General features: G+C 35.6%; 2 protein-coding genes across 9 annotated transcripts; one reads left to right on the top strand and one right to left on the bottom strand.

Annotated features, from left to right (window-relative positions):
- Window positions 1–67,250: 67,250 nt before the first annotated feature.
- On the bottom strand, window positions 67,251–68,141 carry LOC131044307 (uncharacterized). The gene has a single exon (XM_057977641.2). The coding sequence runs from the start codon at window positions 68,139–68,141 to the stop codon at window positions 67,251–67,253; it is 891 nt and encodes a 296-aa protein (XP_057833624.1).
- Window positions 68,142–113,798: 45,657 nt separating this feature from the next.
- On the top strand, window positions 113,799–232,717 carry LOC131040287 (uncharacterized). Of its 8 annotated transcripts, none has more exons than XM_057973279.2 (22): window positions 113,823–113,920; window positions 114,368–114,611; window positions 134,073–134,327; window positions 179,473–179,597; window positions 179,761–179,805; window positions 179,927–180,008; window positions 180,113–180,172; window positions 180,254–180,424; window positions 180,566–180,631; window positions 196,774–196,842; window positions 197,014–197,127; window positions 197,377–197,453; window positions 197,891–198,124; window positions 200,533–200,648; window positions 200,748–200,842; window positions 207,684–207,785; window positions 207,897–207,948; window positions 208,062–208,120; window positions 231,396–231,457; window positions 231,558–231,609; window positions 231,738–232,036; window positions 232,200–232,717. In XM_057973279.2, exons 1-21 carry the CDS (start codon window positions 113,859–113,861, stop codon window positions 231,801–231,803), a joined length of 2,208 nt encoding a protein of 735 aa, XP_057829262.1. In that variant the 5' UTR covers window positions 113,823–113,858; the 3' UTR covers window positions 231,804–232,036; window positions 232,200–232,717. The 8 variants fall into 8 exon arrangements, with proteins under 8 accessions (XP_057829582.1, XP_057829527.1, XP_057829262.1 ...); XM_057973334.2 differs by having other exon boundaries at window positions 113,824–113,920; window positions 180,104–180,172; window positions 231,872–232,036; XM_057973212.2 differs by having other exon boundaries at window positions 113,824–113,920; window positions 180,104–180,172.
- The last annotated feature ends 55,641 nt before the right edge of the window (window positions 232,718–288,358 follow it).

Here is a 288,358-nt window from a genome sequence, read left to right as displayed (position 1 = left end):
CTCGGTGTAGACACTTGCCTTTTTATACCATGATCATTGCAGAATAAGTTAAATTCATCAGAAGTGAATTCTCCTCTTCTATCAGATCTAAGACATTTCAGTTGTCTTCCTGTTTCATTTTCAACTCTTGCCTTGTACCATTTAAACATTTGAAAAGCTTCTGATTTTTCTTTTAAAAACATAACTGACATCATCCTTGAGTAATCATCCACAAATAATATGAAATATTTATCACCATAATAACTCTAAACCTTCATAGGACCACAAAGATCAGTGTGTACTAGATCTAAAATTCCTTTAGAAGTGTAGGACTTACTTGTAAAGCTTGATCTTGTCATCTTACCCATCTGGCATCCTTGGCACATAGCATTCTTAGGTTTTTCCAGGCTCGATAGACCTCTTACTCGGTGCTTCTTACTTATTTTGATCAGATTATCAAAATTTACATGACAAAACCTTTTATGCCATAACCAGGTATCTTCTATTTTTGCATATAGACATTTGTTCTGAGTTGAGTCAAGATGAAATGTATTACCTTTTGTTTGTGTCCCGGTAGCAGCTAGCTTTCCATGTTTGTCATGAACTTTGACACATCCCTTCTGGAATTCTATTCGGTATCCTGTATTATTTAGCTGTGCTACACTCAACAAATTGTATTTCAAACCTTCAACCTAGTATACATCATCACATTTAGCATTGTCAAGAAGTGTTATAGATCCTTTACCTTTCACCGGACATGGTGCATCATTACCAAATCTTACATAACCTCCATCATAATCTTCTAATTTAACAAACTTGTGTTTATCACCTATCATGTGATGTGAGCATCCACTATCTATGATCCAAGAATCATTATTATTTATGTGAGATATTAGGGATTTTTCTTCATACCTTTCTTCATCTGATCCATCTTTAATAGCCACATAAACAACTTCCTTTGTATCAGTTTCATCAGTTGTATCATCATTGGATTCCTCATCAGCTACTAGGCATGTCTTTTTGTCTCTCATTCTGAAGTCTCGGTGTCTTCTGCATTGGTTGTCTTTCTACCTGTTATCTCGATATTCTCTCTTTTCACTAGATTCTTTGTCAGAGCAGTTAGAAGCCATATGTCCTATTTTATCACAATTGAAACATTTTAAAGGTAGATTTCCTTTGTACTTACCTTTTCCTCTAGGTAACATCCTGGCCAACAATGCTTCAAACTCTTCTTGCTTTTTGATTTCTTCATACAATTTGTGCACTTCTTCCATGTTCTTACGAAATCTTTCACTTGCTCCACTGTGATTCCCTTCAAAATACTTACTCATTCTATCATTGTAATCATCAGATTCACCAATATGAAAAGAACTAAATGCAGATTCTACTTTATTTACCGAAGACCCACTGTTATCAAAATTACTTAACTCAAATGCATGTAGCTTACCAATAGTAGTATCCAAAGAAACTGGCATATTTGGTACAAACCTTAGTTCATTGATTGCAAAGACTTGGATTGCATAAGTAGGTAGAAGAGTTATAAGCAACTTACTTGTTACATCCTTTTCTTCAATAGTTCCTCCTACTCCTTTGATTTGATTGACAATCTCCTTTAACCTTGTATTGTATTAGGTTATGTTCTCACATTCACTCATTCTCATGGATTCAAGTTGACCTCTTAGACTATCTACTTTTGCTCTCTAAACATGTTCATCACCTCCATACACAGATATGAGCTTGGTCCACATTGCTTTTGCATCATTACAACCTTCTAGATCATTAAACTCTGAGTCGGTCAATGTTGATGTTATTCCAATCATAGCTTGAATATGTTCTTGCTTTGCCTTTATCTCCTCCAAGGTCATCGGATTGGTGCTTGGTGGTATGTAATCATTCTCCAAATAATATGTTGCATATTCTCCAATTCATGATAAATGCAGCTTCATCCTTTTCTGTCATGTGGAGAAACTTGACTTGTTCAGCTTCGGTGCATCCCTTTTATACATCTTCGGATCTTTGCCTCAAGTACCTTTAAACTTTTCTTCCGAAGTCCAAAGCTTTGATACTAATTGTAAAGTTTTGATGCCAATAGCTAACAAGATGAGAGGGGGGGGGGTGAATCATACAAACTTAATCTTCCATAAAATCAACAGATTCAACCTCAGTAACTTATACTTCAACAATATAACCAAAAACTGCTAAACATGCTAACTCATAAACACATAATCATCATAACACACATAACACCAGATTTAACGTGGAAACCCAAATAGGGAAAAACCACTGTGGGATTTTGGACCCACTAAGAAATATACTCTTCTAGAGTATGCTCGGTTAAAAGCAAATCATGTTAAAGATCACAAACACATTGCTAGATGTGACTCGGTTAAGGGATTTCCCCCAGATCTGTTAGGATCTTCACTTTGTTAGAAGTGACCTTGTCAAAGGATTTCAAACACTCATGTAGAATGTTACCTTGCTAGAGGATTTACAAATAAGACTGTTAAGTCCACTCAGTTAAGAGATTTTCTGTCACTTTACAAAATAACGGTAATAAAATATATCTGCAACTTCACATCTAAAATGCTAAAGTAGATTCTTATTTGCTCAAAACAATCTTGTCATAGGACTTATCTTGTCCCTCTACTGGGCTCCCTACTCTGTTAATCAAATAGGTCTTCAAGATTCTATGCTCGGTAATCACTATGTAGCATCCATGTGCTTACACTTGCCTGCATACATTGATTATCAACAATTCCTTATTTATAATCAATTTGCTAACCGCTTAATCTTCTTGATCACATTTCCCATGATCAATCTTGGCCATCAGATCATCAATCTTGACTAGGTTCAATGTATCCTTCGATTTGAAAATGTTTTACTTCGCCTTGGAACTTGCATTCCTTCCTAGGAACTTGTGCTAGGTTATTGCGATTCAATCTATGTTGTAGATCTTCCTCTTGATTTTCTATTGTCGTAGATCCTTAACAAACTTCATGCGCGGCATACCAATCATCTATTCATCTCCAGCTCATCAGCATCCTTCATTAAATAATGCTTTTATCCATCCAATGCGATCTGTCATAACTCGGTTGTTACTCGGTAAATACTAAACTTTACTCGGTAGACATTCTGCCTTCTTTAACCGATATCGATGACCTTAGGGTTTACCGACTAGGTTCATTGCTTGGTGACATAGTATAGTATTAACCTTACAATCAACAATATATGTAGGATATCAAAACAATCAAAACAACATGATCTCATAATTGTCTAACTCGGTAATAGTTGCCCAGTGAATAACTTAGTTCTCCCCTTATTCATCACATTCTTTCTATGTCACTTACCGACATCTTAATTCTCATCTATACATACTTCTCAAGATATGGCAATATCATACTGAATCAGAAAGTCAATTTCTTGACATCAATGACAAAATAATAATATAAAGACAGTAATCATCCTTCTTCAGTTATATCAATAATCTCCAACAACCTTCTCAATATTCTTATTGAAATGCCAACAATCTCCTTTCTATTGTAATATCAACACGATTAAGGTCAGACCGGTTAAGGTCATACAATGTTCTTTACCAGAACAGATCCTGTTAGGAATCTCAATCTCTGTTAGGAGATAAGTCTAATTAAAGACTACCTTGTGAGAGGATTTCAGATCCACAGATGTGAACCACCTTGTTAGAGGATTTACAAAGGCTTTTCTGGGCCTACCCGATTAAGGGTTTCTAACTTGTCAAAGATGTGAGTAATCAACAACTGAATGATTTAGGAAATGGCACAATCTGCTTGATTAGATCCATTGTAGCTCATAGCTAATGCATTTCAGTATTACTTCACTCTTCAGTAACTCCTTACTTTGTTACAACTCACAAACTTGATCTTCTTAGTCAAGATCGCACATTCAAGAGCTCATCTACCACCACAAACCCTATCAGCTACACACATATACTAAAACCCTAGACATGATGTCCTTAAAAGGAATCTGATTTCATGTCGGTCCAATAGGATTACATTGCAAGTTCCTAGGTTCATTATATCTAGACACATTTGGTAACACGACACAAAATCATCGTCAAAGTGCCGGTGGATGGTAACTCATCACAAAAATATACTGATTGGTAACTCATCACAGAGTATTACCGGTTTGTCCAACTTTCTGGTTACCAGTTGGTGACTCAGAGTAATACTGGTTTAACGGATTACCGGTTGACAAAAATTGAAGACTGGGAAAAAGATAACTGCCGCTTCTGGCTCCTTTGCTCCGCTCTGCTTGAGATCCTTAAACCACTTGATCTCTCTATGTTGCTTGGGTCTTTATACCGCTTGAGATCGGTAAAAACTTTCTGCATAACAACAATAGTCTAAAGACTACAACATGATACCTGTTTGGAACAATTATCGGTTGAGCATAATTCATACATTCTTAAAGTGATCTCATAGCAAGTGTGTGTCCATCAATGACAATCACAACATAATCATCAAAATGCCAACAATCTCCCCTTTTGGCATTGATGGAAACACTGAGGAAAAATTTTGACATCTAAGTGTTTTACAACAAAATTATGCCATAAGTAAAATTACTCCCCCTAAGCATATACACTATCCCTTTTGCAGAAAATACAATGTATACTACTTCCTTACTGAGATAAACAAGAAAGTATGCAAAGCATGCATCAAAATTTTAAATACACAATACTACTCCCCCTTTGCCAACAATGACAAAGTACAGTTGAAAAACCCCTGTTCCATTAGCATTAAAAACTGATTTAAAAAGTTTATGACAATAAAGAGTGAAACTTGTCAAAAACTGATTTAAAATCCTGCATAAATGTCTTCATGGATAAAGACCATGATTCAAGCAATGAGGTAGCAACCTCATTTGCCGTTTGCATATGATAAACCTCCTCCTCCATGGCATCCATGGTACTCATATCTTGAGTAACCGTTAGGGCATCTATATTGAGGTAACATTTCTGGAGAATTTGCAGTCTTGGTAGTAGGACCAGCTGAAGTTCCTACAAATTACGTGTTCGGTTGCATATCTCTGCCTCTATTCTTGCAGACTGAAGTTGAAACTGGTGAGCAGTTTGTCCATATGTGGAGAAGGAATCATATGGCATCTTGAAGGTGTTAATAAATGACTGCATATCAGATTGCATTTTTTCCTTCTAAGTGAGAACATCATCACAGAATAAATGAGGTTGACAAATCTTGCTAATTAGTAGACTGCCCTCATCCATTGCATTCCTGATGTCCTTTTGTGCCTTCTGAAGTTCTGACCGAAGCTCATTCAACTTCTTCACTAAGGCAATGTTCGGAGCCTTTTCATGCTCCTTTTTTCCATTTGTTTCTGCAACTTCTTCCAGGCTTTGGACCTGGTCTTCCACAACTGTACATAGAAGCTTTAATTGGGCAAGTGAGGAATCAGTACTGGGGAGGTTTGTACCGGGTATCAAATTGGTGAGTGTTTCCATCGCAATTTGGATAACATCTTCCTCCTTTTTCCTCCTTAGAGCATCCAATCGCTCTTGAGCAAGCTTAATGCTCTGCAGTAGCTCCGATTCGTTTGCAGACTAGAGGTCAATAGGACTAGTAATGTCAACCGGTTTGGCTTGACTACTGGTTTCCTTTGGAGTCTCCATTTGAGTGCTCTGTGTCGCTTCTTCTTTCTCTTTGGCTCTTTTCTTGTCTTCTTCTGCCTTCTTTTTCTCTTCTGCTTTTTGCTTCTCTTCCTCTTCATCCTTCTTCTTCTTCTCTTCTTCCCGCTTCTTCTTCTTTTGCTCCTTTCTCTTCTCCTCTTCCTGTTCTGCTTCCTTCTTCTTCTTTTCTTCCTCTTGTTTTTTCTTCTCCTCTTCCTTTTTCTTCTCCTTTTCTTGTTCCGCTTCCTTCTTTTTCTTTTCTTCCTCTTGTTTCTTCTTCTCCTCTTCCTTTCTTTTCTTTTCCTCTTCTAGTTTCCTCTTCTCTTCTTCCTTTTTCTTTTCCTCATCTTGTTTCTCTTTCTCTCTCTCTGCCTATTTTCTCTTGTCTTCCTCTTGTTTCTCATTCTCCTCTTCTTTTCTCTTTTCTTCCTCTTTCTTTTTCTTCTCATCCTCTTTCTTCTTTTCCTGTTCTACCTGTTTTGTCTTTTCTTTCTCCTATTTCTTCTTCTCTTCCTCTGCCTATTTTCTCTTGTCTTCCTTCTGTTTCTCCTGACCTTCTATTTCTACTGGTGCATCCAGAGTAACATTATCACTGTTTAAGGCATCAACATCAATCGGTTCCATTTGAGTGGTGATCGGTTCTCCTTCATTGTTGTATACTTCATCTGGTTGAGTGATTTCCAGTTCTTGCTTTGCTTTCTTGTTGGCTTTAGCCATTTCATGCAGTCTTAAAGCTGATTGAGCAAGGGAGTGGGTATCTTTGACCACTTCCGGAACTTTTCCTTCCAACAACAGGAGTCTTCTTCTTCTCATGAAGAAGAGGCCCTTATATCTCTCCACCACTTCATACAGTTTTGTTTTAGGCACATCAGGAAAGTATTGTGCAAATACTTCCTCTCTTATTTCTTGTTCCTTTTCTATGGCAATGTGCCACTTGTTGTCTAAAGAATTATACAAAGAATCAGGTGTCTCAGACTTAATTTCTAATGGCCACCGGTCATTAATACATAAATAATTGATAACTTCCTGTTCAACTTCTTTCTTTTCATCATCATTAAAATCATCAAAGCACTCTTTCAAATCACCAAGTACTTTTCTTCTAATATTCTTAATTGTTCTTTGACAATGTGTCAAAGGTTTGTAAAAGGAAATATCAATATTTACTGGTGCAGATGTTGCCGGTTCACTCTTTGTCTTTTTCCTCGTTTGCCTAGTCTTCTTAGGCTGTTCATCAGAGACAATGTCCTCTGAGTCTGGTGTATTGTTTTTTGTCTTTTGCTTCCTCTTGAAGACTTTGGTAGGTGTCACTTCTGGTTTCTTCTTTACTGGTGACCGCTTGGTCACTTTGGGACTTGCTGGAGTAATCGGTGTCGATGTTGAAGGCACTGCCTTTCCCTTCTTTACTGAGGGTTCTTGAACAGGTGTAACCCTTTCTAGATAGGTGTCGGTTCTCTTTGCCTTTGGATCAAGAGGCAAGGCAAGTAGGGTAGAGGCATATCCATCCAACATATCATACATTACCTCATATCCCTTTGGTTCCACTTCTTCTTGTCTAGGCTCAACTACCTCCATTATGCACTCGTCAACTTTGATGGTGAAGCAGATGTCCTCCTCATACTTTTTGACTATATCACCGGATATTCTTACCCTCTGGTTCATTTTGCATCTGAACTCATCAAATTATTTGTTCAGCACTTCCGGATAGCTTGTTCCAACTACTTCTAGGCTTTCCTTGATTTTCTTTGTCACCGGTTGGTCAGCAGACCACTGAATATCACCTACTCTGGGAAAGTAGCCTTGGAAGTAAAAGAACAACCCAACCAATAGTTGTCCAAACTTAAATTTCAGGGCATTATCCTATTTGATCAACTTGAGGTTCAACAAAAGTTCTCTTTGCATACCAGTGCACAGATCAAACAATGCATCTTCCTTCATCATTCTATGGGTGGCATTTACCGTTGCAGCAAAGACAGAGTTGATTCTGCTGTCATGGAACATCCGGTAACCTATCACCATACATGCATATTTGACAAGATCGTCCTTTATTGAATTGACAGTCATTCCCCATGAATCGCTCATAGAACCAATGAGCTTGGTCATTTCCGTCTTGTTGATCTTCCTTAGGGTTGGCACTTTATCGACGATGCAGAAACCGGTGATGGCATGAATTGCTTCTGGTGTGATATCATGCGTCCGCTCTAAGTACATCTTATCACCATGTACTCTGCTCAGAATAATTTGAATGTGATCATCTGAAAATTCTTCAAGAAAATAGGTTGCATTGTGAAGTTTCTTCTTTTCCAGAATGTTGAATTCCAATTTAATCTTCTTATCCTTTCCAAAGAACAGACTCAACTGGGAATGGATCATCAGAGATCCTAGGTCTTCAATCTTGCAGTCAATGAAATCTGAAATGTCTTCTTCCACTATGACACTAGCGGGTATTTGAGATAGGGCATTGTATTTTGCGTTCCGTTGAATGAAGTCTATAGAATCAACGAGTGCACTAGAGCTAGCATGTGATGTTGAAGCCATGATAAATAGGGAATTTTGAAAAATACCTTCATAGATCGAAATTTAGGGCTTCGCAATTTGGACTTCGCTACACACTCCTTCGGTTGCTGAAATACCGCTTTGCGTTCTAAACTTCTCCAACAGATGTTTGCTTCAGATTCTTCTTCAGGATTTTGATAAATTCTTTGAATTGCAATGTAAATTGCTTTTCTTCGCTCTACACTTGAAAACTTCTTTGCTCAAAAAATGATTTTGAAAATTCCTTTTAAATAGATTCTCCACCTATCATAATAAATGCTCCACTATTAGGGCGTAAACCCTAATTTGCCTTTTACCATTCCTGGTCTTCTGCCAACTGACAGGTATCACATACCAGTTAAGGTCTTTTACCAGTGTCAACCGGGGGTTCGAGATATTTCACTATTTTCTCTCCCTAAGCTTTTCTAATGCTTAGTTTGCCGGTTCAGCGACTTCCACACTGGGTGCAGAAACTGGTTCTTCTTGAATCACTTCTTCTAGCTTCTTCTTCCAGGTTTTCTTCATATCTGCTTGAATAATTTCAACATCAATTTTTCCTTTCGGAGTGACCGGTATATCATCCGATATACTCTTTCTACTTCTGCAGAATCTTGCTAAATGACCCGGTTTGTTGCAATGATAGCAAACCATTCCAGGTGCTCTCCAAGGTCCATTATTCATTTTTCCATTCTTCCTTCTGCATGTTGCAACATTGTGACCATGACCATGGAAAATCATACAGATTGTTGTCCATCCGGTTGCCGCTTGATAGCCACCGCTACCTGACTGATGACTATAGGTATTAAACCGGTTTGGGTTCCAGTTCCCAAAGGGTTTAGGAAAAACTCCTTGATTCCTTTGAGGATACCTTCTGGTATTCTGCATGACAGACCTGCATTCAAATGCTTTATGCCCAAACTTGTTGCATGCATAACAATTACCATTAAATCTATTGGATATAGGCTTATCATTTAGAAAATAAGGAAAATTATTGTAAGCCTTACTTCTACATACATTAGCAGTGTGTCCTTCCTTGAGACAGTTAAAGCAAACAAGTTTAAACTTTTGCTTACCTTTATCCTTTGATGTCGGTTGTTTATTTGATGCTCCATTTTTTGTTCCAGAGGTCTCACCTTCCTCATATTCAGAGAAACCAAGTCCATTGGTATTCTTTACCGGTTTAGCTGATTCAAGCTTCTGTTCAAGCTTGACAGAGCTCTTATTGAATTTGGCAAGTATTTCCTTTGACTCAGTGAGTTCTTTGGAAATGGTAGCATTGGATTCCTTCAAGGTTGCATTCTCAGAGATAGCCATGTTTAGTTCACCTTGCACTTCTTCTTTTTCCATTTTTCTTCCATGAAGATGAGCGGTAAGAGCACTGATCTCTTGCTTCATCTTGGAGATCTCATGATCTTTGTCTTTTACCAAATCTTCAGCTTTCCTCCGGTTCTCGAGCTCTTGACACATTTTGATAGTTAGGCCTTCAAGCTCCCTTCTTAGGTTGGCATTGGACTCATTCAGTTTTTGAACTTCTTGAATTAGGGCTTCCATGTCTGCTTCATCAGAAGAACTATTTTCAGTTAGCTCCATCATTTTTTCAGCATGCTCTCTTCTCTTTGCCTAAGAGGCCTTATATTTGACCATAAGTTCATCATATGCTTGCTTAGACTGAGTGAGCCGATGAGTAAGTTCCCTCACAGTGTATTCCCCCATATCTCTTTCCAAGTGGTTAGACATATAGAAAGGTTGGCTCTAATACCAATTGATGAATACTAAGAGGGGGGGTGAATTAGTATACCAAAAAATACTGTACTTAAACACTTTAATAGTCTAGCAGTAAACTGGTAAAACAGTTTAGCAAACAAACCAGTTAACACACATGCAAACCAAATAGCAAATAATGCATTCACCCACAAAAGCACAATCACCATAACACAAGAGATTTTGACATGGAAACCCAAATGGGAAAAGCCACAGTGAGATGAAACTCACAAGTAACTATCTACAGAATAGTAACCCGACTGGTTAAGGTCAAACCGGTTAAGGTCATACAATGTTCTTTACCAGAACAGATCCTGTTAGGAATCTCAATCTCTATTAGGAGATAAGTCCGATTAAAGACTACCTTGTGAGAGGATTTCAGATCCACAGATGTGAACCACCTTGTTAGAGGATTTACAAAGGCTTTTCTGGGCCTACCCGATTAAGGGTTTCTAACTTGTCAAAGATGTGAGTAATCAACAAGTGAATGATCTAGAAAATGGCACAGTCTGATTTATTAGATCCATTGTAACTCATAGCTAATTCATTTCAACATTACTTCAGTCTTTAGTAACTCCTTACTCTGTTACAACTCACAGACTTGATCTTCTCAGTCAAGATCGCACATTCAAGAGCTCATCTACCACCACAAACCCTATCAGCTACACACATATACTAAAACCCTGAACATGATATCCTTAAAAGGAATCTGATTTCATGGCGGTCCAATAGGATTACATTGCAAGTTCCTAGGTTCATTGTATCTAGACCCATTTGGTAACACGACACAAAATAACCGTCAAAGTGTCGGTGGATGGTAACTCATCACAAAAATATACCAGTTGGTAACTCATCACAAAGTATTACCGATTTCTCCAACTTTCTAGTTACTGGTTGGTGACTCGGAACAATACCGGTTTAACGGATTACCAGTTGACAAAAATTGAAGATTGGGAAAAAGATAACTACCGCTTCTGGCTCCTTTGCTCCACTCCGCTCGAGATCCTTAAACCGCTTGATCTCTCTATGCTGCTTGGGTCTTTATACCACTTGAGATTGGTAAACACTTTCTGCATAACAATAGTAGTCTAAAGACTACAACATGATACCGGTTTGGAACAATTACCGATTGAGCATAATTCATACATCCTCAAAGTGATCTCATAGCAAGTGTGTGTCCATCAATGACAATCACAACATAATCATCAAAATGCCAACATGTTGCCCCTCTACAACTATTAATCTATTATAAAAAAAAAGATTACTCTAACACACACATATATATATATATAGTTTTTATCTCAAGCATATAACAATCATTCCTTTACATGTATGCCTTTTCGCTCATGCATGCTCGTATATTCCTAGACTTTTCACTTATCTTATCTCACTTTATATCTATTATATATCTATCATACGACATATATTCTCTATATGCTTGTCCTATATATTCTTCATATTTAGCAATTGTTCTTTTCTATATAGCTTTATTAGCCATAGGAATGTTTCCCTAGCATGTGCCTCATATAGTTGTAACCTTTGGGGATGATATAAAGAATATTCTCTTGTTGTGTTATTGATATTCATGCTCTATGGTATCATTTATGTGTCCTTAATACTTATTTTCAACTGAAGGATGCTAGTAATAGACTTAGCTTATGGCGCTTGTGTAATTCTTCATCATAAACCTCCATTAGGATACCCTTCTAGGATTTCAATCTAACAAGGTATGAGATTAGGTCACCAAGAGGAATTTTACATTGATCCATAAAAATCTAAACTTTAGTTTTGAATCTACCAATATCTTTATTGTTAGGGTTTAGGCATATCCAGAGAAAATAAAAAATTAACAATTATATGCAAATACAAACACAAAAGATGAAGAAAAATACATAACACGGATAACACAGAGATTTAACGTGGTTCACCCAAGATGGGCTACATCCACAGAACACAGTCATCTAATCTTTTCTTATTATCCAATAAATCAATACAACACCATTATAGTGCGTTTTCATTCCAACCTCTTATAACAAGCAATTTTAGGGCAACAATCAAAGTCGATTATTTTTAGGGTTTTTTTCAATGTTGGTTTTTTCAACAAAAAAATGAGTGTACGTTACTTGCATGATCAGTCACCACATATCAACAATCTCCCACTTGGAAATTGATCCTGGATGACACTATTGAACTTGTAGCTCCCACTGGATAAAACTCCTAGACTCAGTTGCTCCTTAATTACACAATTTTCAGTCAAGAAGGCCGAGAGAAATTGAGGAGGAAATCAGCTTCTGTCATGGGAATACATTCATTAACATACTTGCAGGATTGTCACTTGTGTGAATTTTCTCAAGCCATAACTGGCCATCCTCCAAAACAAGCTGTATGAAGTGGTACCTTAGCTAAATGTGTTTTGTTCTTGAATGAAGAGCAAAATTCTTTGCAAGATGAATGGCACTCTGGCTATTAGTATACAATGGGATATCCTCCTGCATCTGGCCCAATTCCTCAAAAAACATTGTAACCAAATCACCTCCGTGTTAGCTTCAGTAGTAGCTACATACTCAGCTTCGATGGTTGAAAGCGCAACAACCTTTTGTAGTCTAGAAATCTAACTAACTGTAGTTCCCCCTACAATAAAAACATACCCTGTAGTACTCCTCATTGTATCAATATCACCTGCCAGATCAGAGTCAACATATCCTTGTAGAGAAACATTTGATCCTTTGAAACGTAATGCCTTGTTATTAGTAACTCTCAAATACCTGAGAATCCATTTGACAACATTCAAATGTTCCATTCCCAGATTGCTCATATACCTGCTCACAACTCCCACTGCATGTGCAATATCTGGTCGTGTGCATACCATCACATATATCAGACTGCCTATTGTTGATGAATATGAGATGTTAGACATTTTATTTACCTCTTCCTGTGTCTTTGGACACATCTCCTTAGTCAATTTGAAATGACTAGCCAAAGGTGTACCAACTGCTTTTGCATTTTGCATGTCAAATCTTTTCAACGCCTTCTTTATATACTCACTTTGGGACAAAGTTAATGTTCTATTTTTCATGTCCTGTTAAATCCTTATACCGAGGATTTTCTTAGCTGCACCCAAATCCTTCATGAAAATGACTTTGCTAAGTTTTATTTAAGTTCATTTATATGTTGCATGTTAGAACCAACAACAAGCATGTCATCAACATAAAGTAACAGGATAATATGTCTGTCATTATCCAATCTCTTAAAATAAACACAATGATCAGAATGACATCTGTGGTAACCTTATTCAGCCATGAAACTATCAAATTTTAAATACCATTGTCAGGGTGCTTGCTTTAGACCATACAAACTCTTCTTCAACCTGACCTCATATCCTTGTGGTTGTTGCATATAGATTTCCTCCTCCAAACCCCCATGTGTTAGATAGTTCAAATAACCGGAAGACAATTGAGAGGGGGGGTGAATCAGTTGTCATAGATTACCGGAACCATTAGCAATTTAAACTTTTAATACCAAAACCCAAAACATTAATACCGGAATAGCAGATAAACCAATTAAGCATAAACAATAATCACAAAATAAAACCCATCCACACAACACCAAGATTTGTACGTGGAAAACCCAGTAAAGGGAAAAACCACGGTGGGAAGCCTACCCAAAGTCATATAATACTTCTACAGTAAGTATGTGAATTAAAATTGAGGGGTCTGCACATGCAGGAAGGCCAATAGCCTAGAGCGCACTGCTCATCACAAAAGGAGCCTCACTGACTACATATAAATCCATACTACAATCCGGAGAAGTGTTGAACTGCAAAAGATAGCATCTCCTATGCCTGAGTACGGTTTTGGTTAAGCTCAATACTGGAGGACTAAATCTTCTTACACAAACCCAATTCGATCTCCAATGATCGACCAACTCCTCTGCCTGAATGATATTACATTATTCGTGCATTATATTCCTTGATCATGACCTCTAACATTAACCATGATGATCTACAATGAGATCTTACATCTATATATACAAACCCTCGACCATAAACAATCAGGTCAGCCACTAGACAATAAAACAATTACATATTTACAAACCATGTCGGTCTTAGACCAAACAAATAATATCAACACATAAGACATCCCAAAAATACATTAATAGGTCATATCCACATGTTACATTAAAGTCGGTCCATAACCTAGATCAACTGGGACCAAGTATAGGTCCATACGCTTCAACAATGATCTCCATTCGCCAAGTCTCGAACATGACCACTAACAACATCCTGAAACTCCATCAGAAGTTGCACCAACCCCACTTATGCAATTCATCAAAGATCTCCATCAAAAGCTCTGCTGGTGAAACCCTCGTCAGAACCTGAAACCAATCTGTTAAGCAAGCAGGATAGCATCCGATCATTAGACCAAAACCAACTGACCAAATATGAGTATAAGTATCATGAACAAGTCAACTCCATCACCAAACTATACCAGAGCCTACCAGATCATGCCAGATCCAAGTTAACCAAAAACCACTCAGCCTACCAAGACCAGAAGGGTGTCGGTAAAGCATCCAAACAGCTAGTGTTGGCATCAATGTCAAACCATCAATGCAACACAATCAATTCCACCAAATGGCCAACAATCTCCCCCTTTAGCATTGATGGCAACACTAGATGTGAAAAACATATAAGTACCAAGAAATGCCAAACAAGTCTCCCCAATGAAAGACAACCAACAAACTCCCACATATAGCTCTGAATATCAGTATCTCCCCCTGTGACTAATATCTCTGTAAAGCTCTGAATTTATCTTCCTTATCAAAATCTCTCCACCTTTTACTTTTTCTTTTTCACATCAATATCACTCCCCGTTTGACATTAATGCCAGAAATCTGACATAAATATCAAAGCAAAAACATAAACCTCTGAGTCACAAAGGTGACTACTCCCCTTGAGCAGTAGCATCCCACATCCCACATCAGTGCTGGAATGAATATTATCTCTAATAGTGCATGTCAGACAGATGTCAAACCGCATCAATCAAGTCTCTACCGGAGATGCAGAAACTCCCAATCTATCTCTCAGGTACTCAAATGATTCCTTGGACAAAGGTTTAGTGAAAATATCTGCAATCTTCTCTTTAGTGTTCACATAAACCAGTCTAACCTCGTTTTCTCCCACCTTCTCCTTAAAAAAGTTATACTTGATAGATATGTGCTTTGCTTTAGAATGAAATATCGGATTCTTTGATATATCAATAGCAGTAGAGTTATCACAGTGAATAACTACTGATGCATCACAATCCACCTTTATATCCTTCAACATTTGCTTCATCCATAAAAATTGTGTACAGTTAGTAGCAGCAGCAACATACTCAGCTTTAGTAGTAGATAAAGAAGTACATGATTGTTTCTTGTTGATCCATGAAACCAACTTCTTTCCAAGAAAGAAAGCTCCACTAGAAGTACTTTTTCGGTCATCAACATCTCCAGCCCAATCAACATCTGTATATGCACATAAAGTAAAGTTATCATCCTTAGGGTACCACAAGCCATATTTTGATGTACCTTGTATGTATCTAAAAAATCCTTTTCACCGCCATCTCATGATTTTCTCTAGGATCACTCTGAAATCTTGAAACAATACAAACAACATTCATAATGTTAGGCCTAGTCTGAGTCAAATAAAGTAGACCTCCAATCATAGATTTGTATCTTGTAGGATTTATCAATGCAGAAACATCTTTTCTTGTCAATTTATCACTTGTAACCATAGGAGTACTTACCGGTTTAGAATCTCTCATACCAAATTTATTCAAAAATTCCTTAGAATATTTAGTTTGACAGTTGAAAATACCTTTGTCAGTCTGAGTAATCTACAAACCTAAGAAAAATTTCATCTCATTAATCATAGACATCTCAAATTATTTCTTCATATTCTTAGAAAATTTTATGCATAACTTATCTTCACCTCCAAAAATAATGTCATCAACAAATACTTCAATAATCAATATATCATCATCAATGATTTTATAATATAAATTACTATCAGCATTGCCCTTAGTAAAACCAAGCTTCAAAAGATATTTATCCAACCTTGCATACCAAGCTCTAGGTGCTTGTTTCAATCCATATAAAGATTTCCTTAACCTGCAAACCATATCTGTATCATCTGATAGTGAAAAACTATCAGGTTGATCAATATAAACTTCCTCATCAAGATCCCCATTCAAAAATGCACATTTAACATCCATCTGATAAATCTTGTAGTTTTTATAAGCAGCATAGGCAAGAAATAATCTTACAGCTTCAATCCTAGCTGCAGGTACAAAAGTTTCTCCATAATCAATTCCTTCCTTCTGAGAATATCCTTTACAAACCAATCTATCCTTTTTCCTTATAACTTGACCATCCTCATACAATTTATTCCTAAAAACCCATTTAGTTCCAATAACATTTTTATTTTTAGGCCGAAGAACCAAGGTCCATGTGTTATTTTTCTCAATTTGATCTAATTATTCTTCCATAGCTTTTAACCAATGTTCATCTTTACATGCCTCAATTAATCATATCGGTTCAACTTGTGAAATTAAACATACTTCATTAGTTGCCAGTCTTCTTCTTTCCATCACTCCATTGCTCTTATCCCCAATGATTTGATCTTCTGAATGATTCAATATCACATACCTAGGAGTCTTCTGACTTTCTGTTCCTCTTCCCTGTTCTTCAGTTAATATAAAATTCTCTGATGTTGTCAAAGTAATTGGTTCAACTCTTTGTTCTGGTAAAGGTGTTGTCAGTTCAGATATAATCATTTCCATTGTCGGTTCCTTCTCATAAACTCTGATTTTACTTATGTTCGTTTCATTTACTTTGGCATTAGCAATCTCCACAATTCTCTGCAATCTCTTGTTATAACATCTGTATGCTTTGCTTTCATTAGAATAACCAAGAAATATGCCTTCATCACATCTGGGATCAAATTTCCCAATAATATCATCTCTCCTGATATAACATTTACTACCAAAATTTTTGAAATACTTAACTGTAGGTGTATTGCCAAACCATGATTCATAAGGTGTCTTACCGGTTTCTCTATTGATATCCCTTTGAACGATAGCTCCAGAAGAACTGGATGAACTTGAACTGTTAGTCACCATAGGATCTTCCTCAAGCGGTTAAGCTTTCTGCAGAGAGGACCAAAGCTCTGATACCAATTGTTAGACAATTCAAATAGCCAAAAGACAACTGAGAGGGGGGGTGAATCAGTTGTCACAGATTACCGAAACCATTAGCAATTTAAACTTTAATATCGGAACCCAAAACATTAATACAGTAATAGCAGATAAACCAATTAAGCATAAACAATAATCACAGAATAAAAGCCATCCACACAACACCAAGAATTGTATGTGGAAAACCCGGTAAAGGGAAAAACCACAATGGGAAGCCTACCCACAATCAGATAATATTTATGTAGTAAGTATGTGAATAACAATTGAGGGGACTGCACTTGCAAGAAGGCCAATAGCCTAGAGCGCATTGCTCATCACAAAAGGAGCCTCACTAACTACATATAAATCCATACTACAATCTGGAGAAGTGTTGAACTACAAAAGATAGCATCTCCTATGCTTGAGTATAGTTCCAGTTAAGCTCAATACCAGAGGACTAAATCCTCTTACATAAACCCAATTCGATCTCAAATGATCGACCAACTCCTCTGCCTGAATGATATTGCATTATTCACACATTATATTCTTTAACCATGACCTCCAACATTAACCATGATGATCTACAATGAGATCTTACATCTATATATACAAACCCTCGACCATAAACAATCAGGTCGGCCACCAGACAATAAACCAATTACATAATTGCAAACCATGTCAGCATTAGACCAAACAAATAATATGAACACATAAGACATCCTGGAAATACATCAATAGGTCCTAACGACACGTTACATTAAAGTCGGTCCATAACCTAGATCAACCGGGACCAAGTATAGGTCCATACGCTTCAATAATGATCTCCATCCACCAAGTCTTGAACATGATCACCAACAGCATCCTGAAACTCCATTAGAAGTTGCACCAACACCACTTATGCAATTCATCAAAGATATCCATCAAAAGATCTGTCGGTGAAAAGCAAGCAGGATAGCATCCAATCACCAGACCAAAAATAACTGACCAAATATGAGTATAAGTATCATGAACAAGTCAATTCCATCACCAAACTATACCGGAGCCTACCGGATCATGTCAGGTCCAAGTTAATCAAAAACCACTCAACCTACCGGGACCAAAAGGGTGTCAGTAAAGCATCCAAACAACTAGTGTTGGCATCAATGACAAACCACCAATGCAACACATAATCAATTCCACCAAATGTCCTCCAACCTCCTCCTTCAGGCTATAAACCCATTTATTTGGCAAGGCTCTTTTACCTGTAGGTAATGGGACTAAGTCTCAAGTCCGATTCTTCATCAAGGAATCCATTTCCTTTTTCATTCCTGGCTCCCACTGTTGTTGGGCATCCACTAGCATTGATTCTTCATATCCTTCTAGTTCACCAAAATTAGTTAATAAAATAGAATACAAAGAAGGAGAAAATATTTCAAGAGGTCTACTTAACCTCATATAACATCTAACACTTGCAGGAGTTTGTGTGATATTTTGTTGTTGTTGAGCATCTGGTAGCAATAGCATTTTATTTTTAGGAATCTCATCCAACACCACATATTCCTTTTTGACCTATTCATGCTTATTTTCCTACATTTGTTCTTTATACATGACCTTCTCATTGAATATAACATCTCTACTTCTAATTATTTTTTTATTTTCAAAATCTCATAGCCGATAACCAAAGTCATCCATTCAATATCCAATGAAGGTACATTTTTTAGATTTAGCATCAAGATTGGTTTTGTTTTCTTTATCAACATGGACAAAAGCTTCACAACGAAAGGTTCTCAAAAAAGAATAATTTACCTTTTTACCAGTCCATGCCTCCTTTGGAATGCCACCATCCAAAGGATTTGAAAGTCCTTTGTTTATCAAATAAACCATAGTATGTACAACATCTACCAAGAAATGTAGGGGAAATCCAACATGCAATCTCATGCTCCTTGCACTCTCCATGATGGTCCTAATCATTCTCTCAGACACACCATTTTCTTGTGGGGTTCTTGGGACCAATTTCTACTTCAGATTCCATTGAAAGAACAGTGATCTTCAGATTTTTTGATGCAATACTCGCCTCCATTATTAGATCTGAGACTGTTCAACTTTTTTCCTATCTCATTCTCAACCAAATCTTTCCATTTCTTAAAAGTTTCAAAAACATCTGATTTTTGTTTTAGGAAATATACTCATGTTTTATTGGTTGCATCATTTATAAAAACAAAATAATAACAAGAGCCACCAAGAGATGATACCTGAGCCAGTCCCCATACATCTGAATGCACAAGCTCTAATTTCTCATTCTTCTTCTCTTTCCCAACCTTCAGAAATTTGACTCTCTTTTGTTCACCATAAACATAATTTTCACAAAATTCTAAATCAATCTGCTTCAATCCTGGCAACAAATTTTTAGAGTGAAGGATTTTTATCCCTTTCTCACACATGTCCAAGTCTATGGTGCCACGGTTTTGAATGTCCATGCAACATCTATTGTATTTAAGTATTACTAGTACACAAATGCAATGTGCCTACCTTTGCACCTTTAGCTACTACTAATGAGCCTTTAGTGACCTTCCAGACATTGTCTGTAAAGGTAACTATGCATCCTACACTGCCTCGTTGTCCTACAAAAAATAAATTTCTTCTTAAATTAGGAACATGCCTTACCTCCTGCAACAACCATCCATTTCCATTTTGCAACTTGATTTTTATCTTGCCTTTTCCAACAATCTTACTGGGCTCATCATCACCCAAATATACATGTCCAAAATCACCTTGAATATAATCTAGAAAATATTTTCTATGGGTTCTCGCATGAAATGAAGCCCCTGAATCTATTACCCAAGAATCATTAATATTATCTAAACATAGAATCAAGGCATCTTGTAAAGTATTACTTGCAACATTAGCTTCCTTACTGTCATCTTCATTTTTGTCTCCTTGTTTGTTTTTCTGAGACCATCAATCTTTCTTTAAATGTCCTGGCTTTCTGTAGTATCAACAATCCTTTCTTCCTCTAGATTGAGAGCGTCCTTTCTTTGACTTCACTCGTGACTTCTCACTCTCAAGGCCTTTTCCTCTTTCCTTTGATCTTCCCCTATTCTCTACATTCAAAACAGAACCCAATGATGTTGAAGTCTAACTTGTGCTTTTCCATTGCATTTCCTCGCTTAGGATAACACCAACAACATCATCAAATTTTAAAGTGTTTGTACTAGAGACAAATTTACTTACAGCCATAACCAAGCTATTCCATCTTTCTAGCAAAGAACATAAAATTAAGAGAACCCTAACCTCTTCATCAAAGTTAACTTTTACAGAAGTCAATTGGCTGGTAACTGTATTAAATTCATTTAAATGATCTGCTACAGATCCTCCTTCACTCATTTTTATATTAAACAAATGCTTCATAAAAGTTACCTTATTCAAAGTTGAGGGTTTCTCATACAATTTAGCCAGTGCTGACATCAGTTCTGCAATCGTTGTTGTTTTTTATATATTGAATGCTACAAACGGTGCAAGGCACAACCGAATGGTTCCCAATGCCTTTTTATCCAAAATATCCCAATCTTCATCCGACATTGTGGTCGGTTTCTTTGTCTTTCCTTCCAATGGCCACCACAGATCCTTTTGATACAGGCAATCCTCCATCCACATTTTCCATAACTGATAATTATGTTCGTTGAACTCCTCGACCTTTAATTTGGTTTCTTCCATTGCTCCCACTCAAATCTAAAAGTCTCTACCAATTTACAAAAATACATGACTCTGATACCAATTGTTAGGGTTTTGGCAAATCCGGATCAAATATAAAATTAACAATAATATGTAGATACAAACACAAAAGATGAAGAAAAATACATAACACGGATAACACAGAGATTTAACGTGGTTCACCCAAGATGGGCTACATCCACAAAGCACAGTCATCCAATCTTTTCTTATTATCCAGTAAATCGGTACAACACCATTACAATTCCTTTTTCATTCCAACTGCTTATAACAAGCAAATTTAGGGCAACACTCAAAGTCAGTTATTTTTTAGGGTTTTTTTCAATGTTGGTTTTTTCAACAACAAAAAATGAGTGTATAGTACTTGCATGATTAGTCGTCGCATATCAACAATTATCAAACTCGAAGCCATGTCTCATTCTCAAGAAATTTAAGTTCTTATCTAGGGGAGAGGACCCAGTAGTTGTGCACCCTGACTTCGCGCTTCTCAAAATCCTACGTGGAAATTTCAAATCACTCAAAAATATTTACAGCAACTTACTTGGCAAGTCCCCTGCTTATAACTAAGGATTCGGGGCCACATCATCAAATATGATGCCACATCAACATGCTTTTTGCCAAGGTGTCCGAAACAACCCCCAAAAAAGTGAGACCAATAGGTGTGCAAAAGGGCACCAATACTTGTGCAGCTGACGTGGCATCACATGATTGGTTACTTTTCACAACAAATGGTATATTTCATTCAATTATTGGTACTTATCATACAACTATTGGTGCAATTTTGTACAAAAGTTGGACATTAAATCAACAAGTATGGGGGTATTAAATCAACAACTTCTATCACAAGAATTGGAACGCGCTCAACTACCGGGTCCTTTCCCCTATCAAAATTCCTTATATTTTTTTAATAAATAAAAAATATAAAAAAAATATAAAAAACTATCTACTAACATTTAAATCAATATTTTAATTTCTTCAAAAACCAACCATAAGCTATCCTCAAGACGAACATTATGAAAATCATATATATCTTCAAAATAAAATTAAAAATGGTGTTAAAAGTCAATTTATTTAATATATTCTACTTCCTCAAATTTAACTTTGTAAGTTTCACACTATGGACATATCTATTGGTATGGAAGTATCACAAAATATGCAGCCAATTTGAGGGAGCATGTTATATAATTGATCTATTCATTCATGTCTATGGTTACAATGGCTCCCTAGGGGTCCTACACCATAACTCATGTTTACAATGACTCATCAAGGGTCCTAGATTGAGCTTATATGACTCTAGTGGCTTGTTGGAAGTACTACAACATCCTTTGTCCTTTGGAGCATGATTATAATGGTCAATTTAAGCATATTATAACTCCTTATTTACTAGTCAGAGTAATTTATTTAGTGGACCTATATCATCATCTTTATCACTCTATCTATTTTGGGTTATAATAATCCATTTAAGGATCCTACACCTCTTTTTATTTTTACGCAATGATTGTTAGCATTGGTAAGTTGTTCATACACAATTTAGTATTTTTATTATATATGTTATTGATGGAATATTGTGGATGCACATTTGAAGATAGAGTTATTGTTACTTAAAGAATGGCCAAATCACAATCCATATTCATATACTCGGTACATGTGATTGCCATTATATTTCATGTTGGTTGTTTATTTACTTTGACATGCATGATTCAAGGTAATTCACACGCAATTCAAGGGGAAAAATTTAGAGGTGAAATATACTCTTATCACTTTTCTGCACTCATTTTGAAGTCACTTTGACCCTTTGTCCCTAGTGAAATAATCTATTATTTGAATGTCATATTTTTGTGCAAGAATTGGTGTTCATCTCGAGCTTAAGTTGAACCTAACTTCTCATTCCCCAAGGATATAGATCTAGGCCACGCTTTTGTTGTTCCCAGACTTAATTGATCCTGTTGGAGTAATTTTAGGACAATTATCTAATTATTTATTAATTATATCCTTTAATTGCTTTTTCACTTAAGCTAAACTTAGGTGCTTTATTTTATCTAGGTGTTTTTTCTTTTTGAGTTTGAGTTCCTTCCTTAGAGGCACTACTAGTTATAATTTTTAGCTTGTAGTTGAGCTTAATCTAGCTCCTACTTTGCATTTCTTTAGTGCTTCTAATTTAAGATTAGGGCATATCTTTCTTTCTATAAGCAATTCATTCATTCATTGTAATTACACCTTCAATATTGAATCTTCAATTCTTTTGTGCATTATACAAATTATTTTGGTTGTTATAGAGCATACAATATTTTCTTGATCTCTTTTGTGTGATAGGTATTTTTCTTGCAGATGATTAATGGCTCCTATGGTTGATTATCAACTTCTACAGATCCCATTATTGGAGATTTCAATAGTCGAAGGTCACATGTGAAGCTGTATCTCTCTTTTTCAAACTGAAAAATTAATCATTAACCGAAATCAACTTAATTTTATTAGCAAATATCTAACAAGTAGAGTGCAAAATATTTAAATTTAAATGTTATGACATGATATATAAATTGATAAGAACCTTGTGCATTTAGAGGAATAAACCATAGAGAATCTAAATCAAAAGATAATTATTTAATTGTAAATATCATTACATCAACATTTGCATTCACAAGGATGATAGATCCTACACCTCTTTTTTATTTTATGCAATGATTGTTAGGATAGTTAAGTTGTTCACACTTAATTTAGTATTATCATTATATATGTTACTAATGGAATTTGTGGATGCATGTTTGAAGATAGAGTTATTGTTACTCAAAGAATGACCAAATCACAATCCATATTCATGTACTTGATGCATGTGCTTGCCATTAATTTTCATGTTAGATGCTTATTTATTTTGAAATGCATGACTCAAGGCAATTCACATGCAATTCAAGGGGCAAAATTTAGAGGTGAAAAGTGTACTCGTAGCACTTTTCCCTATTCATTTTGAAGTCAGTTAGACCCTTTCTCCCTAGTGAAATAATCTATCATTTGAATGTCATATTTTTGTGCAAGAGTTGGTATTCATCTCAAGCTTGAATTGAACCTAACTCCTCATTCCCCAAGGATCTAGATCTAGACCATGATTTTGTTGTTCCTAATCTTAATTGAGCCCATTAGTGTAGATTTGAATATGGTCCAAGATCACATGTGTAACTTTGACTCTGTTTAAATTCTAATCTTATAATTAATCATTGACCCAAATCAACTTGATTTTACTAGCTATTATTCAACAAGTGGAGTGTAAGATATTTAAATTTAAATTTTGTGGTGTTATGCAAATTGATAAGAACCTTAGTGCATTTAGAGGAATAAACCTTAGAGAATCCTAATCAAAAGATAATTATCTAACCATAAAGAGCATTATATCAACATTTACATTCATAAGGATAAATGTATAAACATTCTTCATTTTGCTTGGTACATCTTCAATCTCATTACAAAATTTGTTGAATAAGTACATGTAGTTTGAATACAATCAAGACACATTGTGGATTCCCCCCACTTGATAGTAGGCTTTACAATTATGTTTTAGCACCACTCTATCTAAATATTTTGCAAGGAAGTGTAATTAAGATTAAATAGGACAATAAATTTAAGACCATTTTTTCAAGTTTAGGGTTGCATGTCAAATTCAAGGCATTGAATGTAGGTTTAATTTATCATGTACAACAAATAGTTTTACAATTTGTTAGAGCTCGATTAATATAGATATACTAGTTGTAAAGCGGAAAAATCGAACCCTAGTCGTTCTCCCCTCCCCAACTCCAAGGAGAGAGAAGGGAGAGTCACTAGGGTTGATGGTTTTCACTTAGGGGAGACTTTACATTCCAAAGAGGGGTTGAAACCCACAAGATCCAATCCCACGCAATGCAAGATTGGATTCTAAATGAGTTTCAAGGGTTAGGACATCAAGGATACCCTCTTTTGTAAAGAAATGTGGATAGAAAGATTAAGCTAGGAATGCATGAAAAGTGAGAAAGATTCACTTATAAACAGAGATAGGAATATAGGATGAAGCTGCGGACCTGGAATTAGCAGTAAAATGTCGAGACGGTGCTATTCTGCAAATTTGAGTGAAAGTTGATGGGATGATGGCGCCCGGCGTGCACACGATCCTCCGAAAAATCCGCGAAATGAAGGTGGATCTGTTCATCTCTGCACAAGGATTCCAGATCTTCAAATTACAGCCACGTACCTGCAACCTACACACAGAAAAGAGAGGATGATTGGGGGGTTAGGGATGAGGGGTTTGCCTTTAGGTCAAACCCCGGTTTTGGAATTAACCAAGAAATGAGAATGCTGTAAATGTAAATGTTTGTAATGTAAACAAGTACTAATACCTTGTTGTAAGAATGTTTGTATTCTTACATGCAAAGGTGTAATGTATGTAGTATGTAATGTGTTGTAAGTGATCTCCTCTTCAATGGTTGAATCCTTGTCTTGAATGCAACACTTAGCCTTGAATGGAGACTTAGAATGATCAATTGCTTGAAGGAATGCTTGAATGCTTGAATGCTTGAATGTTTGAATATTGCTTTCGCCCTCCTTTTTCCATCTACCAAAATGGGAGAGGAAATGTAGTTTATATACTTGTCAATTAGGGCTGATAGACTGATTTTCCCGACCTTAGGCCGACCTAGGAAGATTATTTTCCAATTTGCAAACTTAAAGACCTGAAGCCCCATAAGAGACCGGGCCCAAAATAGGGCCAGGGACCAGGGCGCTGGGCGCCATGGTCCCACCTCCAGGGGCAACAGGGTGCAAGGAGGATCAGGCCAGGGTGCTTGAAAAATGCAGTTTTTGGTGTCATGAACAAGTTTCGGGGTCTCCATTCAAGTTCCGTGTTGCATCGCCATCGTGAAGACCCAAATACAGTCGAAATTGCAAGTGTCACAATTTTAGGATGCTACATTTAGCCCCCACTTTAGCAGGAGTATAAGCGTACGCTCATACTTCCGGTAAAGTACAAGGAATCAACATTGAAAGACTTTCACCACGTCAAGGAGGCAAGATGCACCAAGCCCCCAGTGGACTAAGGATCTTACAACTTCGATTGACAAAGTAAAAGGGAAGATCACGAGGGAGAACCATGACTGTCAGTAGTAAGGTTCCCTCACTATGAGTCATGCAAGAAAGATATCAAAAATTTTCCAGGCAAAGCTAAATTTGTCAAGAAATTTTCAAGTATCTTGAAAAGATATGGACGGGATGTATGCCCCCCTACGTTAAAGCGATCGCACACGCCTCACCGGGGGTGATTGCTTTAAGGTAGTGATACATATAAGAAATGAGAAAGGAAAGGAGCACGTTATCACAAGGATTTAGCCCCCCAGTGTGAGATAAGCCCAAGGATAATAGACACAAAACACAAAGCACAAGGTGACTTCACTTTCCTTGGGGTCAGTATGTTGTATGATAATTCATGTATATCATATGTATGTATGCATAATTGTTCTTCATTCCCCAATCAAGGAAGGTCACCTAGAAGAAGGGAACACATGTGTCTTTTGAGTCAACATGAGAGAGACCAAGAGATCTCAATGCTTTGCATCGTCCTCAAGTAGACAACACTAAGGACAACAAATAGAAGAATGAGAATAACACATAGAAGAAGTAACAAAAGAGATCAAGAGAGGAGGAGGGAATCTACTGTGCTAATGAAATTAGTCTAGCACGTCATCTACCCCCCGATCTTGCTGATCAATATTTCTTGAAGGTAGGAAACACGCTAGAGGAGGAACATCCAACACAGCAGATGGAGCTATCACAAGATCCAAACAAGGGCTATGTTCATATCCCAACCCACGGTGTTCTTGTCTAGGAGCTAGGATAAGTGCTTTAGAAAATGCGTTAGATAAATGGTTATCAACATCAACATATTCATATTCACTATCAGAATGAACAGGAGTAACATTTTCATCATGAATAACATTTTCATCCATATCATCATCGAGATTTATAAAAATAGGATCTTTAACTCGCACAGGATCAAGACCATCATGCATCTTATGTTTAAGAGATTTTGGCTCAATTTTCGGCTGAGGAGAAAATGGAATAATACTAGCTGAAGGTGTTTTTGGGGATTGCAAAGTTTGAGAAGCAGCTGCCTGAGCTCTAAGACGACGCTTTCGTCGGCGTTCACGTGCAAAATGATTTCGTCTAGTCTTAGTAGGAAGTTGAGAAGATTGAGGAGGAGAAATGTTCTCATCCTTATCACTTGGGTGTTTAGGTTGTGGTCTCTTAGGTTGAACAATAGGAGAAGAGGAAGGTCTCTTCTCTCCATAAGAGGAAGGAGGAGGAACTGCTCCATATAAAGGAGGAATATTTGGTTTAGGAAGGATACCAAGCCCATCATGACGAGGAGGTATAGGTCTACCTTTAGAAAGTTTATTAGACATAGGCATAGTTACATCCATAGGGATGGGTTGGGAATCTTCTTGAGGAAAGACATTAGTTTTATCTCTCAAAGGAAGAACTTCCTTCTCAAGAACGATAGGAATGTCAAGTTTGGGTGTTCTAGGTTCACTTAGAGATAGGATCATATCTTTTTTCCACTTTTGATAAGATTTGAAAAGATGATCACTTCGTGGAGGAAGAGATTGGAATTGCTTAGGCCAAAAGTAATCAATAGGAACGCTAGAATTTCTTTCAGCTGGTTTAAAGAGACTATGATTGACAGTAACAACTTCACCATTATGGGGAAATTTCAAGCACTTGTGAATAGGAGAAGCAATAGCTTTCATGGAAGATAGCCAAGGATAGCCTAGCTTCACACGAAATTGTTCGGATGATGGAATAATAGCAAAGTCCACATCAAGGGATTTGTTATGGACCTCGATAGGTAATGTAATAGAACCAACTAGAGGAGAAGAAAATGCATCAAATAGTTTCACAACCACATTTGTTTCATCATAGATCACTTGATTCAATTGCAAAGTAAAAAGAAATTCTTCAGTAATGACATTAACCATACAAGAAGGATCAATAAGCACTCCACGGAAGGTGTATTCTTGACTTTTGCAACTATATATAAAGGACCATCAGGTGCCCTGATAGTTTCACTAGAATCAAAGGTGATGGAAGGTTCTTTAGGGATTTTCTGCTGCTCTACAAAGTTAATCACATTCGGAGTCATAGACACAAGATCATCAAGTGAGACAGAGGAATCATTGGTATCAATCGCATTAGAGGTATGAGAAGGCAATGGATCGGTAAAAATCTAAAGATTTTGGTTAGGAGGAGCTACAGATGTGTTGCCTTTATCATTCACACCAGAAACAAAGATAGTATTATTATCAATCAAATCTTGAATTTTACCCTTTAAAGCAAAACATTTTTCAGTATCATGCCCAGGTTGACGATGAAATTGACAAAAAGATTTGTTATCAAAATAGGGTGAATTAATCTTTGCAGGATCTATTTGCCTTATAGGAGGAAGAGTAAGCACATTTTGTTCCAATAAATTATTCATAATACTATGCAATGATTCATTCAAAGGAGTAAACTTTCTTTCTTTCTTGAAAAACTTAGAAATAGGAGGCACACCTGATGCCGCATTCACATTGTTGTTGATGATGTTTTCATTGAATTTAATGGACTCTCTGTTCGGTTTAAACTTCCCAAATGGTTGTTGACTACTATCACCCTTATCACTCAGAGCCATAGGATTTGCTTGTTCCATTTGACTCACAGTCAGTTGATAATTGTGAAGAGTTGCGCACAACTGTTGGAAAGAAGTAAACTCAGAAAACAGAAGTTTTTCTCTAATATCTTTTTGTAAATTAGAAATAAAGATTCTTTGAATATCATTGTCAGGCACTAGAAAAGAAATTTGAGCATACAAATGCTTATATCTACCAATGAAATCAGTCACTTTTTCTTTAACACCTTGTTTACAATGCATTAAATCAATCAAAGTAACTTTAGGACTTATATTGTTTTGAAATTGTTGAATAAAAGCATTTGCAAGTTGTTCGAAAGAAGTAATAGAATAAGAAGGCAACGAGCAATACCATTGTAGGGCTTTATCTCTTAATGTTCTAGTAAACAGTTTTGCAAGCAACCTTTGGTCATAAGCAAAATCAGTACATATTGTTTGAAAGGTCTTAACATGTGTTAAAGGATCACCCTTACCATTATAAAGCTCCAAATGCGGAATTTCAACATGTTTAGGGGGGATAGCTCGAACAATGTCAAGAGAAAGTGGGCTCGCAACATCAAATGTGGGCACACTAAACTTAGATTGATTCATAGAGGCAATTTGTTGCTGTAAAGAAGAGACAGTTTGTGCAAGATTGTTAATGGTCGCTTCAGTCAAAGAGTTCATATTAGACGTGTTAGATTGTGATGGAGGTGTTATGTTATTGAAAGAAGGTAGAGAGTAAGGTGGTGGGACACTATGATAGTTAGTCATAGGAGATGATTGGAAAGGAGGAACACTACAAGGAGGAATGGAATGGTTAAATGAATTGCCCCCTTGCGTCATGTTCATTTGTGGAGATATAATAGGAACACTCATTGAAGGAATGAATGAAGAAGTTGGATTGAATGAAGGAAGAGGGTTGATTGAAGAAGAAGGATTGCCCCCATGACTAGTGATCATAGGAGGAATGCCTTGTATTGAAGTAGTCATTATGTTTGATGTAAAAGTAGGTATACTAGCAATAGGAGTTTTCAAAGGAATAGAATGATTAACTTGAGTAGGAGGTTGTGTATAACCTAAGGTTTCGGCACAACTTTTCATAGGCATCACATTTGAATCCACAATGTGTGCAATACCATGCAAAATATCAATTCCATTCTTATCATTTTGAACCATATGTTTTAGACCCTCAATTAATGAAAGAGCTTCACTATCAGGGTATTCTTGAGACATCCATTGTCGAAAATCATCAAATTGGTTATCCAATTTTGAAAGTTGTTCCACAGAAACCTCATGGAGAGCTTCTTCATCATTAAGAGGATTAGAGGAATTACCCATGTCCTCGTTAAAAAAGCCATTCAAATTAGGTTCCATCTCCTCGGTAATTACACCTTGGAAAGACTTAATTCTAAGGCTTCGTCTAACGAGAATAGTGTAAGTAGGGCTTATTGTTGTAAAACTCATGCACTAAAGAGAGAGAGAAGATTTTGAATTTTAGAGGTAGAAAATTTCAATAAAATCAGCCAATCTCCTAGATTTAAGCTGTTAAATGCAATCAGGACAATCTCCCGAAATTTCGGAAAAAATGTCCGGGACCGTGGCGAACGGAGTGCACACGGTCCTCGCAATTTTTTTTGAAATTTTCAGGGATGAAAGTTATGATGATTTTAAAGCTAATCTGAAAAAATTGAGTGATTTTACGATCTGTAGATAGGCCAAATTAAAGTTGCAATCTCAAAATTGAACCCTACCAAGATTGTTGAAAAATGTAAAATTTGAATTTTGAAAAAGAGAGGGAAACTGAAATTTTGAATTTTATGATTTTAGAGGGAATGCTGAAAGCAATGCAGGCTTTGAAATTTAAAAGTTGACTCGATTTCGTGCAAAATTCGAATTTGAAAGTGGAAATCAAAGTTGTTGTAATTAAACACCTAACTTCAAAAGTCACAAATTGTAAAAATTTGAATAAAGAACTGAAATTTCGGATGAATGCCAACACACTTTTCAGATCTAGGACAGTAAGGAACACAATTTTGATATGAATTTTAATTTCAACAATTTTTGAATGATTAGAAGCCTCAATCCAAGCAATCGCTAGACCAACTTTGACTTTAATTTTGAAAGTGTTAGAATTGATAAAATCAGCCAAAATTCTGGATTTTAGCAGAAAAATACAGTAAGATCTAGCTCCCGAAATTTCGGAAAAAATGTCGGGAACGATGGCGCTCGGGGTGCACACGGTCCTCGCAACTTTTTTCCAAATTTTCAGAGATGAAAGATATTGTGATTTTGTTGCGGAATCCAAAGTTACAGCCGATTTGGAGGTGTTTTGATTAGTGAAATTATCAGTCAAAGGTTGAATCAAGAAGGTCTTAAAAATTAGGGTTTTGACATTTAACCACTTAATTTTCAGAATTAAAGCACAAATATGAATTGACAATTTGCAACAGAAGGGTAGATCTGAAACAAGCATTAACAATTAAACATTTCACAAGTTTAATTACTTAAAAAGAAAATTTTAGGGTTTTTATGCAATCAACCTCTAAAATTTGCAAAAGATCAAACATGGAAATATAATTAGGAAAGAAAAATTTTCAGATATAACCATGAATAATCAGAATGAGGATGTTCACGTCGGGTTCACCAAAATGTAAAGCGAAAAAATCGAACCCTAGTCATTCTCCCCTCCCCAACTCCAAGGAGAGAGAAGGGAGAGTCACTAGGGTTGATGGTTTTCACTTAGGGGAGACTTTACATTCAAAAGAGGGGTTGAAACCCACAAGATCCAATCCCACGCAATGCAAGATTGGATTCTAAATGAGTTTCAAGGGTTAGGACATCAAGGATACCCTCTTTTGTAAAGAAATGTGGATAGAAAGATTAAGCTAGGAATGCATGAAAAGTGAGAAAGATTCACTTATAAACAGAGATAGGAATATAGGATGAAGCTGCGGACCTGGAATTAGTAGTAAAATGTTGAGACGGTACTGTTCTGCAAATTTGAGCGAAAGTTGACGAGACGATGGCGCCCGGCGTGCACACAGTCCTCCGAAAAATCCGCGAAACGAAGGTGGATCTGTTCGTCTCTGCACAAGGATTCCAGATCTTCAATTACAGCCGCGTACCTGCAACCTACACACAGAAAAGAGAGGACGATTGGGGGGTTAGGGATGAGGGGTTTGCCTTTAGGTCAAACATGGTTTTGGAATTAACCAAGAAATGAGAATGTTGTAAATGTAAATGTTTGTAATGTAAACAAGTACTGATACCTTGTTGTAAGAATGTTTGTATTCTTACATGCGAAGGTGTAATGTATATAGTATGTAATGTGTTGTAAGTGATCTCCTCTTCAATGGTTGAATCCTTGTCTTGAATGCAACACTTAGCCTTGAATGGAGACTTAGAATGATCAATTGCTTGAAGGAATGCTTGAATGCTTGAATGTTTGAATATTTCTTTCGCCCTCCTTTTTCCATCTACCAAAATGGGAGAGGAAATGTAGTTTATATACTTGTCAATTAGGGCTAATAGACTGATTTTCCCGACCTTAGGCCGACCTAGGAAGATTATTTTCCAATTTGCAAACTTAAAGACCCGAAGCCCCATAAGAGACCGGGCCCAAAATAGGGCCAAGGACCAGGGCGCTGGGCGCCATGGTCCCACCTCCAGGGGCAGCAGGGTGCAAGGAGGATCAGGCCAGGGTGCTGAAAAATGCAATTTTTGGTGTCATGAACAAGTTTCGGGGTCTCCATTCAAGTTCCGTGTTGCATCGCCATCGTGAAGACCCAAATACAGTCGAAATTGCAAGTGTCACAATTTTAGGACGCTACACTAGTTTATTTTTTAAATGGACCACAAGACACATGCTACAATAGAATACCCCTATATTGAATTGACATTTATTTCACTACATATTTTAAAAATTTACTATAGTCAACTAGTATCTCTAAAATAATTATTACTTATTTAAATGCATTCATTAGCTAATATTTTATGTAAGGGCAGTTCATTCTTATAAAGAAATAGATCACTTCTTTGCATGCTTCCTAGGGTATATAATAATCAATGCAATATACTAGTAAATACTTTAAGATAAAGAGGAGGGAATTGTAATTATCTAAAATAAATGATATTGTAGTGATTCATTTTTGTGACTAGGGATTTAAACTTTGCATTTGAACTTGACTTGCATATTTTTTTCCCTATCATTTGAAATATTTTTATACTTGCAAATTAGAGAATTGTGTTGATATTTGGGCTTGCAATTATAAATTGGAAATGTTAACATGCACTTTTGAGGAGTTTGTTGGGCTAGGATGATTCTTGTTTGGTCAAAATTTGTAATAACCCACTTATCTTAATCCAAAAATCTCAACTGGTTTTATTTTTCTTTTTTTATTTCTATTTTTTTAATATAAATATTGATATCTTATTCTTACTTATTCTTAATTGTGTTTGATTCAATCGCATACTCGGGTACATCCATCCAAACGAGATAAGCATCTAACCATATGGGTTAGGCATCTATCCATACGGGACTAGGCATCTAACCATATGGGTTAGGCATCTAACCATACGGGATAGGCATCTATCCATACGGGACATGAGATTTCATCTATCCAATTCGGGATAGGCATCTACCCAAATGAGGTAGACATCTATTCATAAGAATAGGATATGCTCTAGCCAAAGACTTTAGACTCATCGAGACCATTTGGATCCTAAGCCACTCTCTAAAGACTACACTCCCATACTAGGAATGCACTGAGGTCGCCGTCTTTAGGATTATATAAAATAATTATATAAACAATCATGAGTTCTGCCTCAGAATTTGGCCTAAAGCCTCGGGAAGTCAAGTGAATCCATACAGGATTCCTTCTGAGTATGCATTGAATTAATTTTAACCTTCCAATTAGCATTATTTGTACCCTTTGATTACAAGACCAAGAAGCTTCGAGAACCAACTATTCACCCATAACCAAAACCTAATCCCCATCCCCGAATGCTTGAGTACAAGGGACAACTTCGTCCCTAGACTACCTACATACCCATTTTGACACAGGATCAAGGCGTAAAGTATGTAGTTCTGGTTTCTAATTATGATTTAATGTAAACTGTTTGGTGGGTACGCAATCCTTTCTAGGGTCATTGTCCCAGATAGTTTCTCTGCAGTTGCTACCCACGATGGTAGCATTATAGAAAAAAGGCTCAAGGTGGTCTTATGCTTGTGGCCTAAAGCAACTAAGACCTATTTCCAATTATATACGTCCATTATCATATGATGAAATCGTCAAGATAAAATAAATTCCAAGATTATAACACACAACCAAACCCTAATGGGATTTCGTAAGGTTTAACTAAGTGAATGTAAATTCATTTTAAAATTAATCTTTTTAGATTATTGATCCAAGGCGGATTATCCGCCCCTTGGATTTTAACTTCCAAATGACCCTTATTTCTCCCTAGCGGTTTATAGGGATGATGCCACAGACGTCGTTGTTGCAGCTTTATTAGGCATTAAGTACAGTAGTTCAACACGACGATATTACTCGTAAGCATGACCCAGAGGCACCATAGATACCGAACACTGCTATTTTTTTTGTTTCAACTCCTCTTGTTTAGTTGTCTAACTAGGAATTTAACTTTGAATTCATGAATCTTAAATGAAGCAATACGATAATACAAACTATAAAAAGAAACTATTATTCACATGGAATTATCGCTTGAGATTAAAACTAAGGTATAGATTTTACATAAATAAAGGAACATAAACAAATCAACTACTTTGGAGTGGTGTTATCTTGAAATAAAACTATGATAGTAATTAAAACTCTGAAACTTGAACTAAATACATGAAAGTACTATTTGTTTGGAAACTATGATACTTGTAAAATACAACTTATGAAAAAGATTCGATCTACTCATATGATATAATTGTTTTGAAACAACCATTATTCTTGAAATATGAATCTTATGCTTGGAAGGCACTAAATTGCTTAAAGAAGATTAAATAATTAAGTAGCAAGACTTTGGAAATGAATTTAGCACTTATTTGTTTGAAGGAAAAACTATTTTAAAGTAAGCTTGAAAATAACCAAATTATTGATAAACCAACTAATTATCCCACTTGGAGTAACATAAACTTTTATCTTTAATTATGATAACCTATAAGAATCCTAATACTTAAAAGGTATTAAATTATCAAATAATAAGATTTTGAAAAATAAAATTAATATTTACTTGTTTGAAGGGGAAAAACTATTTAACAAAAAGCTCAAATTATTTTTGAAAAAAAAAAGATTAGAAGAGAGTCTAAATACTTGATAGTTAACCAATAAAGTTCCTAAATAATTCTAATCAATCTACTTCTAGATGCTTTTGAACTAATGTCAAAACCTTTGCCAAATTATAAAGAGATAACTAACTATTCCTTATATTTCTTTCCATTGTAGTAATTAGGATAATGAGAAATTATATACTTATATCTAAGATGAGACATTAGGTTATTTCTCAAGTTTCACATGTAGGTATTATGTTGTACATGCATGTAAGTGGAAAACGCCATAAAATTTACAATGAATTATTTAAGTAAGATAGACAAAAAACAATTATAGTATTATTATTATCTGAGGTTTTAAATTTGTTGCACCCAAAATTAATATATTTACTTTTATACCATGCAAGTTCTAACAAGACATTTTCTTCTTGTTTGCTAAGATATTTATTAAAATATTAGACATAATTTAGCATAATTGTATACTAATATAACATAATTGTATTATAATAATTATTGAACTAATAGTTACAAGCCATGTCAACCTCCAATTTAATTTTGTCCAAAACCTTTTAAAAAAAAGTTAACTCTTTTCTTACAACTATAAATTTAATAATACATGAATTAAAAGATAATATATAATGTTAAAATGATCATGAATAGTAAAAACAATAATTTTATAATAGTTAAAGATCTCTATCTTATATAGATAAAGTATGTTTTAAGCAAAAAAAAAAAAAACTTTTGATATTAAAATTTAGAAAGCCTGGGACTTTTAATTACTATCATTTAGTAACCTTAACAGTATGACAAGTGACATTACTATCTCATGATATTTTTATTATAAAAGGACAATAAGTTTCTTTTTTTTTCCTTTTTTTATCCTTAAGATCATCTTCATCTTGCTTTTTTTTAATATTATAATATTTTTTATTTTTTTTCGCAAGGTGGCAATACCACTTGATATATTTTATTAATAGTATATAGTTTTTACAATATATTTAAAAACTGGTTCAAACTTAGCTCCCTGAGAAAAGAACCAACAAGAAAAACTCTGGTCATTGCTCATCAACATGACTATAGAAGAGAAGTAGTGAACAATCTTCTAGCCAGAGCTAGTTACAAAATAGAGATCAGCAAAGGAGCATGCAAGCTCATTTACAAATAGGAGCATGCAAGCTCATTTTACAGAATAGGAGCGTGCAAGCTTATTTACAAAATAAGGACGTGAAAAAGAAATAACATAGGTTGCCCAGTGAATGAAGAAGAGATCTCCAAAAGGTGAGAGGACTAAACCAGCATCGAAGGACATATCCATCTTCATGGGATATCTTGAAAGCCATGCAACAAAGAACTCCTGCAACCAAAATTGACATGCCCCTGCACCAAAAAACACCTGCAACCAAAATATATATATACTATAGAATACAGAGAATTTACAAGAAACACAAGGGTCCAAAACATAACTGACACCAATGACATGAGATCTGCGGTCCGCCATTATAGATAAATGCCAAAGGAGAAGAGGTGAATGTGGAAATGCTAGAGAGAAATGAAGCCCAAAATTTTTATGTTGTAAATGAAAAGAAAGAGGAGATATATCATAAAAAATCTTACAAACCAAAAGAAGTAATGTACAGAGATAATCATGAAAACAATGCCATGCCAAACTTTAAATGGCATATGAAGGACAAATTCCCAATGTGAAAATAAATATCTCCTTATTTCGCACTAGGAGAGAGTACCAAACACACAAACACCATCAATAACAACCAACTCATCATTAATGAATGCCAAGTGATGATCGAGTAAAGCAAAGTACCTCAAATCAAAACCAAATGGAATTATGAAAAGGAATACCTCACCAAGAGGAGAGAATATCAACTCGTATAAATGAGCAATCATATAATAAGAAAGATTAAATACTCAACTCTCTACAGGCTATACTTAATAGGTTTGGGAAGCTCATCAAATCACACCCCAATCAAGAAGAATCAATAACAGTTTTGTCACAACCCATATTAGCGAGGCAATCAGCTAATGCATTACCTTCACGATAAACATGTGAGATGATGAGGTGCTCAAATGTATCAAGAAGAGTCCATATTTGTTCAAGAATATACGAAAATGCCAATTATCAACTTTTCTTGCCTTGCAAGCATTAATGACAATAGCTGAATCACCTTCAATATGAAGGTATTTAAAATTCAAATCCTTAGCCATAACAAGACCTTCTAAAAGAGCACAAGCCTCGGCCATATTATTTGTGCCAGAAGAAATTGGCATAGCTTTTAATGCTAATAAAGAACCCATATGATGACGAAAAACTATCCCTATTCCTGAATCACTAGGATTTCCACGAGAGGATCCATCAAAATTCAATTTACAAAAAGGGGCATTAGGAGGATGCCATTTTATAGAATTTTTGACAAGTGTTTTCTGAATCCTTGGAAAGGCGGGTGATACAGGAATAATGATACTTTTCCAAGAAGAAATCATAAAATTGTCCCAGGAAGAGAACTTTGAATTCATATTAAAATATTTTTGAACATGAGCATTAACTTGCTCAATAATACCTCTTTCCAAAATCCCAACAACAACAAATAAATCCGATTAGTCACATCTAAAAATGTGCTTGTTTCTTTCCCACCAAATGGCCCATATGACTGAAGAGGGAATTATAAACCACAAACAAGCAAATAGAGAAGATGAATACAAAACTAGCCAAGACTGAAACATGTCCCATAAAGATAAAGGCAAAGGGAATGAAAGAGATAACTTTTGGAGGACAAAATGCCAACAACTACTCACAAACTCACAATGAAGAAAAAGATGATTGACATTTTCAAGAGCTTTACCACATGAGACACAAGGAAAGGAGGCTGCAATAGTAAATTTGACTAAACGATCACTAGTCAAAATTCTATTTTGCGGCGCGAGCCAGGAAAAAAAACCAGCTTTAGGTAATACTGAATTATTCCAACAGAACAAAAAGGCACGATGAGGAGCATTTTGATTGGCCATTTGTTGAACAACAAAATATCCTTCTTTAACAGAGTAGTTTCCCGATTTAGAAGGGCACCAAATAAGTTGATCTTTGATGTTAGAAAGGAAATCCACTCGGTCTTGCAAAATAGATTTAAAATTTTGAATTTCTTGCGAGGACAATGGAAGAATAGAGGGATCCTTCCATGAGACCTTGTGAGAAAACAGATCAACACTATCTACATAATAAACCAATCTAACTCCCCATGATTGAGAAAGAACAATTGAAACAGAAGCAAGAGAATCATGTTGCGAAAGAGGGGGAAATCCATTCCAGGAGTCTTTCCAAAAAATAATATCCTCCCCCGAATTGACCTGCCAGGAGAGAAAATTAGAGACCACTTCCCTACATGAGAGCATAAAGTTCCAAATAGCAGACCCCTGTGGAGGATTATAAATTGTGAAGATCCTAACAGGATTCTGGGAATCCAAATACTTAGCCTGCATAATTTGGCACCACAAAGATTGGGGCTTAGTATACATAGAACAAACTAGTTTTCCCCCAAAAGCCCTATTTCTTTTAGATAAGTCCTGAATCCCAGCACCACCAACTTGCTTGGAAAGAGACATCTTGGTCAAAGAAATCAGTGGAATCTTTTTATCTTCTGTCATGTTATTTTTCCAAAGAAAAGATCAAATAATCTTTTCAACTAATCTGGGAGCTTGAAGAACTGAGATATAGTAATTAGGAATGGCAGATAGGACCATTTTAATCAGAAGTATCCTACCTGAAAGAGACAACCACCTAGCCTTCCAAGCAGAAATACGAGATTTAAGTCTCTCAATAACCAAATTCCAAAAAGAAGACTTAGCAGATCCCATAAGGAAAGGAATCCCTAAATAGGTAGAAGGAAGAGAGTCTACTAGGAAACCTAAGACATTCACAAGTCTATCATCCACCAACTGAGGAGTATTAAAAATGAAGATCTTGGATTTATGGGGGCTAATCTATTAGGTAGAACCAACAGTATAAGTATCCAGAATAAATTTAATGAGTAGCCTCTTGAATAGAAGCAGACCCAAATAAAAGTGTATCATCAGCAAAAAGGTTATGAGTGACTGAAATATCAGAATTAGGGATTAACACCCCTTGCCAAAAGCCCAAATCCCTTTGCTTAATAACCAACCGACTAAAAGCTTCTGGCATAATGATAAATAAGAAAGGAGATACATGATCTCCTTGTCTAACACCCTGGGTTGAAGAAAAGTATCCAGAGGGAGCTCCATTAATGATGACAGAAAATGAAGCAGTAGAAATACAACTCTTGATCCATTTACACCAGCTTTCAGAGAAACCAAATTTTCTCAAAACTTTGAGCAAAAAATCCCAGCAAACTTTATCATAAGCCTTCATCATATCAAGTTTGACCACAAAAGCTGGGATATTGGATGAATTTATGGAATGTAAAGTTTCATGAGCAACAATTGCTCCCTCATGCGTTTCCCAACCCGGAACAAAACCTCCTTGTTGAGGAGAGATGATGTGAGGAAGGAGAATTTTAAGTCTTAAATATATAGCCTTGGTAAAGATTTTGTAAATAGAGTTGCACAAAGAAATGGGTCTAATATTATGTATATGGTATTTAATTAATTTTTATTTTTTTTTGAACTCTATAATATGGATATAATTTATTTGTCCATTACAACCCTGATGCTCAAATGGAAAATTATTGACAACGTCGAAAGGACAGAGAGGTATTATGGTTGTAATGCTGAAATTTATTGCACACCATAACTAATGAATGCCCTTGTTATCATAGATTCATCTGGTCCATTTAATTGCATGGAACTCTGCTGGAAACTAAACTCGATATATATACTTTATTATTTATTAATATATTTATTTATTTATAATTAAAGAAATGTTTTTCTTTACTTTATTAATTTAAAATTATTTTAAGTCTATATCCAAATATATATATATATATATATATATATATATATATATATATATATATATATATATATATATATATATATATATATATTTGTTTTTCTCTTAATTAAATCTCTATTTTTGTATTGAATACATTTATAACCCCAATTAGATAATGCAGAAGAAACTTTCCAAATAAGAATTTTAAAAAAATATATTTATATTGTGTTTATGTGTGTGTGTTTGTGTGTGTGTGTGTGTGTGTGTGTGTGTGTGTGTGTGTGTGTGTGTGTGTGTGTGTGTGTGTGTGTGTGTGTGTGTGTGTGTGTGTAAAATCTAATGTTTTAAAACTCATCTAGTTTAATAGAGGATAAATTATCCTGAGAGTCGAACAAGCATAGGGGGAGAAAATTATTTTGAGGAAAAAAAAATATACACAGAGGATTAATTTCTGAAAGATAAATAATTCACAGGAGGATAAATTGCTTTGAGGAATAAAATACACAGAGGAACAAATTTTTGAAAGATAAATAATCAAAGGAAGATAAATTGCTTTGATCAATAAAATACACAGAGATTCCAGAGGCAATTAAATAAACTGAATATAGATTTGAGAAATGATTTTCATAGAGCTAATTTTGCCACAGAGATATACACAAGAAAATATTCATATAGGGTAGTATTTGCTCAGAGAATGATAACCACAGTGGTGCATAAAATCACAATATGGATATCTTCTGAGATAAATGAATCGAAGATATGCACTCACAAATAATCGAATTTTGCACATTAAACACATGTCTTTTTTTAGATTCAATTTTAACAGAGGGACACATTTTCACAAATTCATTCTTAGAGACAAAATATCACAGAGAAGGATAAATAATTTCTAGATATTTATTCAAAAAAAGATGAAGACATTTTTGAGAAAAGATCTTTCACGAAGATAATCAAACAAATGGAAATGCATGTGTTTTTTTTTTTCTCTCTTCTTTTTGTTCCCTAAAAAAAATACTCTAAAGAAGTATTTATTTATGTTATTCTATTCTAAAAATAAATCTGATTTTTTTCTTGATTTACTTCGGCAAAAGAGAATAATTTGTTCCTAATATGTTTCACTCTTATTCCTTGAAATCTAAATTTTTGGAAAGAAATAAAAATCAATGTGAATGGAAAAAAAAAGAGCTTAAATGATATTTTCATTTGCATTTGAAAAGGAGTCTACTAATTAATGGCAATTATTCAAATTTTATTTTCTATTTGCATATAAAACTTCTCTATCAAAATATACACAAATTTACAATAGGAAAAGCATACAAGTGAATAGAATTCTATTTTTCTTCAACTACATAAAAATCTATTTCAAAACATGAGAGTAGACAAGAAGGAACCTGGATCAAACGAGTCACTTGTTATTGAAACGCCTTCAATCTCCGAGCTACCCTTATTCACTCCTTTCTTGTAGCCTGATAAGATCTCTTCAAAATCTTGAAAATCCTACCATACAATGTGACTACAAAATTCTACTACTACTAACAAGAATTTTCTAGAACTCAAGAAATTACTTTTTTTTAATCCAAACTAAAATGAACTCCCTTCTTTGAAAGTTCAACATACATTATATAGAATAGGTGCACCATTCCCACTATCAAAAGAATCGATTAAAAATAGAGATTCTTTTCCAAAATTGACTTCATGCAAAATTGATTGTTGACATAGTGGGGGGGTTACATGCAAGAAGATGGAATTTGAAATCCACTTCTAGAAACTTCTCATTTTCTCCTACGACATATGCTCAATTGGTATTTTGAGAAAATAAATAATTTGCCAATTAAAAATGTATGTCCTCATGCGAGTCACCACTTATTAATTATTTTCTTTTAAAATATTTCAACCTTATTAAATTTAAAATTTCTAACTAACATTACTCTTAAAATTAATAATAATAATGAAAATATTAAAAATAATAAGTAAAACAAGGTCTAAAAAGATGGTTATGACAAAATATATGACACTGATTTAACAACTTGGTACAATGATCAATTATAATAGACAATCATGTAATATATCTATAGTGTTGGTACAATGTTGATGTGACAAGATGATGTTTTGATGTTCTTTGATCAACCCTAGGTTTTAGATCCACTATAATGAATTAGGGTTCACCCTTTTATACAATGGACGTGTCTATTATGGCTCCAAAATGACAATACGGATTAACTAACATGTGTGTTAGTCGCGCGTTTTACACCGTCGATTTTGCAATAAACGGTTGAGATTGACTAACACATCGCTATCACACTGTACGAAAGGTTTGTTTTGGTGCCAGAATAGCTTCGTCCTTATACAATGTCCTATCATGCAAATCAAATATTTTCATACTCTAGTTGGCTAGTAATGACTATTTTTTATAGAGATTTGTTTGGACCCAAACAATAAATTTAAATATTAAAATATTTGAAATTTTTTTGTAAATCTTAGAACTTAACGAAATATATTTTACAATTAAAGCTATGAACCAAAGACATAGATAGATAAATTGAAAGTCAAATCTACACTCTTTAACAATTAATATGATTGAAATCCAATTATTTATCAACTTCTTTATAAAAACATCATTTTACACACTAATCATTACATCAAAAACAAATCAAGTTAATTGAAAGCAAAGAAAAAAATATAAAATATACAAATTTTCAGCATTATATATACATACATATTAATATGTATTATATTTTTTACAAATAAATATAAAATACACTAGTGAAAAAAAGTGATTACACAAAAATATTTTTAAAAACAAAAAGAGCCGGGTCTAGATAATACTAGAGCTCCAAAGAGGTTCTACTATTTATTATTACATATATTTAATTCCAAGAAAGTGATGCATTACACGAATGAAATAATATTATTTGATTTTTAAAATAGATAAATTATGTTATTATATTTTTCTCGAAATTCTCCCATGAAATCCACCAACGACCATTATTTTTGTCCTCGAGATTTGTGATAAAAAATCTCAACAACCCTATCATTTTCAACGTCCATACCTTAATATAGATAATGTCCACACCTTAATATAGATAATAATATCTACACATTAATATTATAACCATAAATAAAGAAAACAAGGTGCTCCATAACCCATAGTATTGAGAATATTCAATGTTTCATACATATACAAACTATTCTCAACTAACTCTTTCCAATCTGAGAAATCTAGGCATTTTTGGCACAAGGAACATGTCATGGATATCCAGTTTCATGGTATAGGAAACATGTCATGGATATTCAGTTTCATGGTATATTAGCTCATCAGGGGAAAAAAAAAATGTTGTTTATCCCTGACTTGGTATATTATAAGGTTCAAGTTTGTCTAGTTTCATGGTATATTAGGTCATGACAGAGAAAAAAAAGTCTACAAATGTTATTTATCTTTGTCTATATTGACCTCGATTTGTTATATTGGAAGGTTTGTTTCATTTGTCTTTGTATTATGTATATGTCTATGAATGTAGTGTAATGTTTTTTTTTAATTGTAGTGAAAAATAATTTGTTTTTAAGATTGTGTGGAATATCTTTGGTTATGTTGACTTTGATTTGTTATATTGGAAGATCTATTTCATTATGTCTTTGTATCATGTCATTTTGATATGTTTATTAGTGTGGTAAAATGTTATTTGTCATTTGTTTATAACAAGAAATAATTGAGTATTAAGATTGTGTAGAATTATTGTATTGATAGAGATAAAATATGTTATAGTACACAAAATATTTTTACAGAGATGATAACATATAAAATAAGTTGTTTTGTCATTGAGCCCTTGGTCTACTGGTGAAGTTGAAAGGTTCTTAATGAGCCCACCAGAGATCAAGTCTTACTGAGTGCAAAGCTCTAACATCATAAGGGATGAGGTTGGGATTGTTCCTCGGGCGAAATGAACCTCTTATCCAAAGAGGTTCAGCCTAAGGCTCGTGTTCTTGTATCGAGTAGCTAACACGACTTTGTGGATGAAAAATCCTCCATCAAGAAAAAGCATAGTTGTTTATAATTATTATATAGATTTTATTATGAAATGTTATTGTAATAGTGAAAATTATATATCTATATTCTTTTCTCTTTTGGTTTGAACATATTTTTGTTATAATGTTTTTAATGTGATGTCAAGTTTATGAATAGTATATGTTTTCATGAATTTGGTTCATGATCTCACTATATTTTGATCTTATCATCACGGGCATTTCCAAAGATTGATCTTGGTCCCTAGATCTCTCATTCATCACTTTGGATTAAATTTGTGAGCACGTATATTTGACTCAAGTCATTTTGGCAATTGTTTTGGATTAAGGCAAAAACAGGTTTTGAAGAGGCCCCGAAACCCTTTACATAGAAGATTCTAAAAGGTTTAGAATCAAAACATCAAAACAAAACAGGTTTCAAAAGATAGAACAATACATATGGCAGCCAAAGAACCAGCAAAAGCCTGGACGGGCAACAAAAAACCAGCAACGACCCACAGACCAGCAACAAGAAAGAGACAGAACCAAAGAAACAAAGAACAAAAACTACATAAGGCTCTTAAGGGTCTCAGCGACCTCAGCCTCCAGAAGACTCATATTATCAGCAACAGACCTCAACTCCTTGTAATCCACACTTTGGGTAGCAACTTTCTTTTTCAAATTCCCCCTAGTCTGCTTACAAGGGCAAGAATCCCCCTGAGTCTTGTCTTTATCATCATCTAGATTGATCAACATCTTGTCCTGTTGAACACTATCAAGATTATTCACCATGATATTCATAGCATCAGTCATCTACTTGACAATTCTATGACTATTGGACATAATGGTCATGAAAATGGCCTGAATTTTCTTGTAATTCTCCTCGACATGGGTGAATCTATCCTCAAAACCTTTCTTCATATGATCACTACCTTCAACAACTCTAGTGATACAATCCACAACAGATTTTTTCTCAGTCATTTTAACAATTGTTGATCTGAACCTTAAACTTTTAAATTTCAAATTCAAATTAAATCTTGATAAAATTCTTCTAATAGCCATTGTGAATTGACCCAACACATAATTGTGTTGATTTATGTACTTTATTGTTGTATTTAAATATTTTTTATAAATTTATTTTTGAGATCAAGAAGCTATAAAGAAAAAATATGATTATCAAAAGATGTCCTAAAGCATTTATAAGAGCACCAGAATAGAAATTATTACTTCAACATATATCATCCCAGATTCACTATACACTTTCTTGTTATCCCAGTGCTTGTTCCAAAGCAATTGCATTTGTTCAATAAAAATCTAATGTGAAGAACTTAATCCTTAGAATATAATAGATTTCCTAAAAGTATTCATGGACACCTTCAATCTTTATTAAAATATAAAAAACTAAAGCAAGTAAATTTCAAATATCAAAATTTTATCACTTTTTTTTTAATATGTATACTTCAATTCATAATTAATAAAATCTGGTACTTATTGATTAATTTTTTTATCAGTTTATTCTCACAAATATAAGTTCAATTAAATAATTCTATAAATATGAATATAATAAAATTATATAAATTTTAAATAATTAAATTGAAATTAATTTCATTTATTATATTAGAAATTATATAAAATTAATTTTGAAAATAACATAGATTCGTTTAATTTTTTATATTGTATATAGATAATAATATACAAAAGTAAAAAAAAATAGAAATGTTATTGTATATATTTTAATCATATGATATATTTTTTATCAATTAAGGAGCCCTATATAAACATATCTTAGTAAATTAATAATTTAATATCAATTATATTTATTTTTGAATTTAAGAGTTAGAATAAATAGATAAATATAGTTTTTGAAATGATATAATGAATTGGGGTTGTTTAGTTTAGATATTAATTATTATTTTGTGATTCAAAATGATGTTATAATTGTAGCGTTGCAAATTGTACACTCTTTATTAGTGTGTCCAATTTCACACTCTCCTAGCACCTATTTTTAGTATTTCCCTTTCTTTTATGCATTATAGAACCTTTATTGTAATAAATCAATATTTAATTCTATATTATGGGTCTTATTCCACTTTATTACATCATCACACTCTTATTTGGGCCCTTAATTCTAAGCGTGCCCTTTATCATTTTATCTTGATTTTCCTTATTCCTGCCCTAATTTCAACTGTTAAAGCATATTTTGCATATCTACACATCCTGGGTTGAGCCACCAAGTTAGATTTAGCTTTAGAATCACGATAGCTTGCATCCCTAGAAATTTGGAAAAAAGTGGTCGAGACCGAGGTGCCCAACACACCAGTCCAACGCTTTTTTCCTCGAATTTAAGGAGGATGATTGGGCAATCTTATTCTATTCAAATTCAACTCCATGCAAAAATATATTAATTCTAAGTCGGCATAAAGGTGATTTCAATTATGAAATCCCTATATAAGGCATTCTTCTCAACTAGTTTTCATCTAAGCATCTATCCATTCAAGTATTCGACCAAAAAGCATTGAGGCATTCATAATCAAGCATTTTCAAAGGTCTTCAAGGCTACATACTCTTTATTCATTCATTGTGGAACAAAATTACATCATTCATACGCAAGCGTGCATGTGTGATTAGGGTTTTGTCATGTTCATGCCATTTCACACAACATATGTGACTACATTCAAGAAGCAAAGCATCATTATCAACACTTGTAGATCTGAGGTATATCTTTCTATTGTTTATTTCAGTATTTGCAATATTTCATTCAAGGTTAATTTCTAAGTCAAGGTTTGACTTAGGCAAACCCCTACGCCCAACCTATTTCCCCTTCTTTCTGTGTGTAGGAAGCAGGTATAGAGTTGTGGCCTTCAAGATTAGCTTTATTTACAGAGACGAACAGGTTCCCCTTTAGACGATGAAAAGTGCAAAGGACTGGTGCGACAGGCATACCGATCCCGACATTTCAAGAACTCCTTCTAGGAATAGGTCCGAATAATCTTACATTCCTCAGATCCAATTTTGTGCCTTGATCCAATGATTGTAGCTCACTGTTTGTGCATAATTACCTCAATTTCAGCATATTTACCCTAATTTCAACATCTTTACAATTCAACTTAAAAGAGGGTAATCAATATAAATCCGATAAACCTAATAAGAATTCTCAGCCCCTTCATTTCTGATTTGTGGCTAGATCTATTGGGTTTACCCCTTTTTAATGTAGTGGTTCCTAAGCCCAAAATTAGTGGTTTTCATACATCTAATTGTGAAAACCCTAATTTTACGCCATTGCAATAATATTAAACTCAGTTTTATGATGTTTTGATAAAAAATAAATTCAACTTTTTAATTTTGATTTAGGGAAAATTTATAATATAAAATTGATTTCGGTTTATTTTTTACATCTCTTGACACCCTCTTTCATCCTAATGATGGATCATAGAGTGTGATTTGAAACGTTGATGCAAAAAAATATACACAATCAAATCCAGAAACAGCTTACTAATGTAGTTATGGATTGTGAAAATTTGATCAAATTAATAAATACATGTGTTTGGAATTAATTTGTATTACATGAAACCAATCTGAAAAATAGGTTTTATACTCCAAAAACTAGTTTGTCTCAACTAATATATGAATCTACAATAATTTTCTAGCAATATTTATAGACATCTTTGAGGAGATTACTAGGCTAGGTGATTCTCTCTTGGTCATGTCTCTAGATGGATTGATTAATAACTTTAGAACACAACAAGCAACCATGAAATATGTCTAATATGTCACTATTATAGATGATGTAATATGGATGTTGAGCTATTATAATAATGAAATGTGTAATAAATTGAATAGATCTAGATGATGTGTTAAAATTAATTAGTTCTTTCTACAACACTATGTAATATATTTTAAATTTCCTGATGCTTCAAGTCAATACAAAATAAATAATATGAAGGAACAATATGGACCCAATTTTAAAATTCAAATTTACTAAAGGTTGGGTTAATGTTGCACCATGAATCACAATTTCAAACCAATTAGGAAAATAGACCTATATTGAGGATCAAGCCTAATCCATAGATATGTGTAGAGGTGAAATTAGGTTAGGTTTAGGGAATATTCTAACTTTATGTATAAATAGCCTAAACATTTCACTTTAGGAAAATAGACCTATATTGAGGATCAAGCCTAATCCATAGATATGTGTAGAGGTGAAATTAGGTTAGGTTTAGGGAATATTCTAACTTTATGTATAAACATTTCACTTGTGTGTTAGTTATTGATGAAGAATAGCCTAATCAATATGAGTCCAAGAGGAAGTGTAGTGTCCCTCATGGACTTGTCTTTTGATTTAAGTATTGATAGACTTGATTGTTGGCATTATAACAGACAAAGCGAGATTGTTGGCATTCCAATTACAATAAGAGATTGTTGGCATTTCAATAAGGATATTGAGAAGGTTGTTGATGATTATGGATATAACTGATTAAGGATGTTTACTGTCTTAATATTATTATTTTGTCATTGATGTCAAGAAATTGATTTTCTAATTCAGTATGATGTTGCCATATCTTAAGAAGTATGATTTGGTGAGTATAAAGATGTCGGTAAAAGACACAGAAAGAATGTGATGAATAAGGGGAGGAATAAGTTACTCAATGGACAACTATTACCGAGTTAGACAATGATGAGATCATGATGTTTAGATTGTTTTGATATCCTACATATGTTGTTGATTGTAAGGTTAATACTATACTATGTTACCGAGCAAAGAACCTAGTCAATAAACCCTAAGGAACCTAGTCGGTAAACCCTAAGGTTATCGCTATCGGTTAATGAAGGTGAAATGTCTACCGAGTGAAGTCTAGTATTTACCGAGTTGCAACTGAGTAATAACAGAATGCATTGAATGAATAAAAGCATTATTTAATGAAGGAAGTTGATGAGCTGGTTATGATTAAATGATTGTTACAACGTGTATAAAGGTTGTTAAAGAATCTATGGCAAAGGAAAATCGGCAGGAAGATCTACAACTCAGATTGAACCGCAATACCCTAGCACAAGTTCCAAGAAATGTATGCAAGTTCCAAGGCGGGGTAAAACGTTTTCAGATCAAAGGATACATTGAACCTGGTCAAGTTTGAAGATCTGATGGCTATGATTGATCATGGGATATGTGATCAAGGAGATTAAGTGGTTGGCAAATTGTTTATAAATAAGGAACTGTTGATAAACAATGAATGCGGGCAAGTGTATGCATAGGGATGCTACATAGTGATTACCAAGCACTGAAGCTTGAAGACCTATTTTGAATAATAGATTATAGAGCCCAGTAGATGGACAAGATAAGTCCTATGACTAAATTATATTGAGCAAATAAGAATCTGCTTTAGCATTTTAGATGTGAAGTTGCAGATAGATTTTTATTACTGTTATTTTGTAAAGTGACAGAAAATCTCTTAACCGAGTGGACTTAACAGTCTTATTTGTAAAACCCTCTAGCAAGGTGACATTCTGATTGAGTGTTTGAAATCCTTTAACAAGGTCACTTCTAACAAGGTGAAGATCCTAACAGATATGAGGGAAATCCCTTAACTGGGTCACATCTAGCAATGTGTTTGTAATCTTTAACAGGATTTGCTTTTAACCGAGCATACTCTAGAAGAGTATATTTCTTAGTGGGTCCGAAATCCCACAGTGGTTTTTCCCTACTTGGGTTTCCACGTTAAATCTGGTGTTATGAATGTTCTGATGTTTATATGCTTATGAGTTTGCATGTTTAAGCAGTTTTGGTTATATTGTTGAAGTATATGTTACCAAGGTTGAATCTGTTGTTTTTATGGAAGATTAAGTTTGTATGATTCACCCCCCACTCTCATCCTGTTAGCTTGGCATTTGTACTTAACATTAAGTATCAGAACTATCATTGATTTGACTCTTATGTGATGTTTTGATTTATGTTTACGACTCTATCTATATGAGTAGATGTTATGGATGATGATATACCTTTTATATTGATATATGTTATATGATGGCTCCTATGGATGATTTGTATGTCTCAGATTATGGTGATGATGGATTTACTTGGTGATCTTATATGTGCTCATGGTTCATGATGGATTCGGTGATATTATGGTTATGCTAACCTTCTTCCATGATTATGATGATGGGATTGATGATATAATGATTTTGATTGTCTTCTAGTGTCTTCGTGATAGGGACGATGTCATACCACTCATTGCGAACATGATATGGCGTTGTGATTCTCTATCACTTGCCTGATTATTTATGATATATTATCGTATATGTTGTATCATGGTTATCGGTGGTTGCAAGATTGCAAGTACTAGACATTGACTCCACTTGGTCTCATAGATCTGAGAGTGTCTTATCCCAATGGCAAGTTGTTGAAGATGGCTTAAGTTTCCTTCTTTATATTCTAGGTCCTAGTTGACATCCTTGTCAATCTAGTGTCACAGTTGAGTTGTCTTGTGGCGCTTTGCAGTGTGTCGTTCGACCCTTGTGTCACGTTGCCTTGAGATGTTGTGGGTATTTGATTATTTAATTAATTGGTAATTGATTAATAAAGTTCAAAAATGATAAAATCAATTTATTATATAATTATTTTATATAGTTTATTATTTATCTAATTTATTATTGGGATTTAATATTTATTTGTATTATTTAATTATTTTATATGGTTTATTATTTATTTATTGCCCTTGGTTATTATATTTATTTATTAGGCCTTTGGATTATTATTTATTTGTTTATTTATATAGTTGTGATTTATTTTATATTGATTTTGATTTATTATTTCTCTTGTTACTCTTTGGTTAATCGATATAATATATTTATTACCTACCCCTCTATTTTATTGGTTGATTTTGTGAGGGTAAGTAAATGTAGCGTCCTAAAATTGCGACACTTGCAATTTCGACTGCATTTGGGTCTTCACGATGGCGATGCAACACGGAACCTGAATGGAGACCCCGAAACTTGTTCATGACACCAAAAACTGCATTTTTCAAGCACCCTGGCCTGATCCTCCTTGCACCCCGCTGTCCCTGGAGGTGGGACCATGGCGCCCAGCGCCCTGGTCCCTGGCCCTATTTTGGGCCCGGTCTCCTATGGGGCTTCGTGTCTTTATGTTTGCAATTTGGAAAATAACATTTCCTGGTCGGCCTAAGGTCGGGAAAATCAGTCTTTTAACCCTAATTGACAAGTATATAAACTACATTTCCTCTCCCATTTGAGGAAGGAAGGACATATGTGTACAAGACGTGGAAACGATATTCAAGCATTCAAGAATTCAAGCATTCAAGCATTCCTTCAAGCAATTGATCATTCTAAGTCTCCATTCAAGGCTAAGTGTTGCATTCAAGACAAGGATTCAACCATTGAAGAGGAGATCACATACTACAACATACAACATACAACATACAACATACAACAACATCTATACCTTCGCATATAAGGATACAAACATCCTTACAACAAGGTATTAGTACTTGTTTTACATTACATTTACAGCATTTCTCATTTCTTGGTTAATTCCAAAATTGGGGTTTGACCTAAAGGCAAACCCCTCATCCCTAACGCCCCAATCGTCCTCTCTTTTCTGTGTGTAGGTTGCAGGTATGCAGCTGTAATTGAAGATCTGGAATCCTTGTGCAGAGACGAACAGATCCACCTTCGTTTCACGGATTTTTCGGAGGACCGTGTGCATGCCGGGCGCCATCGTCCCGTCAACTTTCGCTCAAATTTGCAGAACAACACCGTCTCGACATTTTACTGCTAATTCCAGGTCCGCAGCTTCATATCATATTCCTATCTCTATTTATAAGTGAATCTTTCCTACTTTGCATGCATTCCTAGCTTAATCCTTCTATCTACATTTCTTTACAAAAGAGGGTATCCTTGATGTCTTAACCCTTGAAACTCATTTAGAATCCAATCTTGCATTGTGTGGGATTGGATCTTGTGGGTTTCAACCCCTCTTTTGAATGTAAAGTCTCTCCTAAGTGAAAACCATCAACCCTAGTGACTCTCCCTTCTCTCTTCTCGGAGTTGGGGAGGGGAGACCGACTAGGGTTCGATTTTTTCGCTTTACATTTTGGTGAACCCGACGTGAACATCCTCATTCTGATTATTCATGGTTAGATCTGAAAAATTTGCTTCCTTAATCACATTTCCATGTTTGATCTTTTGCAAATTTTAGAGGCTAATTGCATAAAAACCCTAAAATTTTCTTTTTAGTAATTAAACTTGTGGAATGTTTAATTGTTAATGCTTGTTTCAGATCTACCCTTCTATTGCAAATTGTTAATTCATATTTGTGCTTTAATTCTGAAAATTAAGTGGTTAAATGTCAAAACCCTAATTTTTAAAACCTTCTTGATTCAACCTTTGACTGATAATTTCACTGATCAAAACACCTCCAAATCCAGAATTTTGGCTGATTTTATCAATTTTAACACCTTCAAAATTAAAGTCAAAGTTGGTCTAGCGATTGCTTGGATTGAGGCTTCTAATCATTCAAAAATTGTTGAAATTGAAATTCATGTCAAAATTTTGTTTCTTACAGTCCTAAATCTGAAAAGTGTGTTAGCATTCATTCGAAATTTCAGTGCTTCATTCAAATTCTTGCAATTTGTGACTTTTGAAATTAAGTGCTTAATTATACCAACTTTGATTTCCGCTTTCAAAATTGAATTTTGCGTGAAATCGAGTCAACTTTTAAATTTCAAAACTTGCATTGCTTTCAGCATTCCCTCTAAATTCATAAAATTCAAAATTTCAGTTGCCCTCTCTTTTTCAAAATTCAAAATTTACATTTTTCAACAATCTTGGTAGGGTTCAATTTTGAGATTGCAACTTTAATTTGGCCTATCTACAGATCGTAAAATCACTCAATTTTTTCAGATTAGCTTTAAAATCATCATAACTTTCATCCCTGAAAATTTCAAAAAAAGTTGCGAGGACCGTGTGCACTCCGTTCGCCACGGTCCTGGACATTTTTTTCGAAATTTCGGGAGATTGTCCTGATTGCATTTTACAGCTTAAATCTAGGAGATTGGCTGATTTTATTGAAATTTGCTACCTCTAAAATTCAAAATCTTCTCTCTCTCTTTAGTGCATGAGTTTTACAACAATAAGCCCTACTTACACTATTCTCGTTAGACGAAGCCTTAGAATTAAGTCTTTCCAAGGTGTAATTACCGAGGAAATGGAACCTAATTTGAATGGCCTTTTTAACGAGGACATGGGTAATTCCTCTAATCCTCTTAATGATGAAGAAGCTCTCCATGAGGTTTCTGTAGAACAACTTTCAAAATTGGATAACCAATTTGATGATTTTCGACAATGGATGTCTCAAGAATACCCCGATAGCGAAGCTCTTTCATTAATTGAGGGTCTAAAACGTATGGTTCAAAGTGATAAGAATGGAATTGATATTTTGCGTGGTATTGCACACATTGTGGATTCGAATGTGATGCCTATGAAGAGTTGTGTCGAAACCTTAGGTTATACACAACCTCCTACTCAAGTCAATCATTCTATTCCTTTGACGACTCCTATTGCTAGTATACCTACTTTTACATCAAACATAATGACTACTTCAATACAAGACATTCCCCCTATGATCACCAGTCATGGGGGCAATCCCTCTTCTTCAATCAACCCTCTTCCTTCATTCAATCCAACTTCTTCATTCATTCCTTCAATGAGTGTTCCTATTTCATCTCCACAAATGAACATGACGCAAGGGGGCAATTCATTTAACCATTCCATTCCTCCTTGTAGTGTTCCTCCTGTCCAATCATCTCCTATGACTAACTATCATAGTGTCCCACCACCTTACTCTCTACCTTCTTTCAATAACATAACACCTCCATCACAATCTAACACGTCTAATATGAACTCTTCGACTGAAGCAACCATTAACAATCTTGCACAAATTGTCTCTTCCTTACAGCAACAAATTGCCTCTATGAATCAATCTAAGTTTAGTGTGCCCACATTTGATGTTGCGAGCCCACTTTCTCTTGACATTGTTCGAGCTATTCCCCCTAAACATGTTGAAATTCCACATTTGGAGCTTTATAATGGTAAGGGTGATCCTCTAACACATGTTAAGACCTTTCAAACAATATGTACCGATTTTGCTTATGACCAAAGGTTGCTTGCAAAACTGTTCACTAGAACATTAAGAGATAAAGCCCTACAATGGTATTGCTCGTTGCCTTCTTATTCTATTACTTCTTTCGAACAACTTGCAAATGCTTTCATTCAACAATTTCAAAACAATATAAGTCCTAAAGTTACTTTGATTGATTTAATGCATTGTAAACAAGGTGTTAAAGAAAAAGTGACTGATTTCATTGGTAGATATAAGCATTTGTATGCTCAAATTTCTTTTCCAGTGCCTGACAATGATATTCAAAGAATCTTTATTTCTAATTTACAAAAAGATATTCGAGATAAACTCTTGTTTTCTGAGTTTACTTCTTTCCAACAGTTGTGCACAACTCTTCACAATTATCAACTGACTGTGAGCCAAATGGAACAAGCAAATCCTATGGCTCCGAGTGATAAGGGTGATAGTAGTCAACAACCATTTGGGAAGTTTAAACCGAACAGAGAGTCAATTAAATTCAATGAAAACATCATCAACAACAATGTGAATGCGGCATCAGGTGTGCCTCCTATTTCTAAGTTTTTCAGGAAAGAAAGAAAGTTTACTCCTTTGAATGAATCATTGCATAGTATTATGAATAAGTTATTGGAACAAAATGTGCTTACTCTTCCCCCTATAAGGCAAATAGATCCTGCAAAGATTAACTCACCCTATTTTGATAACAAATCTTTTTGTCAATTTCATCGTCAGCCTGGGCATGATACTGAAAAAATGTTTTGCTTTAAAGGGTAAAATTCAAGATTTGATTGATAATAATACTATCTCTGTTTCTGGTGTGAATGATAAAGGCAACACATATGTAGCTCCTCCTAACCAAAATCTTCAAATTTTTACTGATCCATTGCCTTCTCATACCTCTAATGCGATTGATACTACTGATTCCTCTGTCTCACCTGATGATCTTGTGTCTATGACTCCTAATGTGATTAACTTTGTGGAGCAGCAGAAAATCCCTAAAGAACCTTCCATCACATTTGATTCCAGTGAAACTATCAGGGCACCTGATGGTCCTTTATATATAGTTGCAAAAGTCAAGAATACACCTTGCCGTGGAGTGCTTATTGATCCTTCTTGTATGGTTAATGTCATTACTGAAGAATTTCTTTTTACTTTGCAATTGAATCAAGTGATCTATGACGAAACAAATGTGGTTGTGAAACTATTTGATGCATTTTCTTCTCCTGCAATTGGTTCTATTACATTACCTATTGAGGTCCGTAACAAATCCCTTGATGTGGACTTTGCTATTATTCCATCATCCGAACAATTTCGTGTGAAGCTAGGCTATCCTTGGCTATCTTCCATGAAAGCTATTGCTTCTTCTATTCACAAGTGTTTGAAATTTCCCCATAATGGTGAAGTTGTTACTGTCAATCATAGTCTCTTTAAACCAGTTGAAAGAACTTCTAGCGTTCCTATTGATTACTTTTGGCCTAAACAATTCCAATCTCTTCCTCCGCGAAGTGATCATCTTTTCAAATCTTATCAAAAGTGGAAAAAAGATATGATCCTATCTCTAAGCGAACCTAGAACACCCAAACTTGACATTCCTATCATTCTTGAGAAGGAAGTTCTCCCTTTGAAAGATAAAACTAATGTCTTTCCTCAAGAAGATTCCCAACCCATCCCTATGGATGTGACTATGCCTATATCTAATAAACTTCCCAAAAGTAGACCTATACCTCCTCATCATGATGGACTTGGTCTCCTTCCTAAACCAAATATTCCTCCCTTATATGGAGCAGTTCCTCCTCCTTTCTCTTATGGAGAGAAGAGAGCTTCCTCTTCTCCTATTATTCAACCTAAGAGACCACAACCTAAACACCCAAGTGATAAGGATGAGAACATTCCTCCTCCTCAATCTTCTCAACTTCCTACTAAGACTAGACGAAATCGTTCTGCACGTGAACGCCGACGAAAGCGTCGTCTTAGAGCTCAGGCAGCTGCTTCTCAAACTTTGCAATCCCCAAAAACACCTTCAGCCAGTATTATTCCATTTTCTCCTCAGCCGATGATTGAGCCAAAATCTCCTAAACATAAGATGCATGATGGCCTTGATCCTGTGCGAGTTAAAGATCCTATTTTTATAAATCTTGATGATGATACAGATGAAAATGTTATTCATGATGAAAATGTTACTCCTGTTCATTCTGATAGTGAATATGAATATGTTGATGTTGATAACCATTTATCTAACGAATTTTCTAAAGCACTTATCCTAGCTCCTAGACAAGAACAACATGGCTCGGAACATGAACATAGCCCTTGTTTGGATCTTGTGATAGCTCCATCTGTTGTGTTGGATGTTCCTCCTCTAGCGTGTTTCCTGCCTTCCCGAAATATTGATCAGCAAGATCGAGGGGTAGATGACGTGCTAGACTAGTTTCATTAGCATAGCAGATTCTCTCCCCCTCTCTTTTGTTACTTCTTCTATGTGTTATTCTCATTCTTCTATTTGTTGTCCTTAGTGTTGTCTACTTGAGGACGATGCAAAGCATTGAGATCTCTCGATCTCTCTCATGTTGACTTAAAAGACACATGTGTTCCCTTCTTCTAGGTGACCTTCCTTGATTGGGGAATGAAGAACAATTATGCATACATGCATATGATATACATGAATTATCATACAGCATACTGACCCTGAGGAAAGCGAAGTCACCTTGTGCTTTGTGTTTCGTGTCTATTATCCTTGGGCTTATCTCACACTTGGGGGCTAAATCCTTGTGATAACGTGCTCCTTTCCTTTCTCATTTCTTATATGTATCACTACCTTAAAGCAATCACCCCCGGTGAGGCGTGTATGATCGCTTTAACGTAGGGGGGCATACATCCCATTCATATCTTTTCAAGATACTTGAAAATTTATTGACAAACTTAGCTTTGCCTTGAAAATTTTTGATATCTTTCTTGCATGACTCATAGTGAGGGAACCTTACTACTGACAGTCATGGTTCTCCCTCGTGATCTTCCCTTTTACTTTGTCAATCGAAGTCGTAAGATCCTTAGTCCACTGGGGGCTTGGTGTATCTTGCCTCCTTGACGTGGTGAAAGTCTTTCAATGTTGTTTCCTTGTACTTTACCGGAAGTATTGGCGTACGCTTATACTCCCGCTAAAGTGGGGGCTAAATGTAGCGTCCTAAAATTGTGACACTTGCAATTTCGACTGCATTTGGGTCTTCACGATGGCGATGCAACATGGAACCTGAATGGAGACCCCGAAACTTGTTCATGACACCAAAAACTGCATTTTTCAAGCACCCTGGCCTGATCCTACTTGCACCCCACTGTCCCTGGAGGTTGGACCATGGTGCCTAGCGCCCTGGTCCTTCAGGACTAGGGCGCCCAGCGCCCTGGTCCCCCAGGACCATGGCGCCCAGCGCCCTGGTCCCTAGCCCTATTTTGGGCCCGGTCTCCTATGGGGCTTTGGGTCTTTATGTTTGCAATTTGGAAAATAACATTTCCTAGTCGACCTAAGGTTGGGAAAATCAATCTTTTAACCCTAATTGACAAGTATATAAACTACATTTCCTCTCCCATTTGAGGAAGGAAGGACATATGTGTACAAGACGTGGAAACGATATTCAAGCATTCAAGCATTCAAGCATTCCTTCAAGCAATTGATCATTCTAAGTCTCCATTCAAGGCTAAGTGTTGCATTCAAGACAAGGATTCAACCATTGAAGAGGAGATCACATACTACAACATACAACATACAACATACAACAACATCCATACCTTCGCATATAAGGATACAGACATCCTTATAACAAGGTATTAGTACTTGTTTTACATTACATTTACAGCATTTCTCATTTCTTGGTTAATTCCAAAACCGGGGTTTGACCTAAAGGCAAACCCCTCATCCCTAACCCCCCAATCATCCTCTCTTTTCTGTGTGTAGGTTGCGCGGCTGTAATTGAAGATCTGGAATCCTTGTGCAGAGACGAATAGATCCACCTTCGTTTCACGGATTTTTCGGAGGACCGTGTGCACGTCGGGCGCCATCGTCCCGTCAACTTTCGCTCAAATTTGTAGAACAACACCATCTCGACATTTTACTGCTAATTCCAGGTCTGCAGCTTCATATCATATTCCTATCTCTGTTTATAAGTGAATCTTTCCTACTTTGCATGCATTCCTAGCTTAATCCTTCTATCTACATTTCTTTACAAAAGAGGGTATCCTTGATGTCTTAACCCTTGAAACTCATTTAGAATCCAATCTTGCATTGCATGGGATTGGATCTTGTGGGTTTCAACCCCTCTTTTGAATGTAAAGTCTCTCCTAAGTGAAAACCATCAACCCTAGTGACTCTCCCTTCTCTCTTCTCGGAGTTTGGGAGGGGAGAACGACTAGGGTTCGATTTTTCCGTTTTACAGTAAATAATACTATTTTATATTATTTACCTCTAAACTATGCATGGTAGGTATATTATATGGTTTATTGCAATGTTCTGATTGGTCAGTATATTTCTATAGTTCTGAATTAATTTTCTCTTTATTGGATTCGGTTGTGCATTGTCGAGGTTGGCATTCAGGAGTAATTTTGCCTTGCAATTTGGAATTTGATCTTGTTGAAGCTCGGATCTAGGGTTGTTGAGGACTTCTCATTGAATTGAAGATTGATTGATTGGATTCATTGGATTTGGATTTGCTCTACTTCGAATTTCTTTGCCATCACTCTATTTTTCTAGGTTGGAGCTTCGACTCCATTCTGGATTTTGATTTGAAAAGATTTGTCTACCTCATGATTTTTTGTGAGCGGGAAGAATTATGTTTATAGTTTTTCTAATGTTAAGATTGGGGAATTGATGATTATATATATATAAGTTACATTATTGGTAAAATCTGAGTTTGGGAGAGTTGTCAGACTAATTCAATCTTGTATTCTCTGTGTGATATATTTTTGCATTGCTCATCTTGTGGACTTGAAGGGTCCTTAAATCCATTTTTATCTGATGTATGAATCCCCCTCTCTACCTTATATTATCTTTTGGATATTATCTTTTGGAGTTTTCTCTTTGAATTCTGTGCATTTTTTAGTGTGACTGTGTGAAGGAGAGGTGGGGAATTGGTGTTGGATATCATTTGTATGACCTTTTTGTATCATTTATGTTTTATATCAGCTTTATTTTGTCCTCCCGCACCTTTTGGGAGTGTTATGTGTCAATTTTGTAAGCCTGTGTGTAAAACTGGATATTATCGTCACTTTATTTCTCCGTTTTTCATCATTTTACACTTTGTCTTGGATGTGTTATTCATCACCTCATATGCACTAAATTTTGTCTTGGATATGCTAGAGAAGGTGCTAGATGTGCTAATCTAGTCATTGCATATGCTAAACTGCCCTGCTTTGTTGGTTTTGCCAGATTTGCTTAATAAGGTCACTTTTCTGGATTTTGGGCTCGTACCAGAGGCTTCTGTGATTGTTTTGAGTTCTCAGAGATGTCTTGTGATGTGGTATTCATTATTTCACATTTGATTTTGGGCTCCGGTAATATGGTTTGTGCCTTATTGTTGAGGGATATGCTTATATATTGTATAGCTCTAGCAAGAGGAAAAAATGCCTTGTTGTTGAGGAATGGATTATGTGAGCTCCAGTGAGAGAATTGTGCCTCATTGTTGAGGATGTATTTGTATATTTTTTAGTAAGATGTTATTTTCCTTTCTCTTGCTTATTTTTATGCTTTTGATGGTGAAGGCTCTCGTTTTATATGTTGGCTTTGTGGTTCTTATTGTGCTCTAGTTTTGTATCGGTGATGTTGAGATTTTGGAATCATTCATGTTGAGCCTTCATGATTTTATTGCAATGTTGATTTGGTTTATGTCTCACCCTAAGGTCTTGGTCCATGGATAGTGTTAGCCTCCTCAAATGGTTCTATAACTAATACCTTAAAGCTATGACTCAGAGATTACACATCTTCACCAAGCAGCTATCAGACTCATTATGAAGGTTCATTTAACTTATCAACCCAGGGATGTGAACTTGAAATGGGTCAGCACAACATGTGCACTAAGAATCTATTATGGCCATCATAACTTAAGCAAAGAACAATGTTGGAATTGAAATACTGCAAATAATTAATAAAGGAAACTGAACTTAAGTTGATAACTAGTTTGAACATGTAAACCTTAAACTAACACAAAGTACAGGAATGAAATTCCAGACAAACAGGCAGGAAACTACTCTGCCCAATTTGGCTACAAGAACAAGCATAGAGCAGAGTTATGTGGCTGCAGGAATAGTCCACTATTGGAACAGTACTAATTACTGAATAAAAAAACTACTAAACTAACTGAATAGAGTTTTCACCAAGTGGGCTCCCTTGAGTGAGACTTCCAAGATTAACACAAGTGCTTGAAACTCAGAATATCATCTTATTCATCAAAACAAAAATACACAGAGTATGACAACATGTTCTTAAACTATATTCCAAAGCTGAAAAGTAAATTTACAACATCAAAGATCAATCCCTTTCAAGTAAAAATCCAAGCATTATTTATAGAAAGAAATACTACCAACTAATTGTAACCAACTGGTCGACCAGCTCCACAACATAAGGAGGGCGACATTTATTGAAAGCATGAAAAGAGGAAAGGAAAGATGATACATGCATTTAGCCAAGTCAGCTAGGACTTCCTCCGCAGAGATATAGTGCAACATGCCCCTAAATCGACTCATTGATTGTACATAATTAATATAGAATGTAGTTGCAACATTAAGTAGAGAAAACTCCACTACATTGATCACTTGACCTCTTCAACAATCAGCCAGGTAGTAAGAGTCATGCTCCTTGTTGCAAGATTTATCATAACACCACTTTCTTGGTATAAATCTACAAAACACGTTAGCACATACAAACAATTCACATTTCCCAAATCATATGAAAAACAACACGGTTTTCAACACATGCACATTTAATAGATAATTACATAGCATATGCATTAATATCATGAATTGTTTCAAGGTCAAACTTAAGCCCAAAAGATAATAGTTTCTAAGGGAATAACACAATAAATAGTGTCATCACAATATCAAAATCTAAAGTATCATCATGGACATGATAATAAATCCCTAGAAAATAGGACCATAAACTTGTCTCATCATTCCCCTCAACCTAAGGTCTTGTTGGTCCTCCAACACCATTGTTCCTTAGCCTAGTCAGGGTTCTCATATCACCAACTGTCAACTTTCCTACAACATGTTTTGCACCCTCTAAATCAGGATCCCAATAAAATCCATGCCTTTGTTCCAATCTATTCCACCTTGGCCTTTCTTCTTCTATATCATACCGATAGTACCTGTAGTTTGGTACTAGCCACAAGATAGGTGGCTGGTATAAAAATCAGAACCAGTAATGTTTATGTGTTCTTCCAAGCTGTATATATCTAGGACATCTCTTCTATGTTGCAACATAATTCTGCAGTGAATGTGGCTCAACTTGCCTTAGTTGATCAGTTAAGCTATTCCATCTTTGTGAAAGGTGTCATGCTATTGTTCTTCCTGTAGTGTCCTCCACTTGTTCATATTCTCTATAGGCTTCTTCTTGCAGAGGAAACACTCTATCCTTAAGCTCTGGAACATACATAACTCAGTGCCATTCATAAAACATTGCTTCAAGATTATCCAATTCAGCCCTTAGTGGCAAGGGTTCTTGTAATTCCTTTTCTCTGTAAGCTCTGAACTTCTCGCCTCAATTGTTTTTATTCTGAATCCAGGGCAGAAATGCCCTCAAATGGATATCTCCAATATACATCAATGGGTTCTATTGATGGTCATCTAGGACATCATAATTATGTAGGTAAAATTCACAAAGTAGGTTCTTATTCTCTGTTGGAGATTCTTGGTAGGCTTGAAATAATTCCTCAAGATTTTTGATGGAAGGATTTAATCCTTAAATTACCCTAGAAAGGTAAAATTTTAGATATCTCTCCTTTAAATGCAATGTATAAACCCTTGGAGGGGTTGTTCATTCCATTAATTGTGGCACTAATTCTACCACATCATCCACTTGTTTCTTAATTTAACAATCTCCTCATCTTTCTCCCTAATTTATTATCCTTTTTCTCTATTTGTTTATGCAATCTAAGGTTTTCTTTATCCCTCTTTTCTATTTCATCCAACAATTTCATCGCTACACTATGCCATGAAGATACAGGGGGTCTATGAATACCTACCAAAAAATTTCTGCCAACATGCTCCAATGGCGGTATTGGTGGTTGCTCGAATTCTTGTTGAAGGGGTTTATTCTTCTCTTGATATGGTATTTCTTATCCTCATGCCTGTTCTACAATGAGGGCAAGCTGATCTAACCTTTTCTGTACATCTCCCTCAAATGCATGCTCTCCAAATGTACTCTCCCCTTCATTATGTACTTCCTCTTCAGAGGCCACTACCACTTTTTCAGTTGTTGTCTCTAGCCTAAGGCTTTTTCTTAATGTCTCACCAGCATCTTGTGCAGTTGGCTTTGCCTTGCTTGCAGGGGTTTCCCTAGTTTTTGTTGTTGCAAGAGGAACAATGTCTCTGATGTTCTATTTGCCAAGGCTAGGGCTAGCTTTTGTTGTCTCAACCCTAACCTTTTCTTTCCCTTTTTTCTGCTTTTTGTTGTTGTTATTTCTCTTTCCTAGTTGTTGCCCTGGTTCAACGTGGAGTTTGAAATGAAATATCATCATGAATTGAAGAAGGGGTTCCTTCTTCCTTTGATTTAGAACAATCAACTTCTATGGTTGTTGCTACAAGAGAGCTTGCTTTGGGTCTCCCACCAGAGGTAAAAGCCTCAGAAGTGGCTGCAGAAGCTTTTTTTCTTTTGCTAGACTTGGGAGACTGACTCCTTTGTTCTACATTTTCAGGTCTAAATTGATCCACATTTTCAAATTCCTCCTATGTCATACCAGAGACTTCTTTTCAAGATTTCTCAACTAGCAATATAATCAAATAGTGGTGAGATACAGAGTTGGTCCTACCTTTATGAGTTTCAACCACCATGATTTCCAACAACCCGTAGAGAACATTGGGCACATTCATTCTCCTCCCATGCCTCAAATGGCTTAAGTGTTTGAAGTGAATGGAGTGTGGACAATACTAGCAACCCTCACAAGTAATGTATTTGCAAATATGCACAGCTGCATGCATCCACTTGTCTAGCAGCGACGTTCTCCTTGTCCCCTATTTATCCACAACAAGTGGTGGATCAATTGGTTCGGTAAATTATGCCCTTGCATCTCGATATGTAGGGTATAGTTCCCCATCAGTGGGAAACCCTGTGAGTTCTACAATTCTTTCCTTTGTTACCACCACTTGCAATCCTTTTACCATTGCTTTGTCGTTTGCAAAATTTTGTGCAAATTCTGTAGCAGTGTCTTCATTAAAACTCTGCAACTTCAAGAAATAGTCTAGCCAGACATAATTTTGAAATTTTGCTAGACAAACAACATCTTGGAGGATCACAACATGAACAATAGGTTCATTCCTAATTAGTTGATCACCCATTTTCCTACAGTCACTTTCTAAAACATTCCCTTGTTCTATCTTCACTTAAAGAGTCAAATTTTCCTATTCTCTACGCGAATTTAGTTTTTTAGATTCTTTGGACCCTACAACTTACCCTTTTTGGTTTGAAGTTTGTCGACTAAGATAGACTAAGATAGGAGAAAAATCATTAATAAAAGTATTAGAAAGGCTTTCAATAAAAATGACAACGCTTATGACATTTCAAGTGTCAAATTATTGGTTCAAATCAACTAAAAGACAAGTAATAGGCGTGTTTTCCTCCCCCCAACCTAAATTAAGGCATGTGTCCACACAGGCTGAAGTGGCATGGAAAGAAGATGCTATGTAAATATATAATTAATGAACATGATGAAATGTAATACCATTTACGATAATAATGGAAGAAGTAATTGTTCGCATGTACCTAATAAATTGCATTTGCATGTCTCGGATTATGGCATGCACAGTACCTGTCAATCAATCAGTTAAGTAATTAATGAAGTATGAGGTGGAGTGTGATGATGGAGAGATTTATGGAAAAGAAAGAATTATGAAGTGAAGGTGGATATACAGAATGAGCAGAGAATTTGATTTCCATTGAAGTGGAAATCTTTATTATGATTTGTTGCATATGTGTTTTAGGCAGAAGGATGGACACGTGGTCCACTTCCTTCGACTGCAAGAGAGGTGGTGAATTGTTGCATGAACTCCACTTTTGAAGTTTTTTTGTGATATAAATGCAAGTGATGACCATTGACTAGCAGTTTAAATCTAACAGGGTCAATTGTGGTAACTTTAACAGCTCCATTTGAAAATACTTGTGCCACCTCATATGGTCTTAGCCATCTAGTTTGTTACTTGCCAACACCTTCTTGATACCTAGAGTCATAAAGAAGAGCCCAGTCACTTGATTGGAACTTCTTTTATTTAATGTATTTATCATGTCATTTTATTCATTGAGCTTGCACAATTTTAGTGTGATGAAGGGTTGCCTTCCTCATTTCATCTAAGTTATGGAGTTGCATGATCCTTTCTATTTGTGATGTTTATAGGTTGATTTCCAGATCTAATGCAGTTCTTAAATTTTTATGTAAAAACTCAATTGGAATCATTGTTGTTTTACCATATAACAGTTCAGATGGTGTGAAACCAATGGTTGTTTTCCATGTGGTTCTATAGGCCCAGCTAGCTTCTGGCAATATATTGGCCCAATCTTTCCTATGAATTGCCACTATTTTTATCATAGTTGCTTCAATTTCCCAGTTTGTGATCTCAACTTTCCCATTTTCCTGAGGATGGTAAGGGGTATATTTCTGATGCCTAATGTTGTACTCATTAACTAGTGTTGTAATAAGGGTTGATGTGAATTGAGCTCCTTGATCTGTCACTATTTCCCTTGGAACTCCATATCTGGTGAAGTTCTCTTCATAAAGGAATTCTGCAACCTTATTATCCCTTGCATGTTTCATTGGCTTAGCTTCAACCCATTTAGTGACATAGTCAATACATACTAGGATATAGGACTTACCATTTGATGGTGGATCAATTGGACCTTCAAAATCCAGGCCCCATTTTTGTCAAATGGTGTAATTATAACTTGAAGGTAGAGGGGAATCTCATCTGATTTTGTTGGTTGTCCCATTCTCTAACATCTATCACACTTCCTAGTGTATTTGTTTGCATCTTTATGAAGTGTGGGCCAATAATAACCTGCATTGAGAATTTTCATTGTTGTCATTTTGGCAGCGAAATATCCTCCACGAGGTTCATCATGACATGTATGCAAAATGTCATAAGTTCCATCTTCTTAGCACATGAACTGGGCTAGTATAGAACAAACATCCTTCAATCCATGAAAAAGAAAAAATTTTATAAATGAGAATGTTTCTTTCTTTAGGAGAGAAGTGAGGAGGCACCTTCCCTACAACCAAATAGTTTGCTATATTTGCATACCAAGGTGTATGCACATTGATTGAAAATAAGTGCTCATCAGGAAAAGTGTCATCAATTACCTGAGTATCATCTGATGTAATCAATCTAGACAAGAAATATGCTACAACATTAGCTTTCCCAGGCTTGTCTATTATGGTGATATCAAATTCTTGCATCAATAGTAACCATCTTGCCAATCTTCCTGTGGTCAATGATTTATTCATCATATATTTGATTGTTGCATGATTAGTATGGACAAAGATCTGATATCCTGTTATATAATGCCTGAATTTGTTGAGGGCATAGATGACTACTAACATTTCTTTCTCTTTGACTGTATAATTAAATTAAGCCCCTTGCAGGTTTTTGCTGACAAAATAGATTGCATGCTCAACTGATGCCTCCTTTTGGCCCAAAACAACCCCTATTGCATAATCAGATGCATCAATATCAACGTGGAATGGAAATTCCCAATTAGGATCTTTGAGCATAGGTTCTTGTGTTAATGCTTCTTTTAGATTAGAAAATGTTTTTTTCACAATCTTTCGTCCAATGAAATTCTGCATCTTTAGTCAAAAGGCTATAAAGTGGTGCTGCAATTTTACTGAAGTCCTTTATGAATCTCCTGTAATACCCTGCATGTCCCAAAAAACTTCTGACATCCTTTTGCTTTGCAAGTGTAGGAAGACTAGAAATGACTGTAATCTTGGTTGGATCTACTTCTAGTCCTTTTTAAGAGATGTAGTGGCCAAGGACCACTCCTTGTTGCATTATCATGAAACACTTTTCACTATTCAAAGACAAATTATGATCTTGACATCTTTGCAACACTCTCTCTAGTCTTTGTAATGCTTCAACAAAGTTAGTGCCATAAGTTGTAAAATCATTCATATAAATTTCCATACATTCATGTGAAATGTCTGAAAAAAAACTTATCACTGCTCTTTGGAAAGTTGCAGGTGCATTGCAAAGACCAAATGGAAGTACTGAATAGGCATAAGTTTCCTATGGGCAAGTGAAAGTTATATTCTCTTAATATTCTGGTCTAATTTGTATTTAATTGTAGCCTTTAAAACCATCTAGGAAACATAAATATTTTTTCCCTAATAGTGAATCCAATACTTGATCTATAAAAGGAAGTGGAAAATGATCCTTCTTAGTAGCCGCATTAAGCTCTTTGTAATCTACACAAATCATCTGGACATTTTCCATTATTTTTGGGCACTATCACTAGAGGGGATGCCCATTGGTTGTCAGAGATTGGGTATATAAATCCTGCATCTATTAGTTTCTGAAGCTCTCCTTTTACTATTTCCCTCAATGCAAGATTGATTCTTCTTTGTGGTTGCCTTACTCGTGCACAATCATCTTTGATATAGATCCTATGAGTGCATAATTTAGGATCAAGACCCTTCATGTCATGGTAACTCCAATAAAATGTCTGCTTATGATTGTTTAATAGGTTTGTTAAAGACAATTGTTTCTCTTGGCTAAGTTGATTATTGATGTTCAAATATTTTCCTTCTACAACTAGTATTTGTGTAGTCAATTCTATCATGTCTGTCTCACTAACATTTGGCATTTTCAATTCACTAGGTAGCAAGGTGGGTAGAATATTTGTTGTTACAGTTACAACCTTCAAAAGAAGCATTGGCAAAGGGATTTCTGAACTAAATGCATGGTGGGATGGTTCTGCATGAGCCTCATAACGATTTTGGATGATCTGGGATAAAATTTCATATTCATCATACTGTTGCAAGAAATGACTTATGTCTATCATCATTAGCTTTTCCACTGAATCAATGTCTTCAACTTCTTCTCCAATATTGGGCTAGATAGGATTGTTTATGTCTTGGTTTGGTTGTGCATGAGGATAGATTAGCAACTTTTTAGTATTTCTACCATTAGAGATTGTAATATCTCTTGAACGACATCCTATTTAAGCATTTGTTGTGGCCAACCATGGCCTTCCCAAGATAATAGGATATCCTCCTAGTGTGGCTTTAGGAGAGAGTGTCATAAAATCCACTGGATAGTCCCATGAATCTAAAGAAACCAATATATCTTCCACAATACCATCAGGTTTGACAATGGAGCTATCAACAAGCTGCAAGATGGTAGTAGTAGGCCTTTGATTGATAATATTTAGTTGTTGCATGATCTCCTTTGTCATCACATTAATTTCTGCACCTAGGTCTATTAAAGAATTCTTTATTTGCATACCATTGATTCTGACTTCCAATATAGGACTACCTATACCAGCATACTTGGGGACAATTACTTTCCCAAGCATGATGTCTTCCAATTGGCCTACCACATGAATATTAGTGGGATCTTTTGCCTTTCGTCTTGGCTTTTTGAGACATGCCTCTTTTATCGCTTTCCCATAGATTGGGACATCATTCATGGCTTGGAACAAGGGTATGTTGACAAATATGTGTTTCAATTGATCCAAAATTTCAAAGATGGTTTCTTCCTTTTGCTTGACAATTTCCAACCTTTGAGGAAATGGCGGTTCTAGATTAGATAGGCGAGTTGGTTCAAGATCCTTAGCCAAATTTGGATGCTCCTCTTCCTCCTCAGGTAGCTCATTTATGAGAGGAGTGGAAGGAGTAGGCAAGGTAGTTCTTAAACATAGGTGAATATCACCTAAACTCACATCAAATGCAGGATATAGATTTGAATCAGCAGAATAGACTTTTTGTTGTTGTGGTTTATTATTTAGATTAGGTGTGGGTTGAGATGGAAACTGGGTAGGTCTAGGTGTACTAGCATTAGGATTAGGAGGGGGTGTGATATCTTGTTGTTGAGGTTGTGGAGGTGGATTCATGTAACCAGTTGTTTGGTTCAGCCATTGTTGTCCACCTCTCCACTGGGGTGTTTGTTGCCAATTCCCCTAAGAAGGTTGTCATTGAGGTGGAGGATTTTGGTAATTAGACCAAGTGTTTTGAGGGTTATTCCAATATTGTTATGGATACCCCCCCCCCCAAATTGGATGGATATTGGTATTGTCACTGGTTATTAGATGTGTTAGATTTCGCATAAGGTCCACTAAAAGACAATGGATCAGGTGGCATACCTTGTCTTGGGGCCCATGGTCTTCTTTGTGCACCATAGAAGACTTGTTCTTCATCTCCCTCAATCATCTTGAACTCTGGTGGAATTTGCTTGCTATCAATGTTGGCCACCATTTTACATTTGCAATCCTTCTTCTTCTGCCTGGAATGAGGGCAGTATTCTGCCAACATTGCTTATGCCTCCTTATGTTTCTTTCTTGCTTTTAGGGTATCCAACTGAGTGGCCATATCATTTATGATATCCTGCTTAAAGTTTGAAATTAGATTAGTAATCTCCATCCTTGAGACCCCATTAGCGGATAATTTTCCCATCTAGTAGCCTCTTCCTTTCTTGACAGCTACTCGGGAGTAGTTTTGGCATATCTTCTTAATGTCACCCCAAGGAACTTGAGTAATGTCTCCTCCTCCTATTAGATCCAAGGCGTTAGTACAACTATCATTGATTCCTCTAAGGAAGAGAAAATTTTAAGATTCTTCATTAAGAGTACAATCTGAATTTTTCTTTAGGCAAAATAAGAACCTTCAGATGTAATCCTCCAAATTTTCATCTTCCCTCTACTGCATTCTAAAGATGTCATTTCCCCTCATATTACCACTTCTACAGTATTCCTTGTACTTCTCAAGAAATTTTGTTTGCATGTCTTCCCAACTAGTAACAAAATCTCTCCCCAAACTCATAAACCATCTTAAGGTTCCTTCCTTCAAAGTACCAGGGAATAACTTAAGCCTATGATCATCAGTGGTGTAGTCATAGCTTCTACCAAGGATGTCAAATTCAAATAGAAAGGTATATGGGTCCTCTATTACAAGGCCATAAAACTTAGGGAGGATTGAAGCAGGGATATTCTTGAGATTATTATTATCATGTTGGTCAGTGATAGGGAATTTAAAAGTAGGTTGGTTAGGTTGATTTTGTGCAGTAGCAACAACCATTCTTGCTTGATGAATTGTCAAGGCAAATGGGTTATCAACAGGTTCTTGGTCAACTGGATCTTCTGGATTATTAAAGTTAGCAAATATACCAGCCAAAGGATTTATCTCTTGGTCTTCTATTTCAAGTTGATTATAGGATTCCCCAAAATGACTGTCAGGATAAGGGTCATTAGGAAGAAATCTCCCAAAAGCATTTCTTCTTCTATGCATATAGGATCAACTCAGTATCAGCCAATTACACACAAATTTTTTGAAAGAATTATGGGTATAACTTACCGAAGTGAGAAAATATTCTAAGTGTAACTTGCAAAGGTATTTTAACAGGAATAAACTAAAAAATGACCTTAAAGAACTTCTGAGTTTGACACCATCCCCGACAATAGCGCCAAAAATGTTAGCCTCCTCAAATGGTTCAATAACTAAGCCCTTAAAGCTATGACTAAGAGATTACACGTCTTCACCAAGCAGCTATCATACTCATTATGAAGGTTCATTTAACTTATCAACCCAAGGACGTGAACTTGAAATGGGTCAGCACAGTGTGTGTACTAAGACTCTATTATGGTCATCATAACTTAAGCAAAGAACAATGCTAGAATTGAAATACTACAAATAATTAATAAAGGAAACCGAACTTAAGTTGATAACTAGTCTGGACATGTAAATCTTAAACTAACACAAAGTACAGGAATAAAATGCCAGACAAATAGGTAGGAAACTACTCTGCCCGCTTTGGTTGTAGGAACAGGCACAGAGCATAGTTTTGTGGCTGCAGGAACAATCCATTGCTGGAACGGTACTAATTACTGAATGAAAAAGAACTACTAAATTAATTGAATAGAGTTCTCACCAAGTGGGCCCCCTTGAGTGAGACTTCCAAGATTACCACAGGTGATTGAAACTCAGAATATCATCTTATTCATCAAAACAGATATACATAGAGTATGACAACATGATCTTAAACTATATTCCAAAGCTGAAAAGTAAACTTACAACATTAGAGATCAATCCCTTTCAAGAGATCATCTAAGCATTATTTATAGAAAGAAAAACTACCAACTAATCCTAACTAACTAGTCGACTAGCTCCACAACATAAGGAGGGCACCATTTATTGAAAGCATAAAAAGAGGAAAGGAAAGATCATGTACGCACTTATCCAAGTAAAATAGGACTTCCTCAGCAAAGATATAGCGCAACATGCCCCTAAATCAACTCACTGATTGTACATAATTAATAAAGAAGGTTATTGTAGCATTAAGTAGAGAAAGCTCCACTACGTTGATCACTTCTTGACTGCTTCAACAACCGACCAATGATGAGACAAGTTTATGGTCCTATTTTCTAAGGATTTATTATGATGTCTATGATGATACTTTAGATTTTGATATTGTGATGACACTATTTACTATGTTATTCCCTTAGAAACTGTTATCTTTTGGGCTTAACCTTGACCTTGAAACAAGTCATGATATTAATGCATATGCTATGTAATTATCTATTAAATGTGCATGTGTTGAAAAGAATGTTGTTTTTCAGATGATTTACGAAATGTGGATTGTTTGTATGTGCTAACGTGTTTTGTAGATCTGTACCAAGAAAGTGGTGTTATGATAAAACTTGCAACAAGGAGCAAGACTCTTACCAGCTGGCCGATTGTTGAAGAGGTCAAGAAGTGATCAATGTAGTGGAGATTTCTCTACTTAATGTTGCAACAACCTTCTTTATTAATTATGTACAATCAGTGAGTCAATTTAGGGGCATGTTGCATTATATCTCTACTAAGGAAGTCCTATTTGACTTGGCTAAGCGCATGCATGATCTTTCCTTTCCTCTTTCCATGCTTTCAAGAAATGGCACCCTCCTTATGTTGTGGAGCTGGTCGACCAGTTAGTTAGGATTAGTTGGTAGTTTTTCTTTCTATAAATAATGCTCAGATGATCTCTTAAAAGGGATTGATCTCTAATGTTCTAAGTTTACTTTTTAGCTTTGGAATATAGTTTAAGAACATGTTGTCATACTCTGTGTATTTTTGTTTTGATGAATAAGATGATATTCTAAGTTTCAAGTACTTGCGTTAATCTTGGAAGTCTCACTCAAGGGGGTCCACTTGGTGAGAACTTTGTTCAGTTAGTTTAGTAGTTCTTTTTCATTCAGTAATTAGTACCTTTCTAGCAGTCGATTGTTCCTGTAGCCACAAAACTCTGCTTTGTGCTTGTTCCTACAGCCAAAGTAGGTAGAGTAGTTTATTGCCTGTTTGTCTGGAATTTCATTCATGTACTTTGTGTTAGTTTAATATTTACATGTACAGACTAGTTATCAACTTAAGTTCAGTTTCCTTTATTAATTATTTATAGTATTTCAATTTCAACATTGTTCTTTGCTTAAGTTATGATGGTCACAATAGAATCTTAGTGCACATACTATACTGACCCATTTCAAGTTCACGTCATTGGGTTGATAAGTTAAATGAACCTTCATAATGAGTTTGATAGCTGCTTGGTGAAGATGTGTAATCTCCGAGTCATAACTTTAAGGGCTTAGTTATTGAAGCATTTGAGGAGGCTAACATTTTTAGCACCCTCAAAAGGTTCAATAACTAAGCCCTTAAAGCTATGACTCATGCATGTCTATGAGTGGATGTACTAAGTTGAAAGGATGTTATTCCCTAATGATGGTTATCGTTGGATTATGAATATGAATGAGTAGTTGTAGGTTTAAATGGTTATCTTAAAATAAATGAATTAGATTTGCATTAGATATTATTTCATGAGGTAGAAAGATATCATCATGTTAGATATTTTTTTAAAGGGAATTAGGGACATTTGATTGGTAGTTTAAAAAGAACTTAAAAGTTAATGGGAATATGATAAGATATGCATTGATAGTTAATGATTTTCATGAAAAGAAAGACAATGTTTAATTGGGAAATTAATTTGTTTTAATGTAATGGATGGTTTCAGGTCTAAGGATGTGTTTATGTTGCATTAGAAGATGTTAAAAAAACTATCTCTATTTGTTAGTTAGATTAGTTATTTTCTCTGGGGTATTTTGGCGAGCATTACAAGAAGGAAAAAATGTATAAAGCGTGCACTTTTCACTAGTACAATTTATCCTTGCTTTGGCTTGCATGTGAGATAATATGAAGGTACAACTCAAATTAAAACAACCAACCAACAAGAAAGTAGAAAATTTTAGACACTAATGAAAAAGACATGGATTTTGATATCAATTTGGTAGATGACACTTGCACTAAGCATTCCCTCTAAAAATTATAAAAATAAAGGGAATGCAATAAAAATTTCAATTATACACGCTATTAAAATTTGTCAACAATGTCAACAATCTCAAAGTAAGTACAAAAAGTAAGTATAAATGATAACATAAAGGTAGAAGAAGGCATGAAATTGGTCACTGGAATTAATAAAGTAGGAAGTTTAAGTTCTCTTAATTAACACATAGCTATACTCTAAATTACAAAAGATGGTACAAGGTATTGAGCCACTATAACCATCATTATGAAATAACATTAATAATATAATAAGCCCCCTCCAATTTTTTGAATAAGAAGGATGCAAGGAATTCGTGAAGAGAAGTACAAATATCATTATATAAAGTGTAATAATCATAAATATCATATATATTACCATGACAAATATGTATTAAGATAATAAGATGTGAGCATGTAAATGCAAAATAGAAAGAATAATGCCCAAAATTAGGGCTAGAAGGAAGCCATGAATGCTAGATAAGAATCATGTGAGCATATGTTGTTGTCATATATCATTGTGATAACCATTGATAAAGCATGTATAGTTACATGATGCAAACATCATAAGCATAATTATTATAATGTAGTATAAGAACATTATCATCAAATAGAAAAACAGTAAGCATAAATGAACATGTTAGTATAACAACATAAGTCATGGAAGCATAGACATGTAAGTATGAAATCATAAGCATCATGACATAATATGGAAGCATAGTAACTATAAGCAAGCATCAAAAAAATTGTAGGCATGATAACGATATTTAATGTTATCATGATCATTATAAAGTAATCGTGATAAAATAGAATTAAAGAATTAAGAAGGCTTCTTAAATCTATTAAAGGTTGCTCATTGTTAATTGCATACTTAAGATAGTTACCTTTGTGTGACCAATGTGTGAGTGGACATAGAAGATGAAATTCCCCTCAAACTTTTTTAGTGATCATGACATTGTATGTATCCTATAATAAAAATAAAAATAAAAATAATGACTCCATAGGATAAGATCAAGGGAAAACCACGTAGACAAATATGGTATAAAAGTATGTGTACCATGTAACTAAAAGGATGAGAGAATAATTTTAACCAATGAAGTTCCCACCATCAGGTGGATCAATTATTAATAGTTCTAAAAATGTGGCTACAATCCATTCCCCCTAGGGAATGTTTATTTCATCATGTAGTATCCCTTTATGAACAAACTCACATTATAAAGATACCAAATGTGATGTATATCGTGAAAGAAAATACTTAGATTTTATATCATGTAGTTGTAGCTTCTCTACATGGATAACCTCAACATGTTGTGTGTTATAGTCCATATACTCATAATTAGAATAATCTTCACTATCCAATGCCATATTAAAGTTTATGTTTCAATATAATGTGTCTATTTGTATAAGTGCAATGATAAGCACCGAATACTTAGACCTATGAGGTGCAAGTGTAGACATGTTCATTGGATTAACAAGATGTTTTCATGATGATCTTTCTTGTGGGTGATAATAGTTACATCCTCATTGCCCCTATTTTTTTAAATATGATGTATTGGTGGAACATTGTGGGAGTGAAAAGAAGTGCTAAAAATACAATAACATAAAGAAGGATCTTCCAAGAAATCATGCTTATATTTGCACACATTAGCACATTAATCATAAAATAAATGAAAAGGATGCCAAAATACATATCCTCTAATACATGACAATAAACCATAAATAAATAGAACTTGTATCCTATCATCCTCTAATGCAAAACTTGTGCTAGTGACCAAACACTATTTAATCTTAATCATCTACTGTTCTACTTAATTGCATCATTTGATTTTAGTAACAATGACTCAAACTTGTATGAAAGTGTTTCATAAATTCACTAGCAAAATCCACAAAATAAGTGATAAAGGCATGTAACACTGAATAAATTCATGTGAAAGCATAAGAACTTGATCTTGTTGGAAAAAATATATTAAGAAACTTGTCCTCATGAAAATAACTAAAGCATGTAGTTTGTAAGGACCTCAAATGAAGCAATGGACAACCTCTACCATTGAATACTTTATACAAATCCATTTGGTGAGGGGTAAGATAAAATATTGAATACAAAACTATTGTGCAATATCTCACTAATACAATCCTTGAATCTTTTCTCATAATCATCCACGTGTCTATCTATATGGTCTAATATACCCATAATCGAGTACAAATAATATGAAAAATATGCTCAACATGTCACATACCCAATGTGTATGGATATCATGTGTAATAATGGAGGAAGAAATATCATTAATAGGTGGCCCATTATCCTCGCATTAGGTAAATATTTTTAAGAGTTCCTCTTGTTGTTGATTTTTACATACATGTCTAAATTATGTGCAATATGAGGTGTAGAATTATGTCATCCATAAGAAATAAAATACATATCAAGAGAAATCATAAAAAAATTTGGCATTTGCATGAAGATTGCATTAATGATATGTTATGTTGTCATTGATGTCAATTGAACCGGTAACGGTATTTATGATATTGCTGATATTGTTGTTATTATTGATATTGTCTTGTAACCAGTAGGAAGAGCTTTGAGGAAGATATTGTAAATTGGTATGTTAGTTTGTGAGTTGAACCGGTAAACCGGTGTATAAGGTTAAACCCTTTTCTATGCAATGTAATTGGTAAACCCTACTAGTTGTTTTTTTGTTAAACCCTAACCGATCAAGTTTGTTGGCTTAAGATCTAATGATGAGTGGTAATGATGGTGACACATGTGATCATTGAATGAGGATTAGTTCAGATTGTTTTGGCACGTTTGTTTGATTGTCTAGGGAATGAGAAAAGTGGATTGCATCTAATGCATAGTGCATGATGAGTTACAAAGTCCAATGAAGCGGTGATCATGGAGCGGTTGGAATTTTCTTGAAGAATGTGAAAAGATTGTTATGATTTCTAATGGTCAAGATTGAACCGACTTGTTTGTAATCTCTATGAGAGAATTAGGTTTGTGTTGTGTTACCGACCTAATTGATTTGTATTTAAGGTCGATGAAGATGTTTGTGAAGTTGTTGACAAAGTGTTGGCTGAAACTAGTTGAGTGTGTGGTTGCCTAACCGGATAATGGATCTGCAGTTTGTGTAGAAGCAGATTGAAACTTAAAAGGATCTGATCAAGCAAATGTAGTGCTATTCAGACAGATAAAAAAACTTGTTGTTTTCTAACAATTATAACAAAAGTGAAATCCCCTAACAGGGTAAGCTCTAACAAGCTTGGTTACTTCTTAAATCCTCTAACAAAGTGGTCCATTAGCTTGGATTCTCAAACCCTCTACCGAGGTTACTCCTAATAGGGTATTTGTTTTTTTATCAAGGCATTTTGTAAATCCCTTAACCGAGTGATTCTTAACAGAATCAATTCTTAACAAGACTTATTGTAAAAGCTTTAATCGCCTTAGCTCCTAACAGGGCAAACTTTAGAAGAGTTCAGATAGCTATCCTTGTGAGTCTCATCTCACTATGGTTTTTACCTATTTGGGTTTTCCATGTATAAACATTTGTGTCAAGTGGTGAATGTTTTTGTGGTTATGATCTTATTTGTTGATTTGATTGACTACTTAACTATTCTGATAAGGCATGATAACTGGAAGCATTGAGAGATTGAATATATTGAGATATGATTAAGCATTCTGATGTTTACAAGATTGAAGTTGTTTACTATTAAGTTGTTATAACAATTAACCGGTTGATGTTGAGTATTGATCTTGATAGTGAAAGTTTACTTTGTGAGTTTGAATTTGAGATTGGGAAGTTTGTATCAGTTTTTCAGTATACTAATTCACCCCCCACTCTCACTATTCTACTAGATACTTATTCTTTCATCATACCATCAAATTTAACCAAAGAAAATCCTCCACAAGGAAGGTCCACTAGAGGAGGGAAATAAGACTCGTGAGTAATGCGAACTCTATACCCACAAATAACATGATTTATAAATGTACATGATAAATCATGTAAAGACGTATAATAACCATGGACTAAATAAAACCATTATTTGACACTATAAATTAATGAATTATTGAATACATACATCATGGTATCATAATCTTGTACATAAGTGTAATATGAAGATAAAAGGATATAACATAAAATTATGTATCTTTATTTATGCTAAATAAACTTATCATAGATTTATTAAAAGAGTATAGATTTTAATCAAATCATTATGAATTAAAGAGTCTTCATTAAAATTATGAAATGGTAAAGACCTAACATTATGCTTCTTGCTAAATACATTATCAATAGACTAAGAGTCAAAGATAGAGAAAAAAGGCTAGTGACTTCATGTGAAGGAAAAAATGCATATAAAAAACATGTGGGAGAGAGGTATCATAGAATATAGAAATAAAAGACACACTAGGTATAACAACATCACATGAATCCACATCCTTGGTCTCCTCACATGATATATCAATGAAGAAACATGAATATAAAGGGTTATAAATAGCACTACCATGAAATGCATAAATAATATAATAGCAACACTCAAAAACATCATGAATGATATAAAATATCTAGTCTCGTCATCCCATAATGAAGGATGATGAAAAGTTGAATGAAAAATATTATGACCTGGTCATCATTAATACAAGTTATAGGAAATGTACACGATCCAAATCAATATTAGAAATAAGTGAAGTGAGTGTGTTAAGCGAGGAGGACAAGTACTAAGAATCCATTTGAAGGAGAGATAATCACATGCACAATGTAACAACACCTCTATGTAGAATATGTATCCTTATCCATGGGATATAAAGACATGAGAGAATCAAGGATAGATGGGTTGGATGTCATAGAGTGTAGGACCACATCAAAATATAAAATACATTCATAGATAGAGGATGAATGCAAAGAGCTATTAGAATCAATGATAAATAATAAAACTCAAACTATATAAGGGTGAGTAGCGAGGGATCAAAAATATATCTAATAATAAAACCCAAATTGTAATTAAAATATGGTAATGAATAACCAATAAAAGGGGAATCCAAAAGCTAATAAGATGTGAAATAGAAAATCATAAATCATAAAAAAATATATTTAAAACCTTAATATAGAAGGAATAAACCTTAGGTGTAAACCACATAGAGGTGTTAATTATTTAGGTTCACCAAATATGTGAAGAAATAAATAAAGGAACGTCGTTCAAATAGATCCTATTGTAAATGGCTAAGTCAACAATAATTAAAGCCAACCTAGAATCTGATAATCAAGACAATAAATTCTAAATAAACAATCATATTTTTTAAATGATAAAGATGGATTAGGTTTACTTAGTTGTAGGCATGGTTTAATGGAACATTAGAATATAAACTATCACTCTATGATCCAAAATGATGCTCTCATATGAAATCTAGTTCCAGGATTCCTTGATAGACAATAAACTAGACTCTGATTTAATTTGGCATGAAATCAAAATGTGAAATTAATTTGAGTCAATTATGTAGCATTAAATAGACCTTTGTGTATGAACTTAATCGATACTACATGAAATTGACCTAGTAGGTTTCATGATCCAAAATTTGGGCCACCTTGCCTTCTAATATATAAACTTTAATAAATGATTCATGATGCTCATAAATATAATTGAGTAACTTGTTGGATATGATGATTCTCCATTGATCAAATCCATACATAGACCAATTTAACAACTTTGGAACAAAGATCAAAGATAACAAACAAACTTGCAAGATGCCCAATTTGCTGATCCTTTAGGTGTTGATGATATGCTCTTGTAATGATGCAATATGTATTAAATCTCAAATGATCTATATGTCACGTGTTAAAAGAAATTATTGTTTATGTATTTAGACAACACCATATCATATAATTTGAAATGTTTTACACTTCAAGTTAACACATAGCAATTAGTAAAAGGGGATGAAATAGCCCCGAATTTGAAAATTGATTATAAAAAGGTTTTGGTTGATTTTGTACCACAATTTTGAACCAAGTAGGGAAATGAGTAAATTAGTACTAGGTCTACTCCCTAGGAATGTGTAGAGGTTGAGTCAAGTTAGGTTTGGTAAATATGCCAATTTTTATATAGAATCATGCAACCCGTACACTAGTTATTGCATAATGGATAACTCAACCAAAGCAAGTCCAAAATGAAGGGGAGAAGTGAGCAGGGATAACTTTAAGAAACCACCCCCTGGGCAACTATGTAAAATCTTGGCGAATTAGACATTATTTTCGGGGGGAAATTTTCATATTGATGGCAAAAAAAAAAATTTAAATGGGGAAAAAATTTCTTTGTATTGGCGATTTTTTTCTAGTGTACGAAAATTCCATAAATTTCTAGTGAATAATACCTTGTTCTATAGGGAAAATATTTATTGTGGGAGGCGCATAATTTTTGTTAAAAGGAACAAATATATAATTGTATGAGCGAAAAATTTTACTCCGAAGGAAAAACTATTTAAATGTATTGGCGATTTTTATCCACCGCTTGAAAATTATTTAAATGTATTGCCGATTTTTATCCACCGCTTGAATATTATTTAATTTGTTTTGGCGAATATTTTTTTATTTATGAAAAAATATATAATTTATTGGAGATTTCATGAATTCATTGCCTTTAATAGACAAGGCACATCACATCACATCACATAATATATTGAGTTTGGACTCTACACGATGTATCAATAAGCATAGCCTCTTTGACACGTGAAGGGTGACACATACCTAAAATCTATCAATGATTTTAAACCGTTCGATGACCGTAGATCAATGGCTGAAGTTTTATTTTGGCCCAATTTTCTGAAGAGAACATAGCTCACCAGAAAGTGCCCGGAATGGAATTGGATTCAATAGACACGTATCAAATGTCACGAATCACGATCGATAATTTCGTTCATTTAATATATATATCTTTTCACTAATTGCAATCCACTATGTCCCCATGACTTCCAATGTGATACTTGCCAACTTGGTATTGGTTTATAGTTGTTTCCATTTTCGCACAATAGTGCATTTATGGGAAAGATTTGCAGAGATACAAAAGATGTATAAAAATTTAAAGCAATTAATACGGTTAAAGAAGTAATTATTACAATCAAGAGCTTCAACTATTTATATACGATCTCTGCTTCTTTCATCTTCAATTAGCCTTTTCCATTTGGTAGATAAATCGTCGGAGCTCACGATATTTAAATTCTTCCTCTGGTTTAGGTTTATAGGCTCAAGTTGTTTAATTTGTTAATCTATTTTCTCAAGATGGACACTCCCAACCGCTTAAGAAGCATTTATGCAGAGGACCAAAGGGCCTTTCTAGGCTCCATTAGAGATCCAACCCTCCAATCAGTATGCAAGGAGGTTGGGTCATTCACCAATGAGGCAGTGTGGATGGTGTTGGGCAGAGAGTTTTTGCGAAACGAAAATAGGTATCGTGCTAACACAAACATTACATCCCGCTTCTTAGTGTCTCTTCTGGACCTATGAGGAGACAAGGTGGATATGTTGATGTTGTTGAGGAAGGTTTTTAAGGAAGACTTCCTTAGAGACGACATTACTCTTGTCTTCCTTGCAGAAGTAGGGGTGGGGATCCCTTGGACGAGTGAATTATCCAAGCTTCTCCTCCCTGACCAAACAGTGCCAGTGGCCAGGCAACCGTTTCTCCTGAACTTGAATGCGGAGCAGTTGACGCGTCACAGGAAATGGGCGTGAATTGGCAGGGACTTCCTCCGGAAATGGTTGCTCCTGGAAGACTTTCCAAACTACATGTGGCTTGAAGAATTCTCTCACCTTATGCTGTCTAAAGAATTCTACATGGAAGGAGGGCCAGATTCTTAGGGCAAAATTGTAAACAATTCCACTACCTGTGAGCTAGCCCCGCCCCCCTGGGCCCCTAGTAATTTTTTTTTTCCTATGTCCTCAAACCCTAACAGGCTCAGTGGCTCACTCATTTTGGCTTTTAAGTTTTTGAGGGACTCAAGTCTCAGACGTAAAAATTGTAAATTTTCAAAGCATAAATATTAATGATAATTTTTCAAATTCCAGTTTGTTTCAGTTTGCCTCTTAGAGTCTTATGGATATAAAAATGCTTTCTATAATTCTATTTCATTTTTATTAATTAAAGTTTTTCAAATGCTTTTTGTATATGAGCTACGTTATTTCAATTATTTGTTAAACAATGGAAATAAATTTAATACTGTGATCTTTTTTGTGTAATGCTTCTTCCTCTATATTTAATGTATATAAAAAAAATTCAGTTAGTTTCATTAATTATTTGTACTTTGATTAAGGTTGATTATAATTTTATAAATATATAGTTAAGATTTGAATTAAAACTCCAACTTACTTATATTAAACTAAATTTAATTATATTAAATTTACTTATTTTAATTATATTAAACTTACTTATTTTAATTATATTAAATTAAAATTTATATTACACTAAATTTATGTTGTACTTTTATATATATTTTTAAACTATTTTTTAAAATTATATATCGTAAACATATTTTTAAAGAGTTTTGTTAAACTTTAAATTAATACACTAAATTTATGTTGAACTTTTATATATATTTTTAAACTATTTTTTAAAATTATACATCGTAAACATATTTTTAAAGAATTTTGTTAAACTTTAAATTAATATTTTAGATTTAATATTGAATGTTTTATTTTTTATATTAAACTTTTACCTTTCAAATTGTATATCACAATTTATATTTTTATTTAGTTATTTGTTTTATTCTAGAAACTAAGATTCATGTTTTATACTATTTCAATTTCATATTTTTACAAATAGTATTAACATTAGATTTAATAGTTATCTCAAACTATTGCACATCTTTAAAATTTAAATGTCTCTTGTCATGGGACCGACGACATCTGACAACACTCAACAGGTACCATTGTCCGTTGGATGAGCAAAGATCAACGACTTAGAGTGGATTTCGGCCCAAATGTGGGAAGTGAACACATTTGTGAGAACTTCACCCGGAATTGAACATTTTAAATTTAATTAAATATAATTAAGTCTATAAAGCTCTTTTTCGGGCGGACTTTTAAATGATTAAATAGACTTAAAAAACAGACCTGAAAAGTGACACGAGTATGGTGACGTGCCAGAAAAATGGCAGAAGTCATGGGACCCACGACATCTGACAACATGTACCATCGTCTTTTAGATGAGCAAAGATCAACGACTTAGGGTGGATTTCGGCCCAAATGTGGGAAGTGAACACATTTGTGAGAACTTCACCCAGAATTTAACATTTTAAATTTAATTAAATATAGTTAAGTCTATAAAGCTCTTTTTTGGGAGGAATTTTAAAATGATTAAATAGACTTAAAAAACAAACCCGAAAAGTGACACGAGTATGGTGACGTGCCAAAAAAATGGCAGAAGTCATGGGACCCACGACATCTGACAACAGGTACAATCATCTGTTGGATGAGCAAAGATCAAAGGCTTAGGGTGGATTTCGGCCTGAATGTGGGAAGTGAACACATTTGTGAGAACTTCACCCGGAATTGAACATTTTAAATTTAATTAAATATAATTAAGTCTATAAAGCTCCTTTTCGGGCGGAAGTTTAAAATGATTAAATAGACTTAAAAAATAGACCCAAAAAGTGACACGAGTATGGTGACGTGCCAGAAAAATGGCAGAAGTCATGGGACCCATGACATCTGACAACAGGTACCATCTTCCGCTGGATGAGCAAAGATCAACGACTTAGGGTGGATTTCAGCCCGAATGTGGGAAGTGAACACATTTGTGAGAACTTCACCCGGAATTGAAACGTTTTAAATTTAATTAAATATAATTAAGTCTATAAAGCTATTTTTTGGGCAGAAGTTTAAAATGATTAAACAAACTTAAAAAATAGACCCGAAAAGTGACACAAGTATGGTGACATGCCCAAAAAATGGCAAAAGTCATGGGACCCACAACATCTGACAACAGGTACCATCGTCTGTTGGATGAGCCAAGATCAACGACTTAGGGAGGATTTTGGCCCGAATGTGGGAAGTGAACACATTTGTGAGAACTTCACCCGGAATTGAAACGTTTTAAATTTAATTAAATATAATTAAATCTATAAAGCTATTTTTTGGGTAGAAGTTTAAAATGATTAAACAAACTTAAAAAATAGACCCGAAAAGTGACACGAGTATGGTGACATGCCCAAAAAATGGCAAAAGTCATGGGACCCACAACATCTGACAACAGGTACCATCGTCTGTTGGATGAGCCAAGATCAACGACTTAGGGAGGATTTTGGCCCGAATGTGGGAAGTGAACACATTTATGAGAACTTTGCCCGGAATTGAAACGTTTTAAATTTAATTAAATATAATTAAGTCTATAAAGCTCTTTTTCGGGCGGAAGTTTAAAATGATTAAATAGACCCGAAAAGTGACACGAGTATGGTGACGTGCCCGAAAAATGGCAGAAGTCATGGGACCCACGACATCTAACAACAGGTACCATCATCCATTCGATGAGTTAAGATCAACGACTTAGGGTGGATTTCAGCCCAAATGTGGGAAGTGAACACATTTGTGAGAACTTCGCCCAGAATTGAACATTTTACATTTAATGTCTTCAGAATTTATACTGAAGTAATGAATGTTTTGTCCTTCAGCATGGAATAGTTATTAATAATAATTAATAAAATTACAACATGATTCTAGATATTTTGCCATCTTCCGTTGGATGAGTTAAGATCAACGGCTTAGGGTGGATTTTGACCTGAATGTGGGAAGTGAACACATTTGTGAGAACTTCGCCCGGAATTGAACGTTTTACATTCAATGTCCTCAGAATTTATACTGAAGTAGTGAATGTTTTGTCCTTCAACATGGAATAGTTATTAATAATAATTAATAAAATTACAACATGATTCTAGATATTTTGCCCTTTAGGTATTACTTTTATACTTTTCAGAGATTTCAAAATAAGAGACTCGTAAATCATAATCGTATTTCATTTCATGGACAAACCTGTAAATCGAGGGAGATTCAGAAACAACTACTAGATTGAGGAATGCAAGTTGCAACAGAGACTGTCTGCGCCAATCTAGTGAAATAGAAATTTCGAGTAAAATCTAGAACACCTACATCCCGCCTTTTTGCTTTTTTTTAGTCTCGTAGTCCAATTTGAGGGTTAGCATTTTCAATTTTTTATATAGCATTATTTTGAATTATTAACAATAACAGTGATGGGGAAAACGGGAAGCAGTAGTTCAACAGGAAGCCAAGTGAAAAACAAAATCTACCTAACCGAACTGGTTAAAACACCAGGTTTCACTGATGAATACCATGATATGTATGACCCTGCTATCCATGGTGAAAAGTGTATCATAGATATTAAATATGCATTGCCTAGTAAGGCGACAGATGCATGCAGGGCAAAATTTACTGTTTTCAACCCAATGTTACAACAAGGAACATATAAAATTGCATCGTGGGATGCTGGATTGGGAAGCATGGTGTTACTAGAAGTATTCCCTTGCCCTGATTTTGTCATGGTTTGCACCGAAAATTATGATGAAGATAAAAAAACAATTGTCAATAAAAATATAAAAGAAGAAATTCTATCCATAAACGAGGGAGAATTTGCTCGTTTGTTGAACCTAGGATTTGAAGCCCAAAACTCAAACGCCCAAATTGACCTTGGAAAGCTGGCAGGGAATTATGAGAGTCAAGATCCAAGTCGCAGAGATTCATTTATCAAAGCTCTAATAAAGAGTGGTATTGGTATTGTGTTGGATCAGAATCATAAGCCTCCTTATGATTCTAACATTTTTGCTCCATGGGTTGGGGATACTATTTCCTTGCTGTCGTTTTGCCTGGGATTGGAAAATAATAGGGAAGTGGGTGCAAGTGTTCTTGAAATGATTTATAATATCCATTGTGTAGGTTAGCTAGTAAGATATAATTTATTGAGCACATTGTTCAATCCATGCAAAAACAATTACTAATGATCAAAAAAGGTTCCTGTAAGACATTTAGGTTCTCATCCTACTTGTGCTATCTCCTTCTATCCAAGTATCGTGCAATATTCGAGACCAACAAGCTTCAAATTGTGAACTATAAGATTGATGAGAAGACTGGTAAGAGAACAGAGTGTCCAATATATGAATGGACACCAAAGATAAGGATGCATGATAACAGAAAGAACTACAACCATTTTGTAGACTTCTTTTTGGCACCAATGTATAATGAAATTACAAGCACTCCAATGCCTAGGTTGCCTGTGTCTTGTAGAGATTGCATTCAACTCAGAAGTCAAATAGAATTGGTTGATTGGTTCTTCATGCAAGAATTCATTGTGTTAAGGTTTTACGGATCGACAATAAAACCATATAGACTTCCAATACATGTGAGGGTATTTGCATTGGAGTATGTATGGCAATTGGAGAGCACAGATAGGCACTTCCATGGTCAGCAAAAGAAGAGCATATTTCCTTCCTCGCCTTTCTCATGTGGAGGGTTCACATTTGAGAGAAAGGCATTCAATGTGGCACATGATTTTTTGACAGTTTTTAACTTTGGTGATGAGGGTCTCTGGCAGTATGATCCAATCAGTGTAGTTCAAGCAAGGCTTAAGAAAAATGGGAACTCTTCAGCATTATGTCAACATGAAAGTAAACCATTGCTAGAAAAGCTTAGAAACATGGACTCCTGGGATGAGGTTAAAAAAGAGATGGAGAAAATTGCAACTGACAATAACATTTCAACAGAAGAAATTTCATCACAAATTATGGCATTGCACACACAAAGGACAACATAGGAGGGCCAGGGCATCCAAAATAGGAGGTCCTACAATTTCTACCTAAAATCTGCTAATCCATCTAAGAAATCTATTCCCAAATCAATTCTACAAGAATGCAAAGAGAGTTTTTGGACTCAAACCAAAATAAATGATTTTTGGACTATGAGGAAGAATCTCGGTGAACCAAAGACCAATGCAGAATTTGAGACCATCGACGAGGATGGAGAGTTTAGCAAATTGTGGAATATGGAGCATCTCACAACAGCACATGACATGAGTGAAGGTGATGATGAGTATGAGGTTGAGCCCACTCCAACAACTACTAATGTCCCTAAAATATTAGGTGCAGTCAATGAGTCCATGAAAGAAAAATATAGCAAAGGGGCAAACATTGTGGAAAAAAAGGGTTTTGAAGGTGGTGGTCTAGGTGCCAAAGGAGAGGGAATTTGGTATCCACTTCAGGTACAACTTCCATCAGGGTCAAAATCAAAAGCTCTTGTTAAACCAGTCATTGGACTTGATTCTTCAGATTCATCACAAATAGGTACTACTCATTACCCTCAGGGTCCACCTACATTTGTTTCAGGTTCAAATCCACAACCACCACCACATCATGGTATTCCCATTGGTGGTGAATCAAGTGCCACTACCACAGGTGGGGAATCTGGGGATAGTATTCCCATTATTGTTCAATCAAGTGACGCTGTGATTGGTGGGGTTGGCATGGGTACTACTAGTACTACTGATACTAGTTGTCTTGTTGTTGGACAAGGGCTACAACCAAATATCTCTCGCAAGAGGCCACTAGTGGTAGATACTAATACTATTCAGAATCCTATATCAAGTGCCACTGACACTACAAAACAATCATTTGCAACTTCAGATCACACACCTAAAAAGATTATGAAAACTACACATGAAAGTGTCAGTGGGAGTGGGACAAGATCAGGAATTTTTGTTGGTAATCCTAGTTAAGCATTAGTTAAAACCACAGGAATAAGTGGAACTGGAGCCTCTGGTATTCCTATGTCACCTTTCAAACATTCAATTGCTTCAGCAAGCCCAAATTTTCAATATCATGATTACTATGAAAATATGAACACGCAACAAAAGCAAATAAAGAAAAAAAGAAAGCATTTCATAGGGTTTCCCTGACTGAAGTTTTAAATGAAGAGCCTACAAGGAACAAGGTATTTCCAACATATGACCCATAGAAATATATGATGGAGTTCATGGTTGTTATGCCTCCAGCCCCAACTAAAGATAAAAATCCACCACACAATCAGATAGATCCCTCTGAATTTCAAGTTAGCACCCTACAAATGGATTTCTCCAAAGTACATAACATGGACAAAACTAGTGTGTCAAAAAGGACTAACGAAGTGGTCTACACTTCACTGCTAAAGGTGGAGAGAGAAAAAAATAAACTGGAGAAACAAATAGAAAAGTTACATGCAGACCTGGCAAACAAAATATCAAGGAGGAAAGCAGCAGATAGCAAGTGCAATGATTTACAAAAAAGGATAAAAAATTTGGACTCTGCAGTAGAAATTGCAGAGTAGGAGAAGATGGATGCAGAATTGAAGGACCTGACAGAAAAACTAGCTAAAAGCAGTAAAAAAATTGATGAGGAAAAAGCCAGTTTTCAAAAATTATACAAAAGTTACGAGTCTGCTGCTGCCGAAATGAGAAAATTACAGGACCTATTGGATCATGGGAAGGAAAAAGAAAAATATTTGCAAGAGGAAGTAGAGGAAGAAAGAAAAAAATGTGCACAAATGAAAGAAGACCTGCACAATGCAAATGATAAAATAAAAACTTTGGAGGATAGATTGAAAGATAATAAGAAAAATACAATGAAGTATATACACGAAAACATTTGGTGGCAAATAATACAGAGGAGTGACAAGTTATGGGAATGGTTTGAATTGAATGAAAGTCTGAGAGTAATTTATATGAAAATCAAAGGGCACTTTGAAAAGAGCATTGCAATGCCCCACCAGGAACCCTAAAGGAAAACAACACAACTAGGCAACTAATTTGGCTTTCGCCACGGCTATCTCAACTGAAGGTGGCTCAAACACCCTCACTCCTCCACTAATGCAGTCATTCAACCCCCTCAAGAAATGTTGGACAAGCATAGCTTTGTCATTACCAATCCTGGCATACTATTTGAGCTCATAGAATCTGTGCTCATACTGGTCTACTATCATCCCATACTGACGCAAGGCATAGAACTCATCTGCTCGAGTTTGCCTCCACTGGGGTGAGAGAAATCGTGCCCTAAATCTCTCCAGAAATAGCTCCCATGTAATGGTGTTAATGCATACACCGATCTTCTCCTCCTCTAGTCTCCACCAGATCGAAGCAAAATTATTGAGATGCATAATAGCGCATCTTGCCTTGGTGTTGCTACTATATGGAAACATAGCGAAACACCGGTCCAAACCAATGAGCCAGGTCTCTGCCTCAAGACCGGTACCCATACCATCAAAGTAAGGAGGGTTGGACCTCATCAAGTCCTTTATGTGACCCAAAGAAAGTGGATCTCAGTCAACTGGAATCTCTCTCCTCCTAGGTGATCTCTCCCTCTCTCTCTCCTCTGGAACCTGTTGAAGCGGTTCCTCAACCTGAGCATGAATACGCTGCTCAAATTTAGGCCTTTGGCCTAACCTAGCCAGAACCTTCTGAAACATCTGTCTCATCTCTTCCCTTTTGGGAACATGTTCTCCTGCATGCTGAGAGTTCTGATGAACAGATTGTTCTGGCTCAACACTCACATGAGTGGGTGGTGGTGAAGGACTGTGATGGTCAGAACCACGGCCCCGTCCTCCACCTCTGCCTCCCTTGTGACCACCCGTACGACCACCTCCTCTAGCTTTCCTAGCCATGACCTGGTACCATAAAAGAGAAAACGGTTCAGGTCTTCAGCAAGGATAAGACAAGAGAGATACAAACATTATGACCTAAGCAAGATGGTCAGCTGAAAGGAACACTACAAACCCAGAGTACCCAGTGTTGAAACTTGGGCTCTGATACCAAATGTAATGCCCCGCCAGGAACCCTAAAGGAAAACAACACAACTAGGCAACTAAAGGGTGAAATATTTTTTAAAGATTAAGTGCATTAATTATAACCATTGCACGTCTAATAACACAACAGAAGACTAACATATGATTTCCTAAGGGTTACCAACGAAGATTAATTGTAGATTATATTAACACCATGGTTAATCCAATTGTCCATTTAATTAGGTAAATTAAATGCTTATGATTAAAACTACACATACATCTCAATTCCAAAATGAAAGAATCAATGTATTCCATGCATTCAATTTATCCATAAATCATTTATACATAAGATCAAAGCAACTGAATTTAACATACATACTATTGACATAATATTACAATATCCATAAATACATGGCTTCCAATAATGTCACAGATTACAAAGTTACAATATCAAGGTTACATAAAAGTCTGATACAATTACCACAAGGTCTCAATTGAACAATGATCTCGAACAAGAGCTGGTACATGAATCACGAACCAAGAAACACCAACGAAGCCCTTCCTTGCCTGAAGATACAATCCAGAACATCCGATGGGAAGTGGTACTACCACCCGACCATGTGATCCCGAAATGGAACCACCCCACCGTGCTAGGAGATAGTAGTAAACCCTCAAGCAAGCAAAGTAAGACAAGTACAAAAGGACTGCAAGACTCCGCAAACATCCATGTAACTCAACTCACAAAACACTAGTGACTCTAAGGAAAGAGTGTCATCGCATGTCTTATGGTGGATACCATGGTACAACCTCCATAGGTCCCGACCCCCATCCTGGGTTTCTCCTGGTAAGCTCTCCCGAGCCTCCGGTTCCAACTAAGTCTCATGCGGACCCTACCAATCCTTTCGTGAAGACAAGGTGGTAAGTTTGTCATTCCAGGCCTTCTCGTAGCATTATGAGCCCTATACAAGCACTACACCTATGCACGAGGTACATTATCTTAATTAATATTTATTCTACCCACCCCCTAATCAATTATTAGGTTATCACTTTTTAACTGACTTTCGACAGGTTATCCTATCATCCACTTCGGGCACGGCCCCCGCTCGAAAGCCACTCTCTCTCATAGGACACTAACAGGAAAGGTCTCTCTACGAGAACTCTATGGCGAAACAGACAGCCATAACTAATCCTGACAAACCACAGGTGAAGGATACACAATCACTAACCCAAGATTGACCATTTGGACAAAACACACAATGGTTCACATCAATAAGGTTATACATCAACACGTGACCAAGGAGATAAAATAACATATGACACAATGACAACTCAACCAGAATTGCAACGAAATTAAGCTTGACTGCAAACACCATTTACACAAGATCCTAACACAAACAATCTTTTCTTAAAACAACCAAAAGCACAAATAACTTGCAATTAAAGATTTTCCAGACAATAAGAAAATACAACTATATTAATACAAAGAAATCAATTTTGTCATTTGTCCAATAAGGTTAAATCAATCACATAAAAATTAACCCCCTAATTATATGTTCATGATTACTTTACAAATAAACCCGATTAGATTGTATCAATAATCTAAATTAAATTCCAAATTAAAAATTATATATAATAATATAATATAATTACATAAATATATATATTCCACAAATATAATATTATATAATTATATCACATTAAGTTATATAATAAAAAGATGATTTAATTTGAAACATCTTTCATTTCCAAAATAACATAATTAAAACCACATAAAATACTATATATATATATATATATATTATTATTATTATTATTATTATTATTTTTAATTAATTAATTTTATTTATTTTTATTTAAATTTTTATTTTTATTTTTTAATTAATTTTTTTTTTTAATTTTTTTTTCTTAAATTTATTTTTTTTATTTTTATTTTTAAAAATTTAATTGATTTTTTTAAAATTCACAACTTTAAAAACAGTAAATTTTAATTTTTTTTTTTAAACGAAATTAATTTCCAAACCAATTTATTTCCAGGGAAATTATTTATTACACAATTTCTCCAAAATAATATAATAAAATATTTTCCCTTAACTTCTAATAATACAATAAATTTAATTAATGATTAAATTTATTTCTATAATTACTAATTATATCACAAAGATACACAAATATTAAAAAGGACTGCCATAGCCAAATATCGAAACAAAAATCAAACAAGAGGGAATGGTTTCTCTGGTAAATCCCATTCCTCCCAAATCTTGCAATTTCCATGCACAATAAAAATCTTGGCAAAATTTGTCATAATAACTTTTTCCAGTTTTCTTTAAATTTAATCTACAAACACCCAGGAAATAACTTATTTCCATAAACTATAAATTAACTTCACGAATGGACTTTAGCCAAGAACAAGAAATAATTAGACAGGATTTTAAATTTGTCAAACATCTTAACACACACATCATTCAGAAAGATAAAAGAAATAAAATATTTTCCTTAAAACAGACAATCAAAAGAAGCCACCCAACCTGGTATAGCTTTCCTGGAAGAAAATTTGTAGAAGAGAACCAATCCTTCAACAAGCTTCCAAATAAATTTCTCTTCACCTAAATCCCTGACATGTTTCCTGTGTATCCTAAAATAATGACCTATTCCTCTTTTTAAACTAAAATTCTAGGTTCAATAGCTTTTTTCCCAAAAACCTAAATTTAGAATAAAAGTAATTTTATTTTATTTTCTAATTTTATAATAAAAGATAAGCCAACATGCAATAATTAAAAATCATTATTCCTTCTTTTCTTTTCTTATGCAAATTAATTAATTTTCTAAATAGAGAATTAAGGCAATACTTTAATTCCAATTAATTCTTTTATTCATTTATTTATTTATACTTTTATTCTATTTATTCTTTTATTTATTTAAAATTCTAGGAAACAATAAATGCAATTAATCTAATTTAATTTTCCACTAAAATTTAAATAAAATATATTTCTAACATCATGCAGCTTGCAACTTAATTTAATAATTTCTTTTTAATTAACTAAATTTATAATCTCAACGCATAAAATACATAATTCACAAGAATACCAACTAGGAGATAAATCCATAAATTTAATTAATTAATTAAATCCACTAAACACACAACTGAGCAAATCAAAGCAAAGACTTATAAGAAGATCAAAATGACAAAAATACAAAGGTCGAACAAACTGACAGGACGACCAACTGACGACACTCACACGAGTGTAACTGAATAAAATAAGGTCAACTACTATCTCCTCCACTTCCATCGGAAAATATAAGGCACGCTCAAACCTGTGAAGCCAGGTGGAGACGATACCCCGTACCTACCTGATACTTGTACCTGCAATATCCTACATCACCGAACCACACATGCATATATATACAATATAGAAAACACAGCATACACACCAATGAAGGAGAATCGCGACGTTCCCTATCTCACCGAAATGCGTGAAGGAAAATTGTCCCCTTGCATTCAATACACTCGCAAACACACAACATATAATTTCACATTACATAAATAAAGTAAAATGTCATTACATAGCAATAATCCATAAATGCCATAAATCACAAGTACTGAAATACTGCAAATAAATTATGCATCTCATATCCAGATAAAGCATGAAATAATGTCATAAAAATCTGAATAACACATCATGGTAATGTATCCACTGAAAACAAACAATAATAAAGTATGAGTCTAAAGAGTTCAAATGAGTAGGGGTACTACAAGCATACATGTTTATTCAAAAGAGGATATGGCAAAAAAGATTGTGCAAGTAGTCTACAATTCCAGTGACAGCTACTTGGCATCCAAGGGAATTAAGAGCTGCATTGATGCCATAGTTAAGACATCATCTATCATTCAAAAATGCCAAAAACTAAGGGAAACATCAGAAGTTATGGAAAATTGTAGAAAAAAGATATTGAAGCTGCAAGAAAAGAAAAATAATTTGATTAAACTTGGTTTGCCTAAGACTGTTGACCCATCAAATAAATTCATTGGAAAAGAAGCTTACAAAAAAAACATGGAGATAAAAATGAAGTCTTGTTTAGACTTGCTTCCTAAGGACACAACTCCCCAAAGCTTTATGGAATTCATCCAACCATTTACAACTCTAAATTCGGTATTGGATGAAACAATGATGTCAAGTCAATCTTCTAAATATGGAATGTTGACGAAGTTGCAGTTGACTTTCCATAGTTTACAGAATATTGACCTTCCATCAAACGAAGAGTGGAGCACCCTACAAAAACTGGCACAAAAATCTTAAGAAACATAGTATGTATTGCACAATTTTCTTCGTTTACTCTTAATTTCAAGGTTTTATGTTTTTTTTGTTTGGAATTTGGCATCGCTTGAAATAACTTTGTTTTGTGAATAGGAAAAAATCAGCACTTGTACAAACTATGATGTACAGTGCAAAACTTCAGCCAGTAAATTTGTATTCTCAAATTCTCCCTTGCTCTAACATTTATGCATTTCTCTATTTCTGATTACTAGGTTTTAGGCACTGCTATTATCTATATTTAATTTGTCATGACGTGAATTAATATTTAATTTTGAACTCTAATTTTTGAACAGGAGACATCAGACATGTAGCAGATGTTAAATTGCTAATACGACCTATGATGGCCATATAAATCTGTGTTGAGTTTGTGATTTTGATGTTGAGTCTTCACATGTTGCAAACTTGTAATTCGACCTGAAGTTGTTGTTGCTCCCTTGTTTCTATAAAAGGGAATTCAGGGTCATTTGCAAAGGGTTCTGAAACTTTGTATTCACTTTTGCATGGACATTGGAGAATCACACAGGAGCTGTTGTTGCTCTCTTGTTTCTATAAAAGGAAATTCGAGGTCATTTGCAAAGGGTTTTGAAACTTTGTATTCACTTTTGCAATTTGCATGGAGAATCACACAGATTGGTGTATTACTATTGAATGAATTGTATCATATGGCTATATTTTGAAAGAATTAATAAAAATCTAAGTTCTCGACATGTGTATTACTATTGAATGAATTGTATCATATGGTTCTGAAATGTATCCCACAGATTTGAGACTCAAACATGTCTAAATAAACAATAAACATCTTTGTATCAATAAACACATTATGGTCTTTTTTTATGCTATTTTAAATCTAAAAAATTGGAAATAGAAAGTTGAAAAATACATTACAAATCAATATTAAATTCTAATTGCAAAAAGTAATATGCTTTTGTAATATGAATGATGAGATACATTAATAAGATTAATAAATACCAATCTCATACAGTTGCCATTCATCCTCATCAAATTCAGAGCTTTCTTGATTCTTGTATGTGGTTTCTTCACTATGAGTCTGCATACCTTCGTTGAACTGCATCTCAATGCTACCAGTAGGTCCAGTACATGAGTCAATAGTTCCACTGGCACTTTGGTTTGAAGTGTTGCCCAAACCTCTTATTTCAAATTTGGACCTCCAGATTTGCAGTGCCCTATCATAAGGAAAAGTGTGGACATCATACCTAGATGTATAGAGCCTCAAGTAATTTTCCAAATTTTTATCTAGTTTGTTTCTTAGCTTTGATTTTAGGAACCCCAAAGCACTGAAAAACTCTCTCATCTTCCACCGAACCCAATATCATGGTAAGACATAAATCAGCAAGCTTCACATATTCTAGCATTGAATCACGCAACGCTGAGTTCTCAGCTATAGTTTTCAAAAGACTTGTTACTGATCCCTCTTCGTGGGGGTTCTCCATTTTGCCATATTGTTCTCCCATAGTGTATGCAAAATGAGATGATTTCTCTCGAAGATTAGTTTTGTCTAATATTCCATTTATAGTTACTCCATTCAATTCTCTGGATGTGCAAAATTGTTTTATCAAAATCAATAGCTTACTTCGAAAATCAGATGCATTCTTGAGGTTCCAATAATGAGGAAACACAATAGACATGGCTTCAAGAAGGTTGTTAGGAGGGAATTTGCTTCTAATTTGTGAGGAAAGATCATATGCAATTTTCTTCACAGAAGTAGTTACAGTTTCAACAATCTTATCAAAATCTTCCCTTGTAACTCTTGCTAGTTGCTTCCTGGGGCGCTTTCCTGGTTCCTCGGGGTTGACTGTGGCATAGAAGTGCATTGGTATCTCAACTCCCTGTACATTGGCACATACCTCCCCGTCTGCACCGATTTGTAAAAAGTTATTAGGATTGTTCAAATCTGTGAGTGTCCACCACTTAACAAATTTTTCATCAGATAGTGTTGGTTGATTTCGATAGAGATTGTCAAGGGTCATGCATGTTATCTTACGCAGCGTAGCATATTCTGCAATATACAAAGCTCTTTTTTGGGAAGCCTTCATAATATTCCTCATTTCCTCTAACATGGGCAAAAGAGCTGCTAAAGTTAAGAGTGTCTCTAAATTACTTAACCTCTGAAGAAGGTCAGGAAATTTCGGTTGATCTGATTCGTCGCGACTTGTGTGAAATAGTCCAATCAAGGATGGATATTCTAAAAACACTCGATGTGTTGGACCATCCAAAGAGATCCATCTAGTATCATTATCCTTGAGAAGCTTGTTCCCATCAGTTATTCCATCAGCAAAGTGTTTAAATTCCAAAAATCGCTTGGGACTTCGACAGAAGTGTGAGTAGAGCTCTCTGATTAAAATTTCAAGTTTTTTAACCGAAGCAAACTTGCTCACAATTCCAAAAGAGAGATTCATTCTGTGAGCCATGCAGTGAATTGTAGTAATGTATGGTGCAAATGAAGTTTCAATCTTTGTACAAAAACCGTTCCTGTGACCTTGCATTACTGAAGCTCCATCTGCTCCAACACAAACCAATTTTTTGGCTACCGTCATGTCATCCATACCTCCATATTCAATTAAACTTCTCTTTACTAGTTGAAATAAATTTTTCATCGTTGCACTCTCCTTCATTTTAGCAACAGATAGTAGATGAGGTTGGTAGGTATGATTCTCTACAGTATAAACAAGCATGCATACCCATGAAGTATTGTCTACTGCCGTAACTTCGTCTAAAGAAAATGCAATAAAGTTTGACTCTCTTATTTTTTCCTTTACATCTTCTTTTTCAACCTCAGCAAGACAACTTGCCCATTCCCATCCATTGTTTGTTGATCAGTGTCTATTATGATAGTTAGGAACTTTCAAAAAGTGTAATAAACCACTAATTGATGGGAAATCTGTCATAGCACGCCCTCTGCTCAAAATATAAAAAACAACGCTTAACTGAACAACTTTTCCCAGTTGTTCTATTTGCATTTCTTTTCCAAAACTAGCTTCAATAGAACCTTTAACTTCAGTAGGCTTCGTCTGTATTTTCTCATGAAAATAATACTCTTCGGCATTCCTCACATGCTTACATTCCTCCTTTGTTTTCCATCTTATCACTGATTTTTCAACCCCGTCTATCATTTGTTTTTCATAAACTTTACCCATATGCTTTTCTATGGTGTCAAATTTTAGCTGCAACCTAGTTTCCTTGTTATGTTTCCAAGTGCAAATCTTACACCTGCATTCTATTGAAGGCTTGCCTTCAATTGGATTCTCCATTGGTTCAATGAATGGATGCTTTGATGCCCAATTAATTTGAAAATTCCTCACTGACATATCCCACTCCCGATCCTTTTTTGATTGTGGTTCACCCTTTTTTGATCTGACCTTTCTTTTCCCCTTTCGTGCATTATCATCAATGGCATTATCACCCAAGTCGATTATATCATTCCGGCTAACTTGGGCATCTACCAGATAATCTTCTTCAAGCTCATCCTGATCTGAGATATCAGGTTCGCCGTCGTCTTCAACATGTGGTGTAGGTGGTGAATTTTGTACTTGTACTTGTGATGATGCACCTTCCTTATTTTCACCACAATCTTTTCCAATGCCAAAGTACGAAGACAACGTTTTGCTTTTTGTTGGCCTCTCATGGCCTTCCCCACATTCAGGTTTCCTACCCCTCTTCCTGTTCGACATCTCTAACGAAATAAAGGTTGGCAAAAAAATATCAATTTGTTGAAGAAGCAATAATAGACTATAATGTATAATATATGTTTCATTGGCCCTACGACCTACAATCTAGATGTCTGAGGTTTGAATGTCCCCCTGAGTCCTGACTACTTGGCACTAACGGGTCGCCACTGAATAAAAATGAACTCAACAATGCAAACAAATATAGATAAATTTAGAATAATAATATAACACTTCAAAAATATGATCGCTCACCTTTAGCTCACTAGTAGTCGCTAATGCAGTCAACAACAATGATTTCCCTTGGTCTGAAACTTCGCTATTGATAAGAATTCAAAGCCTGAAACCCACTAGATTGTGTTGAGATAGATCTGACCTTTGCATGTATTTATACCAATCCTTACCTGGCGAATTCCGCGGGAATTTTATATGGTATACAAATATTTGGCGAATCTCGTGTAACTATAAAATGACTTATGTAATTTTTGAGGCGATTATAGGTCGTCCAAATACGACTTATGTAATTTTCGAGGCGATTATAGGTCGTCCAAATACGACATGTAATTTTCGAGGCGATTATAGGTCGTCCAAATAATTGGCAAATACCATATAGTTGGCAAAAGTTGGGGTGAATGGAGACACGCGTCGGCAAAATGCCGGGCGAATTGGGTCCTCCTAGCTAACAAATCTTCACGTGCCTATAGGCGAATTATGGTCGTCTATTAAGGCAACCTCGGAGAGTGTAGGCGAAAAAATTAAATTTACCGTGTCCACCGTATATTGTATTGGCGAAATCATCGCATAGAACCATTTAATTGCCTAAAACATATGGCGATCGGGCCGTGACTTTGACGGAAATTGATAATATTCTAGCAAAATGACCACCCGCAGTCGGTTCAAAATATTCGCCATTTCCCAAGTCGTCAACGTGAAAAATTCTCCATTGGCGAATATTCGCCACTAAAGTAATCTTTGGAAGTGAGAGGTATGTAATTTTCACCATTGCAATTTCTTATAGACAATATATGAGACTTTAATAAGTTAAATGAAAAATTAATTTATTTATAAAAAGTTTCATGTTACATTTTAATTCCAAAGTTACATTAAAAAGTACTTAGGTCAAACAAATAAAATTATAATATGGCAGGAGAAAATATATTTTATTTTTTAAAAAACATTTTAAATATCATTGCTAAAATTAATTTTTTTTAAGAAGAAGGTTTACAATTTAAAAGTGGTTTCTTGGCCCGTATGAACTAAAATACCAAATGAGTTCATAATATGAAAATAGAAAAAACACACAAGGCAAGCAATAGCTATAGGAGGTGGAGGTAGAGGATAATAATTCCTCGTAACCACCTACTAGAAATTATAATCAAGAAACTCAACTACTTCCCAACCATCTTGCATGATTATGGGGACAACTAGTAAAGTTAAAACTATGGTTTCAACGACTCAATTTAGAAGCTTTTACTTGTAAAGACATAGACAAACCCCACTATTGGGAGAAGTAGAGAAAATGGAATAAATTGTGATAGTGGATCTACTTCCATGTAGCTAGAGGATGAGTGGTATATGATTAATGGAAGGAACATAATCATTATAGGGGCAATTTTCTAATGGATAAGAAAATAATTTAAATGTTAAAAGTATCATAGAGGAAACAATATTTCATTTTGAAAGTTAAAAAAGAATGATAATTCTAAATAAATAAATAAAGTAAAGGGGAGTAATTCTTAAGAGAAGTGGTTTGAAAAAGGGAGAAAATGAGTTTTAGATTTATTTTTATGAGGAAGTCTACAATTTATGTTCGAAAGTCTCAGTTTGTTAATAAAATATAAATTTGGGATGGGTTTTATTTATGTGAACCTGCCTTTCACTTAAGGGAAACCCCTAATAACATTGGAAGCAAAGAAAATGCATAATTATTAATGGGTTCAAGTGTCACTTGCCAAAATAAATTAAGTCTAGAGAGTGAAGTGTAGAGGAGAGGACCATTGTTAAGAGCTAGGAAAAAGGGATTGAGAACCTTCCACCCAAAACTTGATGTATAATTCTTGAATGCGGTATCACAATTCCATAACCAGTCTTTTCACCAATCTCTTTGTGGTTTGTCCCTACCTTTTAAATCACAATATAGTAGAGATAAGCTCATGAGTGTGAAGAATGTAAGCTATTGTTGGAACATAATTAGATTTCATTACTTTCTTGACACCAATTCATGCCAATCAAGAATCTATTAATTTTTTTCTCAAATATTATGGAAGGTATTTGAAACTATGAAACCCTTCCTTAGGTGGGTTGTTGAAATAATTAGATATATATTTTTTTAACGACCATAATTTATGGTGGTACTTTGTCATCAATACCTCTAGTTTACTTCTAATAGGGTTTCCTAATGTTAATCTCCTAGATTGTTTGATAAACATTAATTTTATTTATGAAAATACCATTGCATAATTTAAATTGTTTGTTGTATTGTGCATGAAAAATAAACTACAAGTATATTATGGCAAGAGAAAAATGAACTCATTAGTTAAAGATGTTGCACCATGTTTGTTATTATACTTTAAAATGAATTCATCTATTTGAGTGAAAAAATTGAGACTATTTATTAGTAAAAATAATGCAACAATAAACTATATGCTAGTTAGATCAATATAATAAACTAATATCTTCACATAATAATGTGTAAAAATTATAAATAATAATATGAAAGCAAGCTAAAATATATGTGAACTTTTAAGTTGAGAAAATGTATTGAAATTAGTGGTTAAGTTATACAAAATTAATTAAAAGCAGTTATCACATTACCAAACATTTATTATATGTTTATCTCTTTATATATGTGTGAGAGATAAAAGTATATATGGTACATATTTTCTCCTTCACTTCATGCTTCTAAATAAATTATTTTAGAACTCATTTTAGATAATTTGAAATACTAATCAATAATCACCTTGAAATCATCAACCATGTAATTCCCAATCATTACACATTTACCACATGCATCGCAGTCCCTATTCTTAGTATTTTACCACATTAGACTATGATATTTGGTGAGGTCTAGTGTTTATACAATATCACATTGCATGACCTACTTTTCTTATTTAAAATTCCACATTTCTTGCCCCCACATTGACATTATAAGAGTATGCCTATTATCATGTCAACTTGTGCACTATGATATCTCGAGTAATATTTTGGGGAAACATATATTTAGATATATATCATAGCAGTTCTCTATGAATATCAAGAATTAGCATCAAGCATTTAAATCAAAAGTAATCTCCATCAATATTGGTCTCAATTTCATCTCGATCATATCAATATTTACATCTCTATTTATTGCTTTTTTAATCTTTGCATAATGATTAAGGAGATTGAATATTATCAAAAGAAATCATTAGTCTTCACTATAACCTAAAAGATTCCCCACTATGTTTTTTAACGTAGGCCCTTAAAGAACAAGTATAGAGGAGACAAACACATTGCAAGAGGAAACACTAGATAGACTAGTGTAACCTGGTCTAGGACTAGGCCACTCAAGACATCTTGTCTTCAATAACAAACTTCTAAATATCTTTGTTCCAAGTTCTTTATCTTTGTTCTTATATAAACTTATAACAACTTATTATGATCAATTACCATGAGAAATGGAGTGTGTGTCTTCAACAACAAACTTCTAAATATCTTTGTTCTTACATAAACTTATTACAATCAATTACCAATCAGAAATGGAGTATGTGTGAAAAAAAGAGTATTGGATGATTCCCTTTACAACACTACAATGTTCAAAATGGATGCAAATGCCTCATAGATTCTCAAAAGTTCATGTGGAAATCTCCTTTAGTGGCCATCTTTCTATTATATGAATAATCATAGCTAATATGTTGTGGTTACATTGGCATTGTACATTAGGTTGCTACCACTATATGATTACAATTCATACTTATAAAATTGTAAATATTTTTACTACATTAATTTTAAAACTTATGAAATAGTTATGCTGGCAACCAAGATTCTCAATGGACACACTACACCATTACAACCCCATACTACCACTATGGGTTAGGAATCTCAATATAATTACTATTTATTTTGTCTAGCTGAAATTAAATAAAATTACCTTGAAAAGAGTATCTGATAGAACTATTTGCATTTAGATATGTTGTAAATTATTGTTCATGCATTTATCCCTTTGATAGACACTAGTGAATATATTAAAATGACTAGTTATACCATGTTAAGAGAAAGAATAGCCAGACTATTCTTCTTGCATGTTACAATTGTAAAATAATCTTAACAAGGGAAAAAGACATAATAGGTGTAAAAGTAATAACAATTTGAATAATAAAACCACATAGTCAATATTATAAAAAAATCCATAGTTGCACAAGTATAATTTGTTGAGAATCATCAATGGTAGCTTCTAATTCAACCTCTACATCTACCTTAAAACCATAATTGTCTTGGTTACTAAGAAATTTATAAAGAAATACACTACTTTACATATATAAATTTAGGTTAGTAGATATGTTCAAATAATTAAGCATGATTAACCCAGATTAATTTTAGAGCAAGGTCAATATATAATGAGTAATAAATGAGATGAATTAGATATGCAATTCTAAATTCAAAGGGGGAAGAATGATACTAACGATGCAAGTAATTAATTTTTCTTTTCAAGAAATTTTGAAATCATGATTTGATGAATGTACCAATATATAAATAGGCATATAAAACCTTGTAGTTCAATCCCACACAATATGACTTCGATAAAGTGCACACTTTTGAAACTCAAACCCACACAATATGACTTTGATAAAGTGCACACTTTTGAAATAGGTTCACTAGGATCTATAATATCTAATGATCTTGCAAAGATTGTGGCTTGTTTATAAATAGGCATATAAAATCTTGTAGTTCAATCCCACACATTATGACTTTGATAAAATGCACACTTTTGAATCATGTTTAGTAGGATCTATAATATCTAAATATCTTTCAAATATCATGGCCTATTTATAAACACTTTAAGAAAATCTGTAATTTTTTTGCTAGATTAGATTCCCAAATTGATCAATTGTATAGCTTTGAGCACATATTTAAAGACAACATACACAAGTGTTATGTGTTCTATCTACAAATGTTGTAGATTTTGTTTCTTTGTTCCTTAAAAATTTAAATGTGCACAAATGATTTTTATCCTTTTTTGCATGTATTTTGCATAATGAATGAATGACACATTTAAATGTGTTTGAATATTGACATATATACATATCACACACAAGTGTTTAAAGTTGGTTCATTGTGGCTAATAAAAAAGGTTGGGAAAGTATTTGAATATTTAAATTTGGATTTCATTCTTATGCACAACACGATTGATCTTGAGTGGCGTGGAAATGAACCTATGTAAGAAAGTGATAAAATTGAGGTAGATAGATAATGCATCAAGATAAGTATGAGCAGGATATAATAAACATGAGATGAATTCTAAATGTATGTGGATAAGTGTAAATAAAAAGTAAATGTAAATGGATATGGATACATTAATGAGCTAAACCTAGTACAAGAGTGCATGCCATTTGTCAATATGTAATTATGTATACTTTTATTAGGATTAAACTATGTAATTTTTATTCAAATTCATTTCTCATGTTTCATGAATAATGATTCATAATAACCCATTTATCACAAGTACAAATGGTCTACTTATCATTAATCTCATATAGGTGATGCTTATGGGGGAAAATTATTGGAACTTCCCAATATTTCACCCATCCTAGTAATACTTTGACTCAAGCAAACAATGGAGTTTTGTGAAGATCAAGCCCACTTAGCTTACTATGCCAGTTACAATAATTCAACAAGTGTTTTATCTTATGAGTCATTCACTAAAGAGATCCTTAGATCATTCACTATCAAGTAGTAGTGTTTTATAAAACAACACTACTTACTAGATAGTATCTAATTGTATTAAAGGCATTCTATTAAAATGGGCCTAAATATAAATGGGAATTAGAACAAGTATGCTAATTTTATCATTAAATTTTCCCACTTTGAGGTGCATGAATAACTTGGTTTAAATCGGGTGAATTTTAACAGTCAACATATAAATTAATATTCATGCCCATTAAAAAGATATAGGATTGATATAAAATAATGGAGCATTCTTAAATTACTTATGTATGTTCCTTAGTGTAAGTGCTCATTTCATTATTTTTCAAGGAATTTCAAGGGTCAAGTTATGGGAAATGAAAGAATAGATTTAGGTGCCTCTTTTTGATAATTTTTTTGAACTTTATAAAATGTAACCTTTAATGTTGTTAAGAAGAAATAATTTTGGAGAAGGAACTTGCAGGTAGCTATAGAGGATTGTTTGAGAAGAGTGCAAAAAAATAGCTTGCCAAGAGGAGAAAGATAAAAGAAGAGAAAAGAAAATTATAGGTGTAACCATGAGAGTTGTAGGATGAAGAAAAATATCGAAGTTAAAAAGAGGAGTGAAGTCGAGAAGGTGCGAAGGCATTAAGATTTGAAGACTTGTAGGCATGAAGTGCCTAGAAACATTGTGAAAATTTCTAAATTTTGTATCTTGTTGAAATACTTCATAGATGTTATCGTTCTTGAGGAATTTTATTGTATGAATATACAAAGTTTTTTTTTTGTTTTGAAAAAAGGGGTAAAAACTTTATTGAATATCATAAATAGAGAATTACAAGCATAACCAAGGGACCAAGCCCCAAAATCCAAGGAGCAACACAACAAGCACAAAAACAAATCAACTATCTTCCAGAAACCTTATATCCTCCTCAAGGAACTGATCCAAATCCTGATGTAACTCAAGGGGAAATCTACATCCAATCCTCGATCTCCCAGCCACCATCATGCTCAAAAGCCCATTTGGGCAAACAGTCAGCAACTCGATTCCAATCCCTCAGAATATGAACTAATGAGACCGCCTCCATCCTATAACTAACCTGAAGAATTCTCTGAATCACTGAAGCTAACTGCTAGTTAATATCAAAAAATTTCCTCACATTCAACATATTAATCAAGATCTACAAATTAGCTTCAGAAATGACCCTTTTCCATCCCAAAGCACATGCCTTCTCCATACAATAAAGAATCACCAAACCCTCCATGAGGTTAACAATCTTCTCCCCCTCATGAATAGAGAAAATAAATATCACCGAATCCCCTGAATCCTTGGCAACCCCACAAATCCCAGCAGGCCCAGGATTTGCTCTAGAAGATCCATCAGTATTGATCTTGAAAACACCATCTGGAGGAGGTAGCCACCTACCCATGTGCTACACTCTTTTGTTCCCATTTTTGCATCTCCTGAAGCCACCAAAAGAAGAATGTATCCTCTGAAGTGCAAGTATATCCACCAACTCAACATCCCCTTTCCCAAGGGGGAAAACCACTTCACTCTTAGTTGCAAACATCTCCTCTATCATTCCCAACATACACATCCACACTTGCTGACCCACCAATCTCACACTATGGAATAGTCTACGATTCCGCTCCAGCCAAATCTTCCATAGAAGAAAAATAGGTCCAACATACCAAACATCCTGCAAAAAGGAAGCCATGGAGGGGGGTCTTCCCATACCATCCCATAACTCCACCAAAGAGGAAGCATGAACACACAATTGCTTTCAAACCTCCCACCACAAATGCCAAAGCTGCACAACAGAGGGGCACCTGAACAAAAAGTGTGAAGAATCCTCATCCTTTTTCCCACAAAGAACACAAACAACAGGCCCCTAGAATCCACATTTATGAATGTTATCCTAGGTCAAGCATCTATTCCATTTCAAAGTTCATTCAAAGAAATTACATTTTGGCCACAAGAGCTTATTCCACACCCTAGTCCACCAATGAACCTCCACCCTACCCAACTTCTAAGCCAACAACACTTGATAACCACAAGCAATAGAATATATCCCCTTAGGATTATGGGCCCAAGAAAGAATGTCCTCTCCTGGAAGAGAACTAAAATGTCCACTACAAATAATCATGTTAAACTCAACACTTCCTTCCTCCATTCCCATATCCAGCCACTCTACGAGATCCACCCAACAAGACCTCTCCAATTGACCATAAAAAAAGAAGGACTTGAAGTCACTCACCTTATCCCATCCAGCTGCAAGAAATATCAGGCACAAAGGAATCAAATGAGAAAACTGAGAATTAAGGGGAGGGAAACCATCCCAAGAGTTCGACCAAAAAAGAGCTTCTGAACCCCGTCTGCAAATCCAAAATAGACAATCCTTGATGAGCTTGGCACCCTTCTGAAGAGTATTTCACATCACTGAACCTTTCCCCTCAAGAGTGTACCTACGGAGATCAAACCAAGGAACTCCCAAAAAATACTTATGAGATATTATCTTGGCCTATATTTGATCCTCCTCCATACACCATCTCCAGAAAAGATTAGCAGTCACAACCACTCTGAAAAATGTTGACTGCCTGAGACCCAGACCACCATATTGTTTAGGCCTGCACACATCTTACCACCTGACCAAGATCCACTTGGAGGACAACAAGCATATCGCCCATAAAAACTGCCTCTCTAGAGAATCCAACTCTTTAAGAAATCCCACTAGGGCCACCTGAAGCATACACCTGTAAGTAGGGAAAGCCTACACAATCGACTTCAGAAGCTGAACCCTCCCAGCAAAAGACAACCATCTATGTGTCCAATGATTGACTTTTACTTAGGACTTATCAATAATATTTTGCCAAAAACCCTTGGGAAGACAACCAACAAAAATTGGAATACCCAGATAAGTAAAAGGGAGAGTCCCAATCCGAAACCTCAAGATATCAACAATTCTTCTTTGAATGGGGGAAGGCGTATTGAAAAAGAAGATGGAGGATTTATCTTCATTAATCAATTTCCCCGAAGCCTCAATATAAGTGTCCAACAATTGCCTCGAAAAAGTAGCTTCCCTAACAGTAGTCATCCCCATCAGGGTAGTATCATCAACAAACTACAAATGACATTGCGGAGGCAAATATCCACGCCAACGCCAACCTTGAATGATAACTGACTCAACATTTGTTTTCAACAAATGACCAAGACCTTTAACAAGAAGCAGAAATAGGTACGAGGAGAGAGGGTCCTCTTGGTGTAAACCCCTAGAAGCCCCAAAAATATCAATAAATGGAGATCATAAATGGAGATCATTCAAGCCAACAAAACCCCAAAAATATCAATAACAGGTTTACCAAGCATTGAAGCCAAAAGCAAAACATCCTCTCGCCAACATTCAACTGAAAACCATGACAACTGAACCCAAATAGAACCCTATTCGGGAGCTCTTTAATTGTGTTTAAGCTCGCATGCCATGACTTCATAAACAAACCCACTTGGTTATAGAAATAAGGACAACCCTCAAAAATCCTATTCTGATCGACCATGCTATCAAAGGTAACCATAAAGTAATTATTCGCCAAGAGCCTAATCTCCATCTCTCCTTCCGGCATCCAGTATTTCTGAGCCCAAGATTCCAAAAACTGCAGCGAGACTCTCAAACCCATAAATTTGCAGTAAAAGGAGTGTTTCGAATAATATTCAATATCGTCAACTAGCATCTCCATCGAGACAATCAATTTCAGCCTCTTTACATCTTTCCAAGCAACCATTGATCTTCATAATCTTAGATCCTCTAGATGACCCAGATCCATGCATCTCTTGATCCGACATAAATAGATTATTATTGAAAACCTTCACACCCTGTGTCGAAGGCTTCGATACAAACACTAAACTAAAACCCATCATTGGGCTAACACCGAATGGTTCCCCTCAAGACATGAGCATAAAATGAGACCCTAAGTGAGCATGCAAGCCCCTAGGTCAAGAAAATAAAGGAAGACACCCACACAAGGGTTATAACAATACCCCTTCGAATTCACCCACAACCCACCACAATCAAATGTGTCAACTTTAAAAAGCACAACCCCACACCCAAATGGGACAACATGCAACCCGAGATGAACAACTACGTCACGCTGCCAACACTAACACCCCACCAGCGGTCACAACCTCACATAGGCCTTGCAATCTGCCAAAGACTCACCAAGAGGCTACGCACAAACCCACACCCGATCACCACCTCCCACTGAGCAAACACAACCCTAAGCTCCTACATACGAAAGCCAGACACCAAATACCACGCCAAAGAAATCCAACACAACAAAGAGAGCACAATGCAATAGAACCTCCCCCCTGAACGCATAAAAAGCCCCCCTCTTCGCACCAACAAGCATACACAAAGAGTGAGCCAAGGCACATACACCCCAGCTTGACCAACAAAGCTCAGAATCGCCATCTCTTAGATTGAATATACAAAGTTTGAAATATATATAGGTTTCAGATTTTGTTTCCATATAGTGTTTTGCATGGGATATTAAGACTACAAGATTGGGTAGTTTGATAAGACCCCCAAATCTTAACTACATCAGAATATAATTAGAACCCATTTCTAATGGAATAAGCCATACAAGGACTCAAATGAGAACTTATTCACAAAGGAGAATTAGAGATAAAATAAATTGGCATACAAAAGGAGAAATTAGATACAAATGACCCAAGGGTTGATAAAAATGAAAAGTTAGTCACTGATTGGATCTAAAACTAATGTGAAATACACACCTTAGACACCAATGTAAGTGTGGGTAAAATATAAGATTTATCAATGAACCATAAAAGCCTAAATACATATATAGCTATTATGCACAACATATTAGATAATATAAACTTGAACAAGGTGTAAAAATATGACAGTGTTTAGAAAGTATAAATCTAAAATCCCATAATCAAAGAGAAATACTAGGGGAAACTCTAGGTTGTGTAAGAAAGATTATCTCATCAATAAATGTAAAGAAATAAATCGTTTTACATAAATAAATCTAGGATAGTAAAATAATGCAAATAAGTAAGCACAACCTAGATTCATTCTAGAGTTAGGTTGATAAATAAAGAGTAATAAATATGATAATTAAATGAGAGCAAGTATGTTCTTATCTTTAATTTTGAAACTAAAATAATATTAATGATGATGTACATAACTAATAGGTCACTCTCATTTAAATCGATAACCATAATATGATGAGCTTCTCAAAATTTAAATAAGAACCCATGGTTCAATCCCACACATTCTAGGTTTGATCCTAACCACAGTGGCTTTGAACTCTATCACACATATATAACTAGTAAAGTATATATTTTTGAACCTATTCAATTCAATCCCTAGTATTTGATGATAAATTGTAATCACTATTATTTTCATACACTCTTAAGGGATGATAAATTGTAATCACTATTGTTTTCATACACTCTTAAGGGAATATGCAAATAAGTAGGGTCACATTATCTTAGGTTAGACCCTTGTATCAACCAATGCGCGGCCAACTTTATAGCTTTGAACATATATTCAAAGATAACATACACAAGTGTGTAGGTGGCATAAATGTAGATTGCAATTTTTTGTTCCTTAGAAATAAAAGCGTACATGATGTACAAAATATTAATGAGGATGTACATAACTAATAGGTCACTCTCGTTAATTTAACAACCATGATATTATAAGTGTCTCAAAATTTAAATAAGAACCCATAGTTTAATCCCATATGTTGTAGGTTTGATCCTAACCACATTGGTTTTGAATTCTATCACACATATATAACTAATAAAGTATATTATTTTTAACATATTCAATTTGATTGTAATCACTATTATTTTCATGTACTTCTTAAGGGAATATTCAAATCACTAAGGCCAAGTTCTCTTAGGTTACACCCTTGTATCCACCAACATTATAGCTTTGAACAAATATTCAAAGATAGTATACATTGTAAGTGTATAGGTGAAATAGATGTAGATTGGGATTCTTTCTCCCTTAGGAATAAAAGCATGCACAAAGACTTTTACCCTTGTTTTTTCTTGTATTCCACATATAAAATAATGTCAAATTTAAATATATTTAATTTCCAAGACATAGAAATGTGTCACACAAACATTTGTTAATTTTCCTCATAATGGCTAGTAAAAATGGTCAAAAAATTTAAGAGTTTGAATTTGAGGTCCGTTCTTGTGTGAATTGTATGATTGATCTCGAGTTGCATGAAAATGAACCTAGGCAAGGAAGTTATAAAATGGAGTTAGGAGTGAATGTATTGAAGCAAGTACTAATGGGTGTAACTAATGGGATGGATGGTAAATGTGTGGGAGTAAATGTAGATGGATATGGATGAGAGCCTAATCCAAATCCCTCACAAGATTGTGCTACTTGGTAATATATATTTTTATATTAATATTTTCATCAAAATGGGCTCAAAACTAAATGGAAGTTAGCACGAGTATGCTAATTTTTTCATTACAAGATTATACTATTTTTGATCTAAGATTAAATGATTAAAATACCAACCATATAATTAATCTTTGGAGTCATGGAATTGAAGGAAATGGGCTACATGCACCCTTCAAGATGTCTATAAAGGTATAATAAATTAAACGTGATAAAAATTTTCTATTTATTTGAGTTGAGCATATTATTATTTGAACAAATTATGTTAACATAGACGAAATTAAACATGTGTTAAGATGGTAGCAAGATAAACTTGGAGTTTTGTAACTTAAAATTGATAAAATACAAAAATTCAATTGATATCACATGACAACAAAGGTTTGCAACAACAAAATTGACATTAGATAAAACTTGAGATAGTTGAATCCAAAGAGTTTGAGTGTCTAGGATGCTATCATGACATTGATCTTATCCAAGTGTACAATATTGTCTCAATTTCATGGTTCAGTCTTGAGAAGAATCGAGTCTTTGATACTTGTAATACATGTTTGTTTGATGATTTCTAAGGCAAGGAAAATGGTGATAATTCTAAGAAGCATTACAAATCCTCTTATGCAAGAGTTTAATTTTAGGACTTCCTTACACCTTGTTCAAGACCCATGCCAAAGTGAACAATACAAATATAAGTGATAAGGGGTGGCAATGGATGTCAATGTGAGGTGACAATGCATATTGTTGAGTAGATTGCTATTGAATCCCAATGCAATATAATAGGTGATTGTGTTGAAGTTATCTTTTGAAGCATTCATTGACAATAGATGCCACTTATTGAGTACTAAGAGATTGATTTGTTGTTGATGCTTACAAAAGACGATTGATTAATTGCAAGAGGGGAACATGCTATTTATGCTTTAAAACATCTTTTGATCTTTTTGTTAATATGCAAGTTTCCTAGGATGATGTCTATAAATACATAACCCTAGACACATAATAAAAAAAATTGACCCCATATTGATAAGTGATAACCATATCCTAAGGTTGTTGGCCTTGAAATGTAAGAATGTAAAATTTAAAAATCAAGTGCAATTGCACTATCAATTGTATCACATCATATCAAATACAATCCAATCTAAGATAAGTAGACTATTGAGAATTGAGTTAGAAAGGTTATGGATAAAAAGATTTGGTATGCTACACTACTAAATTAAATATTAGATGAATTGATATGTTAAAATCATACAACCAAAACATAAACTCAAAATAACATAAAATAAAAATAATAGTAAGCAAGATATACAATCTTTTTCTCTTTAACTAGCATACGCATAGTTTTGAAAATCTATGTAAAATATGACGATAGATATCAAATAAATTAATCTTTATCTAGTACAACCACTTACTCTTTTTCTTAAAAAATCAAGATAAAGATCTCCACCACAACAAATCCCATAAAAATAGAAACAATTAGAAAAATAATAATAATAAAAATTAACCGTTTTTAAAATCAATGTTTTTGCTCTACACTTTTTTCTTTAAATGCTTTCAAATCTTTGAAAAAGTAAAACGTGTTTCTTACAACCCTCTAGCCAATGTAAAGTTACACCTCACTTAAAATAAAATAAAAAAATATAACAAAACTAAAATTTCTCATTTAATAAAATACAAATATTTAAAAAATATCTAATTTAAATACATATAGTTTTTAAATATAGGTATACTAGTATAACACCTCTGCTATCATATGGATTTTTTTTTATGACGGTTTCATCATTGCAATATCTTTCATTTAACTTGTTAAGAAAAATATTAATTGTCAAAAATATATTTAATTTAGACAAAATATTAAAAAAAACATTTTCTCTCATAAAAAACTTAATGGTAATTTTCAAGTTTTTAATTGTGATTGTCTACAATTTAATTTGAAAAAGATGATAATTAAAATATAAATGTTGTTTATTGAAAAGAAATGAGAATCCTTGTAATATATGCAAAAAATTTAAATTTACTATGCAAATTTGTAAATTCATACTAAAAAATCTTGTTTATAATTAAAATAGAAATTATTTAAAAAATTAATATTAAAATATCATTTCAATTATGACAAGTTTTTAAATTCATATAAAAAAATATTTAAAATAAATAAATTGATTAATTTTTTAAATCAATGTAAGAAAATAGATAGTAAAACTTCATATTAAAATATTATAAAATTAGAAACAACTATATCCTACCATTTTAAAATATTCTAAATAAATTTGTATTTGTATAATAAAAATTATAATACTATATGATATATATTACCTACTATAATTTTTTAGAATGTATTAATATTTAAAGTGTACTATAATTTTTTCAGCATGTACTAAAATTTGAAGTGTCGTATATACTCTTTTAAAAAAAAATTCCATGTCAATGAATACACTCCAATAAATTTTTAACATGTCATATACCATCTAAAAATAGAAAAACAACCATATAAAGTGTCAAACTTGAGACCTACCAATCCCTTAGAGAAATGTTTGCATAAGAAAGATTTTTCCCCTAATATAAAAAACTAAGAGTGCCTCTTAATTCTATTAAATTTATATTGCAACAACGTGACATATACATTGATATTCTTAAATTATAGACACTGGGATTCTTGACCTATAACTAGCAATATAGAAAAATGGTTACAAATATTAATATATTATTAAATTTCATATTTATTATTAATTTATATGTTAAATGTTTCATAATTAGTTTTATTTTTTTTAATTTTTTTTTTTTTTTCAAAATCGTACTGTACCGTTCAAATTGGGCAATTTTTTTCTTCCAAGCTCTAAAATTGACTTTCACCCAATATAAGAGAATTTATAGTCAAAATTCTTGGAAATAGCCACCCGAACGCGATGGTGAGGTCGGATCTGGTCTAGGACACCTCTAGAAGTTGCTGCTCCTCAGATCCGCCTTTTGACACCACAATAATGCCTCTCAAAACGAATCAATGACACTCTAATGGCTCTGATCCATGTGAGATTTTGCCAAGATCAAGAGCTCAATGAAAAGTATAAAATAGAGAGACAAAATATAGGACAAGAATAAACTGCATTCTCATCAATAGATAAATGATCAATTGTTTAATAGTTGCATACAATGAATATGAGCCTGCTTATATAGGCAAGGCTATATGGATATGTGAGCACACAAACATGACATGTGGCTCAATAAGAAACAATGGTAGGTAGGGATAAGTAGGGGTAGTTAGGAGAAACAATATAATATTCCACATGAGGTGGATCACCCACCGAATGTGGAATGTAACAACAAATGCCACCGAATGTGGAATGTAACAACAAATGCATTATCCTAAGTAAACGTAAGTAAGGTGTAATAATATCCAACATGAATAATTAATTGCACCAACAAAAATCAATGTTTTTGCAATACACTTTTTTATTTAAATGCTTTCAAATCTTTGAAAAAGTAAAATGTGTTTCTTACAACCCTCTAGCTGATGTACAGTTGCACCTCACTTAAAATAAAATAAAAAAATATAACAAAACTAAAATTTCTCATTTAATAAAATACAAATATTTAAAAAATATTAAATTTAAATACCTTTTTTTTGATCCGTAACGTCTTCCATGCCCAGGCATCACCTTACCTCTCCATTCCCTGTGTGGGACACATTCCCATGTAGGAGGCTCACAACTAATTGTTGCGTTGTGGGATCATCTCCTTAAATTTAAATACTTTTATATGATAATAAAGACATTCATTTTAAAATAGAAGTCATCAATTTAAAAATAGGAGAGATCAATCCACCTTTGCCTATCATATGGATTTTTTTATGACGGTTTCATCATTGCAATGTCTTTCATTTGACGTTTTAAGAAAAATATTAATTGTCAAAAATATATTTAATTTAGACAAAATATTAAAAAATATATTCTGTCACAAAGAACTTAATGGTAATTTTCAAGTTTTTAATTGTGGTTGTCTACAATTTAATTTGAAAAAGATGATAATTAAAATATAGATGTTGTTTATTGAAAAGAAATGAGAATCCTTGTTGTAATATATGCAAAAAGTTTAAATTTACTATGCAAATTTTGAAATTCATACTAAAAAAATCTTGTTTATAATTAAAATAGAAATTATTTTAAAAATTAATATGAAAATATCATTTCAATTATGACAAGTTTTTAAATTTATATAAAAAAAATTTAAAATAAATAAATTGATTAATATTTTAAATTAATGTAAAAAAATAGATAGTAAAACTTTCATATTTAAATATTATAAAATTAGAAACGACTATATCCTACCATTTTAAAATATTCCAAATAAATTTATATTTGTATAATAAACATCCTAAAATAATATATATGGTTATTAAAAATTATAAGACTATATGATATATATTACCTACTATAATTTTTTAGAATGTATTAATATTTGAAATGTACTATAATTTTTTAAAATGTATTAATATTTGAAATGTCATATATACCGTTGTAGAAAAAAATTTCATGTCAATGAATCGAATCCCTTAAAGAAATGTTTGCATAAGAAAGATTTTTCCCCTAATTAAAAAAACTACTAAGAGTGCCTCTTAATTCTATTAAATTTATATTGCAACAACGTGACATAGACATTGATATTCTCAAACTATAGACATTGGGATTCTTGACCTATAACTAGCAATATAGAAAAAATGGTTACAAATATTAATATGTTATTAAATTTTAAAAAATTATTAATTTATATAATATAGAAATATGGTTACAAATATTAATATATTATTAAATATCAAAAATTAAATTTTTGATATTTATTATTAATTTATATGTTAAATGTTTTATAATTAGTTTTTTTGTTTGTTGTTTTTATAAAGTATTGTTATTTTTTCTTGACTAGCTTGGTTTGACTTTGTGATGTGACAAAATATCACTTCTTTTTCAAAGATTTTACTATTTATATTGACATATAAAATTAATTTTCATTAAAAATATCTGGTAATTCTAAGTTTCAAATAGACATACGACAGATAAATAAGACATAAATTATAAAATATTTGTATAAAAACCGCGTGAACAAGAATGCCACGTAGATTGCCCTGAAACTTATCATAACTAAAAATATGTAATTTTAGTCACAACTATCAGTAAATTTCTGAATTGAATGAATGATGACTCCTTGCTGTTTGAAAAACTGAAAACAAGCCGAAGGGATTACCTGCTCAGGTAATCATCAGCTTCTCATTTTTATGAAAATATTTTCATTGACTTGTCCTTCCGTCACTCTCCACGTAGATTCTCTCCATAATGTAATTTAAATTTTCTGGCCAGTCTTCACATTAGGTATAACCCAAATCCCCAAACCCATTTGAGCAATCTGACCAAAATCTCTGGCCAATGACACAATGTAGACCCACATGCTCGACAGTTGCTGCTCTTAAAGACCGTGTTTATTTTTGTTTCTCGGAAAATGAACATGTTGAATCCGATCGATATCTAGAATCCAAGATAAAAACAAACTTTGGGATGACAAATAGGTTTCATGATTGGAGGAGAGCCAAAAAAAGAAACTGAAAAGGGCCTAAACATAACATATGCAGAGCTTTTTTGTTTTATTTTCTGTTCAACTGAGTACTGGTTTGATTGAATCCTTTGGATGATGGATCGTTATAGAGGCACGGGGGGATGCTTTGGAGGGAATTTATTGGCCTCGCCATCCAAGAAAAAACTTATTCGAAGTCTAACTGTGGTTCAGCAGAGATCTAGAAAGAAGTATCCAGTGAAGCCTTCTGATTATCAGCTGTATGAGGAGGTGGGTGTGGGCAGCAGTGGAATAGTGTACAGGGCTCTCTGTGTTTCATTCAGTGAGATCGTTGCAATTAAAGTAGTGGACCTTGACAAACCCAGTGCTACTCTGGTAGGAACAATGTTTCCTCTTTGTTTGTTTATGCTTAAAAGTCTGAAAATCAAGGAAAATTATATGGTTAATATCTGATCAAGATGTCCAAGAACTATAGAAATTTGAATATTTGATTAGATAGGATGAAGGTGTCAATTATATTTTCAAATGGGTATTGGTCTTCTTCACCTGCTTACAACAACTCTGTATTCTACCGCCCTCTGTTTCGTTGTCTTTTCTCAGAGGATCAAGTGTGTAGAAGGTCCCTTGCTTGTGTTTAATGATGTGAAAAAAGAACTAATACTGAACATTTGGTATTGTTTGACTAGGATATCAAATGGATATGGCCATTGGATGCAATGGAAAGAATTTAATTAAATTCGGCAGTATAATAATGTGGTATAGTTTAAGTCGATCCTCACGCGAGCCTTCTTCACATATCCACAACACCGCTATGTACGACTGTCCTTTGTTCTTCCACGACCCTGTTCCCTGAGGATCATGTGTGGAGAGGTTCCAGTTTGTGTTTGATGATAGGAAAAATTCAAAACAGTAAACTAACAATAGACACATCACACATATATGACTAGAATATCAAATGAGTATGTCTTTATGACACATGGAATCGAATTTGAACATTTAATTGTGTAGAACAAATTTCCTTTTTAGTTGATTCAGACGATCTAGTGGGTCTTTTTAAACTACACACAACAACCATATTTTCCATCGATTTCATCTAAGAGGATTGAATGTGGAAAGGTGTTGGTTATGTGTTTTATGATAGGAAAAGATAATCTAACCATGAACATACGGGGCATTTATACTATGATATCAAATGAGTATGTCTTTATGAGGCAATGGAATGGGATTTTGAACATTTAATTGAGCAGAACAAATGTACCATTTCGTTGAATTAAATTCTTCAGTAGCTTCTTCAACTTCCCACAAGAATCTGTTTTTGTTTTCCCTTTGTGCAATTGCCCTCCTCTTAGACAATCAAGTGCGGAGAGGCACTGGTTTGTGTTTGATAGTTGACTGTCACATCGAATGAATATGACTTTTTGATGCAATGGAATGGAATTTGAATGTTTAATTGAGTAGGATGAAGGTGCCATATAGTTGAATTATATTCATAAGTGAGTCTTCATCGTCCACCCATGATAGACCTTTTCCTCACAGGATCAACTGTTGTGAGGTACTGGCTATGGATCACCTCTCATTCACTTGCATATACACATGATGATGATATTTGTAAAAAAATATGTTAGCATTCAACACATCCTTGCTTAGGCATTGAGATGGATGAGTACCTTCTACTGATTCCTAAGGTTAGGTAATTGATATAGCCAACTCTAAAGCTACCATGGACCTTCCATTATAGGAACAGATTGATATTCGTTGCCAACTTCTCACTGGGACTTGCGCTCAGTAATTTGTCGTTCCAACGAATTCACCATATTGTCTTTACACCCATGGTGACAGGGACCATAAAAAGGATCCATGCCTATTTTCCATCTGTTATAAAAAGCTAAACAAAAGTTGCCTTGTATAGACAAATCTCCTTCCAGGATAAGGACCAATAGAGAGGCCTATATGAGTTTCCAGAGTTGTTCATTCATAAACCTCTTATTATGTCTTCAATATCTCGGAGGTAAAATATCAAGATCTATACAAGTTTACCTTCAATCGTCACTCCATTAAGCACAAAAAAAAAATGAACATGTAACTGGGCGAAACTAAGGCTTGATGATAAGGGAACACAATTGACTCTTTATAGCATAAGGTGTCTTCCTAGAGAAAAATGCATCATTTTAGACAAATTACTAAATTAGTAAGGAGTCAGGGTTATACCATGAGAAGAGTGTCTCCTTATGATGATAGGATTATTTTGCCTTCGTAGACTGGAAAATTTGATATTTGTTGTTGGCATTGCGTCCTGCTGGAATTTGTTCATCAATTTAGATGGGAAAAACATGTATCATAAACTGAATATTTCATACTTTGGCACCAATCTTTTTGCTGTTCACTTGGACTACTCAGGAATGTCTTAGCTGAGTTAGAGTGATTGAGACTTCACTTTTTCTCTTAATGATACTGGGAAAAAGAATAATGGACAGGTTAGAATGTTTCCATGTGCTTCTTAAATGTTGCGTTGATAAATGATTTGTATGGATGGTCAATCTGGATGTACTGAGAGTCTTTAGGCATACATTTTTTTAGGATTAATGTCCGGGGATCTATTTACTGGCCCCAGCCTTGTTCATGAACCAGAAATCTAGATGATACAATAAGTGGGAAAGTAACTCATAGCAATCCTTACACCTTCTTACTTCCAGATCCAAGCATGTAAGATGTAGTTTTCTTAGATTTCCCTGTTTTCTGATTGGAAACCACAGTCCAATCCACCCCATTTGAAATTTCCAAATCTTGCTGCACTGGCGACAAATGCTGCTCCTCACAAGGAACTAGAGGATTGCTTGTAGGCTGAAGTGCAGTCTCTACAGCATGAGAAAATGAGGATGAAGGGACATACCAAAGGAATGTGCTCTGATCTTTTCTCAGCAGACAAAGAATGAAGCAAGAGAGTCTCTACGGCGAGAGCAAAGGAGGAATAACTTCAAAGGAACTTTCTCACTAATACTTTCAGAAGAAAAGGAAGGATTTACCTGAATGGGCTTGGAAGAGGTCTAAGACCTGTTAAAGAAACCGTAACAGTTAAGTGATGGGGAAGAGCATCTGTTCACCAAGAAGCTTGGCTAGTAGATTAAGCGTTGAAGCTAGGACAATCAGCAGCAACATGGTCCATTTCAATGCATTTGTGTCACTGGAAAGAAAGTCCTTCATAGTCCAAAGGCTGTTTCCACAAGTGATCTACCAGTTTCAGCACAATTTCTGCTGGTAGATTTTTAGAAATATTGAGATCAACCAGAATACACACGAAAGTAACTTGAGGTGTAGTTGCCATATCTACTGACAGGAATTTCCTCTGGGATGATCACTGAGAAGCAGGAATCAATATGAAATTGTAGGGGATGGTTTGGAAGCTTGACCCAATTTGGGATCACTTTGATTTCGATAGCAGGTTGATTTCTGGATATCAAGGCTTCGTGAGGAAATAGGCAGCCCAAATCATGATGTCAGTGCTGATTTGGATGGAGAGGTTTCTAAAAAGAGATCCAAGTGGTGGGAAAGTGTCATTGGTGATGTTTGGGATGATGAAATGATCAAGGGGAGATCATCCAGAAGCAAAAGCAAGAATATAGTTAACTTTGCTCTTATGGCCCATCTTCAAGGAGTTTATGAGCCCTAGGTTTCATTAGAGGAAAAAGGAAAACTTGAATGGAAAAAGGCCATGGAAACCAAACATAAGAGTTTTATGAAAAATAAGACTTGGGATCATTTAGATCTTCCACTAGGGAAGAAACCCATTGGCTGCAAATGGGTGTACAAAGTCAAGTACAAAGCAGATGGTACACTTGACAAGTACAAAGCACAGTTGGTCACAAAAGGGTTCTCAAAACGAGAAGGCATTGACTATGAGGAGACCTTTGCTCCTACAACAAAGATGAGCACCATCTGTTTAGTTTTGGCCATGGTAGCATAACTTGGTTGGAAAGTACATCAAATATGCATAAATAGTACCTTCTTCAATGGTGACTCGGAGGAAGAAGTGTACATGGCTTAACCTAAGGGCTTTCAGGTTGTAGGAAAGGATCATTAGGTATGCAAATTGACGAATGCTCTATATGGCCTGAAGTAGGCACCCAGGACATGGTACATTAAGATTGATAGGTATTTGGTTCAATTGTGATTCCATAGAAGTCCTTCATATCCAAATCTCTATGTCAAAAGCGTAGGCAATGAGATCATTCTACTGATCATCTACCTAGATGATATCATTATAGGTAGTGCATCTGATTGAACAAATCAAATGTAATTTGAGTAAGGCTTTCGACATGATTGACTTAGGCCTCCTACATTATTGCCTAGGTGTAGAAGTTTGGCAAACAGGTGGTGGATTTCTCAATCCAAATATGCTAGGAGTTTGCTTGACAAGTTTAGAGTGATAGATTGCAAAATCTTGTCTACACATATGGAGAAAGGGCTGAAATTTTCAGCCAAAACAGACTGAAAGATAATAAATTAGTTAGCATTCAGGCAACTAGTGGGCAACCTTATCTATCTTATAGCCACTAGACTTGATTTGAGCTCTGCAATGAGTTACATTTCTTGATTCATGATAGCACCATAGGCAAAACATTGGTTGCAATGAAGTGTGTGTTGAGATGTGAAATGGACACTTTACTTTAGCATTTTGTACAATAGAAGAAAGGATCCTAGGTTGGTTGGGTTCATAGATTCAAATTGTGCAGGTTTTGTTGATGATAGGAAACCACTTCTAGATATGTTTTCAATCTCGGCATGGGTGTAGTCACATGGACCAATAAGAAGCAACATGCAATAGCTTTTTTCTTGACAAAAGCAGAGTATCGAGGAACAGTCAAAGCACGATGTGAGGCAGTATGGCTTCAAAGGATGCTTCCAGACATGAAAATATCTCAAGTAGGGCCTTCACCCTTGTTTTGTGACAATTGAAGGGTGCTAAAGCTTGCCAAGAATCTAGTCTTCCATGACCTTACCAAACATGTGGAGCTTCATTGTCATTTCATCAGGCAACTTGTAGAAAATGGATTGGTGATGTTGGAGTATTGTCCAACCGAGGATCAAATTATAGACATCTTACCAAGTCATTGAGTCTTTACAAATTTGTAAATTTTCAGAATAAAGTTGGTTTAGTTAGTAGATTGACCATTGAGGGAGGGTATTAAAGTAATATTCTAATATTTAGTTTATGATGGTCAATTAAGTCTTTAGGATGGACTCTAGGAATATTCGTTTATTCTTTTATTTAAGTTCTTATCTTGTTGCTTGATTAGTTGTTGATCTTATCCTTTACAGATAGATCTTTTGTAACTCTTATTTAAGGAAACTTTCGCTCCTTGTTAATGATTGAATAACTAGGTAATCGTTTTGTGTCTTTTATTTTTCGTAATGAAAAGTTGGGGGCTAGATGGTTAGCTTACCTAGACTTCTCCAAGTGTCTTCCAAGAGTACATTCACACCAAATCCACATCAACAATTATATTGGTGAGACTCCTTCCAAGGATTTACATATACACCATTGCTGGTTTCTTTATCGTGTTAGTTGTCAGTAACAAAGGATCAATCATTTGGTCTCTTGCTAACGAAGTTTAGGTTATTGGATTTTCATTCTTTCCAAATTCTAATTGTGCTATATCGTGCTCCATCTCATTCTTTCCAGATACAGTATTGGTCAATAACACACTGGAGTTTAGGAATACTTTATAATAAATCCACTATTTTAACTAGTATGCTAGTTGATGTACTTGTCTTGTAATATTTTAATTAGATTGTAATTGATTTGTTAGCATACTTGCATTTGGATTTGAGTGATGACATTTGTTAGCCATAGCATTCTTCACTGTGGCTCTAGCTTCATGAAGTGTTTTTGTTTTTGTACGTGGATCCGGGTACACAACCTTCCTTGCTTGGGCTCGAGTAATGACCAATGCTTAATTATGCCTTTCTACATCAATCATGTTGATATTGGCTTTTTTCTTTGGATAGCTGATGTCTTCATGGTCTCCAGGACCACACTTATAAATATTAATCTCGTTGTGTTCTAGTTTCTATAAAAATCTCTTGCAAAGTGTCCCCATTCATTACATTGTTGACATTATATAATGGGACGACTTGTATAGTCATATGATGTCTAACTCTGATCTCCCCCCCTTTGATTTTGGTAGCTACTTAGAGATGCATTATTTTATAGTGTGGCTGTGATGGGGTGGATAGCTCTTCTTGTGTGAAGAGCACTTGTATGCTCCTACTTAGATTGTATGGGCAATCTTTTGATTGAATGATCCTTAACTTGACAAATATTACAAAAACTTTTTCCTAGGACAATAATTTTTGATGTGATCTTCACCTTTACATTTTGTACACCAAAGTGCTTTGCTTTCTGTACTAGTTTCTTTTTGTGGCTTTAATTCCTTCATCATGTACATCATATCTCTTCTCAAGGCATGTACTGTTTTATATTCATTTTCGTTGCTATCATCCAAAATTTCGTCATCCTCTTTTTATCTTTTGCCATGAGAGTACATTTTGTCCTCACTCTCTATGTCTATTGTTTGATTACTACCTTCATTTTTTTTGTATCAAAGGAATGAGACCTTTGATGAACCATCTGTTCTTGAGGCAGTTTTGTAGTTCCTTTTCTAACTTAACTAGGAGTTCCTTGAGCCTTTGAGCCTATGATTAATAACTTTGACATTCTCCTAGTTGTCATGCTTTGTACTATATATTTGAGCTACGATTTCATTATCATCCTGTAGTAACTTGAACTCCTCTTCAAAAGCTGTCTTCAATCTTTTCCATGTGCTCTTGAGGCTAGTTCAATTTTGGTATACCAATCAATGGCAATATTGCTTAAGGTGGTTGGGAATGACAGAAGCCAATACTCTTTGTCATCTTGTTTGTTCCCTGTCCATATTGTTTCACAAGTCTTGTAATGCCTCATTGGATACCTATGAATTTGGCCAATTTTTTGCCTTTTAATTCTATGCTTGATGGTGGAGTCAGCATATTTTTCTTTTGATGCAACCTTAGTGCCTGGAACCTACTCACCAAAGAATTTTGACTCGTGCACTTGCACTTTGGTGCTTCTCTTGCACTCTCAGTCATGTGAGAATCTTCAACTCGTTTTGCTTTAGTGTTTTGCACACTTGTATTGCCTCCATGTTCTCATTTATAAACCCTTGGTCTTGTAGTTTTTGGCTCGGTTTCTTCAATCACCAATCCTTCTTGAATCAACAACTCTTCAAAATGTAGAAGGTCACTCTCGTATGCTTATATCAATGAATATGTAGATTCAATCCCCTGTTCTTCCTCATCTAATGGTGATTGTATTGATTTTTCTACTTGGTTAGAAAGATCGATGCATGCTTTTTCGAGTAGTGGTAAGTGCCTTGCCATCTTCCACTTTGCTCTTGTATGCTTTGTAGTGGAAATGTTTTTTTCTATGTTACCCCGAGTTTCCGGGACGGGGATGGCAGGGGATGAGGTACACGTTTCCGGGACGGTGATTTTTTTTGCCAATTTTGGGGACAGCTAGGGGACGGCAAAGGGGATGCCTATATAAAAATAGGGAAAATTAAAACATATAGGGAAATTTAAAGTATTCATATGAAAACACAGATAAAGCATGCACATATACATTATAGAACCTTAACATATAAGAACTAGCAGAATTCTTATGCCAAATTTGTGTTAAATTGAGAGTCAAAGTCAAATTGCTTATAGAATTCATTGTCAAAATTCACTGTCAATATGCAGAATTTATGGGGACGTCCCCTAGGAGTCCCCTGTTCCCGGGATGTCCCTGGGACGGGGACGCCTGAAAAAAATACTGGGGACGCGTCCCCGAGTAACATAGGTTTTTTTTTCTCAACTGTGGCTCTGAGTTTGACTCACACTTCGACTTTGACTCTATTATTGGGATGGGCTTCAACTTATCTAATCTCTTTATCTTGACCACGTTGTGGTCTTTTCCCACCTTTGTTGGGGTCTAAAGGCATGAATCTCTTAAATCTGGCTCGTTTTCTTTCGAGGTAACGGCCTGTTGTGACCATTTCACACATCGCCCCATTGCAAATGGGGACCCCCTCTTTTTCTGCTCGTTTTTCGCTCGCTTTTCGCTTCGCTTTTAGGATTTTGTTAGTCAGTCAGTTGTCTGGATTTAGGGTTAAGCCTTAGGGTTTTAATTAACGTCTTTTCAAGACAGAATCCAGTCAGTTTTGAGAGCTTTTGAGCTTCCTTTTCTAGAATGCAAACTTTGAATGCAATGATTTCGCCAAATGGTCTAATTTTCAATAGGAATTTTGAGTGCAGAGCTTAAATTTGTCTAAGTGTTGAAGATGAAATGTGAATTTTGACCAATTGGCCAATTTTGACCAAATTTTGACTTTTTTGATTTTGATCCCGGACATTGAAAATGATTTGTTTTCGCCTTGTGAAGTGATAAAATTTGTAAAATCATGATATTTTGGCCTGTAGGAGCAAAATCGCTCCTGTCCCTCAGTGAAGGACGGGAGCTCGTTTTCAAATATCTTACTATTCCTGCAGAGTCAAGATGAATTTCGAATTGTAAGTGATGGCGAAAGGCGAGATCTTTCCATTGAATATAAATTGAAGATTTTCATGAACACAGAAATGCCTCCAGGAGCAAAATCGCTCCTGTCCCTCAGTGAAGGACCGGAGCTACAAATCAAATTTTGCTTTGTCCTTGCAAGATTTTGACGACTTGACAATTCGAAAAGGTCCAAGGGAAGATGTTTTATCAGATGAATATAATTTGAAGTGCAAATATGAAGGAAAATGACCCAGAATGCTAAAAATCGCTCCTGTCCCTCTCCAAGGGACCAGGGCGAAATACATTATAGCTCCCGTCCCTCTCCAAGGGACCAGAGCGATATTCTTCATATGACAAAATTCAGGCAAGGATCAAGGCAAGTTTGTGTTTGATGGCAAGGAAGACGATGAAATGAACTCATTGAAGACAAATTGAAGATTTTGAAACGTCAGCAAGGACCCAAAATGCCTAGTTCGCTCCTGTCCCTCTCCAAGGGACCAGAGCGATTTTTGTTATGCATGATTTTCTTGTCCAGTTTCAATCGATCCCAAGGAATGGATGAATGGAAGGGCGCATTACGAACCTGTTGAATATAACTTTGAAGGTGATAAAGTGAAATGAAGACCACAAGAGCTAGAATCGCTCCTGTCCCTCTCCAAGGGACTAGGGCGATATGATGGTGATATTGCTTCTTATTCAAGTTTAAAACCGTTCCTCCAAGATCAAGACCTTCCAAGATGAGGAACAAGGAGGCAAGGACGTTTCAAGGCATTTCAATCAAGCACAAGTTACCAAGGTCATCACATTGAAGGAATTTGCACTCTAAGACCCAGTTCGCTCCTGTCCCTCAGGAAGGGACCAGAGCGATATTTCCATAAAGGCATGAATTTCAAAAGACAAGCAAATGTCAAGCTACCAAGAGAATCAAAGGGACGTCATTTCACGCATTGAAGATAATTGCAAGTTGAAGAAAACAAGAACAAGCTCACAATGTTGAACTTCGCTCCTGTCCCTCAGGAAGGGACCAGAGCGATATTGGGTATATTGATCAATTTATGCAAAAATGACGTTAAGACAAGGCTTCACAAGGTCATACAAGGTTCAAGGCGTCTTTTGAAGGTGATATATCAAAGTTTGGAACGTCCAAATGTTGTCAAACAAGCTAAAAAGCTCATATCGCTCCTGTCCTTTGGACAAGGACCAAAGCGATTTCATCAAAAACACTCATACTCCTTCAAAGTCAAGACAAGGCGAGGATGGACAAGGTAAAAGACGCTATTTGGAAGGCAATAAACGATGAACAAAGGTTAGATGTTTACGAATCTAAGCTAGGACATGGAGATCGCTCCTGTCCCTCTCCAAGGGACAAGGGCGATGTTAGCCAAAACACATGATGTCCTTTGAAAATCACGTTAAGATAAAGACGCACAAGGTTTTAAATGGCATTTGGAAGATGATACAAGGAAAAGTTCATATCAAGATGGAGAATTTCAAGCGAAAACCTTAGGATCGCTCCTGTCCCTCTCCAAGGAACCAGGGCGATGAGGTACGTCTACTCCATTTTCAAAATTTGGCGCTCAAATGAACATTTTAAATTTACCTTAAATGCTAAGATCGATGAGTTTTGAAAATCCTATTAAATTAGCATTTAAAAAAATTGCGTTTGGCATTTATTAATTATTTTGCCTTGTTTAAAAATCGAAATTTATTAATAAAAAATCAAAGGCATTTAATAATTAATTAATTAATTAAAAAAATAAAATCGAATGAAGCGCTTTGACATGGAGGTCGGCCTTTATTATCTAATTAAAATCGTTTAAAAATTGATTTATATCACCAAGTCGGCCTTAATGAATGGAAGAGGTGAGCGCTATAAAAGGAGAGTGAAAACTATCATTTTTACATCATTATTTTATCATTCAAGTGCGAGCTTTCATCCCAATCAAAGGTGGTGCGAAATTGTGTTTGAAGAAGTGCGAATATCATCCAAAGGTGGCGCTAATACTTCCAAGGTGGTGCGATATTTGAAGATCACGTCAAGGACAAAGGTGGCGAAATTGATTTCTTGAAGAGATCACGTTGAAGATCATCTATACCTCAATTTTGCCTAGGCAAATTTTGTTCTTTTTGCATTCTAGAGTTAGCTCTCTATTGAGGTATGGCGATTTGATTTTATTGTTTTATTTATTCATCGTCATATTTTAAATTTTGAGTTATTTTGAATTTTGAATTCCTAGCTCAATCGTTTTATTTTAGGAAATGATAACTCAAAGACTTATCATGAAGTTTCCTAAAATTTATCCTCTAATCTATGTTATTTATTGCAAAATCTAGCTTCTCATTATGAAATGTTGTGTAGGTATGGCGACCCCGAAGGTGGGAGCATCCACCAGTCGTTCAGCTCTCATGAAAGAGGATCAGAAGACCGAAGAAGTGGAGACCAAGATCGTGTCAAAGTGGAGCCACATTGGAGATACAAACTTAGGCAACTTCAGCACGAAGAAGTTTCGAGAGGTTCCTTACATTGGCAAGCCATCACCTGTCGCTCGGAAAATAATCGAGAGTGGCATCATTAAGGCGGCCGGCTTTCCTCCAGCTGTTCAGTGCCATGAGTTGATGATCGAATGTGCTCGTCACTATGATCCACAGTCCAGAACGATCGTGTCCAATGAGGGAAACACTTTGGCATACCTTTCAGAGGAAGCTATAAGTGAAGCTTTCCATCTTCCAGAGCACAGGGACATGATATACAAGAGCATAGAAGGAGCCAGATCAATGTACGAAGATGATCCAGATGCTTGTCTAAGCATTATCAATAAGAACTGGCTACTCAAGAGCCGTCCCCGTCTAAGCAAGGTCCCGAACACACCGCACAGGATTGATTTCCAGGAGGAGTACAGAGACTTAATTACCATGCTCAACCGAGTTACAGGAGCCCCTCATGCCTTCTATTTTGAGAAGTGGATGTTTTACTTCATCCAGGTGATTGTTCAAGGGAAAGGTACGATACATTGGGCTAGGATGATTAGCCATTGCTTGGACGTACAGTTGAGGAGACTCAAGGCTACTAAGTCCTTCCACATGAGTTCATATGTCATCTATGCCTTGATCAGGAGCGTGGAGTACGCAGGACTACCTCACAGAGGAGTGATTGGAAGAGGACCCGGCGAGGTCAGAGCTTGTGATTCCTATGCCTACTTGCATCATCCGCTAGGGAGCAACTATAAGCTGGTTAACGATACTTTCACGATGAACATCACAAGGACGTTGCAAGGTGGAATTCACAACAGGTTATCCCAGGATGCCCAGGAATTCATAAAGAGGTACGGTGCTTGGTTCATTCAGTTTCCCAAGTTCACTTATATTAGAGTGCATGGATGTCCTTTACCTCCATACATGTTGCCGAGATATCCGACAGACAGAATTGTGTTACTTGAAGTAACAAGACAGTTGGCAGCATATGTGAAGGCATTCAGACACAGACATCAGAATGGAGTTCCAGTACCTATCATTTTGGGTAATTCAGTTGAGGTATGTCCTAATGCTTTAGCCATGGATGACGCAGAGAAGGAGTTAGCCTTGTATTCTTTTTCATCTTTTGCTTTGAGAGAAAGCTTTGATCCACATGGACATTTAGAGGAGACAGTCGGCAGGAAGTTTAGGCATGAGTACCAGATTGAAGATTTTATGATGAATCTCTTAGATGATCTTGAAGTGAAACGGAAAATGCATTCTAGATTGCCTTTGGATTTCATCAGGAAATGCAGGATTTACAGAGTGGCCGACCAAGCTCAGGACAGTGGCAGACATATCCAGTCTTCCTATGATCGAGAAAGCAAATCAATAAGGTTGGATTGGAATGAGCCCGAGGTCATGGATTTAGATACTTTGATGGCACCAGTCTTGTCTTGTACTCGCAGATGGGTTGACATTCAGCATCAGAAGTTGAGAGAACAAGGCATAGCCATGACTTTCACTTTGGAAGAGAAACCAGCCGAAGGTGGAGCTAGTGTGAGTGAAGGCAATCCTAATCCTAGAAATTCAGGTGAAGGAAACCTTCGATGTGCCAGTGAGGGCAATCTCCATTCAAGAGGTTCGAAGAGGAAAGAGAGACCTGGAAAGAGAGAGTCTTCCAAGAAGAAACAAGAGGCTAACAGAGATTGATCATCCGGTACTTCTTCTAGACCTGAGAAGAGAACAATTCAAGTGGAAGAATCCATGGAGTCGATGGTACAGAACGATAGGCAGGAGGAAGGACAGGCACAACATGGTTCACCAGATGGATCTCTCCAAGACTATGAGTTAGATGAAGACAAAGAAGACAATGAAATAACATCTCCTCCCAGACAAGAAGAAATAGTGCATAAAGAGATTCAAGTTCAAGAAACCAGATCGATTATCCCAGATTGGTTGAAGGAAAGATTAACCAAGGTGATCGTAGTAGAGGACGAGGACAATGCAATTGATTTAGAGAGCCTTGTTGGACGCTCACATGAAGTAACAGAAAAGAAGAAGGCTACCAAGATGTCCAAGATGATTCGAGATGAGACTGGATCCAGAAAACTGCAGATAGCTACATCGGCAGCAGACAAATATGAAGGTGAGATCCTAGCAGAGGAATATGATATACAGACTTTTGAGTTAGGACCATCCACAACAGAGCAGACTTTAGATGATGCTACCGATTCATTTGAAGCATTGAAAGACAAGCTTAGAGAAGAAATCGAGAAGAATAGAAAGCTTGAGAGAGAGGTCGGTGCATGGAGGACATATTTCAGTCACATCAATGAACCTTTGGGACGTCAGGATCCAGTTAGATCACCAGTGCAAGCATTGCCGCTTCAATCAATCAATGAAGCAGAAAGATTCAGGAACATGGTCCAATGTACAAGTAATTGGATGGATAGATCTCATACAGTGGCTATGGAGTTTGTAACAAGGATGATGAAGATTATTCATCAAGCTATCCAGGTTCTTGAGATGATCCACAATTTGATGATAACAGTAGCTGCATTCGCCCATACCAAGGACGTTATCATTCCTGTCTTGAAAGTTATTAGACACACATCAAGGAAGATTTTAGCGCAGGAGAAGATCTTGGATGGAGAACCTCACAGTTTGTTTCATTGGTCAACCTTACTCCATATGAAGAATGTTTTCTTCGAAGACATCAGTACTAGATGTGGCCAAGTTGAGGAGGTGATCAATCCGATCCAGGACAGAGTATTTGAGGTACTTCGTACCATTCTTGGCAGAAGGATCGAGGTCGAGACAGATGTGGATATGCAGGAACTAGAGGATAGAATCAAGATCATCTTTTGCAAGGACGCAAATGTTACAGATGAACAGTATGATTAGATGTTTGCCACCATGCTCCTGATTGAAAAGACGAAGGAACTTGAACCTTCATGGGACGCAGCTCTTCTAGATGCATTCGATCAGGTCATCCACTTAGAGGAGAGTATGAAGAATCTTCCCGAGATTCCAATCGCAGAAATCGAAAGAATCGTTTCAAGATTCATTGCATATGCTAAGAAAGAATTGGAAAGGGAATAAGATTCTAGATGAAAGGTTGTTATAGATGACATGACATCTTATTTCTCATTGGTTTATGTCTCCTAGGTTTTTGTGCCAAAATTTAATATTTGGCTATGCATTTAATATTGTTCAGTAAAAAGGAGGCCATTTGTAACAAACCCTAATTAGGGTTTAGGTGTCATGATCTTGACCGTTGATCTACTTTCAATCTGGACCTTTCATTGTAACTGGGGATGCTATTTATACCCCCATTTTTCATTTCATTTGGTAATAGTTAATAGTGTAATAGTCAATAGTTGATGTAATAGAGAAGAGAGATTAGAGTTAGAAGCAATTTTATTTTGTAGCAAGATTGAGTTTGAAGAGAGAAATTCAAGCAATTGTTGTATATGATGACTTGGAAATCAATAAAATATTGAAGTTATGGTGTTTTGTTGCAACTTTCTTAAGTTATCTTCATGGTTGTTTAACTTACTTGAATCATGCTCAATCAAAGTAGCTTGTTAATTTGAAGGACATTGTGTGAGACTTGATCTTTGGTAGGATTCGTAATCCAAACCACTAGCTTCTTGCTGATTGTAGGAACGCCTTGCGTGGTCGACTGGAAAATACTTTGAATCCCTTAATCTTCAATCATTATTGTATCTTGGATATGTACCTTCGTAGTAGTGTCCATGATCTTTGATGCATTGAATATCATTTTATTACCTTAGAAGATCGCACTAATTTCAATTGAGTTGTTATCTTATGGCAAAATTGAAGTTGGTTGAATCTTGCCAAGTCTTGTCCATACTAAGTCATTCATAGGGTTAGACTAGATTAGACCTCTTTCAAACCCTACTCCTTTTGTTATTTTTTGAATAGTTTCCTTAGTTTAGCAAATCTTGAACTTTCGGAATACGTAAGGCCCCTTGGAGGAAACAGCAAATCACATCATACCGCTGGAAGCTTGTCCACACGTAGAGACCCTACTAAAAGAACCTTGGAGTCTACCTAACTGATCCTTTACGCGAATCTTCAGCAGTTAGAGACTATTTTCTCAAGAGAGGATAAGATGCCTATTGGTATTTTATTCTGTGTATGATGGTGTACAAAATACACGTCAACACGGCCCCAAATGTCTACTCTTCTATCTGATCAAATTAAAACTTGAATTAATAATAGAACTAACAATGCATACTAGATAGAGGAGTGAAAATATATCTTTATTTGCACATGAAGTTATTATAGAAGTATAGCAAAGATGGTTCGCCAAAGATTTGACTACTTGACTATGCAGAGGCTATTCAAAAGTCTTGACAGTTGCCACAAGAACATAACCATCTATCAATTGACTCCTGTAAGTTATAACTACTTTAAAGCCAACAACCAATTAATATATAACTGGATACAGCAATATTAACAAAACATATTAAAGGGATTGTATGATGGTTGCAATATGAATTTGGAAACCCTCAAATGCCAAAAGCATTCAATTATAAAAGGAAATATAAATATTGATGAGTGATATAAATTTGGAAACACTTATATGATGAAAATATGATAACTGATTTGATGTATTAAACCCTCATATACACCTTGCAATTATTCATGAATAACTATGTGATAATTAATGCTAATAATCGATGATTACAGCCAATATAATTGGAAAATACAACAATTATTAATGACGAGAAACCTCGTAACTCACCTATAACAGATTTGCTACTAGGCATCAATACATTTATTAAATTTCAGCAAAAATCATATGGTTGTACAGTCACAACGTTGCTGTATAGCTGTATAGATTCTTAGCAATATTAGTTATCCTTGGTGTAGGATTGATGCACAACTGTCATAATATTGTTATGGATTGGAACCAAGGGTATGACAGGATCCTGTTGTAAATTTTGTCATTGATGTCAAAGTATTTTGAGCTAGTTGGTTGTTAGCTTCAGCTGGCTGGGTGTCTTCTTCATCTACTTGTCTGTCAGCTTGAGTTGCCTATGTGCCTGGTTAACCTGTCCGTGTGTCTGCTTCAGTTTGGTATATGTTTACTTGCCACTACTGTCAGCGCTTAATCAGCTATTTTGCCATGTCAGCCTCCTATTGAGACTATGTGCCTTGTGGGGTCTGTTTCTCTCCTAAGTTTTTTTTTAATTCCTTTTAAGGAGGAAAGATGATTTATTTTCTCTTGGTCAGGTATCGTGGAATTTTGAAGAAGTATGTCAAGCTTTAATTTTAATAACCGAAATTTTTTGTGGAATATGGTTTGACCAATATTTTTTGGAATTATCTTTAATTCCTTTGAAGTGCCTGAAGATGTGCTTTCAGTATTGCTGGCAAAATTACTCGCTGCAGTTCGTTGAATTCTTATTCTTGAGGTCATGGGTTGAGTGGCACATTGGAACAATTAATCTCTGTCAGAAATTCAAATATTGCATGTACATATTTTTTTTTGGTGCGGGGTGGAGTTGCTTAATTAATTCAAAATTCGAATTTGAATGTGGGGTGCGTTATTTTTGATGCCGACAGTATTCATCTTGCTGGAGGTGTGTCGGGAGATTTCTTTAAAAATACGAACTTTGCCTTTTGTAGCCATTTTAAAAAATGTATGTTTTTTATCATCGCTGGAATTCATGACGGCACTGGAGACGTTTTTTTTGGTATTGGCTGTTAAAGTTTTGTTTGGCTGTGCATGATGAGTGCGTTAATTTTTCAAACTGGAAGTCGTCTTTTGGATGCATGGTCGTTTTTAAATGAGAATGACTTTCTTCGATATTTATTTTGGGAGCTATTGATATTAGCATTCGATGTCTGCTGGGTGCTTGGAATTGACGTGGCTGCTGAGTGTGATGACAGAGTGTTAGCTCAATATTGAGCAGTGTTCGATTCAGCATAGCAAAAAAAAAATTGTGGATAAGTGGAGAAAAAGATGGGAATCGTGGGAATGCATGTCTGATATACATTAACTTCTGACAGTTAATGTGGGATAGTGAGTTTGTGGTGGTGATGGAATGCATTTTCCACGTCCGTTTTTGGTTGCCGAAAAAAATTGGGAAAGTTGTATTTTGCTTGACTCTGCGCTTTTGACGCGAATTACGCCTGTGTGTGGTGCCTTGAAAGACATAGAGAACGATTCTTATTTTCTGAAAGTGCGTATGCTGCCGTTTTCTTTCAGTGTGGTATTGGGAAGTATTTTGATGTGTGATAAGAGGGACAAGTAATGTGTGTTGGCTGTTGCTGGCGTTGTAAGCTGTGTATGCATTTGAATACGACCTGTTTCTGAGTATTGATTCTGAGCTGATGATTAGGGGAAATGAAGTGTTGGTGATATTGGACATTTTTTTTAAAACATCTTTGTTTCTATCAGTAGAGAGTTGGTTTCCTTTTTTATGCGACTCTTCTTGTTGTGATCAGTATCAGAGTATAAGGAGCAGCTAAGTGCATAAAGTGTGTTGCTGGGTGTAAAGGTGGTCTGGCTTTAAATTTTTGTCCTGAGTTTATGTGTGCAGATCAGAGGTTGATGCCTCTTCAGTTTATTAGATTGATGCTCTAATTTAGGTTGGTGCCTCAGATAGATTTTGAGTTGTTGCCTTTGTGTGAGTTGTTGCTCACTGTGTAATCAGGGTTGGTGCCCATTGGGTTGGTGCCCATTCATGTTAATGGAAGCTTTCTAATGCCGTGGTTTTCTACCCGAAAGGGTTTTCCACGAGAAATATTGTGTACTTGTGTTATTGATCTCTCTGTGCATCTCTTTGTGTCTTATTAAAAAATTTGTGTAATTTTGAAACACTGATTCACCCCCCCCTCCCCCTCAGTGTTTCCTGTGTGATTTTCAGATCCTATGTGATATGTAAACCCAAGGAAAATGTACAACAGTGAACGTGGCTACTGGAAATGTTTTCTGAAGGCAAATCTAACCTTGGCACGACTAGGAAAGGGGCTGTGTAACAACTACAAAGCATGAATTTTTCGCACAAAAGGTATGATAGGGACAACAGCAGTAAACACCTCACAATCAACAATAGAAATGTCTCGAAAGCAACATATCTGATCTTGTACAACAATGAACGGTCTTCAATTACATTCACAATGAGCAATTGGATAATACTGATTAGATTTACTTGCAAATACTCAACTGAGCCAATTCTTGACAATCAAATCTTCAGTAAATCAGTACAAATGTGATCCCCAGATGGAGTCACCTCACATAGACAAGAGGCTTTAATCTTCAAATCAAATATTGGAAACCAGGATGGTTTTTTATTTGAATCTTCTACACCAAGGGTTTTCATTCTTGAATGCTCGAATCTCCAAAATGGAATGAACAACAAAATGACAATGGATGATTTGCTTTGAGAAAATGACTTTCTTTTATAATTGCCTTTTGGGTCCTCAATTTGAATTTACTTTTCCCTCCAAAGTGTTTAAACACACTTAAAAATAAAATATTATGTAGGTCTTATTATGTTTTATTTAGATGGCTACTTCATTAAATTAATAATATTAATTATGTTGCCTTTTGAAATTAAAGTGATTGGCCCAACTTAAAAAATATTATTATCAAATTATTTCCCTCATTTGACCTCTTAGCCTATGGGAAATAAAGAGTAGGCTATATGTCCTCAATTAATTCATTAAATTGATATTCTTCAAACTTTCAAATGGCGTTTCCAAGGATTTGTTTCTCTTGTAGCTGCTAGCTAGAAAGATGATACAACAACTATGATCTGTACCTAGTTTGTTCCTTTGTCACTAGATGGACAATGTTTAGAACTTTAAGCTCATATATCTTTCATCTTTTTCAAAATGCAAGATGAGGTAGTTGAAATGAGCTATTTTGCAGGTAGCATGTATACCTAAGAAATTGCTTTACAGTTGAACTTAAAAAAGTTTTGGAGGAATCATTCATAGACAGTGTTATCATAGGATCTTATGTTCAAATGTTGTGGTTAACTATCTTTCAGGCTTTTAGCAAAGGTAAACGTTTGTATTGTTTCTATGGCTGTTCATGTTCAAAGTTCTTAGTTATTTAAAGATGAATAGCATCTATATGCTTATTCATACTAATTTTCTGCAGCATGTATGGTATAAATACAAGGCAAGAGAATAAATATCTTGGCTTCAGGATAATTCATCTATTTTGGCATCCTTTTTGGTTGCAAATCTCTTTTAGGATATAAAACTATGTCGTGCATTGTTGAAAGCTGCGGAATTTGTCATCGGTTCTCTCTTTTAGTTCTGAATACCATGCTTCGATGTTTTTATGAAAATTGCATAATTACCAGGAAACTCCAATGTATGGATGAGGACCATATTCCTGTTCTTGTCCCTGTGTGTACATTGTTTGACGTCTACATTTATATATAATATATCTGTACACTTTTTAATTTACTCATGTACCATGATGTGAATGCTGAATGGCATCCTTGCCTCTGTATCAGTACCAATTAACCTTTTTCATTTGCTCATGCACCCTCATTTGAATGGCATCCTTATCTCTGTATCAGCAGTACTCTTACCTATGTCTCCAGGTATCTATAGAACAAGGGTATTGTAACTCCACACTTAGATGCTTGGGTTGAAACATGCAACATACCTGCAAAAGGTCAGGGTCATGATACTGACATCATTTATAAATCTGACTTTCTTTGGTTTTGAAGTGGCATCATTTCAAAAACACTTGGTAAGCCATTTAGACAAATCTTATGCTCTTACACATGCTTTTTCCCCTCTTTGTACAGGATACAATATGTCATGGAGTTCAGGTAATGGCCTTGAATAGCCATCCGAATGTTTTGCGTGCCCATTGTTCGTTTGTAGTAGATTGTAATCTCTGGGTTGTAATGCCATACATTGCTGGGGGATCTTGCCTTCATCTAATGAAAGCTATATATCAAGAGGGATTTAAAGAGTCAGTCATTGCATCTTTCTTACGAGAAGTGTTAAAGGCATTATTCTATCTTCACAATCAGGGACAAATACATGGAAATGTTAAGGTAACTCTCTTTCCTCATGCTAGAAATATTGTTACTCTTCTAATGAATTATGTGTATTTATTAAGGCAGAAATAACATGTTTTTCTCCTTAAGAAAAACACTTTTTTCTTGTAGGAAGGATATGTTTGGCATAAATTTCCTTGAATTGCTAAAGCTTTTCTCTATTGAAATAGTTAGATTTCCTTGAACTGTTAAAGCTTTTCTCTATCGAAATAGTTAGATGTAATGTTCAAGAAAAGGAAAACCATAAGAAGTAAACCTATTTAATTAGAACAATTTAAAAAAAAGACATGAAACAGAATTTTGTGATAAATGATCACTTTCCTATTCCAAGCATGTAACTTTCTTTAACTAGGTATATGTATTTGTACAACGATGTTTTCTGCATTTACTCATGTTTGTTAGAGCTCTTAAGATGGATAAAATATGGAGCTATATCTTCTAGAGTAGTTTTTAACCATTGATGTACTTCGTATCTTGGGGTGTAAGTTGCTAGGTAGTGTACTTATCACCATTGTTTTTTTTGGGATGTATTTGTGTTTTTTCTGCAAGATTATGCTATTTTCTAGCTAGTGCTTGCTCCTGGAGTTTCTTCCTTTGAAAAAAACAGTTAAAAAAGAAAAGCTCTCTTACATTACTTGAAGAATACACTTTACATCAAGAAGAACCAGGCATTGTAGGACTCACCTTACCGAAGGAAGAATGGCAAGTATTTCTGATTGGGCCCCAAAATCAAAATCTATGTATGCTTCCTAAGCAACAAGAGCTTAGCACAAATTCAAGTCCATGCTAAACTCTTTCACTGGCCTAATGGACAAAAAAAATCAACTTAAGAAAGTGCCATAAGAACCACTCACATTGCCTTCAAATCCAGGGATCACCAAAGAGGTTTCCCTCAAAATAATATTTCTACAAAAGCTTCTATGCACACATTTAATGATATTAAGCAAAAACTACCTAGTAAACTTACAAACCCAAAAGATATTCTTTAAACATACAGTCTGCTATATTTTATGCAAGAGCCATTTCAGAGGCTGGTTCTGATTGATCTGTGCTTTGCAGGAAGCTCCCTTAGTAACTCCTGCTCTTCAAGAATCTAAGCTTGAAAGCACAAGTTGTACAACATATTGGATGTAGTCGACTTATCCAATGGTGATTATGCCACCTATGGTGAAATGAGAAAGGTGCTGCTCTTCTTGGTTAATGAAAAAAAAGTGATACAACAAGTACCCATTGATTGAACTGCCCCTCATCATCTATTGTTGATTTTGTAGGTTTAATTTTTTTTGTAATACTAGATTTTGGTTTATTATGGCACGAGGCTCAAGTTATCAACATTTTGTAGGAATGTATTCAAATATATCTAGCATCAGTCATGTGAGTTGAATCCGAACATAAGATTGATTTACTTTTTTCTGGACATTCTTTACCACCTAAGTCAACCTTTTGGAGGGTTGCCCTAAGTCTATCATTAAAATTTGAGATAATCCGACGTGATCGGGTCCTCCTTTGTAGATCTCCAAGTCCCGGTCTAGTTCAAACTGGGTCCAGGTTTGAGCTCGGTTCATTGTGGGTCTGGACAAGGTTTGGCCCACAACCTGTGTGTTTGGTCTTACCGAACCTGGACAAACCCGAGAGGAATTTCAACAAATTTCAGCGAACCCAAGCAGAATTTGATGGGTTTTTAGTTTTTTTTTAAAAACTTTTTTAAAGTGTTTTTTGGACCAAAAAGGCAATTTCGACCCTCCCAACCCTAATTTCACCACTAAAAACATCAAAAAGGTAAAACCTATTTTATTTATGCACAATAGAATGAAAAACAAAACCATTTTGCTCCATTACTGAACTTTCTTTTTTGCTTGCCATTGCTTAAAGAGAGTTGAAGATTGATTGTTGCATGCTCAAAGCTGGTTTTTGTGCCATTCCTACGTAGTTGCAAGTGTTGATTTGTTCTCAAAGACATTGAAGAGGAAGATTTCAACAAAAGAGGTAGTTTTTTTTTTTTTTTAATTTCTTGCATTTTTTTTACAAATTGAAACGAACTCTCTAGTTTTGTTTTATTTTTTCATTTTGGTTTGTGGCTATGCCTATCCATGTTGTTTATAGTATGGCAAGTTCTTCTAATGTTGGGAGCCAACCCTGCTTTAAAATGGACCCACACTCTTCCCTTTGAAAATATGTGGAAATTGTACAACAACTTCTAGGTGGACGAGGTTTCACTTGGATTTGTTCTCATTGCAAAGCACAATATAACAGCTCATACAGTCATGTGAAAGCACATTTGTGCTTTATCCCTCATGAAGGCATCAAATTTTGTCTAGGCAAGCCAAAATGTAAAGACCTTCTTGCATAGGCACAAGTATTGATATTTATTGAAGAGCAAGGAAAAGAAAATGAAGAAGCAGGGAAACAATCTATAGATGCTCATCCTTTGGCAAAGACTAAGAAAGGATCGAAGGCCTCTCCATCACTTTCCAATCTTGAAGCTACAGAGGGCCAATTATTCTTGTCTGTACCTCAAGAACAACATGTGACACATAAGAGAGCAAAGGGACCATTGGAAATGGCATTTCACAATGAGGGTAGAGAGATTGCCGAGCAAGACATAGCTAGATGTATCTATGCTAATGGATTGACATTTAATGTTGTTCACTCAACTTATTGGCGAAAAATGGTGAGATCAATTAATGAGGCTCCAAAGAGGTTCAAGGGCCCGGGTTATGAATGTGCATACTTCCTTATTGGACAAAGAGCTGAAACATGTAGAGGACTCCTTGAAGCTCATCAAGGATTCATGAGTCGAAACATGGGTGTTTATTATATTTGATGGATGTAAAGATGCAAGAAATTGCCCATCGATCAATGTTTTTGCAGTGTCCCCTAAAGGGGCAATGTTTTTGAGAGTAGTGGATTGTGAAGTGTAGGTGAAGGCGGTCCATTTATTGCTAATATTCTTTGCCAAGCCATTGAGCAAGTTGGCCCTCAAAATGTTATTCAAGTTGTAACAAACAATGCCAAAAAATGTAGGGCTGCTGGGTTATTGGTTTAAGAGCACTATTCACACATTTTTTGGACACCTTGTACTGTCCACTCACTCAACCTAACACTGCAAAGAATTGGCAACAAAGTTGAATGGATCAAACAGGTGCATGTTGATGCCAAGGAGATCCAAATGTTCATCATCAACCACCATATGCCACAAGGCATATTTAGACAATTCTCGAGATTGGAGCTATTGAAGGTAAGTTAATTTTAAATTTAGTTAGATAATAAATTTGTTTAGTAAACTTTTTAATTTAATTTTCTTATTAATTTTTTCTTATTTTGTTTTTGAAATAGGTTGTTGAGACTTGTTTTACCTCCAACACGCTTGTGTTGAGACAGCTTGTGAAGGATCGTGAGGCACTATCTAGCATGGTAATCAACCCTAATTGGATCATATGGAAGCAATCTAGCACTACAAGAGCAGCAAACATTAGGAGAATGATACTAGATGACTCTTGGTGGGATTGTGTTGAGTACCTCCTAAGTTTCATTGAGCCTATATTGAGCATGAACTATCATATTGACATGGATAGGCCTTCAAAGCTATCAGATTTCCACAAGCCTTATTTGGGTGAGGTATATGATGGCATCGACTCAATAATTGATAAGATAAAAGTCATCATAAATGAAAAAGAGCAAGATCCCAAAGAAACATTCTTCAAAAAACTACAAACCATTGTGGAGAGATGGAACAAAATGACCACTCCATTGCATTTCCGTGCCTTTGCATTGAGTCCCAAGCGTTATAGTCAACAACTCCTTATAGGCACAAGAGTTGCTCCATATAGTAATCTCGAAATTGCTCAAGGGTACAAGGCAGCCCTTCGTAGACTCTTTTACCAAGACATTCGGGCTGTAGTGAGGATTGAATTCATGAGTCTTGTAAGCACAAATGATCATGGTCTTGAAGCCCTTTGGTACAAGCTTGAGGTTGACGCTCATAGTTGGTGGTACTTCCATGGAGAATCGTACCAGCACATACAACCTATTGCCATCAAAATTTTATCGCAAGTAAGTTCTTAGTTATTAAAAAAATAATCTTCTATCTTGCTTATATTTTAAATTTTTTTATAACTCTTAACTCTAATTTCAAAATTTTGATAGGTTGCTAGTTCATCTTCATTTGAGAGGAATTGGAGCACATACTCCTTTGTCCACTCAATAAAGCACTATAGACTACACTCCAAAAAGGTGGAGGACTTGGTCTTTGTGCATTCAAACTTGCAGCTCCTCACTTACAAAGAAAATTCCTACAAACAAGGGGAGACAAAGTAGTGAGATAGTGATCCAGAGCATGCTGAGTTGGATGATTTAGTTTCTCACCTTGGTGCACTTGGAGTTGATGATGACCATGAGCTACTAGTGATCACGAGACTGAGAATGCTAGTACTGTTGCCAATGCTAGTGCGAGTGGCACCATTATGGAGGATGATGCTATTTTTGATGATCCATATGATATTTGATCAGTGATGGCTGATTGTTGGCATTTGATGTTAATTATTATTTTTGAACTAAAACATTAACATGGTGTTGAATTTTGCTATGTTATTTTGACTATTAGCATAGTGGTGTATTTTGAACTTAACTACTGCTGCATATATGTATATATTTTTTATTTTTATATTTTTTTGTATGGAGTCTGAACAAAGCCAAAATGAAGCCAACCCCCAAAGCAAATTTTGACGAAACCCGTGATGTAATGCCCGCCAAAATACCCTAGAGAAAATAACCAACTATTTAACCAATAGAGATAATTTTCTTTTTAAATCATTAAACCAATGTGCAATACAAACAACTCAATGATCATTTACATCTACTTAAGCATCCTCTAACCATGCGCATAATCTACTCAAGCATATGATCTTAAGAATATAGTACGCAAGTGGAAATAAATAACATTTTCATCATCTGCATTCCCTAGGGTATCTCAACGCCATTACTTAACATGAATACAACAACATCATAAAATACCATCACACATTCATTAACTCTAACATTCATTCTTAACATTTATTCCTTCCTATGACATAAGGTATAATCCATTTAATTAAGCTATCATAAACACATTCCATCCTAATTCAATTACCATATATTACCCTTAGATTCATTTAAAACACCAATTCCAAATGTTCCTAATCTCCCATTTACTTATTGACTATCATACCATCATTATTTCATTACTAAACATTGCCTACAACATATCTAATCCTTTTTACATAATAATAATAGACATTCACATAACATAACCAAGAGACAAGTACAACAAGTAATTACTCCTTTTCCAATTAAGAACATGAACTCTAATCCATCCAAGACTTATTCAAAGACATCTTTTATTCAACCATGATTCCAATTCCTTATTTTCATAAATAATCAATATCCAAGATACAACATAGATTCAACAAGAATTAGAACAACATATCCTATTACAAATATCATGATCTCAATCTACTACATCCTTTTCCATTACATAGGAATACAAGATCCTCTTACATCAATTACATAGTTCTCATCCTACAAATACGACTATCCCATGAATCCTACTAATATAAATGCCACATAAATCAATCTGCTTCAAAATTCCATCCAATAGTTGAGGAGATAAAGAATCCACATCTACGCACAACAACATCCAACGAAGAACATCCCAACGAAAGAAGGCTTCAAACCACCCGACCATGAGGAACCATAAGGAACCACCCCCCGTGCTACGGAGAATGACACAAGGTCCCACACACACTCTAGACCTAGGCTGACACCTAACAACCAAAGAGATCTCAACAAGCAACCATCACAATTGAACAACAACCACATATACAATAGTCCAAATCACATCACATGGCTAAAATCAATAGCATAAAACTCCTAGAGGCAAATCAACAATCCTGACATAATTAACAAGGACAAATGTAGGGAAGAGTGTCATCACATGCTACCCTCACAAAGAAGGGAATTTCACACCCTTGATAGACATGCGAAACCGCAGCTCAACCTATGTGAGAATCAAGGGAGTACAGTTTGCCATCCTCATGGCCTTCCCAATCATCCTGATCCTGTACTAGCACTCCAGGCATGAGTTGGGGCCCAACACCAATTCATTATCTTGATTAGATGAATCCTAAATACCCAACCCATCTAATTAATTATTAAGATTATCATTTGATTAAATAAGAAAACTTTCATGAGATCCTGGAAGTCTAGACCCACAAGCATCTTTACAAAGAACCTCTTGGTGACCTATTCTCACATGACCCCGACCAACTCATGAAAGCCCACTCCCCCAAACCATGTTCCAAGACCTTAGGGTAACAACAATACAACAAGAAGGAGGCTCATCCAATTGTCCATAATAACATTCATAGATATAAATCCATATGAAACAATAACCAAAAAGCCATAATGCCAAAATCACATAATGTAATCAAGAGCCTCATATCAAATGCCAACCAAGGACAGTGACTGATGGGACCCAGTCCCAGCTGTGCCACTCACCCGGTTTCTAGGGCACAACATACCTTTAACTATACGAGGATTCTAACTAACTAAGAGGACGAAGGACTCAGCATGAACTATGCATACTGCCTCAACAATTATATAAATCATAGCAAAGCACGATTCTTCGTGCTGGAACCATAAGATGCCAATAAATGCACAATAATCCACTTCTGATCACAAATACAAATCTTAAACAATAAGGAAATCTCAAAAACAACCTTTGGAGTATAATAGAGACTCAAAAATCTAACTTAGAAAGCCAAAACTATCCCAGAAGTAGAAAGACAACAATTTGGCGCATTTGCAAGGTTAAACAACGCATTCAAAAACTAATTTAGCGCATATATTACATCTTGTAGCACATATAGTGGATCTTGCAGTGCATATGTATGACAATATTGTTGTCCTCATTTTCGAATTTTCAAAAATGTGACAACCCCTACAAATTTTTGCTTAAAATGTGTCATTTTTGTCTCCAAGGTGCGTTTTACGAGGTGCAAAACTCACATTTGTTAGTGTCAAATCATTGGGGGGTGTCTTTGCCATCATTGTCCAAATTTTGGTGAGTTTTGGTCTTCTTTTTCCTAGCTTTTTGTGCAAATTCGGGTTTCAGAGCAGTCAGTGCAAGTTGGAAATTTACTCTTAAGGCATGCTTCCCGAGGCAAAAGTTTTTCTCCTTGTTGAACTGGACTGATCTTCGGTCCATCCTCGATTCATGTTTCAAATTTCATCGCGTTTCGAGTTCGCTTGCTATGTCTTTCCTTCAATTTCGGGTTTTTTCTTCCTGACTGCAGGTGGGAATTTTTTTTTCTATTGCAGGTTAGGAATTTCCTTTATGTTTGTGTTGTAGGGGTTTTTTCTAGCAATTACAAGTGCACTTTATTTAAAACTTGTAACTTGTAACTTGCTTTTTATTTTCCCTTTTCCCTTTTTGTCTTCTAAGTTGTTTGTAGGAACTTTTTGGACAAATTACAAGTTAAATTGAAAATACAAGTTTAATGAGAACTTACAAGTTCTCATAAAAGTTCCTACTTTGTGCTTTTAGTTGTAATAGGGATTTTATTTCCCTATTACAAGTTTTATGTTTTTATTCCTTTTAAACTTGTAATGGGGATTTTATTTCTATATTGCAAGTCTTTTTGTTCCTTTATGTTTTTAAAACTTGTAATGGGGATTTTATTTCCCTATTACACGCTGTTTTGTTATTTCTTTTTGCTCTTCTTCCTTTCAAACCTGAAATTGCTCAAGTAAAGGAAAAGTAATGCAATTGAAAACTTGTAAAGGGGTTTTAAAAACTCGATTGCATCTTTGGAGGGCACATTTGCTTGTAGTTGGAGAGGAAAAATCCGATCTACATTCTTGCTCTCACAAATCTGATTTTTGTGGCATTATTCCCTTGAATCCATCCCACATTCTTGCTATGCTGTTGGAGATCGATGGCTGGTGCCATGTTTTTGGGATTCAACGGTTTTGGCAAACACGTTGTGCATAAATGTGGGGATTTTTGGCTCCATTTTTTGCTGTGGAAGCTCCACGTTTTGGGTGCCCATATTCTGCCATTGTTGCCACATTTGCAACACGTTTTGCATCCTTCATTCATTGAAGAGTGTTTGACATCAAATGTATATCTCCTTCCAAGCCGTTTTTTGTGGAGTGGGATGAATGGAAATCCGTTTTTAGCTGCCCAGGAATACCAACGTGTTGGCTTCTTCACCTATTTATAAGAGCATTACGGTTTCTCGCAAGCTCATTTGTTTTGACCAAGTAAGATTTCGGGTTTTATAAATCTGATTACAAATTGGAGTTTTTTCCCTCTTCCAAAGTTGTCAAGCTGTAAATGTGTCTTTCCTTGTCACATAAAGTTTGCCATTACCAGTCAAAATCATTCTTTCCATTTTCCTCATGTCAAAACCCCATTTCATCCATTCATTTCACTTACATCCATTTTTCCCCATTTAACGTCTACTTGCAATTGGAATTTTAAAACCCGATTGCAGTTGCGTCTTCACTTGTAGTCAGCCTTCGAGAACTCGAAATTGGTCCAAAATGCACTCAAAAATGCTTGAAAATGAGTCTCTAGCATGCAATTACAAGTGCAAACTTGTAGTTACCCATTACACATATGAAGTTGCATGTTTGTTCTCCACAATTGCAAGTTAATGCCCTTGTTTTTCCACACATGTAATGCAGTTTCCAGAACCCGAAATTCACTTGTGAGCCCATTTTTGCATCAATTTATCCCTTCCCTTGTCAGTCTTGTTTGCACACACGACCTACCAAATCAATAAATTAAGGCATAGGCCTTATTTTGCAAGCACATTTCAAGATTGGAGGATGATACAAAGAAGAGATACAACAACAATTCATGGATGCAAATTATAGAATGCTTTCAAGACAGAGATGGTCATGACATGAAGAGGAAGGCAACCTTTTCCCTCATGAAGAAATGGTACTACCCCAAGCATGTGAAAGGTTGGAGTTCGCTGGTTAAAGACACAAAGACTATCAAGAATGCAAATTCCCGTTCCGGTTCGAGATGTATTCACCAATCCTGAATACTTCAAGTTCTAACATCCTGAAGCAGCATGAAGATTTTCAAAACAGAGGGTGCTGTAGTTAGAGTTGTGTCTTCAGACACATAGAATAGTTTCAATTGTGTATTTGTAATTTTGTTTTGACAAGTTTATTTGTAAAAAAACAATTTTGTAATTGCAAGTTTATCACTTGCACTTTTGTAATTACAAGCCAATTTAGAATAGGACTTGTAATTTTGAATAAGTCTTAGTTAGTAGTTGGAATAAGTCATGGTGGTTGAGAGAATTTCTCAAGTCAGTTAGGATCCTCCCACCTTTTTCTCAAGGCTCCTCTCCTATAAATTTTTGAGGGGGTCTATTGTAATTTGAGATCTTTTGGCAATGCAACAAAACTTTGCCAGTTTGTATGTACACTCTAAGACTCTGAGCTTAGCTGTAAATCAGATTGCAATCAATTAAAAGAGGCAAATTGCTTTCAAACTTTGTGTTGATTCAAGGTGTTATGTGACGACATTTTCTAGAGATTGATTGTGAGTTTTGAGGTGTTATACAAGAGGAATTCAAGTTCAATCTTGCAGACTTTGAGCTACTTATTGTGTTTGGAATTTTAGATTGGTTTTAAGATTTGATACTGCAGACTTTGAGCTGCTTGTCACTTCTGAAACTATTGTAGGACGCTTAAGCAAAGAGGTAACTTGCAGACTTTGTGCTGCTTTTATTTTCTATGTTTGTGCATAAGTTGTGCACCATATGGACAGACTTTGAGCTGTTGTGTGATGTACATTGTTATCATTTTGAGAAGGTTGATAGGATAGTAGAAGTGCTGAAGACTTTGTGCTTTCATTTCTGTTTTCCCATCCCGGGGAAGTGACATAAGTATTTGTGCTTTCATGGAAACTTTGCTTCCCTTTATGTTCCAAAATCCTACAAAAAGTCTCATTTCTGTATTTGATGTTATTTATTTCCAATTGCTATTACTTTTCTGTGAAGAGAAAAGAGTATAGTTTTTCTTGAAAGAAGAAGAAAGACTGCTGTCTCACCCATATTAGATTAGTTTAGTTTGTAGATAGGGGAAGCTTTCTCTAAATTAGGAGAGTATCATACTCACACACTATGGCTGAAACCACAATTTTGCACATTCCCCAGGTGTACAAAATTTTCAACCAACAAGTATATCGCATTTAACAATTCCGACAGCGCATATAATAAGTTCTGCAACACTTATATTACATAGGGTGGCGCATTTATAGACCAGGCTAGCGCATATACTAAACAGTATAGTGCATACACCAAAAACTCTAACGCATGCATCCAATAGGATAGCGCATATAAAATAGAGACATAAAAACTCAGAATACGAAGATAAAATTTACGACAATGTCGAGAAAAACAATAAGACTTTCCGAACGACACCGGATCTGATCAAATAGAGACGCAACGACAAATATAAACCAAGAAACTTATTGAAAAGTCAAGTGGTAAATCAAAACACAACAATGCTCCACAAAATGACACAGATAAGGTTTCCGGCTATTCACAATAAACCAATTACAGAGCACAACAATGAAATCTCCCAAACATTGAATCACAAGGGAATACACCAAAACAACACAACTTGAATATTCACAGTCCTGAGCTGTAAGGCCGAGAGGGATCAAAAGCATTCACGACAAACACAAAAAATAAGGTCCATAGAATACAATAGTTTCCCAAATAATATTATGTTTGTAAAACTATATAAATAATCCTACAACAATATCAAATTTCCTACTCCTTCAGTCAGTCTTTTTGCAGACAATATTTTCAAAATGAAAATGCAAAGAAGGATAAAAACCCCCAACCTTGAATATTGAAGTTATGGAAAAATGAATTTGAAGAAGCGCAAATCCAAATCACAATCCAGCCAAGCGAAAATCCAAGCTCCAAGCAAATTGAAAATTAAATCTTCAACAAGGCATAAATTCTCCAGAAAGCCAACCCATGACAATGCTCAAAAATCAATTAAATAAAATTTCATTCAAAACCATGAAATGTGTCGGCCAATCAAAATAATTAGAAAATTTAATATTTCATACCTACCATACCCAAAATCGAGATAGAATATTATAAAATAATATTATTTAAATTACCCAAATCTCATAACCAATCATAAAATAGGGTAGGTAGATTATAACACATAATTAAATAAACCATATGGGTAATAATATAAACCCCCAATTAAATATTAAACCACAAACTCAATAATATAAAATCAATAATAACTAAACAATAATAAATAAATAATAAATCAAAAGCTCAAATGATACATATTCAAATAAACATTAAACCACACATTAATATTAAAATACTAATGCTATCCATTAATTTAATTTAATACTTTATAAACTATATGGATCCATTATTTATTAATTTAATAACATAATCACAACTCCACAAGGCAACCTGACATAGGGTTGAACAACATACCACATGACGCCGACCATCGACTCAAGCCAAGAAACTAACTGACAAGGGTATCAACTTAAGCCTAGAGTGTGTTGAAGGAACTTGTTAAGGAATTTGATCAGAGATAGAGAAGATAACAGTCTTACGATATTTAACAAGGATGGACTTTAACTGAGATTACTGCAATGAATATTGTTCCCTTCGATTTGTATCTAAATATAATTCTGTAATATTAATCTTTTATTTCAATGTCGACAGTTTTCTGGGTTGTGAGATTGCCACGATGATTGATCAACATGCCCGAAAGTGTCGATGTTCTTTGGATATCTATAGGGAGACAAAGAGCCATGCCCACGTAGGGGCATGACTTCTACGTGGCTTTATGCCACGTAGAGTCATGACCCTACGGGGACATGACCCTCCGTCTCTCATCCATCGCATTAGTTAACAGCGATGGTGCTCGGCTGTCTTAACTAGTGCAACCCGATAGTTATCGGGATTATATAGAACATGTCGTTTAATAGATATGATTTAATAAATATATATATATATATATATATATATTGATTTATTCAATCCGATGGAAGCTATACACTTAACACTCCCTCTTAGCAAAAGAGGATTGAATTTCATAATTGAGTTTTAAGGAACAACCTTCTAGATATACATATTTATTTGACATGATCATTCACTCAGGAATATTTACTAATGAAATACTTCATATCTTAGAGAGATATAGATTATCTGATATCCAACACTCTGGGACAACAACTATTTGAAGTCTTATCAGATTACTACCTTGATTCTAGTGACAATTATAACATGTCATTATCATAGGTGAAACAAATTTAGTATCATGATATCCGACACATTCCAGGACAACAAATTAATGTAGTCAATCATGATATTGTTGTTATCATAATTTCCGACATATTTCGGAACAACCATTAAATGATAACAACACAGTAACTCATCATAGGGAATTTAGTATCAAGATTTCCAGCACATTCTGGGACATCAACTTAATGTAGTCAATCTTGATAACAGATCAGGGTATTGTTAAAGTCGTCACCTTACAATAGCGATCTTACACTTACATGAAAGATCGTCACCTTTCATGACACAACACATACATGCAATATTGCATCCAAGATATTCATGAACAATGTTAATATTAGAAATTTCCATTATAATTTAGTCATACCAAGTTTACCTCTAAGGTATTCCACTTTCAATTTTGCAAGAGGTTTGGTTAATATGTCGTCACTTTGCTCTTCAGTGCTGATGTAGGTCAATTTGATAACATCTTTGTCTACCATATCTCTTATGTAATGGTATGGGATCTCTATATGCTTGGATCGATTATGAAAGACTGGATTTACAGAAAGTTTGATGTAGCTTTGATTATCACAGTGAATCACAGTGGGGTCTAGTGGTTTCCCAAATAGTCCAACTAGCAATTTCCTTAACCACACTACCTCACGTGCTCCCATGGAGGCAGCCATATATTCGGCTTCAGTGGAACTCCGAGCAACTGCTGACTATTTTCTGCTAAACCAGGATATCATAGCTGATCCAAGACTAAAACAACACCCTGTTGTACTTTTACGATCAATGGAATTGCCTGCCCGGTCGGAATCAGAATACCCTTGGAGTTGTATCTCAACGTTTTTGTACTTCAGGCCCAGTCCAATAGTGCCACACAAGTATCTCAGAATATGCTTAGCCGCCATTAGGTGAATCTTCTTAGGTTCGCACATGAAATGGCTTAACACATTGGTAGCGTAACAAATATCAGGGCGAGTGTTTACTAGGTACATAAGAGATCCAATGATTTGTCTATAGTATGTAGGATCTGTAGGTTTTGAATCTGCTGCTTCACTTTTGAGCTTATGAAGATTTGTTTCCATTGGAATGGAGAGAGGTTTACAATCTATCATACCAAATCTGGTCAGGATATCAGTGGTATATTTTCCTTGATTTAGGAAAATATAATTCTCTTTTTGCCATACTTCTAGGCCCAGAAAATAGTGCAGTAGGCCTAGATCTTTCATATCGAATTCAGACACAAGATCTTGTTTGCATTTTGCAATGAGGTGATCTTCTCCTGTAATCAACAAGTCATCAACATAGAGAACAAGTATTAACATGTCACCATCCAATATTTTGAAGTATATGTTAGAATCTGCTTCATTTTTGGAATATTCTAGTTTGGAGAGATAACTATATATCCTTCCATACCATGCCCTGGGAGCTTGCTTAAGGCCGTAGAGAACTTTTTTTAGTCTACACACATAGAGGTTTCTATCCTGTGTAGCAAAACCTTCAGGTTGTTCTATGTATACTTCTTCCTCAATAATACCATTCAAAAAAGCAGTCTTTACGTCCATTTGGTGTATTTTCCACTTTTTGGAAGTTGCAATGGCAATGATGGTTCTCACAGAAGTATATCGGGCAATTGGAGCAAATGTCTCTTCGTAATCAATTCCAGCCTTTTGAGAGAACCCCCTGGCAGCAAATTTGGCTTTGTGTTTTTCAATACTACCATCTGGTGCATATTTGATTTTGAATAACCACTTTGATGAGACAACTGATTTGTCTTTTGGTCTAGATACAATATCCCAGACATCATTCTTTAGTATAGATTGGTATTCCTCAGTCATTTCATCTTTTCAAGCTTGACATGTTAAGGCTTCTTCAACATTTGATGGTTCAGATTTTGTAAGTTCAGTCATGAGTGCAACATAGCATGATTGACTTCTTGTTTTCTTATTCTCTTTGAAGATTTCATCAGGTTCCACATTATTTTCTTCAATCATCTTTTTTGCCCATAGTGGTATTTTCTTGTTGTTAGGATTTTCAGCATTCTCCAAATTAGGTGATTGAAGTTCATGATTTTCTATGCTATTCTCCCTCTGATTCTCAACTGTAAGATTTTCATCTGATTATGTGGTTTGATCATCTTCTGCACTTAGAGAGAGTTTATAAGTAGCATCTTCTTCAAATTTGACATCTCTACTGATTTCAATAGATCTTCGCCCTGGAATATAGACTCTATATCCTTTAGTGGTTTCACCCCCCTGAAGTTCGGGTCCTTCGGTCCAGCTAATACAAAGAAACTCTTGCTCCCCCTAATTTGCAGAAGGTAGGGCCTGGGTTCGAGTCCCAGGTGGTCAGGTAAGTAGTAATAGGTAGCCAACAAATATGCCTTTCTTCCCGGAGGGTTCTAGGTTGGTTCTCTTTTCTTTAGGAATGTGAATATATATGTGACAACCAAAGATTCTTAGATGGCTTAAATCTGGTTTATTTCTTGTAAAGGCTTCTTCAGGTGTTATATTCTCTAGGATTGAATGAGGACATCTATTTTGAATATACACAGCTGTATTTGAGGCTTCAGCCCAAAATGAGATATGCAGATTTTGATCATGCATCATAGCTTTAGCGGCTTCGATGATGGTTCTGTTTTTTCTTTCTGTGACTCCATTCTGTTGAGGATTATAAGGTACAATACACTCCCTCTTAATCCCAACAGAAATGCAGAATTCTTTAAAATTTTCAGAGATGTATTCACCCCATTATTTGATCTTAGAGTCTTTATTTTCTTTCCAGTTTGATTTTCCACTAAGGCTTTAAATTCTTTGAATTTTGATAACACTTCATTTGATTCCTTGAGTTTTATGAAATAGATCCAAGTTTTCCTAGAGTAGTCATCAACAAATATCACGTAATACAAGAAACCCCCTAGTGATAGTAATGACATTGGACCACACAAATGAGTGTGGACAAGTTCTAATACAACTTTGGATTTGTGTTCACTTGAGGGAAAGGACCTTTTTGAGTTCTTCCCTAGAGCACTTCCTTTACAAGTTCCAACATGATCAGATTTTAGATTTGGTAATCCTGTGGTAATCTTTCCTATAGAAGGTAGGGCACTAAATCGAAGATGTCCTAATCTTCTATGCCAGATTTCATTAGAGTTTGATACTTCATGATTTAGTGCTTGTTTTTGAATATTACATAATTTGTATAAACTACCATCTCTAGATCCTATAGGAATAGCATTCTTTATATTAGAATTTTTAGGCCAGAGTAGAACTTTATCTTCATGGAAGGTGACACGATATCCTTGATCAACTAGTCCTGAAATAGAGACCAAATTCCTTTTGATACCTGGTACAAAAAGAACATCTTTCAATTGTAGTGTAACTCCTGTTCTTAATTGAATTGAGCAGGTCCCAATTCCTTTCACTGGATAGGTAGAATTGTCTCCTATTGTAACTTCTTTAGTTGAGTGGCCTTCAAAGGTTTCAAATTGATCTCTAAATCTGGTTATGTGTCGAGAGGCTCCATTGTCAATTATCCACATATGTTTGTTTGAGTTTAGTTCACTTGATAAGGCTAGGAAAAATAGAGGATTCTCTACTTCCTTGACTTCAGCTATGGTTGCTTGAGCTTTCTTCCTTTTTGGACAGAATCTGTGAGTGTGTCCAAATTTATCACACTTGTAGCATTGAATCTTGGAGAAGTCTCTGCTTTTGTGGTTATTTCCTCTCTTCCGTTTGAACTTCCTTTTCTTCCCTTTGTTGTTTGTGTTAGCATGTAGTGCTTGAATTTCTCCCTCTTTGTTTGGACCCAATTCTCTTGTGATTAGCGGAGATTCTTCTTGAGTGCAATCATTCTTGAGTTGATCGAATTTTGGTAGTGTCGGACGAGCACTAATGCCTTGAATAAAGGATTCCCAATTGGATGGTAATCCATTAAGTGCTATTAGAGATAGCTCCAAGTCATCTACATTATTTCTAATAGTTGATAATTGGTCTTTTAACTCTGAAATCCTCATGAAATAGGATGTAACTGATTCTCCTTTGTTCATGTTTATATGTATTAATTGCTTCTTTTAGGTGAGCAATCTGCTTGCATTATTTATTTCATATGAGTTTGAAATGGTCTTAAACATATCATAAGTTGTAGTAAGTTTTGAGATGGTTGGAAGAATGTGGTCTTTAACAGCGTCAATTATGATTTTCTTAGCCTTGTTGTTGTGTCTTTTCCAGGTTGTTTTCTCTGGCTCTTCTTCAGGCATCTTAGTGTCTTCTTCTATGTATGCATCTAATTCGAGTTCTTGAAGAATTGCTGTTATTCGAATTCTCCATGAGACAAAGTTGGATGCGCCTTCAAGTCTATCCTCCACTCTAACACTGTTCACCATGATTGCTTTCCTTCGATTCTGAATGCAAGTCTGAAAAGAGTTGTCTTTATTTTTTATTATTTGTCTATCAACTTGGCTTTGATACCATGTTAAGGAATTTGATCAGAGATAGAGAAGATAACAGTCTTATGATATTTAACAAGGATGGACTTTAACTGAGATTACTACAATGAATATTGTTCCCTTCGATTTGTATCTACATATAATTCTGTAACATTAATCTTTTATTTCAATGTCGACAGTTTTCTGGGTTATGAGATTGCCACAATGATTGATCAACATGCCTGAAAGTGTCGATGTTCTTTGGATATCTATAGGGAGACGAAGAGCCATGCCCACGTAGGGGGCATGACTTCTACGTGGCTTTATGCCACAGATAGTCATGACCCTACGGGGACATGACCCTCCGTCTCTCATCCATGGAATTAGTTAACAACGATGGTGCTCGACTGTCTTAATTAATGCAACCCGATAGTTATTGGGATTATATAGAACATTTCGTTTAATATATATGATTTAATAAATATGCATATATATATATTGATTTATTCAATCCGATGGAAGCTATACACTTAACAGAACTCATGTCATCTCTGATCAACTTGCCATTGGGATAAAGACACACTCAGACTTGTGAGACTAGGTGGAGTTGATGTCTAGTACCTGCAGTCCTGCATCCACCAATAACCACAAGGCAACATATACAATAGCATATATCATAAATAATCAGACAAGTGAAGAGAATCGCAACATCATATCATGCTCGTAATGAGTGATATGACATTGTCTCTATCACGAATACAGTAGTAATAGAATCACAACAATCATAGCATTATCTTATCCAACATAATCATGAAATGGGGTTAGTACTAATAAGATATCATGATGTTATCATAAGCAATATAATCCATCCAAGAATAATGAGTGCATATAGATCATCAAGTATAAGTCCATTTATCATAATTATCCAGGATATATCATCATTTATAATATATATAATGTATCAAATGTCAATATAAAATGTCTAGCATTATCTATAAGCATCTGAAATATAAGTCAATCCATAAGTACCTACCAAACATCATAAAAGAGTCTAAACAAGTCCATCGACGCACACAACAAAAGATGAATCAAGGAGGGACACTACACGCAAACCTAGACTTTAAACCCAAACCTAAGCCCGAACTAGGACCAGCAACTTAGAGACAATCAGAATCCATATTTTTTTTTTCAACTCATTGTTTTTTCTTTCATGTTGCTATTGCATTTCTTGCATATTTTTTTATTTGCATTCTTGTGTTGTTTTTGCTTGTATATTTGATTTGCTTGTTTTTTCATTTTTACTTGTATTACATGTCATGGGCAAAAACATGAGCATAATTTGTGGACCTTAGAATTATCTTTCTTTTTAAAGAAATTTTCTGGGGCAATATATCAAATGGGCAATGGCATCAAATTTGGTAGCAACCCATTCTTGTACACTAGTATTTGAAATTTAGCTATAATTACTTTCAATGATGAACAACCCAAATAGATACAACAAAAGCTATTCACATTCACAAGACATGAAGCACAATAAAAAATAGAGACAATCACTGGAACATATGATAGAAGCTTGCAATTATACATATGATTATCATAATAATGTACAATTCTGCATAGAAACAGACAACATAACTTAGGGAGAAGTGAGAGTTCTTCAAAGCTGCATTGATTTTTGTCAAAAGATGGACATATGGACAAAGCAACGTCAGGTTTTTTGGTTGGAAACAACTATCTGAACACCCATATACATTTGACCATTCTTATGTAAACTTAAAAGTAGTCATACATACGTTATGTGACACACTACTTTTTTTTATAGATAAATTAGTTAAGGGGTTCTAGAGGGGCCCTCACCCAATCTGAAAGATACATGGGTACAAAAAGAGAACTGAAACAAACTAACAATAGACACTGGGAAAGAATAAAAGAGAGAGAATATGGACAAAAATCCTAACAAATTAGGAAACCAGCAGGAAATCCTCAAATTTGCCTCAAAGACAACAGAAACAAAAAATTGAGAGCTGGACCAGCCAAAAATGCCTTGGTCAGGCCAGGACTGCAACCAACCTCCAGGTACAATGAGAGAGAATGCCCTCCATCGTCCATTGGGAACTTTGTCCAGTTACATCTATTGTTTCCTTCTGAAGCCTTTCTACCTCTGTTTTGTATCCTCTTCTCCTCTTTGGTTTCTCCCGAGGCTGGAAACAAACTGAGTTAATCCCTTCAACTGCTGTCTGCCACCCCTGAACCTGGGTTTGAATTACTCCTTCCTTTGAGAGTGGCTTAGATTCACCTGCTAAACCTGATGACTTCCCACTGATATCCTAATGCAACTGCATCTCATCTTGATCCACAGTTACCTGGGAGGGAACTTGGGCAGAGGGACTATCAGAAGCAAAAAAATAGCCATGATTTCTCCATAGAAAGTCCTCGTTTGGTTTTCCTGGTGTGGTAACCCAACAACAGTTTTGATCCAAGCTACTTTCCTCACAGAGCTATCCTTTTGACAGTGACAATGATGTTTGCATGGCAAACACCTAGAAGGAGGCCCTTAGAAGTCCACATGCAGCCATGGACCAACAAAGGACAAAGTATTCAAAGAATGAGCTACTGGCTGGTCGAGGTTGAGCTGGAGACATGCCCTAGCAAAACGACCATAGAGTCATTTCTATCGAGATCCATTTTGAGAAAGGATCCTTTGTGATCCACTAAAATGCAACGTTTTTTCAGATCTGCAAACTAAAGTGAGGTTGTAGAAATGAACCCAAGAAGGCTGTTTGGACAAGATAACCTTATCAGGATGAAAAAAAGGTTGCAGGGGCATAAGAAAGACATGTTGTACCATGAAACAGAGGCCCATGAGACCTAACTCGCTCCTTATCAGCTATGGAACCAAACTGCATCAGAAAAAAGCACTTTCCCAAACATTGAAAGGGGGCTGATATTAGACTACATAACCTCCATCCAATGAGACAAGGCCGAAACCTTCAAAGTCTTGGCTGCGAATTTGACAAAGATATCCTAAGGACTAAAAGCTACTCCAGATTCATTGAAGGCAGCTGCAGCCATGAAGCATCTTCAGAGAAGCGAAGTCTAACTTGAAAGAGTTTTGACCCGCTTGTTCTATGATCTAAAATGGAACATATCTCATTGGTTTGGGTGTGCCTTGAAGTGTCTCTTTGCCAAAGTATACCCAAAAATTGTCACCTGCATGAAACTTGTTTTCTACCCTATGTGGATCATGGCAATTTTTAAACCTTGCTTGAGTCTTTCTCGAACTTGAAGATGGATTTGTCTAATCTTATCAATCAACTTGGTGTTACACCAAGTTTCACAAGACTCGCCTAGAATTGCCAAGTTTGGCAAGTCTCAAGGTGGTGAAGCTGGTCTAGGCCAACAGACTTGTGAATTTGTTAGATGCTACGCCCTTAATCCTAGAATATACATATGGCTATGAGTAGTCGGCTTGTGGCTACCTTAACTCTTAATTAAGTCATATTATCATTATTATAGTGTTATTAGGTTATTTAGGCCAGCCTAGGGCCTATATATTGTTATCTAAGTCGGCTTGGGTTATATCCTAGGGATAAGTAGGGTATATATAGGAGGTAGCGAATCTTATTTTATTATCAGATTGTGAATTGTGTTCTCAGTGGAGATATTTGGAGGTTTTCCCACTTAAGTGGCTTGTTATTCTTGAGCTATTATAAAGTATTTGCAGCATATTTCATATTATCTGCCTCTTTTGTGCAAGTTACTTTATAATAGGGTTCCTCACAATTTTATTGTAACACGATGCTCTACAGTTCACAAAGTTTATTTTACTTCACATAGCTTCCTACACGCCTTCCTTCACAGGGCTATCTTCAATTGTTATATTCATTGATGCATAGGGTCTATCGTGGCAGATCTATGTTCCACGGGGACACATCCCTGGCCTTGGTACCCCCATATTGTTAGAGGATGTTTGTATTGTTAAGTTACAATAAATTTAGGTGTTTTTAGAGGATGTTTGGAGTGTGTTTGTAGCAGTAGTTTGATTTGGTTGTGTGTAGTGCTTCTGGGTAGTTTGATTTCAGCTTCCTGATATGATTTGAATGAGATTTTACTGTGCTTTAGTTCTGTTTTGACAGTCGTTACAGCAGTTTCAGCATGATTACAGATCATCCTCAGCTACAATCATCATGATGTGAGGTATTTTGGGTTGGGTATAAGATTATATGAATTATCAATAATAATTGGCCTCATTTTGGATATATTAGCAAACTGTTTTTGTAGTCAGAACATTTAAATCATATTTACATCAGAAATATCTCGTATCATGTTATATTGTAATGCATTGCCTAACTACTTTGTCAGTTGTCATGTGAAATCTCAATTCAAGTCTAATGCTATGTATTAATATCTATGATGAATGCTTTATCATTGTTCTGATATGCATATTTGAAATTTCTCTATATTTATAAATCCCCCTATTTTTTTAAAAACCGTCCCCTGCTGTCCCCTAGGAAATGGCCCAAAAGTACATGCCCCGCCATCCCCTGTCATCTCCGTCCCTGAAACTCCGTGGAAAATAGTGGCAGATATCATGGCTATAGTCTGCATCATCATTTAGGACCTATCTTAGATGCTTGTGCTGACTTGCTGTAAAATATGGATGTTGTGATGAGTGATGCAGGCTCCTCGAAGCCATAGTTATACTTCTAATATTTCATTTTAATGCCATGGATTAGAATCCATGTGTTTTGTATACCCTCAAAAAAAAGTTATACTGGCTAAAAATGTGGTCAATTAGTGTGAAAAAAAGTTAAAGCCATACTTAATAATAGAAATAATAGTTGAACAAGAAAAAATCTTTCCAAGTGCAACTAAGAAAGATGATAGCAAAAATGAACTTACAAGATGAAAACTTTGGTTCGCATGCAAAGAACATTAGGAGCCGAGCCACAAATGTCTAAGCAAAGGACAAGTGCAAGTGTTGTTAGAGTAAGCAATATAAAAGCTAGAAAAGAAGATCATGGAACTAGAAAGAGTGATGGATACGCTTGAGCCGCAACTTTCGGATGAGGAAAATGTGGTACATGAGCCAAAGAAAGAAGAGAAGTCAACATTAGAAATACTAGAAGTTGTTATGAAACCTGAGCTAAAGAAGGAACACTCAAAGCATCAAGAAAGAAGAAGGAACACTCAAAGCATCAAGAAAGAAGATGGAGTAGACCTTGGAGGAATCCACCATGCAGATGAAGGTATGGAACTTAATGAAGAAAAATATATCTTATTGATTATTGAGACTGCAGATCAGCAAGAACTTCACCTACATGATGCCAAAGAGAAAAGATTGCTTGTTCCATGCATAAGTGAGAAAGATGTTCTTGTGTAAAACAAAATCGTCAAGAAAGAGTCTGTTGAATGTTGTTATCAAAAGCATGAAAAAAGAATGTTAAGCACTTAGGTCAGTCTTGTGATGTTAGATTAAAATGAGCGAGAGGTTCTGATGCAAGAAACTTATTAGATTAATTTGCAGACAAATTCCATTGAAAGGTATGTTGTAGAAGAGAATGATGATTTTTGCAGAATTTTAATATCATTGCATGATTTTGGTTATCATGAGAATGAATTGAAAATATAGTTGTTGGTAACAACAGAAAAAATTGCAAGTCCTAATGGAGTTGGATAGCATAAAAAGGCTCATTGAAGAGCTAACTCTAAGTTTGAAAAAGATAAAAATTGAAGAAAAAAGTAAAACATAACAAATAAGAAAATGTTGCCAAGACTGACCATATAGTCACTCTTGTAGATTTGCAAGTAGTGAAGAATACATTGAAAAAAATGAAATTAGAATATCTGCATTTGATTAAAGACAAAGATATGGTCATCAGAATTGCAAAAAATGTTATAACTGCATTTGAGGAAATGAAGGAAAGGATTGATGAACTCACTTTGAAGCTTAGTTCAGCCCATGGTGAAATCAATGTACATGAAGGGTAGTTCCTAGAGAAGATAGAAGTTGTAGATACAGATTTAGGCACAAATGAGAAAGTTTTGCAAGGAATTGTGGATCAGCAAACAAAGCAAATTGAGGAAGACACAATCAGATGGAAATTAGAAATGATAGCTTCAAAAGATAACTGCATAGAGTTGGGTCAACATGAAGAATGGTCTTAACAAGAAAACAAGAATAGTTTTCAATATTTTTTCTAGATTCCATTGGGTTGCAGATAACCCACTCTTTGAGATGGATGTAGAGATATCTCTTGCTTCAAGTTCTTTAGCTTGTGATGATATTAGAGTGGTACAATAGAAGCCAACTAGATCACAAGCAAGATCGAGGACCTAGGAATTACAAAATTCCAAGATTTATTTGGGTTCCTAGTATTTGTAGAACGATTCAATGAGGATGAATTAATGGGCTGAATCAACTCGCTTGAGGACAACCAATCTTTAAGAATACTAAATGAAGACCTTCAAAACCACACAAACCTTTGTGGTACACACCATTTTCATAAATTTTTGAAAGAAAAAGTCAAGGGTGATATTTTTTTCAAAAAAGAAAAAACATTTAAAATTTGTCAAAAGTGTGATGGGTTTTCTATAGGTTCTTTGGGATCTATTTGGATACTGCCTGAGTTCATCTCGGAGGAACCAATCTCTCCATGGACGTGCCCTAGCAAAATTTGTAGGGTATTAAACTAGACCATGGATTTGATTGATCACTAGGTGGATATGATAACATAACATATACTATATATTTTCCCATTCATGGGTTGCGTTGATAAATTCTTAATCTTATAGAGAGATCAAAAATCAAATGGGTCCCTCCCCAAATGGATTGTGGAAGTTCAATTTTGATGGTGTGTATTGAGGAAATCCTAGTCCCTCAAGTGAACATTGTCTCATTCGAGACTCTCATGGCACATTAATCAAAGCCACCTCAAAGAAGCTTGCCTCGAGAACAAATAATGAGGTAGAGGTGGGAGAATGGATTGTGGAAGTTCAATTTTGATTGTGTGTATTGAGGAAATCCTAGTCCCTCAAGTGAACATTGTCTCATTCAAGACTCTCATGGTACATTAATCAAAGCCACCTCAAAGAAGCTTGCCTCAAGAACAAATAACGAGGTAGAGGTGGGAGCTTCGTTCCTTGGCTTTAAGATGATCAAATCATGCCTTTTAAATGAAGTGATTATTAAAGGCGATTCTATGGCAATTGTTCAATGTCTTAAAAAAGACATTCTTTGAATTGGACTATTCAACACATTTTAATCGAAGCGTTAGTTCTTCTTGGCTCCACAAAGGGATTAATTTATCTCCCATTGTTATAAGGAGGCCAATAAAATGGAAAATATCCTATCAAATTGTGACATAGATCAGCAAGAGACAATCATTATATGTGATCAAGTTCCAAGTGAGAAGGGTTGGTTTTTGTGTGGCAATATGAGAGTGAGGCAAGCCTTGTTGCCAATTGATGTTTGGGCAATGCTTTGGCGGCAACGTTGGTGATATCACTTCATCTCATTTCTTTTGGTTTCCATTCTTTTGCAATCTTTCATCCTCCCACCTTTGTTGCACTTGGTGTGTGGATTTTGTTTTTCTACATGGGAAATATGGAAAGGGTAATGTTGGGTTTAAGTGTGAGGTAGATGGCCTTCTTTGGCGAGATCTCTTTAGGCTAGGCTCTGGAAGGTATTCTTCTTCCAAGAGGAAGATGTGAAGCAATTGTGGAAATCCTTGGTAGGGATTTCTTGGAGGATGCCACATGACTCTGTGTCAACTCAAAAATTTCTTCAATGTTTGTAAGTAATGTTCTCATGATGATAAGGGACAAATAGCTAGTGAAAGCTTTGGGTTGTTTTTAAATTAGGAAAAAGTTCATAGTGGGCTTGATGGAAGTAGTGGACAAATCAAACCTCTCTAAGATATTTATGTTGCCATGTGTTGGAGTTGAATTTTTGTGGGTTGGCCTCAATTCAAATTGTCAAGCCATAGAAGCTTGCATAGAGGCTATTATCAAGGAACTAGCCTCCATTCAGCATGTTCTTCATGATGGTTGTTGGTTAGAAGGGTACTATTTGATGACGGACATGGCTAACCTCTTTTGACATGAACAATTGTCTCCTATCCAAGAATGCTTTAACATGGACAAGGCAAAGAAGACCATAAAATTTCTTACTTGTCGAGCAGCCTTTGTCAAGCATGAAGATGGTTCTTTCGGTCTAGTGTCAAGTAACTTATATGTTCGTGGTCTAGTCTATAGGTTGGCGTTATATGTTTTTTGGTCAATGTGATGTTTTTTGCTTGTTTGTTCTTCTAAGACAATTTTTATTTTAACTCAAAAGTTAGTTTACTATTTATGATATCCTCCATTTTATAGGTATGTTGAGTCTCTGCTACAAAATATGTATGCAATGTTGGCTGAACAAAATGTGTAATAGTTTATGAACATGTTATAGGGTTGCTGTCAATCTTGGGTCTATGTTGTCGCTAGAAGTTTGTATCTTTTGTTAAAGTTTGTTTATGCTTCGATCTTTTTTAAAATAGAAAATATTTCATTTCTTATGACCTTAATATAATGGGAGAGGGCTCAAATTTCAAATTTTAATAAAAAAAAAATATTTACATTTAAATTTGTAAATTTTATATGATAATATATTAAAATTTATTATATTTCTTTATTAATATATATTATATGTTTAATAGAACTTCAATTATATATAGTATTATATACTATGTAGCTGTCCCCTTGCCGCTCCACAACCATTCGTGAAATTTTGGAAATTTTTTGCTATCCTTGGAAACTTGTTCCCTTCTCTTCCTATCCCCCCATCTTGGAAACTTGGAGAAACATTGGAGAAAACCCAAGATGGGTGAAAAAATCTGAAAAAGTATGCAAATGCATTTCATTTCACTATCTTAGTAGTTTGCTAAAGGTATTGCATCAACAAAATGTCTCATTGAGATTTACAACAACATATACTAGCACTTGCACCAAAATAAGGTGCAAGGGTTAGGCTGATAGTAAATATACTTTAAATAATATATTAGAGGGTAAAAAATCACATAATGTGAAAACTACATAATAATTACTTCATTAACCAAAGTACAGACAATAACTTAGTAGAGTGCCACAATATAAAGATCAAATATAGTAGCAAACCAATTATTGCTCAGTGACCTTTATGGGAAAACTGCTGCTAACATAAGGCACAACTTTACAACAGAAAACTCAAATCTTCTCCCAAAGTATTCTTTCTATTGCCTTGTTTGTTCTAAGATAGTATTATGCTTGTGTACTTATATGTCTCCCAACAATGCATAGAAGATCATAAGTTCACATGAGGCAAGACCTTCATAATTTGGAGAATCTTGGAGCAATGATATTGCATGGAGTTGATGCAACAACAATGAATAAACTTTATTAGAAGCACCAAAATCATAGCCCTTAATAGAAAAGAGTGGTTAATCCATACATTAGAAAGATCTAAAATAATAAAGTTAGAAAAATCTTAAACCCTCATTTTGAATTTGAAACTTTAAGCTATATAATGATTATATATATATATATATATATAAAGGAAGGATGTTAAGTTCTAAAATTTAACTTGAAACCAATGTTATTAATACATACTTATTTCAAGTTTCAAAGTTTAACCTTTTTTATAATTTTGTAAGTTTCAATCGTAATTCTTAAATAATTTTCAGAAATTAATGAGATTCATTTTTTATTTCAAAATTTAAACTAATAAATTACATTATAATTTTTGGTAGACAATTATTAATCTAAATATTAGATTATTAATAAAAATAGTAGACAATTTAATTTATAAGTATTTAATTGATATTATTATTATAAGTTCACTATTATCATAAAATAACAGTAGACAATATAATTTATAAATATTTAATTGATATTATTATTATTATAAGTATTCTATTATTATGTATTCTATTATTATTGTTTCATATATACTAATATGATGATAATAATGAAAACTAATGAATGCATACTTACAATTAAAACTAATTCTTTGCAAAGATCTGATGTGATATGAAAGAAAAGTACAAAGCTACAAGGGTAATTGAACAAGCGTGTAATTAGGTTTTGTGATTTGAATTTATTTGAACATTTTGGTTAAATTTCACATGTCAATTCACTTGAATATTGTGCTATGCATCTAGTTTGACATATTTTTCTTTTCGTTATTAGTAAAAATATTTTATGTATTAAAGTTGGATGAAAAAATTAATTGTTTTGATATATCTCGGTGTATTTTATAGATTAAAATCTAAGATATATATATTAAAAAAATATAATAAAATTTTACTTTATGAATTTATGAATTTTTAAATATCTATTATATATAAGATTAGTTAAAGTAGGTGTACTAGGGATTGTATTCTTATTAGTTAAATTTAGCTATTATTACAAGGTGTAAATGCCCGTAGCTATAATGCTATTTGTGGCCAACATTTACCATAGACATATTAACGTATTATTTAATCGTTCTACATTATTGATTGATGGAATTCACAAGGAGGAGGTTTTATCATTGAAGAATGACAAAAAGATACCCTTAATCACATATGCCACAATAATGTTTTAGGATACTTCACTTTGAATGTAATTTTTTTATCATCAATACGGAAGCAAATCCATATTCAAGGGTGAACCTACATATGGACAAATTGTTTGGACGATAGTTTCCCGGATTCAAACTTCATCTGCAAATGAATTTAAAATTATATGTTTGTTAAATTCAATGTACGACACACTGTTCAAGGATAATTATAAAGTTGAATTTATATATATAAAAGCTTATATTCAAGCCATAACTTGTTGGAGACATTGAAAGAAATCTTCATCAAAAATATATTTCATTTTTCATTTTGTCATTGTCAATCCGAAATATAATGATTTGTACATAATACAAGCCATGTATCTTGTCAAGAAGGCTCCGTTAAAGTGCGGCCATATGAGGCAAAGCGAAGAATTTCCGCAGAAGCAACACTAGCAATTGATTAAACCGAGGTGTGCACTCTTTTCCGAGAGGAGCTTTCATGTCCGTGTTTTCTCATGAAGTTTTCGGCACACAAAAAAGGATGGTGTAAGACAATAGATGAATCCGGCAGAATTTTCCGCCAAATAAAGCCTATCGGCTAACAAGCCTCTCCACATTTGCTTTGCTTCTTACACAATGAAAACCTTAACTTTTCCAATGCAAATCCACTGATTAAGCATAGAAAGGAAGTACCCACAAAGAGCCAACCCACGCAAGCATGTGATTATCCAAGTTATATACCTCCTTCATTGTTCCATGGTGCCTAGGAAACATAAAGCATGTCCAATGAATTTATTCAACATCCAAATTCCTTCATCTTCCATTCTTTACCAGTAACAATACTAGTTTGTCAATCTGCCAATATTTATTTCACTACTTCATGATGAATTGACTATTGTGAACATGTCTTTGACATGTTTGCCTCCTATGTAAGCAATGAATTCACCAAACTCAAATTTTTGTTAGGGTTACATTAATAGTTTGTAACAAAGGCAGCAAAGATATTTCAAACCATGCTTGATCCCTTCAAATCCATTTTTTCAATTGTCATTCCTCATGTAACATCTAAAGTAAGTTTTCACAAGTGCAAGTCTTGAGAAGTGACTTCCAATTGACCACATTGGTCTAGATTACATGACTTGATTTTGGTATCACCATGGATTTAAGGAATGTTGTGCTAGCATGTATGCCACAAGAAAGTTGAATAGAGTTTGGTTCCTCTTATCCATCCACCTATCTAAAATGATAGTGTAACTAGTTTTTACGCCCTCCTTGCAATGTTCAAAGAGGAGATAACTACCATCTTGTATTGCATCCCTCAACATGACAAGATCAAATGCCACATGAGGGGGCTTTGAATTTAGGACTCACAACTGCAATGGCATCCACCATAGCTTAGCTTATGGAGATTTCACAATATTGAATGACAAGCTAGAATAATACCAATAACTACCAATGGCCTTCATGGCTTGCTCACGATCAACCTTCCTCCACCTTGCACTCTCCAATTGGTGTAGTATGAGGTGCGAATAAGACATTAACTCCACCCTATGTTAGGTTGTTATGAAGTACAAGGTGCTAAGGAATTGGGCATAGGTTGTGATGGCTCAACCTCATCTAAAGAACTGATTCTATCCTCAAAAGATGTTGATCCAACTATTGTCCTTACTTTCTTTGCCCCTTTTTTAACAGGACTCTAGAGTCACCAAAGCGTGATGTGTGACATGTAGAAGGTGCTTTTTGTAGGGCTTAACATCATGCCCTCCCACCTTTGCTAAATGTTATTTACCATGATAAATGCCTTCATAGTATTCAAGGCCACAAAAATTGCATTTGAGTTTGTTTGAGTTAGGGATGGTGAAACCATACATCCATATAGAGTCCATTTGTCGCTACTTGATGACTTGAAATTTGTAAAATATAGGCACAATTATAGCCATTAGAATTAGGGTTAGAACATGGTACACAACAATTTTTAACAAAATTGCTAATGCTAATTATAACCTAAGCATATCCTAAAAATCAAATAAAAGTTCCAACTCCAACATAAAACCTAAAAGTATCAAGATTTAAGGTTTGGGATAGTACATATGTAATGTCCCCTTCCTAAGAACTGGCAACTCGTTGAACTTAAGCATATTTAGCAGGTTCCAATAGGCTAACGAGTTAGGATTAGGGAACTCTTTGAGTTTGATGACCGTTCAGTCCAGCTAATCCGATAGTATTAGGTTTTGCTTTGAGCTCGCTTGGTTAGGATTTGCATGATGACTCTTTCTAGAGGGGTTCCAAACATTTTGGCCGTTTTTACTATTTTTAGTAAGCAACAGTCTGGACACCGACTTGGTTAGTTGGCAATGTCACTATTTTGGATTAATCGGTGAATGCATTTAATGATGTTATTTTGGTGGTTATGTGGTCCAAGGGTATTATTTTAAATAACATTAAAAGTATTAAAGTTAAATTAAATATTTAACTTAATGTTATTTAATTTAATAAAGTGACTTTATGATTGGCACCTAGGGGTATAAGTTATTGTTTAAAATATTTAATATAGTGTCCTTCTAGGGGTGGGCGCCAACATGGGAGACATAAGGGCACGTTTTAAATTAAATAAAATATTTTATATCTGTCCTTGAGCATGGGATTTGGATGAGGATAAATGCCCTTCCTTGAGCTCATTTCCCTCATTCATATTTTGAGATTTTGATATCAGGTGTTTGCTGGTTTGGACTTGTTCAACCAAAGCTTTGTGAGGACAAAAACCTTCACAAAGGACATTTACTTCGATGGTGAAAATTCCTTCTTGGTAGATTGAATGTTGGTTTCATCTAGAGATCACATTTGAGCTTGTTTGATATTTCAGATTGCATCTTCAGTTTTTGAGCATAGAAAATCAAGGATAGATCTAAGGAGAAAAGGAAGAGAGAATTGGAGGTTTATTTGCAGACATTTTCACTCCTTGTTGCTGGCCGCTCCTTCCTTGGTTGGCCGTACAACTTGTGCTTGGCGAGGGGTTCTAGTGGAAGCTAGACGCCCGGTTTTGAGGGTTTATCTGATGCATTTGGGTTGACTTCGATCTAGCAATTGTGTGGTACTCAGTTTGTGGAGAAGGGAGTTGTCTTGGAGGTGTGGCGTCCAAGTTAGAGGCTCCAATTTTCTATTTGGAATGCAAAAACTAGACATGCAAATATTCAGATATAATGGGTATGCTTGTATTGTTTATCTTAAGTCATTTGGCCATCTGGGTATTGTAGAGATTGATTATATATTGCTGTTCACAAGTTGCAATAGATCTAGAAGTATTTTCCTGTTGTGGGTTTATTTCATATTTGAGCATACTGGGCATATTTTTGTTTCATCTTTGCTGCAAATACTATTTCTGCATTTCCTATTCTGACTATGGTTTTCTATCAAACTATTCAAGCACATCTAAAAAAAAAAGTACAGGTGAATATTACAGTTGTATCAGAGCAGTGTATCCTGCCATCCTGAAGGGTTCATTTTGAATAAACAATGACATGACTAGGTTTTAAGTAATGCAGCCTCACACACATCAGCCTTGCATAGATCATTATAACACCAAAAGAAATAGATCCAACCCAAACTTATTAGCAGAAGGTGAACAATGAGAAGTAAACATGAGTGATAGAGAGGAAGAAGGGGAACATGCAATGAACATTCTGAATACATTGGTTATGGGACAATAGGAGGTAAATCAGTGTGTGCAGGAAACAAATAAGTTCATTGCTAAGTTAATAGACATGTTGGCTCAACAGTTTAGGGGGAACAACAACAATGGAGGCATTAATGGGCAAGGAGATAATTCGGTGAATAACGAAACCATAAATCAGCGTGTGGGAGCGACTAATTCTAGACCTCTCGTGCTGGTCCTTCCTTGCAGAGTCCAACCTCAGGTTGATAACAGATCCCCAATGAATGACTTGCAAGATCAAATCATGCAAGATTGGAAGGAGGGAGGCCTAGATTTTCAGGCTACAATATCTTTCAAAGATTATATGCATCTCGAATTGAAACATAGGCCTTGTGCAGGTGGAAGAACATATAATAATGATTTGCAGAAAAAGGTTGGGAAACTAACCCTTCCTTACTATGATGGATCCGGGAAGACAACATTGCAAGCTTGGGTGTAGAAGTGGATGCCTTTTTTCAATTGAATTCCATGCTGGAAGATGAGGCCATTAAATATGCCGCTATTCACTTGGATGGTATTGCTCATGAATGGTGGCATCATGGGATGATCACTATGGGACATGATCAGATTACTTCATATTCAGAGTTCACTGAAAGGCTTATTGACACATTTGATAAAAAGGATCAAGAATTGTGTTTCAAGGAGTTGGCACAATTAAAGCAATGGGGTATGCTTATATTGCTGATTTTTAGAGGTTGTTAGTTTTGGTGATAGATATTTCAGAGAGGAGACTTGTTGTTCTGTTTATGGATGGTTTATCAGCTCCTTTGAGGGGCTAGATTAAGACTCTTAGTCCTCTTACATTACAGGAAGCCATCAAGAAAGCTAGGGACATGGAGACCTCCATTTCGAAGAGCAAATTTCAGTCAAGGGGATTTCCATACAAAGAGGATAAAGATAAAAGGCATTTTCACAAGGAATCAAATCAGACAAGGCATGAGACAAACAAATTGGATAGTGATCAACTAAATGACCTCAGAAGGAAAAAACTATGCTTTCATTGTAGGGATCCGTGGGATCCATCTCATAAGTGCAGTGTTATGGAAAAAGCTAAGCAGATTGAATACTTTTCAGCCGATGAATTAGTTTCAGAAAAATCAGATCAACACTTAGATTCTGAGAGCAGTGAAGAAGAGAGTTCCTTAGAAGATACAAGAAAGGAACAAGGGTGTGATGGGACCATTGCCCAACTCTCTAGTTTTTTAGAAAGTGGGATCATTCAAGGTTATGGGTGTACTTGGTGGGCAAAGAATAATAACTCTTATTAATATAGGTGCCACCCACAATTTCATTGCTGAGGGCCTTGTGGCCAAGAGAGGACTCCAAATGGAAGAATTTGAAGGATTCAAGGTAATGGTGGCAGATGGGTTTAAATTCAATTGCACTCATAAGATTTCTACTCTGCGCATACAGTTGGGAGAGTATGAGCTAAAAGATGATTTCATTGTGGTGAATAGAGGGAATATTGATGTGGTCCTAGGAATGCATTGGATGCAGACACTTGTAGAGTTCACATTGAATTTGCAACTATGGAGGTGATATTTGAGTCAAATGGGAAGAAATAGTTCTCAGAGGGATGTCGGATGGTGGTCCAAGAGTAGCCTCCATTAAGAGGATGGAGAGGTTAATTAGGCATGATCAGGTGGCATGTGCCACAAAGTGTCTCATAATGCCAACAATTATAGAGCTACAAAAGAGTAGTTAGCACCCAGACATTCAGAAATTGCTATCCAAGCATAGGAAGGTGTTCAATAGTATATCTCTTGGAGTACCATTAGAGAGAGGCATTGAGCATGTCATAGAGTTCGAGGAGGGCTCTAAACCAGTAATAACTACACCCTATAGACATCCAAAGAGGCATAAGGACAAATTAGAGAAGACTATCAAAGAATTATTGGATATGGGGCAAATTAGACCCAACAAGGGCCTTTTCACTTCTAGAGTTGTGCCGGTTAAGAAGAAAGATGGCACAATGTGAATGTGCATTGATTATAGAGCACTAAACAAGAAGACTATCAAGAACATGTATCCCATTCCTCAGATTGATGAATTATATGGCGCTTGCTATTTCTCTAAGATTTATTTGAGGAGGTATTGAGTATATTGGAGAGTGAGTCATTATATGCCAAAGAGTCTAAATTTGGTTTTGGCATGATAGAGCTTCTCTACCTTGGCCACATCAACATTATTAAGGATGTGAATGTAGATCTTGAAAAGATTAAAGCAAATGTTGACTGGCTTACACCTATGAATCTCTCTTAGCTTAAGGGATTCTTTGGATTGTGTGGGTTCTATAGGAGATTTGTTAGGGAATTCTAACATACTGCAGCTCCACTTAGAGAGATGGCCAAGAAAGGGGCTTTTGTATGGTCAGATGTAGCACAACATTGTTTTGATCACTTCAAATAACGGATGAATACTTGCCCAATTTTAGCTATTGTCAATTTATCCAAACCTTTTGAGTTGGAGTGTGATGCATTAGGATAGGGAATGGGTGTTGTACCTAATGTAGGAAAAACATTCGATTGCTTTCGAAAGCAATAAGTTGAGAGTTGTGGAAAAAAGTTATTCCATATATGACAAAGAAATGCTGGCCATTATGCATGCTTTGACCAAATATAGACCTTACTAGGTGAGAGGCAAGCTCATTTTTAAGACCATCTACAATAGCTTGAAATTCTTCCTGAATCAGAAGGACTTAAATGATAGACATTAGAAATGGGTGAGTAGACTTCAGGCATATGATGTCGATATTGTGTATGTCAAGGGGAAGAAAAATCGCCAACCCTAGTTGTAAACCCTTGAAAAATTTTCAGGTCTAGGGTTTGGGGTAGTACATTCTAGAAATAAATAAATTCCCTAAATCTGACTCGAAATTGCCAAAAAAGATAAGGGTTGGGGCATACTAAAAATAAAAACCCCCTAATAGCAAACCCTTAAAAACGGGGTTTAACATTAGTGTTAGGGTGTACTAAGAATGATTAAAAAATCCATAACAAAAACCCTAAACCCCAAGAATTGTGGTTTAGGGTTATGGTTAGGGTGTGCTAAATTAAAAAAATCCACTGAGGTTAACCCTAAACCCAAAAAATTGGTTTAGGATTAGTACAAACTAAAATTAAAAACTCTAGGATTTAAGTTCAACACTAAAACTTTTAGGAGTTAATGTTTAATTAGTAGAGTTTTTGATGTTAAAAATCCTTTAGGGTTTGAACTTCTAAATTTAAAAAATACCTTAAAATTAATAGGAAAAAAAAACTTGTGAGGCCTTACTTGGATTGATGGATGTAAATGTGATGTTGCTGAAAACCCTAATTGTCTAGACTTGATCAATGTGATATTCTGTTGAACTTTCAATTTGCCTTGGAGTTTGCTCTAAAAAAAATGAAATTTGGAGTAAAACATGCAGTGCAGAAATGAAAAAATCAGAATCTATAATGCATTTTGGGGTGTGGTGGTTTTTTCCTTAATTACTTGTGTTTTTTCTAGTAAATAATGATCTTATCAGAAGCTCTGATTTGTTTCCAATTTTATTATTGTGATATAACCATAGTTTTATTATTTTTTCGACTTTGATTGGAAAAAAATCAGTGACCTGAAGCAACTCAAAGCACCACAATTGCAAAGTTGCAAATTATCATAATTTATATTTCACTGCTATATACTTCCCTTGCCATCCAAGAAATATTCATCTATGTTCCTCTCATTATCATGTGCCTACTAGGTACATACGCTATGTGGCTATAATAATGTAATATCTACATAATGAATATAGATTGAGAATATAATAATAGATAGGCGAGAATGAATGAATATGATGGCTATTTATAGGTAGATTAAGGGGCATAAGTCACATCTTCTTGTAGCAGCTATAAATAACTATTCAAGATTGACTAGCTCTATACCATGCCTTCTAGCATTGGAAATAACCACCATCAGAAGATGATAACCAATATATCTTTAATTAATATCTAGAGTGGTAACACATAGAATTAGGCTAAATCCATCCAAGAACAATCTTGATAGGCATTGAATATCTTCATGAAGTAACACTCGAAATGCATTTAATTGAATATTGTGAACATAAATTGCAAAAATTGCTTTTAGAATTAGGATCAAAGATCTGTGAATATTTTCTGAGAATTATGATTGAAGTCTATAAAATATTTTGGTCAGAGAAATTTTCACATTAGAAAGAGTGTTGGTAAGGTTCAATCTGTAGTTTCTTTAGGTCTTGTTTATTGATAATCTTGACCTTTGCAAAAGTTGGCAATTTAGGTTGAGTGCCTATATTCCATGCCTTAATGGTTGGAATTGTTTTGATGTAAAATTGATTGTTTAACACAAAAATGTTTGTTTGAACTTCTTTATTAGTGTTAAAATCCTTTACTAAAATGGAATTTTGTTTATTAGCATATTAGTTTTCTTTCTATAGCAATATAATTTTTGCTTGTTTCAAATTCTTCACTTTTGTAAGAGGAATTCAAAGATGGTTACAAAAGTGCAATGTCTCTTCATCTTTCTCTAATATAATTTTAGAAAAGTACTTATTTATTCTTATAATTTCAATAGTTTTTCATCGTGTCTAATGTCCCCATTTTAACCAGTTAACAAATGATGCGTCGTTAGCCTATTTTGCCTTGATCCCGAGGGCTAACCAAGACTTTACAGGGATCAGTGAGAGATTTGGCATAGGCAATTTCAGTTTCAAGCCAATCGGAGGTGTTTTGAAAGGGTTTCCAGATACTTACTATTTATAGTAAGTTAGTAGTGGCTCAATGGCCGGAAATATTTGATGCATTTTATAATGCCAATATTTATGCTGATCATTATTTGTCATCAGGTTTGCAAATTAATGAGCCATTAATTAATTGGGCAATTTAATTTAAAGTTCCTAAAGTTAAATTTAAATATTTAACTTTAATGTTTAGTTAATGCTGGGACTATTGTTGGAAAATAAAATATTAAAAGTTCCCTTTAAATGGGAGACATAAGGATTTAATGTTATTTTATTTTAGCATTCTTTTATCCCACATTTGTGGTGAATTGGAAAACGTGTCCAAAAGAAGTTATAAAAGGGAGTTTGAAGAGCATTAATGGTATCTTGGAAATTGTGAATTCTTGGAATTTGTGTTTCTGGATTCAATTCTGGAAATCTTTGGCCTGGAGGATGAAATCCCTCTTCACTGGAAATCTCTACACTGTTGAAAGACACAGCCTGGAGATTGTATGGTATTAGAAAAAGGTATTATCTGTTTGCATCATTCTAAGTTATTTTCAGATATTTAGCCTTTAGGGGGGTTGTTTTGGAAGAAGGAGTTGAGATTGGTTTGAAATATGTCAAGAACTTTTCCTTGACTGGCCGTACCAATCTGATCACTGCTGGGAATTGTCTGCTGAACCAAATACTCTAGGAGAGTGCCGTACAGCCTGGGGCTTCATTGGGAAGCATCGTACAGGTCTGAGACCAGTAAGAAGGGGTGCCGACTCAGTCTAAAATGCATTCACAGCGACTATAATGATCTGAGACTCCCACAGGAAGAGACTCCCACAGGAATGTCGAACTAGCTTTCAATCTGCAGTTAGGGGAACGTACAGGGCTGGAACCAACACCAAGGGAGCCATACAGGTCCGAAAAACCTTTGGAAGGGGTGTCGCACAGTCTGAAAAAGTGTTACAAGAGCGACTGAATGAGTTAGAAGGGGAGTCGTGCTGATCTGGAGGTGATTGGTAGTGGGTGAAGGGGTCCAAAAAAGAAATATTGTTGTCATCATCGAGCTGGTCTAATAATCTATAGCTGGTGCTGCATTTGGGTACGCTAGCTTTGATTGTTAAGTTGAATCAATACATTATTTGTTGCATTCTAAACTCAGAAAAAATTAACCACTGTGTTCACAAATATTGCAAATAGAGAAGGGAGTGTGCTGTGACATCTTTATATCAGTTGAATGCTTGGTTACATTTGTATTTACAAATATTGCTGTACTGTTTACTGTGTGTGTTATTCTCTCATTACAATGCAAATCAAACTATTATACTGTAAATGCTGAAAATTTGTTCTTAGAAGTGCATCATGCCAACTGTTTGACGAAACGTCAAACCCAATAAACTGAGATTAAAGTACTGAAAGGACAGGGACCTTTACAGTGGTATCAGAGCCAAGATTTCTGCCAGCCTGTTGGGTAGACTGGTTTGGTTTCCGCTATTCATTTGCAGATCAGAATTTCAGTTGGCTACTTTAGCAAATCAATGGAAGCTTTGTGGGAACAAGAGTTGTCTAGGTTGGAATCAATAATGCAACATCAGATTTTAATGTTTGAAAAATTGGACAAATGGAACAAAGAACAGGAGGCTACCGAAGTTCTTCAAGAGGGACTTAAGTTTGTAAGTGAAATATTCAAACTCTTACCTCGGGCTAAAGCAACTCTCATCAACATTTTGGAGGAAGCTGAAAGTTGCCTCAGCAAGGTTAGTGGGTCACCTTCACAAACAATGGCTACAACTATGTCCCCATTGGTGCAATCATTGGTCAAGCTAGAGTTGATGAGACATCAAGATGAAGAGATAAGACTAGCAATTGTCACTTGCATAAGTGAAATTATGAGGGTTATAGCTCCTAAAGTTCCTTATAATGATGACATACTGAAGGGGGTTCTACAACTGATTGTGGACAGTCTACATGGGCTACCAGATGTCAAAGTTCCTACTTTTGATGAGAGGGCTAAAATTTTAGAAATTATGGCACGAACTAGATCATTTGTCCTTATGCTAGACCTTCAATGTGATAAGTTGATTCTTCAAATGTTTCATTGTTTCATTGCTGTAATCAGGAAACGCCATCGAGAAAGCTATGTTAAAACCTAAGAACTCAACAAACTGCAATGCTTCGGGTAGATCAACCACACTTCACTTCGCCACTTAAGATAACTACATGAATGGGTGCAATCTTCAAGGAGTGTGTATAGAGGATTTCAAATCATCAGCGAACACCATCAAAGAACAATATCCACACAATGATTTGGATTAAGTGTACACATATAATGGCTCAGACCAACCTTACACTACTAATAACAATCAGCTATTAACAAAAGGTATGAGCAACGACCCACCTTAAAACACTGCAATAAACTTTGTTCGCTAAAATGCATAAGACAAATCTACTCTAAGTGAGGAAAGCAAGACCATGCAAGCTACAAAACAAGATAAGTATACACCTTCAAAAGAACAATGTATTAAATTTTCTGCTTCAATAGCTCTTCGCAACAATCTTAGACAATCTCTCCTCTCTTTACAAATGAGGGGATCACCCCTTTATATAGGCCTTAGGCCATGATTACATGCAAAACCTTAATTAGGATTTGCCCTAAAAGATTCCACACACATGCTGCAACAAGGTGGGAATATTCATTAAATGCCCATTATACCCATTAACAATTAATTCCCGCATGCCCTCAATGGCGTCCACTTGTGCATTAAATGCACCATTTTCCATCAAATCTGCCCAATACATCATAAATGCAATAAATATTCCTTCATGCAAAATCGCCCATGATGCCATAAATGCACCATCATCTCTCGAACAGGATGGCTACATGCAAAAGATGCCCCATTATCTTATTAATTACGACAACTACGTGCGAAAAGATGCTCCACTATATTAGCATGCGTTGACCCAACCGCCACTTGGTCAAATATTCCAACCATGCATGTGCCATTATGTCAAAAGATTCTCGTGCAAAAATGGACGACCATTGTCCCGCTCATTAATAGCATATGCAATGAACTTGGTGACGACGGCCTCCAATTCTCCTACGAAGGCACTTGGCAGGCTTTCAATCCTTAATTCCATCAAGGCAATTTCTTCCTTGCACTTGGAGAAAAGCTTCTCCCAATCCGTTGCCAACTCCTATGTCTTCCGCATTGTGCTGGAGAATAAGGAAACATTTTCCAAGTGTGCCATGGAAAATGAATCCACAAAGACAAGTTCATGCAATCTGTCCCTAAGGAAGTTCACTGTCAACTCCTCTTCAGTCACCCCTCTGGAAAATAGTGCCTCAACCGCCTTAAGGGTTGCTACCTGTATTTTCTTGATTGAGTCTCTCAAGGAAGTAGACTCCCTACTGAATCTTTCAAAATATTCTTTTCCAGTGCAAACGGTGTAAAATCACCATGGGAAATCATAAACATCATTCTCCTAGACAACTTTCCCGTCAATCAATGCCTGCCTGGGAATCTTCATTAGCTCTCTGAGTCGCAGAATAGTTAATTCTTGGTAAATGTGCACGTCCTCCCATGAACTATTCGGGACTTCCAGCCTGTTCAGGATTATATGACTTCCGGAATGAAGGTGAGCCAAGTTCTCAATGAATCCTCCTGCTGAAGTAAAAACACCTTCCACCCACTCCTTAGAGCACTAAGCTCTCTTCCTAACTTCTTCAGTGCCATCAATGGATTCGTTAGGAAGAGAGGAGGGAAGGACGAAGATCGGGTCTTCCTCTCTGAGTGGATGTTTGAAACTCCGCACATATTCACACAATACTTGATTTTCCTTCTTCAACCTTTTGGCCAAGGAAGATTCTTCAAAAACTTCCACTACCCGTGTTGTGAATGCATGCCCCAAATTAGCTTCTCTAATCACATATTCGTCAGGCGTGATCTCATTTCTACCCTTGTCCACCGCAAGATCAACTAAATGTAATGTTCTCGATCCGGACTCATCCGTTGTGATTTTGGAAAACTTCCGAGCAGCCTTCTTTTCCGCTGGTTTGTCCATTCTTCTCAGAAGTTCTTCCAACTCTTGTGTTGGATCCACTTCTTCTTTTGGCTCTCTTCTCAATCTATCTTTCAGCCAATCTGGAGTAGTTGTTGATTGATCCTGAGCCTCCATCTGTATATGCTCCTGTGAAACTTCCTCCATGTCCCCAAGAAGTGTTTCAATGAAACTATCTTGACGCTGCTCTTCCGGATTAACAGGGAGTTCCTATCTTTGCATTTCCGGCTGAATTGGCTTGTGAGAAGCACTCATGCTAAGCATATCCTACGCCGCCGAACATTATCTAGAAAATTGTCTCGAGGCTAACCTCTTGGAACTTCTTGTGCAAACATTTCTACTTCCTGCACACTAGAGGAACTGTCCGATGAGTGTACCTCTTCTACCCTTGGCCTTTTTTGCCGAGGCTCATCTGGCTGAACTTCTAGTTGGATTTCTGGTTTAACATCTAGATGGACTTCCTGCTAAACATTTGGCTGGGCATCTTGCTGAATACCTGGCTGGATTGCATTCCTCTTCCTTGTTTGCAATTTCTTTGGAACATTCCCCTGCTCGGTGCCTTCTTGTTGGATTTCTCCTTTCGTCTGGGCCTATGATGATCCCTCAGTGGCATCACTATGGGAGTCCAAATTTCCCATCAATTGGTAAGTTGGGCGAACATTTTGATCCTTCAATGCCCTAATATGCCGATCCACCCAGTGTCGAGTGAATTTCATAACTGGCCTAGCCAAAACTTCTAAATCATCAACTTCCGGTTCTGACCAGTCTGGAACCTGGATAGGTTTATCCTTCAACTTTTCAAATTCATGCTGAACCATGTCCCGATCTTCCTTTACCTAGTCTGGCACTTGAATAATTTCAGCCATTTTGATTAAGTCAAGGGGCATTTTGGAATGCATAAGCTTCCTGACTTCAAGATCATCCTTGGCATTGGCCTAGAAGTCCTCTAGGTGAAATTTGTGTCTGAACTTTATTCCAGTGACCATCCTGATTTTGTTTATGGATCAAAGTATGATTTGGTCGTGTGGAATGTCAATGGATTTGCTCATCAATGGATTTTTTTGCCTCTGCCAAATTTTGGCACACTTCCACGTAGTCGCCAAGGACTATAACGAATTCAATAGACAACTTTTTTTGAATCTTGTCATATGCCATCAATTGCCTAGTGAGTTATAGCAGCACCAGTTTGTTTGACAAATACCTTGGAAGTTTGTGCGGCTGAAAGGAAAATCCTTGAGTCTGGATATATGTGAACTTTGGAAACTGAATGTACACTGCTCCAAATTTTCGTATCAATGCTCTAGCCTCTGGTGTCACTCTCGTGTGGAGATCACCCTACAATAACCTGGTTAAATACATCATGAAAGTATCATTCATCAGTTTGAAAGAATCACTACTATACAGGTGCAACTGAGGATAGCATTTGTAGACTTTCGGTTGTGCTGGCCCACATCCCATGGGCCCTTTTCCTGGTAAGCCGTTGGCATTTCCCATCCTAGCCAGCGAGTAAATCACATATGAGCTCATGTAGAAAGATTGGGAATGCATCTCCTTCATATTTTTTAACTGTTCATGCACATAATGGCTGATCAATCTCACCCAATCTATTATCCCATTGGCGTTCATGACTTACCAACGAAAAAGAACATCCGGGTTTCGAAAGTAAAAGCATGCTGGCACCCCATAATCCTGTTCAGCATCATCACCAGATCTGCGTACTCCTGCTTGAAGTCAAGACTGGTCATTTGTTTAGGCATTTTTGAAATATGAGGTCTTGGCTTTTGCATCCAGGCTTTGTTGATCTTCTCAACACATCTATCAGGGCCTGCATCATATACTATCGTCGCTCTATCCTTGGTCCTATAAGTCATGGGATGGAATTCCAAAGGTCTCCCCAATAGCCTCTGCAATCAAGTTGGCAAGAAGCTTTCCATCAGATGTTAGAATGGCCCTTCTTTTTGGATTATAATGTTTTGCACATTCTAAAATCAATTCTGGACATTGAACGGCTAGAGGGAAACCGGCTGCCTAGACAATTCCACTTTTAACAATCCTGACAGCAGTAGGAGATGGAGCACGTCTAGCTGTTCCAAACATCCTGAGTTGGAAAGCAATCAGCTGGAAAGTTCCCAGATTGGTGTCGCTGTTTTCTTTCCATAGAGAAAAAATTTTGGACTCCAGAAGGAATCCTTTCGCCTCGTTCTTAAATTGCGCCTACCTATAAGTAACCGCAACCTTGCTTGATTCTGCCATTCCTACAAAACAAAATAAATTAGCATTAAAAATCTGCATAAGGAATTAAATAAGATGGTGGAGAAGAAATTCCAACTGATAAATCCCTAGTTAGGAATAAAATAAAACCTTCGTAATCAAGAACTTGAAAAGAAATGAAATTCTTCACCTCTGAATCTTTATCATTTCTCTCCAACTTCAACTTTCTCCCAAACTTTCACGTGAGAAATGAATTGCGTTTCCTTGTTTAAATAGAATTTCTCCACCAAGTTTCTAAGTTGGCAAGCGACTAAACTTAGAAGTTGCATTAAGAATGCGTCATACTTTCCTTGCCAACTTACCATGCAAATTACCATGCAAATGAGCCCCGTCATTGTCATTGAGTTCAAAATGGAAATTTCCATTATTCTTTAAGTCACGACGTCATAAATTTGGAATATTGCTTTTTGCATGTTGCCAACTCGCCAATTTTTCCATTTCAAATTTAAGATGATACCTTTGAAAGATTTTCCTTTTACTTAGAAATTTTGACAATTCATTTGCTTGGAAAGAAATCATGATCATTCGGATTTTGGAGAGAGAAAACTTGTAGAGAGAATTTTATCCAGAAAGAATTTTCTTGAGTTTTTGAATTTGTCATGTTCCAATGGAGATTTTTCATCAATTTTCAAGATTTCCTATTTTTTAGAAATTTTTACAAATTTGAGTTCTGGGGTCCAGGAGAGAGAAAATTCTCTCCCTCGGCCAATTTTGTCATTGCCTTGAAATATCTTCAACTTTTGGTACATTTCCATGCCTAAGAAAGGATTTTTGAATCACTTCCTTGAGGGGATTTTCCTTTCTTCCTTGTCCTTGACTTCAAATTTCCATGCCTTGGAATTCAATTTTCAATCCCATCCTTGGGCAGAATTTCACCTTGGAAGGAAAATTCCTTCCTTATCCTTATCCAGCACTCTATCTCTACCTTGTGCACCATTTCTTGCTTGTGGAGGAATTCGAGATAACTCATGCTTTCCTTCCTGACCCCTCTTCAACACTCACTTGGGCAGATTTCTTCATGTGTGTAGGAAAACGTGGTGTGGAGGAAAATCCGCATCCTAGCGCTCCTCCTGCTCCTTGGGTGCCAAAAGGACATGGTCATGGAATTTTGTCATGGAGTAATTTTCCTCTATGACCCCAATCTAGCGCTCCCATGTTGACTTGGGCGGAGTTTTAGGGTGGTTAAGGAATTTGTTTTGTGGAGGAAAATTCCTCCACAACCTCATTTTGGTGCCCTACCTCATGCATGGGCAAAATTTAGGCCAAGTGAAGGATTTTGGGCTTGGAAGGAGAAATCCTCCATGACCTAATTTTGGCACCCCACCTTGATTTGGAATATATTTTGCCAGGATGAAGGATTTTTCTTGACTTTCTTCCCCGACTTAGCCATTTTCGCACTTTCCAGATCGGGATGTTATCTTGGATTGAAGTGATTTTGTTTGCCTTGGAAGATTTTTTCAATGCCTTTCCACTTCTGGGATGAATGCCATACTTAGCCATTTCTCAATCAATGGCCTGCTTTTTCAACTTTCCGGATTTAGACAAATATTCAGGAATGCTCAGTCTTCAGTGTCAGGACCCCTGCTTGTGAAGGGCTTGCCAAAAATGGACTTACTAAAAATAGTAAGTATTTCAAAATGTCAAAGTTAGGGCAAAACAGGATAGGATAACACTTACTAAAAATAGTAAGTTTGATTTTTGGCAAAATAAAGACAATCTGGGAGGCAGTGAAATCCCTAAAAATTAGGAACTTTATAAAAATAGAAAGTTGCTCAAAATTCGCTCAAATTTCACTGGTAGGTTCCTTGAAGGGTCCTGATTCCAATGCTATGCTCATTTTTTCAAAACTCTAAGGAAAAGACCTCAAATCTAAGTCTGAAGGGCAATACCCTAAAATAGGCAGAACAAGTTCTAGACTAAGCCAAACTCACTCAAACGACTTGCAGACTTGACCAAATTCATCCCAAAACACTTGCAAACTAAGGAGACCGAAGTGACTGCTGCGAAAAGACCCAACAAACCAAAACCAAAAGACCAAGAGGACCTAAAAATTAGGGGGTCCCTATTTGGAATGGGGTGATGTGTGATTAGGTCACAACAAGATGTATATTGGTTGTTGACAACTGCTTAGACATCCCCTATGCAATTACCAAGCATAAATAAAAAATAAATTTAGTCCCATATACATCACATTACTAGTTATAGACGCACACACAAAGCCACATTTCTTATTTATGCCCATTTGTTAATGCTATAATTTTTTCTTTTTTCCCAAATAGATGAAAGTTTCAGGCATCGACATGATAAATTTTATATTCTTTTTCATATTTCTGCTCAAGAAAAGTTTTTGTAGGCTGCAATTTGAGTCATAAATTGATTTTCAGATTTTGGTTGCAGGGTTGTTAGGGTGCCTAACTAATCATCTTCACAAATGAGCAAGGCCTTGTCCACATTTCTTTCCTTACCCTATTTGATTGGTTCATAGTGAATGAGATTGGTGCTCTTATTGGATGCTTTTCTTGGTTTAATTTCACTTTTTTTGTATTTGTTTTCTTTTAGTGATCTACTTAGGTGGTCTCAGACTGATTATTGTTGTCCCACAACCGCCAACTGATTTAAATCCACTTAGGTTTATTGTCCTCTGTGACATAAATCTTAATTGGAAAAATGTTTCTTCTCACTCTCAAACATTGGTCAAGAATCTTGGACAAAGACCTGAATTCATAAAGCTCAAAAAATACATCTGTTTTTCTTATTAGCACCCATTTTTTGTTTTATTTCCTTTGAACGTATATGGTATCATCTGATTCTTAGCACGTATTATACATTTTCTGAGTTATAAATCTAGAACACCAGCATTTTGTTGAACAATTATTTCATATCAATAATATCTGTTATAAACAAATTTACATCTGGATGATGTGATATTGTTAAACATAATAGACAGACATAATTTGTTATTGATTACATCCATTTAGACAAACAAAAGCTAGATAATTGCACGTTTTTTGTGTGAGAGGTGTCATCATTTTATGTTGGGAAATTAACTGAGCTACTTTGACAGGCAGGAAACATCTTAGTTGATGCAAGTGGGGCGGTTATATTAGGTGATTTTGGATTTTCTACATGCACATTTGATAATGGCGACACACAGTGCTCCACTAAAGCATTTGTGGGAACATCCAACTGGTGCATGCATCTCTCTTAATATTTTGCTTGCCAGTGGTCCTACCTGATGAGCTAGTGAATGACATTTTATATGCAATATCTTCATTTCACCTCAATTAGCAGCATACATTTTTCATCAGTAAAGAAAATAACTATATTTTTCTCTTGGTCGCCTGTTTTACAGGATGGCTCCAGAGGTTAAAGAGCAACCTCGCAGTTGTGGCCCAGGGTGAGAATCTAATGCTTATAACTCACATTTCTTATAACTAGCATTTATGTGTTAACCATATTGAGCACATTCACTTTGTGTTGCTCTATTTTATGTTCTTATGTTGTTGTTTTTCTGACAGAATTGATATATGGTCCTTTGGAATAACAGCGTTGGAGCTGTCTCAAGGACATGATTCATTTAATAAGGATTCTCCTATGAAGGTGGATATTTACATACTGATACAAATCGGATCATACTGTTGAAAAATGCAATATTTCTCTCTCCATTTTCACTTACTTGAATTGATTTGTCCCAGGTTGTGCAGACATCCTTACAAAGACTAAATGGAGGAAATAATAATGAAAGGCACAAGAAGCTTTCTAAGGTTTGCAAAGTTTTATTGTGAACAAAGTACATATATGAACTGCGTAGTTCTTTCAAGTTAACAATTGCCCTGTTGTTCCAGCCTTTCCTGGAAATGATTGCTAAGTGCTTGAAAAAGGATGCATCACAGCGACCATCTGCAATAAAGCTTTTGAAACATTCTTTCTTCAAGAATGCCCTGAACAGTGAAGTTGAGGCTGAGACTGTTTTCGATGGTCTACCTCCTTTGGGAGATCAGTTCAAGGCATTAAAGGTTAGAGAATGGGACATGTGCAAAAGTTATCAATAATTTCTTACAAACTTTTTATTGAGTTTCATAGTTTTTTTCAGTTGTTTATCCTTTGAAGTTTAATCTTTATTAGATAGTAAAGGTATTAGATGTTATTTTCTCTAGCTAAAGGAAGCAGGCACCCTTGAAGAAAAGAAAGTTTCCAGTGAGGAGCAAGGAGATCAATCCCAGGTCTGTTTCTTGTTAAGTTCTATCTCACAGCTCTTGTACAATTCCAGTTTTAGGATAGTAGAAGTATAAATAGAAAACTAGAAATGCATCCTATATTGCATTCCAACATTCGTGCTTTGTTTGTAAAATCATACTTTTGTCCTTCCTTCCCTATCCTTTGCCCCAGGGAATGAGTGACATTTAGGTGCTCTTTATATTTCTCGGTAATAAACTTTTTTCCTAATGTAGATTGTCAGTCAGATGTTGCATACTGTATCCAATACAAATGTTTGTAAGATAATTTTTATAAAGTCACATAATCATTTCAATTCATTTGAGTCAGGCAACTCCTTTTGCTTATATAGATCCAGTTGACTATCACTCTTCTCTTGTATGCAATAAGTATAATGAATTTTAAACCAAAGAGTCACTTGTGAAAGTAATAAAATATAAAAAACCTACATATAGATGGTGACAAATTGGTGAGATGATGTCTTACTTTGTGTGTTTCAAATAGAATATTCCAATCCTCTCACTTGCATACCCAAGTGTTTTAGACTTGTTGGTTGAAAATTTTGTACACCTGGGGGATGTACAAAATTGTGGTTTCAGCCACAACGTGTGAGTATGATACTCTCCTAATTAAGGGAAGGCTCCCCCTATCTATAAACTATTCTTAAACTAAAAATGGATGAGACAACAATCTTTCTTCTTCTTTCAAGAAAAACTATATCTTTTCTCTTCATAGAAAAGTGATAGCAATTGAAAATAACAGTAGCAACAACTTATAAAACAAAGTGAGAAAAGAAATGAAGTTTCCTGAAAGCACAAAGACTTCCGTCACTTCCTTCGGGACAAGACAACAATATCAAGCTCAAAGTCTTGAATATGTGAAATCCTATCTACTCTTTTCTATATTAATGATAACAAGAACAAAGTATGGCAGCACAAAGTCTGAAATATCTTGCTCTTCTCTACATAAAACAACAAGAACTAGTGTGAGCTCAAAGTCTCACAACTATTCCTTATCACAAAATCTACTTCTAATTTCTCTCAAGAATAAGTGTAGACACAAAGTCCTACAACTTTTCTCAATAGAAAATCTACTCTAACGGATATTAATCTCCAATACTTGTAACACAAAGTGTGCAAATCAAATTTGATTAAACTCTTATAGAAACACTAGCAAGAAAGATAATATTGAACACAAGCTCAAGATATTTAGCACAAAGTCTCAATCCTTGAGCAATCTTCTTCAATTTCTTTCAACTTCAATTTACTCATAAAAAGCACAAAGTCTTTCTTGCTGTAAATTTAGCAGAGTTTACTTGCTTGCTTTTCCAAAAGATAAAAATTACAATAGACCCCCTCAAGTATTTATAGGAGAGGAGGCTTGAGAAAAAGGTGGGAGGATCCCAACTAACTTGAGAAATTCTCTCAACCACCATGACTTATTCAACTACTAAGAGTTATTCAAAATTACAAGTCATATTCTAAATTGACTTGTAATCAGCCAACTTATAATTACAAAAATGCAAGTAATGACTTAGCTTACAATTTACCAAATTGCTTTTACAAGTAAGCTTGTCAACAAGGAAACTGCAATACTGAAATTACAAATTTGAGACTACAACTAAGTGTTGAAAAACACTCATGTTACAGCATGTTTGGCCACGAACCCTTCAAACTTCTGGATGATCACTTGCAGTTCATCAGGATTCGGTTCGTGAGTATTCTTTGCAACGATCATGGTTTTCACAACAACATCGCTGCAACGAAGGATTGTGATGCTGTTCTTCTCAAGAGAAGACTGGTTTTCCTGCAATAAGATTTGGTATTTCACCAAAGCTTGAATCGATATAGCTGAAAATTGTTCATTCCTCCATTCATGGTGAATCTTCATCTGTAGATCTGAGAGAACTTCTTCTGGCAACAATTCCCCATTCTGATCCATAATATTACAAGAGGCTTTCTCACAACAAGAAACAACATCTCGCAACGCTTCAGTGCATAATTTCATGGCATCATCAATATCCTCAATGAGTGACTTGAGAACAAGGAGTTTGTTCTCCAAGTGTTCTTCAAATTCTAGATACATGACTCTGGAAGGAATAATGTCATGTTCTTGAAGAACATTCAACTTTTCTTGAGGCCTTTTGTGCCAAACCGTCAAATTGCCTTCAACTCTTTCCAGGTTCTGTTTGAAAACATTAGAAGCCTGGTTCAATTTTTCTTCAATGGTCTCCAACTTGATCATCATTTGGAACACATCTTTCAATACTTGAGTACATAAATCATGAAGCTGATTTACCCAAGAATCCATCGCTTGTACCTTTTGAGCAGCTCTTTCAACTCCTTGGACTGATTCTTTTGCATTTGACGAAGTTGAAGGATTGTCCCCTTCATTAGAAGATTTGGTGATCCTTTGAATTGCGGCAACAAGTTGCACATTTTCCTCTTCTAGCTTATCCTTTTTCGCTAGAAGTTCATCATATCGCTGCACCAATGAGGCTATAGAATGTTGAGCATCATGTTTGACCACTTCATGCGTTTGTTTGCCCAACTCCACCCTTGTGATCCTATAATCAGCAGCTTGCATCTCTTCCTGTGGCTTGTCTTCAATTGGCTCAACAATTTCAGCCACCTTCATTCTGTTACTATCCACTGTTACCCTTGAAATCGTCTTAGCTCTTTTGACAACCTTGGGTTTTGATTGCTTGAGATGCTGGAAATCAAAGATGTTAGGAGAGATTTCTTGCTTCTTTCTTTTAGGTGTAAAAGAACTAAGCCATCAATTCTCCTTGAGCAACGACTGAAAGTGAGGGAGAAGCAGTTTCTGTTTGAACAACAGTCGTCATCCTGGGAGAAGTTACTGTTTGAACAACTATAGACTATTCATTAACCAAAGGTTTTGATGATTGCATCATGAACTCATCAAAACTAAAAGCAAAAGTATCAATCTCTGACAAAGGGGCATATGCAGGATTATCCTCAAAGATATTCATCAAATTCTCTTGAGGATGATCAAGAGGTGGCTCTGCTACTGAAATCGGAATGACTCTCTGAGGAGATTCACCCATTGAAACAGGAAAAATATGAACAGTGGAAAAAACATCCACATTCGCGTCAAGAGAAGACAGAGGTAATTCTAAAGGAATCTGTTGTGAGGTATTCACACATTGCCCCATTGTAAATGGGGACCCCCACTTTTTCGCTTTCTAGGGTTAGTCCTCTTAGCTTAGTTGTTGGTCAGCCTTAGAGTTGCTATTAATCTTTGCATTTAAGGGATAGAGTCCCTCAAGTAGCCAGAGGGTTCATCAAGTTAGGGTGGTCCCCTGAGGTTGGAGTAAAGACAGTCAGTTGTTAAGGCTTTGAAATAGATGACTTGTATCTTGTTTGCAGGGTTATGATTGAAATGAGGATCTAAGATAAAAAAGGGAGTTGAACATGATAGGTAAATAGAAGGACTCCTTTGTATCATGCCTAGGTTTCTTGTGTTATCTAATCATACTTCTTGTTGCAAGCACAAGTCTTGGTTGTTTGAATGGTGTCCTTGAATTTCTCAACCTAATTCATGTCCTTGCCAAAGTCTTAGGGCAAGAAGTTCACTAAGGTGATGTACCTCATTATGGGTCAAGAGTGAAATTCACCTATCTTGTCCTCGTCCTTTGAAGGGACAGTGAGTGAGCTACACTTTGAAGCCTTGTCCTTAGGAGGGTTGGTGAGCGAAGCTTGTTATAGGTCTTGTCCTTAGGTCGGTCTTAGAGCAAAATTCTCATCATAATCATGGAGCAAGCTGCGATCTGTTTGATATTTTCTTGCTGATCATAGAGCGAGCTTGAGTATGTGTCTTGGATCAAGCCTTGTCCTCACCAAGGACAGAGAGCGAAAACCTTATTTGTGCCTTGTCCTTACCTTGGTCTTAGAACAATTTTGATTCATGTCCTTACCTTGGTCAAGGAGCGAAGCTTGTTATAGGTCTTGTCCTTAGAGAAGACCTTGAGCGAAATCCTTACCTTGAGTTTGATCATCAAACATATGACCCGATTTGATAAAGTATACATTTTAAGGGGCTGACCAAAGTAAAGTTATAGATCTTGTTCTTAGGACGAACATGGAACGAATTTTGAATATAGGTCATGTCCTTCAAGAGGACGATGAGCGAATTTTGGATTTAGGTCATGTCCCTGGGCTGGTCAGAGAGCGAACTGATTGCTTTAAACCTTGATCGATCAAATCAAATGATGCAATTTAATCTTGTTCTTGTTCTTAGGAAGAGCGAATTAATTATAGGGCCTGTCCCTAGGGAGGTCATAGAGGGAATTTCACATGTTGACCTGTCCTTACCAAGGACAGTGAGCGAACTTTCCCATATAGGTCCTGTCCCTAGCAAGGACATAGAGCGAATTTTCCAAGGACATGTATTTCACAAGCAAGTCAAAGTGAATTTCAAAGATGTACCTTGCAAGAGTTTTAGAATGAATTTTGTATTTCAAATTCCAAGAAGAGAAGTTCAAGGTAAGAAGTCGGCCATTATAAAGAAGCTATTTGTTATTTATCATTTTATTTTTACAAAGGCTGCCTATTACTCCAAAGACATGTCTCTTACCCTAAATCGCATATAAAGGGAAAGTCAAATCAATCATTCCAAGCATCAATTCAAACATTTTTCTCTCCATCAGTGGCAGGTCAGTGAATTACCCCAGCAGGACAAAGAATTTCATCCAGCATATAGGCAAAATTCATTATTGAGGATGCAGGTCTGATCTCTTGAGAAGGCGAATTTATCATTTAAGTATTGAGGAAAAGCGAATTTGCTCAGCTAGGAGGCCTATCAACCAGCAAATTCATCTTTAGACAGCCCAAATTTGCTCCAGGATATTCAAATTACCCAATGAATTTATTGATTGCAATCATTCAAAGTCAGAAATTATGTCAAGTTAAGAGATTATATAAGCTATATATCATATGAGTTTGATACTATACTTGCTTTGTTTTGCAGATATAAAAGGGAAGATCATGCAACCACCATAAGGCAAGAGACACAAGCAAGGATGGAGGGATGACTCGATCATGACAAACACTTCCTATCATCACTATGCAAGACCAAGGACAAGATACAAGGGGACTACTTCAAGAAGCTTCATTAGCATCAAGAACACCTCAAATGCATGAAGAAGACTCAAAGTACTACTAAGTTGAAAAACTTCAAGTGCTCAACAATTGCAAGCAATAGCAGGTTATCTTCAAGGTTTTCATTCTATCACGTCGATATGACGAGATCATAAGATGGCGAAGGAGAGATCGTGAAATCACTCCAAGAAACACAAGTGAGGATGGAAGAAAGACTTAACTACGTCAATACTTCCCATCACCACTACTTTGAGTGAGCTAGATAATGTTGGGTATCAAGAGATATCTCTCAACATCCCTTCATGGTGACAAGTCAACTTTACAAGTGCAAGTTGAAGCGGCGTCCTAGTCATCATCCTATTCACCACTCACCAATCAGGAAAGGTCTACCTCTGCATGTCTTGATTCAATGTACCTGACCCACCATTGATGGCACAAACTCCAAGGCACCTACCCTTGATATCTATTGGTCCACACTTTTTTAATGTAATTTTCTCATTGGCTAAGGAGAAGTTTGTTGTAACAAACCCTAATTAGGGTTTTCATTGTAAAATCTTGGCCATTGATGGAGAATCAATCCTGGCCATTCGTTGTAAATGAGATCTCTATAAAAGCTCAGACTCTTCATTTGTAAAGGTTAATAGTTGGAGAATAGTTAATAGCCAATAGTAATAGTGAATAGAGAAATAGATGGTTAGTAAGTTAGAATAGCAATTAGAGTAGATTAAGAGGGGGAAGAATTGTTGGTATGACTTGTAAATGAGATACTCTTTTCATTGAAGTTATGGTGAAGTTTGTTATTTCAACAAGCCTCATGGTTCTACTTCTCAATTTATTTTCATGTTGATTAAATTGAATGGAAGAAGTTGTTGAATGTATTCATGTGGAATCCGCTTAGTCCATACCACTAGCCTCTTACTGATTGTGAGCGTGCCTTGTGTGGTCAATTGGAATAACATGAGCTTAACCTCGAATCATCCTACACTCATTGTTTATGCATTAACTTGAATGGTGATTAATGTTTGGCGGTAATGGTTCGAACATCTTTGAAACATCCTTAGAGCTTGTGTCGAATTGTTCAAGTTGATGGTGAGACCTAGCTTGGTAGGATTCCACCTATTCATTTATCTATCTTCTTACATTCTAGGGCCTAGCATAGATTTCTCAAACCCTACCTCTTTTGCTCTTTTTTATCTTCCAATTGAGTAGATAGGACCTAAGTTCCAGCAAATCAAGCATTCGGACATTCGAATCTAAGTCCCCTTGTGATTCCAGCATAATCACATCAAACCAATGAGCTTATCCACACGTAGAGACCCTACATTCATGAACCTTGGAGTCTTTTCGAGTGATCCTTAAGCTAATCTTCAGCATTCGAGAGATTTTGTTCAAGAGAGGATAAGATACTTATGGTATTTTATTCTGTGTTCGCATGTGCGTAAAAAACACATCAACAAAATCTGAGGGGGAACTTCATGAGGTGACTCTGAAATGGGTGACTCGGGAGCATTATTGATTGTAGTTCCTCCTTTGGATCTTCAACATCAATTACATGAATATGAAGCTGATGCTTTTCTTTCCCTCGAACTGTCACTTCTTCAGGAGGAAGTACCATTGCTCTGCTAACCCTCAACTTGATTCTCGTGCTTGAAGATGATGCACCTTCCTTGTTGTCTACTTTGATTTCAGACTTGAGTCTAATAGGTCCTGTAGAATCAACTTCTTTTCCAATCTTGATCTTGACAAGTCTAACACCGTTGCCCTTGAGCCAAGTATTGGTATTAGGCTATTAGCTAAGATAGGCTGAAATCTATCAAGAATGGAAGTACATTCCTTATGTGACCACTGAATTGATGGAAGTGGTGCTTCATCAACTCTCTTTTCAACATATTCAAGATCAAGTATCTCTCCATCATCAATCATTCCTTCAGGAATGTTTACCAAGTTCAAGTCAACAATCTGCTCAAGAGTGAGTCTGCAATAATCCATCTTACGAACCTCCTTTTCTGTACGGAGATCAACCCAAATGTCTTCTATCCTATGCACATGCGTGAAGGACTTTTTGATCTTCTCCTTCATGCCTCGGTAATCAAAATCTACTCTTGGCTTGAATCTTTTGAGCTTTATTTTTTGCATTTCGATCTCCATGGCCTTGGCTTTGGTGGATGTAATGAGGGAATATGGCCAATTTTCAATGGGTTATTTGTACAAATTCCCATTCCAACCTTATGCTTAACGGATTGATGTGCATGAACAACCATGATCTGTCTTCCCAACTCCATAAGATTGATTTTATCAGTTGGATATCTAGGAAGCATATATGGCTGGCCGCTGTAACATACAACTCTCATGTAAGTGAAAGTTGGGAATTGAAGGAATAAGAAGTCATATTCATTCACCTTCTCCCATGCGGCATTTGACACTCTTCTTTTTTTCAATGTCTTGTCAAACAAGCACATATAATGACCAAAGAAGGCGTCCTGGACCCTCCTGTAGTGCAATCTGCTGGGTCTCAAAGGCAGTTGGTCATAGTAATCCCAAACGGGTATAAGTGAGCGATCACCCTTGGTAGAAAGACCAGGGAAGTGTCTGAGCGATGCTGCTATATACACTAAATATGAGTTCATGTAGAATGTCATAGTGGAAGTAACTGCTGCAAGTTGTTCACAAAGGGTATCACTGACTGCCTTATGAGCATGATGAACTTATGTATCCATGGTTCAAAAATATTAGAATGTTCCAAACCGATTATCCTGCTAAGAAGAGTGATTGTGTCTCCGATTTCCCACTTGAAATCACTACGGTACAACTTTGCCCACCTTGTAAAAGCAGCCCGTGGCTCACTGATCCATCTATTGATATGGTGTTTGCAATCTTTTTCTCTTGAAGCATAGTACTCAGCTGAACTATCTTTGGAGATCTCTATGTACATAGGTGTTGGCGGTATTCTAAAAAACCTTCTCAATAGTGTCTGCATCAAGACGGATTATCACTTCCCCATCATCATTCTTGACAGTTCTTGTCTCCTTGTCAAAATGATTGGCACAAGCAAGAACAAACTCAGGTTCTATGGCAGCCATTGGAAAGGAAGAAGCATGGTGAATGTGGCTATCCAACAGGCGCTGCATATTGCTATCCTTGGGATCCTCCACCCGTTTAACGAACTCTGAGATGTCAACATGCCCTATTTCCGTATCTTTGATGTGCTCCATGGGAGTGGAAACTTGGGATGGAGATATCTCATTTTGGTACTTATCATATTTATATTTCATCTTCTTTTGAGAGGAAGATGACGGTAAATTAGTCATTGAACAAGAGCCTGACGCGCTATGACGAAGATCTAGAAGAGTCAAAGCAACATCAAGATCAACTGAATGAAACATATCTCTTCTTTTCAATGGGAAAAAACCATAGATGAAAAACTCGGCGAGCAATTCAAAAACTCGCGAGTAATTGCGATCCATAATCCCGCGCGAGTTAATCGCGGAAATACTCGGGGCGATTTTTTTATATACTCGCCGCGATTTTTTTGGCAAATAATCGCCGTTAATGGCCAAAACCCGCCCGAAACGCGGCACAAAATGCGAGAAAAACGCGACTTAAGTCGCAGGCAAAAAAAAAACCGAAGTCTTTATTCCATTTCGCGGCTCGCGCGACTCCGGAAGGCAAAAAACGCCACGTGATTTGCATAGGGTTTGCATTTGCACGCACGACCAGGTATCTTTTTGTATTGTTTCATTTCGAATACACAGTCATTTTGACTGTGTAATACACAGTCATTTGAAATGACTGTGTATTACACAGTCAAAATGACTGTATTGTTTGCATTTGCACGCACGACCAGGTATCTTTTTGTATTGTTTTATTTCGAATACACAGTCATTTTGACTGTGTAATACACAGTCATTTGAAATGACTGTGTATTACACAGTCAAAATGACTGTATTGTTTGCATTTGCACGCACGACCAGGTATCTTTTTGTATTGTTTTATTTCGAATACACAGTCATTTTGACTGTGTAATACACAGTCATTTGAAATGACTGTGTATTACACAGTCAAAATGACTGTATTGTTTGCATTTGCACGCACAACCAGGTATCTTTTTGTATTGTTTTATTTCGAATGACTAAGACTGTGTAATACACAGTTATTTGAAAATGACTGTGTATTACACAGTCTTAGTCATTTCAAATGACTGTGTATTACACAGTCACAGTCATTTCAAATGACTGTGTAATACACAATCATTAGTAATTAGTAATTACAATTTACAGTCATTTCAAATGACTGTGTATTACACAGTCATCAGTCATTTGAAATGACTGTGTAATACACAGTCATTTGAAAATGACTGTGTATTACACAGTCACAGTCATTTCAAATGACTGTGTAATACACAGTCATTTCAAATTTTCAAATGACTGTGTATTACACAGTCATCATTACACAATCACAGTCATTTCAATTTTCAAATGACTGTGTAATACACAGTCATTTCAAATTTTCAAATGACTGTGTATTACACAGTCATCATTACACAGTCACAGTCATTTCAAATGACTGTGTATTACACAGTCATCATTACACAGTCACAGTCATTTCAAATGACTGTGTAATACACATTCATTTTCAAATGACTGTGTATTACACAGTCATCAGTCATTTGAAATGACTGTGTAATACACAGTCATTTCCAAATGACTGTGTATTACACAGTCATTACAGTCATTTCAAATGAGAAATGACTGTGTATTACACAGTCATTTTCAAATGACTGTGTAATACACAGTCATTATAGTCATTTCAAAATTTCAAATGACTGATGACTGTGTAATACACAGTCATTTTCAAATGACTGATGACTGTGTAATACACGGTCATTTGAAATTTTGAAATGACTGTGTAATACATAGTCATTTTCAAATGACTGATGACTGTGTAATACATTAATCATTAATGTACATTGTAATTAATGACTGTGTATTACACAGTCAATTGTGAAATACTCATAGTCATTTGAAATGACTGTCAACTGTGTAATGTCAATGTGTATTAAAGTATTTCATTTAAATTTAAATTTGAAGTTAAAAACTTAAAAAAATACACAACCAATTAAAAATTTTAATTTTAGAGAGTCATCTATTTTGACTGTAAATAAAATACAGTTATACAGTCATTGTAATTTTTGGATGTTTGTGATTTTTTTTGGTAACAATGTTATTTATCTCTAAATGTTGCCTCTCTTTTGCTAGGTTCTTTTCCACATCTTTTTGAAAGAAAATGGATTCAGCTTCTACAGTTAAAGTTGGTGGCAAAAAGAGAGACCCTTGTTGGAAACATGGGAGACCAGGTCCAAAACGAGGAGATGTTTTTTGCAACCATTGCAAAAAAATTGTAAAAGGTGGCATTAATAGGTTCAAATATCACCTTGCAAAAATTCAATGCCGAGATACCACAAGCTGTACGGAATGTACTGAAGAGGCTACGAGAGATGCAATAGCAACGCTTGAAGCATATGATCAAAGGAAGGCAACAAAAAAGAGAACAGCAGAGGCAATGGCAGCCCCAAGGGCAGATTTGAGTTCCATGGGGTCACATACAGATGTGGGGACATCTGGTTCTTCCCTTGGGCCACGGATACAAGCAAAAGGAACTTTGGACAGCAACATGGAAAACTTCTTTATTCCACGTAACACTCCTGGTGCACAACTTGGATTGCTTGGCACTGCATGGAATAAAGAGGCTCACCAACAAGCCAAGGTGGCGTGTGCTAGATTTTTTATCTACAACGATGTTCCGTTCAATGCTATTTCTAGTCCATCTTGGGACCAATTGGTCACCGCGTTGACTGTGGCAGGTAAGGGGTTCAAATCCCCAAGCCGTTACGAGGTAAGTGGACCGTTATTGCAGGATGAGGTCCAAAACACTCATGCATTAGTGGAAGAGCAAAGGACTATTTGGGAAAAGAATGGCTGCACCATTCTTTCTGATGGATGGACAGATGGTAGGAACAGGACACTCATCAACTTTCTAGTTGCTTCAGGAGGACAGTTAGTATTTTTAAAATCAATTGATGCCTCCAATGAAGTGAAGAATGCGGAGACCTTGTGCAACATGTTGGATGAAGTGGTGATGGATGTGGGAGTGCAGAATGTCATCCAAGTTGTGACTGATAATGCAGCTGCATATGTGGCAGCCGGCAAACTTCTAATGGCTAGACATCCGACATTATTTTGGAGCCCTTGTGCTGCCCATTGTCTTGACTTGCTCCTTGAGGACATAGGGAAACTAAGTTGGGTAAAGAAAGTGGTTGAAGATGGAAGGAATATCACCAAATACATCTACAATCACACATGGGTCCTGAATCTTATGAGAGAACACACTGAAGGTAAGGATCTTGTGCGGTCGGGGGTCACACGCTTTGCTACCAATTTCCTCACCTTGCAGAGCATACTTGCTACATTGCCCAACCTGAAGCGGATGTTCGTGAGTGAAAGATGGTTGGGGAGTCCTTATGCTACAAAGCCTGAAGCAGAGAAGGTTGTGATTGCCATTTTTGATACTAATTTTGCCAAGATGGTGGAGGAGATCATCAATGTAAGTTTTGAAACTTTAATTGATGATTTATTATTTAATTTTCTAATATTTCAATCTGCTGATTTTGTTAGATTTTTTATATCTAGGTGTCGGAACCGTTGGTGAGGGTGCTACGAATGGTGGATGGGGATCATAACTCCATGGGGTATCTATATGAGGCCATGGATAAGGCCAAAGAGGCGATTCAACACTTGTATGGGTCAAACAAGACCAAGTATGAACCCATATGGCGCATAATTGATCGGAGGTGGAACCATCAACTCCACCAACATATTCATGCTGCTGCCTACTTCTTGAATCCCAAGTTTTTTTACTCTCCGAGTTTCAAAGCAGATGCAGAGGTTAGAATTGGCCTTGACACATGCATTCGAAGATTAGTTGATGATGAGATCCTTCGAGACCTGATACTTGATGAGTTGCAGAGTTATAAGAAGGCCTTAGGGGAATTGTTTTCTTCACCTGATTGCAAACGTAGGAGAGCCACCTTACGACCAAGTAAAAAAAAACATATGTTTAATTTTTACCATTTATTTCTCTCTTTAAGATTATTGAAATCTTTACAAGTTATAAATCACATTTTGTATCCTTGCAGATTTGTGGTGGGAAGATTATGGTGCCACAACACCTAATCTTCAAAAGCTTGCCATCCGCATATTATCACAGCCTTGTAGTGCTTCTGGTTGTGAGCGCAACTGGAGTGTTTTTGAGAACATCCACACAAAAAAGCGCAATAGGTTGACTCAACAACGCTTGAATGATCTTGTCTATGTGCGGTACAACATTCGATTACATGAGAAGAAGGTGCTAGGGCAAGATTCACATGAAGCACTTGACTTGGATGACATTGATCCATATGCAGCAGAATGGGTTGCTTCTCCTGATGATGTTGATAATGATTTGGATCCATTCCTTACTAATGAGCAGCTGAGTGAGTTGGAGAGGGCAGGAGAGGAATGGGATGCGGAAGTGGCAGCACGTGAGGAGGAGCAGGAGGTTGATCATGCAGAAGAGGCACCTGTTAGTGTTGAGGATGTTGCCACTACTTCAGCACCACCCACCCAACGGCCACAATCTATTTTGAGCTTTAGTCGTAGACGCAATTTATGATTTCTTATTTTCATAATTTCATTGATACCAAACTTTGAACTTGATATGTAATCAGAATTTCAGAGGTTCTTGTTTTGTGGTCTATGACTCTATAACTCTATGAGACTGTCACTATGATACGTTGATATGTATTGAACTCTTATACATATGTTGCACTTGGTTTTTGGTTTATGCTATGATACTTGCATTTGTTGCTATGTATTACCAAAAAAATTTGATTTATATATCATGGAAATCATATATGTTATACAAATTTGGTGTAAATGTGTGTTTTTGAATTATATATAAAAAAAAAATGTATTTTCAAATGTTCGATAAAGTTGCTGAGTTTTGCCGAGTTTTTTGCCGAGTTTTGGCGAGTCCCGAGTTTTTAAAATTTTTTGGCCTTGCCGAGTTATTGCAAAATCCGAGTTTTTCATCTATGGAAAAAACTTTACCCCTTTTGAGAGGAAAATGGTGAATAAATAGGAACACTTGAAACTTAGCTTTTGGTCAATTTCGGATCTTGGGAGATGTGTTACAAGTATGCAAGTGGGGTAGAACATATTTGCAATCGGGTTTGTAAAACCTGAATGCAAGTATACTTGTAATAAGAAAAATGGAAGAATGTGTGAAAAATGGAATTTTGACATGGAAAAGATAATGGGAATGGAATGTATGAACAAGGGTAATGAATGCGGATGAATAAGGAAAGAATTTTGGATGATCATCTTCATTTTAACCTCAAGGGAATGGGAAAAACCTTCACTTGTAATCAGGTTTTTAAAACCCAAAATCGGAAAGACAAGCTTTTTACAACTTTGAAACTTGAACTTTTGGCAAAAGATGATGAAGTCTTTTCAGCCAAAGGGAAAAAACTCACATTTTCATCTTACTTGCAATCGAATTTTAAAAACCCGAATGCAAGTAAAGAGGGAAAAATGTGAAGGGAAAGATAATGCAATTCTCAAATTGCATTCAAGACTTGGATAGAAATGGGAAGGTCTCTCTCAAACCCGAATAGAAACAAAAACAAAACAAACAACTATCATGATCAATCAAGGAATTTCAAAACAACAAAAATAAAATAAAGACAAAACTGAAAATAAAACATACCTTGCTTGATCAAGATGCCCTCCAAAGAGATGGAATAACTTTGAAAGAAACAATCAGCTCCTTAAATAGAAGGCAGAACCAAAACGTTGAAACCTTAGCCACGTTTTAACAAACTTGGATTTTCACCATAATCACCAAAAACAACATCCAAAGAGGAAGAAGAATGAGTCCAAATGCCTAGCAAAGGTACATGTTGAAGCAAGGAAGCAAAACGTTTAGGTTAGAGAGACCAAAACGCCTCCATTGATGCTGAAAAAACGGCATGAAGGATGCCAAAAACGTGGCAAGAAAAACCAGGACTCGCTGGTTGAAAACACCTAGCAAAGGGCAAAACCGTGGCAAGGAAACCATCCAAAATAGAAGCAAGAACTCCCACACCTCTTTCCCTCAACACTTGGCACCATCAAATTTGGATTCAAAGCAAGAAAAATGGATTCAAATTCGAACTCCTCGAGGAAAAAATGCAGGTCGGGTTCTTGGGAAGAAGAGCAAGTTTAAAATGCTTTCAAAAGACATGTAATCGGGTTTTAGAAACCCTTTTACAAGTTTTAATTTTGCTTCACTTTTCCACTCATAAGACAAAATCGGGTTTGTGAGAGAAAAGATCAAGAAGACATGTCAAAATAACTTGTAATAGGGAAATGAAATCCCCTTTACAAGTTTTAATAACTTAACTTAAAAAAAGAACTTGCCACAGGGAAATAAAATTCCCTTTACAAGTGACCAAAAACATTAAAACATGTAATAGGGAAATGAAATCCCTACTACATCTCAAAATCACTTAAGTAGGAACTTTTGAAAGAAATTACAAGTTTTAATGACTTAACTTAAAACATGTAATAGGGAAATGAAATCCCTACTACATCTCAAAATCACTTAAGTAGGAACTTTTGAAAGAAATTACAAGTTCTTTTTAAACTTATAATTTTAAATTCACTTTTAATTTTTCCAAAAAGTTCCTACAACTTAAAAGACATAAAAAAGAAAGGGGGAAATAAAAAGTAAGTTACAAGTTTAAAATAAAGTGCACTTGTAATTGTTTTAAAATTTCCCTACAACACTAAAACAAGAGAAAAATAAAACTCGCAAACAAAGGAAAATTTTCCACTTGTAGTCAGGAAGAAAAAGCCTGAAATTGAAGAAAAAACATAGCAAACAAACTTAGAATGCGATGAAATTTGAAACGTGGATTGAGGATGGATTGAGGATTAAGCCAGTCCAAGGGCAAATATTTTTTTTTGCCTCGGTTGTCATTGAATTCTCTTTGCTCACATCCCAGGTTACGGGGGCAGAAATGTATCGTCAGTGTTTTCTCTACCTTCAAAGACTCAACAACCTATGTGTTAGAAGAGGTTCTTTATGAAGCATCCCACTTCATTGTAGGAATGTCCTACCTCGACACCTTAAGCAAGAACATTCTTGTATGTACATTGTTAGATCTTTCATTGGTCCAGTTGTGGTTGTGGGTGATGATGTTGTTGTTGGTTCTTATTCTGCTGTGAACAGTGATGTAAATGTGTGACAATGCTTATTTCTGCCTTGATTTCTGGCCTTAGTTTTCATTTGCTCCTTGTTTCGCTTGAAGGGTTCTCTTATTATATTGGTTATCTAAAACTGCAGTTGCATTAGCCACTGTGATTATATGTCCTTTAGGATCTTTCATTGTTTTCGTTATTTGGTTCTTAGTCACCTCTTCAGCTTCTAGGGTTCACTTTTACCCTACATCTTTTCTATTATAATTGGATGTACTTATGAGTCCCATCGACCTACTCTGGTCCCTTGTGGACATTAATAATTTCTTTCTTTCTTTCTAAAATGTTGTGTTTTATAATAAGATTATGTTATGTCTAATACTTGTTTGAATATTGTCAAACACCAACTCATAAATTGTGAAAGAGGCCTGAAGTTGAAAATCCCAAGGCAGTAAATTTTTAAAGTTGCCTTTCCTTCACCATATTGACAAATCCTTAGAGGTGCTTGTGTGCTTTATGGGCCCCCTTACCTTCTGAATTTTCACCAGTGTATGAGTTAAGGGGTTATAGAGAAAAGGCTACTAATGGAAAATGGTCGTCAAAGTGATGACTTGAGTGTTAAAAAATATTTACAGAGTGAAAAATCCAACAAAGTACTTCACTAAGATCTCCCATTATTTAAAAAATAAAATATTTAATTTCAAATAGAGATTTTAAAGTTTTGATATTTTTAACTTCTTATTTTGTTTTCTTTAGAGTGAATACAAAAAAGGGGTCAGCTCATGGAATTTCAACTTGGAGGATTTAGAATTTCAGACTTCTTCAGTAGGTTATTTTCTCTTTGTATTCTCCTTAGTATATTTAAATTTATTTCTTTTTCTTTATGCATACATTTCTGGTTACTATTAATTGAAGAGTAAGAGCATTTCTTGTAACACCTCCCTTTATTTGCATTGTGAATTTCAGTAACGCAAATCTTTTCCCTTTCTTTTGTAGATACAAGATGCTGAAGAATTGCATTATACAAAAGCAATAGAAAATCCAAATCCCATGAAAGAAATAGAGTCTATGGTAAAAACTGAATTGGTTGGACCAGAGAATAATGGGCAAGTAAGTGCATGTTTGATAAGATCTCTAATCTAGTAGTTCAGGAAATGGCCCAACTGATATGCTTGTCAGCTTTTGTATTCTTAACACCTATTATCTTATGGATGGGAATATGTGTCATGCTTTTGGATCCTTTTGACTTCAATTTGGTAGTTTGAAACACAATACACGTTTGTTTCAGAACTTCTTTGTCAATATTATATGAGCGAGGGATTGGTTCTGTTGGAATCTTATGAATTGCTATGTTGGCAGGGTGGAGATTATATGATACATCTTCAGTCACACTCTTTGGAAGATTCTGTGCCACTCCAGTCTCGAAATGGACTAAAGTATGCCTCTTTTGTTGACACAGATTATCTTAGCTCCCTTTTTTTGCACTGTTTTTTCTATCATCACAGTCATTTACTGCAAAATCTGATAATGAGTGGGTTGCTTGTTTGAAGTGAATTTCCAAAATTGATATTACCTATGGTATTATTATTCTATGTATTGATATATTTGAAACATAAACATTCTCCCCACACTTGGTGTTGTCTGCCTTTTTGTCTGTGTGTAATTTTTCACATATTTTTTTAATTTTTCTCTGTTTCTGATTTAATTTTTCATGGCATTGTAGTTTTTTAGTGTACTGCAAACTTTTAGTTGAACAGTGGATTTTGATGAAATGGATTATGTAGTACTCGTGGGCAAATTAATCAATTATCTGAGAGAGCTAATTTGCAAAAGTAACATTGTAAAATGTGAAATTTGCTTGGATGTTTCACAGAGAAAATGTTGATGTTTTTGAGGGCGATATCAATCCTCACAGCATGCCTGAGATGGAGCATATTAAGTTTAAGGACCACAAATTGGTGGTATTGCAGGCGCAGAAGGATGATGGATCAAAGGTTCATGATTGTGGGGATACTTTGGAGAAAAAGGATAGTATTCTGGAGGATGGTCATCATGTTTCTGAGCAAATTCCCAATGTTGGAAATGTTCCTCCAGGTGGAGATAAAAGGTTGGAAGTACAGCACATGCTGAATTGAATTAGTTTTTGCTTTTGAATCAAAGTTCGATTTCACATAACATATAATAATAACATTGGAATAGTTTTGAATAAATAGTAGTTTGGATTGCCTCATTCATGTATTGTTGCAAAGTCATCTATATAGATATGCTACCATGGAAAAATTATATGGTTCACAACTTTATGCACTACAAGAACATGGTAATTTTCTGGAGTACAAAGTACGTTAAAGTAGCCAGTACAAAAGATCAATAATCAAACCATTTGACAAAAGGAAGAATTTTACTACAAGATTTATTACTAAAAATAACAAAATTAGAGAAGGAATCATGAAGTCACCTTTGCTGGAGGCAAAGCAATGTTTTTGTTATGGAATTTTATTATGAAAGCAAGTTCAGAAGACAATTTTGGCATGTCTTAAAGGAGGCTCAGTAGAGATGTGAAGGTTCGAAAGTAAATTTATGTTAGCAAATGATTAACTGGAAAAACTAGCAGTTACCTACTATTGATAAGAGAAATGGCATTCAATTTTTTTGATCATACTTTGACAAGCTTTATTAAAATTATTTGGTGTATGGAGTATCTACAAGCTTACTTTAGTGTAGATATAGATCAGACTATACAAATAGAGAACGATCTTAGCCAGATAAGTTACAAAAACAAACATAGAGGATATATTGATACGTTTGCAGCTGATATCAATCCTTACAGCATGCTTGAGATGGAAAGTGTAGGAGTTGATGATACAACCACAGGAGCCAAGAATCATCTGCAAGCAAAATACTTGTCAGATAAAAGAGATCAAGCAAAGATAATATGCTCAATAACAAGCTGAGAATTCTGTATTGATTGCACAAAATAATTTGTTACAATGAATGAATGAATGCTTATAAAAGCATAATGATAAAACCCTAGATGCAAACCCTAAAGCAAGATTAAATTACTCAATGCCAAGTGTCACAATCATAATTAATGAGACAACTTAAGCTATTATTAGGCTAATTAAATAAAAGGAAAAAAACACCTAAGTTCAGAAAAGTGAATAAAGTAATTAAAGGACATAGTTAATTAAATAATTAGATAATTGGCCTAATTATTCCAACAGAAAGCATCAAGATTTTGGACCCAGAACTGGTGGCATTGCATGCCTGTAAGGATGATAAATTAAGGGCTCATGATTATGGGTATGCTTTGACAAAAAGTGCAATGTTCAGGAGGACAGTAATAATTTTTTTCTGCAAAGTCTCAAAGTGTGCAGTCTAATTCAAGCTGGAAATAAGAGGTTGGAAGTCCAAATTAACTTGAAATATTTTTGTGCTTTCGACTCAAAGGTTTAATTTAAGTGAACACAAAATCATAACAACATTGAAAATATTTGAATAAAGGTTAGCTGAAGCCAGCTGTTTTTGTCCTGCTGCAAATCTATTTGCATAGTAAAGTTACTCGTATGATGCCTGGCTTTAGTGGGTTTTTTCTTAGTCAAAAGAGCTTATATTATATCAGAAAGAAGTATTGACTAAGGAAACAAATAAAATTTCTGCTGGTCTAGCAGCTGTTCTAACCATCAGAGAATTTAAGAGTTCAATGCAATCAAAGATTTGGCTAGTCTGACAAGGAAATGTACTGGATTTTAAAACCAACTGATACCATTGCTGGCAATAGCAGAAATAATCTCCTTCCTATCAAAATTTGTTCCAAACAGAATGTCCATTATGTTCAAAATGATCTTATAAATATCAAAATTCTGTCCAAGTTTTTTCCAGAAGAAAACGCTTCATATATGTGACTTAGACTGAAAAAATCTTAATTTGCATCTACCACATAAATTTCTGAACTTGATGGATCTGGCTTACAGGCGGCTTGGTCCGTCCCCAGGGTCTAGTCTCGCCCTAAGCTCACCCCTTCCTAAACCCGAACTTGGCAGTAAGCAAGCCCAAGGTAAGGCAAGTTGGGCACTGGGCTTGGGTTGCAGGGATACCCTGAGTTACCGAATTTTTTTTTCTGAACTTGGTGTCAGGAAAAATCTTGAATAACTGAAATTATTGAATGTTGATCTTTATTAGGCTTAAAAAATTCTTGAAATGAACATAAGAACGCAGTAGAGCAGGAAAAATGACCCATGGTAGGGTGACCTGTATTTGGCTCATTACTTCTAAATTTAAGGAATATGTGAATCCTCCATCCAAAGCATCAGATATCTTGAAGGCTGTTGCACTAATCTAAGCTTCAGATGATGGAATAGAGAAAAGTTGTAAATTCAAAGTCTTAAACCCTGGAATTGCAGCCTTTCTTTTTTGAAAGCCTGGAATGTAGTGCATTATGTTATTGACATGTAGGACGCATATAGTTCTGATCCTTCAGTTTATTTTGCTCATCTTTGTCTAATATGTTATTTGCAGTAACAGGGATCAACATCAGACCAAGTTGGAACAAAATTCCAGCAGATCAACAAATTTTCAGAGGGTGAATGTCACACACTCTTCTGACTGCATTTACAGGCGAACCAATACAGCAGGTGCATCTAGTATTACACAGTTCCTTATCTCTAATTTCAATTTTCATGCTTCTTTTAACACAGGTCCTAGGAGTATGTCATGACATATTTGTAGTGCAGGAAACCGAGACAGTTTAGGGGAAATGTCAGCTGTACCTGCTGTACAGAAAAAGGGGCGTTTCAAAGTTACATCAGAAAATTTAGATCCAGAGCCAGTATGTATCAGATTTTTCCTATGGTTTCTTTCTCCCACTGTGATTTTCGATGCAATATCAAATCTCCATTCTTCTCTTGTGATTATTCATTTTTCCAATGTACCGATTATTGCTTTTTTTTTTCAACATGATTTTTTTTTTCAATATCTGATGTTTACAAGGTGTCAGCTATACCTGGAGATGTATTCTCAAATACACTGTAAAGACTTGACTGTCAGTTTCTGATATGGCCAGAAGAGCTCTTCAATCTATAATAAAATTTCTAGCTGTATCTAAGGCTGAGATATGTATCATCAGAAAAGGGTAAAAAACCTACATTACATGGGGACATGTCCCCATCACAGATATGTTCTGGGGATGCCTTGAAATGTCCCTGCGGCCATCCTTGAGCTCCTATTCTGACCAGAAATGTTTGAGAAGTTTGGGGTGGGTTGGGGATGGCAACTGGGGGGGTGTCTGGCCATCCCTGGGTGGCCAGGGCCCTTATAAACAACCAAAAAAGGAACAATGAAAACAAATAAAGGGGCTTCAAGATAATAGCTGACAAACGTTTTTGGAATCTGCTGATACTGAAACTGTAGCTGAAATTTGAAACTGATGCAATTTTATGAATAAGATATAAATTATTTTAAAACATACTAGAATGTGGCTGAAATATTTGGGAGATTTTGAAAACCAACCCTTTATTTATATTAAATAACATTTCAGAATCCAGATAGATACAAGGAAAACCACGACAGAAGGTTAAGGCACAATCTATGTTGTTGACCATTGGCTATTGCTAATATATATATATAATAATTCAGATTTTGTCTGCATTGATCTGAATGCATTTATCTCAAAGCTCTCTGGTTCAGCTGTTTAAACTTTAAACTGAAGCTTGGCATTATTGTTTTCCAAAGTATAACCTATTGATTTTGCTGTTATGGGAAGGAAAATCGTTGTTAGGAGTATTTAAACTGTTTATTTGTCAGTTATTTTTTGGAATTTGTAGCTTTTTATCAGAAGCATTGTTTTTCAGTTTGTATGAAAGTAGTTTTGAGAAACAGAAAGCAGATTGTAACTCAGAATCAAGGAAATCATTTTATTTGGTGTGTTAATTTCTGGGTAGCCCCTGTCCCATTGGAATTTACTAACACCTGGAAAATTGTAGCTTGACTTCATGTTCTCAACCGATTTAAATAGGGCAAGCAAATTTAGCCAAGGATAATGTGCATAGCACCAAGAAACATTTTGGAAAGCTTATAACAAAATACGTAGGACAAGTATTCATCATAATCACCATTTCCATCCTTGAAGTAGCGTCTGTCATGTGTTGTCTTTTTGAGAAACCTCTCTAATGTTATTTTTTATTCTGTCTTCTGCTTCAATCATCCATGTGAAATCCTCCATTGTTGGAACATTTTTAATAGCCACCTCTTGAAGGAATGGACTGTTTGATGTAATGTCAATGGACACTACTAGATAGAAAGTTTAATTGTTTAGTGACAGTCTTATCAGAAGTTAAATATTTACCTTGGCAATTAGTTACTTTCTTCATCATAATGGTGAAGCAATACTAACATCTTTTTAGTTTACTTCGCTTCTTTGTTGGCAAATAAATTGCATTTGAATTAAGTTTTATGGAAGAGAGAGAGAGCATGTTTTGAGCTTCAATTAGAATCCTCAATTAACTGCTAATTTATTATTGACAACCATTTTGAGGGGGTGATTCTCCCAACATGAATGATTAACACATCGAACATTCCCTATTCTAAGTAGGCCCATTTATTATATAAGGGAGGGAGAAGTATTACATCATAAAGTGATAATGGGATAAATGGAAGAATAGGACTAAGGAAGGGAATAGGGGGTATATATGGTAAGAAGAATAATAGCAATGTTCATAAAATAATATTATAAGGTTAGGATGTAAGGGTCCTAACATGCCCTTGCCCTTTGGAAAGCATTGTCCTCAAAGCTTGAGGTACAGAAATTGTTGTTGAAGCTAGTGGAGAGGCTCACAAGTTGCGTCTTCTGGTTGCAAGGCAACATATAATGATGGTGTGGTATGGAGTTGGTGTCAATGTTTGTCCAAAAAGCCACAAGTTTGATGATGATGGAACCTTTATTGTCCAAGTCGGGAAGTGCCAACTTAACATGAGCACATTGTCCAAGGACATTCAAATAGGATGCATGGAAAACAAAATTTATCTTGGAAGGAGGTAGTTCCAATTTATAATTGACTTTGCACTTGACAAGGTCCATGGACTTTCGGTGCTAATTTTTTACTGCCTTTGAGCTTCAAGGATGCACCCTTTAGTGAATGTGCACTTTGAACAATGCTGGTCTGCTTGTTTCGTATGGTTCTTGGCCAAAATCAAGTTGTCCTTGGGAGTTAAGTGTATGTTTTCTCAATGGCTAAGAGTTGAATTACCTTGGAATTGCAATGAAGGTAAGATTAGAGAGATGTTGGTAGTTGGCCATAAACAACCTAATATGATGTCATCTTGGATGAAGAATGGTAAGATGCCACTTAACCCAACAAGTCTATTGCTCCAAACAAAGCAACATAAATACACAAAAATGTTTGACCATCAATTTGCAGGTGATATGTCAAGCTCATTTTCAATTGCATTTCTTTTAGCTTCAATTTTTCCTATCAAAAGCTACTAATGAAGGTTGGGATTGTGGTCACAGATAGTGGAAATGGGTATTCCATACAGGTGGAAGATTGGGTCAAGGAAGACTTGTGCAATGATAAAGGCTTTATAAGGATGGGCCAATGAATAGAAATGGGCATACTTAGAGAGATGATCAACAACTACAAAAAAACTGATTTGTTGCTTGACTTAGGCAACCCATCAATAAAATCCAAAGAGACGATCATCCATACTATAGTTGGAATTGGTAACAACTATAGAGTGCCTCAAGCCTTGATGGTTTCTCCTTTGTGGTGTTGATAGGTATCCCACTTGATAAATTTTTTGATATGATGCTTCATGCCATCTTAGAAGCTTCATTTTGCTAATTTTTTATGTCTATAAAAGATTGAAATGTCCTACAGATGGTAATTCATGCAATTCTTGTAACAATTTGTCTTGAAGTATGGAATTTACAAAGAGCACATTACACCCTTTATAATGCAAGTATGGGGCATCCTAAGAGTACCGTAGCTTAGTTGTGGGATTGGTTCTTAGCTGAGCTATTGAACCTATGTATCTTTCTACCACTCATATCTGACAACTTGTAGACAATTTGGAGTTGGTAAGGATAAACATATAATGTCCCATAGTCTTTAAATATCCAAATAGGACATTTGCCATGATATTCGCTTTCTCTTGTTCATAATTTCCTAATCATAACCCAATACTTTAGTGACCCATTTGCCCTAATTTGCCCTAAATTGCCCTAATTATGGTTTGGAGGATGCTTGGAAATGTGTATTATTGAATTAGAACCTTAATCGTGAACCTGCAACCTGATTAGCAACACAAATAAACACATAGAACTTTCATGCTTATGGTATTCAATAAATGCCTTTGGAGCTCCATCCAATCAACCCATTGCTATTGTGAAGTACTGTGGGAGATCATACATGGCGCCATTGAGCCTATCCAACAGGTTCAGGGGTATGGAAGTACCACCATTATGTTACCTCCTGCTTAAGTCTTTATAGTACCGGGGTACAGAAGCACATCCATCTATCAACCCCTGCTTAACCTAGAATGGACCTTTTGGCTTCTTGCCGTCCTTATATGTACTGTATCATCCCCTCAAGAACAGATTGTCTGATTGGTCAGAGTTCTACAGATTCTGTTCATTCTATCTTATGCAGATTTTAGAAATGTATAACAGATTTAATACTGATTTAGAAATATATATGCAGACTTAATACTGATTAGAAATATATCAGCAGACTTAATACTGGTTAGAAATGTATCTACAGACTTAATACTGATTAGAAATACATTTTCACTTTTAATATAAATCATACCACCAGAATAAATAGGAATTCTCAGATTGCTGAGTTACTAATGTGTATATCTCTTGCTGATAATGAAAATATTTCTCATGCTCTTTCAAATGAATTCTTCTCCCTTTTATATCTTCCAATATGAGGGAGAAGTCATGCCTCTTCATTATCTCTGCCCTTTTGAAAGAGTCACAACTCTCGACCCTTAATTATAATTTAGTTATCTTTCATTCTAGGAAATTGTTATCTTAAAATGTTTTCTTTATGTATTTTAACGATCATCATTTCCTTTAAGTTAATATTAAATGACCTTCTATTTAACTACTGTTATCTTTAATCCAGCCATCTGGAATATAGTTTAAAGGCTGCGATTTGATTTATTCGGTAAGGCTGCAATCATGATTTATGAATGTTGCGATCTGGTACATTTTTTTAACGGGGGCATGACAGAGCATATGTAGTCACAGTTGTAATTATATTTGAAATATTTTTCTACCTGTATTTTGATATGGTATCCTCTACTTTATTGACTTCTATTATTTTAATTATTTTTTAAGTTTATTATTAATTTATTTTAATAATAATAATTTTTTGCTTGATGACTAATATTTAAATTTTCATATTTTTTTAATTTATATTTACTTCATTTGATTTTTATTTTCATTTAGATTTATATGCGAAATTTTATTTTTTATTTTTACGTTTATTATTTATTGTTAAGTTACTAATATTTAAATTTTAATATATTTTAATTTCCATTTACTTTTCTTTATTTTAATTTCTAATTTAGATTTAAATGTCAAAGTCAATTTAGTTATTTGTTTCTATATTTTTTGTGAGATTTCAATAATAAATCTAAATTACTAAATTTAGATTGTTAAATCAATTTATAATTAATTATGTCTTATTAAAATTTGAATCATTGTAGGACAATCAATTATGGCAAAATCATCATTTAATGTCAAAAAAAAAAGGAATAACAAGTGGACCAAACCAGACCCTAAATCTCTATTATGGAAATATGTCACCATTATTGACAATATTCAAGATGGAGGTTACAAAAGGACATCTCAGAAGTGCCTAAAGGAGTTCAAAGGTTCTTATACTATGGTTTGTGGTCACCTTTGCCAAAAAATAGGGATAGGGTTTGTTGTATGTCTCAGTTTGGATGTTGATGAGTGACTAGGGAAGGGGTTGTCACTTACAAACATTGCAAAATGTCAAAAATGACAAGATGAAGTTGACAATCCTGTTCAAGCTTCAAAATAGAGGTGGTCTCTAAATAGACCTTCTTTACATGCATAATCAACCCCAAGGACATCTACAAGTTATAAGAGCAATTTAGGATCTTTTGAAAAATCATTTAATTTGCTGACTCGAGAGGATATAGAACAAATTTTTGTCTGCTGCTTTTATGCAAATGAGATCACATTTAATGTGGTGCACTCTCTATATTGGCAAGAGATGATTATATCTATTAATTAGGCACCAAAAGGATACAAAAGCTTAGGCTATAAGAAGGTTCATAGAACCCTTTTGGCTAAAGAAAGAGATATTATTGATAGACAATTGGAGGTGATTCAAGCTTGGAAAATCTTAGGGATTTCTATCATTTGCAATGGATGGGCTGATGCTATAAATAGGCGATTGATCAATGTAATTGAAATGAATCAAAAAAGAGAAATATCCTTGAAAGAAGTACATTTCAAGGTTAATGAAAAAGATACTCAATTTATTGCCAAAATTCTAATTGAGTTAGTGGAATGGAAAATATTGTTTAGGTGATCATAGATAATGCAGAGATATGTAGAGCAGCAGGGTTGGTCACGGAGACATGATTTTCCAACATTTAGTGGGCTCTTGTGTATTTCATTTTTTGAACTTTTGGCAAAAGCCAATGGATACAAAAGATTTTATATAGAAGCCAAAAAAAATTTAAATGTTTATTTGGAGCTGTTGAAGGTATCTTTTTAAAATTCTGAAGTATATTTTGTATTTTGAAATATATCTTTTTTACAAAATGTCATAAAAGATTTTTTTTAAATATACTTACTATTTATTATTCTCTTAAAACTTTTGTTTTTTAATTGAAGGTGGTTGAGGCTTATTTTTCTAGACACAAAATTGTTCTTAAAAGGCTTGTGGATGTGAAACAATCCTTAAAAAACATGGTGATTAGTGATATTTGGATAGTTTGGAGGCAATCCCAAATAAAGATCAAATAATATCAGGACAATCATTCTTGATGGTGATTGGTGGTCTCAAGTAGACTACTTCCTCTCTTGCATTGAATTGATATATGTTTTCATTCATTGTTGTGACATAGATAAACCAATATCAGGTGACATCTATGATTCTATAGACACAATGGTGGAGAAAGAGAAATCATAACTAACAACAAGATCTCTCCAAATTTTCTTACAAGAAAATATATGAGATAATCATGAAGAGGTGGAATAAAATGACAACTCCTTTGTAACTTTTGGCAAGGGCCTTTAACTACAAGTACTATTATGCTAACAAATTGGTAATTCCAAATATAAAAAACAAATGTGGATTTTAATGATCTTAGTTGCTTCACTTTTATCTTTTTCTTTTATGGGTTGACTAATTGTTTTTATCTAAAATATTATTTATGACAATTATATTTGATAAAATGCAAGTATATGATATATTTTCCCACCCATTGTCCCCAATGGATACTGTTCATTTTATAAAAAGTGTCACAATGCGCTTATTGCAGTTTAAAACTAAAGTTGTGTAACTGAAATATTTTGTTCAGAATATTTTTTAAATTCATTTCTGCATTGACTTTACCTTATTGCTTATTTGTTAATGCATTGCACCTTGAATTTTGGGTTCTTATAAACTTTATACATGGCTCAGCCAACAGTGGTGCCTTCCTCAACAAATTCTAAATCTACTGTAGCAATGGCTACGATCCTTCCCTTTATGCAGAATATTTCAGAACGTAATGATACACAAAGGGTAAAGTTGATTTTTTTGATATATTAGTTTCCTTGTAGTTTTCAATAATTGTAGTGTTTAAGCAGCTTGTGTGTTACTTACATAGTATCGTATTGCCCCTTTTGCTTTCAGGAACAAATTGTTAACCTAATCAAGTCTCTGAGCCAGGGAAAATTTTCTTCAGGTTCAAAAATATGCTTGCCTTTTTCTACTATGAATTATCAATGTTATGCTTATTATTTCAGTTTGGGATTCATGTGTCATGCACTATGATAATTTCTTTTTTCTCTGTGACAGCGCACTTCTCTAATCTTGGTACCAAGCTACCATCTTGTAATGGTTTTGACAATTTAACGGTCTGTGCTACCTTCTATCATGTCTATTCAAACATGTTCATATGTATTTTAGAAGAGGCTGCTGTGTATTATCTTATTTTCAATGCTGAATTTGTTGATTTATATTTTGCACTTTCTTCCTTGCAAGATTATCTTAGTTACTATTTTTGTTGCATATAGGCAGTTGTGTTGGAGAAGATTTGGTTTTCAAAATAGTAATACTAAAAAAATGTTCAAAGGTAATATTTAGTCTTAAAAAGTTAGTATCATATATTAATAGTCAATAGTGATGAACATTGTATAATATTATTCTAATATTGGGTCACCATAATATACATTTTTTGATAATATTAATTAATAATTATATTGTTTATCAATTATATATACAATAGTATTAGTTTACCATGAACACAATATTAAAGTACTTCTATTGATTAATAGTAAATATATTAATCAATAGTAATTAGAATTATTATATTAATTCATTAATAAAATATAATTAGTTATATACATTATATTAAATTAATTTATATTTTATTATTTACTTAAATAATTAGTTTACCGATACTTAATACTTATTATAATTTTTTTTTTATAACTTTATTAGCAACCTTTGTGAACTTTATAATACATTAATATTTTCATTATTACTTTAATTAGAATTTACATAATATATTCTTTATTGCATACTTTTAAAATTGTTATTTATTATAATAGTCACATTATCTTAATAATCATCAACATTTACATTAATCGTAAATTATAAAACTAAATTCTATGAAATTAATCTAATAATATCTACAGCTTAAAATAATCTCATATAAATTTTCTGGTGAATTTTAGGTAGGTCTCATGCTCATTACATTAATATATAAATCATGTGCAAAAAATAGAATCAAGCTCTACATATGATAAGAATAAAGGCTACCAACTACAACCAACACCAACCCAACCCATGATAACAAAAGCCAACATCAAAGCCTACGATGAAGCTAAACCATGCACAATAGAATGCATTCCCAAGAATAGACCAAGGGAACAAAATATGCATTATTGTAAACAATCTCCATACATCTATCAACAATTCATACTACCTACCAAAAACAGCAAAATAGACCCTTACCACCTGCCCATACCAAGTTATGCTGGCTCCACCTTTCGGGTTGCTGCTACATATGCTTGTTGGCATTGACCACCGTGAATTGCTTGGGATTGGCTTTGTGAATCAATATTTTTATTGGCATATTAACCTTTGGCATGTTGTTTGACCTTGCCACCTTTGTTGCCATTCATAGAGCACCTATCATGGCAATAATGTTTAGGCTAGGCGGGAGAGGACTTTGATATAGAGCCAGATGCAAGACCACTCATTCTGCTTCGTGTACCAGTGAGAAATACCTGTCCTTGTGCTCCTAGAAAACTCTCATCAGAACCAGAAGCTTTTGGGTTTAGACCATTGGTCACCACTTCAGCATAATTAATGATGGCTTTTGAATTCCCTTTGAAATCTGATCATATGTAGAACACAACCAAAGCTCAGACAATCACCTTTTTTAGATAGGATTGAAGCATCAAGACAAAAAATTTAGCTATATTAATATTAACACAAACCGTACCCCCACCTTGCATGAAATCTTCTTTGAGAATGGTGATTATTGCCAATCGGGTAATGCTTGAATTATATGTAAAAACTTAACCAAGTTGTTCCATCACCTTTCCTTTAAATATCATATCTTGCTTATCTGTGTCACAACCCTCCTCTATCACTTTTGATTTAAATAGAATTCTATTATGTTTTTGGTTAAATTACTTAAAATGATTGAATAAATGTTATAAAAGAATAAAATGAATACACACACACACACTTGGAGAATATAATTCAAAAGGCATTATTTTTATTTATTTATTTTTCCACTCCCAATTATGGCACATGTTGTAGGAAGAATAAGAAGCTTCTAGATGAATCTCCACCACCTTGCATGTAACTCCCCCCACTAAGTTTAATCAGTTTACATCAAACCATAGAGTAGAAAATAGAACTACATACTTTACGCCTTGATCCCGTGCCGAAGCGGGTATGTAGGCAGTCTTGGGATGGAGTTGTCCCTCGTACTCAAGCGTTCGTGGGTGGGGTCTAGACTTGGTATAGAAGGATTGAATAGAATCATAATTTGAAAGATAATTAAAATGGAAAAAGTAATTCAATGCATACTCGGAAGGAATCCCGTATGGATTCGCTTGACTACCCGAGGCTTTAAGCCAAATTCCGAGGCGGAATTCGAGCTTGTATTATGTTATTTAATTACTCCTAAGGACGGCGACCTCGGTGCACCTCTGTTAGAAGAGTGTAGTACTTAGTGAGTGGCTCAAGACCCGAATGGTCCCGATGAGTCTAAGTCTCTGGCCAGAGCACCTCCTATCCCGATTGGATAGATGCCTACCCCGTATGGATAGATGCCTATCTCGTATTGGATAGATGAAATCTTATGTCCCGTATGGACAAATGCCTAACCCATATGGTTAGATGCTCATCCCGGATGGATGAATGCCTAATCCAAATGGATGGATGCCCAGAGTATGCGATTGAATCAAAAACAATGATTAAATTAAACAAAAAAAAAAGAATGGTCAATTTTGTTGAGTTAATTATGGTGGGTTATTACAATATGTGAGCAGCCTATTGGAAGCCATTGGAGCCAAAAGCAAGAGACAAAAACCAAGAACATGAACACTAAATGAGATTACCAAGCTGCAAACATATAATGCTTCACACACATAGTTGAGTTGGCTCATATGCAATGAAATAATTACATACCATGTGGGCAGGCTCAAATGCCACTAAGGGGCAATATTTCAAATATTCCCAAACACCCTATCCCCCAAAAATGGACACTCTACATTAAACTACCATTGTCATCAATAAATGCTTTCATTGAGTTTAATGCTATTAAAATATTTCATTAATTGATAAGGAAAAGACATGCAATCCCATTGCCTATTGGACTACTGGAATGTGACCATTTGCCAACTGAAAGCTGATGATGAATTCTAAGATTTATTTCCCCAAAGGTTTGTGGGTACAAATTATTTCCAAAAGTAGAACATTAGCCATTGATCATTATTGATTGGATTATATACATTTTTTACTAGTTCAAGTTGATAATTTGCCAAACACATTAATCTTTGTCCTTTTGTATTATAATATTTTTGCAAATCAGATTCTGTAATATTTTTAAACCACTCATAATTTGTGCAATAAATAACTTTATTCTTTGAATACAGTTGATAATTTGTCAAATAGTTTATTTTATTTTTACAAATCTGTCTATAATTTGCTAGCGAAAACTAGCATTATTGACAAATGTGCACAAATTCATCAGTTTTTCTCCCCCAAGTAAACATTGATTTCCCACAAAAATTAATTCACCAGGCTAGGATTCACTAGGATTTCATATAATTTTTTGGGATTCTTAAATTATGTGGATTTATCATTCAAAAGGGTGTGTCTATAGGTTTCTCTCACCTTGAAAGCTCAGCCTTGTCTACTTCCTTGTGTACTATTTCTTCATGTTTCTCGTAGAGTCTCAACTCTCAAGTATTCCTTCTCCATTCTCTTTGATCCTAGAAGCATTAGAATGATCCTAAATCATGAACATATTGGTAATGATTGTTTGGAAAAGGTTGATGTATTTTTATAAATATCAAACATGTATGGAGCATATTTTCAAAAACAAACAATAGAATGAGATGTCTATTCGTTGGTACTCTCATATATTGTTGCTTAATTAACATATACATACCTAGCAAGGTAGCAAGGGGATGCGTCTTCAACTCCGCAGGATGCATCTTGGAAATTGGGACGCATTTCCCATACTAAAGATAGGTATGGAGACATTCCCAATTGCAAGAAATGTCTCGTTTGGGTCCTCTAGACATCTCCTATATGGAAAAACCTAACTCATAGGCATCTCCCCCCAAAAAAGACCCTAAAAATTAAAAAAATGAGAAAAAATCTACAAAGTTTTTAGTAGTTGTGGATTTTACAATAAACATGGGAAATTTGAATAGAGAGGTTGAGTTTGTAGGAAACTGAGTAATGGATTTGATTGTTTGTAGAAAATGACTGTCAAATCACATAGTTTATAATTTATTTCATCTTTGCGTTTTATGACTTTTCTATTCACGTTCTTTGTGGAACTAAAATCTTACAAACTTACTTGGTATTAGACTCAAAAAATTGTGAATAGAATAAAACTTATTTGGATTCCCATGAATGTTAAATGTTTCTAGTTTCAAGAAACAGTACTAGAGCTAGAGGATTAAACCATCTATCACCAAAAGATGTAGCCACAAAGCAACTAGATAGATATTAGGGCTGTCAACGATTGTGACTATATATTCTTAAATATTATACTTACTATTGTTCAATAGGGCTAGTTCTTTGTGTTTGTCTTTGGTTGTTTAATTGTGCTAACATTCTTAGTCTATAAATTTGTAACTATTCTTTGTAATCCTTTTTTTATTGCTTTAATCCAATTGAAAAAAAAGCTAAGTTGTTGATCCTAGTACCAAGATGGCATGGGTTTAGGGTTTGGGTACACTAGTATGACAATTGTTGTTACAAATGTTGCATCTATTCGTAAATCAATGGGCTTGTGGATTCAAAAAAGTTACTTGCATATATTTTGGACACTAGTAGTGCATTCATTGAAAAATGCATCAAAGATAATAGCATGTTTTAGTGGGTCTCAAATCTCATTGAAAAGGGCAGAAAATATAGATGTTCATATGTAATGATCATCATAGTTCACACAATCCATTTATCGAAAATAAAAGATTGATCCTCGATGACTATTTTTGGGTTGATGTTAAATCGTTAAACTTTATTTAGCCCATATGTGAGGTTATTAAATTTCCAGATTTAGACCAGCCATGTTTGAGAGAAATTTATTAAGAAATGGGTTCTATGTGTGAAAGAATCTAGAAAATAACAGATGTTAGAGATCTTTCTCTATATCCTTTGATAGAAGAAAAGGTACATGGAAGATAGAACAAATTTAACACACCCCTTCATTGTATTGGCTATGCCTTAAATCCTTAGTGGTGTGATATAGAAGTGACAAAAAGGAGGTTTCCATATGAGGATAGATAGGTAATGAAGGGGTTTCGGGATGCAGTAAAACATATTTATGGCTGAGGTGAGATTGCTTTAAGTATTAGAATTCAATGGAATAACTTTTCTTTTGAGCAAGGTGATTTTTCTTCTATGGAAGCCTTATATGATATGCATGCAAAATAAGACCCTATAGGGTGGTGGTGGAACCATGGAGGTGAAAGATCTAAATTGCAATCATTTGCAATAAGATTGCTCTCAAAATTAGCCAACTCTTTGTCTTGTGACAGGAATTGGAGTTCTTATGGTTTCATTAATGTACTGAAGATGAACTAATTAGGATCAAAGAAAGTAGAAAACTTAGTCTATATTCATAGCTCACTTTGCCTTCTCTCTCATGTACACCCTAGATACGAGAAGGACTAGTTAACAAAATGGGACCGAATTCTACTTGATGAAACAATTTCACTCTTGGAGAATGAAGTGGCTGACACAAATGACCTCAATAGTTTACCACCAATTCTTTTGCCTATAGAGGAACCTAAGCTTGAGAGTGACGAGTATTTGGAGAGTATCACAATTGAGGACCAAGAAATTGACAACATAGGTAATGCAGGAGTAGAACTATATCCATTGAATGATACAATAGGATAATTCAGATTTTAGATTTTTGCTTTTGTATGTATTGTTGGTTGAAAATTTTGTACACCTGGGAAGATGTGCAAAATTGCGGTTTCAACCACAGTGTGTGAGTATAAAACTCTCCTAATTTAAGGGAAGGCTCCCCCTTTTCTACTTTTACTAACTAAACACTAATCTAATTTGGGTGGGACGATGTCCTTTTCTCTTTTTCAGAAAATATGATATTCTTTCCTCTTCCTAGAAAAGAAATAACAGTTTTGAAAATATATGCAGCAGCTTAAAGAAATAACAAGAATGATTAAAACAAAAGGAAGTGAAGTTTCCGTGAAAGCACAAAGTCTTCCGTCATTTCCCCTGGGACGAGAAAATAAAAACTAAGCACAAAGTCTTGAGTTTCCACTATCCTATCTACCTTTTTCAGAATGATAAAACAAGAGCAATATACAACATATGGCAGCACAAAGTCTGCAAGTATGATGCACCTTCGAACCACTTCAAATGGGAACAACTACAAGCACAAACTCTTGCAACTCTTCTCAGCTCTTAATACTTAACTACACTAATTTAACCCTCACTATTTGCAGCACAAAGTCTCCAAGAAATCAGGTTAAAGCTCTTCTCAACAATCTCGTTATAATCTCAAGTAATGCGAAAAAGTACGCCACTATGACATAAGAACACAATGGATATAACATTATGCCTTCAACACAAAGTTTGAAGCTCAAAACCTTCTTGAAATTACTTGAGAAAAACAGTTTAAAACCTTTTAACTGTTAATGCATGGTAGCTTATGCAAGATAAGATCTTCCTAACCATCCTTGTTCTGTTATTCATCTACATGCCTCATGTCTGATCTATATTACATATAATTATCGGATTGTACAAACATTGCTTATCATTAAGTTATCGGGTTAAATTAGCCGATACATACTTGCTATCGGATGCATAAACATTGGCACTGATTCACATCTGTTATCAGGCTTAATTATATCGAGCATATTTGTTATCGGGTTTAATGAATACACCGCTTCATTTGGCATTAAACATTGGTTAACAAATGCACCGGTTGGATTATATCCATCGTGCACCTTGAATCATCGATGTTTATCTGGACCGATTCATTAAATAGATCAGTCATTATATTATGATATTACAATATGCTATCGGGGGTTTTTGAACCGATAATCAGCATTGTGTTAATGGTATAATTGTAAAGGCACCGATCAATGGGTGCATTGATCGGTCATGCCTAAAAGGCATGACCGGTCAATACACCAATTGACCGGTTGCCTAAATGATATATATGCCAATTGAATTCATTTGGAGAAGACATAGAAAATATTAAATGATCTCTCTCCTTCAGACCTGCAGATAAAAATCAGATTTATTGGATATTGACATAATTCCTCATATCCATATATAGCATTCATAGTTCATAACTTGTTCTTCAATTAAAATTGAAATAACTTTACATGGTATCAGAGCCAAGGTAATCGAACCTTAGGCTATTCAATTTTGATAAAATTCAAAGACTAAGTTACAAACTACATCACATTTCCATAATGGCCAACGCTATCAGATTCGAAGATAGACTCGGAGGTAGTGAAGATTTTTCAGCTTGGAAGTTTAGAATCAAAATGATTTTAAGAGAAAACAAAGTTGATTCATATGTCCAAACTGAAAGTGCACAACCAAAAGATGAAACCGAGAAATCCACATGGATCGAGGGAAATGATAAGGCTATTAAAATAATAGTGGATGGGGTAAGAAATAATATAATGCCCATCATTAGAAAGCAGGAGACGGCTTATAAAATGTTCAAGGCACTTGAAAGGACATTTGAGATATCAAATGCAAGTCGTACTCTAGCACTAAAACGAGAAATAAATCATATCACCATGAACAAAGGGCAGACAATCAATGCCTACTTCATGCGGATATCAGTTCTAAAAGATGAACTTACAACTCTAGACTACGAGATCCGAGGCAAAGAACTAACACTCATTGCTTTAGATGGGTTGCCTAGTGGATGGAGCACATTCGTCCAAGGCATCAGTGCAAGGTCCAAATATCCTAAGTTTGAAAGACTAAGAGATGACTGTCTACAAGAAGAATCCCGATTGAACAAGGTAGGAATAAAATAGAAGAATATAGATGAAGACTTGCAAGTCCTAAATACAAACATCAATAAGAAGTACAAAAAGAAGCAATTCAGGAAAAGAAAAGCTAAACAAGGCAAGAACACTTCTAAGAAAGACCTATCACATGTTCAATGTTATAGGTGTGACAAATTCGGACACTATGTTGCAAACTGTCCAGAGAAAGGGAAGCAAGCCACATTTGCAAAAGTGAGGAAATCTAGAAAAGAAAATGACTTCGAGAACTATGTCCTTTACTCAGCACTTACAAGCCATACTTCAAACAAATCTAACTCATGGGTGATCGACAGTGGTTCATCCAAACACATCACCGGCTTTAGAGAAATACTAGACTCCATGATAGAAAAAGATGATGAGGAAGTAACCATCAGAGATGATTCTTCACATCCAGTCAGAGGAATTGGAACCTGCACCATCAAACTGAAGACAGGCATGTCACTACGACTTGAAGAAGTACTATATGTTCCAGGCATCAAAAGAAATCTAATCTCCATATCAGCACTAGAAGATCAAGGATACAGAGTGACCTTCATGGAAAACAAGGTGTTGGCTTGGCCAAAGAGATCCTCCATCAAAGACGCTAAGGTCATTGGTTGAAGACAAGGCTATTTGTATGAGCTATGTACAGAGCCCAATCTAGCATTGATCCATGAAGCAACTAATGCAAATGAAGTATGGCACAGGAGATTAGGCCATCTGAATTATAGAGCTTTGTCAACCATGGGAAACCTTGTCACAGGTCTACCTAAGTTGAAGCAATATCATTCAGAGGCATGCAAAGGGTGTGCCTTAGGTAAAAATACCAAAAATGCATTTCAGAATAGTACTAGGAAAACTAGCAAAGTTTTGGAGTTAATTCATTCTGATGTATGTGGACCTATGTCCGTACCCTCGCTAGGGGGATTTTTGTACTATGTAATTTTTGTTGATGACTACTCTAGGAAGACGTGGATCTACTTTCTAAAATGTAAAGAATCAGAAGAGATCCTAAGTAGGTTCAAAGAGTTTAAAACATTAACAGAAAATCTCTCTGAAAACAAAATTAAAACCTTAAGAACTGACAATGGGGGGGAATACACATCAGGACTATTTAAAGACTTTTGTAGAAATGCTGGGATTAAGAGGGAGTTGACAATACCTTATAATCCACAACAAAATGGAGTAGCTGAAAGGAAAAATAGGACCATAGTAGAAGCTGCCAAAGCCATGATACTAGATCAAAATCTAAACTTGAACCTTTGGGCAGAAGCAACTAACACTGCTGTGTACATACAAAATAGATGTCCTCATTCACACCTTGAAGATAAAACTCTTGAGGAAGTCTTTACCAAGACAAAACCAGATATCAGCCATCTTAGGATATTTGGGTGTCCAGTCTATATTCATGTACCTAAAGAGAAAAGACTAAAACTAGAACCCTCTGGAAAAAGGGGAATACTTGTAGGATACAGTGAAACTTCTAAAGCCTACAGAATCTATGTACAAGGGCAGAGAAATATTGAACTCAGTAGGGATGTAATCTTCGAAGAAGATTTAGCCTTCAAAAGGGCCCAAAATACAATAGAACCTGAAATTCATAATCCTACTCCGAACCTAGAAGAAGAACCTACTCCTGAGCTTCAGAGGGAGTATCTTGAGGAAACTATAAGTGAAACACAAGACCCACCTATAGATAATTGCAAGAAAAGACCACTATGGGCCACCAAAACTATAGCAGAAGCTCAGAAGTTCGCTGCTCCTTCAGGAACCTTCAGGGAAAGCAAGAGGCCTAATAAATTCATCAACTATGTTGCACTTATGAATGATCTCTCTAAAGCTGAACCTAACAATGTTTCAGATGCACTCAAACATCAAGTATGGATAGATGCCATGACTGAAGAATATCAGTCCATTATGAAGAATGATGTTTGGGAGATTGTTCCTAGGCCAACCAAGAAGTCTGTCGTGTCTTCTAAATGGTTGTTTAAAATCAAGCATGCTGTAGATGGCAGTATTGAAAAACACAAGGCCAAATTTGTAGCTAGAGGGTTCTCACAGAAGGAAGGAATAGATTACGAAGAAACATTTGCACCTGTTGCCAGGTACACATCAGTAAGAGCTGTCCTAGCCATTGCAGCAACAAAGGGGTGGAAGGTACATCAGATGGATGTTAAGACAACATTCCTAAATGGCGAGATCGTGGAAGAAGTCTACTTAGAGCAACCTGAAGGGTTTGAAATTCATGATGCAAAGTCTCATGTGTGTAGACTCAAGAAAGCTCTTTATGGGCTCAAACAAGCTCCCAGAGTTTGGTATGAAAGAATTGACACCTATCTCTCAAAGCTGGGTTTCTCTAAGAATGATGCAGATCCTAATCTCTACCTCAAAAGAAATAAAGGTGATATGTTAATATTAATTTTATATGTTGATGACTTATTAATTACAGGAGATGATCACCTAATAGATCAATGCAAGAAAGATCTATCTACAGAATTTGATATGAAAGACTTGGGGCTTCTTCATTACTTCCTAGGATTGGAAGTATGGCAAAATTCTGATAATATTGTACTGAACCAAGGGAAGTACACCTTGGACATATTGACAAGATTTGGAATGCTAAACTGCAGACTGTTGTGACCATTTCACACATCGCCCCATTGCAAATGGGGACCCTTGCTTTTTTTTGCTTTTTAGGGTTTGTTTTTTGGTCTTTTAGGGTTTTGTTAGTTAGCCTTTGCATTTTGAGTGCTGTCGGGGAGATCAATAGGATAGCAGGTCCTGAAAATTTGGCTAAGTCTGAAAGTCCTGATCCTGAAATTTGGCTAAGTCTGAAAGTCCTGATCCTGAAATTTGGCTAAGTCTGAAAGTCCTGATCCTGAAATTTGGCTAAGTCTGGAATGTCCTGATCCTGAAATTTGACTAAGTCTGGAAACTGAAAAACCTCAAAAAACTAGATTTTGCAATATAACTCCTGGAGGTCTGAAACCACTCTCAAACATCCTGAAAGTATATATGGAATATAACTTAAAGTATAAGTGTTCTTATACTTAAATGTTATATTCCATTAAAATTGTCCTGATAGAGAGTTCGAAAAGTCAAATTTCGCTCCTGACCTTCACTGAGGTTCCAGAGCGAAAAGCGCTCCTGTCCCTCTCCAAGGGTCCAAGGCGAATCGCTCATGTCCCTCACCAAGGGTCCAGAGCGAAAAAGCTTAGTGGAGTCATTCCTGACCTTGTTTGGACAAATTGAGACATCAAAGGCATGAAGGAGGACGTAATCAACCCATTGAAGATAGTTTTGAAAGTTAACAAGGCATAAATGAGCTCATAAAGGCCAGGGCGCTCCTGTCCCTCTCCAAGGGACCAGAGCGATTTTCCCTCAAGACAAGTTTTTGGCAAAAGGAAGGCAAGTTTCGCGTTTGAGGTGGGTGAAGGAAGATGCAATCGATCCGTTGAAGATAATTTTCGAAGCTAGCAAAACACAAGTGAGCTTATAAATGCAAAATCACTCCTGTCCCTCTCCCAGGGACCAGGGCGAAAATGGTTCTAAGGAGCATTCGTTCCAAAAATTGAATAGATCAAACTCAAGGTTTCAAGTAAAATGCCATTTTGGACGTCCAGGATGAAGTGTTGAACGTGAAAAACAAGAATTGCAAGGCTAAAGTGTAAGGGCGCTCTTGTCCCTCTCCCAGGGACCAGAGCGATCTTGTTGATGTCCATTATCTTGCCATGCCTAGGCGCCAATATCATCTATGACACATTAAATGCCAATTTCGATGAAATCTTGAGATATTTTAAAAAATTAAATTGGCATTTAAAAATAGCGCATAAGGTATTTAATTAATTAATTTAACCTTTTAAAAAAATCGAAATTATTAACTACAAAGGCATTTAAATTAATTAATTATTAAATTAAATAAAAAGGGAGAGCGCTTGGGGATACTATTTTAATGTTTTTTTTTAAAAAAGTCAGCCTCCTTTTTATTTAAGTTTTGTTTATTATTTGCCTTATTTTCTAAGTCGGTCTATGGGCAATTAAAGAGATGAGCGCCTATATAAGAAGGGTATTTTGAAACATTTTAATCCATCATTCACTCATCATTTCAAATGCGATTTGGAAGGGCAAAGAAGAAGTGCGAAATCTAGCTAGAGTGGAGCAAGTTTCTACAAAATGTGGAGACTAAGGAAGGCGAAATTCATCTTGAAGGCCATTGGAGAAGCGTATTTCTTGCTAGATTGGAGGATAATTTCCAGATTTTTGAAGACATTTGAAGGCGAATTTCCAGATCTTGAAGAAGCTAGTGGAAGATGGAGTTCTTTTCCAAGCTAAAGGGGGCGCATTCTGCTAAAGGGAGTCTTGATCTACATTTTGCCTAGCGAATTCTCCTATTTTTGCATCATTTTTTAGAATTAATTCCCAAGTGGAGGTATGGCGTAATCACCTTGGCACCATTTTTTTGAAGATTTAAATTTTGCTTTGAAAATCCTAAATTAGGAAATGACAACTCAAGATTTATCATGAAGTTTCCTAAAAGTAGAATCTTGAATCTTCCTTTCTACACTTCAAAATATATTATTAATTGTGAAATGTTGTGTAGGTGTCAAGATGGCGACTCCCAAGCTCGAAAGATCTACAAATCGGAAGACTCTCCTCAAGGAAAATCAGGCCAGATCAAGGACGATCAAGCAAGGACAAGGGCGACCTCCTCCAGCCTAGCATCGACAAGGACGGCCTTCTTTGGACTAACGTCATCAAGGGCGACTTCTCCAATCCAGTATTCCAAGGCGAGGTACATCAATCATCCTGCACATCAAGGACACAAGAAGTTAGAACAAGGGTTCGTTGAAGAAGCAGATAGTTCCAGATGAATTAATTAAAGCTAGCTTCTCAATAACATCAAGTTGAATATTTACCAAGTTACAAGTGTCAGACGAGGTGGCATCCTAGTCATCACTTCTCCAGTCAGTGTGGTCCACCTCAACATGTCCAGATTCAATGTACCTAACTCATGGAAGGAGGCACAAACTCCGATGTACCTACCCCAGCTATCCATTGGTGGAATTTTCTAGAGAGGACATGTGTCCAAGCAATACAATTTTATCATTGGTCAAGCATTAAATGTTATGTAATGGTTGTAACAAACCCTAATTAGGGTTTTCATTGTAAAATCTTGGCCATTGATCTCGAATTGATCTAAGCCATCGAATTGTATTGAGGGCACTATATAAGCCCTGGCATTTCATTTTGTAAAGGTAATTAGCAATAAATTAGGAATTAGAAATAGTTAGGAATAGTTGGAAGCAGTTAGAAGGTGATTAGAATAGCAATTAGAGTAGAGTAGAGAGAGAAGGCAAAGATTGTTGCCAAGAGGTTGTTGTAAAAGACTTGTAACTTCATTGAAGAAATGGTGAAATTTATGGGTCGATTCGACAATTTGCATGGTCTTTATACTTCTCATATTTGATTTCATGTTATTAGATGAGTGGAAGAAATGTGCTTGATTGATGGTGAAATTCGTATATCCATACTACTAGCAGTTTGTTGATTGCAGACTTGCCTTGCGTAGTCAACTGGAATCATTCAGCTTAAGCTTAACTTCAATTGTCGCTTCTTCATCGATATGCATCAACCTGATGGTGTCTATGCCTGCAGTGATGATTTGAACATCATAAAGCTTTCCTTCGAAGATCGCACTAGCCTTGTGGAGATGGTCCTGCGATGTCAAAACAAGACCTAGTTAGAGTTTCATCAAAGATCAATCATTGCTCCTACATTCTTAGTGTTAGGATTAGATCCTTTCCTCGCCCTCGTCTTTTTTCCTTTTTTCAAATCTAAGCTAGTGAAAATCCTGTGTTCCAGCAATATTCAAAGCAGATCAGAAGTTCAATCATCAAATGTAAGTCCCCTTGTGATTCCAGCAAATCACATCATACCACTGGAGCTTATCCACACGTAGAGACCCTACTAAAAAGAACATTGGAGTCATCCTAACTGATCCTTCTTGCGATATCTTCAGCAGTTAGCGACTTTATTCAAGAGAGGATAAGATGCCTTTGGGTATTTTATTCTGTGTATGATTGTGTACAAAATACACGTCAACACAGACCCATGACCTCTCCTATGGAAACCAACTTCCATAACTTAAAGAAGCAGCAGCAGAATCAAGACCTACTGACCCCACTCAATACAGGTAGATGATTGGGTCCCTGATGTATCTAGTAAATACAAGGCCAGATATCTGCTATGCTGTTAATGCCTTAAGTCAGTTCATGTGTGAACCTAAGGAGATACACCTGGTTGCAGTAAAGCATATAATGAGATATCTACAAGGTACCCTAAAGCTTGGTCTTAAATATGAAAAGGTTGACATAGATCCACATGGATTTACAGATTCAGATTGGGTTGGTAGTGTGACTGACAGAAAGAGCACTTCAGGGTGCTGCTTCAATTTAGGGTCAGCCATGATATCCTGGATCAGCAGAAAACAATCTTCAGTAGCTCAGAGTTCCACAGAGGCTGAATATATTGCAGCTTCAATGGCTGCCCGAGAAGCAGTATGGCTAAGGAAATTGCTCGTGGGATTATTTGGAGAACCTATGAAACCTACAGTCATTCAGTGTGATAATCAAAGCTGTATAAAACTTTCTGTAAATCCAGTATTTCATGACAGGTCCAAACATATTGAGATTCCATATCACTATGTACGAGATATGGTTGACAGGAATGTGATAAAGTTAGAATATGTGTGTACAGGAGATCAGACTGCAGATATTCTGACCAAACCACTTTCCAGAGTGAAGGTTGATCACTTCAGAAAGGGTTTAGGTATGATAGAAAGGTAATCTGCTTTGTAATCTATACTTACATATATTTAAGATGTTTAAGGTGTAAACTTCTTTGTCATGTTTGGACTATCTCTTGGCTTCTTGCCACCTGTGTTCATATCTAAGAGGTGACGATCTCTCAGATACTGAACACTTGTATGTAGACATCATAAGGTGACGATCTTATGATAGTCAAACTAGTAATCATGTTGGATCACTGGTAAGTCATGGATGTGCCATGACTATGTTGTGATACAACATTTGTACAAATGTTATTGCATTATCACAACTTGGATATGATGAGAACTTAGCACTTCTCATATGGTTATCCTTGTGTTGCATGTTAGGCAATACTGATATCACGTGTAGGTGATATCTCAACCATTGATCATGTTGGATCTCTGGTAAGTCATGGATGTGCCATGACTATGTTGTGATAAACATTTATAAATGTTATTGCACTTATCACAACTTGGATATTATGAGAAACTAACCTTTCTCATAGACTTATCCTTAAGTATTGCATATTAGGCAATACTGATATCATGTGTTAGGTGATATCTTGATGAATCTTACAGATTACATGTTTTGGTGATTTCTCACATGATCAGGTGATGATTCTCTTACTTTTATCACATGTTAAAATAATACTTTATGTCACATGCTCAAGTGATGTTCTTCTATTTTGTATCATATGTCTTGATGGTACTTCTCATGTATAAATGATTTTTGCTGACTGACATTATCTTAGTTATGAAAAGGAAATGTGATGCAGGTTGCCTTATCTATCTTCCAAAGCTAAGAGGGAGTGTTAATGCATGGTAGCTTATGCAAGATAAGATCTTCCTAACCTTCCTTGTTCTGTTATTCATCTACATGCCTCATGTCTGATTTATATTACATATAATTATCGGATTGTACAAACATTGCTTATCATTAAGTTATCAGGTTAAATTAGCCGATACATACTTGCTATCGGATGCATAAACATTGGCACTGATTCACATCTGTTATCAGGCTTAATTATATCGAGCATATTTGTTATCGGGTTTAATGAATACACCGCTTCATTTGGCATTAAACATTGGTTAACAAATGCACCGGTTGGATTATATCCATCGTGCACCTTGAATCATCGATGTTTATCTGGACCGATTCATTAAATAGATCAGTCATTATATTATGATATTACAATATGCTATCGGGGGTTTTTGAACCAATAATCAGCATTGTGTTAATGGTATAATTGTAAAGGCACCGATCAATGGGTGCATTGATCGGTCATGCCTAAAAGGCATGACCGGTCAATACACCAATTGACTGGTTGCCTAAATGATATATATGCCAATTGAATTCATTTGGAGAAGACATAGAAAATATTAAATGATCTCTCTCCTTCAGACCTGCAGATAAAAATCAGATTTATTGGATATTGACATAATTCCTCATATCCATATATAGCATTCATAGTTCATAACTTGTTCTTCAATTAAAATTGAAATAACTTTACATTAACAAGCAAATTTTTGCAGAGTTTTCTTGCTTGCTAAAAAGAAAAAAATTACAAAGAGAACCCTCGTGTATATATAGGAGAGGGGCTGAGAGCAAAATGTGGGAGAAGTCTAACTAACTGAGACTTTTTCCACAACTAACTAACTAACTATGACTTATTCAAATTATAGTTCTATTGCTAACCAACTTGTAATTTGTTTGCATGCAATTACAAGTTACAAGATTACAAGTGACAAAATTACTTGTAATTACAAGTCTTGACACTACATGTAATTTGTCAAAAACAAAATGCATAAAAAAAAATGCAAGTGTCATGAGACACTTCTTATTCTCTTCTATCTCTAGCCATGAAGGATTGGAATCTGTCAATAGATTTCTGCAACTCATCGGGATCAGGACCCGCTATATTTTTTGCAAAAGCAACAGTCTTAATGATGACATCGAAATACCTTACTGTTGCTGCCGTATGTTCCTTAGGAACAATTTGCATTTTATCAAGAAAGCTTGGGAACTCACTAACCGATGGATTGAAGCCACCATAAACTATCCTGATTCGAGTTCTTGGCGAAGTTCTGACACTAATCCAGAAAGTATCAAATCTTCAGAGAGTAATTCTCCATCTTGACTTAAAATCTTATAAGACATCTTCTCGAATTGAGAAATGACATCTTGTTCCATCTCAGTACTCATTTCAAGAGTAACTTGTACATCTTTGATAAGGATTTTAATAACCAATGATTTGTTGACCATAAGTTCTTCAAAATTGTTGTACCTCTCTCTGCTTGGTATCACGATATTGTTGCACATGGTTTCCAACTTGATTTGATCCATTTCATGCTAGACCTTCAAATCTTTTTCACTTGAATCCAGACTTTGGTTAAAAGCCTCTAAGATCTCATTCAACTTCATTTTTGTTGCTCTCATGTAATGTCCCTTTCTCCTCAATGATCATTCAGGTGTTGATTAGCCTATATTTCTGTTATTCCAGTAGGCTAATTCGAAGATATAAGGGATGAGAGGCTGACATTGTCAATTAATTATTGATGGAGAAATCTATAATATTATTTTGAGTCCATAAAGTAATATTATAAGGGAAAAGTCACTTTTGGTTATAAAATTAAATTATAAAAATAAAGTGACTTAAGTTATGAAATAGAGTCATAAAGTGACTTTATTAAGAAGATAAAATAAAATATATAGTGACTTTATCATAAAGGCAAAGTTATAAAATGAATTTCTAACATTTATTAAGCCTTCTAGAAGTGGGATGAACTTATTGGAGGGAAAAGTTTATTCAAAATCACAAATTGTGATTTTGAGGTCCAAAAGCGGTTTAGACAATCTATTTAAGGGGTTTCCTTCCTTCACCAAGCATTATGATATGTTGATTTGATACTTGATTATTTCTTCATTGTTGCTGGTTTGACAGTAGCAGCCATATCTGAGGACGAAACCCCTTGGAGATTTGTAGGTTGGACGGAAACCCAACTCTACTTGTGAGGTGGATTCATTTAGAGTTCATCATTAAGCTTATTTGCAGAATTTTGAGCAGATTTGTGGAAGTTCTAGCTAGGGTTTGGAGACAATAATGGAGCCATGTTGCAGGTTGAAGGTTACATGATTTTATATGTTATTTCTAGCTTCGGCGACCTCTTTTAGGGCATGTTGGAAATGATTGCAGAATGGGGTATGTGTTGCATGTATTGTTTGTAAATTTCTGAGTAATTGCAGCATCAAATGCTATTGTAATAAGTGCCAAAATTCACCATTCCAATAGTAATATACAAGGGTTTACAGTTCCATTGTGAAAATTCTGTTATTTATGTTTATTGCACGTTCTTATCGTTGCATGCACAAGAATATTCAAGATATGAAATAAACACCAAACATATATCTAAACAAATTCATAAATTCCATAAAAAATTCAAACAATAGGATATTACATCTCACATTGCTCAACACGTGCGATGCTTTCTTCACCACTTGAGTGCTCTGATCAACTAACCGATCTACCCAAGAATCAATTTGGCTTTCTGAGCAGCTTTCTCCAATTGCTTGATAGATTCTTCAGAAGTGGAGGAGGTCAAGGGATCAACCTTTTCTAAAGAATTAGTGATTATTTCGATCATTGAGATGAGTTGTGCATTCTCCTCTTTGAGCTTGTTCTTCTTTGCCAGGAGCTCATCATAACTCTAAACTAGTGAAGCCACCGAATCGTGAGCATCATGCATAATTCCAGCATGCGTTTGCTTTCCTAGTTCCACCCTTGTGAGCCTATAATCTAATAGCTGCATTTCTTCTAGTGATTTCTCAGCTAAAGGATTTGCCAATTCTACATATTTCATTTTATTGCTGTCCACAACCACCCGTGAAACTGTCTTTGCCTTCTTAGCAGCTCTTGGCTTAGGCTTACCGAGCTGCTGAAAATCAAATATGTCAACAGAAATCTCCTGCTTCTTCTTCTTGGGAGTGATTGAACTCAACCATGGAGGTAATTCTAATGTGTTCACATTTGAGACGACAACTGTGGTTTGTGAAGAAATAGGGTCTGCCTATACCACAGTTGTAACTCTAGGAGAGGCCTCTATCTAGACAATGACAAGTGTTTGTTCAGATGACAAATCATGATTAACCTCAATCATGAACTTATCAAAGCTCACAGCAGAAGTATCAATTTTTGGAATTGAGATGCTGGATAAGGCAGCATATGAGGGATTTACATCAAAGACATTCTCCAAGTCAACATGAGAAGTCTCTATAGATACCTCTACATATGATGATGAAACATTAGTGCAAATAGCTGCAGTTAGCACAACATGATCTACATGAATTGTAGAAAAAGAGTCGACATCCAATGTCGATTGGAGACATAGGTACATCCAATGACATTTGGGGAATGACTGCGTGAGGAGAACCCGAATCCATAGTTGGAGGGGATCCCGCTGTACTCTCCTCATGTGCTTCACCTTCAACATCAATGACATGGATTTGTACTTGAGGTCTCTCCTTACCTTTCAGTGACACTTCTTGTGTAGGAATAACTAAGGCCCTACTCACCCTTAACTTGATCTTGGTGCCTAAAGAAGAAGCACCTTCTTTGGACTTGATTTTGATTTCATATTTACGTCCAACTGGTCCAACTAAATCACTTTCTGCTCCACCTTTGATCTTGATGGTTTTGACATTATTGTTCTTCAACCAAACATTGGTGTTAACAAGAATGGACTGAAATCTATCAAAAATGGAAGTACACTCCTTTTGTGACCATTGGGGAGACAGAAGAGGAGTCTCATCAACCCTTTGTTCTATATATTCCGGGTCAAGAGTTTTACCATCATCTATCATTCCTTCCGAGATCTTAGTGAGATCCAAATCCACAATTTACTCCAAGGTGAGCCTGTTGTAATCCATTCTCCTGACATCTTTTGTGCGAAGATCAACCCATATATCCTCAAGGCGATGAATATGAGTGAAGGCTCTCTTGATCTTGTCCTTCATCCCTTGACAATCAAAATCCTTCTTCGCCTTGAACTTTTTCAACTTGATTTCTTGAAGTTTAGTTTCCATTGCCTTGGCTCTTGCTGAAGTGGTCAAAGAATACCGACCAATCTGCAATGGGTTGTGAGAGGATATATTGATACCTTGCTTATGATTGGCTAACTGGACTGCATGAACTACCATCAGCTACCTAGCCAACTCCATTAGGATGATCTTATCGGTAGGATATCGGGGTAGCATGTATGGCAGTTCATCAAAACATCCAACTCTCATATAGGTGAAAGTTGGGAACTGCAGGAACAAACATCCATACTCATTCACCTTCTTCCAGGCAGCCTCAGATACTCTATTGTTTTTGAGTGTTTTGTCAAATAAGCACATGAAATGACCAAAGAAGGCATCTGACACCCTCATGTAATGAATTCTACTGGGCCTTAGAGTGAGTTGCTCATAGTACTTCCATACTGGTACTAGCGAACTGTCACCATTGGTAGAAAGACCTGGAAATTGTCTAAGTGATGCCGCTATGTACACCAAGTACGAATTCATGTAAAAATTGAGGGTGGTCGAGACTTGTGACAGCTGCTCGCACAGGGTGTCATTGATTACTTCACCCTAGAAAATATGAAATTGCTCGTTCCTCGTGACTACAATATACTTATACATCCAGATCTCAAACACATTGGAGTGTTTCAATCCCATTATTCTGTTGAGAAGTATGATCATATCGCTGACTTCTTCAATGAAGTCAGAGCGATACAACTTGGCCATCTTGAGAAACAGGTCTTAGGAGTCTTGCCATTTTGAGTTGATGTGTGCAGTCTGACCTTCTCTGGTTTTAATAATCTAGAGCACTCTTCATAGAGATGTCTGCATACACCGGGGCAGCTGGAACTTTGAAGATTTTATCAATAGTTTTTGCATCCAATCTGATAATGATATTGCCATTATCATCCTTGATCGTCCTGGATCCGCTGACAAAATGAGAAGCACATGCAAGCACAAACTCTGGCTCCAAGGCAGCCACTGGGAAAGTGGAAACCAAATGGATGTGACTATTCAGGAGCAACCGCATGCCATGAGTTGGCGATCCCTTTGCTCTTTCTAGAAACTCAAACATATCCACATGTCCAATCTTTGTGTCCTTGATCTCATCCACCAGAGAGTTCACTTGAGAAGGAGCGATCTCATTCTGATATTTATCATATTTGTATTTCATCTTCTTATTGGAAGGAGAGGCCAGCTCTTCTGTCATTGAACAAGAATCTACAACGCTGTGATGAAAACTCAAAAGAGTGAGAACATCTTCAGCAACTACAGAGGATTCCATGATACCAAAATTTGGAAAATTAATGCTTGATCCTAGACCTACTTGAATATTTATTGTGAAAGCTTGAGAGACGCATTGGATAAGGTTTGAAAAGGACAAAAAGTTGCATTTCTGATCTTGAGAAACAGACTGTAAGTTCATGGATGCAAGCTTGGAACACGGGACTTGAGAGTAATTATGAAACCACTACTTGCAATCGGGTCTTTGAAATCTGAATGCAAGCATGCCAGCTTGTATGATAATAGGAAAGAGCCTTCCAAAGTTTGCTTTTGAAATCGGATCTAGAAATCTCGATGAAAAGGAAACGAGTTTGAAATATGGGAAATCACTTGCAATCGGGTCTTGGAGACCCGACTACATATGTGATGTGCACAACTAAGATACTTTATCATTCCATACTTGAAATTGGGTCCTGAAGACCCGATTACAAGTGGAAATGTCTTGCAAATGGATGATGAAAAGCTTGCAACATTTACCACAAATAGGTGAAAGACTTGTTATCGAGTGAGGAAAATCTCCACATTTGCACTTGCAGTCAGGTCTTAAAGACCCGATTGCAAGCAACGTGACTTAGCATTTACAAGGGAAGAATATTAATGAATTTGCGATCGGGTCTTTAACACCCGACTACAAGTGCATGAAAGTCATATAACAAACTTACAATCGAACCTTGGTGGCCCAAATGCAATCCCTCATGAATACAAACTGGAGGGAAAAAAAGACTTGCAATCGAGTTTGTGATCGTTGATTGCAAGTGAACACAAGCCACATATGAATATGAAACTTGCAATCAGGTCAAGAGAACCTGATAACAAGGGAAAGATGCATTTCGCAAGGAGAAAAGACACTTGCTAACACATTACACAAAGGGAAAGAAACTCCTTCGCTGATCAAACACGAATTACATCTTTCAATCGAACCAAGACAAACATAAGGAAGCAAACAAACATAAACAAAAAGATAAAACAAGGAGAAGAGAACTTACATACCTGAAACAAAAACCCCAATGTCCAAAGGAGAAAATACGCCTAAAACTTTGCCACTGCTCTCAAAAAGGAAGCTGGAAAAGAGATATAAAAATCTCACTCAAAGCTCTAATAGGCGCAAGAAGAACAGTCCTATTGAAACCCAAATACACCATTAATGTAACTGGAACGGATCTCCTCTTAAGACGCAAGAAGATATAATGGCACGAGAAGATGTAATGGCTTCATAAGGACCCGACGCAAAAGAAGGAAAAAGGCACTTCTTTTGCTTGTAGTCGGGTTTGAAATACTCGACTGCAAGTGAAAGAAAAGACACCAACATAACTTGCAAAGTGACTCTCCACTTACAATTGGATCTCTAACCCCCAATAACAAGTTAGTAGAGACACAAAAACAACTAACTTGTAGTCGGGTTCTAAACCCTCGACTACAAGTCATTAAAACAACAAAATAAAAACCTCACTCACTTGTAATTGGGTCTTGGAGACCCAATTACAAGCAAGTGAATGCACATGCAATGTCTTCTAAAAGTTCCCCTCCCCACTTGCAACTTGGTCTACAAGACCCGATTTTGCACAAGAAGAGAAGAAAAAGACATAAAAAATGAACCAAAACTGAAACAAAGATGACAAGAACAATTACACATGACTAGAAGAACATTTTAGAAGGGACTTTGCCTCCTAACAAACGAAAACTACGAAATTTTAAGGGAAAATTCATAGCAGTTGTCATATTTTTTAAAATTAAAAAATGAGGACAACATGTATAACAGCATTTCAATATGTAGTGTGAAGTACTGATTCAAGAGTCTTGAAAGTTGATACTATATTTAGTATTAGTCTGTGTTCAAACTTGAAAGTTCAATGTCATGATATTGATTGTCAAAGAACTATCAAACAATTAATCTTTTCAGTTTTCCTCCGTTGAACTCGACATTTATCTCTCACACGCACATATATGTATGTGTGTGCGCACGCGCATGTGTGTATACACACACACACATATATATATGTAATTATATATCTATATATAACTATTTTCTACTTTTAAAAAAAAAAATGACATGCAATTATGATTTTTGGCATAGAGATTTATATATTATGATGATTATGGTTATTTTGTCTGCAAATCATCTATGAAATATCTCATCCTTAGAACCAATGCTGATTTCTTTGCAGTTAGGAATTATTTCTTGATTCAAAAGTTGCAACGTTTTGAACTTAAAATCTAATACTGCTACTATTATTAAGCAGATTGAAGCACCTTCAGAGAGGGAACAAGAGCTGTTGCAGCAGGTAGTTGAGTTGCAAATCAGGTACATGAATTACTCTCCAGAATTTAATTCTTCAAAAAAGACGTGATTTTTCAGGCCTTTAAAAACTTCAGACATTCTGATTGAATTCTTTTAATTTCAGGGTTACAAATATCGCTCATGAGATACAAGAAGGAAAGAGAATGAATATTAAGGTTTGTATCCGTTATTTATATTTTCTCTATTTTGAAATTAATAAGCATATTCTCCCCAGAACTGTTCCTGTATATAATGTTCTTTAACCTGGATATTGAGAAAAAAAGGTTGTGTGCTGAAATGACAGTTAGAACGACAATTGAGTGCTCTTAAACAAAGAAAAGAAGTGGATCATAAGAGAGAGGCTCTTTGAGATTCTTATGGATGGTATTCCACTATGTTTTTCAATAACTAATTTCAGCATCAAGTGCCAATGTCCAGATTCGTTGGTGCTAAACATGGTTCTCATATTAAAGACAATGACAAATTTCACATACACTGTTATCAATGAGCTCCTGTTCCAGAAAAGCTTCATTTTGATGACCTCACAATTCTTTCATTTTGCAACAACTTGCACATGGACTAAGAGTACATGTGTATGACTAGGTAACCTTAATCCTTTTGCCACATATTTTGGCTTGGGATCAATATTGTTGTAATGGTCCTTCTTGTTTTTCTTATTCAAAAAATCTCCATATCCTTCACTTCCACTTGATGTACAATTTTGTAGGGCTGTACAATTTAACTCATCTCTTTAAGCCTTTTGCAGATATTTATGTAATATCCATACCTTCCTGGTCATGTATCAAAGCTGCTGCTATAACTGACATCAGCAGGACAAACAAAAATTATGGGTGTCTGATACTTCTGAAACACAATTTTTTGGTACAGTGGCAAAGGTCATCAACTGTATCACTAATTCCTTTGACGTTAATATGTCCATATTGATTTTGAATTGTCTAAAGCTGGAAATGAAATGCACATCCAATATTTATTAGGTGCTCATGCTCAAGCATGACTTGGAGGATATGTACATAGAATTTCCTACCGGCCAGTACCGAAGTGGATTTTTTTGGTGTCAGAAATATGATCATTTATCATCAATAATAAAATCATATTTTACATGTTTGTATAGCAACTGCAAACATTATATCTGCTTTGTACTATATTTCAACTTATAGAAGAAAGCTTGTTAGTTTCAAACTGGGGTTGATGTCTTTTATTTTCTGTTGTCCTGGTGTATATCAAACGATAGAATTATATAAGTGCAAATCCCCTTGAGCTTGATTTTGTAATCAGGTGATTACAAGATGCATTTCTGTGATCCAATGGCTTACCTACTTTGTATTTGTAGTGTATTGATTGTAAACTTGCAATGCAATGTATTGTGATTTACAATGAAACTTTCTATATAAGGGCTGTTGAAAAGAAAAGATTCAATATAAGGACTATCTAATTGTAATTTTCATTCATCAGATGCACCATTCCTTATTTTGTGATAAAGTGCTTTCCTGTAAGAAGTGAATAGTAGGTGATTTTGCGAACTTTCTCTTCTATAAATATCTATTTATAGATTAGTATTAAACTAAAAATGTATTAAACAACCTAATTAACTAGCTTGAAGCAATTTCGTTTGCTAGACCTACCTTAGGTTAAGAGACCCCACACCCTAGAAAATGTCAATATGAAATATAAGAGATTGGCTTGAATTCCAAAAGTCAAATTTAAGCATCTACCTTTCTACCAATATAACAATCTCCATTTTAAACTCCAGTCATTCCCACTAGTAGGAAGGTAGCAAAAATAAAAGCTTGTGGCTTTCATCATCCATCCATCACACTCTTTCACCATTCTGTATATGACTGTCATGAAAGGACGCTATTGAATGCACATATACAAAAAAAAATTACATAAAGTCTTTCCTTTTCATCATAGAGTTTACAAATTGTAATGAAGAGAGCAAGCTCATATGCTTTGACCTAATCTTTTGAGATTAGCTTTATTGATATTCCCATGGTGTAATGTCCCCTATTGAGGGAGTACTTGGTATTTGCCCAAAAATAACAAATCCAATAATACAGTTTATTTACAGAAGTATTATTTCACTAAATCACACAATAGCAATTGAATTTAGGAAAAAAATCAATTAACATCAAACAAAATGATAATTTGTAAACATGCACACTATAGCTTATTCCTAATAACCAACCATATTAGGAACTTGAGGGGAAAGCACAATAGGGTGTCAAGAAACTGTCTTCCACAACTAAGCCCATGAGTGCCAAACAAACAACCAAGTCAATCCAACTCAATGGGTGATCTACTTAATTGAGGGAACTCATACTCCTGCATTTCCCTATTAGATTTCCTTGCCGATTCCTTATATGATTACTTTATGAAAATCAAATGAATAATTACTAATCCTAAGATTCTTGATGGATTGGTAAGTTAATTAAATAAATAATTCTGTCCTTTACTAAATTCACAAACTAATAAACATTGGATTCAACATATAGCATGTCAATTACTTCAGAAATATAATAGTTTGCTATATCGTACCGCTTTATAATTTCTGATTATTACTGCTTAATAATCCCAATTTCTCACTGCCTTCTTATCCAGATCACATCTCAATTCCTTGATCGATTGTCTTGGATACCAATTTCTTATTTCATTTATATCTTCATATCTAATTGAGGAGACACATCGCTTTGAAAAGAGGTATCCATTTAAATGATCATGTCTCTTGATTCTGCTCTTTGAGAGTAAATAATCGCTATCCTCTATTAATGACTGCTTTATACTCACTAATCACTGCCTTAATTAAAATATAAATGTCATTTATTTGCTGTCTTTGTCTTATATAGAATTGCAGCCTTTGCTCTCCCCATGTCTTCTATTAATCTGTGTCTTATTTTATTTTTTGTCGCTGCTGCATTAGAATCACCTTTAGTTGTTGCTCTTGTGAATCACTATTATACATATGATTTGAGTGATCAAACATTTATTTGTATGCCTTTGTCTTGGGCGCTTATAGGGAATTGGCCAAGAATGAGTTTATTAGTATGTTAACAAAACACCAATAATTCCTCCTTGGCAGCCATACAATAGAGTGCTAAAACATGGGTGATCATAATGATTTAAATGTATATGAATTTGACTTGGTAAATGAGAAGTCAGCCACCTTTTGATAGAATAATTTAATAATAAGAAAAAGAGCTGTGATCTTGTCTTTCCCTAAAGCCGTTTTATCCTCAGTTTGGTGGGGCATGACACATGGAAGGAAAAGGATGACTAGAAACCATTTTTCCCAACATCTTCACCCTTCAATTCACCTCTAGATCTGCCACAATATTTCTTGCCCCCTTGATATGATCATCTGAGATCTCAAATTATGTGTACACTTAATTTCTTGAATGATATTTATTAGATAGTTGTTGCATCTCCCCATTTTCATTGCTTCCTGCCTTAAATAATTAGCTTTGAATTTTCTCTTGCATCTTATGATCCTCAAATTATGCTCTTCATATCTGCCATTCATAAATCATTTCTCCCTTGAGAAGGCCATAATCTCCACATTAGTTCCCTTAGTCCCAACTAATATGAACTATAGTAAAATATTGTCAATGAAAATCTTAACGAGAACAATGTAGATTTGGAAACTTCATTACAGCATGTTTACAAAAATATCCTCCCATTCATAAAGGAAAATGGGTGCTATCTTGTAAGAACCATGCTGGTTCTAACCCTTCTGTTGAGGCAAATGCTGTCTTGTTTTTGTTTTTTTAAAGGTTTTGAAGAATTTTAAGCAAAAAATAACAAGTGCGACAAGCAAGAAATGCACATAAAACCTAATTAACAAAAAGTATAGAGCAACTGCAACTATATTAAGTATCAAGTAACTGCTACAATTGACACTAATACATAAAACATACCCACAGGTCCTCGAATGATTTAAATAAGAAAATTCTGGAATTTGCCATCCAAAACTGTAAAACTGACAAAACAAGGTGCACAAGTCAAGAATGCAATTTCTCCAAGCCAGGAAAGAGATGGAATAACCTGTATGTGCTAGGCGTTGGGAATGGTGCAACCAGAATGCAAGAAGGAAGGCATTTCAGCCCTCTAGAACAAAATGCCCCTATTCTGGACCCAACGTGCCAAGCTAGAAAATGTACAACCAGCAAGAGAGATGGTATGGTTGGCTTATTGGATTGAAAATGTTGCAAATTGGGGTGTCTAAATTTGAATGCCCCTTCCCTTATTCAAAAATTTGCAAATAACTGAAGGACATAACTTTTGATAAAGCACAGTAAGACTCGTGGACGAAGCCCTCACAATTGCAATAATTCAACTGATCTTTCATAGCCTCAAAATCATAGATCCATGAAGAATTATCGTTCTCCAATGGCAAAACCTTTGAAACCCTTGTCAAAGAATTCCACATAGCATTTGCAAGCAATGTCAAATAATCAATAATGAATTGAGGTTGAATTTTTTTTTCCTCTTTTAACCCCAAATGGCACGAATTCCAAGAAGGTATGCCCAATTGCCATTTTAAATACATTAAATGTATTTAAATTACTTTACATAGTTCTAAAATGATTTTAGGCGTCCTTTTTCATTTAACGAGCCATGCCTTTCGATCTGGACTTGACTGGATCGGGAGAACGAATCACAAAAGTGATTTAAAAAATCACTTTATAATATTTAAGTGGCTTTTAAATTATTATAAAGCCACTTTATGACTTTATAATATCCACATAAATTAATTAAATAACTTAAACCACTAAAATATTAATATCTCCCTCAATATTTAGTCTTTTGACGTGTCGTCTAAAGCTAGATTCAACATTGTATAACCCCCATGTGTCTAAGTGTTCTGACTAAAGATAGCACTACTGTCAAATTGACTTACTATAAATAGTAAGTTCCTCAACTAAGCTCAAACACTGACTGCAAAGGCCTAGAATTGAACCCAAGACTGAACTGAAGAAGTGGAACTGCCATTGAGACTCTCTATCCAAACATATTAGCCTATGAGAGTCCAAATAATAGGCTAATCCCTCGAACTCTGATTCTCACGAAAATGGGGACATTACAATCTACCCTCCCTGAAATTGCTTGTCCTCAAGCAATCTCTACTGCGAAGCAACTCCACTCCACCAGAGCTCCAAAAGATGAACTGTGAAATGTCCCACATCTACAACAAACCCCTGTAGCACCAACATAAACACATCTGCAAAAGGACAAACATCACGCCGACTACCCAACCCCTACGCACAAGAATAGTGCTTCAACATCAAAACATGTTCAAGAAGGCCAAGGATGAACTGGTATACTCTCAGGACACTGAACATGTTGCAATGCTCAACTGTAAACCCTGTTTGGAATCCCGATGTACCCAAAGAATCCCAAACTCTATACTCAATGCTCGGCTGAATGCCAGGATCCCAAATCCTGAATAGAAGACTGCCAAAATGAACATCCTCAAACTTCTGCTTCTCAACATTGATCCCAACTTCGCCATACCAAAAGTGGTGAAGCCAACCAATAAGACCCACCCAAACTACAATGCTAACCTTGTCGCCACTTGTGTCCCAATGTTACCGAACCTCACATCCATCCGTACTGTGGAGATAAGAACTCCTAATGGTGTCTATATCATAGTCACTATTTCCATCCTCTGCTAAATTGTCATGGATGTGCTGACTCTTCAAGTAGTCCCCCACCAACTTGCAGCTGCTACTTCCATCTACTGAAGATGGTGAATACCCATCCCACCAAGGATGGTATAATCCCGAAGCCAATTCACACCGATGCATCATCAAGTCCTCCACATGTGGATCAAAAGAAAAATGATGAGCACTCCTCACTGTGTAATTACGGTAGAAAGCTCCAACCTTTGTCAATGGCTCATCACTGACAACTTTGGAATCACGAGATGGCTCCAATCTCTGACCTTGAATAACTAATTGGGTAGGGGCTCTGGTAAACCTTTATGCAATCCCAACCACAAAATCTCTATGAGGAAGTATTGTAGTCAGAGTATCTACAATCGCTCCCACCAAATGTTGAATGTCGCATGAACCTCGGATGAGAGTATCCTTAGTGACTCCACACGGTCCCTCCTGAAACTCTGGACTCTCAAGCAGGTGCTCAATAAACAAATCCGTGAAGTAAAAATAAATTGAGGCATAATCAACCTTTTCTTCTACAACCTTAAGCTGATCACACCGACTTTGCGACATAACATGTTGGCATTCAGAGTCAGCTGAATGGGATGAAGCAACAGATTTGCTTCCAAGAGGGGGAAACAAATCTACATGAGAACCATACTCCCAACCAGATGACACTCTGTGAGTCCCCTGTGAAGATGATGGAGTAACATCGTGAACTAACACACAACTCTCGGGAGAAACCACCATTGCCACACAAGAGCTATCAACAATCTGACCAACATCATCTGTCATAGTACAAACCTCGGGAGACCCTGATGCAACATTTGGTTCTCCGCTGCTCTCAACCAAAATATTCATCCCATCCGAGATTACTGCACCTATATCAGTGATGGATGTAGCCACATCCCCACTACAACCCATGGATATCAAATCATCACCAACTGCCACTATAGGAAATTGTACTATAACTGTAGATGGTGAAGACTGTGGTCAGCTCAACTCCACAGTAAACTCCTCTAACTGTGACTATGACTCTTGAAGGACCAATTGGGAGCTCTCCAATGAATTTGTAGTCACCTCAAGCTCATGAGTGAGCTCGTCAACCTTCTCTTCCTTCCCCTTCAATGCATCGTAGCAAATACAATCCCACTCGAGAAGACAATCCTTATTAGCAAGTAGCTGCAAGTAATTATGTTTCATTATCCCAATGGCTTCTCGTAGTGAATGGAACTCTGCAAGGGAAAGGCCACTATCACTGTGTTCATTTGACAGAGGAGTACCCCAACCAAACTTAGCCAACATCTGACGAGCAACATCAAAGTGCTCTAAGGTTGTGGCAATCATGCCATCATTAACCTTAAGTTGCCCAACCAAATGATGACGACTCTCAAACCAATGTCTCCCATGCAAGTGTTCTGACCCAAAATTTACACTGTGATATGAGGCTGTATCCACATCACTCACCTCATGATTAGCAGCAATTTGTGTGCTATCATCAGTGCACACATCAACATCCAAGGTACTGTTGCTAAGCATCTCATCAGATGGCTTAACTGGCAAGGCAAAAGCTGCTGATATGACAATATTTTCACACACTTCCATTTCCATGTCAACATATTGTTGTGACATATTCACACATCACCCCATTGCAAATGGGGAATGGGGACCCCTACTTTTTGTTGTCTAGGGTTAGTTTTCTTTGCTTGGTTGTCTGGTCTTGGGTATTGGCCTTTGCATTGAAGGGTCGCCAGGGGGCTCATTAGGATAGCAGGCTTTGCTTGAGTTGAGATGGGTCAGTAGGTGGTCCAAGTTGGGGTCTCTATTGAAAGCTTCCCCTTGGTTAGGCCTGGGTCTTGCTTCGAAGGTCGAGTTTTGATTAAGTTTGAAGAAGTCTTTGTATCATGCTAGGAGTCTTGCCTTTTGGGGCCTATGTCATTGAGTTAAGGGAGTTGAATGGAGAATTTGAGCATTTTTGCAAATTTCGCTCCTGACCCTTCTAAAGGGTCCAGAGCGAAATCTTCCTTAGCTCCCTTTTGACTCCTATTCTGGGCAAAAATTTCACTTTAAGGCATGGATTGGGGGAAATAAACTTGAGTTCACCTTTCGAGACGCCTTGGACAACCCTAGACTATGGAAATTTGATGAAAAGGTCAAGATTTGAGCCTAAAAGACAAATTTCGCTCCTGACCCTTCCAAAGGGTCCAGAGCGAAATCCTTGGAAAGACCTAATTTGTCATCAAAAGCATTGAATTGACATCACCTTGAAGGCAAATGGACTTGATTAAGATGAAGGAAGGATCTAAAAACCAAGTCTAAGAACAAAGTTGAGGGAAAAATGAAGAAATTGAACCTAAAACATGAATTTCACTCCCGACCCTTCCAAAGGGTCCAGAGCGAAATTCTTGGACAGGTCCTGTCCTTCCAAAGCTACCTAAGCGAAATGGTTAAAATGCACCTTTGATCCAACGTTTTGAGCTAGGCACCTCCTTGAAGTGATTTGTTGGCATGTCTTGAGGAGAGAATAATGTGAATGAGGGTAAAGATTGGGTGTTTCGAAGGTATTTAAGGCTAATTCTTCAAATTCGCTCCTGACCCTTCCAAAGGGTCCAGAGCGAAATTCCTAAAACCTCCTTTTGCTCCCAATTTTGTATCAAGCCTAGTTTTGATTGAGGTGGATTGAACTTAGAGGCATCCTTAGGCTTGCATTTGAGTAAAAAATATACACAAAATGTGAAGAATTTGTCCTAAAATGGAAATTTCGCTCCTGACCCTTCCAAAGGGTCCAGAGCGAAATTTCCTAAAAACCTCTTTTTGCTCTTTGTTGAGACCAAGATCTTGATTTCTAAGGCATGTTTGGGAAAGAATTGATATGTACTTTCCTTTGAAAGGTGATTTACGACAATGAAGTGATGGAATTGAGCAACTTTGTCAAATTTTGCTCTTGACCCTTCCAAAGGGTCCAGAGCGAAATTCCTTATAGGTCTTGTCCTTGGCCAAGGTCCAAAGCGAAATTTCTTAAAACACTATTTTGCCCCTTGTTTGAAGCCTAGATTTTGTCCCTATGATGTAAGATTGATGTATTCTTGCCTTGAGAAGAGATTTGAGGCAAATAAATGATGAAAATTGAGTTAAAATGCAAATTTCGCTCCTAACCCTTCCAAAGGGTCCAGAGCGAAATTCCTAGGAGGTCTAATGTTTTGACTAAGTCCTTGAGCAAAACCCATTCTTAAACAATTTTGGAGGCAAATGATTTGGTCTTGGTAAGGTAAGGTTAAAAATAAGGTCTAATTGAGCAACTTTGTCCAATTTCGCTCTTAACCCTTCCAAAGGGTCCAGAGCGAATTTCGTTATAGGGCCTATCCTTGGAGGGGATCTTGAACGAGTTTCATTCTAATACCTTCTTGTTGATGATTTAAGGTAAGAAATGCTATGTTAGAATGAATATGTCATGTATTCTTAATCATCCTTTGTTTGTTTTGCAGATTAATAAAATCAGGATGGAGGAGGATCAGGCTAGGACAAGGAAGACCTATTCAAGTTCCATCATCATCAAGGACACTTCAAATGCATGGAGGAGGACTCGAGGTACTTCTAAAGTGTTGGAAGACTTCAAGTGTTCAAGGAGTTCCAAGCTATCCTCAAGATCTTCATTTTACCACATGGAAAAATCACAGGACGACAGAGAAGAAGGATCTTAGAAACACTTCAAGGCGAAGTGAGCTACTAGAGAAGGTGACTTGGCCATGACTTCCTATCACCATAATGCAAAATCAAGAGAAGGCTTCATCAAACACATGAGAGTCAAGGAGGTACATCATTCATCGCATCAAAGACAGAGGAGGATCAACCAAGGCACAAACGCAAGACAAGGTGGTATCCCAGTCACTATTCCTCCAGTTAGATAGGTCCACCTCAACATGTCCAGATTCAATGTACCTGACTCGCCAGTGATGGCACAAACTTCGAGGCACCTACCCTTGTTTCCCATTGGTCCTCAAATATTGAATGTAATTTTCTCATTGACTAAAAGGAGTTTGTTATAACAAACCCTAATTAGGGTTTTCATCTTGTAATCCTAGCCATTGATTGTAAATCAATCAGAGCCATCAAATTGTAAAAAGATCCCTATATAAAGCTCCGGCTCTTCATTTGTAGAAAAAAAATAGTTGGTTAATAGAGGTTAGAATAGTGAATAGAATAGCAACTAGAATAGAATAGGAGGAAAAGGCAAGAAATTGTTGCCTAAATTGTAAATGAACTCCATTTTCATTGAAGTTATGGTGAAATGTGTCGTTTCTTTGCAATATGCATGGTCTCTTGTTGAATCTTCATTTTAGATTGTAAATAATTAGATTGAATGAAGGAGGTTATTGAATGCACTCGCGTGGAATCCACCTAGTCCAAACCACTAGCCTCTTACTGACTGTAAGTGCACCCTGCGTGGTCAACTGGCATAGAATGAGCTTAATCTCGAGTCGTTACACCTCTATTGTTCATGCATTATCTTGAATGGTGATTAGTGTACGATTTGAACATATTCAAAGCATCTCTTAGAAGATCGCACTGAGTTGGTATTGAATTGTTCAGCCTGATGGTGAGACCCAGCCCAGTAGGACTCCAACTAGTCATTCATCCATCTTCTTGCATTCTAGGTCTTAGAATAGACTTTCTAAGCCCTATATCTTTTGCCATTTCTTTATCTTCCAGCCAGTAGATAAGATTCAAGTTCCAACAAATTAAACGCCCAGGTAGTCAAATGTAAGTCCCCTTGTGATTCCAACAAAATCACATCATATCACAAGAGCTTATCCACACGTAGAGACCCTACATACCAGAACCTTGGAGTTGTCTCGATTGATCCTTAGGCGAAATCTTTAGCATTCGGGGAAAATTTGTTCAAGAAAGGATAAGATACCTTGGTATTTTATTTTGTGTTCGCATGTGCATGAAAAACACATCAACACATATGAACCTTCTAGCTCGTTTTCTAAGGTCTGATATACAACATCAAACTATTTGTGGCTTGAATCCACAATACAACTTTCACGTTCAGCATGCAAAACTTCAATGCTAATGTTAGGAGATTACATAGCATGGTCATCTTCATGTGATTTATTTGTCACCTAATGATTTTGTGAAGGTAATGGACTGGTGTTCATAAAATCAGAATTATTAGGACTTATATTTTCTGTATATTCTTCAACTTTGGCACTTCCACTTTGCGTGCCAATATTTGTAGATCCTTCCTCATCATTTTCCTCATGTACCATCACATCTACATCATGATTATGCTCAATAGTTTTGCTGCAGTTGCAAAAAGCAGAATTATTGTCATACCTTTCTGTCATGTTTTCAACATCTCCAAGGACTTCCTCCTTCCCTAATGCATCTTTTGTATTGGTAAAATCATTTGCATTAGCATGTGTTTTCCTTTCTTTTGCAAACAAAGGATCCAATATCTTCGGATGTTGTAGAAGCCTTGTTAGATTCTTATCATAGTTTTGACAAGCCTGCATGAATTCTTCCATAAGTTCCTCAATGGACTTCATCTTTCCAATGACTAAAACAATGCAAAATTGTTGGTCACTCAAATGTCAGTCGTGTGAGCTCAACGATTCCAATGGTATCTCTTCAAATTGATCTTGGTTTCCTTGTAAACCAGACGTCTTGCGTGTGTAATACCTGTGAGGCCCAAATTGATGTTGATGCATAAGAACTTCTAACCCTCTAGGAAGGCAGGATCAGAGCTCTGATACCACTGCAAGAACCCTGCTGGTTCTAACCCTTCTTCTGATGCAAATGTTGTCTTGTTTTTGTATTTTTAAAGGTTTTGAAGAAGTTTAAGCAAAAAATAACAAGTGCGCCAAGCAAGAAATGCACATAAAACTGAATTGACAAAAAGTATAGAGCAACTGCAACAATATTAAGTATTAGGTAACTGCTACAAATGAAACTAATACATAAAACATGCCCGGAGGTCCTCAGATTATTTAAGTAAGAAAATTTTTGAACTTGTCTGCCAAAACTGTGAAACTGACAAAACAAGGTGCACAAGTCCATAATGCAATTTCTCCAATCTAGGAACGAGATGGAATAACCTGTATGTGCTAGGTGTTGGGAATGGTGCAACCAAAATGCAAGAAGGGAGGCGTTTTAGCCCTCCAGAACAAAACGCCCTTATTTTGGACCCCATGTGCCAAGCTGGAAAATGTATGACTAGCAAGAGAGATGGTATGACTAGCTTATTGGATTGAAAATGTTGCAAATTGGGACATCTAATCCTAAATGCCCCTTCCCTTATTCAAAAAATTCCAAATAACTGAAGGAAATAACTTCTAATGAAGCACAGTAAGACTCCTGGATGAATCCCTCACAATTGCAATGATTAAGTTGATCTTTCATAGCCTCAAAATCACAAATTCATGAAGAATTATCGTTCTCCAATGGCAAAACCTTTGAACCCTTGTCAAAGAATTCCTCAAAGCAAAATCAAGCAATGTCAAATAATCAATAATGAATTGAGGTTGAATTGCTTTTTCCTCTTATAACCCCAAATGGCACGAATTCCAAGAAGGTATGCCCAATTGCCATTTTAAATACATCAAATGTATTTAAATTACTTTACATAGTTCTAAAATGATTTAGGTGTCCTTTTTCACTTAAGTGCTTTAAAAATCACTTTATAATATTTAAGTGGCTTTTAAATTATTATAAAGTCACTTTGACTTTATAATATCCACATAAGTTAATTAAATAACTTAACCACTAAAATATTAATATCTCCCTCAATATTCAGTCTTTTAATGTGTCATATGAAGCTGGAGTCAACGTTGTATAGCCCCCATGTGTCTAGGTGCCCTGACTAAAGATAACACTACTACCATATTGACTTACTACAAATAGTAAGCTCCTCAACTAAGCTCAAACACTAATTGCAAAGGCCTAGAACTAAGCCCAAGACTGAACTGAAGAAGTGGAACTGCCACTGAGACTCTCTATCCAAACATATTAGCCTACGAGAGTCTAAATAATAGGCTAATCCCTCGAGCTCTGATGCTCATGAAAATGGGGACATTACATATCTCAAATCGGGGACCTTTTGTGTGTTGCACACACTCCCTGTCCCCGACAAGGTCACCCTCGTTTCTTTTCAACCTTCGTCCTGTTGAGTTTCGAATTTTGTTTTTGTCCGCCATCTTTTTTTTTTTGTTGGGATCCAGGAAGCGGTGAAGCAATGAGTTGTGTAGCCATTAGGAGAAAGGGTGTGTTTGAGTTTTAGGTCGTGTGGCCTGGGGGTCATGTTGCAAAGTGTCTCGGAATCTAAATGATCAAAATCAATCCAAGGAAGACTAATTTTAGCACAAGCCTGAGAACCGACTAAGTTGGCATGAATGTCAGTTCCATGGGTTTGTGAAATCTCTCTCTAGCCCGAATTTCGCCAAATAGAGTAAAAACTTATAATTTAAAAAACTTTTCAAAATTGCCTTTTAAGCCGAAAATCCCTTAAAACAAAGAAGTTAAACATCTAAAAAACTTTTCAAAAGTGCTTCCTAGGCCGAAAATGGCGAAGTTGGCAAAAGCAATGCCTAGCCCGAAATTGGGCAAAAATCGAAATTGCGCGATAAATAGGAGGGCGATTTAATGTTTGCAAAACTCTCTTTTATCCCGAAAATCAGCAAGCCCATGGAAATCGTGAAATGTCAAAAGAAAAACGTTTTAACTTACGGAAAGTCTTTTCAAGCCGAAATCGCCAATAGTCGAAAAGGGCGTTAAACCTAAAATTTCCAAAAGGTCCTTTCAGCATGAAAATAGGCAAAAGTGAAAATCACGAAGTGTATGAGTGAAGAGGTGTTAAAACTGAAACCTTTTAGAAGCCTCCTTTAGGCCGAAATTTCTGAAAATGCCCAAGAATCCAAAGGAGAGAGTTTGCAAAACCCTCTCCCAGCCCGGAATAAGGCCTTGCGTGATCTTTGATAGGGGCGTTTTAAACGCGTTTTATAGAACCTTTCCTTTCAGGCCAAAAGCACAAGTTTTAGGAATGTTGAAAAGCTTTCAACTCGGCATAAACCCTTGAATTCCGAAAACGCAAGCTAGAAGAGATAGAGAGGCGGCATTTACCTTCACAAGTTTGCAAAATCCTTGTAGTCCCATATCGTGCAGGAGGGATAAGCAGAAAGGCACAACAATTTGCAAAGCCACCCAAGTCTTTGAAATTCCCTCATCAACAGGTATGATTCAATTCTCTCCTTCAAATCTTATTTATGCAAAATTGGTCGTCTATTTGAAAGCGTTAAACATAGCGCAAAAGCAATAAAAAAATTCAGACTTAAGAAAATTTTGAACATTTTGGAAAACTGAACTGCAGCCAAGTGACAAATTTTAAACAAAGAACTTAATTTCCTGTTCAAATAGCATTTCGCTTCTAGATAAGGAGGTTCTTTTACTAAAGCATCGTATTTTCTTCAAATCTCGGTTTTCTAATTAATCCTTATGTGCTAATGTCATCTTCTAGTTTTGCTAACCCATTTTTGTTACCTTAATCTCATCTCGTAATCCATGTCCGGTTGTGCAGGATAGATGCCTAAATCGGCGGTAGAATCCTCAAAAGCACCTAGTGCAATCGGAACATCTCGAGTCTCTAAATCTGACATTCCCCGCAAAGGCGAGAAGATGAAGTACCAGTACCAAAGAGGAGGAGTGAGGGAGTCGAAAGTCTAGAGCATATGGGAGAATATAGGTGATACTGATTTGGGCCACATAGACATTCAGGACTTCAGAGACCGAGTATATTCTCCTAACACCTATGGAAAGCCTAGGCGAATGATGGAAAGTGGTATCGCTCAGGCAGCAGGTTTTCCTCCATCCGTGCAAAATTATGAGCTAGTAGTTGAGGCTGCCCGACATTATCAGCCAGAGACCATATTAGTGGTTCTAGAAAATATGGTGCTAGCTGACTTCACACCTGAGGCCATTGGGGATGCGTTTGACATCCCATTTCCTGATAATCCCATTGCTACAACTATAGATGAGGCACAGGTTTTTTTCGACATGAACCCTGCTAAATGCAGGATATTGATAAACAAAGAATGGTATAAGGAGAGAAGGCCTCTAAGTATTAGGATCAATAAAAAGACCCCCAGAAGTAACTTTCATAAAGAGCATGCTGATATGGTCACCTTACTCAGTCGAGTTATGGGACTCCCTCAGTCTAACCTTTTTGAAGAGTGGATGTTCTACTTTACGGAGCAGGTCTTTGCCGGGAAATCCAAGTTCGACTAGGCCCAGATCATTAGTGATAATATCCATACACAGCTGGTCAAACTTGAGGAAAAGAAGTACTTCACCATGACCTCCTACCTGATTTATATGTTTGCCCGACACCAGCCGCTGACAGGATTAATCAAGAAGGGTGAAATCGGGAACGACCCAAATCAAGTCAAGGTGTATGAATGCTACCCTCTGTTGCACTACTACGACATTGCTCAAAGAGAAAAGAACAACATTGCTTATGCAATTGGTCAATATAAGCGTGTCAATGACGCCTTTACAATACGCCTAGTCAAGTTGATGCAGGGGGGATTGCACATAAGGCTCTCAGAGCAGGCTACCATTTTGGTACAAAAGTATGACGCATGGTTTATTCAATTCCCTAGGTTCACCTATATCAGGATAATCGTCTTTGAGGGAGCTCCGTTCCGACTTCCATGCTATCCCACAAAAAAAATAGTCCTTATGGAAGTTGCAAGGCAGGCACATCCAGCGGGCAGCTTACTCAGAGATAAGAAATAGTCTGGATTCACCTTCCCTATGATTTTGGGTGCCCTCGATGTGCATTTCAAGAATTCAGTATAAGCTGATTAGTCACTTGCCGAATTAGCATGTTATGGCCTACAAGAACATTTCCCAAGGAAGTGTTTCGATCATGACAATTTGGCAAAAAGAGCCTATGGCAGGGGCTACAGAGCAAAGGTATCAATTGAGGACTATTGGAGCAATTGTTCTGATGACTATGAGGTCCGATGGCATGAGTATTCGAGGTTAAGTGTGCAGCAAATGCGGCTTTATGAGTACTGTCAAGTCCCAGATCAGGTGACAGATACCGGCAATTGCTTGTAGGTCCAAGAGTTTGAGGCAGTAAAATACCTCTTGTCGGGCATTGATTGGTCTCAGGATCCGATTACTGATTTTGAGGCAGTTATGGCAGCTCCAGGAAGATATACCGATCACTGGTTATCCCAACAGATTGAGAGACTAACCCATGAAGGAATTCAATTTACATACAATATGATGGGCAGTCTTGATTCCCAGTCTTCGAAAGATGAGGGAACCTCAAGTACATCGCAAGAAGAGATTGAGAAACGCGGAAAGAAGAGGAAGAAAGCCAGAGCTAATAGAGGGATTCAGGCATCAAAAAGAACTAGAAGGGAAAAGATCCCTATTAGAAGGTCGGAAGTCAGTTTGTCATCAAAAGACCCCAGTTCAGAGGATGATGTAGTTGAACTTGACTATATACCTGCTCCACCTTCCCAGAGTGATGTTGATGCATTTGAGGCTAATAATCCTCCAGCACAAGGTGAGCCAGATGCAGAGGTCAGAACCATTGATTCTAATAAACCTGGAGATCAAGTTGAGGAAGGAGAAATTTCGCCTAATCAAGAGGTTGGTAAGCATGAGCTCACCTAGGGAGTCGGCATGAATTACAATTGGATAGCACCGACAAAGATGACACCACCATCGAAGGAGAACGAAAGGGGGATGAGACCCACGAGCCCGACAAAACTGAAGAGTAACCATCACAAGGGGATACCCGACAGTTGTTCAGTGAGGTAGGGGAAAACTCAGCTATGAGTAAAAACCTGGATATTGCATTTGTTCCTTCTATGACAGATCAATTGCAGATAAGCAGGAGCCAGCTGAAACCTCTAAGGAGCAAAGTGGGAATTTGGCCATAACATTCAGGCAGACCATCCCTCAAGATTGGCTAGTTGCTCGTGCACAGCGGAAAGCAGCAGTCAATCCACCTATCAACTTGGAGGATATCTTCTCTCACATAGGGGAAACAAAGTCCAAAGGAAAGAAAAAGCCCAAGACCTACTCCCAGATCACCAAGGATGAGCAGAGGAACTGCACCATCCATATCGCTACCCCACCTATCGATAAGCCAGCAAATCAAATTACATTGGCCGATTATAGCATTGCAACCATCCCAATGGATCGAGCCACCAAAGAGCAAGAAAGGGAAGAGTTCAAGGATTCCATGCAGAATATGCTCAAACAACTAGATGAAATGACTGCTGAGAGAAACATGTACCGAGTTCGTGTTGATCAAGCTGAGGGATATATTGATCACCTGTTAAAACCATTGCAACATGCCCCCGAATCTCATGTTCCCCTGTTGGCATTGGCACAAAGGACTACAACAGAGTTTGAAGGAGTACGTGATACCGCCAAAGTTGTCAAGGAATGGATTCGAGACATTAAGGAAAAGGGAGAGCATATCAGTGAAGATGTAAAGGAAATGGCCCACCACTGAGAGACCATTCTTGTCAAATTGTTCGAGGTAAAGAGGGAATGTTTCAGGGTTCATGAGGTGGTTGGTACAATTCTTCCCCTCATGAGGGCTCTTTTCTGAACCCACGCACAGATTCCCACATTGTCTGCTATCCTGGATCCTCATGACATCAGCGTTTTTAAAGAATGGTACTGGATTGCCAACATGAAGAATGAAACAAAAGACACCATTAATAAAGAGTACGAGGAATGCGAGGAAATTTTAAAAACATGAGGGATCGTGGTGGAAAGATCCTCCAATCAATGGTTCTAGGCTGGAAAAATAGTTTGTCCGATGATAAAGTGCAACCAGATTGGGAGGATAGATTGAGAATTGATAAGGTCGCATACTCTATGGAGGACTTAGTTTGTCAGTGGGTTGCATTCGGACATATTGAGTTTTGAGGCTCATCGGTCTGACTAGAAGGATGGGTTAAAGCATGTAGATCACCACTTGGAGGGTATGCAATATAAAATATGCCATCCTCCTATGCCTCCAAGCGCGGTGTTGTTCCAGTTATGCATCAAATTTCAAGAATATGTTCAGGCAGAACGTGCAGCAGGTCGGGACCTCTAGAAGGAGTATTTGCACGACGAGGATGAATTTATGGAAAAAGGGTCTACAACAGAAAAGGAGAAAGTGCTTTCATAAAGTGCAAGTTTCTTTTATAAATCTTAAAAAGCACTTTTTGAGCATAAAGTAAACATTTCAACCATTTGTTTTTGTGGAATTTGACAAGAGCAACATCTAGCCAAACTTCTCCATCATTGTAAGAATGGCACAAAGGACTCTCCATTTTTCTGCTTTGTATTACATAATGTGGTCGCTGATACATTTGTTTCAATGTTGTATGAGAAGTGTTGTATAAAGGACTCTACCAATTCAACCCATGACTTGATCCACCTATGCTATACAAGTAGGATTCCTCTCTTGTCACTTCTATACAAGCCGTGAAAAACTCCCTAATGTGTGCCTTGGGATCTCACTTTCCTTTGTACTTGCCAAACTTAGGTGTCACAAAATGTGGAGGAAAGGGAGGCATTGGTATTATTTTGTCATATGGATAAGGACATATGTCATTGATCGAGTAATCATTTGTTGGTGTTTGCATACTTGCCATTTGTTTTTTCAACTCCTTATGTTGTTGTTGTTGTATGTCATTGTTGGGTGGTGCTTCCTCTCTTTGAGGTATTCCCATGCCGGAGCCACTAGGTGGAGGAGGAATGTGATGCATGTAAGGATGATACTGATCGTATATATGCTCATATGGAGGAGGAACATAATTGTTGCTATTGTATGGGCCACTGGGTATGATATTATGATGAGAAGAACTAGGCCTAGGGTGATTGTATGTGTCATGAAAATGGGCAAAATTGCTATTGTAAGTATGAACTTGATTGTTTCCCCCAAATCTAACACGAGGTCTCCTTGTATAGGTATTGTCATGGTCTTGAATATTTTCTTGTTGTTGAGCATATGCATTGGTATTCCTTTGCCCTTGGATGGGATGAACACATGTTTGTTCATGGGTATTTCTAGCTTCATTGGTATAATCATGAGTATCAGTCACTTTGGGTCTTTGAAACAAGGATGAGAGTGACTCAAGCACGAGATTTTCTCTTCTATTACCACCATCATTACCACTAGGATTTGCATTATCTTGATAGGGATCTTCTTCCAAATTTTGTGACACATCAAAGTCACGAGGTAATCTTGTTCCACTTTGCATAAACACTTGTAAAAGGTATTGATGATCTCTTCTCATGATTTCCTCAACCAATCTATTAAATTGTGCATCGGATATAGTGTCTTGAATGTCTGAAATAGTAATGGACTCGTTGTTATTTTCTGGTGGATTATTGCAATTGTCAAAGACATGGATTGTAAAATTCATCTCCATCAAACTCATATGTACTCATGTTGAGAGATCTTTGAGCTTCTTCAACTTCTCTTCTAATCCTTTGTGAAGGGGTTTCAACCATGAAAGATCTTGGCTAAAATGGAAGATGGAAGAAAAATGTGAAGATCATGGAAGACCAAGAGATACTGTTGGCAATTTGGAGGAATTGATTATGTGTTGCATTGATGTCAACACTAGTTGTTTTGTTGTCTATCGGCTTCCAGTAGAGTGGTTGATCTTTGATATTGATCTGGTATGCCCCGATATGCTTTGGTTTGTGGAATTGGTTTGGATCTGTCATTCATGCTATTCAGATGCATATTGCGATCAGTTGGTTTGGGATTTGATGACTCAGGAGTTATCATTTGTTCTAGTAAGCTTTTTGGTCACCGGGAAGGGTTTTACCAACAAAGCTTTGTTGAAGATCTTTTGATACACTTGATAAGTTTGGTGCGGCTTCTAGATGTCTTTCGGGATGATGTTGGTTATCTTGTTTGTGTTCCTGTTGATCGGTGGTGTTGCATTTAGGACCGGACCTAATGCTATCTTATTCTGCTAGGTTATGGATCGGTTTATGTAACGTGTTGGTGGATGATCCCGATGCTTTACCAATTGGATTTATTGATTGGTTTATGTTGTTTCGGTCTTAGAACGACTTGGTTGATCATTGGATTGCAAGTTTATATTATGAATTTATTGTATTATCTTTTAGGTGGCCGACCTAATTGTTTAGGTCTCGGGTTGGTATAAATATGATGTAAGATCTCTTTGTAGATCATAGTTATGGCATGGTATGAAGGTTATGGGATTATCTGTGTGTGAATAAAGTTGTAATCATATGCAAAAATTTTGGTCGATCATAGGCGATCAAATTGGGTTTGTGGAAGAGGTTTAAGACCTTTGGTATAGAGCTTAACCAAAATTGTACTTAGGCATAGGAGATGTTATTCTTGCAGTTCAATCTTCATTCTAGATTGTAGTCCAATGTTTTTTTTTAGTCAGTGAGGCTCCTTTTGTGATGAGCAGTGTGCTCTAGGCTGTTGGCCTTCCTGCATGTGCAGGCCCCTTATTGTAATATTTATTCATCTGATCAGTGGATAGATATTGTGGGTCTCCAATCCCACTGTGGTTTTTCCTCTTTGAGGTTTTCCACGTATAAATATTTGTGTTATGGTGTATGTTCTTGTGGTCGCTTCATTTCTACTTATTGTTATATTCTTTTATGGTTACCGGTTGTTGAGTTGTTGTGTTAATAAGGTTAAATTTATCTATTCTAGTAGAACATTGATTCACCCCCCCCCCCCCTCTCAGTGTTCTTGGATTCCAACAATGATACGTCAAATGAAAAGTAAATCTAGGGTTGTCTTGCAATGTCCCAAAAGTGTAAGTTCAAGATAAATGATAATCTAAAGCAAGATGTGGCTTCCAAAGAGATGATAAACTCTTGATGAGATAAGTTGATCTTCACTAAAGATAGCCAAATGGTACCCAATATGATAAATCTGATGCGGGAACCACCTACTGATGTAATGTGATGTGTTTGGAAGATAGGATGAGGACTACTAAACAACCTTTTGACTCTAGTTGGAAAAGTGTGAATGGAAGTTTGCAAATGATATCTGAAAATATATGAAAAAGCCATTACAAGTGATGGTTGAGTTAAAATGAAGCCCTATGGAATATGCCTCAGAAGCTCTTAGGATCTTATAACACAGATGCAGTATGAGTTCACATACACATCAAAATTCCACTTATACGCAGTTTCAGAGTCCAGATATATGTTTTAACAGTCGCAATGTAATGCTCAGATATGCGGTATAAAGTTACAAATATACGCTGAAAATATGCACAGATGCAACAATACTAAATACAAACGCAATTTTACTATCAATAATGTTTTCTCGGCTCTATTCCAATACATGTTAGAAAGGTACACAAAGATGATAATGTGTTAGATACACGCTGGAAATAAGCACAAACTCAACCAGAGAGGTCATATACGTGCTAGAAGTGAACATAGACGTTTTTTTGGCAAAATTATGATTTTTGTCCAAATTTTGAAAATGTTGAAAGTGACCAAATCTCAATGTTGATTGTTTTGTGGCACGAAAACACAACAAACAAGAACACACAATGTCTAAAGGTATTATTGTCAAAACTTGAGCACAAATATGTTTGTTCAATAAGTCGAAACAACCCAGTTTCCATGGGTCTAAACACAATTGAAAACACTTCAAACATTTTTTATCCTAAGGTCAAGGTCTCATGGTGGTAACCATAAGCCACAACCTAGAATCTTCATCGACTCAAATGTAGGGACACCTTAAGGGGTGTATACATTATTTTGTATTTGAGTGAGAGGAGAGCTAGGGGCCTCCAAGACTAGAAGGATGACCCAATCACCCTCTCCCCGAAAAGCTACAAGTAGCTTATGCTAAGTCGAGGATTCATGTCTCATCTCACAAGAGCCTTATGGGGGGGGAAACAACTATCCCTTTGCACTGAAGCTATCGCGATGTTCATTCAAAAAGAGGGCAGACCACTAATCTAAGGTGTCTAGTAATGTTTCAGGGTATACTGGTGGTTACACGTGAAATGGTTCACTCAATTAAGAGGCCTCCTAGCCCTTACAGGTTTTTACGTATCACTGTGTGAATTACGCATCACACAGATACTAAAGGAGACATCTATCCATATAACACATCGGCATCAAGTGATAAGAGACTTTTGTCTAAAACCACAATTATTTATATAACAAACCAAAACAAAGTACTTCTTGGTTCGTTCCCTCTCACTTGGCCTTAAGGGCTTCTCGGGAGGTAGGCCCTCTAAAAAGACAAGTTGAAATTTATGTTACACCCAAGATCCAATGGAAGGCGAGGGGAGATGATACTTTTGTTATCACCTTAGGATTCTAATCTAAACAAAAAGCATGCCAAAAGCACAAGACACTTCAAACAAAGTTAATTTACCCCTAATGAAAATGATGCGACCCTAACTAAACTAGGAAATAAAAGACAAACACACACCTAAATTACCGCTATAAGCAAATGATTAGTATTTTCAAATGATTATCCCAACCTGTAAGCAAACTTGTTAGGTTGATTTTAGAAATCCCAAAATGAAATGTGAAAAGGGATCTTTGACAAGACAGTAGAGACAGTTGCACTACTTCATTAGGTCACAAGGGGTTAGGACAAAAAAATCAAATCAAATCTGGAATCTAACCCTAATTGAAAGACAAAATGCAAATGCAGAAAACACAAATGCTATTATACCTGATGCAAACATGGAAAGACCAAAACTGAGACCTATTGGAAACCTGCAACCTGCAAAAACATAAAAAACTTATACGCGACAGAAAGAATCAAATATGTGACATAAAAGATCCAATATGCAGCATAAAAGATAAAAAAACGTGACTCTATGAAACGCAGATGTAACAAAACTGAACACGAACGCGATAAGAAATCGCTAATGTTGTCTCATCTAAAAAATGTAGATGCGGAAAAAATATACTAATACACGTTATGAATATGAATATACACACCAATATAGCTCACAGACACAATAATATGATGCACATACACAATTCCAGTAAACCTGTAAAATAAAAAAATTGAACAAGATCAAAGACACGATAGAATGATACGTATACACGATTTTGACTAAGATTAGTCACTAATCCGATCTACAACTTGACAAAAAGATAAAAAAAATGTAAAATGATGTTAGAAAAAGGGACTAAGGTCCCACCGAGCGTGCCAAAATGTATACTGTGAAAATTGAATGTCAAACTATTGTAAAACCAATAAAGACTCAACCACATAAAACCCTAGTTCTACAACTAAAAATCCACCATACACCAATGAAGAACCTAAAACATGCAAAATATCAAAAACATGAAAGATTATACCATTCACATGCTTAGTAGGGTTTGATCTTCATTGTTTCCTATTTCCATTGATTTTGTTTGATATGGTTGCTCTCATATTTTGTATTGTGCACAAGAGCTCAACAAAGAACATATTGTGGTTGTGTAGTCGCTTAAGTGACTGATTGAATTCGCTAGATAGATGCATTTGTTAATTAGGGATGATAAGGATGAAAAGATCCTCTTATATAGAGTGTACCCTAAAAGTGGAGGGCTAGGATTAAAAGGTGAAAGGATAAATGGTCGGCTAGGATTAGAGGGTAGGTATAGGTAATGATAAAATATGAACAGGGGTGGTTAAAGGCAATCTAATAGACGAATGACAAGTGTCATGGAGGGAAAAAGCTAATGAATTAATTAAATATATATTTAATTAATAGAAGAAGTGGGACCAATTAAATAAATAAAATGTTTATTTAATTTAGGGAAAGGATAATTTAAATAAATAAAAATATTTATTTAAATAGGGTAAGGCTAGAAGATGATTAATGAATTAATTAAATTAATAAAAATCTATTTAATTAATAGACGACTTAGGAGGGTAAGTGAACAAAGATGGTGGTGAAAAATGGGGTATAAGTGGACACTTTTTTTCTGAAATCAGGTGAACCTGAACTTGGAGGCAAAATTCGAAAGTCATCCACTCAAGACATGAAAATAATAAAAGAACAAATATTGTAGTACTCTGAATCTAGTTTCCAAACTACTAAACTTTTTCAAAATTGGATAAGATTAAGGGGGTCAAATCCTTCGTGCACAAAAAACAGACCCTGATTTTTTCTAAGAAACATAACATAGTGTCTGACGTGCGCATCAAAATAGTCAATTAGATTTAGTATTTTGACAAATCCTTTGGCAGAAAGATAGTTAAGAGTGAGCACTAGAAGATGTGTATTTTTTTGTAATTTTTTGTTGAGTATTTTTTTTATGGTTTTTCCAATCGAGCACATCCTGAAAATTAGGTACCTGTTCGTGCGCGAAGCATAACTTGCACTAAAAAAATCGAAAATACAATTTTTTATTTTTTTTAAATTGTAAAAAATCAAGTGCACTACGATAATAAATAATTTTTTTTTTAATTTTGGATAAGTAGATAAAAAGTTATTAAAAAAATGGCACACGTATGTCTGTGAGAATTATGGAGACACTGGTGAAAGAAATTCAATAATAATATGTTATTGTTGTTCAAATTTAAAAAAAACTACATGGTTAGAAAACTCAGAAGATGGGTGAAAATATGGTGGCAATTTTAGAAATACCCACTTGATGAAGTGTAAACCTGATGATGACAAAGTCGAGAAACCATGTTGATAAAATAAAACACATCAAAAATGAGGGAAATGGAGGGAAATCAAACTTTCAACCCGTAGCTTTGTCATTCAGGCCTATTTCCAAGCCTAAACAGTCAAAAGCGCGTACGGGGTACCTATGGTATAAGAAGCGCGTATGGGGTACCTATGGCGTAAGAAGCACGTATGGGGTACCTATGGCATAAGAAGCACGTACGCTCTATCTTTACTATAAACAACGCATATGTGTTATTTTTACTATAAACAGTGCATACATGCTACTTTTGTTTAAAATTTGGGAGTGTGTATAATATGATATTGTATATATAATATGTGTATATACATATAATATATAATTTATATATAATATATTTTATATAATATATAATATGTTAAGTATATATATACACACATGTGTGTGTATGTATGTGTATTGTCTCCCTCTCTCCCCCTCTCAAGCACGTACAGGGTCTCTCTCTCTCTCTCTCTCTCTCTCTCCATTTTCCTTCACATTTTCTTTACTACAAATAGCGCGTACGGGGTACTGAGCCTATTAGTTCGCTGCCCTGCCATAACATTTTTAAGGCATAGGAGTGCGTACGCGCTAATTATGAGTTCTAAGTGTGTATAGAGTGAAAAAATATATATCGTTGAGCTTGCCAACATTTTAGGGACTAACAGCACGCATGCGGTTATTAATATACTGCATACGCAGTACTTAGACATAGTTTTATTTGTCTAAGAACCTCAACGGCCTCAAAAGAAGTTTTTGAGGTCGTTGAAGGCCCCACTGCAACTATGTCTACATTTCTATCACTTTTTTATACATAGAAGTAAATGATTTTTTTGTTTTTGCATGATTTCAAATGATTGAATTGTTGTTCTTATTAGTTTTGTCAATATTATTGTGATTGTTTAATAGTTTTGATTCAAAAAAATAATAATAAGATGCATATTTATGATTATTTGTTTTTGATTAATTAAAAACAGGTTTTTGAAAGGAACTCGGAACCTTGTTACATGGCAGGAGAAAGATAAAAAATTCAAGAGGCATTAAACAACAGTGTCTGATCACCCATAGAACAGTTCCCAGTCAAAACAAAAAGGGAACACAAGACAAAGGGAGCAACTAGACAGCCAAAGGAAAGCACAAAGACAACACAAGGACAGCTAAATGTTTCTCATGAGTTATTCAGCATGAACCACCATCTACTTCATATTGATCGCAAAATTTTTCATTTCTTCCGGCTCTTTTCCTTGATATCAACCTATTTCCAAGTGTTGGCCCTTGTTCTTTTTTCGTGACCCTTCTTCTCCATCTGATCCTTATCATCCTCCTTGCCTTTAATCTATTCAAATTTGTTAATCGGGATGTTAACATGGTCAACAGTGGCCTTAATAATCTGGAAGTTTTGCTCAACAATCTATTATGGTTATTTGTTTGTTTATGAACTTGTTTCCTAGTGTTGGCCCTTGTTCTTTTTTCATGACCCTTCTTCTCTATCGGGATGTTCTTTTTCCTTGATATCAACCTCTTTTCAAGTGTTGGCCCTTGTTCTTTTTTTGTGACCCTTCTTTTCCATCCGATCCTTATCATCCTCCTTGCCTTTAATCTGTTCAAATTTGTTAATCATGATGTTAACATGGTCAACAATGGCCTTAAGAATCTTGAAGTTTTGTTCAACAATCTATTTATGGTTATTTGTTTGTTTATGAACTTTTGTTTATATATATATATATATATATATATATATATATATATATATATATATATATATATATATATATATATATATATATATGTATATACAACCGATATCAACCATGGGAAAGAACAAGCAAGGAACGATGGAACAACGAGAGGCTGAAAAGGAAAGACAAAGGCAACGTATGAAGAAATTATGTGACATAAGAACAATGGGAGAAGAAGGTATGTCATCATCAACATCTCAATTCGATTTACCAAACGAACATAATGCACCTAATGCAATTGAAGAAGGGCCATTTGATTTACCGTATGAACCTAATGCAATTGAAGAAGATACCACATTGAATAATCAATTAAATGATGAATATACACTTGTTGTATCTGATGAATTGAATGTACACAATGCACCGATGTTAACACCTAGAATCATTCGTAGGAAACCAAAGTATCTAATTGACATTGATGAGAATATATTGAAGCCAATGCCCAATAAAATAAATGAACAAACTTGTAGGAGAATGGTTAAAAGAATATGGCAAAACTATTTTGAAAACTTAAATCAAACCATAAGATGTCAGTTAATTGTTCAAATGATTAAAAATTTGAATTTTAGAGAGACAATAAAAATTCTAGGCCTAAGATCATCTGAAAGTAACAGCGAAAGAACTATTGTGAGAAATCTATTTGATGCATATCAAGCTATTGGTTCAAAGTCATGTACTAAAGATTCTAATGCTACTCCACATGTCATTACATCAACCATAATGAGCAAGAAAATAAAAAAAGATTGTTTGATAAGCAAAACAAGTAAATCATTAAACGTTAGTAGAACAACATTAAGTAAAGCATTACAAAGGCGAGAAAAAATAGAGGAACCTAACAATAATTCTCTTTGGGCAATCTCGGGTAGACTACCACGCAAAGACAAGGTTGTTGTTGATGCGCTAAGAACATTAATTAGAAATTTTTGGCATAACAACATAAGAGTTTCGCCCAACCAAACAGATGTTGTTAGAAGGTGAATCGGGTCTACAAATTGTGAGCCACATATCAAACACTATTTGAATATGACTCAAACAAAATTTTATGAAAGATTCCTTGAAAAGTTTCATCAAATAAGAATTTTTCAGAGATTTTTTGAAATTGCAAAACCTTTTTATATTAAGATTAATCATGTATGCACCACGTGTTGTTGTAGGATGCATATTGAATTTTCCATGCACCATGATATTTTTCGTCATATTTGTTCTACTTTGCACACTAACGATATTTTGCAGGAATGCAATATACAAGCCCCTCCTAAGTCGGTAAGAGAATTTATTTCAAGTGTGCTATGTAATAGACATGATGGTTGCATTTATTATAAGATGCCTTGTTTGGAAGGTTCTTGTGCTATATGTGGTGGTTTGCAACATTTACCAAGATGTGTACATTTGGAGAGCACACATGAAATTGGTAGGAAACTAGTTTCTTTTGGAAAATACAAGACAGCCACATATGAAGTTAAAGATGGAAAAGATTTGAAGAGATGTGAGCTAATAAAAAATGATATATGTGTAGCTGAATTTATGAAAATGTTTCAAGAGAAACTAGTTTATGAGTACATAATGCATACACATAGAGCTCGATGGTTAGATGATAAATTCAAGTTATGTAAGGACACATTTCCTCTTGGCACCATTGTCTCTATCGTTGATTTTTATGCACTACAACCTCAAAATGAAGTGCAATCTATGTATTATCATTCTACACAAGTTTCTATTTTTGTACACATAACATTCATGCATGCAAATGATAGCACGAAGGAGGATAGAAAGGTTGTAAGAGAGTATCACTTCTACATAAGTGATGATCATACTCATTCATTGGAGTTTGTACAAGGATGCTTTAAAGTTTTCTATGATAATTTAAAGGAAAGAGACATACAATACAACCGACACTTAATATGGTCTTATAATTACACCACACAATTCAAGAATGCAAGGATGTTTTATTGGTTGACAAGGATGCATATGACAAGCGGTGTACAACATTTTTGAAATTTCACTAAGGCTGGACATGGTAAGAGAGAGTACCATGGTGCAGGAGCATGTGTAAAAAGAGCCCTAGTTAGAGAAGAATTGAAGTATGAAGGTGGTGTTGAGTTGATAGATGCAGAAATAATTGTGCGATGGTGTAACTCTATGATGGGTCCAGGTAATCCAAGTATGTCAATGGTTCATAGATATTTTTGGTTGATCACTGAATCTAACATTGAAAAATATCTAGATTGTTGTTCAGTTGCAGGATCGAGTGACATGCACTCATTTATGAGTTCAAATGCAAGTTCACTAGTAATTTATACGAGACAGATGGTATGTTTTTTCTCTTCATGCATGTATTGTTTGTTGGAAGAACATGTCAATCACAAGAGTGGGTTGACAAATGGTTTTGTAGACTATTGGTTCCCATTAATACATATCAAATTCCCAAAGCACTACAATTGAGCCAGATGGAGACATTAGTGGATATTGACCATGTATCTGACCTAGTGAATTCATGTGATTTTTTGAGTTAATTTTTTTGCAAGTATTCTTTTTGGTTCATTTTGTTGTACATCACACTTTATTTTTGGTATTAATTATCACTTTATAAAATGCAGGTCGTGTGTATGCAGTTGTTACAGAAGAGAACAATGAAGAAGGAATGGATTACTGTTTGTGTCATTGTGTTGAGCCTAAAAGAAAATTTACAATCACAATCATTAATGGAGAGGGTATTGAGTATCCAATAGGGTCTGTTGTCGTGACAGGAACATAGCTTAGGAGATACCCTATCAAGAATTCTGATGTTTGGTTGTTTGAGAAATTTGAAACACACAGACATATTCTTCATTTCTCTAACCTTGTTGTTGCAACAAATATTTGTTTGAAGAAGTATCATGGCAGACCTCATAAAAAGATTTTATGGAAAGTTCATGAATCTGACCACGAGGCAATACTTGACACAATACGAGTTAGAGTCAATCTTGAAGGCTCACTTGATTGATTCTACGGTTCAGAGCAAAATGATTTTGAGAATTTTGTATATATCATCAACGAATTGTTCTATATTCATTTTTTGTATATATAAATGCCCATGAGCTTATTTGTACATGTTTAGGGGCATAATTTTGTATATTTAAATGGCAATGAGCTGATTTGCACATATTTAGATGCCAAATTTTGTATATTAAAATGGCGATGACCTGAATCACACATATTGTAATGTCAAATTTCGTATAAAAGCCCATGAGATGATTTGTAAGAATTTTTTTTGTATATTCAAATAGCCAAGAGCTGATTTGACCATATTTAAAGGCAAATTTTTGAATAATATGTGATAATGTTTTGTGACTATTTTTGTGTCTATGTTTTGTGACTATGTTTTGAGTTTATGTGATGCGATAAGGTCAATCATGACCATTATTGATAAGGTCAATCATGAGAATTCTTGATTCTTGTATAATCATGGATAATTATTTGAGTTGTTATTAGGTCATAGGAGTCATAGATTGAGTCTAGATACAATTTGAGCAAAAATTGTCATTGTTGTCAAAAAAGTTGTCAAGCAACTTGTACATTGCGTTGATAGGGTATGACTCTTGATGTTCCGGCACTTTGGGATGCACAAGAGGAGTATGTCTAGTGTAAACCTGTCCACCCGGACGCTCTCCTGAAGTCGATTTGTGTACAGGATGAACCGAATTAATTCTAGCATATCTTGCAACTTTGCATTGCACGCAACTGACAGTTTTTGTAGCAAGCGAAAAAATGCTACCAATTGAAAATGGTTGAGTCGTCAAAAACTGAGATAGGCCATTGTAGAGGAGCCTCACGCGACCCCACAAGTTCAAACAAATCGATCATATGTTTCTTGGATTGGAAGAAATAGTCTATCAAAGTTAGACAATTTTTTGGACTCAGGGCACTTGAGAGATCGCGTCGGTAGGGTATGACTCTCGACGTTCTGACGCTTTGGGATGCACGAGAGGAGAATGCCTAGCATAAACCTGGCTACCCAGATGCGCTCGTGACATCAGTTTGTGCACACGACAAACTGAATCAATTCTAGCCTATCTTGCAACTTTGCATTGCATGCAACTGACGATTTTTACAGCAGGTAAAAAATGATGCCAATAAAAAATGGCTTCGAGTCGTCAAAAATCAGATAGGCTATTGTAGAGGATTCTCAAGCAACCCCACGGGTTCAAACGGATTGATCATATATTTCTTGGATTGGAAGAAACAATCCATCAAAGTTTGATAATTTTTTGGACTCAGGGCACTTGAGAGATCGCGTCGGTAGGGTATGACTCTCGACGTTCTGATGCTTTGGGATGCACAAGAGGAGCATGCCTTGCGTAAAACTTTCCACTCGGATGCACTCGTGAAGTTGGTTTGTGCACATGACAAACTGAATCAATTATAGTCTATCTTGCAACTTTGCATTGCATGCAACTAACGATTTTTGCAGCAGGCGAAAAAATGCTACCAATTGAAAATAGCTCTGGGTCGTCAAAAACAAAGATAGGCCATTGTAGACGAGCCTCACACGACCCCATATATTCAAATGGATCTATCATACATATCCTGGATTGGAAGAAACCGCTCGCCAAAGTTTAACATTTATTTGGACTCAGGGCACTTGAGAAATCACACCAATAGGGTATGACCCTCGACGTTCCAACGCTTTGGGATACATGAGAGGAGAATGCCTAGCATAAACCTACCCACCCGGACGTGCTCGTGACATCAGTTTGTTCACACGAGAACCAAAATTTGACCATTGCGAGCATGAGGGTGCTCTCGCACCACACACATATTGTTGTTTATATTCATATTGTCGATTTTTGTTGTTTATATTCATATTTTTTATTACATAGGCAAATATTCATTTAAATTTATAAAAGGGAAGCCACCAAATACAACGAATACACAATAATGAATTGAATATAAGGATTTTTGTAGGGTTAATTTGACATTTTAGAAATTTTATCAAATCATCTTCCACGATTGCAATGTTTTATATCATAGATGTTTGTTGTTTATATTCATATTGTTGATTACATAGGCAAATGATCAATTAACTTTACAAAAGGACAACCACGAAATACAACGAATACACAATAATGAACTCAGTACACATTTATTGGATTGAATATCAATATTTATATATATAAAGGGCATGTCTGCCAAGTCAATACAAATATTACAAAAATGTGGCATATGCCATGTCCAAATCGATATACAATAAAAATATAGAATATATCTACATATTGGTCATTCTATGACCACAACTAACACTATATGATCCTAAACTTGTGGTGGATCATCAAAATCGAGCCTCTTTGATGCAGTACGCAGGTCTGTAGATGGCTGCAAAACCACAATTCAAAAGCCAAGTTAGAATTCTTTTGTAGAAATTAGTTCACAATTAACAACATAACTATGCATTTAACTATAATTCCTTTGTAATTGAAATGTAGATTACCTCATCTCCTCTCCTTGTCACTCTTAGGAGTTTTCTTGAAGACAAACTTAAAAGGATCCACGTTATGGACGAACCGCGAAGGGGGCTATTGTAGATTAAATGTATAATCAATACAATTTACTAACATAAATACATCAAAAACACTTAAAATCTATAATATAGAGAACAATGGCGTACCGGTGCCTAAGATGCTTCTCCATTGGACTAAGGATAGCTCACCATCAATGGATAAACTGTCGCTATTACGTATACAAAAAATGATCAAAGATTAAATACAATTAATATAATGATAAGTATTATAGGTTAAAAACAATTAATGTAATATATCAAACAAAAGTGTACCAGATCCTGAGATGCTTCTCTGAAAGATCCTTGAATAGGTCTTTTGTTGCCCTGTTTAAATTTTAATTTAATAAATTATATTTTGGGGTCTTTTTGGTGTTCTTAAAGACTAGACAGAAGATGCATAAGAGTTTGGTTTTTTTGTGTTGTTTTTTGGTGACGGGGTTTGCAACATATGACAAGAAACAACATAAAAATAAACTATAATCAAGAGATAATCTTCTGATTTTTATATGACAGCAGATTACAATCATCTAGAAGTGAAATAACATTCACATGTACAAGCAAAAAACATACTAAGGATCCAGTGCTAGGGTTTGAGGCTGGTTTGCTATCCAGAAAATGGATACAAGCTGAGAAGGATGGTGTAGGAGAAGATCAGAGGATCTAATCTGCTTATTCTACCATAAGATGAATTACTAATAACAATTTGGGCAAGAACCCAATTACCAGCTGGAAATCCAACCTTTGCCAGGCAAAATTATACAATTTTGACCTTCTTTTTCCACTGTTTTGCTCACCCTGATCACAAATCTAGTCAGTTGACTGTGATTTCTTCCACACTCCCCTTTCTAATCCCAACAATGAGTTCAAGCACAAGAAATGGAGTTAGAACCCTCCATTTAATTTTAAATTGATGCACAACCTTCTAGAATGGTACGACATTGCCTGGAATGGTACGACTACAATTATGAAACCCACACTTGTTGTAATTTCAAGACAAATTGCTCAGAACTGATGTATCACACCTAATGGTGATTGTTGGGTTGGTTTTGTTGCTAAATTGACCCCCAATGGGTCTAGACAAGGCACATCCTTGTCCCACGTGGGCAAATTAGTGGGTATACCTCCACTACCAATGCAGATTTGAGGGTTTACGTCCTCCAAACACCTGCAATTTGTGTTGCTTTTGCAGAGCAGAGAAAATCAGAAATAAAATAATAACATAATACCAATTCCCTCCTCCAAAATGTCTAATAACCTTTTCCAAAGAGTGGCGTAACCCTAAATGGAATATCCAACTAAAAAAGCATCTTCCTTGCCATCTTTTGGATCCACGTAGCTTAAAGGCTTAAAGGCTTTTAAAGAATGACAAGGACCCCACCATACCATGTCATTTAAGTGATTTGAGCAAAGGGGTGGTGTTGACATTGAAGGGGCCACTTTATTAAAAGGTACGCATAGCACTTTATTCAAACATAAGCCTTTATTAAAAAAAGAAACTTAGACTTATAAAGTAACTTTCTAAAAGTTATTTTTTCCTTATTAACTTTTGACACTTAGAAATTTTTAAGTGTCTTTATTCATCAAATGCAATGTGGGAATTGCATCAAAAAGATGGGGACATGACATTCTCTAGTGCATGGAGGAGGGCTCGCCATTGATGAAGCAGTTATGGATATTTCATGTATGAAAAAATTATAAGATTATAATTTATCACAAGTTCACATGTACACATGCATATAATCATGAAATCAAGAAAATAAAGTAGAGATACATACCTCCGCCCTCTCTCGATCCACAGGCGAATCAAGTGCATTCAACAAATCCACATAGCTCAATGGCCCTTGTACATGTAAAATAGACAAAAAACACTAATCAATCTACAAACCCCAACTAAGACTTGATTTCAACATTTTCAAACAATTGTACAACTAAAAATGTGTTCAATTACCTTCTTCCCACGTTTTGGCATCTTCAAGGAATTCTTTTGCTTAGGACGAGGCCTAGACGTGGAGGGGGTACCCTAAAAAAACAAAATTAACATGAGATATTAGTACAGATAATATATTAAACATAATTTAAAAAATCTAAAATAAAATGACTTGCATATTCCATCAAAACAATACATAAAAAATGTTGTACAAAATATGATACCATATAGCCTTATAGGCCAAAATCGATCGCTGAGAGTGTGATGTCATGAATCTAGGACATTTGGTCCCCTATCAACACCTACAAACCAAAAATTGGACCAAGCATTAAAGATAGTATATTTTGTTATTTTTTTGAATTCAAAGTGTACTATTCTATTTTAACATGTTACAAAATTTATACCTCAAGCATCGAAGTTGCAGCTGTAGTAACTGTGGGAAGAGTATGGGATACCATTGCTGCAACCTGAAATGCATATTATTTGTATCAATTTAAATCGATGTATAAATGAAAATTCATTTATGTAATTACAAATTTAAAGTGACTGATAAATAAAATGCTATGAATTCAAATGAACACACCTTTGTTTGCTACTGATGGGGAAACAACATCTGCATCAACTCCTTTGTCAACGCCACATCCTCAGTCATGCAGGTCTAACATCTACTCCCGCAAATCGTGCACGAATGAGATGTGGATCCATTTGCAGTGGCCTCGTCATTCATCCCTGAGCATAGCCCCGAGCAATTGACACATACATGCTGAATGGGCTCTCTATCGCCACCTGGAGCGACTAATGACTCATCATCCAATACAAGAGGGGTTTCTAACTGTGTCCCATGCTAGATGATGGCACCAATCAATGTTGTGGCTGCCTAAAGAGTCTATAGCTCCATCGACTCTTTCAGCTCTACTGGGACAATTTGATGCACCTTGGATTTGGGTGCTAGGAGCGATGACTCTCCAAGGCTACCCACCTACAAGCTCCAGGTCTATCTTGGGTAGATCTGCCACCTCTACCATGGAACTCTCTTATGTCAAAATAGTTTGGCCACACATTGAGGACAAACTCATAGTATACTTTTCTCAAAAAATACAATGGCACCTCATAATTATTACAAGGTGGATCATCAAAGACCATCCACCACCTCTACCAAAAAAGATTCTTCATCTACACATTGGTAAACCTATGTATGAGAAACCTCTTTGCATTAAGAGGTAATGACTGACCAGTTTTAAGATCAACAAAAAGGGCACATATTTGTTGTTTACTAATATTTTTGTTTTTCACTCCCTCGTATGATAACCCACCAGCATAGTATTAACAACACATATCCCTAAAGTTTCCCCATTTTGTAATTTGTGTGGAAACGGTTGTGGCACCACTAGCTAATGTTTCTAGGATAGTGGTGAGGGATTTATGATGCTCAAGCTCAAATATTTTTAATTTATTACTTAGTCTATTTATTTTAGATGTGTTTTGCCCTAACTGATTAATCAATTGCTCCTGTGTTTCAGGTGTACGATCAAAATGAGGAACTGGAGGTGTATCTTGTGGGTTTTGTTCAGGGTTTTCAGGAGGTGCATTTTGTTGTTGTTGTGGATTATCAGAATCTGGTTTTTGAAACAAAAAATTAAAAAACCTAATCAAAATAAACGAAATTAAATTCAAAACCTAAAACAAATTGAATAAACGAGAAAGAAAGACAAAAATTAAGAAAAACTAACCTTGATCCATAGAGTTTGGTGGAGAAATGAGGCAGCCCATTTGTGGTTTTGTGGAGGAAATGGAGGAAAAAACACTGTGGTCACGGGAAAATAAGACCCAGTTCTTTTTAAAAAAAAAATTTTTTGACAGGTACTGCGTATGCGGTTCTTTAGGGCTTATGAGTGTGTACGCACTCACTTTCCGAAAAGCAGCGCTTACGCTCTTACTTTCCTAAAGATAGTGTGTGCGCACTCACTTTCCTAAAGACAATGTGTACACGATATCTTTTTTAGGCTCGGGAACAACGGATCTAAGCGCGTACGGGGATTTCAAATTTTAGAACTGCATACGCGTTGCTTGTTTTTTCATGTTTTTTTTGGGTGGTGTCCACTTTTCTGACCACCATCTTTGTGCACATACCCAGGATGAAATATTTAAATAAATAAAATATTTATTTAATTAGGCTAGGATAATTTTAAGTGTCTACAAGAGTCAACTCACAATATATGAAATGATTACAAATCTATTTTAGGCTCACTGCCAAGGAATAATGCTACTACCTAAAAGGATTTGTAGGCTAAGATGCACTATCTCGGGGCAAGATACATAAGGACTTCCAGGCTGAAGCTCATTGCTCTGAGGCATGATACATAAGGACTTGTAGGTTGAAGCTCACTGCTCTAGGGCAAGATACAAAGACTTGCAAACTAAAGATCACTTCTCCAAGGCAAGATACAATATTACAACATTTGAATTAGAAAGATAAAGTATTCTTCAAATATAAAGTTGTACTTGAAACATTTCTATAAGAGACCAACTCCAACGACAATCACCACTACATATCCACTATCTTTGCATCACAAAATCTTGCAAATGATATGATAATGAAAGAAAACTCACACATATTCTAATTTATCCACTCACGTTACAACACCATACATTCCATACTGATTTGATCCTTTATATATACCAATCTTTACATCTCAAAACATCAAAAAGGTCGGCCACAACATGATACAAGCATAAGTCCAATTAATTTGGCCACCAAATTTTTTGTGGTGAATGCAGTCCAATCCAAGAGATAGGGAGGACCTAAAAAATTATATTACACTTCTCTAAGTGGCTCCAAATAATACACATGCTGGAACACAACATCCAAGGTCAACAATAAGGTAATGTGTAGATAAACTATGTAGCACATAACTAGTGTGCCCAATAACATATCATCTAGATGAAATAACTTAATGTGGATCCCCACACGCCAAGAGTAGGACCCAAATACAACTAAACACACTCTCTAAAGTCATCACATATCATTAAAATTATAACACAAGATGGAAAACAAAATTTTGTCAATCAAACAACAATTACCCATAAAGACAATATTAGACACAATGCAACATCAAACTGATCATTCAACACCATGTGGAGCATATGAGGACATTCGTAGAACATCCAAAAACATTCCCAAATACGTATTTCTCAATGTCACATTTATGCATGTTGGTGAAATACAAACAGATACAAATAGATCCAAAAACATCAATTAGGTCAGTCACAACACAAGATAAGAATAATTCCAATTAAGTCAGCCACCAAATACAATTGTGGTAGATGAAAACCAATATAAGAGATAGAAAGGACCTAAAACATCATATTACACTTCTCTAAGTGGCTCCAAACTATAAACACACTAGCACACATTATCCAAGGTCAACAACAAGGTAACATGTAGTAAAACAATGTAGCACATAACCAGTCAACCCAAAAACATTTCATCCAAATGAAATAAATTAAGGTGGATCCCCACATGCCAAGGGTAGGACCCAAATACAACTAAATACACTCTCCAAATTCATCACATACATTAATATCATAACACAAGATATAAAATAAAACTTTGTTAGCCAAACCACAACAATTACCTAAAAAATACAACATCAGACATACTGTAGCACCAAAATGATCATTCAACACCATATGGAGCACATAAGGACATTCCTGGAACATCCAAAATAGATATAAATAGATACAAAGACACTTTATTTCTAGAATGACAAGCAACACAAACAGATACAAGACACTTCATTGCCAGAATGCCAAGAAACACAATCCTGAATAGAACATCAATAAATCTTCTTGTAGAAGACCTCAACACCTGAAACTAGAACTGAGACAATGCACAAACATTACAAGCATGTCCTCCAAGTCACAACACATAAAAAATTAATGTTGAGAAATGCAAATAATTTTCCAAATCAATCAAATATACTTCTAATAGACAACCAGACTATCAACAAACAATAATCACTATCCACTTCAACTGCAACACCAAATACCCTAACAAGATAGTAGTGCAATACCACAGAGCATAAATTCATGTTCAAATCTGCAAGATCTAATCCTCAACTATGAAAAAATGTGGAGCATTCTTCAAGTTGTACTTTAAATACTCTTTCCTACATATCACATCTCACCATAATTCGATCATTCAAAAATAACACTAGCCTGAACAAGAGCGTCAAGGCCAAGGAAAACATATCCTAACCATCGTCGTCATTCTACAAATCCACAACTTATCATCATTATACTATCAACACAACATACTGAATGTAGACATTAAACACCAAGAAAGGTGGACATCCACAACTCAAGGCAACTACAACCATCAACATTAGTACTCTATAAAATCTTCCTTAGCAAACCATGACAACACAACAAAATCAAGGACCACATAACAATTGACAATCATCAAGCACAACAGATATTGTCAAACATTAGGTTGACATCAATGACAAAACTTATTGCCAATAATCCCCCCCTTTGTCATTGATGGAGACACCTTACATAGTATTGCAAACATTTACATAGACTTCCCCTATCAATAGTATCTCTTCCACATAGTATCTCTCATCTTCAATTGATATCTCTCCTCCTTTGACATCAAGGACAAAGGGCACAAATATACACTTCATCGTCATTTCGACATATAACTATCCCCTTAATTCTATATCCAAATCGTTCTTCCTTTACAACAACAACAAACTAGCCACTTGCTCCCCCTGCACTCGACATCAATCCAAGACAATTGATATATCTTGAAATTATCCCCTTGGATGGATGCACCATTATATGCATCTTAGTTCGAAGAAGGAGGGGCAATAACCCCTAGCTTCTGTCCAAGATACTCAAAGGTATCCTTTGGGTTTTCCTTAGTGAATATGTTTGCAATCTTATCCTTAGTAGGTACATACTCCAATCTGACTTCCTTCTTTACAACTTTCTCCCTTAAGAAGTGATGCCAAATAGAAATGTGCTTAGTTCTTGAATGCATCACAAAAAAAATTTAAATAATTATTGTACTAGTATTATCGCACATAATAGGAATGGGCACATCATAAATCACCTTGACATCTTTCAAAGTTTGCTCCATCCACATCACATAAGTGTAGTAGGATGTTGCAGTAATGTATTATGCTTTTGCAGTGGATAAGGAGACTGAATCTTGCTTCTTGTTGAGCTAGGAGACCAATCTACCTCCCAAGAAAATTTACTACCACTGGTACTTCTTATGTCATAAAAAAAATAAACCCAATCAACATCTGTGTAAGCCATGAGAGAGAAATCATTGTCCTTCTTATACCATAGACCATAATCCAAAGTCCCTTTCAAATATTTGAATATCCTTTTGACTGCCACATCATGAGATTTATAAGGATTAGCTTGATCTCTAGCAACCATACATATTCCATGCATAATATCATGTCTAGAAGTATTCAAGTACAACAAGCCACCAATCATAGATTTATACAGAGTCTAATCAACTTCCAAAGATCTATCATCCTTGCTCAAGAGACAACCAAAAGCCATGGGGATGTTCACAAGTTTAGCATTCTCTATACCAAACTTCTTTAACATCTCCTTAACATACTTTACTTGAGAAATAAAAAGTACATTATCTAACTGAGCAACTTGAAGGCCAAGAAATAAGGATAACTCACCAATCATTAACATCTTGAATTCCTTCTACACTTCATTTGCAAATCTTTTGCATGCCTTATCTTCTCCTTCAAAGATGATATCATCAACATATACAACTACAATCAACAATATTCCATACTAAATTTTGAAATAAAGATTGCTATTAGTTGTACCTTTCTTGAAGCCTTGTTGCAGTAGATACATATCCAACCTTGCATACCAAGCCATAGGGGTTTTCTTGAGACCATATAGAGCCTTTTTCAATCTGTATACAATGTCCAAATCTTTTGCCAACTGAAATCCATCGCGTTGTTCTATGTAGACTTATTCTTCTAGATCTCCATTCAGAAAAGATGACTTGGAATCCATTTGATATACCTTGAAGGTTTTGTGAGTAGAAAAAACTAAGAACATTGTAATTGCCTGTAATTGCCTCCATTCTAACCATCGAAGCAAGTCTCCTCAAAATCAATGCCTTCTACTTGAGAATATCCCTTATGCACCAATATGGCCTTGTTCCTTATCAATTTTCCTTCTTCATTCAATTTGTTTTGGAACACTCACTTAGTTCCAATAATTTTCTTATCAATAGGTCTAGGAACAAGTTCCCATATCCAATTATTTTCAATCTACTCAAGTTCTTCTTCCATAGCTTAAATTCATCCTTTATCCCTGCATGCATCATAAAAGGTTTTAGGCTAAACTTGTGATAGAAGACAAATATTTACATGTTCACTTTCCTTGGCAAGTCTCCTCCTAGTCCACACTCCATTTTTGTCACCAATAATTTGATCTTCAGAGTGATTCTTTTGAACATATCTTGATGGAGTCTTGGGGGTCTTTTTTAATTCCTTTTCCTTTGTTTGATTTTCTTCTTCTTCCTCTTTAATGCAAGGAACAACATCAAGTCTCCAATCCTCAAGTACAGATGCAATCTAATTCCAATCTTCATCTACTACGACAGGTGCACTTTCAATTATCTTCTCAAGTCTTTTGTTAAAACATCCGTAGGGCTTGTTTCTTGTCAAGTAACCAAGAAAGGTTCCTTCATCAACCCTTGAATAAAAATTTCAAAGATCATTTTCATCTCTTTTGATAAATCATTTGCTTCTAAAGCTTTTGAAGTACTTGACAATAGCAGGTCTTTCATACCAAAGCTCATAAGGGGTTTTAGAATGATTATCTCTCACCTTTACTATATTAAGAATATATATTGCAGTATGCACAACTTTCTTACAATAAACATCGGTCGATTAGAACCTTTCAATATTGTTTTAGCCATCTCTTGAACAATCCCATTTTTCCTTTTATCAATCCCATTCTATTGTGGTGTCCTAGGAGCAGACAAATCTCTCCTAATACCATGCTTAAGATCATAAAATCTTTCAATCTCAATTGATACAAATTTACCTCCTCTAACATCCCTTAAGTATTTGATCCTAGCATCCATTTCATTTTCAACCATATATTTTAAAACCTTAAATCTATCTAAAGATTTTGATTTCTCTTTTAGGAAAGTAACCTATGTTATTCTTGTTATCACACAAGTTTGCACCTTTTGCTAAGCTATCAACTTAGCAACCTTGTGATACATGCAAACATTCCCAGGTTGTGGGTAACTTGCAATGAGAATGAACCTCTAGAGAAAGTTGGTTCTTATGGATACTTCACCTAAACTAAATTTTGCAAAGGAAAAGGTAAAGAGGAAACATAAAATAAAGACCTACTTCCTAAGGTGATGCACCAAAATGATGATTTGAACTTGCACAACTGACTAACACACAAAATAACCAGTAACAAATTTTTTCAAACACAACTCAATTATTTCATAATCTTTGCATCAACAATTTATAAGAAGGCTAAGGTGATCAAAATCCTAGTAGGAAAAAGATGCTTTCTCACAACTTGAGACTGTGATTTATCACTGGCACAACTTATAACCTGCAAATATGTATGTATTCCTGCATAATGGTGCTACTATTAGACACAATTACAAGGACAAAAGACTTTGCATGAAATTGCATCAATCACTAAGCACACAATTGATATTAGAAGAATGAGAAGGCAAAACTGCTCTATTATTGTCAAAAGGTGTTACAATGTTGTATAAATCTTTGAAACTGAGATACAAACTTATCACCTTTGCAAAAGAACTCTGAAAAGTTACAAGTAGCAAGAAATGACTAGCAAGAACTAACTTCAAAAATGAAGTTTTAACAATACTTATGCCTCCTAAATAGTTGCATGAAGATAGGAACTAAAAACCACCTTGGTCGTATACATTCAAAAATCCTATTTTGAAGCCTCCCAAACAACTCCAAAAAGGCATGTGCATGAAGAAAAAGTCAAGCCTCATCACCTTTTATCATAAAGGAACTTAAAAATGCATTAACCTCTCCAAAACTGACTCAAAACCACCCTTGTATCTTCTCCACATGTTTGTCAACTTCTTCAAACCTCCCTATATGCTCTCCATCTCATAAATTTTGCAAAACACATGCCTTTGACCATTTCCAAAACATGTGTCTTTACAATACATTACACCTCTTCACTTAATAAAGTGACTTATTATAAGTTTGCAAACATTCTACACTTATGCAAAATAAGTGCATGGGGTATTAGTTTGAATGATTTTAAACAAAGGCAAAAATACCTAAGTTGTCCAAATACACTTTAAGGTAAATAAAACCCTAAAGAGACATATGGCATTCATACTTTTTTCATTTGATGCATCTTTTTGTTGTCATGAGGGCGTCATCATGGCTTTCTATACTTGAAGGTTTTGGGGTTTCTAGAATCATTTTATTGTGGGTCTTTTGCACATTACAACTGAGCTTGGTAAGTTTGTCATGTTATATCTGCATAGGAGATTCATTATATTTCTTATACTATGAATGATTACCCTCTATGAAAAATTGAAGCTTTATAAGGACCCCTCAAGTAAATGGGCTTCTCTTATGTTTGCTAAGTATTTGAGGGGGGCTCCTAGAGAGCGGTTATTCACAACTTCATCTCTTCCTAAAGGGTCAGTTTTTTGGAATTTTATTATCACTTGTTGATCGATTATCCTTCCCCATCTTTCTTGGGTAATTCATAATGGGAGAAAGGCTCAATTTTGGGATGAAGTTTGGAATGGCCATGCTATTATGACTAGTATTCGGGATTGGTCCCCTTTATCAGATATCCTCAAAGATCATTGGGGTGTGTTTGTTGTTGATTACTGCTATGTTGATGATTCAAGTCCCTATCTCATTTTTCGTTGGAAATCTATTGATTCCGTGTTGGTAGACCGAGAACTTAAAGAGGCTTATATCCAGGATCTTGAGAAGAGATTGCTAGTATTTCAGGACATGGAAGATGATTTGATCTAGACTAAGAATGTATCAGGTTCTTATATAGTAAGGGAGGGATATAAGGCTTTGTCTCATCCCTCTTCTTTCTCCTCTTGGCCTTATCAGCTCTTTTGGCATTCGGCTTGTCTTCCTAAAGCTGGTTCTTTTGCTTGGTTAGCAGTACAAGATAGAGTTCTTACGGGGATGAGATTAGATAGACTTGGGATTACAACTGTGTTTCCTTGTGTGTTTTGTGGCTTCTTCATGGAATCTTTGGATCATGTGTTTCTACCATGTCCTTTTACTTCGGATTGCTAGTATTGGTTGTTTGGGAAGCTTGGATGGACACTTGCTATTTGTCCTAATTTACTATCTCAATTCATGGCTTGGCCTTTGTTGTATTCGACTTCATTCTATTCTTGTCTCTAGATTATTGTTTTGTCTATTGTTATTTGGAATATCTGGCTTGAGAGGAATTATAGGATTTCCAAACACAAATCTGCTTCCTTGGTGGATGTGATAGACAGGATTCAATTTTCCATTTCTGAAGTGTGCTCTCCTTTATTTATAAAAAATTGGATCATTTGTGTTCCCTTTCTCACTGGGATAATTGGGTGACATGGAATTGGGAGGCTCTTCGAGTCATTCCCTCTCATGGGGCAATATCATTAGGTTTATCTTCTGTTGTCAAGCGTGGGCTTGCTAAATGGTCCCCTCCTCCGCAATTCTCTTTCAAATTAAATTTTGATGGAGCTGCCAAGGGCAACCTGGGCAAATATAGGATTGGAGCTATCATTTTTTATCATAATTCAAAAATTGTCAAGGCTGCTTGTAAATATTTTGGTTTTGGTTCTAACAATTATGTTGAATTCCATGCTTTATCATTTGGTCTGGATTTAGCTATTTCTCTAAACATTAAGGATATTGTAATTGAAGGGGATTCTATGGTGGCTTTTCATTCGATTTCCAATAATTAATGTGCCTCCTGGCAGTTACAATACCTTTTAGATCGAATTCTTGCTCAATTAAAGTTTTTTAGTTCCTTTACTATCTCTCATTGTTATAGGGAAATTAATTGTATTGCTAATTTTCTTGCTAACAAGGCCGTAGTGGAATGCTTGGAGTATTTGGAGGTCTCCCCCACAGATATTCCGTCTTCTTGCATTAGCATTTTATACTAGTTTTGTTTGGTCGACATTTCTTGCTTATTTAGTTGATTCATGGGCAAGGGGGTGCTTTTCAATTTTGAATTGGTTTGGTATGTGTTTTCTTGGTCTTGAAGGTGTGAAATATAAGCTTAGACAGATTGGTTTAATTGTTAGGATTGGTGGTTCCTGAAAGTTGATGGTTTGATACTCTTATCATGCACCCTTTTCGTTGTGGATATACTTGTATGTGTTACATTAGGGAGGGTGTTGTCCACTTGTTTATCTTTTGGTAACATTTTTGTTGATGTCATACATACCAAGTGTTTTCTCTACGAAAGGTGGTGTTGATGGAGTTTATCCATGAGGTATGTCTCCTTCATGATTTCTTTGACATTTGTATCGGGTTTCTCTAGTTGCTTATTGGTATTTGATTGCTTATCATGTTTGGTACTATTGCAATCATTATTGTTCATTGGCTTTACTTATTATTGTGGATCATATCTTGGGAGATTGGTTGTGTTAAGTATGAATGTGTGTGCTTTTTATCTCGGTTGTTGATCATTTTTGCGGATCATTGGCTTGGTAATTATGATTGTGCAAGTTGTTTATCTCAACTTCTCTGAGATTTCATGCAGCGCTTCAAGTTATATTTGTTATGATGCCTTCTCTCATTTGGTTTGCGATATAAATGAGTTTGTTATATATCTTATTTTAGCATTCCTTCCTCTTAGTGCTTCTTTCCTTGTGGGGGTTGTCATTCTCATTCATTCCAAGATGAGGATTTTGGGTGTGAGTGTACTCTGCTTCATTCTGATGATTTCATTGAGGCTTGGAAAGTGGTGGTTGAGTTTTGAATCTTGGAAACTGCAGGTGTTGCAGTATATGCAGTGGTTTCTTCTTGTTGTTTTTTTGCTTGGATCTTCTTATGGTTAATCTTTTGGCTCGGCCTCTTGTTGATTCTATCGGGGTTTCAACATCATGCTCTCCTTCTTATTTGGGTTATTCTTTATCTGATCACGGTTTTCTTTATGGCATGCTCACTTGCAATAGTTTCATTTCTTTTCTTGAGTTTTATGCTAATAAATGGAGTGAAGAATTGTTCTGTGTGGCCAGGGGTGGTTCGAGAATGTCCAATTTTTTGCTATTCTAAAGTTTTAATTGGTAGTTGTTCTTCTATTCCATCATTGTGGTGTTCTTCACAGTGAGCTAAAAGGATGATTATGTATTTGATATCTTTTTGTATGCCTTTTATGGCAGCTTCTTTTGTATCTAATGGCAATGCTATGTAATATGGGGAGGGGTATTTTGGATTATGCCCAAGAGGCCTCTTTGTAATGGGTAGGTAGGCCTTAAGTTTTTTGGAGCAATACTAGAGGATTTTCTTACTGGCTCTTTCCCTCTAGAGCTCATTGAACTAGACACCATGTAAAAAATTAAAATATTAATATAATTCAGTGGTAAATCGACTTGTATCAAAAAAAACTTGATACTGAAGTATTTCTTACTGCTTTTTAATTGCTCTCATATTTTTTTGACTTTGGGCTTGTATATTATCTATACCACTGTCCAAAGTTGCTCTATATTCTGAGAGTATCCTTTTTGCTTACTTCCTTGTGACTTGTCTCAATATTGGCATGTCTTTTGTAGGGTTCTCAGTCTCAAATCTGCTACTATGTATTTAAGTTGTGGTTTCCCTATGCTAGCCTTGAAGGTCTGCAATAGCTTTGAACTTTTGTGCACATTTGTGACTATTTCAATATGCATGGACTACTCTGTGAACTACTAAATGACACAAATCTCCTTTGAATATTGACAGTTAAGGTGATTATCCTCTCTCATTGTTTTGTTGTTCATACTAATGCCATGCTTATGAATGCTTACATGACATTAATATCAAAATCTTAGACTATAACAAAGGCTCTCCCATACTAGGCCTTGACTGCTTATATAATTGTTATGACATCATGGAAACTCTTTGCTCATACACTGTTGTATGGGTTGTCATCTCTGTTTCAGTGATATCTCCCATTTGCCATCTCAAGCCATTGTTAGTAAGATCTTTGTGACATATGACAATAGTAAACGATTTGTTTACTATCCCTATATTGTTGTATTCAATGTGCTTTGGGGGTATTGCCATGCCACTTTATTGATAGGACATGTTCATGATTGTCATTCAACCCTATATCTTAGCTCTCTAATCACTATTTGAATGCATTATAGCTATTGTGTATAGCTTTTGAGGCCTTATTGATGACTTTGTTTCTTCTCTCTTGACACAAACAAGCTAGTATAAGACTGTTAAAGGTTTAGACAGTTCTTTATGTTTCTTGTCTATGTCAAAGACTACACTTTTCCTTTAAAGCATTGTCTTATAGGCTTGCTTAGGCACTAGGATCTATTGCCATTTATATCCCCTATGAAGGCAACACTGTTCATTAGGGTTTGGTCATGACCCAAAAACTTGCAATCATTGCTTCTGTGAATGCCCTCATGGGTGCATATACACTTTTTGATAGTAACTTATATTTCAAACCGTTATTGCAAACCTTTTCTCTACTCCTGTCCATGTATAGTGACTATAAATACATCATGTGAACTACCATTTCATGAAGAATGCCTTCCGTCAATTCTCTGCTCCAAGGTTTCTTTTCAAGTTATGCTTCTTGGAGATGACACTGTATTATCAATTCCACATGTTTATGGTTGGTCATTCATAGTTGATTTTGGCATCCAAATTGCTTGGCTGAGAATGAACCGTGTAAGCAACCATCTCACTGTTTTTACTGCATTATTTGCTCACTATTTTTGGACAATCATTTGTTTTGAATGACTGTGTTATAGTTGCTTCCTTTTACTGTTAGATCCCTTGTAAAGTCACTTCCATAATGTAGAAACCTTATTACCATTCTGTGTCTTTGTCTTTTAGGCATGATGAAAATATTTCCTACTATCATTGTATTTCTATTGAGGAGAAGCTTGTTATTTATAATAGTGGTCTCATTAGCTCACTGTTATTAATAATGAGTTTATTCTTGATTGAGCTACCATGACACATGAGTGACCCTTAACTCTATTTAAAAAAACAAGATGGTAGCATGTTGGGCTCAACCCTTGTGGGAGCCTCATTTTACTTCACATGATGTGATATCTGATATATCACTGTAACCTATAAAGTATTCCAATAAGGAATATCTTACCTATACCTACACAATGAACAAACATGTTAGATAAAATAGTGAAATTTCAGAACTTAATGGACATTTATGATATTTCTTTGTTTTCCTCTCTCATACATATGGTAACTACATAATTGATTTGATGCCTTATGAAAGCAACTATGCATTTGTTGATAATTCATATGAAATGATCAAGCATCCCGAGCTCTAACACTTATTTCTTTCATCACTTGCAGATATTTCTGAGATAGTAAAACAAAAGAGCATGGAGATATGCAACAATTTAGCCTCGAGGATTTGTCATTTAGGCAATGATGGATCCCTACTCCTTTTATATGCTTTCTATTATAAATGTATAGTTTTCTTTTATGATACATTGAATATGTTACTCCCACGACTTGTGTGGGATGCTATACTTTTGATATTCATGAATAAAGAAAGCAATTTTCTATGCAAAGTTGTATACTCTTCTTTCTTGTAAACACTTGCATTGAATCTATTGTTCATCTGATAGAATCTCTTGTATAAGCACTTGGCATAATCAGACATGTACCTTTTATTTTTTAGTTGCAAAAACTATATCAACTCCACCTATTTGTGTTGAAAGAAAAACTAGGTAACAATTCTATAAGAATCATCAAGGATCATAAAGTACCTTTCACCATTAAGTGCCCTTGTCCTAGTAGGTCCACATAGATTAGTATGTATCAACTTCAAGGGTTTTGAAGTAGAAAACTCCTTGTTCTTGAATCTTGTCTTTGTTTGTTTTTCCATCTGACATTCCTTGCATAAAGTGTTTGTAGGCTTAGTAATCTTCAATAGATCTCTAATTGCGCCTGTATAACTATTCTTAACCAAGTTATCAAATTTTATGTGTCCCATCTTCTTGTGTCAAAGCCAACATTCACTACTTTGAGCAATTAAGCAGTTGTCATCTATAGCTTTCTTCAAGCAATACATATTTCCATCAGTTCTTGTTCCTTCTACAATCAGTCTTCTAGAGTTACCTTTTCTCATCTCACAACCCTTATCCTGAAACGTAAGTATATATCCTTTACCGCACATCTAACTAACACTGAGAAGATTGTGCCTCAAATCCTTAACATACAAAACATCCCCTGTCTTGATCTTCACATCAATGGATATTGTCCCTTTGCCACAAACCTGGGTAGATTCTATACCACCAAACTTGATTGATCCACCACTTGTCTTTTGAAAACTAATAAAATTTTCTTCTATCACCTTACATGTGTTTGAGCAACCACTATCAATCACACATGTATTTGACTCTTCTTTTGCATGCAAATCAAACTACACAACTAATGATCTTTCATTGTTCTCATCAGGTTGGATATTGATTTCCTCATCATCATAAACTTTCATATCATAAACAGGGTTTCATCACTAGAATCATCATAGTTCTCATCTTCAAGGAATTGATACTCTCTTTGGAGTACAAACTTCTCTTAGGCTTATATCCTTTATCATCTACCCTCTGGTTTCTATCATCTCTTCTTCTATTTATTTCTTCTATATAAGGACATAAGGACATCTAGCTGCACAATGACCAATCCTTCCACAATTGAAACATTTTAGAGGTAACATACCTTTGTATTTACATGTTCCCTTCTTTAGTCTTCTCACAAAGTTTTCTTTCGCTTCACCAAGGTTGTTTTCTAGGTCAACATCATCTTCTTATTTCTTACTTGCTTTGAATGCAACTTCCTTCTTTGGTTTATTCAGTTCAAAGGTATAAAGGGCTCCATAGAGTTGATCTATAGTATAGGCATCCAAATCTCTACTTTCTCCAATGGAAAACACCTTGGGAACAAAATATTTAGGAAGAGTCGTACGTACCTTCCTCACAACTTCATCTTCTTTCATTTCTCTACCAACACCTTTGATTTCATAAACTACTTATGTTGCCCGATGCATGTAGCTATCAATACTTTCATCTTATAACATTCTTAAGCTCTCAAATCTGCTTTTGAGATTCTACTACTTGACTTGCTTTAATTTATTGTCTCCTTCATAAATGCTACTAAGTTTCTCGCAAACATCCTTGGCAAATTTTTTGTTTGACACCTTCAAGAGTTTAGTATCAAACAATCCACTTACAATTGCATTCCTCACCTTTCCATCGTTCACACGTGCCCTAATTTCATCTAAAGTAGTAAGTAGAGTAGAGGGAGCTATATAACCATCTACAATAAAGTTCCACATTCCATAATTCATAGAGTTCAGACATGATTTCATCCTCATCTTCCAAAAGGAGTAGTTTGTAACATAAAACTTGGGAATCTTGTAAGATCCATCTTGTGCCATCATTTATGTGCATCGAGTGGTTAAGCATCTTCTAGAGGAAGTCAACTCTGATACCAATTGTTGAACACACCTTAGGACTGAGAAGGGGGGGGAGGGGGGTGATTCATTCTAGACCTTAAATCACTAAACTTAAACTTTATTTTCCCAAACACTATCAACTTACCTTTAACCTTATCAGCAACAATGAAACACATTGCACAAGAGAACACCAAATTTACATGGAAAACCCAAACAGGGAAAAACCACAACGAGGCTTAACTCACAACATATGAAATAATTACAAATTTATTTTAGGCTCACTACCAAGGAAGCACACTGCCACCTAGAAGGACTTGTAGGTTGATATTTTTTATCCCATGGAAAGACACATAAGGAGTTGTCGACTAAAGCCCACTGCTTTAGAGCGAGATAGATAAGGACTTACAGGCTGTAGTTCACTGCTCTAGGGCAAGATACAAAGACTTTCAAATTGAAGATCACTTCTCTAGGGCAAGATAAAATATCACAACATTTGAATTAACAAGATAAAGTCTTCTCCAAATACAACTAAACATGCTATCCAAAGCCAACAAATGTCATTAAGATCACAACACAAGATGGAAAACAAAACTCTATCAACCAAGCTACATCAATTGCCTAGAAAGACAACATCAAACACAATGCAAGACAACATTTGAATCAACAAGATAAAATCTTCTCCAAATATGAAGTTGTATTTGAATCACTATTACAAGCGACCAACTCCAACAACAATCACCACCACACATCCATTGTCTTCGCATCAAAAGAACTCTACAGATGATATTATCATGAAAGAACACTAGCACATATTCTGATTCACACACTCACATCTATACACCACACATTACAACACCACACATTCCATAGTGATTTGATCCTCTATATGTACCAATATTTACACCTCAAAACATCAACTAGGTCAGCTAGAACAAGAGGCAAACATAAGTCCAATTAAATCGGTCACCAAATACAATTGTGGTGAATGCGGTCCATTCTGAGAGATAGAGAGGACCTAAACCATCATATTACACTTCTCTAAATGGCTTCAAATAATGCACACACTAGCGCACATCATCCAAGGTTGACAACAAGGTAACATGTAGATAAACAATGTTGCACATAACCAATCGGCCCAAAAACATATCATCCAGACGAAATAACTTAATGCAGATCCCCGCATGCCAAGGGTAGGACCCTAATACAACTAAACATGCTATCCAAAGCCAACACATGTCATTAAGACCACAACACAAGATGGAAAACAAAACTCTATCAGCCAAACTACATCAATTGCCGAGAAAGACAACATCAAACACAATGCAGGACCAAACTGATCATTCAACACCATGCAAAGCACATGAAGACATTCCTAGAACATCCAACAACACGTATTGCTAAAAAACATCCCACAAAAATATAGTTCAAAGGTGGCCATTGGAGCATTACACTTGCTATTTTCGGTAGTGTAATGCCTCCCTCTGCATCCATCGACATCAAGATTCCTTCCTGGGTCCTTTATCTTGCCTTTTTCTTCAGTTTGTCTCTTCGATCTCTTTGATCGATCTTTGACAAATCTTAAAACTTTCTCTAATGCTTTCATAGACATATCACTCATTTCCCTGTATCATTTGCATGCCTTTTCATCACACCATCACCATTGTTACAACTTCATGTGCTTAAGGGTCTTGTTCTCTTCACTTCGGTAGGCTTCTTCTTTCCTTGTTTTGAAGGGAAGTTTCTTCCCTCTTCTTTCTTGCATTTTCCATCACCTCCATTGGCATATTGCTTGTCTTGATTTTCTTTTCATATACCATTTATCATTTGATCTATCAATCTATCTTGGCTGTCCATGGAGGTAAAAAAACCAAAATGGGGGTCTGACTGTGGTAGACCTATTAAACACAACTCCAACATTTTCATCTTTGTTTTGTTTTGTGTGCAGGTTTGTTGAAAAAGATTCGTGTCTATTGGAGGCTTTGATCTTTGGACTTTTATGAGCTTCTCTTCCTTGAATCTCTTTCATTTTATTCCTCATTAATGTTGTTTGCTTCATTTGCTATCATTTTATACTTTTTATAACATTAAAAACATAAAAGTTTGAAATCATGTTGCTTTTGTTTATTCTGATACAGTCTTCGTACTCTGTATGTACAGGATGCCAACACGTTGCACTGTCATCCACGACTTGTGCATGTATCTTGGACAAAGAGCTTGTAGAGGTCACCAAAAGATCTTTGTGACTTGTGTTTTTGGTTCCCATAATCAATTTTTTTTATCTACTGGCACTTGACAACTTTTACGCTTTGTGCTTGTCACAAGTGGAGAGGAGGATTAGCGAGTCCTCGAGAGGTTGTCATTTGCCTTTTGAAGCGGTTCACTTTTCCCACTCTACAAAAAACGTAAGAAAATGTGACATTAAGTCTTCCAACTATCCTTCTTTGGTGAATCTACCCCAAGATAAGTAAATATGGTCTACAATTTGATGAAAGCAATACACATAAAGTAAAATGCATTTAAGATAGCCCTAGGGAAGTATTTAGAGGAACTGATTCTAAAACAAGTTAATATGACTTGTTTTTGTGTGAATACACACATTTTGGGAAAAGATGAATTTGTGATTAATTAGGCAATTCTAATGTGCTTTAGTGAATTTGCAAGGTATTATATTGCTTTTTTTCTTGGTCAATTTAGTCAAATATATTGATATTTTGGTACTAACCAACTAACTCAACCTTGCTTGCGACCACACTAACCTCATTTTTGTAGCCTACATTAGTCAAAATCTAGTGAATCAAAATTGTTAATGCTATCTTTTGTACTTGTCCATAGCTAAAGATTATTTTACCGCTAATTAAGAACTAAAGTAGCATGAAGAGTCAATTTATTATTCGATGTTCTTGGGATCCTTTCTCGATGTATGCTCTCCCCTTGCATTGTTTGATGAGCTCAGGGACCATAAATCACACATTTATCCAAGTCTTATTGTGCTAACCTAAGAGCACTAGTTACATGTATCCTCCCTCCCTGCGCTTTGTGCAAACTTCAAGATCAAAAGTAGTTAGTGACTCTTTCCCTTTAGGAGGCCTTCTTAGGTATTTCATCACCCCAAGGGACAACCTCAACCATGTGAACTGATGTATATAATGGTGGGATAATAAAATTTGTACCCCAATCTAGTCATGTCATGTCTACCAAATCTTGGATGTCTTAGTGATTCTTGACTAGAAGTGCAAAGTTAGTTTGAGATTTTTAGTGAAAGTTCTTGATTCACACTTTTGATGGGCTGGTGTTCATGGATGTGCCTCATGTATCTTCTAGGTATTTTGAAGATGCACCAGTTATCCTTTTACAACCAAGATTAATACCTTTTGACTATCAAGTAGCATGGTGCAGGAGATGTGTATCATACCCCAAAGTTACTCACATTGTACTTTCATGCATTGAGATAAATCTTACCAATATCATCATTTGGTTGTCATTAGTAAGAAGTCATTCACTATTTGGGGTTATGGTCTCTAGCTATCCAACCATTGGTAGATAGTATTAACTTTAGCTCATGGGCCTACACTAATTGCCAAACCTACTTGAATAATTTTAGGGCTTGTATGCATGTCTAGTGTGTGTTCTTGTGATTACCCATGCATGTTTCTAGTCAATATAGTTTATTTCATAATTGTGTCTTCTAATTGCTTTCTTTAGTCATTTAGTCATTTGTTTATTCTAGCCAATCAATGAAATTGTCTTGTTCTTGGGCTAATTCACTCAATTTTAAGAAAATGTGCCCTATCAATAACTGAATAGACCCTTGTATAAATCTATATTATAGTTCATATATCCACCATTAGATGAATCTAATCTATTTTTTAGTGAGTCTAAAATTCCTTAGGCAATCCATCATGCATTTTGGTGAATTTACTTAGTCACAATTCCCTTGTCATCACATTGTTTAAATTGTCAATCTCTGATTCAAGCAAGTCCATTGTTAATTAGATGCATCCACTCTATCTTTAAACAAGTTTGCCTCATTCACATCATCTCCCCTTCAATAGTCCAAAATCAGTTAAGAAAATGTGACCTACAATTTAGGTGAATGCAATTCTAGTTAGGCGAATATGCTCTATTGGTAAGCAAATTTGCCTTTACTCAAATTTCAATTTGAACTCCTATCCCAAAATCATTTCCATTCATAGTTCAATGATTCTATTTTCAATTAGGAAAGTTTTATCTATTTTCCTATTAGTTCATGTTGGGAACAATCAAATGCATAAATGAAATTATTATTTAAAATTTATTATATTTTCAATGTATTAAATTCTTATGATTTTAATTTTTTTTTTTTATCAATAATGTAAGTTTTATTCAAACGTTAATTCAAGACTTATTTAACACTATTATAACTATCACAATAGTCCTTTTGTATAGTGAGGTCTTCAATAAAATCATTTTCTATAAAATTACATTATTGACTTTTAAATTATTATTTTTTTGAAAAAAGTACTTTTTTGAAATTTTAAAATGGCACTAAGGGGGCTAAACTTGAAATACATAAGAAATTACATAAACCAAAATGATGTCCTAGCATATATAGGTTACTACCTAAACCTAATGACATGGCCCATCATCTTGCTCGTCCATCTCCATGCACCAAAGGCGTAGCCTTGCCAACCACCCGTGACGTACCCATGAGCTCCTTCAACAACTCAATGCACCTTGTAACCTGCAGTCTTCGAGCCTCCTCATCCTCACCAATCTGCCATACTAAGAATGGGATCCAAGGTGTATTATACAATAATGTGAATCACGAACAAATACCCCCAGCTGGGTGGAGACCAATTCCTACCATTGCTAAGTCCAAATAATGTTGCATGTCCATTCACCACTACGCTTTCATCGAAGTTTGCATAAGGTGTTTCACCTCACCATTTTCCTCCCTCGCTTGTAATGACCATGCCTTGAAGAGGGATGCGATATTGCCATTAATGCAAAAGTGGTAGTTTAAAAGGCCTCTCCCAAAATCAGTTTGATTACTTTCAACACCATTGACTCCGATATATTAAAAACTTTTCGTAGTCTATTATTCATTATCCTTCCTCAAAAATCCATTTACCATTGCTTAGCACTTAAACAAATCATGGTAGCCATTGGTCACCATTTTGCATTTTGTGTTTGTCTGACATGTTGTGGAAGATATATGCCTTCGACTATCAATACAACCATCCAAATATTAAGCCTAGAGAATGTCAGTCAATTCTGAGTGTTTAACACTTTTAAGCCTAGAAGTCAAAGCTTAGTGTGTGTGATTTAAGTCGTTCACCAAATTAACTCTTCCCATGTGTCAAGCTTCCTATCTTAAATGTCCCTACCATTGGACATCCTTTTGTCCACTCCCAGCTCACCTAAAAATTGTTCATAATCTACCAAATTGACCTTAGAGTACTCTATCATCATATCCATTGCCTATTTCTCAAGTTGGTTTGCCACCTCATTTCCTTCTTGGAATATGTGGATGAGTTTGAAACCCTCCAATTGGGATAGTCCCTCTTAGATTCATGGGATGAATTTCTTTAATTTTCAATTTAGGGTATCTTGGCGACATATTACATTAATGGTATCATCAAATCTCATTCTAGATGAAGCTTCCTAAAACTCGACCACTTGCATAATTGTATTCCTAGCTAGTCACCAACAACTTCCTAGCTTGGATACCACCCCAAAGGACCTGTGATATCCTTGAGTTGCTCTATCAAAATTCACCTTCACCCATCCTTAATCGGAAGGTTCCCACCTAATTTTTGCTCTTGGGTTGAAAGTAAGATCAACCCGAATAGACCTATAAACAAGATTGAAAACTACTTACATTTATTAAATTATACATTAAATATAATTAATTATATATTTACAAAAATTTGTTCACTTTTTAAAATAACGCAACATCTAAATACATCCATATTTAACCACACCTAATTTTAGCCTATCTTAAACTTTTATCATAATTTATCTATCATTTATCCGACCCTATCCTAATTGTTAATTAATTATATATTTATTATTTATTTAATTGCTTTATCTTTTATCTTTTCTCCCACCTTATCATAGTCATTAATTAAATAATATTATTATTTATTTAATTAATTTAACCTTCACCTTTATCCTCCAATTCCTATCCATTTAATCCTAGCCATTAGATTCACTCACATGGATCACAAACTAAACTTGTCATCATGTAACAAGTGTTCTTCTCACATGACTAACTAAAACCTCGTCTAGATTCATTGAACTTGGACACTAGCCAAAAATCAAATAACTTTGCATCTCATCCCTATCTGAATCATAACCATTCATAGAAAGATGTTGCTCTAATCACATCTTGAACCCTATCCCTCATCCCTCACGTGACACTTGTCCTATGACCACTACTTTGATCCAAAATTCTAATCTTCATTCAATCCTAGCCGTCCATTATCCACTCTATCTTGGCCCTTGTTTTCTCTATTGGAAATCTTATAAATGAAAGGCCTCTCACCCCATTTGCATCTCTCATGTCATCTTAGCCTTATGCTGTTGAATATTCTATCTAATATTCTATTATCATATTCTTATTTGATCTATTTGATCATTCATAATGTTGTTGATTTATAAGCAACCATATTTCTACATCAAAGGAACAAATCAAGCCGAGCTAGGGTGCACTCTACTTCAGCAGAGCAAGAAGGATTTTAGTTGAAAATATTGATTGCATATTGCATTATCCCCTGTGTTATTTACCTTTCATTTTTTTTTTGTCTTCAAGTGCACAATTATCTTATAGGTATAACATTATTGCTTCAATGAAAATAAATGACTAACAAGAATTTAAATAATCTAGGGGAAAGGACCCAGTAGTTGTGCACCCTAACTTCGCGCTTCTCAAAATCCTACTTGGAAATTTCAAATCACTCAGAGTTTTTTACAGCAGCTTACTTGGCAAGTCCCCTGCTTATAACTAATGTTTCAAGGCCACATCATCAAATATGATACCACATTAGCATGCTTTTTTCCAAGGTGTCCAAAACAACCCAAAACAAAAGTGAGACCAATAGGCGTGCAAAAGAGACCCCAATAGTTGTGCAGCTGATATGGCATCACCTGATTGGTTACTTTTTACAATATTAGTACATTTCTTAACAACTATTGGTACATTTCCTAACAACTGTTGGTACATTTCCTAACAAAAATTGATATTTTTTGTTTCAAACAATAGATTTTATTTGTTCAATTTTTGGAACAAAGGGTATCAACAACCCTCACAACAATTGGTACATGCTCAACTACTACTCGTGCTCTTCCCCTACTAATGATTCACAATTGCTACAATAATACACTCTTTTAACAATCTTATAACCAACTACAATTTCAATTATCAAATTAACATTATAAATCAAATAGAATGTAATTAAGCACATTGTTGATCCAAAAACTATGTTGCAATAATTTTAATTTAAAATTATTAAGTTCACAAATGAGCATATTCTAGCTGACTATCCCAACCAAAAAAAAACAAAAAAACACAATTACTTTTTACAATCTTTATATCCACTTAAAAAAAAATTCTCACGATTTTTCCCTGTAAAACTCATAGGTAAAAAAGTAAAATCTGTATGATTTTTATCTTTTATTTGACTT

The sequence above is a fragment of the Cryptomeria japonica genome, chromosome 9 (genome assembly GCF_030272615.1).
Source record: "Cryptomeria japonica chromosome 9, Sugi_1.0, whole genome shotgun sequence".
NCBI lineage: Eukaryota > Viridiplantae > Streptophyta > Pinopsida > Cupressales > Cupressaceae > Cryptomeria > Cryptomeria japonica.
This window is presented reverse-complemented; position numbering and strand designations above follow the sequence as displayed.

What these genes read in the sequence shown, in the direction of transcription:
- LOC131040287 (XM_057973212.2), top strand. Translation starts at nt 113,859, where the DNA reads ATGAATGATGACTCCTTGCTGTTTGAAAAACTGAAAACAAGCCGAAGG. An exon ending in TTTGTGGGAACATCCAACTG is followed by an intron (nt 179,598 to 179,760) that starts GTGCATGCATCT and finishes CCTGTTTTACAG; the next exon opens with GATGGCTCCAGAGGTTAAAG. An exon ending in GTAGTTGAGTTGCAAATCAG is followed by an intron (nt 231,458 to 231,557) that starts GTACATGAATTA and finishes TTTTAATTTCAG; the next exon opens with GGTTACAAATATCGCTCATG.
- LOC131044307 (XM_057977641.2), bottom strand. Translation starts at nt 68,141, where the DNA reads ATGAATCCACCTCCACAACCTCAACAACAAGATATCACACCCCCTCCT.